The sequence below is a fragment of the Ursus americanus genome, chromosome 17, assembly GCF_024610735.1.
Source record: "Ursus americanus isolate L20-20 chromosome 17, mUrsAme1.1.p, whole genome shotgun sequence".
NCBI classification, from domain to species: Eukaryota; Metazoa; Chordata; class Mammalia; order Carnivora; family Ursidae; genus Ursus; species Ursus americanus.
In genome coordinates, this window is record NC_142143.1 from 11,155,793 (window position 1) to 11,431,927 (window position 276,135).

At 50.8% G+C, this 276,135-nt stretch overlaps 4 protein-coding genes and 2 long non-coding RNA genes across 8 annotated transcripts; 4 read left to right on the forward strand and 2 right to left on the reverse strand.

The window, feature by feature from the left end:
- Positions 1-34,991: 34,991 nt before the first annotated feature.
- On the reverse strand, positions 34,992-152,131 carry LOC123780698 (uncharacterized). The gene is made up of 6 exons (XR_006776489.2): positions 152,057-152,131; positions 150,458-150,607; positions 102,542-102,703; positions 101,657-101,781; positions 101,278-101,378; positions 34,992-35,398 (listed from the first exon to the last, which is right to left on the reverse strand). It is a non-coding gene; the product is annotated as an uncharacterized LOC123780698 (long non-coding RNA).
- On the forward strand, positions 121,953-124,972 carry CACNG2 (calcium voltage-gated channel auxiliary subunit gamma 2). The gene is made up of 3 exons (XM_087869094.1): positions 121,953-122,115; positions 123,133-123,348; positions 124,437-124,972. The coding sequence occupies exons 1-3, from the start codon at positions 121,953-121,955 to the stop codon at positions 124,970-124,972; spliced, it is 915 nt and encodes a 304-aa protein (XP_087725220.1).
- A 43-nt stretch (positions 152,132-152,174) lies between the features above and the next one.
- EIF3D (eukaryotic translation initiation factor 3 subunit D) lies at positions 152,175-166,117 on the forward strand. Its single transcript, XM_045779683.2, has 15 exons — positions 152,175-152,328; positions 154,706-154,838; positions 155,137-155,182; positions 156,235-156,371; positions 156,867-156,952; positions 157,527-157,599; positions 158,527-158,639; positions 159,562-159,694; positions 160,223-160,370; positions 161,141-161,271; positions 161,959-162,044; positions 162,125-162,254; positions 164,948-165,090; positions 165,241-165,524; positions 165,967-166,117. Exons 2-15 carry the CDS (start codon positions 154,716-154,718, stop codon positions 165,978-165,980), a joined length of 1,647 nt encoding a protein of 548 aa, XP_045635639.1. The 5' UTR covers positions 152,175-152,328; positions 154,706-154,715; the 3' UTR covers positions 165,981-166,117.
- LOC123780633 (uncharacterized) lies at positions 158,638-218,655 on the reverse strand. Of its 2 annotated transcripts, XR_006776464.2 has the most exons (5): positions 218,532-218,655; positions 206,104-209,097; positions 203,420-203,493; positions 177,461-177,602; positions 158,638-158,886 (listed from the first exon to the last, which is right to left on the reverse strand). It is a non-coding gene; the product is annotated as an uncharacterized LOC123780633 (long non-coding RNA). The 2 variants fall into 2 exon arrangements; XR_006776463.2 differs by lacking the exons at positions 158,638-158,886; positions 177,461-177,602 and adding an exon at positions 185,970-186,310.
- Positions 168,752-186,347, forward strand: FOXRED2 (FAD dependent oxidoreductase domain containing 2). Of its 2 annotated transcripts, XM_045779613.2 has the most exons (9): positions 168,752-168,925; positions 169,390-169,938; positions 171,683-171,934; positions 172,081-172,344; positions 173,515-173,681; positions 175,979-176,144; positions 177,439-177,680; positions 179,267-179,437; positions 183,253-186,347. In XM_045779613.2, exons 2-9 carry the CDS (start codon positions 169,391-169,393, stop codon positions 183,495-183,497), a joined length of 2,055 nt encoding a protein of 684 aa, XP_045635569.1. In that variant the 5' UTR covers positions 168,752-168,925; position 169,390; the 3' UTR covers positions 183,498-186,347. The 2 variants fall into 2 exon arrangements, with proteins under 2 accessions (XP_045635569.1, XP_087724845.1); XM_087868719.1 differs by having other exon boundaries at positions 168,752-169,938.
- TXN2 (thioredoxin 2) lies at positions 205,550-217,147 on the forward strand. The gene is made up of 4 exons (XM_045779614.2): positions 205,550-205,707; positions 206,504-206,757; positions 208,582-208,705; positions 216,303-217,147. The coding sequence occupies exons 2-4, from the start codon at positions 206,504-206,506 to the stop codon at positions 216,414-216,416; spliced, it is 492 nt and encodes a 163-aa protein (XP_045635570.1). The 5' UTR covers positions 205,550-205,707; the 3' UTR covers positions 216,417-217,147.
- Positions 218,656-276,135: the final 57,480 nt, after the last annotated feature.

The window sequence follows — 276,135 nt, forward strand, 5'->3', positions numbered from 1 at the left end:
TACAGGAGGGATGTGACTTGCTTGAGATGAAATATGAATAATTTTCTCAGTCAGTAGGAATCCAGATCTCTCTCACAAGTCCCGGACAAAGCACAGTTTGAAGATGCCACTGGGTGTCTGCATGTGAGAGCTAGAAAGGTCCTTTTCATTCCTGGGATCCGTGTTCTGAGACAGGGAAAGGGAAACCCAGAAGGGCCAACGACCTGGACAAAGTCACAGGGCAAGACCTACCGGGTTGCTCTCCCACTGAAATTCACTGTGAGTCTTACTTGTAGGAATCTATCCTACAGCAAAATCCAGAAACCATCTTATGCATTGAGATGTTCACCTCAGCATTATTTATAATCATGAAAAGCGAAAGAAACATCCTGAATGCCAACAATAAGGAGATCAATTGCATATTTTCCCAACTACACGGGCTCTAGATTTGAGGTCCTTGCCATTTTAAACTTAACTTCATGTCTTTGTACATGCTGTTCCCTCTACCTAAAATTCCCTCCCTCCATAGTCTATCTATAAGTTCCCGTCCACCCTTCAACATGCAGCACAGAATTACCCAGAAAGATGAACAATGTATCTTTATACGCCCCCACCTAGCTCCAGCCTGGCATATAGCCCGGCATATAGAACTGATCACTCAGTAATCTACTGAATAAAGGAAGGGACCATCTAATGAATTAACAAAGACAAATATGATTCTCTACCCACAGCTATTTATTTCTTTTGGCTTTTTTTTTTTTTTTCCTAGCACCTAAAACCAAAAGACAACTGTCTAATGTCTAAGTCGTATAGTTCGGCATGAACTTTCACCAAATCTTTAGCCAATTCACCATCTCCCCTGAGCAGCCTCCCCTAGCATCCAGGCCTTTGCTCCCTGGAGCATTGCTGTAGCTGGGGCCATGTGGTCCAGTCCACGAGGATGTGTAACGATCAAAGAATCAATCCAACACCCAAAACACTCAAGATAATTCGAGCTCCTTAATTATGTGTCTGAGGCACCACAGAGGGACACACACTGCAGCAACAGTTCTTACGATCCACCTTCCCATCGGCCTCTCTCACCTCCCCTATAGCTCCTAAGTGCTTTCCTCCAGCACCCTGAAAAGTTCCTCCTGAGTCTTAAGTGGCGGGCTTCTTGTCCATTTCCTTCTGCCCCTTTCTTCTTGATTCTGTAGCCCCCAAGCTGCCTCCCCCCGCCAAAAAAACAAACAAAAAGCTAGTCAAGAATCAGAAGGGAAGGGGCGCCTGGGTGGCACAGCGGTTAAGCGTCTGCCTTCGGCTCAGGGCGTGATCCCGGCGTTGTGGGATCGAGCCCCACATCAGGCTCCTCTGCTATGAGCCTGCTTCTTCCTCTCCCACTCCCCCTGCTTGTGTTCCCTCTCTCGCTGGCTGTCTCTGTCTCTGTCAAATAGATAAGTAAATAAAATCTTTAAAAAAAAAAAAAAGAATCAGAAGGGAAAAAAAAAACTCGGAAAAACCTCAGTAGCTGACAGCCTAAAAGGAAAGACCAAGAGCCCTCCTTCAGGAATAAACTGTCCTTTTCAATGGCATCCTCTTATCCAAAGAGTACGTTTTATTTCATAACCTCTCCTTTTTGTCCATCTAATGCTCTGTCCTCAGCCTCTTTTCTTCCAACTTGCAACATCAGAGGTAATCCTACCACAAAAGAAACCAGCAAACCTTTATGCCCCGAACCTTGCTTGTCCACAATTGACACTCTCCAGGTTTGAGTCAAAATGGCAGAAGGGCCCCCCAGCCCCCACATACCATTCCCACTCTACCCGCGTTAAGTGTGGCTTGTGTGAAGGCTACACGACAAATGTCTGGGTATTTCCAGCCCTTTTTCCTCAAGGGAAACCTTGCGTGTGGGAATATTTTATTTACGGAATTCATTGAACTTGACATTGCTGGATACTTAGAACAAATACAAACTAGCAGGGACCACGTCAAATATTCAGCACACACGACGTGAGTCTGATGCAAGCACTTACCACCACCCACGCCCTTGACAACCCGCCTCGTGGATGCTCCTGGCATTTGCACGGCTCGACCAGGTAAATTCAACTCATCGGAAGTCAGCAGGGCCCGGCCCCCAGCCTCTCACGCACAGTTTTCTGCCGACACTGGCTTTCAGGACTCACTAACCACTTGCTTCCTATGTTTCCACTTGATTTGGCATTTTATAAGCAGCATAGATCAATTGGAAAGTGAATTATCCCTGGTAGTGACTAATAATAAGATAATAATGTTATAACCACCTCAAAAAGTGTGTAGGAGCTGGAGAAAATGTGGCAAGAGCGGAAAAATTGAATCAAGTTATGCAAAAAAAAAAAAATTAAAGCGGATGACTTTGCAAGAAGGCAAAGAGCAGTTAATTTGGCTTCGGAATTAAATTATTCCTGTGTTACAGATGAATTTAGCAGGCAAAATGTAGGAAAATGTATTTAAATGATCATTGAGCTAATAAATCCAATAAATCGTTTTGATCCTACTGAGATCTCTTAGTTCCTTTGTTTGAACCTACAAAAGCCTGACCACAGTCTGCGGTAAGATCTGCTCCCACCACTTCGCTGACGCTGCCTTCATCTCACCGGCCGCGCTCCAGCCCCACCAAACCTCCTGTTTCTGTCTCGGAGTCTTCGCACCTGTCAGTCCTCTGCTTGAACGTCTTCCCCAGATCTCCACACAGCGCCCCCCCCATCTTTGTTCAGGTCTTGGCTCCTCAGAGGGCCCTTCTCTGGTCACACTAGCTGAAAGAGGACCCTGCCCCCGGCAGCCTAAGTCCCTCCTCGTCCCACTACCTGGCTACCGGTCTTCTTTCTCCCTCTCCCACAATCCTATTTTTTTTTAATCTTTCATAGCCCTACTGGCTATATGAAATTATTTTAATATATATATTGTATCACATACACATAGCTCTTCATTTATAGGTTCATTGGAATGAATAGACATAAAAGTAAAACATAATGGGGGCGCCTGGGTGGCTCAGTCAGTTAAGCGTCTGCCTTAGGCTCAGGTCATGATCTCAGGGTCCTGGGACTGAGCCCCACATCAGGTTCCCTGCTCATCAGAGAGTCTGCTTCTTCTTCCCCCTCTGCTCTTCCCTCCCCCCACCCCAGCTCATGCTCTCTCTCTCTCTCTCACTTGCTCTCTCACAAATAAATAAATAAAATCTAAAAAAAAAAAAATGTGGAACACAGTGCTGACAGCAGGGCCTTGGGGCCAGACAGCTCTGCTCCTACCAGCGGGGGTCCCGGGCAAGACACTGAATCTGGTAGGGACTTGTCTCAACTGGGATGATAATATTCACTTCGTAGGGCTTCCTATGGACTGAATTGTGCCCCCCACCATCACCACCACCACCACCGAATTCATGTGTTGAGGCCCTAACCCCCAAGGTAATAGTATTTGGAGGTGAGGTCTGCGGAAGGAGCACTCACGGTACAATCACGGCCCTGATAAGAAGGGACGAGAGTTCGCTCGCTGCATTGTGAGGACGCAGCAAGCAGGCAGCCGTCTGCAGGCCAGGAAGAGGGCTCTCGCCAGGAGCCAAGTCCACCAGCACCTTAATCTTGGCCTCCCCAGCATCCTGAACTGTGAGAAATAAATGTCTACGGCATTTTGTTAGGCAGCCCCAGCTGACTGAGACAGGGCTTTTTTGAGGACTTGATGAATTAATGGATGTAAGGCAATTAGAATAATGCCTGAAACATAATAAGCTCGTATGCATTTTTAAAACATTTATTATGGAATATTTCAAACAGACAAAAGCAGAGAGAGTAGTAGAATAAATATTACACTATGAAGCCATTAAGCCCTATGAAACCATCACTGAGCTTCCATAATGATCAGTTCAGCCTTGTTTGAGCTGTACTTCCATTCAGTGTTCCCACCCCTAGCTTAGTTAGAGACAGATCCCAGGCTTCATATAATTTTATCTGGAAATATTTCAGGATGTATCGAAAACACAGGGACTCTTTATTTTAAGTATCACCACAACATCGTAATCACACGGGAAAATAATGAGCACAATACCACTGTCACACCCCCAAAACCAAACTTTTGTCTTGGCCTTGGCTACCACTATATCTCCAGACCTAGAATAAGGCATCCAATAAACAGGGGTTGGAAAAAACCAATGATTCTCCCTCTTTGCTTCAAGTGTCTCTGAGAGTCTCAACATCTCTGAGGCTTTCTCTAGTTAGAACTGTCCACTCTGTACACATGTTCATGTTGACTTACTTTTGGCTTACAATATGCAAGCCTTAATACCTTTTATAGTCCTGGAAAAGAAGGGCAGCAACAACGTTCAACAAATATTTCCTGCTCCCCAGGTAGATGCTTGACCCCACATAAGTCACTAGGCTCCAGGGGTGACCAACATGCCATTGATTAGAATAAACTCAAAGTTCACATAGCAGAAGGGAGACCTGGTAATAACTAGATCCAATGAAAGGGAAAATATCCAAGAAGAACATGGCTTCCTAGAAGTGAGAACGTATTGAGGCCCCTGTTCCCAAATTCAGACGGAGCTGGTGGGGAAGCGACGCATAGATCAGTGGAGCAGACCGAGCAGGCAGGACTAGGTCAACATATTCACGGGAATTCAATGTGGGGCAGAGACGGTATTTCAATTCAGTTGGAGAAGGAGTAATTGTTTAACGAAACTTGCACAACCAGCTCTCTTTTGCAAGGAAGTTGAAACCTCATTTGACATCGGATGGATGGAAGAGTTAACATCCAAAAAATAAACTGAAACAGTAAGTTTCTTCAGAGAAAATATAGAAAAGGACAGGGTCAGTCTCAGCACATAAGAAAAGAAGAAAGTCGGACGCCTGGGTGGCTCAGTCGGTTAAGCCTCGGCTTTCAGCTCAGGTCATGACCCCAGGGTCCTGGGATCGAGCCCCGCATCGGGCTCCTTGCTCGGAAGGGAGTCTGCTACTCTCTCTCCCACTCCCCATGCTTGTGATCTCTCTCCCTCTCTCTGTCAAATAAATAAATAAATATATAATCTTTAAAAATAAAAAGAAAGAAAACAAGAAAGTGGTACGTAAAAAGACATTTTACTCTCCAAAGTTACTTTTGCGACAACAGATTTCATCTACAAAGTCAGTATGAAAATAAGGAATTCAAGTATAAAACTATTTGCCATTTTGCAGTGTATACAATGATCAAATCAGTACGTTGTGCACCTGAAACTAATATAAGGTTACATGTCAATTATTCTTCGATTAAACATCAACGGATGTCAAATAAAAAGTTAATATTCATAATATGCAAAGAGCTCTTACAAGCCGATGAGAAATTCACGAGGAGAGATTGAGTCAAAGGATAAGACTCAGCAAGACGTGGTGCAAATCTACACGGCCAAGAAACATACGGAGAGATGCCCTAACTCACTAGTTGTACGGGAACTTGAAATTAAAGTAACTGTGAGATTTCATTTTGTCCCCATCAGCCTGGCAAAAGCTAAAAATACTACTAACACCTATTGCTGGCGTGGATGTGGGGAAATAGACTCATAAGATTGTTGTTGGAAAGGTGACAAGTTACAGCATTGTTGGAAAGCGATCTGAAATTTAAAAAAATACATATACCCTTCAACTGAGCAATCCCACTCCTGGGGCTCTAGTCCATCAAAACAAAAGCCCCAGCTGAAGGATATACGTACACGGGTATGGACCGCAGCAATGCTTATAGGCTTGGGGCGCAGGGGGAGGGCAGGAAGTAGAGTGAATGCCTGTCAGTAAGAGACCGGATGAAGAAACGATAGTTACTGCTCACTGTGAAATATAATGCTTGTGATGCATTACAAGAATGAATTAGGGCTGTTGCAGCTGACGCAGAGCCTCACAGGCGTTGTGCAGAAGGGGTGCCTCACAGGGCCCCGCTTTGTGAAACAATGCTCAAACCCTCCATGTGCAGAGGCACGGGAACAGGAACAGGTGTGTGTTTATGTGTGCGCATTAGCTGCAGGTATGTTTTGTTTATGGTTGTGTGAATATCTAGAAATACACAGGTTATTAACATGGGGATGAAGGGGATGGGAGAGAGAAATGTGTAGGGAGGAGGGAGACAAGCAAAAGGAAAAAAGAAAGACGGATAAAGAGCTGGCATGATGATGTTGTCCCAGTTAAGCCCTTCTGCAGATCATCCCCACACCGATCCCCGTGGAAAGGTGAAAGGAGATGTGGGAGAATGGGTAGCACCTGGCTTGTCCAGAAGAAGAAGGGGAGCATGGCTGGAACTCGGGATATACATGGGGGGTCGGAGGGACAGGTACGGAGAGAATAAAGTGGATGAGATTGGAGGAGATATGGCCAGGCCTTGCAATGTATAGACCTCACTAAAGATTCTCAGCAGGGAGATGCTACCATCTCCCACCTTTCCCAGGCACCCTCTATGTACGCTATGGCCCTAGGTGAGTGATCTGAATTAATCCATACTGTACTGAGGGGGCCATGTGATGTCCCCCATTTCCAAGCTGAAGGGATTGAGCCTCTGAGAGGGGAAGCACCTTCCTTGAGGTTCCTGGGACTCTAACCCGGTTTTCAAGTTCCAGACTCCATGTTCTTTTCACTACCCCATTCAGTGTGGTCTCCACAGCTAAGTATAACCCCCTAGCAGCAGGGGGTAGGCCTAGGTGTGAGGCCAGAAAGAAGGCAAGAACTCAGCAGATGCCTACCTGTCACTGACTCAGGGAAGGGGAGGGACAGGTGACCTGCAGGACCTCTCCCCACTCTGGGGCAGAAACTATATACGGCAGAGCTATGTGCAAACCATCATGAATCTGCCGTTTGCTGGCTGTTTGGCTTGGCACGTTCACCTCCCTGAGCCTCAGTTTCCCTGGGGTTTTCTGTACTATTAAAGGACAACGAGGCTGGCACACAGTAGGTAATCAGCAAATATGAGACTCTACAGGGCTGGAAACTTGACTCTCTCACTTCTTGGCTGTGTAACCTTGGGCAAGTTGCTTAACCTCTCTGTGCCTCAGCTTCCCCCATCTGTCAAACAGGAACTATGACAGACCTCCCCTGGAGGGCTTGCCGTGAGGGTCACAGGAGTTCACATGACCTGAAACATACCTGGTGCACAGGCCACACTCAACAAATGTGGGAGCTGGGTGGTCAACAGGACCCCGCCGTCATTGAAGAAAATGTGCTGCTATATCACCTTTGGCCCTGTTCTCTCTCCTTCCATTCAGCTCTCCCCACCCCATTAATCAACAAACACGTACTGAGAGCCTGTTTTGTGCCAAACTCTGCGCAAGGTGCAAAGGACACAGCCTCTTGGGACCCAGGACTTACCGAGAAAGACGAGAAACAGTGTTTGCAGCACAAGGAGGTGAGGCCCCAGGGAAGGAGGCTGCGGGGAGCCTGGCCAGGGCACCAAGCCTAGCCTGGTCTGGGGGCAGGGCTCCACCCCCCGCCTCTGGAAGCAGCCCCATGTCCCTCTGGAAGCCAGCCCCTCTGTCTGAACTCCACACGGGCCCCTGGAGTGGGTGGATATGTTATCATGCAGGAAGTCACTTGGCTCAGATCGCAGACTGCTCACAACGTGCAGGAGACTCCACTGACGCCAAAAGGGGCACGCAGGCACACGGGGCTTGTTGAAGAGAACGCTGGTTAGGGAAAGAGAAACTTGACACAACCCGTCAGGGTCAGGAGGTGGAGTCTTCTCTACCTGCTACAGTTTGCTCCCCCACCCCCCCAATCAGGCCTGGACAAAGCAGGATGTGGTGCTGGGCCACATCCGGTGGGCTCAGAACCTGGCTACCCTCCCCACCAACCACAGAGCCCGCTTTGCCGTCTTGACCACTCCTACAAGAACCAGGTCAGCCACACTTATAGAATCGGTGATACACTTCGTAGAGTGTAATAACAAATTGTTTGTAATGCAAACTTCCAAGGGAGAGACACACACTCAATCTTCATGATGACAACAGCCCCATAAAGTCACCATGACGCCCATTTTACAGATAAGCACACAGAGGCAGAGAGGGGAATAACCTGTCTCAAGCTCACCTAGCTTGTGTGGGAGGGTTGGAGCCAGGATTTCTAGCCCTTGGCCCTAGCACCACCCGGGAAATAGGAGCAGCCTGTTGGTCCTCCCCACATTCTGGTCTTTGGGTCAATACCTCAATATGATGCCAGCTCCTCCTTCCCTTACATCCGAGACCTAGAGAAAGAACTCCTTCAGGCTCAGAACCCTTTGCTCTTGAACCACTCTTGGGTGTGATTAATGCCCCTTTAAGCCTGCAGGTACGGAAGCCCGCCCCTAAAAGGCAGGACAGTCAGCTTTGAAACTGCTAGTCAACTGGATGGAGGAAGAGGCAAAGGTCACCTCCTCTGTGAAGCCTTCCCCCCTGTAGTCTTCCGAGCTGTGCTCCTGCCACACCATGGACTGCCCTCTACCACTCCACATTCGGTTGCTGGTTCCTGCCAGTGACAGCCTTGGTTTTGTTCACCTTTGTATTCGTCGCACAGAGCTGTCACCCAGTAAGTACTGCCCTTGATACAAGGCCCTCCCTGATCTGGCCCACCTCCCCTGCCAGCCTGATCTCCGCCAGCTCCTCCTGGCACCTTGGCGAAACAGAAGTACCTGCAGCCCTACAAACACACACGACTGCAATTAAACAATCAATCTGTAATCAATTACTCAGGGTCTGCCTCCTGGGTGTGTGTGATCCCGGAGGCGGGAACCACGCCAGTCTCACTCACTGATGTGCTTTGACACATAGTAGGTGCTCAACAAAAAAATTTTTTTAGAGGATGTAGTTTTTATTTTTAACAAAAGGTTTGCAGAAATCACAAAAACCTCTTCAGTTAAAAATAATTAAATGATTTAGGGATTGATTTTCTCAAATTTTTTTAAGTGTTTATTTTCCAACAAATTCTTGTTGAGTGAACGTTTCACCTCCCCTATCTTTGGACCTACTGTTTCCTCTGCCTGGAAAACCGTGCCTGCCCTTCTCTGCTCCTTCTCTTCCACTCATCCTTCAAGACCCGGCTCCGCAGCCACCAAGTCCCAGAAGCCCGTGCTGAATACCCAGGTGACACTTCGCAGGGTCCGCATGCCCGCCTCTGCCCTCCGTCCACATCATACTGCGTGCCACTGGCAGGTCTCTCTCCACTTGACTGACTGCCTCTGAGCAGGGATCACATCTTTTTCATTTTTGTATTTTATTCAAAGCACATAACACCAATAGGAGCTCAACATGTAGCTAATATTTATTTAGGGCTTACCATGAAGGAGGCACTGGAAGTACTTTTTTATTTCATTTAATTGTCAGCATGGAACCTCGAGGCTGGCAACGCTGCCCCATTTTCCAGACAGGCCAGCTGAGACTTGGGAATGTTTGGTCGCTTGCCCAAAGCCATGCTGCTTGGAGTATCGGAACCCCATCCCTCGGCTCCTTCGTGGTCCTGCCCTGCCACTCAGCAGCCCCTCCTCTTGATCGGCCCGAAATCCGCACACAGAGGAGTGCCCTCCCTTCTTTTTCCTGCTTGTCACCTCTCCAAGTTCCACTTTGCCCAGGGACCTTAAAAGTCTCCCCCCCCTTCCTCCCAGAAACCTCCAGCGTTTTCTGAAGACACTGTTGGCTTCCCTGTGCAGAGTTCCAGGCCAACTCTCCCGGGATATTCCAACCAGGCCATTCCGATTTCCCGCCTCCTCCTGCCTGCTGGAGCTTCTGTTTCTCTTCCTACTGGCCCAGGGGCTTTCTGGAGCAGTACACACATATTTGGTGAGCACTTACTACGCGCCAGACACTGTGGGACCGACACCGTGGAAGACGCAGGGAGGATAATAATAACACAACCAGACCCCTACCCTTATACTAGAACTCAGAAAATAAATGCATACATGGGGGGGGGGTGCTACTAAGGGTTAGTGAGAAAATTTCAGCAGGTAAAGAAGGAACAATGATGGAGGAGGGGCAGGCAGGCTTCTCTATCCAGTGGTCAGCTGGGTCTCTGAGCAGACAGTTGTGGGAAGGAAGGATTGAATCAGCTGCCAGGAGACAGGCATTCCAGACACCAAAACTGTGATGCAAAGGCCCTGGGGTAGGCGTATGGCCGTGGGATCCAGGCATGAAGTCTGGTTTGACTGGAGGAGAGGAGGGAGGGAGGGTAGTGGAAGAGGAGGGGCTTCAAGTTGGCCAAGACTGGTCATAAAGGACACCCAAGACTCATTCTCTGCCCCCTCCCAAACCTGCTTGTCCAGGCACACGGCCTTCCTCTTACTTCCTCCATTGCTGGATTCCCCGAGTTACCGGAAATCACCTTTCCTCCCTGCCCTTCTGCCCTTTAACACTCTGTCTCTTGCTTCACCTCGGCATCTTTATGTGTCCTCTTTATTGTATTATTTTTTCCTACTCTGTAACTCTCTGATTGATTTTCTATCATACTATTCTCTACCATGGCTCAGCTCCTGGTGAAACTGCATACCAACCAGGGGACTGGGGCGGGGTGGGACAGAGCTTTGGTGATTCCGAGGTCCGACTGGGGCTGCAAGTTCTGGGTGGGAAAGTTGCTTCTTTGTGGAGTTTCTGGTCATGGCGATGTCCACATGTGGATTTTCAGCTTCTGGTTCTCACCAGCACAGGACTAACCCCACGTACTCCATTACGAGTTGCGCTGGGCCCACTCTCCCAGCCCCCTCTGGCAGCAGACACTTGGGGCTCCCTGAGGCTCTCTCGGCTGCCCTCAGCACCACAACCACGAAACCTGCCATGTGTCCTAGCATCTCCCTTCCTCCCAGCCCCATCGGGGCCTCCCTGCAGTGCCTGCTCCAGTGCGGAGCTGAACAGCTATCCGGGCTAGAAGTCTCTGGTCACCCACGGTGGCCTATGCATGGGTCAAGAGAGCAGAGCAGGCCCGCGAGGATCAGCGTGGAGAAGCCAGGCCAGCGCTGTCGTCCCCAAGTCTGACACCGGTAAGTACTGCCTCCCTGCCATGTGCTCCCAGTCCTCCCATAGTATCTCGGGGCCACCTTCACCTTTCCCCCCATCCCCACCTGCAAGTGTCAGGAGCTTCTAGAGGCCTGCTCCCACTGTCTTCCAAATGCTTATATCTGGTCCCTACAATATTTCCAGCACTTTCAAGGCATTGGGGAATGCTGTAATGAACAAGACCAGTATGGTCTGACATTCTGGGGGAGGCAGGTGGGTAGGGAGAGACTTGAGATAATAAACAAGAAATGTCAAGTTGCAAGAAGCACTATGTTATGAACAAAACAGGCCACTGTCATATAGAGTGGCATGTTAAGTTCTGTGACCAGCAATGACTCTCTGGAGGTGATCTCTCAGCCAAGACCTAAATGATGCTTGGGATCCAGTGTTCAGGGAGGAAAGCATTCCAACAGGAGGAATAATAAGCACAAAGGACTTAAAGTAGGAAAAAACTAGGCACCTATTAGCCCCATTTACAGATGAGGAAGCTGAGGCTCAGCCCTGGACACATAGAGAGGAAGTAGCAGAACGGGGATTCAAACCCGGCTCTGCCTAACTCCATGGCCTGTCCTCTTCCCACTTCATTGCTTCTGCCCAGGCAAGGGCCACAGGGACAGTGACCCCAGTGAGTGGCCCCTCACCCTGGGCACAGCAGTCTCTCTGGAGTCAGCCCCAGCCTTCCTTCCATCCCCATCAGTCACACCAACCTCCTGAGGTCCTCACACTGCTTCAGATCCCTTTGCATTTGTATGTGCTATTCCTCTGCTCGTGATGCCCTCCTCTCTTCCTTGACCAATTGTGACCTTTATTCCTGGCCTTTGAGAGTGATCTCACCAGCAAAGCAAAGCCTTCTGAGATATCCCAAGAGAGAAATAAATGCGTCCTTCTGGAATTCCATAGCACATGTCTTCATTTCATTCATTCATTCACTCATTCAGCAGAAAAATGTATTGTGGACCTACTATGTGCCGGCCATTAAACAGAAATTCCAAATCTAGAGAGAAACACCACAAGAGGAGAATTCCCAGGGGGCCATAGGAGCACACAGCAGGGAATGCCACACACCCCAGATCTTCCCTGGTCTGGGTCACACTGTGCCGGAATTAGCTGTCTGCTTGCCAATCTCCCTGATTTGGGTATTTTAATCTCATCTGCCTCCCTAGCACCTCAGCACATTGCCTAACACAGAGCAGATATACATTCGGATGCATGCATTTAGATTTTTGTACCAATAAAGTAATTCACTTTTATAGAGCACCTACTATGCGCTGGGCCCTATTCAAATTATTGGAAATACAAAGTGAACACAACAGACCAAAATCCCTGCCTTTGTGAGGCTTAATTCGGGGGGGGGGGCAGATAGAATGTAATTGAATGAATGATTTATAGTCCTAATGAATGAATGAACATGCTGAGAAGAGGAAGAATGGGAGCAGGGAACGAAGAGGAACCAAAACCACATGCATGACCAAAGCAGAACTTTCAGTCTCCCCACGCCTTGCACCCACCCCCCTCCAGCCTGCTTCTTCCTCAGAGTGGCTGTCTCAGTGATGCACACCAATATGCATTAATTTTCTCCCCAACACCCCCAAAGACCTCCACTTCTTTCCATCCCCATTGCCACTGCTGGTCCAGGCCACCACTTTCTATTGTGGGGAGCCTCGCCACAGCTGCCCTGCTGTCTCTCTGGTTTCACGTTCGCTTCTCACATTCCCTGTGCCCTCAGCCTCTTCTGGGCTGCTTCTTATGCTCCAACCTCCTTTCCATAACCTCCAGGTTCTTAGCCTAAACCACTTCCCGTCACTGTCTTTAGATCAGCCATACTTAGCACGTTTTCCCTAAAACTGGCCAATCGTTTTTTCCCGACCGTGCAGCCTTTCAAACCCTGGCCCATGCTGTTCCCTCAGCCTAGAGTGCTCTTCCTCTTCTCAGCTCCTCTTCACCCTCCCACCCCCATCCTGGCCTAGCTAACTCTTTCTCATTCCTACATCTCAGTTTAAATGTCTTGTCCTCCAGTGGGGATGTCCTTCACCCCCTAGGTTGGGTTTGGTCTCCATGACCTAACATTCTCCTCACCTCAATGTGGCTATTCCTTACCTGTCTGCTCCTCCTGCTTGTCTCCAGATCCTTGGAGGAAGTGACCATGTCTGTCCTGTTCAACGTCCCCAGGGATTAGCATGGTGCTGGACACATAGTAGGTGCTTTATTTTTGAACCAATAAATGAACTGCGGGACTTGGAGCTAGGAGACACTGAAGCAGGGCAAATGTTCAAATCTCTGCTCTTCCAGTTAACTTGATATATGAGCTCTCTGAGTCTCTGCTTACTCACCTACGGGATAAGACAGTAATCTGCATTGACAGGGTTTTGGAAAGGTAGGTGTAAGAATCTCTGTGAAAACACTCAGCACCTAGAAGTGACTCCCTAAATTCTTGCCAAGTCTGTGGATGAGAAGTAAATAAACTTGGTGTAATACCCTTACTCAGAAAGTTTGTGTCTTGGGTCAAAACACAGTGAGTAAGACAGAAGCCCTTGGGCTCCGCTGCTGGACTAGAATCCCAGCTCTGTTACTAACTGGGCAGCCTCAGGCCAGATACTTAAACCATTACACGTCTTGGTTTCCTCATCTGTAAAATGGGAATCATGATCGTACGTGTCTCCTAGGGTTATAGTGGGATTCAGCCTAGATCAGTGCCTGGCATGGTAGCTTTTGTTATTGCTATTAACATGTGATACTGACAACCCCACTGTAAGGTTCCGCCCATGGTCCTCCTTGACAGATGAAGAGAGCTTCCCAGAGAGGTTAAGAGACTGCCCAAGGTCAAAAATGAGGAAATGGCAGCCTTGTGCTTCAAGGCCAGGTCTGCTGCACCCAAATCCCACGTTATTTCCACTCCATCAAAGAAGGAGCTCAAAATAGGCCTGTGGCATTTCAGCTAATTTCCTCTAAGCCCTTCCCAAGTAACCAACCGCAGGCACACAAAGCTGCTCCCCTAAGAGCACCTATTCAGCAGCTGCTAAGTATGTGTGCCCGGTGGACCCAAACCGTGTAATGCGGCTCGCACCGAGCCAGCTCTTCCCAGGCGGCCTGGTCGGGTCTGCAGAAGGGACCTGAGGAGAAGGCGAGGTCAGTGAGGGGGAAGGGGGGTGGAACAGAAAACGAAGAACGCGGGAGACCAAACTGGATGTAAAAGTGGGGAGAAGACATAAGAGGCAAGCCACATTTATTGAGCTCCTACTGCGTGCCAGGCACATCATCCATCTCATACTATAATCACTCAGCCATTGCTATCAAGCATCGGCTATATATCAAGCCCTGAGCTGGGTCCCCAAGACATCACTGTGAACAAGACACAGGTATTGACCTCAAAGGGCTCACAAGTCAGTGAGAGAGATGATGCACGCACAGGAAAGTGTCAGAAGTGCGATGGTAGAGGCCTGCGCACGGCAGTGGCGGCAGCGGTGAAAAGCAGGGAGTAGCTAGGAATGACTCCAGAAAGGAGGCAGAGGCGGGTACCAATGTGCTTATTTTACATACAGTAAAACTGAGGCTCCAGGAACCCGACTTGGTTGCAGTCATGCAGTGAAGTAGCAGAGGCTAACCTGTGGCCTCAGGCCTGTTCTGTCTCCAGAAGTCTGCTCTGTCCATACTGACAGCCCAAAGCTATTGCATTCCCCCTAACCCCCTTTCCTCCTCTCAGTGATTATCTGTGCAGGAGATCAAACGCTGCTAATGCTGCAGCTACAGTCGGTGGCTAAGACGTTAGCAGCTTCTGTGGTCAGACAGAAGTTTCTGAGCCTCTGCTACTGGTTCCCTTTGAGCAAAAGATTCAGGGGTTGGTCTGTAATAGGATGGGCAGATAAGAAGGAGGGCTCTATCTCTAGTCTGAAGGGACTTTGAGGACAGGTCAGAGGCAACCAAAGTGACAAGCGTAGGAGAGGGCAAGCTGCTCAGTCTTGTGTGGCTTCAGCCAAGCCTCTCTCCACTCCCCCCACAAAAGGCCTAGCCCATCTAAGGGGCCTTCCTGCTTGCCCCTCACTTTTTCCTACGGACCAGAGCCAAGAAAATCACCCACCTGAACCACTGGCTGAACCTGCTAAGTTCCCTGCTCAGTGAATCAGCACATCAGTCCCTCTCCCACCTCAATTCCCATCCCTGCCCTCACTGGACAAGAAACCAAACTGGAGAAATCTTCAGTCTGCAAACGTCTTGCTAGATCCTCAAGTTATCTTAGCAGAGGTTGCTGAAATTGTGCTTCTGTTCTCCGGACACCGGGACCGTCTCCCATGTGCCAGGAGCACAGCAATTGCCCCTCATAGGAGTCCTTCTCTTCTGAGAAAGGAACAGAGCCTGAGAAAAGGAAGTTGTATGCAGGGTGGAGAAACAGGTCGTTTTTCTACACCAAAAAGTCTGTACTAGTTATACCTGCAGACCAACTCCCAGCTAAGGGAAAGAAGTTAGACAACCCCCCCAAAAAAGTCTGTTTTTAATTCAGTCGTCTGTTATATACTCTTTGATAATCACCAAATCACTGAGAAACTGTCAAACAATCTCAAGACAAAAATGGAGGGAAAGAGAAGAAAGTATGGAATAATTGAGTTATGCAATTAAAACATCTATAACCCCAACGGACCCAACAGACTCACACCTCTCTCTCGGCTCCTCCCCCCAAAAATGAAAAACAGTGCCTCTACATCACGCCTCATGTGTTCTCACTCACTTAACTACGAAACTGATCAGAGAAAAATGTAATCAGTAGCAGCAGGAATCTGAAGGGCTTCTTTCTCCAGGAGTCACATTAAGGAAAAGTTGCACATGTAGAAAGAAGAGGTAGCGCTGTAATTAACCCAGGATAGCATTCTGCTGAGGAAGAGGGGAGGGTTGTGATGTATTTCAGTGTTCACAGCAGGGAGACTTTTATCTCTTCCAATCCGGTTTATGAACGACACAGAAACTTAGAAGGATTCACATTACTCTCACTTCCCCTGCAAACATGTTCATCCCTGAGATGGAAATCATTGTCCAAGCCCCAGCCACCAGTCACCCTTTCGCACCCCCTTTTCCATGAATAATCTTTCCAAAATGTCGGCTTGTAGGAGCAGATTCAGAATTTCACAGAGAACTACAGAGAGACACACATAGTGCTGCACACCCCCTGTGAGCCGGAGAGAGACAAAGAGACAAGAGAGGAACCACCAAAAGGAGACGCGGCTAACGTGCCAATAAAATAAAACAAAACAAATCCCCCGAAACAGCAAAGTCAAAACACATATAGACCGTGTTTGTAGTTACCCATCCAGGCTATATTTTCACTGCTTCCAGGCAGAGAAACGGCGGGTTGAAGTTTTGTGCCCATCTGACTGTGATGGGAGGGTTGTATTTGAAGCTCTGGGCACGTAGAGATGGAATGAGAAGGAGGCTGAGCTGGAAGAAACACCAAGGGGGGAGGGCAGGAGAGAGAGAGAGAGAGAGAGAGAGAGAGAGAGAGAGAGAGGGAGAGGGAGCGAGCTATCTCTAGCTACGCCTTCCTCTGAGCTCCGGGAGCCCAGGAGAGCGCTCATTTTAGGACTGGGGAGAGGGGTAAAAAGAGGAACGGCAGCCCCCCGCTCTGCCCTGGCCTTGCCACCCCCGAAGGGAGGGAGGACTCAGGCCCCGCGCCCCCCTCCTGGCGGGCCGCCCAGCGAGCCGAGGAGCGCGCGGAGCGGGCGGCGCAGGGAGCTGTCCAGTTCAGCACCACCCGGTAATGCAGTAGGTGGGAGCGCCTCCGCCGGGGGCCGAGCCGGCAGCGAGTGGGGGGGCAGGCGGGCGGCCCATCCTGCAGCAAGACGCCGGCTCCCTTGTTTCCAGGAGCTTTGCAGATAGGGGGAGGGAAACCCGCCTCGATTCTCCGGGAGAAACCCCCTCCCTCCCCCACTTCGCCAACACTACCCCCGCCACCAACAACAATAACCGCCGCCGCTGCTCGTCCTGCCGCCGCCGCCGCCGCCGCCGCCGTGCCTGCCCGCCCTGCTGCTGCCGCCGCCGCCGCCGCCGCTGCCGGGGCAAAACCATGGAAGGCGAGACCCCCGCACCTGTTCAGCTGAGATCAAGGGCTTACAGAATACTGGGAAGTCTGGTCTGAAACGAAAGCGCCCGAGACCCCCCAAGGAAGAGAACTGGCGAAGCAAAGGATTTTCATGGCGCAGGCCGCAGAGCCGAGCACGAAGACCGAAGGTTGCATCCCGGCTTTTACAATCTCTAACTGTCTAGGTCCCGACCATGAGAGATTGTGTTGAGAATGCGGCTGTTCCCTGGTTCACTGTGGAAGCCATCTCCAAATTAGCTATCACATATGGAAACTGGAGACCAGAATTTTAGGAAAAGAGATTAAGGCATCTCACTTGGGGGGGTGGGGGGTGTCTTTTTATTTTTTTCCTTTTTTAAAAAAAAATTACTGCAACTGGAACAGTTTCTGATCTCAAAAGGCAAGCCTCTCTTCCCGTGTGATCTTTATAATTTACACTCTTTTCCGTGAGCTTTCTTACCTCCCTGTTTTTATATCTCTCCATAGTCTCTATTCACACATATATCCATTATATTAGTAGTGGAATTATTTTTATTATTATTATTTTTTTTGCTTTAGTACTCACACCCTCACACATACTCTCCCAAGAACCAGAAGTCGGTTGGGTGTTTATATAATGAAGAATTATGGGGCTGTTTGATCGAGGTGTTCAAATGCTTTTAACCACCGTTGGTGCTTTCGCTGCCTTCAGTCTGATGACCATAGCTGTGGGAACCGACTATTGGCTCTACTCCAGAGGGGTTTGCAAGACCAAAAGTGTCAGTGAGAATGAAACCAGCAAAAAGAACGAGGAAGTTATGACCCATTCTGGATTATGGAGAACCTGCTGCCTAGAAGGTATTTGATTTCCCATCTCCTCCCCCTCTCCACCTCACCCCTCCCCTTCTCACTCCCCCTCCCCACCCTCCTCCAAATAAGTCCCCTTTACATTCCACCATTTTCTTACTTCACTCCTTCCACCACAGATCAAGGTTGGTTGGGTTAGTTTCAGAGGAAGGAAAATCAATAAGCAAAAACCATACTGAACTCTCCAGCTTCCACCACCCCCCTTCCCCTAAACCTCTTCATTGGAATAATCTATGATATGATGAAAACAACAAGAGATTGTCTTTAAAAGTCGAATGAGCTCTGCCTGCTTTGGAATCATTAGGATTTGCCATTTGGTGTAGCATTGCCATCTACAAGGGGGAAAATAATTGCTTCTCTCAACACTGCTTCTCTTTTCGTAATGAAGAATTCGAAAATGCTCTTCCTTTCCCCCTCCTCCTCCCCTTACTCCCCAAAAGTCCCAGACACATCATCATCTACGAATCTCCTTTTTAAAAAAAAAAAAATTTGTTGTTTCTAAGAATCCTTATTTGGTAAATCCTAATTATTCCAGGATCTCAAGCTGAGTTCAAGAGCATTTCGTAATGTCTATGAGCCACACATATCTTTCGGGGCGACTGGCTGCGTTGTGTGTGTGTTTTAACGTTTACAAAGTCTAAAAATATATACGTCTCTCGCAGGAAACAAGCCCAAGTTCTAATAAACAGCAATTCACTTGCAGGTTAGGCTGAGAACCAATTCACTTCCACGCAGAGTAACATGTCTGTTATCCAGAAGCGAGTACAGTCAGCATTGCAGCCAGCTTGAGCATCAGACATTGTGCTGGGAGGCCAGGAGGGAGGCGAGGGCTTGGGAAGCTTGAGGGGGAGAAGGGGGGGCAGTGGACTGGGGCTATCAGCTGTTTGCCTTGATCTTGCAGGGTCACTAAGACATGTGTGTCTGTGGCTGTGCTGTGGGCCAAGGGGTCCCCACGGTGTAAAGCCTGGGGGATCAGGATACAGATGAAGGCATGTGTTTCTGAGATACATTAATAAGCACAGAAAAAAAAAAAAAAACAAACTCCTGCAGGTCATACAACCCACATTTAGCAACAGACTTGAATATGAGGGACTGCATTTGAATGGCTATATATATCCATATCTGTATGTACAAGCTACGGATGCCCATAGAAAGATGTGAACAGAGAGATACATGTTTCTGTGTGGTGAGAAAGGCTTATGTGCTTTGCTTCTGACATGAACCAACGCCGGAGGCCGTTTGAGGCAGCGCTGGGAAGCGGGGACTGCAGGATTGTTTGTTAAGCTCAACATGGGATAGCGATGCAGGGACTTGAAGCCAGGAGATGGGGGAGAAGTGAGGGAAACTGATGTGGCCCCAGGGTCTAACCCAAACTGAGCAAAAGCTGCTCTTTGGGAAATGGTTATGTCTGAGGAAGAGCACCAGTTTCGTGCCCCCCTCCCAACATTCTTGGTGCAAACGGTTGAGTGATGGCTGAACATGTTTTGAATAGCTAAGTGACTTCATTGAGCGATGGTCTATTTGACGCATACTGCATTTGGTGCCCTTTCTCAATCCAAACCGCTGCCTTGAACATAGTCTGCAGAGAAGCTGTATGCTGAATACTCTATGCTCTTCCCCAGCCAGAGAATCAATATCAGGAAATTAATAGGGACTGTTTTAAACGCACCCGTCCTTAAAAAATGAAAAGCCTTTCAAGCAGCTTGTCATTAACAGTGGAAAGGCTTCCATTTAATTAAACATTTATGGCAGACTTCTATTCCAAAAGAGAAGAAAAGCAAAGTGAATGAGAGTTGCTTTAGGGAAATGATCATAGTAGCAATTTGCCTTCCTTGGATTTTAGTTAGATGGATGGAGATATGCAGCCAAGAAATTAGAGGAAAGATGGAACATTATTTTAGGAGAAATATACTCAGAAATTGGTAAGTTGGTATAAATACACTTTGTTATCAGGGTTTTACTTGCAGATTCTTCGTACTGTGATCTCTGAAACATTTATAATTCCCAGAAGGCAAGAGGACCAGAGGTGGCTTTGGATCACTTGTGTATTAAAAGGCTGATGTATTTTCATTTAAATTCCATCTGTTTGGTGCCTACGTCCCCAAATGTGCTGCCCACCCCCTTTAACTTTCTCTCCATGCTGCACCCCCTGCCACCCTCCACCCTTCTCTGCCCCCCCCCACCAGGAACCAACTCTAAAAGGGTTAGGATGACAACACTTTCCCAAGGGGTGTGTGATGCGCACCGGAGCTGTGGGTTTGGCCCTTCTCCCAGACCTGGGGCCTCCGGGCAGTGAGGGGAGGGCTGGGCCAAACTCCCTTCAGGATGCTATTCCTTTCCCACTTGTAGCCAAGGCCCAGGCAGGAAGGGTGGGTGCTCGGGGCCCCAGTACAACCTGGCCTTCAATTTCCAAAGCATCTGTCCCTATGGGGCTTTGTGGGCCTGAGACTGCCCTAGGAAGTGGGGCTTTGGCCACTTAGGAAGTGGTTTAAAGATTTTAAGCCACTTATTTCCAAAGACTGCACTGATCTCCGAAGACCATAAGAGCACGTGTTTCTGAAGCTTGGCGTAGATTGTTCTCGTGCAGTGTTCCTATACTGGCTTTCTGGAGCATTCAAAATAGGGTCAGCCTTTATGGAGATCAGGCTGTCAGTGCTTCACCTTTCCCGCAATCTATGTTTTTTTGGTGAGAAATCGGACTTTCAAAAAAGATTCCCCCATCGCCTCTTTATGGTGTTTCCTGCCCACACCTCCCCCAAAATAGTTGTGAACAGATTTCAAATCTCCCCAAGATGATGCTGATAAGTCCAGATGAAAAACAACCCTGCCTGCTTCTGATCTCTTCCACTTTTCTGGTTTTCACTCGGGCTTTTTGTCACCTGAGATGTTTCTTTTTTTCATCACTTCTTGATGAAAATAAAAATCAGAAAATATTTCCCTGCCCCTGTTGCTGCTTTTGAAGTGAATCAGTCTGCTGAAGAATGAGGAGGAACAGGGCTACCTGTTAAGGGTTGACACATAGCAAGAGAGGAGAGTAACCAAGAAGAAGCTACAATCTTTATTATTTTTCCCTCTGCAGAGTGAATAGCCGCGTCTCTGCATATGAACTTGAACTCCCTAGCAGACTGGGGTCCTTAGCGGGACTGATGGGGTGGGACGGGCTGCATGTGGATACAGGTAGGTGGAGCCTGACAGGAGAAGTCCTTGAACTTTTCAGGAAAGCTGTGCTAAGAGCCTACGAATGGAGAGATGAGTTGGCCCTTTCAGGGAACAGTTCAATAAAATCCACAACAGGACATGAAAACAGTGCTTCTGAACGAGGCATCTCTGGGTCGTGCTGTGGCTTGCTGCTCAGGATATTAACCTCTGTTGTCACCTAAAGGAATCATGTCTCCAGGGGCAGCAAGAAATTCACTCTGTGTTTGTTCTCTCCTGCGCCTCCCTCCCCTCTGTCCGGGCTCCACGTTTCCCCCAGAGGATTTCCAGCCCCGCAGAGAAGGAGCCAGCAGCAGTACAACGTGGTCTATAGCAGAAACCGCCCTCCCTCTCTCGCCCCTTTCCTTGCTGTGAAGCAGGGCAGAAATCTTCCTGTCTCCACTGTCACATTCTCTCTGCTGAATTTCTGAGTCCCTTTTCCATCCACGGCTTTTCCCGTCTTTGCTTCCACGTGCTGCTTGCTCACGGTGGCTCTGCCACCCTTTCTACCTCCCTACTCTCTTTGAGCAAGAAGTGTCTCGATTTTCCTGAACTGTCTTTGCCAACTTTATAGTCGCAAACCCTTTGCTTGGCCTGCGAAGTGGCGAGGGCTCCACGCTGGGTTCAGCCATGGCTCTCTTGCCGTCCAGAAGGAAAGTATCTTTTATTTTAGGAATGCCACAGCCTTACCCAGCTAATCCTACTTTTAAGTGTGGATGAGCTGAATATGGAAGTTCCTAATGGACCATCATATGATATACATATCCCTCCAGATTTCCCAAGATTACTTGACTCTTTGTAGGCACTTTGCACATAATATGTGCATAAAAATATTTATCAATGGATTGATTTTGAATTCTTCAGATTATTTAAATTAATTCAAACATCATAAGGACATGTGACAAGTGAGCAGTCAAGAGAGGAAAAGGGGGTGAGGCAGTCAGGATGGTTGGTTTGTTCTTTCTGGTGCTTCTTTTTTAAAAGAATAATAATGAGTCACAAAATTCATTAATTCAATTCAGAAGGAGTCCATCATTAGGGCTGTGCAGCTCCTAATTGGCTAGCGGAAAATTATCAGTAGCCTCAGTCTCTGCAAGCAAGGAAAAAATAACCAATTGATTTTCTCCCCCTTTCTGCTTTTAAAGTACACCAAAGTCCAGCTGGACTGTAATAGTCACCGGAATAGACACTTTGGGTAGGGAGCAGGCATTATGGGCCCACCCATTTAGGTACCCCCAGAATCTTCTATTCTCTAGCAAACCTCCCCAACCAGTTCCCAGAGGATAGACCCCAAGCTCTTAGGTTCTGAGCAGTTGTTTCCATAGAACCAAGACCCACATTCCTAAGCATCCTCACCTGGGAAGGCAAACCTATAACCCTTTACTGAGGAACAAACTCTGTGAGGCCTTGCTCACTCACACCGTCCTTCCCGCCCCCACTGCCCTTTCCGGCTGAGCAGAACTAGACACACAGGAGTGACATCACACACCAAGGCCACACGGGCAGAGCCAGAACTTGAACCCAGGTCCCTCGCTTCCACCCTGCAAGCCTCCAGGGGGCTCTACGCACATACCCTGGCCTACGGTGGCCTTGTGCTCATAGTCACTGCTAGCCCTGGACTGTATTCTGTATCCCATTAAGTGTCCCCCATTGAGGGCCCAGCCTGAGCCCATCAGGAAATCTGAGTTCTGACCCATCTGACTCTGAAAATGCCACTCGCTCCAGCTGCCCTGCGCCTTGCAGAGTAGTGGCAGTTCTGCCCTAACCCCCTTCACTCCCATGACGCCCAGGGAACGCGACATTGAACTTCAGGCCAGACCCACCACGTGCCTCTTTGGGTTTGTCCTTTCATTTTCGGACGTGTCCTCAATGTAAACTATCCATTGTTTTTTATGTTTGTAAGCATTTTTCAGAAAACAGCAAATTTAGGTCCCCTGTAAGTCATGGAAGTTTTCAGGTGAGGCTTCGTGGCAGGCGGTGTAGGTGAAAGAATTTTGCAGCCACACGGGCCTGGGTTCATTCCAAGCGCAGCAGCCTGGGAGCTCCTGGGCCCGTTATGTCACCTCTCCATGCCTGTTTCCTTCTCTGTGAAAAGAAAGCAAAACGGCTTTCTCACAGGGTGGTTTCTCTGACCGACTTGTCTGCGGTTGCAATCAACAACCCCCACGTGCACCCCTCCTACAGTCCTCCTTACTCTGTCTTCTTTTTCTTTACAGAGTACTTACCACCTTCTCTCACAGTACATAGTCTCCTCGCGATATTTGCTGTCTGTCTCCGCCCCTGGACTGCGCGCTCCAGGAGGGCAGGGATTGGGGTCGGGTTTTTTTTTGCGCGCATCTGTAGCCATGGCAACTAGGACGTTGCAAGACGTCAACCCACCGTTGTTGGGGCAGGAACGTAGGATGGGGTGTGGATTCAGAAATGGCGGTCCCTTCACACCGTCAAAGGATTGGTCTTTCAGTGGTACACAGTGATCAGTGGTGGCAAAAGCATCCTTTTTTTTTTTTTTTTTTTGACATTCCAGAAAATAGTGTACTTGACACAGAGGCGGGCCAGGGCAGGGGGAGAGAGGGATAGAGAGAGAGGGGAAGAGGGAGAGGGAGAAGGAGAGAGAGAGGAAGGAGGGTGGTGTTCAACACACAAGGGACAAGAATAAGGAAAGATAACAAAAAGGAAAGTGTTTAGAGAAAAAAATAAATGCCTGAGAAGGAAGTGCTGGGGGGTGAGCGTCCTCTAAATAGATCCTGGCCGTGCTTTCCTGCCTCCACATCTTCCAGAGCGGCTGTCACAGAGATCCTCCGGGAGAGCTTCCCCTGAGTGTTCGCTTTCAGGTCAGGGGGGAGGAGAAGATACCAGACGAATAACAAAAGATTTTTAACCTGTTCAAAATTCGATGGTTCCTTTTAGCCTCAAATATAAGTATTCGGCCAAAAGACCCGCATTCAAATGATACATGCATTCTCAGTTTCGGGTTAGTTTATAAAGGTACAGATCAGGCCACTCCTTCGCTCATTTATTTGTTAAATCTCTGATGAAGTTCTGCAAAGTGCCAGGCTGAAGTCAGGATGGGAAGTGGCTCCTTTTAGGGTCACCACCCTCAGTCCTTAGAGCCTGCTGGGAGAGACAGGCCCTAATTCAAAGAATGGATATACACACATATATGTAAATTACAACCATGATAAGCGCTCTCAAGGGAGGTCGCATGGGACTGTGAATTCATAATTTCGAGATGGTATCTAATCAGAGAAGGCTTCCCTGAGGAGGGGACACGAGAATGAATATCTAAAGGAGGAGTAGGAGTTAACTGGGTAAGGAGAGGAAGACCATTCCAGGACAGAGGGCAGCGAGTGCAGAGATCAGTGAGAAGAACCAGACAAGGCCTGGGTGAAGGCCCGTGGCTGGAGAAGAGAGTGGAGCGGGTATGTAGTGGGGAGACCGTGTTGGATGGTGCAGGAATGGGGGTGCAGAAGTAGTTAAGTCCCAAAGGTGTGCGGCCTTGTTATTCTTGTTAAAGAGTTTTGCTCTTTGACTCCTGGCTTCTTGCTTATAAGCTGTGTGACCTTGGACTAGTTAATTCCATCTCTGTGCCACCTCTGTGCCATCCATTTAGTGGAGATAACAGTGACCACCCCTAGGGTTGTTGTGAGGATTCGAGCCCTGCTCCCTGCTCTTCTTGTCGTGCTCCTCCCGCTTCTGTCCCAAGCTGATCTTGCTGGTCTCTTTGGCCTCCGAACTTCCCCTGACAGTATGGAGAAGGGGAGGAATAGATCAACTCAACTCCAATCAACAAAATTCAAAATCCACTCAGTGGTGGTGTTGATGGCAGGTGCCAGCCCTGCGCTAACATAGGAAAGCAGTGGTGAGCGGGCCCCCACCTGCTTGAGGACCACCCAGGTGAGTCCTTGCAGGGGATCCCAAAAAACAGGCATCTCGCCAAAAGGCTCCACTCCATACCAGACATTTGACATAGCCCACTGCCGCCTCTCCTCCCCCTCCCACAAATTCAGAGAGATTCCTGGAGTCTCTTCCAATCAGGATCATCAAGGATTTGAGCTGGAATTTGAATGCAGCTCAGTTATATCCGGCAGCCTTTGTGAAAATAGGAATGAGACAGGAGAGATGTTCGTCCCGGATGCCAAAAAATGCATGTCAACCGTTGTGGGATCGTTGGTGAGCTGCGTGGGCCTTGTGGCATTCTGGTCCTCTCTCCTGGCTAGGAGAGGGCCTTCTTCTCCCACTTCCGTCTCCCGTTGGTTCCAAGGCACGATCAGGTATAAACTGCACTATCTACTGAAAGAGCTTTTGGGGGAGGAGAGCACGAATTTAATGGACACATCAGTTGTAAAACACACTCAAAGTTCAGAAACCTTGGAACCTAAAATATGTGCCTTAGGAGCAAAGGAAGATGGTAAGCTATCTTGTCGGCAGAGGGAAATGCAGGCAGGGTGCTGAGAGCCCGAGGGTTTGAGCCGACACACAGCTGGTGCCTGTCCCATGACTCGGGGAGCAGCAGAGGGCAGAAGAGTGTGGTCCTACCAGCACCTTTCTTGACAAGGAAAAGGGTGATAGTGGATCTGTGTCCAACAGCCACCCCCTGAGCGCTAGCAGGTACTGTGTGAGAGTCGAGGACAGAATCAAAGCCTCAGTCCCTGCACTCGGGCAAGAGAGACTTCTCGTCTAGCACAGGAGACACACCAGTGAACAGACGATGATGACATCACAGCACGAAACATGAGCACAGGGGATTCTGGGAGCACCGAGACTGGGGGGGCAGGGGGGAGCAGATGCAGTGGGAGACAGGGATCTGAAGGATGTGTAGGAATGAGCAAGCTAGGGAGAGGAAGAGCACCTCAGACTGAAGAAGGGCCAGGTGCAGAAACAGATTCCCAAGCCGCCATGCTGAGGGTCCCATGCGGCTGGAAGGGAGAAGGCAGGGAGGAGTGAGCCTGGGAGGCAGTGGGGATGTACTCCCGAAGGAACAGAAACGGCTCCCAGGGCAGTATGTGTTTCAGCATGGGAGAAAAAGAAGCCCAGAAAGGCGCCAGCAAGGGCAGCCAGTGGCTTTGCCCCTCAGGGAGCTCACTGGATGCTGAGGCTCTCAGGGAGGGCATCAGGGGTCGGCCGGAGCCGGTGAGCTTTACTGGGAAGGGGTGAGGCACAACGTGGAGGTGGTTGCAGTGAGCAGATGACTTGCGCACAGTTGGTTGTAGTAAACGGGGAGAAGAGAGAAGATTATAAGGGATGCACAAAACAGGTGCACTGAGGTCTTCCCCTGACTTCCGTCCGGTATAACCCCCCCAACCCCCGCCCGGCAGTTACAAAGATGCAGGATGTCTGCTCAAACGTCACCTTCTCAAGACGCCTTCTTGACCGCCCTATCTAAACAAGCCCCCAGGCCTGTTACCTCTTTCCTTTCCCTCTTCAACCTTTAACATCGACCTCTCCCTTTCCGGCATTTACTAGTCTGTGATCTGTGTCCCCCTGTAAGACTGTGTGCTCCATGACGGCGGGCACCGTGTCTGCCTTGGCACAGAGAGAGTATGGAGGAGCTGCACGTTGGATGAATGACTAAAGAAACAGCACCTGCCCTCGAGGAGCTCCTATCGAGGGAGGGAACAGGCCCCAAAACAGAAACGCCCGGCATCCTCTTGACCAGCCTTTTCTCCTAGGCTTGGCTGTAACCACAGAGTGAAAGACACGAGAATAGGCAGGTGTTCCTCCTTGCGCCCTGCACCCTGGGAGGCTCTCCGGGGGGTGCCTCTGGGCCACAGCTTTGCCATAAAGCTTCAGGAAGCTGAAATGCCGCCGCACACCTGCTCCCTCTGGGGGAGCAGTCACTTTTTCTCTCCATCTAAATCCTTGTTCGTTATCACCTGGCCCGGAGGCACTGACTTAGCAGCCCTGGGTCTGCTCTGAGGAGCCTCCACTCCTTTCCCTTACTGACACTGTCTTTATTCACTCTTCCCTGAACGTCCTTGACCTTGGATAGGCTTCCAGCTGCTAACAAGAATGCCGAGGATTAGGTATGAGATCCCAGGTGCATGGTCTCTGAGGCCTCGTTGAACAGGGAAGCAGCACTTTGCTTTGCTGCACCATCGACATGCCATTTAAATCCCCCAGCACCAGTCTCTCTGTGGCCTGTCCGTCGGGCAAAATTCGCTGGTGACCGGCTGCTGCTGACCCTGAGACCTTTATTTCAGTCTTGCCTATTCTCTCCTCTTTTGCTTTCCCTGCATAAAGGATCATGCATTTTTTTCCTGTCACTTCCCTCTCCACACCTCTGATCCTTCAACCTTTTTGAATTGTCCCTAAGGTTGGAAACCCTTCTCCCCAGTTTTCCTCCGATACAGTTTGTAAAGAAGGTAACCCTGGCATCACTTTGAAGCTCTAATAACTATAATAATAATAGCTAATCACTCATTGAGTGCTTCCTTTGTGCTAAGCACTATTTCGATGCTTTTCAGAGGTTAGCTCTTATTTAACCTTTACAATTCTGAAGGTATAGGTGGCGATGCCCATTATCTCCATCTTAAGAGGTTCAGAGAAGTTAAGTAACTCACCCGAGGTCATACAGCAGAACTGGCAGGGCTGTGATTCCAGCCCAAGTCTGTCCATCCCCAAAACCTGTGCACAGCCTTCTATTACACTAATTATATTTGCAATTTCCCCCTAGCCACCAAATTTATAAAGAAATTTCTTGGAGAAGTTGAAGGCAAGGCTGAGCAGAAATTGCCATTTGTACTCCACGCATGATGAAGTCTTCAAACTTGGAAGCTTCTATTCAGATGGGCTCCTTACCCAGGGCAAAGTGGGGGAAAGTGCAGGGGCTGCCAGTTTTTCTCATCGCTTTGAGAACAGAAGAATGCCTCAAAATGCATGGACATCCCTCTCTGCAGTTCATAGACTATATATATAGTCCCTCTCCCCCCAAGAGGGCCCACTCCCAACCACATTCTACTTGTCTCCAGGATTTGGCTAAATTGCCACGTCCCCAACATCTCGGCTGCCTCCCGCCTAAGTGACATCCCCTCCCTCTTTCCTTCCATAGCGTCCACGCATGCCTCTAACACATCTTCCACCTTCCTGTTGCTTGTTTCCAGTTCTGTCTCCACTTCTAGACCACAAGTTCCCTTATCCACTTCACCAACAAAATTCACTCAGTTACACTCAGTACTGCTAAGTACCATCCTAGGCTCCGGGTTTAGAAAAGGTGAGAAGACGTGGCCTGTGCCTTCCAGGAGCTTATGCTCTCGTGGGGGATACAGGGACACAAGCAAGCACACTCAGGGCAGGGACCTTGCTCCAGGAAGCATGGAGTGTTCAGGGGACCACACAGGTTTCTGGTTTTGCTCGGAGGGGAGGTAGGGGAAGGTATTAGTACCGAGGGACAGGATTGGACAGGGCCCACATCCTGGAGGGACAGCTATGCTGTGCAAAGAGACCAGAGAGGAAATTGTCAAGAAGGGAAAACATGGTCAAACTCACACTTTGGGAGGATGGTTCGGGAAGTAGGGATGGGAGGAGGAGGAGGAGAACAGAGCAGGGACTCCAGGAAGCAGAGGACTGCAGTCCTGGCAAATGATGAAGCAGCTGACCCAGGGCAGGGGACTGACCCCAGAGGATCCACAGGACCTGGGGACTGTTGTTGAGGAAGATGTGACAGTGAGTGACCTTGTCTGAGACGGGGCAAACAGGAGAAGTTTGCAGGGAGAAGATGGGACCTTCCATCTTGGATAGAAGGATTCCATAGCTGTGTTCCCTGAGCCTCGCCCAGTGCTAGGCACGTAGTAGGAGCTCAGTCAGTGTGTACTGAATGAATGAATGAATGAATGAATGAATGAATGAATATAGAAAAAGACATAGAACATAGTTTTGCATCTAGAAATCAGGATACATATTTAATCTCAGATTTTCTCCAGCACCATCATAATCAAAGGATATTCCAGCGAGGTCTGGGTTCAAATCCCAGCTCTATCCCTTACCAGCTAGGTGACCTCAGACAAGGAATATCACCTCTCTGACTCGGTTTTCTCATGTGTAAATGGGAAAAGTTGTTTCTCACTCTTGAGTTGGTTATGACATTTTAGTAAGATGCTCCATGTCAAGTGCTTAGCAACATGCGAGGTCATGGTAAGTGCTGGATAAAGCCAGCTGCTGTCCTTATCAGTCGGGCGCCTGATATGGATTACACTTCCTGACCTGGCAGGTGCAAACGGTGACCTGCCCGTGAATGGTGTGTAGCCCTCAAATCTTCTGCAAATGAAGAATTTCCCTATAAAAATCCTTACTTTCGGCTTCTTTTGAGGAAATCGGGTTTTTGTAAGTGCGGGCCCCTTTCCTGTTTGGCCACCATCGGCAGGGCTGGGGCAGGCAGCAGATGTCCCTCCAGGTGTGGCAGGGGCTCTGCAGTCCCCCAAAGTTCCCTCCACTCCCAAGTGTCTTCCCTGGCTCCCTGCCTCGAATGCCCAGCTCCTCTGATGCCAATGGCAAATTGTAGGCGGAGTCTTTGTCTTCCAATGGCCCCGAATGCTGGAAATGTACGCAAACCAAGAGCAGCCCAGGCAGGGCAGAGCCACTAATGAATGAACCAAGCCGCGCCTCGATAAATAAATGCATGGAGAGCCAATGTCCCCTGGCAGTGGCCGCTGACGAGATCGATTTGGGTGGAAGGCTAGCCTCACCGGCCCCCTTTGACAAAGCATCTCTACAGTAAAACTTGCTGCTTTTAAAGAGAGGCTCTCACCCACTTTATGCCACCCCCATAGCTTCTCTTTCAGACGCTGACATTTTCTGACCTTGACCCCAGTTCGGGGAAGCGCACCCTGTCGCGCAGACCACGTGGTGTGCTTTATTCAATAACTAAATGGCAGGCGCCAGGGAGACAGCCCACGTTGTCGGCCAGCTGAGGAGCGAGAGCGGGGGTGCTGCTGGAGCAAGGGGGGGCGGTGCACAGGGGATTCTCTACTTTCTGTGGTTGCCTCAGAAAGCGTCAGAGAGGAGAGGGAAATTTCTTCAGGGGGGCAGGAGGCGCCCAGCAATTGCTCAGAATGGACAAGATATGAACGTAAAGCCATGCAGTTTGATCTGGGGGAATGGTCAAATCTGATCCCGGTTGACCCGTGTTGGATGTTTGGTATGCCAGGCTCTGGGCTGATTCGTGGGGCTCAGGAACCAGTCAGCTCCTGGGGAAGGGGGTCTGCCCTGATCCCCCTGCTGACATCGCCTGCCCTCTTCCCAGCCTCTCCTGCCTGTTTCATTTCCTTCATCATGCTTCCTGCTCTCTGAGTTTGTCTAGCGTGTATTATTTCTATCTCAATCAGAATAGAAACTCTGGGAGACCAGAGTCCTTTGTCTGCCCTGTTTACTGCCATAGCCCAAGGACTGAGATCAGCGTCTGGCACATAGTAGGCACTTAGTAAATGTTTGTTGAATGACAGAAGACATGCCCCTGCTCTGAAAGAGATGGAGGCCTAGCAGAAGAGACAGACCCATTCGAGAGCATCGCCAGTGAGCTCCGGCACTGATAAAGGCATGTGTATGGGCAGCTCGAGACGGCAACTCTATTTGGAGAGGTCAGCAGAGAGGTTCTCATGAAATGCCCTCCGCAGTGGGTTTTGGAGCATGAATAAGAGTTTGCCAAGGAGATCCAAAGAGAATGGCCCAAAGAAGGCCATGAGAGGCTGCCCCCATGAGGGTGAGGCCAAGGAGAGAGCAGAGCAGCAGTGTTTTCAAACTATGATGAAAACACTAACCCCCCAGGGGTCTTACTGACCCACAGGTGCTGATGGGGGGGGGGGGTCAGGCAGGGGCTGAGATGCTGTTTCTAGCTCCCAGGGGAGGCTGATGTCACAGGTGTGCAGGCCACACTTGAGAAGCAAGGTTGTGGAGCATGGCCAGAGTTCGTGGATCTAAGCCCTCCCTCTGCACCAGCCAACTGCGCCTGTTTGCTCCCCTCTAGAATGAAGATAGTGATCTTCCTCCGAGGCACTGAATGAGTTCAGAGCGCCTGAATTTGGTAAAGCCATTGGTTCCGTCCCAGGCACTTCCCGTCAGTACGTTTGAGCTAATGTTGTGATTTAGGGTTAAAGGCGGTGCCCGCAGGTGTGACAGAAATGGATGGTTTTCCCTGAGAGCCGGTGGTGTTTGAGGGTCTCCTGTGTGTTGGGCCATGTCCTAAGGACCACACGTATGTCATCTTGCTTAGGCCACACGGCACTCTCTAATGTGGGTGTCATGATTCTTAGCTTCCCGGTAGGAAACAGAGGGCGTGTATCAGTCTCCTATGGCTGTTGTAACAGATCGCCACGAAGCTTAATGGCTTAAAATAACACCAGCTTATCACCATACAGTCCTGGAGGTCAGGAGTCTGAAACTGGTCTCACTGGGTTGAAATCAAGGTGTCAACGGGGCTGTGTTCCTTCTGGAGGCTCTAGGGGTCAATCTGGTTCCTGGCCTTTGCCAGCTTCTAGAGACTGCCCACGTTCTATTGGGGCAAAAAGGCTTCCTTCATCTTCAAAGCTGGCAGGTGCCAGACAGAGTCCTTCTCATGCTGCATCCCTCTGACTCTGACTCCTGCCTCCCTTCTCCACATTTAAGGACCCTCGTGATTACACTGGGCCCGCCTGGATAATCCAGGATAATCTCCCTCTCTTAAGATCAGCCGATTAGCAACTGGGTTATGGGAATCGGGATATGGGCATCTTCAGCAGGCCATTATTCTGCCCAGTATGGGGAGTGAATGTTTAAAGATCCCCTAATGTCATGACCTCAGAATGGTACTCCTGGAAGGGATTTTAGACCTTGTATCAGGAAGGGTTAGACTTGACAAGTAACAGAAACATAAAACTAACAGAGGCTTAAATATGACAAAAGTTTATCCTCTCTTAAGTAAACCAATCTGGAGACATGTAGCATAAGTTTGGTCTTGAGGCTACTACCAGCTCCCTGCTCCATCATCCCTATGGTGTGGCCTTCAACCTCATAGTCTATAATGGCTGCCAGAGCTCCAGCCACTGTCTTCACATTCCAGGCATCAAGGTAGAGAACGGCACAAAGAGACACAGGCAGAGGCACCTGTCACATGGCTCTTAAGGAAGTTTCCTAAAAGATACCACACAACATTTTTGCTTTGGTCTCATTGGCCAGAAGTGTGTCACCTGACCATATATTCACTATAAGAAAGTCTGGAAAAGATCATCTTTATTCCAGGTTGAGGGAAAGTATCTAGCAGTACATCCAGGGAGCTCTAGTCCAGACCCCTCACCTTGTGACCAAAGAACTTGAGGGCCAGAGAGGGAAGGGACTCCTCCAGTGCCATGGAGCCAGCCAGCAAAGGACCAGGACCCCTATGCCCTGCTCCCACCCAGCGTGTAGTGCAGAGCCTCAAGCACCCAGCAGGGCATCTAGCACATAGTAGGAGCTCAGTAATACTTGCGGGACTAAAGGGATTTTGCCATCTTGCAACACCAAACAATTCCCCGTGGACCACACACTCTGCCTCTCTCCGGGCAGGGCCACCTGCACTCCTGGATCTCTACCCCTTGTTCCCGCTTACGCCTCTGTGCACCCTTGGGTGAGTACTGGGCTTCTCTAGCAGCCCCACAAAGTCACATGGAAGGGCATTAGGATCTGGCAAAAGGGAGCCTTCAGATAGCACTGAGAAACAGAGGGATGGGGACATCTGTTTGGAGATGGGCTTTCCGTCTGGGCGGGCTTGTGGCCGGAAACTGTACGGCATTCTGCAGTGGCAGTGTTCACGGACACAGTGAAGTGGGGGACGGATGCTGACCAAAGCCCGAAGCCAGGCTCGGCAGCCCATCTTCCCATAGGCTGTAAAACCCAAAGGCTCGGGCATCTGCTACCCCTGCCAGTTCAGATGTGTGCAAAAATCTTATACTTTCTCGGGCTTCTCTGTTTTCGAGTCTCTGTCTCCTTAAGCAGGGAGTAAGGCCCATGAGACAGGGGGCTGTCAGATCTGCCTGTGTGCCCCATGGCCCAGTGGGGTGCCTGGCACATGACAGGCACTTGGTCCATAAACGGGGGATTGGCCAATCAGTCAGAATGAAATTGCCACACTGGCATCTGGCACATAGTAGGCTCTCAGCAAACTGTTTTAAGGAAAGAAGGGATAAAAGGAGGAAAGGAAGGATGGATGGAAAGACAGATGCAGGAAGGGAGGGATCAATTGGTCTGAGTCTTGGCTTGCCATGGAAGCAGCGGTGCCATGGAAGCCTGGCCTCAGCCCTGCAATAGCAGAATCCCTCCCCCAGGACCGAGCTCACAGGAGAACAGAAGAACCTGGCCCAGAAGGTCTGTTTCAAAGGGCCTCCCCTCCAGCTTGAGAACACTGTGCCTTTCGGGCTTCCCAGGGGGCTTCGGTGGCCACAGTGCCTGGCACCAGGGTTCCAAGGACATGGCCAGAGGCAGAAAAGGTGGGGTGACTGATGCCTGCGAGGGAAGAGTGGCGCAGGGGGAAGGAAGCCCCCCCACACGCCATGTCTAAGACAGTGGCTTAAAAAGGGAGAGCCCAGGAGAGCGGGAGGCGGGACCGAGGAACAAATGGGAAGCAGGAACTCAGCAAAAACGAGGTTGGTGTTGGGGGGAGAGCATGCAAAGATGGGCAGAGGCCGCTGGGAGGGAGGGAAGACGGCCAGGCATGGGGGCCATCCCCTCTCAGAGCAGATGGAACAATGGAGCCAGAGGGTCCGTGACAGTTGGTCAGAGGGAAGAGAAGCAGCAGAATGCGGAGAGGGGCCTGCCTCACCCCAGGCAGGGACAGACACCCCCTTCCAGCCCTGAAAACACTGCGGGAGGAGAACTCAACCAGACCCAGAGAGTGCAGAGAACCACCAGGCAGGGGAGGAATATTCAGGGACTGACGGATGAAGCCGCAAAGCCCGTGGCCAGGATTTGGGCTAAAATTACAAGCCAGGCGACAGGAGCGCACACCAGAGCAGCCTGGGACCATAGATTTTCCCTAGAACCCAACCACATCCTGCCCTAGTTTCTTCCCTGATTGATTAAGCAGCGTGATCCAACAGAAAGAGCTCTGTTAGGGCATCAGACGGGTGTGGGTTTGAATCCCGACCAGCTCTGCAACCCCAGGGAAGGGGGGTTATTCTCTGCCATCTCTCATCGGCCGCGGAACACAGGAATAATAATGCCTACCACGCAGTGGGTTATAAAATTTAAAATAATCTCTGTAAAGGACTTGTCCACAGAATAGGGGCTCAAAAGATCATCAGTGTTGCACACCAAGACTTCCCAACCTCAGTCATTTGGGCACCACCCTCATTACGTTTGCCGAATCCAGGTACCACCTATATTGTTATTAATTGAACGCTTCTCTGTGATTGATCCTGTTTTAGCCTCATCCTAAGCAATAATAGCCAAGGAATTATTGACTTACTGCACTAGTGAAAATTTAAACACACGTTAAAAATACTTCATTTAAATCTGTTGAAATGTTCATCCCTCTACCAACTAAATTCATCTCAGATACCACAACAGTCCATCATTCACTTTGCAAAAGCGCCATTCTGACTTATAAACCATCCACCAGGTTTGAAAAAGGTGGAGAGACTGGTGTCCCTTCATAGCCATTACTCACAGGCTTTCTTCTTTAGTGATAGAGGGGCACCGGGGTGGAAAGCAAAGAGGTCAGAGGCCAATCCACAGAAACTGCTTGGACTCCAAGAGCCTTTCTGTGGCATAGGGAACTCCGCTTTTCGTTAAAATTTGACCCATTCTTACATCTCTGGAAGGACAATGGTATGGGCCTACAGCGCAGAGAGGCTGCGAGCCTATCTCCCTTGCTGACAGATGGGCTTGAGCTGGAGGACTTGCCCTCTGTTTTTCTATAGGGTCTTCAGGACCCCAAAGAGGGTCAGGAGATGCCCCCTCCCAAGACCACCTAAGTGAGAGGAGTTAACTCTTTCCTCTGTATCTACTAGAAGTGAAGGGATGTCTTTCTCCACCCTGGAGTCTCTCAAACATGGAGGGATTTGCCCCTCGTGCATAGACGTGCTATGAGACTTCTCAGTAATGACTGTCCTTGGGGTGAAGCCAGCCTCGTAGGAATAGTAATGACTGTCTTGCATGAGAGTAACGGCAGAAAGGATTTGGAGGGATATAGGACAGGTTTGCAGTAATGTGGGTTAGGACTCCAGCTGTTGGGTCAGAACAGAGGAACGTAGGTATATTCTCCCTACCTTTGGTCCCGACTCAACCACTTGGTTTCACAGGCTCAGCTATAGAGCGTGCTCTTGAATTTGTAGTTTCAAACTTCACCCCGAGTGTGTTTATCCAGAAGATCCAGCACTGTCTTGTTACAACCTAGACTGCTGAGAAGAGACAGTTATTTCTTAAACAGTTGAACAAATCAACACATTATTAAAGGTATAAACTAATTGCAGGGTAGTAACGTGGGGGCCTGGAAATACATCACCATCTAGCCGTGAACGGAGAGGCCGGGAAAGAAAGGATGCCTCAAAGAAAAAATTGGGAGCAGTGTGCTTTCCTTTTGGAGGGGCCTGAGCTGTCGTGAACTAGTTGGCTCTAAGAGCCCCCTTTGGGATGGCAGGCGTGGGGGAAGTAAGCATTCTCGCAATGAAGCTGATGGGATTTTAATAGCCAGACAGATGGCCTGAGAAAAAAGGAAGATTTTTTTTCAAATGAGGGAAAACACTTCCATAGCTTCCCTTCAATTAAAACAAAGTGAGAGCCCTCCATGTTGGGAAGATTTATTACCATTATTAGTATTGTCAGTTTGGAGGTCTTCTTTTTAATAATTGCATGATTAAGCATCAATAATAAAGTAGGGTAGTATTTTCCAACAAATTAGAGGGTGTAGCTGTCCACTGACTTTCAGGGCAATTATTATCACTTTGGCTTCATTTGAGTTCACAATTTTATAATGATCCCAAATAATTGTGTTGTTGCTCTTCTTATTTATACAATACAACATGTATTGCTTATTGGATTTTTTTGGTGGCCATCCCCCTAGCAACTGCAGGTTCCATACAAGCCATCGGTGAGCAGCCAGCATTTCTCAAAATCTTGGATCACAAAGTCTAGGAAGCCATCGGTGAGCAGCCAGCATTTCTCAAAATCTTGGATCACAAAGTCTAGGAAGGTCTTCGAAAAGAAGGAGAGTCTAGAGAGGGAAGGAAGAGAAGAAAACACCTGCTGAGCATCCCCCTGGGTGCTAAGGGCTTTTATTGTATTCTTAGAGTAACACACAGCATCTGTGTAAGGGTCCCGTGTAGCAGGGAAGAGACTAAGGAGCTGAAAGATGAAGTAATTTGCCCAAAGTGGCACAGCTAACAGGTGCAGAATTGGGAGTCAGTTTCAGGGCTCCCACTTCACCCTCTTCACTCCAGCAGGGTGCTTCCCACCCTGTAGCTCCTTCTCTAGGTATTACACACTGTGAGAACCATCCCTGTCCGTGGAGATGGGCTATTCAGAGGTTAAAAAAAAAAAAAAGGCAGCAAATCCACAGGAGAATTCTGCCTCCTGGTCTGCCTATGTTACCCTTCCGTAATTCAATGATCCGATTCTCCTAATGGCTGAACACTGTAAAGATAAGCTGATGGTAGAGGGATTGCTGATCCCCAAGAGCATGCAGCCCAGGCATCCTTTGGCTGTGCCAAGAATGGACACCATAGAGAGAGGAGGAAATGACATTCCCTAGGAAATGTACATGTACCAAGCACACACCTACCATGGGCTGGATACTCTGGGAGCTACAACTGTATAGACCTTCTTTCATTCAATCCCTACAATGTTTCCTGCATGGCAGTGATTACCATTGCACAGATGAGAGAACTGAGGCCAAAAGAAAAATGACCTTTTCGGGTTAGTTGTTGGTGGAGTTTGGATTCAAATCCTGGATACCCAGTGGATTCCAAACATTAGTAATCAATTTTACTTAAGCATCAGGGTCATAAATTTTTATAAAGGACAAAAGGAAGAAGGAGTGGGAAAGATTAAGGATGTGACCCGAAAAGAGACTGAGAATAAAGGTGGCTGCCCAAAGGACTATGGATTTAAGTCCTTTCTTGTCCAAAAGGTGACACTCAAATCCAATTGAGCAAGCACTCACTGGTTGTCAACAATGTGCACATCATGGCCCTAAAGCCTCGGGTGCCAACCAAAGGTCTGGATTTACTGCCTTCTTCCATTTTAGAAACTTTTGATGCTGAATAAAGGATGTACTCTTTTTCCCTACAGAAAGATAAAATAATTTAGTTGCTCTTCATTGTGCTGTTTCCAAATAAGAAAGTTCTGGTCTCTGTACTAGGGCGTTTGGATGCATTCTCTGTGCTAAGTTGCTGCATTGGTTAGCTTTAGGCTTTGAGCTCTAAACCAACTGCAAGTGAGGGTGGAGGTCTGAAGAAAAAGAAAAAGGGAAAAGTCACAGAAATACAACCAAAAAGAGAACAAAAAAGATGACAGGTAGATAGATGGTGGCTGGATAGATGAATGCATGGATAGATAAATCGGTTGATCAATCCGATAGATAAAGATAGGCAGATCTTGAGCTTCTAACTTATGAAGAAAGCAGATAAAATTTTTTAAATAAAATAAAACATAGGCCATGATTTTTCTATTTTTCATTTCTATACTTTATTAAAAAATTAATTTATGGGGCACCCGGGTGGCTCAGTCAGTTGAGCATCTACTCTTGATTTTGGCTCAGGTCGTGATCTCAGGGTCATGAGACTGAGCTCCACATTGGGCTCTGTGCTCAGCAAGGAGTCTGCTTGGGGTCCTCTCCCTCTGTCCCTGCCCTTGCCCTTGCTCTCTTTCTCTTCCTCTCAAATAAATACATCTTAAAATTTTTAAAAAATAAAAAATAAATTTATAAAAAGGTTGACAGGAGAAAAAGAATGAAAGAGTACAGGACAGAATCAGAGTTGTTAGATGTGGTGTGCTGGTAACAATGTAGGTAATGGTGAAGGAGGTGATGGTGGTGGTGGTGATGATGGTGGTGATGGTGGTGGTGATGGTGGTAGTGATGATGGTGGCAGTGGTGATGGTGATAATGGTGGTGGTGATGGTGGTAATGGTGGTGGTGGTGATAATGGTGGTGGTGATGATGGTAGTGGTAGTGATGATGATGGTTGTGGTGGTGGTGATGATGATGGTGGTAGTGATGATGATAGTTGTGGTGGTGGTGGTGATGTGATGGTGGTAGTGATGATGATGGTTGTCGTGGTGGTGGTGATGATGATGGTGGTAGTTGTGGTAGTGGTGATGGTGGTGGTGGTAGTGGTGATGATGATGGTGGTACTGGTGATGGTGGTGGGGATGGTGGTAGTAGTAATGGTGGTGATGATGTTGGTAGTGGTGATGGTGGTAGTGGTGGTGGTGTTGGTGGTGTTAATGGTGGTGGTAGTGATGGTGGTAGTGGTATGGTCGTGGTGATGGTGGTGGTAGTGATGGGGTAGTGGTATGGTGGTGGTGGTGGTGATGGTGGTGGTAGTGATGGTGGTAATGGTATGGTGGTAGTGGTGGTGATGATGTTGGTAGTGGTGATGGTGGTAGTGGCAGCGGTGCTGGTGATGATGGTAGTCGTGATGGTGGCAGTGGTGGTGGTGGTGATGATGTTGGTAGTGGTGATGGTGGTAGTGGCGGCGGTGCTGGTGGTGATGATGGTAGTCGTGATGGTGGCAGTGGTGGTGGTGGTGATGATGTTGGTAGTGGCGATGGTGGTAGTGGTGGTGGTGCTGCTGGTGATGGTGGCAGTGGTGGTGGTGATGATGTTGGTAGTGGTGATGGTGGTGGTGGTGATGGTGATGGTGATGAAGAGGTAGTAATGAAGGTGGTAATGAAGGAGATGGTGATGGCAGTGATGATCATAGGGATTATTCTCATAATAAGAACATTTGGAACATTCTTCACAGTATCCAAAGCCTTTTAACTTCATTTTAGAAGAGAAACCCTGTTCATAGCAATATGCTGGATTTATCAAAACAACAACTATTTCTAATTCTAGTTCCACCCCTAGTGTCACCCCAGCTCAGCCAAGTTCAGAGAAAAGCGAGGAGAGCAGCAGGCTCTTCCTGCATCAAACACAAGTGGACCGTTGGACAGGGACGAGTAAACAGTTACAGAAGGGAGGACGAGCCTCCAAAATCCCTCTCGTGCCCTCCCTCAACCACCTGCCCCCAGTCCAAGGTCATTCACCCAAATCAGTCCCCAAAATTGATAGTACGTAATGTTCTTTTCACCTGATAGCTGCTTAGGAACTTTGATGAAATGCAAAAATGATTGTGGTCTGGTTTCTAGTGGCTAAATAAAAATCATTTGTGATAATTGAAACATATTTACTTTTTAATTAGGTAGCAGCCGAGAACGAGGAGTCCACGGAGAGCAATCTCCTATAACCTCTTAAGGAGTCCCACTGACATAGCGAGGGGGGTGTTCAGTAGCTGGTGCCTTTGCTCTTTTCCACATTTCCCTGTAAAGACCTTTAGCCCTGGGCTGTCCACAACACTTCCCCAGAACTGCTCACACATCATATTTAAAAGAAAAAAAAAAAAAAGAAAGAAAATTCAAAATGCTGATGGATATGCTGCAAACAAAATGATTTCTTCAAAAAGAACCTAATAACTGAACATCAGATTAAGGTACGGGCAGCTATGCAGTTTCCTCTGGTCATGCCAGGTGCCAAAATAATTTCCTGCCCTGGGTTGTGCTGAAAACTTCGGGAACACTGGCTGTGTTGGAGGGCTGGACATTCCAGCAATAACACAAACCACGTGTCTTTGGGAAGAGGGGGTGTGATGACATTGATGACCAGAGAAGGGTTTGAGGAGTGGGAGAATCAGGTCAAATCCCTGGAAATGTACCTGGGGAGAAGAAAGTTTGCGCCAGGGGTAGAGTTGTGTCTTCAGCATTAAAAGAAGGGGCTAATATCACCTGTAGAAAGGGAAGGTAAGCGTCTGGCTCTGGTCCGCCAGGGCAGGGGAGGGGAACAGGTGTGAATGACTAGCATGGAGGGGGAAATTAGGTCAGATCTGTAGTGTGGGGAGGCGTAGGGGAAATGTTATCGCATGTGCATGGGGAAGGATGGAGCCAAATTGGGTCACGTCTTTGTGGAAATGATGAGAGAATTGGGTCAGAACTGTGGGGGAGAATGCTCGAGAATTGGGTCGTGTCTTTGGATAGAAGGGGGAATTGGGTCAAAAGTGAATGTGTGTGGAAAGAGGGTAGTAGAAGGTGATAGAGAGAGTGGGCTGATTCTCTAAGATCAGAGGGGAAGGGGATGAGGAAGCATCTTTGATTCATACAAGGGTTAAAAACTGAGCTGCTGCCTGATGGTCATTTTCTCCCAGTTCTGCGTACTTGCTGGCTCCCCTTCACATAACGTTGGACAAAGTCAGGCTTTCCTCCTCCCACCCTAAATTGTGTGTCATAAACCTCAGCCAGGACAGGGTGTGATTCATTCTTCAGAGCTTTGCAAGCCAACCCCAATTGGCATTTGGGGAGCTAACAATTCCATAACTTGGTGTGGCCTCGTTTTGCCTGGGATGTAAGCCTGGTGAGCAGCCACCCTCCCTCTGAGCTTCAGCATATCAACAAATTCAACACCAGTTCTCTCTTCTTTCCACCCGCTGGCGTTGTTGCCTGACCTCATGACTCGGAGCCTCAAAGTACATTTTGTAAATAACAGCTGAGTAATAAGTTCGTATTAGTGACCTCCAAACTGGCTTTGTTCAAGTCCATGCAATCAGGGGGCAGCCAAGCCACAACAGTACTCAAAACCGTACTTAAAAGGAATGTGCTTTTATTAATTAACTGAGTTCCTATTGGCCACTTGGTTGAATAGAACTATTCTCAGGGCAAAAACAAAATGTGCTGTTCACAACTCTGTCCGCTGTGACACTCCACGGAGAAAATGTATTAAATCCGCAGAACTTTATTACGATTGAACAGAGCCACGGGGTCAGCACATGCCAGTATAGACTTCTCTGGTAGTTTCAGCTTCATTTACGCCCATGTGGGTGAAGAAGGGTTTCTATTAAAGCAGACGGTACACCCCCGACCTGCCGGGTCCTCTTGGGACCTATGTAAGGAGTTATAATGAAGCTGCCCAGATAGGACGTCATTGGTTCAATCTGCATTTCGACTTCTTCTGAGAATTCCCTTCTATTGAGATGGGTCATAGTGATTAAGGCTTCAGTGGAGTATGGACCACTCTGACGCATCCCAGAGAAAGATGCTCGTGTAGACAGTACAGTGGTAGGGAAACCATATCATTCCCTGTGCCCCGTACAATGTTTAAGAAAGGAGAGACCAAAGCACCAACGCTTCCTATTCTAAAGGAGGTGCTGGGGGTATTCTGGAATTACGGGGATGGATGTCTGACAAATACACTTTTAGATCCAATAAGTTGACTCTGGTGTTCCTGGGCTCTTGGAATCTTTGAATGTAGAAGGATCTTGCAGAGTCTGAAAGCCATCGCCAGGAAGTGGAGAGAGAAGGACTGAAAGAGAGCCATTCCCTCTGCAATTCAAATCAAACCTTCATTTTCCTCCGCAGAGTTATTTTAAGTCATTCATTATTATTTTTCCTCTGAAGCGGAGGCCGTTTGATACCACAAGATTGTAAGAACCAAAGAGCATAAAGAGGACACTGAAGTATTATTCCTGCTGCAATTTCAGTTGAATTTGGTGCTGACAAAAGATTTTTAAAATACACACACGCGCGCACACACACACTTCATATTACAAGAGGCAGAGAGAGAGAGACAAGTCTTCTGATCGGCAGCTGAGGGAAATGAGGTCCCTGCCATTTTTCCAGGGCATTCGCGAGGCTGGCCCACAGCTGTTCCCAAGCAGCAGGGGAGGGGAAACGGCACCAGATGTGGAGACAGACAACCTGGGCTAGAGGCCGTCTGCTTTTCCACTTCTGGGCCACGTGACCTTGACGGGGGCCCTTTCTTCACCCTCCGAGGCTGTCTGCCCCTCTGGAAAACAGACAGGGCAGGGAATTCCTAACACCTCAGTAGGGAGCCACAGGGTACATAGGAGCCTCTCGCAGAGTGCCTCCTCCTCCTCCGAGCAGTCTCCCTAGAAAGGGGTGTTGCCAAGGCCTGGGCTTCGCAGGGTGGATCTGAGACTCCAGTGACTTAAAATAGGAGTCAGCTGGTGACCTGAGGCCAGTGGCTTCGCCTCTCTGAGCCTGGTGGTTCTCATCGGCAAGCTGAGCGAGACTGCTGTTGCAGTGAGCTCCTGACCTGGGATATGTGCATGACACACGGCAGGTACACCGCGAGTGGTAGCAATCTGCCTGAGTTGCCGGTGGTGAATACTCTTCTCCTGGAGAGAGGGCCGTGGTCCCAACCAGCAAAGGGTCTGCCGCTGCTACTATAGAGTCAGGTTTGGAGGCACTTCCAAGACCACGGTAATTAAAGCAAGATCAAAGTGCAGCCTGCTGGCGTGTGCTTGCGGCCACAGGGAGGGCAAGATCAACTGCGTCTGTGAAAATTCACACGTGGCCGCACGCATCCCGTGTCTAGCCTCCTCAGGAGACAGCAGAGGCGGGCGTATGCTGGGGGGCAAGCCTGCTCCACGAGGGCTGGGGCGGGACCACAAGGGGGCCCTGGTACCCCACAGGTCCGGTGTGACTGGTAAGCACCCACCACGTCCAAATCTGCCTCCCTCTCTGTGCCTCCCTAAAATGAGGAATGGGGGGCACGCCCACTTCCTGGGGTCGCTGTGAGGGTGCAGCCCGACAGCACAGAGAGTGCTCGTCTGAAAGGACGGTGGCTGCCACTACCATCTTGTTATGCCTGTTGACGTCTCTGTTGTCAGTGACAGTCACAGAATATTCAGATCAGCCTTTCTCTCCCTCCCTCTCTCTCTTTCTCAAATATCTCTCTACGGAAAGGGAGGGGGCGGTGAGCTGGGCACTTTGGAGCCCCTGACTCCGCAACGACAGCCGTGTCTTCGGCTTGTAGGGTGACATCAGGAAGCTTAATGTAGCCCGGCAGGCCTGTGGTTGTTTGATGGGACATAATTCCTAGGACCGTTATCCATACAAATGAGACTTGCCATCTTGGACGTACTCCCAGCTCTCTGAAAAGTCAACATCAAAAAGCGCCCGTGTCACAGGCTGGAAGTCACTCCCACCTGGCCTCAGAAACTCTCCGAAGCTGAAGCTTACCTGTTGGGTCAGAGAAGGAGAAGAGGGGAAAGGACGGATACTTTCCCATCACTCACCTCGTTAAGGTGCCGTATTTCATCCTCCCCCAGGTGTAAAAACACCAAGAGCCAGAATTCACTGAGCACTTACTATGTGCCGGGTGCTGTTCAAAATGACTGGCTTGTATTATTTCATTTTAATCCTGTTAACCACAACTCTTGGGGATCTTCCTATGGTTACACTTGTACAGATGAGGAAAGAGGCCAAGGGAGAGTCGCACAGCCAATCACCAGAGAGCGGGGTGCAAGCCTGGCTCCAGGGTGCCCGCCTTGAGCCCCTGCAGCACAGGGCACCGTGGGTGGGAGCACGTTCTAGGGACTCAACCGGGCTGCATCCAATCCAACTCTTTCGTGGCCTGCCCTAGGCCTTGACTTCCTCATCTGTAAAATGGGGATTGATAGGGTCCTTGTCACAGGTGTGGTTTAAGCATTGAAGGAGAATGAAATGAGTTTACCCTGGGTCCCTGCTGAGGAAGAGGTGAAGTCGCTTTCTCCTGGTCGCCCCTCCCCCTGCTCAGAGGCCGCAGAGCCAAGACGGCAGCCAGGCCCCGTGGCACCATCATCCATGGACCCACATCAGCCCGCAGCTGTCAGCTGCAGGGTAGGGGCCCAGTCAGCCCATCTCCTTGGTCTCCAGGGCTAACTCGGCCAAGCACGGGCACCACCAGGGCTTTCTTGATCCTGAGGGAGGGATTGGCCACCAGCTGCCCAAGCCCCATGGCCCACCAGCAATCAAGTGCAGTTGTGAGAGAGTCACATGGCCTGTTACCAGATCACCCTGTCCCCTCACTCACTGGCACTACCCCCTCCAGATACCCGCTGCCACCTCTCCCGCTTGCCTGAGCATTGTCAGTTCCTGGAAGTGACAAGTAGAGATGACATATGTTAGACCTCTAGCACTTCATCAACTGTAAAGCACACTGCCCAGGTGGGGGCTTGGCGTGGAGGCCGGAACCTCTGGGCAGAGTTCAAAGCCCTTCTTCCCCTACACGAGCTCACTGACTCCACTTCCTCCAGCAATGGTGTGGCAGCAGGGTGCCAGCCCTCTCTGCTTTCTCCCAGCTCTTGGAGTCACACCGCCTTCTTCACATCTCCCCTCGCCCCCCTCTCCCTCCGCCCACAGTGCTCTTGTGTCTTCCTTCCACCGGAATGACCCCTCCGTGCAGATGCTGTTTCTACTGCATTTAAGAATTTGTAAAAGAGATTGGTGTGTGTTCTGCGAGATATTTTCCTCATAGGTAGGCTTCTGTCCACATAAAAGGTTTACCAATAGTCCTGCCATTATTGGAGTTCAGAGAATTTGACTTCCAGTCTTTTCTACCTTCTCTTAATCCTTTCTGCCTACTCAGCTTGATGGATCGCTTTCTTTCCCATCACCGGGCCCCCTCCCCGCTTCACTATCTTTGCCTCTGCAGAGATTCATTACCTCACTCCTTCAACACGGATCTATTAAGGTCCCAGGATGCGTCCAGCCCTATGCTTAGGGATCAAAGCAGTCAGCAAGGGAGACGCCAGCTTCAGCCCACGGAGCCTACAGTCCTTGGGTTTGCTTCTCAGACTTCAGCACAAGCCCCCAGGGGTTTGGTTAAAACACAGATTCAGATTCAGGGTGTCTGCATGGGCCACTGTGTGGGGAACCCTCGTGTAAAAGGTTGTGGGGGGGATCTGGTGAAGTCTGATGGTGGCGATGATGTGGGAGGTAGCATGTTTACTGGGAGCGTAGGGAAGGAGGACTGACCATGTGAAGGGAGAGCTGGATGGGAACGGAAACTGCTCCCAGGTTCAAGGTCCCCCCAACAAGCTGGGGGAACCTGACATCCTAAGACCCAGCTCATTAGTGTCGCTGCTCTCTATCTGCTTAGAGCCGCACTGAGGTCAGCCTGGCGGAGGGCACCTCTGTGCCTGTGGTTTCCTAGCCTCCTCCCACTCCCCGTCCCCTTCCCATCTGTTCAAAAGGCCGCCCCTCCCTGGGCCCCTTCCTGGCCTCCCCTCCACACACTCCCAGCAGCTGTGCTCTAAGTAAGGTCTGTGTTCTTCTCGTCTCTCATACCTTGGGTCCAAGGAAGGGTTTTTAGCCTTTCTGTGAATTTCCTCCATCTCTTTCTTCCCATCACTCCTTAGCGCCCTTCTTTCTTGCCTTTTGTTGAGGTTACCACTGTTCTGCTCCTCTGAGTCCCTCTCCCACCCCTGCCCTCTTATCTCTGAATATACCTCTCTTCTTTTGAAAAGGCTTGTCGTTTTTCCCACTAGTGGAAGCATCTTTCCTGGGTGAAGGGCTGGGCGAAACTGGAATCCCACTTCTGTAGCGGAAGCTCTGGGTTCCTGATGGCCTGGGAGGGAGATGGGAGCTCTGTCCTGCAGGACGTGGAGGCAGGGGCTCTAGGAAGACCCTTGGAGCACACAGCTCTGGTTGCATCTGTAACTTAGAGCCTGAGTGCCTCAGGTGTCCCAGGAAACACGGCCAGCCTTCTCCCTTTGGTCAACAGGAAGGCTGGGAAAGCACACGTGGTCAGAATATCCGAAGTGTTGTCTGTTGAGCAGTCCGTGCTTTACGGAACAGTGAGGTCCTGACACAGAGAGTGGCCTTACGGCGCTGGGGGAGGTGGCAGCTCTGAGCCCGTCTCTAGAACATGTAAGCCTGTAATCGCCTGTCAGTCACAGCCCTCATCAAGCAAATGCCAATTCTAAGCAATAGGCCTCACGAAAGGGTATGAATTATTTAAACCAATCAGCTGTCAATGAGTGGCCCAATTATGGGGGTCGAATCCAAGGGGAAAGTAGAGTGGTATTTTTCAGCCTGCTTGCAGATTGTCAGATTAATTTTCACTTATTTATTTCTGACCTTATAGAAAATATATTAGCACAAGGTCAAAATCTTTCTTTCTTTCTCTATAATCTGAGAACTGCAGAAGTGTAGGCACAGAAACCACTTTGGACCCGGCTGGCAAGCCCAGCAGCCCTGCCTGCCCTCTGGGCAAACACTGAGCCCCAATCTCTCCTTCAGAGAAATAGGTATGAGGAGGCCTGCCCAGGGAGTGTCCTGGACACTGAACGCATCATGGGTAGAGCCTATTTTAAAGCTTAATTATGTGGCTACTATGATAATCATTGTTTCCATAACAGCCCAGTAAGATTGTCAGGTTATAAAGATACAAACTTAAAAATAGATCCCTCCAAACAAGCCAACTAGTCAGAAGATGTGGGAGCTATAGAATCTGTATGTACATTTCAAGTTGAATGTTATTTGTAAGTGACATAATTTGACATGTTAGGTCAAAAGTTGGATTGTGGAGTTTTGAGCTTCAAAAGATGAACCGCCCCCAAATCTATTGGGTTCTTCCTTAACTCTTTCTTCATGTCTGCCCTCCCATCAACAGTCAGTCATGGTCCAGCCCAACACCCCAGTGCTGGGGTCACAGTATCTGGTACACAACGGATGTTTAAGACAGGCTTGTTATTGATTCTTTTTTTGAATGGACAAAGTCTGTAAGGGGAATCTTAGAGTTAGACTGGTGTTCTATGGATGCTGAGAGACACAGGGAGACTTGATCCCTGTATTCAAACAGTATATAATCTAAATATGGAAAGAGAGTGATCACAGGAGCATGCACACACATGCACGCTCATGTTCACACATGCACATACACGCATGTTCACTCATACATGCCTATTCATACGTGTGCGCACGCACATGTCCATACATGCATGTGCACACGTGTTTGTACATGCACACACGTGCGCGCGTGTGTGTGCATATGCATGTGCTCATACATGCGTGTGCACACACAACCAGTGGACTGCCAAACATCAAAGCAGGTGGTTTGGACTCTGAGTGCAATGAGAGTTCAGACGGAACTTTCTGCCAGACTCCTGACCCAAGCCAGACCTCGGAGGATGCATGAAGGGATCCAGACCCGAGGCAGGCGGACACCCCGGGGTGGGTGGGCAAGAGCACCCGGGAGGCAGGGAGCCCGAACCCTGGAGCTCTGGCTTGTGCCTGGGAAGCCCCATGATCTGTGTGGCCAGGACGAAGAGTGGAGCGGGGAGTGGGAAACCGGCGAGGAGGAAGAGAGGGCCGGGAGCTTAGCAAAGATGGCAAATGCCCTGGAAGCAGGGAGCATAGTATCACCCGCCTCCTGATTGTGCAGAAATCTGAGCCATCCGTGTGCCTGAACCACTCAGGACAGCACCAGCTACCAAGCAGGAGCTGGACGTGCTTGCCATTGGGTGGTGGTGGTTAATGTTACTCTTGAAGATCTTGAGAAGTAACAGCATGGATGAACTGCTTTAGGAAGCCAAGTCTGGCAAAGCAAAAAACCCAAGATAATTACCAGATATTTAGGCCAGAAGAGAACTGATTAGCATAGCTCTGTAAGGCACACTTAACAACACCCAGTGACCTAATTTCTCGAAGGAGAAACATGAACCCTCGCTTTATTCCTCCCTGATCCAGAAGCGATGTGATGGCAAAATGCAGCATTCCCTCCCCAAGCTCTTTGTCTCAAAGGGTTTCTAACCAGGGAAATCATCTGAACGGCCTCTCAAGGTTCTGCGTGGACTTAACATTTCCCCATCACTAGGCATGTGCTTACTTTATAATAATAACTGGTTGCTAGTGCCCCTTCTGACCTACACTTTCTCCTTGTTAAATGGGGAAATTCATTAGCAGCCACTGACTGAGGCACAGTGCTATATACTGGACAGGACTGGGAGCTCAGAAACAAGGCCTTAACTGTCGAGTGGGGGCAACAGCCACGTGAGCAGGTCAGAACAATGAAATCATGAGGGGACTGGGGGCGCAAGGGGGCAGACTCTGCAGGGGGTTCCGTAAAGGCACTTAGAAGAGGGAGTGGTCTGGGGTGGACAGTTCAAGTTCTCTCCAGGGCAGGAGCTGAGTCTGAAAGCTAATTCCATGCTGCACATGGGCAGGGGCAGGGGACCCTTGCAGAGGAAGAAGTACCAGCAAAGCCCAGCGGAGGGAAAGAGCAAGGTGCTGGCAGGGGCTGCTGGTCACTGGGGCCAGGGGAATCCAGGGATGGAGCCACGCACGATACAGAAAACTTCTAGAAGGGCCAGCAGAGGCCAGATCACAAAAAGCCTTGAACGCCAGGCTGGGAGGTGCGGCTTTCCTCTGAGGGCAATGAACAGCGTCCACTCATGGGTTTTAGAAAGGGGAGTGGTATACGCAGATTTAAAATAATGAGAGCAGCTCATGCTAACTAAGCATCTACTATGTGCCAGGCCCCATTCTAAGCGCTTCAGGCACACTGGCTCACTCTACCCTCACGACAACCTTGAGTCCGGCACAACTTCAACCCTCATTTCGAGATGAGGAAACAGATGTCCAGAATGGGCAAGTCATCTGCCCAGGGTCATACAGCCTGGGGAGCAGCACACCAGGCTTCGAACTGAGGCAGCTTGGCCCCAGGATCTGCATGCTAATCATCAGGCTCTACTCTTCCTGGAAAAACCACTCTGTCTGCATGTGAGGGTGATGCCGGGAGGACAAGCCGAAGGCTGGAGAGGAGCAAGGAGGTGTTTGGAATAAATCCAGCAGGCCCCTAAGCCTTTGCTTTGCCCACACTCCTTCCCTCTAATGAGTCTCCCACGGGCCTCTGCCCCATCCTGGGGTCCTTCCAGTAGGACCTACCACCCCCCAGCAGCACCCCCATGGGGCGCCCACCCAGCCCTTCCCAAGGAGCCAGCCGTCCGGTGCACCAGGCACCCCATCATCAGAGCTGAGTTGTAAAATCAGGCATCGATTTCTTCTGGGTCTATTCTCTTTACGTTTCAGCCTAAAACACATGCTTTTCTCCCTAGAAATTCCTATCTTAATTCTGCTTTCTTGTTCTGTAAACATTAGAAGACGATGCTTATGAGGAACTCCGTTTTATTACACTGCAGTCTAGCAAACATAATCGAATTAGGTGATGCTTTATTTGAGCGCACTTCACCCGGGTTCTTCCTCCCGGATTGCAACAGCCCTCCCAGCTCAGGTTTCTTTGTTGCCTCTGAGCAGTGAACAAAAAGGGGAGAGGCCTGGAAACCAGGCTCCGATCCTGGTCCCCAACCTAGCGTGCGGGCCTCAGACAGGCTGACCTCCCTGAGCTTAGATCCCCTGTGCAGAAAGTGGGGGTGCTGGTGGTGGCCGCCCACTTTGCATTATAATGTGGCTTTAGTGAGATTAACCTACGCAGTCCTGGCTCCTGGAGAAACTCCCCCAAGGACATTGGGATGAACATAAGCTCTGGGGGAACAGGAGTTTCAGCGGTCCTACCCACCCCTGGATCTCCAGTGCCCAGAACAGTGCTTAGCACCGATGGGCTTTCAGTATTTTTGAAAGAATGAATGTCAAAATATGCCTCTCCGTTTCATGCACACGTGCATGTGCGTGTGCGTGTGTGTGAGACCCTGCAACTTTCTCGGCTCTCCTATCCTTACTATAAAACTTTTCAATTCTGTTGCGCACGCCTGAACCTGTCTTGCGATTCCTGACTCACTCAGTCTGTGGAATTAGGTCTGCATGGTATCAAGTTACAGACTTTTTCGGGTGTGCGGAAGCAGCGATAGGGAAGGAGGGGTAGGAAGAAGCGGCAGGAAGAAGCGGTCAGCCAGGCCGTGCAGAGGAGAGCCCTTGGAAACGAGGCTGTGGGTTATTGGCTGTGCTCCTTAATGAACTTAGGTGTGGCCCCTCCTAGGCATGATCTGTGCTCGTCCCTGCAACGGACAGCCTGGTTCCTCCGGAGCCTCTTCAGGGCAACGGTGCCCTTGGTTAGAAGCGGGCCCATGTGACCGAGGCCCGTGTCCTGAATTTCCCTTGTCATCCAGCCCCCCGCAGATGGGAGCTGGGTTAGGGCCGCCTTGTTCTTGCCCGGGACACAGCAGGTCCCCGTGACGTGGCTTTGCTGGACTCTGAACGGTATCAGGCAGTCATCTGAGGCGCCCGGGGATGCTGAGGACCGCGCAAGCAAGCAAACTCTTTGCATGTCTGCTTCCCACAGCTTGTGGGAGAGGCCCCCCTGAGCCACATTAATAAAGATTAAAGGTCCCTCCAGTCCCTGTGATCTTCGCCATGTCAAAGGGAAAGAGTCACTTTCTACCCTTCTCGCTGCCGTTTATTAATATTACAGGGCTTTGCTCTAAAAAGAAAAAAAACTCAGGATGCTGGAGAAGATGGGTATTCTGAGGGCTTTCGCTTCTATATCGCTTTGTCATTTCTCACTGGTGCGTGCAGTACTCGTCGGACCTCCAATTTCTCTGATTGAGGGGACAGCAGAGATCACTCATTCCTCTAAGTACCCCTTGGCCTAAACCTAAGACCTTCAGATGCAGGGGGCCCCCAAGCAGGCTGGGTTCACAGACAGCAGAGCTGTCCGAGATGTCACTCGCGAGGGGGAGACACACCTACCCATCACTCTGTATATTCTGAGCACTTCCTGCGGCCAGGCCCTGGAGTGGACCTGGGGACAGATGAGAGCAAGGGTCTGTGCAGGAGAGGCTTCTGTCCTAATGAGGCCTTGTCTTCAACCAGCCTGGAGGATGGGTACCTGGGGCACTTGACTGAGGTCTGTCCTTTTTTTTAACTATTATTATTCTAGAAATACTTCATAGTGCTCAGGATTCATTCAGCAACTATTGTTTGAATTCCTATGTGGTGTAGGGCCCCAGGGGGACACAGACATAACTAAGTCAGGGTCCAGCACAAGAGACAAGTGAAAGGGAACACGTAACCAGCTGCCTCCGGGAGAACTAACCTGAGTTCAAATCCTGTCTCCTCAACCATGAAATGGAGAAAAGGGCAACCCCACTGAGGAGGGGCACAAAGGGCCTCACACACGCCCAGGAGAAAGAAAGTGCTAAGGAAATCGAATCCATTATTCCTATGCAGGTGGTGGGAGCCTGCATCTAGGGGAGGCCAGGCTAAAGGAGCGCCTACCTCTAGTACCTAGGCAGGAGGGCTTCCTGGAGGAGGAGACACCTGAGGTGAGCCTTGAAGGACAGGCAAGACTGAGTCAGGTGGCGATGAGGAGACAGCCGATGCAGGCAGAAGGAACACAGAGGCAGAGAGGTGTGGATTAGCCTGGCGAGGTTGGGGAAATGTGAGCATTTCAGTCATGATACCCATGTACAGGGGAGCAGGAGATGAGAGCAGAGGAGGGAGCAGGGACCAGGTCAGGAAACAGGATGAACGAGTGACCCGAGGTAAGTTACTGACTGCTCTGTGCCTCGGTTTCCCCAACTGTCAAGTGAGGCTATAATAGTCATAAGTGCATCACAGGGTGGCTTAGAATAGTGCCTTAATATAATTAATAAGCTGTTATTAATTCTCTAGTCTCGCAAAGAGGGATATTATCACATCCATTTCTCAGGTGAAGAAACTGAGGCTCAGAAAAATTAAGGAACTTGCTAACGCCCCCCTGGGAGTGAGAGTGGAAATCCAGCCCGTTAGGCCACTTTGCTCTGAGTCCCCAGCCCGTTAGGCCACTTTGCTTCTAATCCCAGAAGTTTCATCCTGTGACAAGTTCTGGTCAAGTCCCCCCACCTAGGGGACCATCAGTTTTGGTGTCCCTTTCATTTGGTGACACACAGTGGGGCTAGTTCCCAAAACAGCTCTGCCTTCTGGGGGGATAACACAGCCCTTTGCGAAGGGGAGCTCCCGTTAAACCTCCGAGGCTTCGAGACAACAGCATCACTGGTTAAGGCGGCTGCTCTTGGGGACAGACCCCGGCTAAGCCCCTGACAGCCCAGACCTCCCCGAGTCTCCCCGACAGCCTTCGTGGAGTGCAGTTATCAACTCCATCCACAGACGAGGGCACAGGCACAGGATGAGGTGAGTCATCTGTCCCAAGCCACTCAGCCCCAAAGTGGCGAATGCCACACTTACTCCTCCCTGGCAACATCTCCCAACAAAGGAGTAGATATATTTCAGCCTAAAATGTGTTCCCAGGAACCCAGAACTTAAAATTCTGCTCGCCAGCCTGCAGGGAGAAACTGGAGGGAGCCACAGCCAGGCCAGTAACGTGTCTAATCGACATGTCAGCCCGGGCTCCTCGTTCCATTTCTCGATGCTGGATTTGGATGGGAGCCTTCATCCAAACCTGCTCTCACATGGTGCGCCTGGGAGGGTCTGAGCATGAAAAGCGATCAATCTCCCGGTCCAGAGGCTTATAGGCGAGGCACGCACTGCCCTGTGAAGGCCAGAGCTCTGAAAACATGCACTAATACCAACACAGGACATCAGCATCATGCCCAACAGTTATTGAGTGCTCACTGTATACCAAGCTCTGCTTGGCCCTTTCATTGCATCTCATTGAATCCCCATGGCCTTCTGGTGCTGTGACCATCTCCACGCCCCAGAGGAGGACACCGAGGCACAGACAAGTTTACTCCAAGTGGCACAGCTAAGGGAGAAACTGGAAAGAGGCTTGATTCAGGAACCCCTGGGTGAGTGGTGAGAGAGCAGGGATGGGGGTGTGGTGAGTCCCCAGGTTGTTCCCTGGGGAGCTGGCCTCTATTTCACTACCCACCACCCAACCCTAGGGGCGCCCGCCATGGGGTGCCTTGTAGGTGACAATGCGGCCAGCCAGGCACGCACGCTGCCCCTCTTGCCTGGGCAAGGTGGGGGGCCCAGGCTGGCAGAAGGAAGGAAGGCACCGAGCTGAAAGTGGCAACGTCTTTGTTTGTGTGGGAACCCAGTGCCATGTGCTCAATTCCGCTTGAATCACGTTGGCAAGAATTCCAGGAGCAGCGTGGAGTTTCCTTGTGATTTTCCAAGACAGAGAGTGAGAATGGGCTGGAACGAAAGCATCAGGAGGAAACAATGCCGAAATGTGGCAGGTGCCTTGCACACCTTGCACCCCAGGGCTGCTGCAGTGGGGTGAGCCTCACAAGTATAAGCGGAGGCCGCAGGGCTCAGTCTCCACCAGGGATCGTCCCCAGGCAAGGGTGGGGAAACTTCACGTTCGATTAGGAAGGGAATTCAACAAATATTTGCTGAGCAGCCCCTGTGTTGTGCCAGATCCTGTCGTGGGCACCGGGGACAGGAGATGACTCAGGCTCATCCCTGCCCTGCAAGAGCTCACAGTCTAGTGAGGGACGGTGACACATTGACATGCAACCGCGTACAATAAGGCGGCACAGGTGTGTGCTGGGTGATGAGGGACAGGCTGAGGCTTCTGCAGGGAGCAGCCGCAGAGTCCTGGTGGGATTGTCCCGTTCTGGCCCCCAGAGGAGGCTGGGCAGTTGGACAAAGCTAGAAGGTACGGGGCCACTGGGCCACTGTCCTCCCTGCAGCTCAGGTGGCAGGGAGCCAACGCGAATGAGTCAGGCTCTTCTGGGGGACTGCTTACTCAGGCAGCCAGAGGCAAAAGGAGCCGTGGAGGCCTCCTCTCGGGGTGGCAGGCTTGGGGAGGGGCAGCATGGAGAACTGGGATATTCAAGATGTTCCCTCTACCTGCTGGATTTTAGCAACTGGCACAGGGGGGATTTGAACCCAAGTCAGTCTCTCCAGAAAGCAAAGCCCAGCCCACTACTCCAGAGTTCCACCTGTGCCCCCTTGTCCTCTCACCATGCCCCCTCTCCCCGCCATCACCCTCCCCCCAGAATGACCCCTAGGTCCTGCTCCTTTTGTCCCACTCCCTCCCTAGCCTGGCTGATCTGCTGCCACTCAGCCTGGTTCACAGGAAAGAACAAGGGTTTTGGAGTCAGAAAGGCGCAGCACACCCTTACTAGTGGAGTGACCTTGGGCAAGTTACTTTAACCCCTCTGAGCCTCAGTTTCCCCCTTGTAAGATGGAGACCTGGGAGGCCTCTAGGAAGTGAGGCGTGGGGAATGGTTAACACATAGTTCTTGGCAGAGAAGGCATCTGACCAGGGTTACCTCCCTTCCTCCTCTCCTTTCCTCCTCGGTGAGAAATGCCAACAGGATCTCCAGGGTAGATGGGCTCCCACCCGCACTGGACCCCACCCACTCCCACTCCCACTCCCACAGGGCTCCACCCCCACCTCTTTTCTGATCTGGGATCAGAGCTTGTGCTATGGGAAGACAGGTTGTTGTGTCCAGGACCTTCCCATCGAAAGGATGGAGCCCTGCCTTCCCTTTGCCTTAATGATGTGTTTGGAATCTCCCAGTGGAACTGTGTCCACACCTGTCAGGAAGCTGTTGGTATTTCCCAGCCCTCATCGTCTCTTTGACTTCCAAGGGCCAAAAGTTTCCTACCCACTGGGCAGGGGTATATTTCCTATTCGGACTGGAGCCCCCCTCTGGCAAAGCCCGCGTGCGAGGGCAGAAAGGGCACACACTTCAGAGACTCTTCTGACTCCCTCTCCCCTCTGCTCACTCCTGTGACATGCACACCCCTTCCCTCCCTGACATCGCTGCTGTTCCCCCAGCCCAGATGCAGCCCACACCCGGCCCTTCCTGCGCAGGGATCCATCTTATCTCTGTCCCTGACCCAAAACCTGAGGATGGCCCACTGCATTCTCTTCCCATCACTGCACCTTGATGGCCCCTCCGTGGTGCTATCACAGCTGTGATGATCGGCTCTGCCTTGCTCACCGTCAACATCCCCTGGAGATCAGAAGCCCCGTGAAGGCAGGAACATTCCTGCTTTGGCCATGGCCAGGTACCCAGCCCCTGAGCAGGGCCTGGCACATGGCGGGCCTCGGGTATGAATGTGCTGAAGGAAGGAAAGGACTGAACAAGAGTCGGGTGAGGAGGACGGCCTTCAGTCTTAGCTCCATTCCAACACTTGGAAGAGAGTGTCAGTAAATGATCTACTTCTGAGCTTCATTGTCCTCATCTGTATAATGGGAACAATATCCATTCCAGGTTTTTTTCTGGTGCTCTCAGACATGAAATGCCCAGTATGTGTTGGGTGCTCCCTCCTATGTGGCTTCCCTCCCCCACACCTGTCTCATCACAGTCTCCAACAGTCTGTCCATCAGGGTGCCCATCCCTCCCCTGCTTTCTGGCAAGGGTAGCACATCCCTTAAGGTTAAGAGAGGAATCTGCCCTGATCTTGGTTCTTGTCCTGGTTTGAAATTCACAGTCTAGGGCCCATCTGCCTCCCAACAAAGGTCAGAGTATTTTCCTTTTACACCTGCCCACACTCAAGTTCACGGGCCGTTTTTTGGTTCACTCCTGTGGCTTTGTGAAGCCTGTGTTCTTACATGCTGCAATTCTGTGAGGATTCCCAGGGACCAGGCTGGCACCCTACTGCAAACGAGGATATGCTCTAATACTCCAGCATAATACACTTACAGATGACAACCCAAGAGGGAACATTGGGATGGCCCCCTAGAAATGACAAGTCTACAGGCTCATCCCCCCAGACACAAAGTCCATGCTAGTCCTCAGTCTCACTGAACCTCTGCAGGGCCTTGGGCACTCAGAGCGGTTGGAAGAGGACAAGAATTTGAGAACTGCTTAGTGCACCCGGGCACCAGAACCATAGCAGAATTTGGCCATCTGCCTGGCTCAACAGGGTCCCAGAGATCTCTGTGCCAACTTGGTATTTTAGAACCAGAAGCTTCTACTCCGTGGGTCATGGCAAAAGACACCCACAAGCCTCAGGACATCCTTCCTTGCCTTGGCACTGCCTGTCCCCAAGCCAATCTTATCATCCAGTTAAAAAAAAAAGTTTAAGATGTATTAAAATGAAAACTCTGTCCAAGTTGAAAAAAAATCATAGGCACAGAGTATAAATCCAGTGTCCAGTCTCATCCAATTTCAGAAACAACGTCTTACGAAGATAAGCTTCTCAATCCAGGGAACCTCATCCAAGGACAGGCAATTCCAGCCCAGTGTCCCCCAGCCTGACTCCTAGAGCAGCCTCCACACCCCTCTCCTCCCAGACACAGGCTTCCCAATTCCCGGCACTCCTCTGCCCTCGACGCATGAGCCAAATGCGCCCTCCGGGACCAGGACTTCTCCTTTGAGGTTCTGTGTACCCCAAGGTCTAACCACAAAGCATAACATCCTTTGGTTTCCATCCACTGTTGGAACTCCAGACATGGGTGCCTGGGTTCCCTTTTGCTCAGCTGCCCTTCCATATGCCCAAAGTTACTTGATCTCCCTTAAAGAAGGCAACAAGGCAAAAATTCCGCATTAATCCTTAACACTTAAGCCGCAGACATTCCGCACGTATACACAATCATCTTGCCACGATCACTGTGAACATCAGAAATCAAGGCTCCTGCCACAGGGAACGACCCACCCATTGCCTATTGCCTGTGAGAGCTCTTGATATTTATTTCCCAATCGCTGTGCAGCACTTCCTTGTGCCAGGCACGGTGACAGGCGCTGGGATGCGATGGTGGGCAGAGCAAACAAAAGTCCTCCCCTTCATGACACACCCTCACGCTCCAGGAGATAGACAAGAAACAAATAAAAAAGCAAAATATAGGTCAGATGGAGGTAAGTGCTCTGGAGAATTCAATAGGGAAGGAGGCCGGGGCGGGCCAGGCAGAGGAGCTGCAAGCTGCCCTGGGGAGGCCAGAGAAGGGAGGCCTCAGTGGGAAGAACATAAAGGAAGTGAGGGGAAAAGCCACACAGATAACTGGGGCAGAGCCTTGCGTGGCAGGAGAAATAGGAATGTGCTCCGTGCATTTAAGGAAGTGCAAGGAGGCCAGTGTTCCTGGAGCTGGGGGAGGCTGGGGAGGCAGCAGGGGCCAGATTGAAAGAACTTTCTTTGGCTTTTGCTCTGAGCACAGTGGAAGCCATCGGAGGGCTTTGAGTGGAGGAAGGTCATGGTCTGGTTGGTGGGTGGGAAACAGACCACAGGGACCAGAGTAGAAGTAGGAAGACCAGTAGGAAGGCCATTCCAAAAGCCCTGGTGAGCAAGATCCTGGTGAGGTTTGGACTGGTGGACTGCGGACAGGGATGGTGGAGAGAAGTGGTGGGATTTGGGCTATGTGTTGAAGATAAAGCCAACAGGATTTGCTAGGGATTGAGTGTGGGTTACAAGAGAACAAGAGGAATTGAGGATGAGTCTAAATTTGAGGGCCAGCTTGGAATCATCACAAACTCACCAATGTACTGTCTTTCCGGTCCCTGAATCATTTATAAGAAAGTGGACTACAAGAACCCAACACCATTTCCTGGGTACATGCATTTCCCAGGTTAGATCAGTTCCCAGAGGCAATAAGTTCGAGTCTATTTACTAGACTGTGCCATCCTATACCGCTTGAATGTTTCCAGAAGCCCTTGGTATGGACTTTGTTAAAGAGAGACTTGGAAGTCATAAGTAAATCACAGCCATTGGTAGCCTCATACATTTGCTCAAAACACATTTACTGATGACCTACTATGTGCCAGCAAGTAGGTATGGTCTTCGTGATGGGCTGAGTCTGTAAAGAGCAATAAAACATAGTTGGTCCCTATTCTCCAGAACCTTCTGGCCAAAGAAGGGAGACAAACACATAAACTGATGAATTACCATAACGAGGGGGATGGGGATGAGCACCAGGATATAGCCGGACTGTGGCAGGACGTCAAGGAGCTAGCGAATTGCTGAAGGATGGAGGAAGGCTTCCCTAGATACAGACTCGAATTGCTTAACTAAGACCTCGGGCAGAGAAGCTGACATATTCTCCTTACCAGAACTATTCTGTTATAAATCCAGTAGAGCCTAAACGTGTGGAACCCTAAAAAATAATAGAGCTCCAAGTAGTTCAGCTCTGCAACAAGTCACATGTGAGCCAAAGCGTAATTACAAGAATTCTAATCCAATGTCTACTCCTGATCCCTAAAGAACATGAAAGAGGACCCAATTCCCAACCCATAGAAATAGCTCTCATGTCTAGAAGCCTCCTACACCAAACCCCAGAATCACAGGCCGCAGCATTCTGTTCTCGCCCCTCCCCCACCTGCCTTTAGTCTGGATGAATTCAGGCTTCCTTGCTCCTCGCATCCCCTTCCCACCTGCCTCCCTGCTTGTCTCAACTTCTCCTGATCCCGCACAACAAAGATCCAGACACCAGTTTGGCAAAGGCTAAGTTGGGATGGAGAATGTTGTCCCACCACGTTTGTGTAAGAAATCCGAGATCCTGCCTTTGACAACTAGACCCCCAATGAGGAGAAGAAACCCAATCCCCCCAAGTTCTAAGGGATCCTTTTGAAATTCTTGTAGATGAAGATCACTCTGACACCATAACAAGCCTGAGTTTGGTTGGAACATTTTTTAAGGTTGAAGTGAAGACCGCCCTTCTTAATGGACTGTTGCTGTGGCTGGTTTGGGTTGGGCCCGTGGTATTTGAAGGGCATGGCTTTTTCCGCAGGCTCTCCAAATATATGTAACAAGCAGTGTTATCACAGACTTCTTGTAAGGAAAGGTTTTAGAACTACAAGAAGAGAGGGAAACATGTGGGAGAAAGCCCAAATTCACTTACTAGTACAAACAAATTGAGTAGGGAATGAAAAACGTTCCTCAAAGAAAAAGACTGACTCTCTTTTGAGAATATAGGAAATACCGCTTATATGAAGTATGCATGAGTTTGGACCACAGCTCTTGTATGTGAGAAAACTGAATTACTTCATTTGTTCCAAACTACTTAAATCTGACTCTGAAAGTCCCCCCACTCCCCACCTCCCACCACACACACACACACACACACACACACACACACACACACACACACAGTTCTTGGAGTAGGCATACACACACACAAATCCAACATCAGTTGTATTCTTGAGATGCCTCTTTCTCTCCCTATTATCTTTTAAGAATCCTTTAGGCCTGATGCCATCAAGAACCCGTAAGAAAGGGCCTGTAGATTCCAGGCCATCTCTTTGTCCATGCCCATCTCGCCCTGAAGGTGGGCAGCTCTATCACTTCCACAAACCTGGACACAGAGGACCGGCCAGGGCTGGGGGCCTAGTGCCTGGGTCCCCCACAGAGCCCAGAGCCTTTAGAGTCTGCAAACACCTCTGGCCTCTCCAGGTTCACTCTCCTTGACCTCTGGCAACCTTGGAGCCCTTCTAATGTCAGATAATCCAGCTCTGTTGTCTCTGTGAGTCAAAGCTGACACCAGAGAGGCCAGGCAGGGAGTCTAACGGAGGAACCCTCCCCCACCGCACCAGGGGAGGACTGTGGGCAGGTGCCACACACAGGTCCCAGGCAAGGCAGCCCCGGTTAGTTCCCGCCAACTGCCACACTGTAGGCCCAAAGTTGCCAGATCTTTCAGCTTTCAAAAGAAGCCAAATATTCAAATTTTTATGTGAAACCTCCCAATTTTTCAATGTTAGTGACTCAACCAAATTAAAAAAAGAAAATACCCTGTGGACCAACTCTGTGCTGTCCAAACAAAACATTTCTGCATACAGGTGAGGCCCTCCAGCGTGGGGGCAACTTTGCATCCTGGCCTTACAGCTTAATGCCATTAACATGCCCCCCGGGCTTGAAAGCTAATCAGCTACTGAAGACCCAACCTAAATTAACTGCTCGGCAGGGCATCCTGCCCAGGTTCACTCCCTCGAACAGCATCCCTGAGCACCTGTTGTGTCCTCAATGACTGCCTGCTGGGCAAAGATCTCAGCGGTGTGGTCCCTGGTCATGGGTTTAGAAAAAGGGATGAGGGCGAGCCAGAATTAGAAGGAGTGAAGGGTATTCTGGAAACAGGGGACAGAAGGGTTTGCATGCAAAAAACAAACACCGTCTGTGCAGGGTCCAAAGTAGGTCCGAGAGGCAGCGCTGCTGAGAGAGAAAGGGCAGGAGGCAGCAGAAGAGGTGGACAGGGCCGGCTCAGGCAAGGATCTTCATCCTGGGCTCTATGGGCAGAAGGCAGTAACTATGGGGAGTGGCTGGAGGGGACATATGGGGATGGTAGAGACCAGTCAAGAAGCACGTTATAAGGAGGCATCCAGATAGCGTGGCTGAGGGTGGTGCAGAGGAAGTGGAGAGGAGCGGACAGAGCCAAAATATACTTAAGGAACAGAATGGATGCAACTTGAATGTGGGAGCCCAGGGAGATTGGTAAGTGTCAAGAATGACTCCCAGATTTCTGGCTAGTTTAACTGGGAAGATTCAGGTATTCACAAATATTTTTCTTTTTTTAAAATTTAAATTCTAGTTAGTTAACATACAATGCAATATTGGTTTCAGAAGTAGAAGTCAGTGGTTTGTCACTTACACACAACACTCGGTGCTCATCACAAGTGCCCTCCGTGGTACCCATCCCCTACCTAACCCATCCCCACCCACCTCCCTCCATCAACCCTCAGTTTGTTCTCTATCTTTAAGAGTCTCTTATGGTTTGTTTCCTTCTCTTTTTCCCCCTCCCATATGTTCACCTCTTTTGTTTATTAAACTCCACATGAGTGAAGTTGTATGGTATTTGTATTTTCTCTGACTTATTTCGCTTAGCATAATACTCTCTGACTCTATCCACGTTGTTGCAAGTGGCAAGATTTCATTCTTTTGATGGCTGAGTAATATTCCTGTGTGTGTGTGTGTGTGTGTGTGTGTGTGTGTGTGTGTGTGTGTACACATTTTCTTTATCTATTCATCAGTTGATGGACATTTGGGCTCTTTCCACAATTTGGCTATTGTTGATAATGCTGCTATAAACATTGGGGTGCATGTGCCCCTTTGAATCAGTCATTTTTGTATTCTTTAGATAAATATCTAGTAGTGCAATTGCTAGATCATTGGGTAGCTCTATTTTTAACTTTTTAAGGAACCTCCATACTGTTCTCCAGAGTGACCGCCCCAGTTCGCATTCCTATCAACAGTGCACTTCCTCGCCTTTTCCACATCCTCACCAACACCTGTTGTTTCTTATTCACAAAACTTTCTGGAGCATCTTACCCTATACGTAGCTCTGTGCTAGGTCTAGGGGCACAGTGATGGATGAAAGAGGTGAGGACCCCTGCTCTTGTTGCTCACTCTCTGGTAGGGAGAGATGCAAGCAACAAAATAAGTCAAATATATAGCATGTTGCAAGGACCAGCTACATAATTTGTGGGATCAAAGCCAAAATGAGATTGCAGGCTCCCTTGTTTAAACAAGGTATCTTGTGAATTTAGAGTCAGCAATACAGAGCACTAAGGCAAGTGCAGACCCCTCCCAGGCGCAGGGTCTGTGTGACTACACAGGGTCATGCACACCCAGGAAGCAAGCCCTACATACTGCAGAGAGACAACTTCTAAGGAGAAAAATACATCAGGGACTAGAGTGTTTCTGAGGGCAAGGAAGTTGCAATTTTTTATAGAGTGGACAGGGAAAGCCTTAGTGGGAAGGTAATGTTTGAAAAACTACCTGAAGGAGATGAGGGAATAACATCTAGGGAAAATAAATAAATAATAACTATCTAGGGGAAGGTGTCTTTGGTAGAGGAAACAGATAGTGCAAAGGTCCTGGGGCAGGAGTGTGCCTGCTGTGTTGGGGGAACAGCAGGGAGGCCAGTGTGGCAGAAATGAAGCAAGCAAAGCAAAAGGGAGTGGACAATGAGACTAAATGGGTATTGCGGTGACTGGGGGGCAGATCCCATCAGGCCTTAGAGGTCACTGTGGGGAGGTTAGCTTTGACTCTGAGTGAGGTGGGAGCTATTGGAGGGTTTTGAGCAGAAGAATGACCTAACCTGACCTGTTTTAGCATCAGGACTCCAGATGCTGGGATGAGCGTTTAACGAAGGGAGACGCATGGCTATGGGGCAGAGAACAAGTACAGAAATGGGAAGACCAGGAGGCCATCACCACAGTCCTGGCAGGAACTGGCAGTGACCTGGACTAGGGTGGTCACAGGAGAAGCCATGAGGGGTGACTGGATCTGGGGCACCTTCTGAAAGCAGAACTGACAAGGTTTGCCAGCTGATTGCAAACAGGGCGTTAATTAGACAGAAGAGGCAAGGGGTCTCTGAGCTTTCTGGCCTGAGCACCTGAGAGGCGGGGAGCTGCGGAAGGACAGACCTGAGGCCAGAGGGGGTTGGGAGCCCAGCTGAGGATTTGCCAAGTTTGAGACACTGGAGGGGGAGATGTTGCCTTGGCAGGCCCCCAGGTAAGGACAGCAAGAACGGGAAAGGCAAGAACCAACTCGCTTGGGGCTTTGTAGGTCACGGGTTGGAATGTTTTCCTCGGCAAAATGGGAAATCACAGAAAAGTCTTCAGTACGATCTAACTTACTAATTTACATTCAGAAGACTGTGCTGACTGCTGGGGTTAGAAGGGAAGCAAGGGCTCCTTGAAAACCTCTGCGGGGAGGATGGTGGTTAAGCTCAGGAGGATGGGGTTGCAGGAAAGGACCAGATTTGGGCCAGGACTTGCTGACGGATGCGATGCACCTGGGATTAGAGGGCGAAGAAAGAAGCAAGGATGATCCCCAGGGCTCTTCCCTGAACCGGTGGAGGTGCGGACAGGCCATTTACCCAGACCGGACAGGAACATTAAAATTTCAACTGGATAGGGAAATGTGGTTGGATAAGGTGTTACCTGGGCAGGGAAGTGAATGGATGCTTGGCCCGGAGGCCTGGAAATGGAAGGACGAAGAAGGTGATGGGAAAAGTAGGCAGTTTGAAGCAGAAGGAACCACGTTCCCCACGTGGACTCATTTGGGATGCTCTAGCAAGGTTGTGCTGGAGCAGGTGTGAACGGCAGACAGAAAGACAAGCTAGGCATGCCAGTGGGAACCTCGTGAAGGAGGGACGCTTATTTCAGGTTACCCCGAGGACTGGGTCTCTGGGATGTTTCCAAATCGATGGCTTCTGGGCTATTTATTTCACTGGTAAAGAGTCATCATTGTATAATCGTATTGTATTATTTTTTTCTGTTGCTTGCTTTGGAAATCCTACGCTCTTTTTAAATTTTTTATTTGCATTTGATTACGGGCCTCTCAGACACTTGCCGCGATGTGCTGGAATTCTTTTATAATGAACTTACACTGGGAAAAAAATGGCATCATTTCTCAGGTTGATACCAAGGACTTGCTGATAGTAGAGGGAGTGATGATGTTACCTGGATAATGCACACCTTCTCAGCAGCTGGAAAACAGATGTTTGAGCATATAAATTTCTCCTCTGGCTCCTGCTTTATTAGACAAAGATCTTATGTTTATCCCAGAGTTACTCATTCATTCAATTTTTTTTTCTAAATCCTTACTTTGTCTCAGGGGCTTCTAAGCTCTCGGAATAGAGTGGGGACCAAACAGCAGAGCCAGTTCCTGCTCCCATGGAGCTTAGACATACACCCCCACCCACCCACACACACACCCCTACAAACTATCCTAAGTGTTGTGAAGGAAAAAGTACTGGGAGTCAGAAGAGTGTGCAAGCAAAGGTTTAGCCTACCTGGGGAAGCTGGGCTTTAAGGGATGACGTGGTAATTAGGTGAAAGGTGAGGAAGAAGAGTGTTCCAGGCAGTGGCAACAGCACGTGCAAAGGTTCTGAGGCAGGGAAGCACACTGAGATAATTAAGAACCAGGAAGGAAGGCAGACTGGCTGCAGCAAAGACAGTGAAGCAAGACTTGGGCAAGGAGAAACAAAAGCAGATGTTTATTTTTATCCTTAAAGCCATGAGAGCCACTTAAGGGTCTTAAGAAGCCCATAATCGAAGAGATAAGATTAGCATTTAAATGAGCCTGCTGGCGACAATGCAGAGGAAGAGATAAGAAGGAGCAGGAATGATTGAGGGCAGACCTGTGAGGAGGCCACTGCAGCTGTCCAGGTGAGCGATGGTAGTGGTCAGGACTAGGATGGTCAGTAGAGAGGGAGAAAAGTGGAACGATGTGAGAGGTAAATCAATAGGACCAAATGTAGTTAAGTAAGTGACAGCAACCCTACGAATTTTAAGTGAAGTTCTGCCAGGATTATTTGACTTATTGATCATTTGCAATATGGCTAATCCACTAGGAACAAAAGCCATCCGGAGCTGTTGTGAGCTGAGAGGCACTGGATGGTTTGAATAAATAGTATCATTACCTGCCTCCTGCCATCAGACTACCATACCAAGGGATATAAGCAAATATAAAATAAGGGTTCCCACCCTCATGAAGTAAGCCCCAGCTCATTTCTTTATTGATTAGTGTGTGAGAAATCTCATGACATACAAGATATTAGGGGGCCCCAGAGCAGAGACCATTAATGCCTGCTGCTGGTAAGGGTGGAGGCAGGGGGCAGAAAGCAGTGGGGAGAGCTGATGAGAATTCCAAACCGAATAAAAGAGCATACAAGTAGAACATCCAGGAGGTGTGTGGCCAGAGGAATAAGAAAACGGCCATTAGGCCAGGTATGGGTTTTACACTTTATTCATATAAAGGAGGCAATTACTTGCTCCATTTTACAGACTAACAGGCTTCTTAGATTTTATGGGATTTTTAAAAACCAATATAACTGATTGCAAATCAATTTTGGGGAGGCTACAGATAAAACTTGGCAGAGGAGCAGCTAACCGGCAGCAATGATAGCATTCTTATCTGATTCAGACTTCATCACCATTTAAATGGCTCGCAAACAAGGTCTTGTGTGTTTCCTCTGTGTTGTGCTAAATTTTCATTCAACTTTTTTTTTTTTTTTTTTTTTTTAGTACGCCAAGATCAGTATCACTATCTCAAACTTGAGTTAGGAAACAGATACAGTAGAAGAAGGTTGATAGGCTTCATTGGTCAACCATACCCTTAAAATAGATATTTCCCTATAAAACAGGGGAAAGTAGATAATGAAGAAAAAAACAAATGTGTACATACCCATGGAAAGATATTTCTCAGATGGGAATTCGCTATTAGTCATTTCACACATTTTTTTTTATATACAAAATCAAACCAAGCCAAGACTTGGAGGAGCCCGATACGAAATTTCAATTGTTGGAGTTCACATCCATCCCTAACTTTCTTTATTTCTGCTTCACAATTTTATTTCAACCTAATATTGCTCAATCTTTAGCATAAATTAATGGGAGGAGTGTTCTATACAGAAAAAACTGACTGTGTGGGAAATTTTATGTAGAAATATGCACTGGGGCTTTTTGAGTTTGGATACACATGGTTGCTTCTTACAATGTTTCTTTTCACATTAGTTTCACTGTGGAGATAGGAATTGAATGAGGGGGAGGTACCAAAGCAAAAGAAGAAATGCTCCACGTATATTTCCCATTATGAGATTCCTGTAGCTCTAGAGATACGTCTCCATAAAATGATTTGACATCCATAAATGCCAATTTACAAAGCATTTACCACTGCCATCAAGGAAAAGAAAACCATATTCTCCCTCTCTCCCGGCCCAATAAGTAAACTTTGAAAACAATTACAAGCACATGTAATAAAATACAGCAACTTGCATTTCTATAGCAACTTTCACTAGAGAATTTCTTAGTGCTCTGCGAACAGTAATTAATTAGACCCCCTAACATCCCCATGAGGAGCCCAGGGATGTGGGTACGTGCTGAACATCTCCCAACACAGACTCGCTGCCACCTCTGGGGTAGATGAACAGCTGTTGTTTAAAAACTGGAGAGCAAACAGAATTCAACATTTCAGAAAATTGTTGGACTCAGAAGTCCAAGATGCAAAAGAAAATTGCGTCTGGTGCAGGCTTTTTGCCTTGTCATGTAAATGTGATAGCAATGAGAGTGAGACACTATTTTCTATATCACCCGCCATCACTGCATCCCCTGGGGCTGGATTTACCCCACCGCACGATGTTACTCTGCTGGGTTCATCATCCCAGAAATGACCCCATTACCAAACCACTTTGCTCTAAGAGATGTAACAGACTTTTTTAACACACACGGATAGGACTTACTATTTGCCAGGCACTCTTGAAAATGCTTAGTAAGTTTTAACTCATTTGACCCTCACAGCAATTCTTTTGGGGATCAGTATTATTATTATTATTATTATTATTATTATCATCATCATCATCATTTTCACTACTACCACCATTTTACAGGTGAGGAAATGAGGCATAGAAGTCATTAAGAAATTTGCCCAAGGTCCTTGAGCTAGTGAGCTGCTGAGCCAACACAGTCTGGCTCCAGAGTCCATGCTTTATTTACCCTATGCTACCTCTCAGGGTTGGTATCACCTGTAAATAAACTTGAAGGGGTACAAATTGGTACATTTTCTCAACTTGGTCATGCAGCTTGTCTCCTATTTTGAGGAGTATTTTTTTTTTCACTCATGTGGTTGCTTACCAGGAGTAGTGACTCAGAGGCAAGCAGCCATCTGAAAAGAAAAGAGCCACTGGCTTCAGCACCATGGAGAGCACCTCCCACCTGCTTTCCCCAGCACTGCTGCAACCCCTTCCAGATCCACAAGGCTCCACTGTAAGGAGGAAGCCCAAGAATAGGCAGAGCCAAGCTAACAGGAGGGATTGTTTTTTACTTATTTTTGTCTTTATGACAACAGGAAATGGGTACAAGATTATCAGGCTAGTTTAGCCCAGGCCATCTGAAGCCTGAGATCTAACATCTTTGGTTTTCCCATTCTTGGGATGTCTTGGGTCTAGAAGCTGATGAATTAAGTACTTAAATATTATTTTCCCACTTCATATGAATGTGCCTCTCCCTTTTTTTCCTCCCAGATCTCTGGCAGGAGACCACCTCCCAGGGCAATTAGGCTTTTGCCCAAGGACCATTCATGTACTTTTCCAGTTTGCCCTGGGGGAGAGACACTGAAGTGGTTGACCCTTGAATAACACGGGTTTGAACTGTGTGGGTCCACTTACATGTAGATTTTTTTTTAAAGATTTATTTATTTATTTATTAGGCAGAGAGAGACAGCCAGCAAGAGAGGGAACACAAGCAGGGGGAGTGGGAGAGGAAGAAGCAGGCTCCTAGTGGAGGAGCCTGATGTGGGGCTTGATCCTGGAATGCCAGGATCACGCCCTGAGTCGATGGCAGACGCTTAACGACTGCGCCACCCAGGTGCCCCTACATGTAGATTTTTTTATATCAACACGGTACAGTACTGTAAATGTATTTTCTCTTCCTTAGGACTTTCTTAACATTTTCTTTTCTCTAGCTTACATTATTGTAAGAATACAGTATAGAATACATATAATCTAAAACCCATGTTAATCAGCTGTTTATGTTATCAGTAAGGCTTCCACTAAACAGTAGACTATTAGTAATTGAGTTTTGGGGGAGTCAAAAGTTATATTCGGATTTTTGACTGTGCAAATCAAGGGTCAACTGTATCTGGTTAAGAGCACTGGCTCTGAATTTAGACTGCCTGAAAATTCACTTCAGCTCTGCCACTTTCCAGATGTGACCTTTCCGGATGTGACTTTTTTAAGACCCAGTTTTTCTATCTGTAAAGTGGGATTAACAATAGTCACTGAGTCATAAGATTGTTCTAAGGCTTATTAAATAAGGTCATATGATTAGATAACAGATTTTATTATGAAAGAAATAGGGAAAGTAGTGATATCCCTTTCTGAACAATGAGACTCATGTGACTGATACACTTTCCCTCTCTACCTTGGCCATCAGGGAGCCCCAGGCCAAAGTTCCCACTTAGCACTGGCAGCTCTATCGGACCCTATGGATTGCCTAGTGGTATTTCTTTTCTTGTCCTCTGTTGTTGACCTTCCCTTCTCATTGACATATTCTTTGTCAGTGATTTTTGTGTGTAATTTTATTGTCTGTGTTATTTCAGGTCACTGCATAAGATGGATAGACAGATGGATCATTAGAATATAAGCCCCAAGTGAGCAAATTTTGTCTGGTTTATTTGTTGCTATACCCACAAAAGCCTGGGACAGTATAAGGCAATTGCATCTGCCCATAACTGACGCTTAGAATAATCCCTTTCCTTGGATATACTACAATCACTAACCCAGGATCTTTGCACTGGTGCTGAGTTAGCTGGCTGCTACAACTTCACTAATTATCTATAATTCCAAGAGTCCTTGCCAGGCAGACGAGCTGCAGGAGCTGTTTTTGGTGACGATGCTGTTTACAGTGCAGTCTGTCTTTCCCAAGTTGTCTAAGGACAGAAAATGAGGAAGCAGGATGGGAGGCTGGTCGCGGAAATTCCTCTTTACCAGGATAAACTACTCTTGGGATCTCAGCCAGTGCAGACCCCTTCCCTAAAACGCTAGCAAGGTTTTACCAATGGGATAGAAACAAGAGTAGTAAAATTAGTTGCAAAAACATGCCCTTCTGACTCAGAGACCCCAGTGTGTGGGCGGAGCGGGGCGGTCTCCTGTGCCGGGGAGATCCCCTGGGAAGGGCTGGATTCTTCCTTGTGACACAGCCAAAGGCTTCGGCGCTGCTGCTATTTGTGACAGATTATTAGGTGATATGAATGCTCCAGCGGGGGGGGGGGGGCGCAGGGGAGAGACTTGGTCGAATCAGATCACAGCAGCTAACACAACCTCCAAACCCTCGTCAGCCAAATTCAACTCCAATTCAATGTACATTTCCTGAGTGCTTCCTATGTGCCAGGGCTAGGGAATTGCTGGGTGCTGCAGATTTCCAGGCATTTGGCCGTAAGAAAACAGCAGAAATTGGAAAAGATGCTCACACGTCTCCCTCTCTCCTCTACTTTCTCCCCTCGGTCTGTCAGCCTTGCTCTTCAGATTTTAACACCCTCCCAACTAGGAACTGGCTTCCCTTCTGGTTTTTGGAAGCCATCCAGCCTGCTCTCTTCTCTCTCTCTGCAGGGCATCGTGCACACAGCAATTCCAAGCAGGCAGGGAGCGCTTTTCTTTCTCCCACTTCAGGAAATCTTCCAGCTCTGGTCTTGTTATAAGAATCACGCATTTCAAGTCTCCCTGGGAATAAACACACGTTTCTGATAACTCTAAAGATTAAACCAATGAAATAAAAATTCATTTTTGAGACATAAACTGTAAATGACCGGGATTTTCCACGGAAATATTGGCACTTTGGTGGAGGCACGGCGGCCCTCAAGTTGACAGTAATTTGCTGCAACATGCCAGGCAGTCCTGAAGTCATTCAATAGACAAGACATCATCAAATACCACATCTGAATTCTGTTCATATTATTAGAATGAAAAGGGTAATTCAGTTCAATTGCCTGGAGAATCGTGGAACACAGGCATAAACAGAGCTGGCCAGAGGCAAAACGGCTCAGCAAGTGGAGTGTGTCTGTCTACGGGGCTCTTGGCTTGCCTTCCTTCACCTCCCTCCCCAGCCCAGTCCTCCCGTTTGCAGGAACCGTGTGTGAACTGAAATCCACATGTTGCCGCTCCCAAGGGTATTCGCTTTTTGAATGTCCTTTCTAGTTTGATAATGAAGGGATTAAAAACTCACATTTATCAAACACCTACAATGGACCAGGCCCATTTTCACAAACAGTGTTAATCCTTGGGCACACTCGGAGCTTGTTCACTCAAAAATGACTATCTACACTGAGCCAGGCACGGTGCGGGGTGCCCAAGACCCAGCAGAGATCAAAGAGTCGGATCCTTCCCTCTCGGGGCTCCACATCCAGATGAGAGGAAGGAAGCAGTAAACGAACAGATGCATAAATGTTTGTCAAGCCCTGATAAGTGCTGTGCAGAAAAATCCAGCAGGGAAGGGGAAAGGGAGCGCCTGAAAGGGACTGCTATTGAGAGACAGGGTGACGGTTCAGGGACTCTCCTCAGAGCAGGTGACAGTTGGGCGGAAGGAATGAGAATGAGCCATGTCGCTCTCTGGGGGAAAGGCATTCCAGGTGGAGGGACGAGGGGAACAGAAAGAGAAAAGGCCCTGTGTGTTCCAAGAAAGAGGCACATGGGAAGGACCGGAGTGAACAGGGGAGACAAGGAGGAGACAAGAAGTGCTTGTAGGCCAGAACGAGTTACCGACTCAGGGATATTGGAAGGCATTGGAAGGGATATGGAAGGATATTGGAGGGAATCTAAAGAAAGGAGCAACAGTCCACATTCATTGACTTGGGTTTTCAGAAGCTTGCTCTGGTTGGTGGGTGGAGCACAGCCTATATGGGAACCAACCTGGACACAGGCCCATCAGGAGACAGCTGCCATAACCAGTAACTGAAGCGGCCTGGACAGGAGTGAACCAGGGGAGATAATGCTAAAAGGTCAGACCCCACCCTCTCCCATTGAGAGGATGCCCCATCTGGCAAGTGAGGCAAGAGAAGCGCAGAAGGGGTAGATAATCCCCCATGGCCAGGTGGGCAGGGAACAGCCAAACGGAGTCCCACAGGCTGCCCGCTGCAGAGGCCTGGCTCTCTCGACTCTGCCACAATCTTCTCTGTTGCCACACAATGAAAGGCAGTCATGAAGGAATTTTAGTCCTCGGAGGGCAGAAAGACGGACTTGGGGAGACTGGGGTTTTTCTGGGCCCTTGCTTTGGCAGGCTTCCACCAAGATCTGATGATAATGGTCAACACGCATCAAGGCGTTACTGTGCACATGGCAGCATTCTAAGGGCTTCCTGCTTGTTAGTGCAACCATCCCCCACAACAGCTGCCATGAAGGGACTACCGTTATCGTTCCCATTTTACAGATCGGGAAACTGAGGCTCAGCTGTGTTAACCAGTCCAAGGTGATAGAGCTGGGATGTGGATCCGGCAGGGAGGTTCCTGGAGCCCCAATCCTTCAGCATCATGCTATTTCTTCCTTGAAGAGATGTTTACTTTTCAGTACTTTTCTACTGAATTTTGGGCTTTGAGACTGAAGTTCACACGACTGATACATGTTGAAACTGACGCTCACTGACATGACCTTGGGGGGCAGTGGAGAGTCTCCAGCAGGGCCCCCCCTCAAGGGTGCTGCCAGGGGCTTCCCGCCCAGGCTGGAAGGCAGATGAGGTGGCCTCGGGGTCCCCACCCATCTCCAAGTTGTAGCTAAGTCTCATATCCCTGCTTGTCCATCCTGGGCACAAGTCTCTGGGAGAAGAGATTAGTGATTAATAGAACCACAGCTGCCAGCTCCTAACTCCTCCACCTGACGGATGACAAAGATGCTTCCAATCCTCCATTCTTCCCAGAGAGGAAAGGGGAAATAGAGGTACAGGCTTAGAGTCGGGGGGAACAGGATGGGAACAGGGATGACAGTGGAGGAGACAGGGTGCATCCGAGGCTTCCAAAGACAAACTGAACTATTCTGAGAAGAGAAGTGGTGTGTGACCCCCAAGGAGAGAGAAATGGGGAAATACTGATTCTCAAAACACCATAATCCAGATCCCCCAGAAGTCCCTCTGCTGTGGCACAAAAAGCCCCCCCTCTATCCACCCTGCCTCAAAGGCGCTTAATCCTGTATTCAAGCCTCTCTACTTCCCTTCCCCCACCCAGGTAGAGGACCTACATCCCCCTCTCTGCCCCACCCAGCTAATAATAAAAATAACATCTTCGTTGAGCTTTGCTTTTATATACTTCATCTCATTCATTTTAGCATCAGAATAGCCCTGCGAGATGAGTCTGCTTATCTCCGTTTCACAGAGGAGCCTCAGAGTGGTGAAGTGACTTGCCCAAGGTCACACACTGAGTAGCTGGAAGATCAGGGACCTAAACCTGACTCAGAAGCTCAGTCTTGGTCTCCACCTCGCCCCACCCCGCCCCCGAGGTAGTGAGTTACTGGAGGCCTGGCAACTTTCCTCATTCAGTTTTGCACCCCCGCATCCAGTTGGTACTTAGTAAATATTGATGGAAAGGACACACAGCTGGGTAAACGGATGAGAGCTGCCTTAGAATGAACCGGCTTCTATAAACCTGCTCACGTGCACTTACGTTGTCAGACACAACGCCAACAGTTTTTGAAAACCACTAATTTTTTTTTTAAGATTTTATTTATTTAAGAGAGCAAGAGTGAGAGAGCACAAGCAGGGGGAGCAGGAGAGGGAGAGGGAGAAGCAGGCTCCCTGGTGAAACAGGGCGAAACCATTTATTTATTCGACAAATAAAACACATGCTTATTGGAAATGCACTGAGTGCCGGGCCGTGTGTGATGCGGGGAGGTTGTGGGCAACAGTCCTGGTCCCTAACCTCAAAAAGCTCATAAAACAGAGGTGAGAAAGACCAAGACCAAAGCAAGCAGCCAGCAATGTCACTGCAAATAATCAACAAGCAGTGAAGGGAGAGCGGGGACACTAAGGAGAGGGCTTTGGTGGACAGGAACGTTCTCTGAGGAAGAAACGTTCAAGGTTGAGTAGAGGTCACCCAGGAAAAAGTCAGGGAAGCGTTTCCGGCAGAAGGAATGGCATATGTGAGGGCCCCAAGGCAGGACTAAGAGTGTAGGGCCTTCCAGAAAGTACAGGAAGACTACGTGGGTAGAGCCAAGAGTCGGGAGATGGAAGGAGACAGCAAAAGACACAGGAGGCCCTTGCAGGCCTCATTAAGTATTCTGGATTCTAGCCTCATGGCAAAGGCAACCCTGTGAGGGGTGCGAAGCACGGACGGGCCCGCCTGAAATCGGTTCTTGGTCTGTGGGTGATGGGGAGCAGTGAAGGGACAGAGAGGCTGGCTAGGAGGCTGGAGTCATGCAGAGAGGAGCCACTCGGGCCAGGGGTGGTAGGGAAGTGGATGCATTTGAGATCTCGATGCATTTGAGACAGGAAACGGAGCAAAGAAAACAAGGTTGACCTAACTCGGCCATGTCCACAAACACACCACGATGGAATAAGGGCAGGGTGGGCTTGAAAACAGATAAGATTCTAACCCACACTCCATGTCTGATGGCTGTGTGGTTTCAGGTGGGCCATGAAGTCTGTCAGAGCCTCCAGCCTCCCAGGAAATTTGTCACTGAGACAATGCATGCAACCCTGCAGAGCATGGTGACCTTTACCCTTTGCCACTTCCAGAGACCCGGGTCTGACTTCCCAATTGCCCCCCTGAATACTGGGCTCCACAGTTTTAAGACAGAATAAATCCCCATACACTCCATGCCAAAGGGAAAATGCAGAACGGCCTTGCAACAGCCCACCGACCTCGTGTCACTAATACTTGTCAGGCCACAGCGGCTCATCACTTTAGAAGTAACTCAATTACCAGTCCCTGGGCACCTTCCGGCACAAAGCCGCTCCCACGGGTCCCCATTGTTTTCCTGAGATGCCGGGACACAAGTCGATGCCTTGGCCCTAATGAGAGCTTTTCAACACCTGACAGTAGCCACTGAGTATGTGCTAAGTGCAGCCATAGGCCCCCCAGGCTGCCTCCCAAGACGGGGGTCCTGGCCAGCCAGGAGATGCAACGTGGGCTCTGGCATGGGGCCTCACACAGCAGATGTTGCCGCCTTCAAACCTGGGCCAATTATGATGTTAACGCCCTGGACATTAATCCCTGGGCCCCTGCCAGCCAGGACCTGCTCCACTCTCTGGCTTAACAGCACAAGTCCTAGGGGGGGGCGGTCAAGGAAGGGTCTTGGGAAAGTCGCACTTTCAACTGCTCAGATTCAAAGCCCGACTTCTCCTCTGCGTCACATCCAAGGCCTGAAGATGTCCCGGTATTTTAGCAGCGGGAATGCCAGCCCCAGTCACCACAGGGCGGTCAGCAAGGATTGTTATTGCAACTGAGACCCAGAAAATTAAATGTCTTCCTCAAGGAAATAAAACACATTCGTGGGAGTTCCCTGAATACAGATTTGCTCTCCTGATACCCAGATTTCTGAAATGTGTTAAATAAATAGTAAGCGCCCGGAGAGCAGGGAGAAAAGCACAGTGTCTTGCACATGGTGAAGATCTGGGGCACGAACAACTAGCCCGGATTGAAATTCAGTATCAGAACTATGCTCCAGTTTTCACACTCAGTTGTGTAGAGTATCCAGTCTGCATTAGCAGGGACAAGTGTTTTTTTAACACCTGGGTCCTCACCATCCAGAAGGCCCCTGTGCCATCTTTGCTTGTGTCCAGTCTATGTGTAAGCTACAAAGCAGGTACCAAAGGAACCTGACCTAGATGCAGAACCGTGGAGGGCTTCCTTGAGCTGACTGAGTCCAGGGGATCTGGAGGATATGCAGATGTGAGCCTCCCAATGGTGTGTTTGGCGGTGGGGGAGCAGGTTTGCAAAGTGCATCCTGAGCAGAGAGAACAGTGGAGCAATGACGCCTGGCTGGATGGTGGGGAAGGAAGTAGAGAGGAATAGCAGGACGAGGGGGGGGGAAAGACGGGCAAGGTTCAGACAAGGAGGTACCAGCGGGCCAGGGGTAGGATTTGGGTCTTTGTTCTAGAAGCATCGGGAAGTCATTGAGGAGTTGCAGGGTGAGGAACAGCAGGGGTGAAATGCTCAGACATGATGTGGAACAGACCGGAGAGGAGCTGAGGCTGCCTGCAGAAGGGCAGGGGGGGACGCTGAGCCACGGCCCTGGCACAAGGAGAGGACAGCTTAGCCCAAGGAGGCAGCAGCAGAGATGGAGAAGACGACAGCTGAAAGAGATTTCTAGAATACTGACTCTCACAATTGGAGATGGCAAGGCGGGAGATGCTGAAGGAGGGGGTCTGGCAGAGGGGTGGGGACAGGGTGTGATTCATAAGCGTTGGTTGGGGACACTGAGTCTGAGATGGCTGGAGATTCAGGAGTAGAGTTTGGAGAAGTCAGGGCCAAAGTCACAGATGAAGGAGCCCTCCGTGCCGCTGGTAACGTACACCGTGCACTTTGATGGAGTTTCACAGGGACAGAGAACATCAAAAGGATGCACCCTGATCGACCTAAACCTTCTCCCGCTATTGGACATTTGGGTCGTTTCTGATCATTTGACATTTTAAGTGTCCCAGTAATGAGCATTCTTGTCCTAATTTAGAGCTTTTCCATATTCCAGGTTACTTTTCTAATAGCCTGCCCTGCTAACGTGGTTGGCAATGCATAACTGTAAGAGTATAAATATATCGTGTGTCCAAAATGAAACAGAAATCTTTTAGTTGAACACTATGTGTGGTGGCCTATGTAACGTTATAATCTCTTCTGATACCTGCTGATTTATTAAATCTTCCCTAACTAGCCCAACCAAAGGGAACTTCTTCCTCTGAATTCTAATGGCTAATCCTAGAGATACTCCATTCTTGTCCTTCAGAGGTCTGAGATTTTAGGATCTACGAAGTCCCCCTTATCTGCGGGGACACATTCCAAGACCCCCCAGGGGATCCCTGAAACCACAGACAGTACTGAACCCTCTATATACTATGTTTTTTTCCTAGACCTACATACCTATGATCAAGTTTAATTTATAAATTAGGCACAGTAAGGGGTGCCTGGCTGGCTCTGTCGGAAAAGCATTGGACTCTAGATCTCGAGGTCGTGAGTTCAACCCCCACACTGGGCATAGAGAGTGCTTAAAATAAATAATAAAACCTTTTTTTAAAAAATTAAATAAATAAGTTAGGCAGAGCCCCATGTCGGGCTCTGCGCTCAGCATGGAGTCTGCTTGAGATTCTCTCTCTCTCCTACCTCTGGCTCTCCACCCCCCAGCTCACTCACATGCTCTCTCTCTTAAAAAAGAAAAAAAAAAAAAAGCCTACATGATGAGATGAAGCACGGTGAAGGACACAGGCATTGTGATACCACATGAGGCAGTCCGGGACCTCCGGATGATATGTCAGAAGGAATATGTGCTTCCAGCCCAAAGTTGCCAGAGGGTCACTGAAACCACAGAACGCAAAACCGTGCATAAGGGGAGACCAGTATAGATATACGTGAAGGGTCACTGTTTTCCCCATTGTCCGTACCTAGAGCTCGAGAGTGGGGACTATGTTTCAGACTTTGTGATCGCCCTTGATAGTAATGACTATTATAGATTCACTAGCTAGGCAAAAGGATCATAAGAACTAGTATCTATGAATCCCTTGCCGCACACCGAGACCTGTTCTGGGAGCTTCAAACACAAAATATATTTCAACTCTCCAAAAAAAACGGTTTATCCTCATTTTACAAAGGTATGAGGGTAGTGGTATCTGATATCACAACTGAACCCCCAAATCCCAGGGGCTTAATACCCAGAACTTTCTTTCTCGCTGACATTTGTTTCTCACTCACTCGAAGTCCCAAACAGGCAGCTCTCCTGACGCACTGAGTCAGGGACCTACGCCTTCTGATCTCGCGGCCCCACACCCCCTGGCACGTGGCTCCTGAAGGCGCCAGGCTCCTTCGCCTACTCGCTTTCCTTGCATATTCATCCCATTCCTCGGGCCAAAACTCAGTCATGTGGTGATATCCAAGTGCGAGGAAGGCTAAGAAAGACAGGCTGAGTGCTGGACTGCAGGGAAAACAGACTGGGTGGTTCATAGTCGTCTCTGTCCCGTGACAGGAGAAACCAAAGCCCAGAGATGTTAAGTAACTTTCCCGACGTTACACAGCAGAGTTAGGATTCACACTCGGTAGAACTCCCAAGGCTGTGGTTTCTCCACTACACCCTACTGATTGACAGCTCTCGTTGAGGTCCTGTCCTTCTGGGGCCTCTGAGATGCACCTACTTGAATCACCTTGACAATTGTTTAATTTCACTTATAACCTAACTTCAAACGCGTTGAGAGTGGCAGACTCACCCTAAAACGAAGTTTCAGATGTATTTTGCAGATGCAGCTTGTTTCTTCCAAATATGCTCCCAGTGTCGTCCTTCAACAAGTCAATCAATTTGCCGACATGTCCTCACATTAGGTAGACATATTCCTGTTCTAAAGTCTATGCCTTATAAACTTGACATATTCAGATGCTATGGCTTTTATCGTGAGTCAATTAAAGCTCTTAAAATGTCAGAATGTTTCTGCCTCATTTGACATTCTCACCATAGGTCAGACTGCCTCCAAAACAGACGTGTCTAAATGGCTGTCTAACCGTATCGCTCAGGATGGCTTTTTAGGAACTGCAGGACACCCAGCAGTGCGTAGATCTGAGGCCCCTGAACATCAGTAATTCTGTTTGGATCTGTTCCTGAGTAAGCAATTTACTCAGCATCCGCTGGACTTGGAAAACCAAGAGGGACCGCAGGAGGTCATCAGCGCTCCCTCTTTGCACACATATACCACAGAATCTTAAAGTTGAGAAAAATAATGACGTTAGTAATAACAATAGCAATGACCTTCAGTGAATGTATTCATTCAACAAAAATTTATTGAGAGCCCATGTTGTGCCAAACACGGTTACAGAAACTGGAGATTCTGTGCATAAAACAAGATCCCTGATGTCATGGAGGTGACTTTCTAATGGGGGAAATGCACGAATAAATATATAATGCATTGAGCGGCGCTGAGCGCCATGACGGCAGGTTCAGGAAAGAGGATGTAGCCTGATGGCAGGTTATCCAGAGTGCTGGGGAGGGTTTCTCTGAAACCGTGACATTGAAACAAAGACCTGAGAGAAGAGGGGTAGTGAGACGCTAGGTAGAGGGAATAGCAAGTAAAGAGGTTTGAACGGAGAGTATGCACCGCATTTTCCAGAAACAGCAAGGAGATCAGGGGAGCCCGGGAATGGTGGTAGGAGCCACAGAGGAGACTGCAAGGAGCAGACTGGGCAGAGCCTGACGGCCCACAGTAAGGGCATTGGGCTTTCTGCCTGGGCCGAGAGGAGGGGGACTTGAAGGGTGAGCACAGCAGGAGGAGGGGGCTTGAGGGTGGAGTCCCAGGGCACTCCATCTCTTGGGGTCTACAAGATGAGGAGGAGCCTGCAGAGGCAGAAAAGAGTAGCCAGAGGGGCGGGAAGAGAACTAAGCTTGGGGTGGGGGATGCCAAAGGCAAGTGAGAAAATTCAAGCAGAGTGATGGGCCAGTTCAAATGCCACTTTTATTGGTCGAGCAAGACAAGGACAGAGAACTAACCATCAGATCTGACAAGGAGAGCTCACTGGTAACTACGTCTGTCAGTGGAGGATGCTGGAGATGAAAGCCTCAAGGGAGAGAGATGGAGAGAGAATGGGAGTAAAGGGGGATCTTCCCTCCTTCCTCTCTCCCTATCCCCCTCCCCCCTCCATCCCCCCTCCTTATTATTTTCCCTAGGCATAGTACAGGCTCTTTATAGGAGTTTCCCAATTTAATTCATAGGACCACCTTGGGGGTAGGGGTGGGGGGACTTCACAAAGAGGCTCATGGAGATAATGCAGCTCTTAAAAGTGTGAAAGCTGGACTTGGCCTTCCTGGGTGTCAGACCCCAAAGCTCCCATCTTCTTTCCTCTTGGGCTAGTCCCGTTCTCTTAGAGGTCGTCTGGGGCAACCAACACAAAATGAATTCCCACTTTAAAAAAATCTCAGAAAATAGGTCATTCAGCTTCTCTTTGAACAGAGTCTGAATCATTCCAATGATTAGCATCTCTCCTTTAGATTTTTAATTAAAGAGGTTCCATAATCCACCCCTACACTACCACACTACCGAGTGCTCTTCAAGGAAGTTCCTTCCACTACTCTATTTCTCTCCTCTTTAAAAAAAATTTTTTTAAGTCTTATTTGAATAGGAAAACAATCCTATTAATACCAACCCTCAGAGGAGTGTGAGCTAGAGTTCTTTTTCCACCTCACACTCTAACCTGAGCTCCAGGCCCCCACAGAAAGCCCACGTGCCTGAGGGAAATCTCCACCTGATGCCCCACTCCCCACTGGCCCTTGTATCTGTTCAGATGCTCTGAGCTACAAGTCAGAGAAATGCAAACTGGCTTTGCAACATGGAAACATAACTGGGCAGTCCCAGCCTGAGCCTGGGGCTCATTGCCGTCAGAGTAGTGACAAGACAGCTGCAGTGATTTGGGGCTGCATATCCGCACAGGAGAGCACCCACAGGACCAGAGACAGTCACTTCCAGGTGCTCTCTGATAAAGAAACTTAGCTGCTTTCCCAGAAGCCCCCCGGGGAAACATCTTCTCCCATCCCATTGGCCCAAGTGAGTCATAGGACCATTCTCATACTCATCATTGGCTGGGGTGGGGTACCTGCCTAGACAGGAGGACCATCCCTGCAGCGGGGTCAGCTTCCCTTGAAGGACTGGACTGCATGGAAGGAGGGGCAGGGAGGTGACTGTTGAACAACTCTGTGTTCTGTAGGGAAGAAGGAAGAGCCAAATAGCTACTAGGGAAAAGACACATCATATTTGCTACACTGGAGTCTATAACTTACCTCCTCACCTCCTCAACCCTCCCATGCTCTACACTGCAGTGCAGTGAATGGAAACACCACCCCTGAACTTCATGGAACCCAGAACATGAGAGTTCACTATCTCCCTCATCTTGCATGTCTAGTAATCACCGTGTCCTGAATCTTCTACCTGCTAAATAGCTCGAGAACCTGTCCACTTCTCTCCATTCCCCTTACTTCAGCTACCACCAACTCCGCCTGGGCTATTACAACAGCATCGTGACCTATCTCTCTGCTTCCTGCCACATCCTTCCAAGCAAAAACCTACCCCGGAAGTTCATCTCTCAAAAGATGAAACCTGACAGTGTTACTCCCCTTTGTAAAAGTCTTCATTGGCTACCTGAGGCCTCAGTGTTGTGTCTGGCACTCTCATAGGGCCAACAGGGTCCTTCCCGACCTCTGACTGCCCCTCCCACCATCTCTTACCCCTGTCTGTAAACTTGGGTTTATGTCATGCTTGCTATCCCCCACTTCAAACAAAACAAAACAAAATCCTTTTCCCCCACCCTTATAAAAGGCCATCATCTACCTGCTGCTCAGGCAAAAGCATCCCAGAATGTATCCTTTATTCCTTTTTCCTTCTCCCATCACTTCTAATCCTTCCATGGTTACTGCAGCTTCTACCTCCAGAACATACTTCCAAACTGTCATCTCCTGACCATGTTCACAACTATCACCTCCACCCAGGCCATCCTGGCTTCCCACTGGGTCTATCACAGTAGCTGACCAACTGGTCTACCTACCCACTCGAGCCTCTTACAAACAACTCTTAAAGTCCTCACCAGGGCCCACAAGCACTACAAGATCTGGCCCCTGCTTACTTCTCTGACCACATCACCCCCTCCCTGGTCCCCCTCACTCTCTGCCTTGTCTTCTGATCCTTGAAGACACCGAGCTCGTTCCCACCTGAAAGCCCTTACACTTGCTGTTCCTACCTCCTTGAATGTTCTTTCCTGGGGCTTCGGACTGCTGACTCAGGGCACAGTGTGGAAGGTCATCTCTCCGAGGTGGTCCCTGGCCACCTTCAGGACCACCACATCCTCAGATCACATTATACTTTCTTATATTTTCACAACCTGTCACTATTTGAAAGCCTCTTCTTTGTGGATTTGTTTGCTTACTTGTTCATTGTCGGGCCCCCTAGAATACAGGCTCTGTGAAGGCAAGGACATTGTCTATCTTGTTCACTCAGTTTTTGGGATACTGCCTAGAACACAGCAGGAGCTCAATATATGTGTCAAATGAATGAATGAATGAACAAATGACCATTCTACCCTTCTGACTTATATGCTTCTTATCACCTGGCCCCCTTTACCTGCCTAACTTTTCCTGTCCTTCAAATTCAGCCCTGCCGATCATCAGCACCCGTGTGTGTGCGTGTGTGCACGCGCGCACACACGCACACACACACAGAGTTGCCTCTCCTCTATCACCCACAATAACAGCCAGCATTTACGTCTATCACAGTATAGAACACCCTGCACTATAGCCATGGCTCCTCCCCCCATGTTCTGGGCTCTGTGGGGACAGGTCTGTGTCCTTCCACTCTGCATCTCCATCACCCAGCTCACCTGCCCAGAGAAGGTGCTCGGTGCCTGCCTGGTGAATGAATGAAAGCATGTATTCTTCACTGACAGTTAGGCTTTGGTTATTCCTTAGAGATAAAACTAGACCTGTATTACCCATTTCTCTCAATCCAATCTCCAAGCTGGAGACTTGGGGGACATCCTAAATTGCCTCCCAAGGTCCCTTTAAGTCTTTACTCTTGCTGTAACAGGCTAACACTTGTCTAAATTATTTGGGAACTGGAGCTTCCCTCAACGTTGTATTTCTGATTGGTTGCTATTTGTTTTGACAGTTGTCGGATTTTTTTATTTATACCAAGCTCTCTCTGGGGTTTAGTTTACTGGATCCTCTCAATCTAACACCTAGAAAGAAAAGAAAATGACTTACCTGTAAATCTTTTTTATTGAAGGTGTGCCATAAAACAGACCTTCCTGCACCTCTCCATTCTCCCCTGAGATTTAAGGATTCTTGGTTTTTATTGCTGTCTTTACCACTCATTTGGAGAGGACAGAGCAATGGGAGGCTGGAGAGCCTTGTTAGGTCCGCCCAGGAGGGATCTTTGGGCCTATACTCTCCTTGCTGGTGCCCCAAACAGTGGGAGCTTTCACAGGAGTGCCTGGCGGTTTCCTACCAGAAACACACACTAAGCTGAGGAAATTTACTGTATGACATACATCCACAGAGCCAAAATTACAGACCATTTTCTCCTACCTGTCCCTTTTGTTTGATTTCTGGCAGATATCCCCGGGTAAAACCACCCGTTTCCGTTGGGAAAGCAGAAACCTAACTATAAATGAGGACTTTTGGGGCTCCTACAGAGAGAATCTTGCTCATTTTAACTGGCGTTTCTATAGGAGATGGTACAGAGTAGAGATGTGCCGGAAATGAATATTTCAGAAACTCAAATGAACATTCCCTCAAACAGTTTGTTCCTACTCCCACCTCTCCAACATTCACCCAGGCTGGAATGTTGATTCAGGTCAACAGGAAATTGCTTAATACCCTGCTTTATTTCTCTCTGCACATACCAGTCTCTGTGTATTTCAAAAGCATCTTGTCCCCAAACATCTATCCTTTTTTAAAAATAGCATATTATTGACTGTATAAGCAAAACACGCACTTTGTAAAAACTTCGATAATACACAAAAACGTAAAGAAGACAATTAATTCACCCAGAAATATGCATTGATAACATTTTAGAAGAACTTTCGCTAATTCTTTGTCTTTTTTTCTGTGAATACACATCTTAGTCCAGGCTCAGATCATACTGGATACACAATTTTATGTTCTCTTTTGTCTAATCATCATATTAAAATTTTGCTCATACTGTTAAGTTTTGCAAAGCATGACTTTTAATGGGCTCATGGTTTGCTAGCTTTAAAATCCATTTAGACAAAATAAACCCTAAAGAAGTTATCAGGTGACAACAGCCCAGCTACCCCGAAGTGAGTCCAAAATTTGGAAATCAGTTCTTCATGTTAACTGCTTTTTGCTGGTCTCCATGGCAACACGCCAACACGCAAGGCTGGGGTAAATTTCAGGTAGCTAAGCCCAAGAATGCAGAACTCAAAACACAGCTGTGGGTCACGGTTCCTTCCTTTTCACTTCCTTTATTATTCCTTTCTGTACAGACTAAATTTGTTACCACAAGCATGCCTTGCTTTTAAAACCAGAAATAAATCATAATGCTATTTTCATTTTGGAAGGAAACACCTAATTACATATTACCCTGGTTCTATCACTCTCCCTCTGTTTCTGTCTCTCTCCCTGTCTCTCTGTCTATACACATCCCCCCATCAAGGGAGTCCCACCCTGAGCCCATTGCCCATTGCCCCTCCCACTTTTCCAGGTACACAGATTCCATCCCCACCTGGGGAGGCAGCTGTGGGAGGGAGGGGCTTTAGCCTGATCCCCAGTCCCTTCCTATCGGGCTACAATCCACTCATCTCAAGCCTGATGCCAAGAGGCAACACTGTTCACCAGAAAGGAGACAAACTCTGATGGAACTAGGTTTATGACGTCAGAAGGGCTGGGTCATTTCCTGTCTGTGTGTCCCCAGCCAGGTCACCTAATCTCTCTGAACTCAGTGTCCCTTTCTGTGAAAGGAGGATAAGGATACCAGCCTGCAGGATGCTACCATGATCAAATGACGTCATCTCTGACAAAAGCTTGCACCAATGTGCTCACTGACCATCTTTGGGGCCTTAGTCTTCCCCAGAACTGCCAGTCCTCCCTCTGGCCAAGGCCAAGGCCGGGGTGGAGATGTCTTGGCTATAGCTGCAGACTCTTAATCAGCTGGGACTTTTCTGCTTGCACAAAGAGGTACCTTTTAACACTGAAGCCGGGAACCCTCACAAAAGGCTGGGAATCTGGTTTCAAAAGCAAAACAGTGAGTAGACGAAAACCAAAATATTACTGGACTCTTGAGAAAGCTCTCTCCTGATTGGTTAATATTCTTAGCTTGCCTTTGCAGTGAAATCCACAAGATCTTCTGTAAACATTGTCCTCATTGATAAAAAGGGAAACAGACCAACAAAAGCCTGATAGTTTCTATCTTCTAATCCCACATTTCATCTCATTAAAAAAATAAGAAAAAAGAGGAATAGAGGGTAAAGATGCAGAAGGAAGAAGGAACAAGAGGATAAAAATGGGCAAGAGTGATATGGATCAGATGATTCTTTAAAAAGACAAATAAAAAAGAGACAAACAAGAAGAATGAAGTGGGTCAATGCTGTCATCCTTTGCCAGAGGAGCAAGCTTGGGTCTGGCATGTAAGTGACTCATTTCAGAGACCAAAACAAGTCAGGATCAGAAAATGAATTAGAATTTGGAGCTCATAGTTGGTCTGCAATTGACACCAATTGTAAAAATGTCAATGTAAATTTATAACAGGTTTTCAGAGGCAGCTAGCTCAACTCTGCTAAATTTTTCATGTCTGTGCCTTTAAATTCCCAAACAGCATTGCCTATTACTAACACTTGTTTTCATTTTTTGCTTTTCTCCAAGAAAATGACTAGAGGTAGAAAAACCCAAATAGTCAAATCATTTTCAGAGGGTTTTGCTAAAAAAAAAAATTTTTTTTTTCCCTAAACTGTAGTTAAAGATAAACAAGATATTTCCAAAGCTGAGCTATTCTATCAAATCAAACAAAACATAATATGGGTTGGTGTCTTTACTGCTTCTTAGCACCTTGAAGGTACCTTAGTACCTTGAAGTACCTTGAGCTTATCAGACCTTTCCCCGGGGCACCAGGAGCAGGTTCGGAGGGAGACCTGCAGGATGAAGGGGTGACTCAGAATCAGGGGAAAGAGGAAGAAAGAGACCAGAGAGACAGTTTAGAGTGGTGGTCACTGGCATGGGCTTGGGAGGCAGACAGGCCCGGATTCCAATCCTGACTCTGACCCTGGAGCTGGATGACTTTGGGTGAGCAGCCTGAGCTCTCTGGACCTGTCTTCTCATCTGTGAAAGGGATGGCTTGCTACAGGGCTCAGGGAGCTCAGGGGAATGACATGTGGTACCTGGCAAGCAGTCAGTGCTGCGTAAAGGACAGCGGCTGCCCCCACTACCAGGGTGGGCCAAGAAGGTGCCGAGAAGCCTCCTCCCAGTTCACAGCTTCACTTTGGGCCACCACCCTCCATACACACACACACAGACAGATGCCCAGTGTGGGAAGGTGCTGTTTGGTGGATGGATTCGTGAGGTGTCTAGAATTCCAAATCACGATTTCCAGGGAACTTGGTCCTTTGACACCTGAAGCTCGAGGGAAAGGAGCTTCCCACTCTGGGGATTGCCAAGGGCTTTAAAAGAACTGATGTGTCCTAATGACTGGGGTGAGCAGTCACAGGAGCACCACAGCCCTTAGAGAACATCAAGGTCAATCCCATCTTGGAGGCCCAGAGTGGTTAGGCAACTTGCCCAAGGTCACATATTGTTACAGGGATTAACCCCATAGACCCCGGTCTCTTCATCCCGACAGCAGAGGTAACAATTGGGATTACTAAAAGAACTTGGTAGAATTTTGCACAATGACTGGCCCACAAATGTCTCAATGAATAATACTAATAGCAGTTATTATTATTATGACCATTATCATCATTACTATTAACACCAGTTTGTAAGCCATTCCCCAGACTCTCAGCCCAGCTCCCTTTCAGTGGCTTGAACCGTACTCTTTCAGACTCAGTCTTTGTGTATTGCTAAGAAAGTCATTGACAAACTCTGGGCCAGGCCCTGCTATTCTAACTCACTTGACCCTCACAGTGAGCATTATAAGGTAGGTACTCCAGTGACCCCAATCCCCAAACTGGGAAACTAAGCACAAAACAATGAAGTCACATGCCCGAGATGACACCCCCAGGAAGGTGCAAGGCTATGGCTTTTACTGACAGTCTGGTCCCAGCATGTGAATGCCAAATGCTATACTCTTACCACTTTGAAACCTTCTCCAGAGTGTGCCTCTGTTACCTCTCCAAATTCCAAGGACCGAGGGGGATATCTTGCCTTGCCTTTGAAGTAATCTAGTGTTGGGGCATGGCTGGCAGAGAGTAGGGGCCTAAAACTTGTTCATTCTTCCCTCTGGAGTTTCACAGCTGATTTTCTACTTTCACTGAACATCTCCTGGGCGCCCAGCCCGGCGCATAGATGGCTTGTGCTATATACCTTGCTGAACTCGCTCTTCCTATTCTGAGGGGAAGGAAGTTAAGATTTAGAGTGCATTCCCAGCCCGTTAACACTTAGGAACTCTGGCTCCTCTCAACACTCTCTTAATCAGAAACTCTGGGGCTGGGGTCCAGGGGTCTGTGTTTCAACAAGCCCTCCAAGACTTTCTGGGGTACACTGACAAGTGCGAAGTATAGACGTAGTGATTTGGTGCCACACCTAGTCTGTGCTCAGTGCCTAGTGGGGGACTCAGGAAAAGTAGGTGGAGCCAACAGGCCAGGTCTGAGTCCTGGCCCTTCACCAACTAGGTAAGCAACCTTGGGCCAGTCACTTCCTTCTCTGTGGTTCAGTTTCCTGGTTTCTAAACAGAACCACAATAGTGCCTGCTTGCAATCATGTCTGGAGGGTTAAATGTGATCACAGATGTAAAGCACTGAGCAGAGTGAAGAGCAGAGAGCGAGTACTCAGTAAATGTCACCTGCTATGTAGTTGTTGTCATAGGCAAGTACGTGAACCAACGTGCATACTTAACACGGTGGCGAACCCATGTTTGCCTTAAATGGATGGAGCTCCAGTCGGCTTTTTAATTCAGCTATTCAAGAAATATTCACTGATGTCTGTTACTTGCCAGTGCAATGTGATGCCAGGAGGAGTAAGCCACTGTCCCAAGAGACAAGTGCAACAAGGCTGTGGGGAGGGGGCAGGGGACAGGCATGCGTCACAGTCCCCGGGGTACACGGAGTAGAAAGGAGAGGCTCCTGGAGAATGTGTGTGTGCCCGCACACAGACTCTACTGAATCGTTGTTTTTGTTTAGTTTTGTTTTTTAATATAAAGCACATACCGGCATTAGGGATGGCATTCACTCGTTTCTCCTGGCTTCCCCTTTATCAGTTTCAGGAATGAGCTCAATACCTATGTGGTATCATTATTAGTCATTCATCCAGGCACCAAGTGTAATCCAAAAACAAAAGTATCTTTGTCCTCAATTTACTCCCATCTCATGAGGCATAAAATTCTTAAAGACAAAGTATGTGACCAGAGCAGACAGGCTTGGACTGGGAGGCAAATCCAGGAGCAGACTTGGGGAAGGCAGCTCTCATTCTGAGCTCCTGGAAGTGGGGAAGGCTTCCCAGAGGAGGTGCAACCCAAGTGGGCTTTCTTGAAGGATAAGGACTGGAACTATGAAATATCCCTTCCTTTTGGTGCTCCTACTGGCCTCTGGCCAGATGCCAGAGAGAAGTTGGTGAATAATGCAAATGTGATCTTGCACTGGCTCTCAACCATGCAAGACCCACGCAGAGCATTTAATATGCAGGCCTCTGGTGAGCTTCCCCCACAACAAACCCAGTAGGTGGCCACACATTACCACCAGCACCATTTTACAGATTTTTACAGATTTTGAAAAAAAAAAAAAAAAAAAGGAGAGAAGTTCTTTTAGGTTCCCAGACCCAATTCCAATGGGGGGCGGGGGGGTCTCCCCCACAACGCCCACAACACCCAGCAATTCTCTGACACCAGCAGGGTGTTAAAGATTTCAAGTCAATTCTGACACTGTCTACCTAGAGACAGCCCCAGATCCCACAGGGGAAGGGCCCACCCCCCACTTCAGATGTGGGTTGCAAGCCCCCCACTGGGACCTGTGCTTCTGACCCACCCGCTACAGATTGGGGTTCCAACCACCTCCTCGTTGGGTTCTTTTAATTTGCTAGGGTTGCTCACAAAACTCGGGGACACACTCCTTGCATTTACCAGTTTATTAAAGGATATGATAAAGGATACGAGTCAAGGGCCAGATGAAGGGATGTGTAGGGTGAGGTCTGGGGGAAGGGGGCGGAGTTTCCATGCCCTCTTCACGTGTTCACCAACCGGGGAGCTCCTACGCCTACTCCAGGGTCTTATGAACGCTTCGTTGCATAGCCAAGGTTGACTAAGTCCCTGATTAAACCTCCAGCCCTCCTCACTTCCCTTAAGGTCAGGGGGTGGGACTGAAAGTTCCAACCCTCCAATCACAAGGTTGGTTCTCCAGGCTGCCATCCCCCCACCCCCAGCCGTTACCTAAGGGCTTTCCTAAAGTCATCTCATTAACATAACACAAGATGCTTTCTGACCCCGATCGCAAGCAATTCCGAGGGTTTTCGGAGTAAGCCAGGAACCCTAGACAAAACCAAGTACCTAGAACAGTATCTTGGTCATTTGAGTGACCAAATAGGTATTTTTCATCAATCACAATATCGCGGAGGTTAAGTAACCTGCCCAAGGTTACACAGCCAGTAAGTGGTGTGGCTGGCGCTCAAATCCTGGGAGCCTCACTCATAAGCCTATGCTCTTAAACACACCACACTATAGAACGAATGAACCGGCAGAAGAGACCAGAGAGGCTTTCTAGGTGGGACTGTTAATTAAAGGAAAGGGGGGAGACACAGAATCCTTCTTCGTCAAGTGTATCCATGTGAACACATTTCTCCCCACACTGTCAGCCCCGCTGCAGCCCAAGGGTTTGCTATCACTTGGCTGAGAGTCATTCAGTTGCCTCCCAGAGGACCCCCTGCCTTAAGTTATCCTGGCAGCAAGGGAATGCTTCTCCAAGCTGCTTGCCCTCGGCAAACGGATTTGGAAGGTTTGTGCTGAAAGCTGAGTGTCCAGTTACTGGTCTTTGCTGCTCTAATCTGAGCAAAGTCACAGAAGGAGGGGAGGATTTCCCTTCCTAGACTCATGGTCCAGGCACTGTGCATGTGTACACACACACACACACACACACACACACACACACACACACACACGTGTTCTCTAGCTGATGATAATCTTTTAAAATCCACTTATGCATAACTGGCTTATGTGGATCTGTAGAGGCCCCTCCGAACACCACTGGAGGGCTGGAAGCAACCACCCGAGTGATACCACGTAACCTGTAACAGGCTGACAAACATGTCCAACCTACAGAAGCAGGTATGTCCAACTTTCAAGTGACCACAATCAGCTCTCAGCTTGAAATCTCCATTACAAACTTCTCTCTTGCCTTCTGTTCAATGGACATAGTCTGTTTGCAGAATATTGCTTTCACTTAAATTATTTGATAAATTAAGACTTTGCTCTCACAGAAGTAGCATTGCTGGGCAGGAAACGCACTGCCTTCATTGTCACAGAAGCAAACATGGATGACGTGCTCCTGTGAACTGGTGGCCTTTATGTATGAGGGTCTTGAGATAATTCACTGTGAAAACATTGGTCGACAACCAGAGTAATCACTCGGCACATCCTGGCCAAGGCATAATGAACTCAAAAGAGGCTCCAGCAAAACAACGTCATCCATCACATTAAATCAGTGCTGTTGATTTGAATTCGATTAGTACTGCAACTCTGTATTTCCCTGGCAATTTTGTTTATATTTTACAATTGTATAAGACCTGTAAACTCTTAGGCTGTGAGCATAAGACATTTGCAAACTGGCAATATGCTTTTACATTTTAAACATCAGAATGTTTAAAAATCTGTCATCCTGCAGAGCCGAGAGAATTCTGTGCGTTTAATACACCCCCACGCTAGTCGAGTTTGAGAAACCCTAATGTAGTGGAATGAGCATAGAACTGGGGGGCCTCACCCAACAGAGTTTAAATCCTGGCTGCAACACATAGCCACTGCGTGATCTTGGCCAATCCCTGATTAACCTTTCTGGGACTCAGTTTCCCCATCTACATGGGAATAATAACATTGGCCACCCAAGCTGGCCGTGAGAATCTTAAAAGATCTTTTGGGGAAAGTGCCAGGCATGCAGTAGATACTAAGAGTGAATTTCCGGCCCTTCTCTCTAAGTTTTGTCCCCATCTGCATGCCATTCTGTTGTTTCTCTTCTTCTTTCAAAAGTGGAGGCTAGGCCAGGGATAGCATCCACATCCACCATCCGTGACAATGCTTGCTTAATGTCGGTCAGGACCTGGGGCAGGCAAGCCCTGGTGGCCATCAGGAAGGCAGAGAGGAGGAGGGAGACAGAGCACATCTAGCTGCCACCTGTCTCCCCAGGAAGGGGAAAGCCGGTCACTGGCGAGAGGGCAGTGAGCAGACCTGGCAGCAAGTCGGGGCAGCCTCTGTAGCCTGGGATGTGGCAGAGGAGCAGCTGCCTCCGAGGGGCCCCTGCAGGCACACTTGGCTGCTCTCCTCTGGGTTCTACCCAGGTTCCAGCCCAGCTGAAGACACAGCCATATGGCAGCAGGCTCTTCTTCGGGAAGAAAGGGGAGGTCAGCCCTTCCAAAACCCAAGGGAGCAAAGTCACAGAGGAGAGGCCGGCAGTGGCCCCGGGCCCAGAGTCCTGGAACCCATCCAAAGGCCGCCAGGTGTCACCAGCACACAACTCAGAATTCACTACCTGTCCCTCCCCTCTGCCCTCCACTTCCTCGGAGGATGGCTTCTAGCCACCTAAAAATCAGAGACAGTCATGCAGTGCATGTGTATTGGTCAGCTACTGAGGTCAGGGACACACTGCGAGGCTCTCACGCTTATATTCTCGGCAAGCAGCTGAAACATACAGGTTTCTAAATTTTAGACTGATGGCTAACAGAGCTACCAGACCCTAGAATGTGGCAGGTGTTCAACATAAATTATCTCAACTAATCTCCTTAGAAATCCTCAAAAGCAGGAGCTATTATCCTAACTACAGGTGAGCAAATAGGCTCAGAGAGGTTGAACAGAGGAGTGATGGAGGCACAGCTCAGTCGTTGGACCATCTGATTCCCAAGCACATATCCCTCCCACCACTTGCATTGAAGACAGGAAAAGAGACCGGTGTTTTATTGAACACCTATTCGGTGCCAGGGGTTCGGATTTTACACAGATTTCTTCTTTTTATCTCCATAATAAGCCTATGAGATAGATATGACTATACATCTTTTTCAGAGGAGGAAACCAAGACTCAAATGGATGGGGTAAGCGGCTCAAAATGAACTCCCTGGTAAGTGACAAAGCCAAGGTTCACACGAGGTCTACCTTCCAAAGCCCCTGCACTGCCCCTCCCTCAAGTCCCTCCTCTGAGCAACTGTCCAGATTACAGCACTCTCAACACTAGATTGGTATAGTAACTCTACCTACCACCAAGAAACATACAGTGAGTATCTATGCTGCTTCCAGCCCTGTGCTAGGCTCTGTAATAATTTTTTAAAAAACAGTTTCTGCTCCTAGCCCCCAAGGAACACCCACCCAGACAGATAGATAAGACATGAAACACAAAAAGAGAGTAGTAAATATCCTGGTGCTCTAAAGGACTAGGAGGTGGTGAAACATCAGTCTCCCCACTTCCCTGTCCTCTGCCTAGCTAGTTCCTGGTCATCCTTCAGGTCCCCACCCCAATGCAGCTTCCTCAGGGAGGAATTCACCGAAAGCCCACCTCGGTTCAGGTCCTAGTTGCCCATCTCCAGGATTCTCAGAACTTCTTCCCAGTACCCTCCACATGCGCCATAACTTGCCCAATGTCTGCGTCCTCCACCAGCCTATGTATGTTTTGAGTGCAGGGATGGCCCCTGATTCATTCACTGTCTCCCCAGTGCTTAGTATCCCCAGTGCCTGGCACAATGCCTGAAAAGAGTATCAAATAAATATATAAAGAAGAGTAGAAAATAAATAAGTCCTGATGCAATACTGAATAATGAATTAGTCAGGAAAGACTTCATGAAGGAGGAGGGATTTTAGTTGTGCCTTGAAGAACATGGGAGACTCAAATGGGTCATGAGAGGGGAGATGACAATCCAAAGAGGGAGCACCTTATGAGACAAACTAGGAGGACACATGGCACTGTGCCAACTGGATATCCACATGGGGACAATGTGAATAGCAACCCCTACCTCACACCATACAGAAAACAATCAATCTCTGATGGACTGAAGATCTAAATGAGAAAGGGAAGGCATAATGCTTCATCCAGACCTCTAGCAGTGATATTCTCTCTCACCTTCAGGGACTTACTCACTGGGAAGATAGAGTAACATGAAGTGGAGACAATAAAATCTAGTGAATCACAAGGCTCTACTTTCTATGGCACAGCCTTACCAGGATAAAGCTCAGGAGTAAAAGACAACTATTTTAATATAAATCTCCAGTGCAACTGCATGAAAAATACATCAGAAATTCAAGGATGGAATTCTAATATGGGGAAATTTCAATAAAAATTCAATAGGAGAATAACCCAACAATAACTGCATTTAAAGAGTTCTTAGTATGTGTCAGGCTCTTCTCTGAGCACTTGACCAAAGTAACTCCTTCACAGTAACCTGTGAGGTACATACTTTCCTTATCTCCATATCAGAGATGGGGAAACCAAGGCAAAAAGAATTTAAGTGATTCAAGGATACTGTCATTCAAGAGACAGCAGATTTGGAGTCTTTGAGCAGATGACTATTTTTCTGAGCCCTGGATTAGGACAATGGGACATGAAAATTCTACCAGTCACCAGGGTAGTGGTGAGGAACAAATGGGGGGGGAGATGAACACAAACACATTTTCTCACTTTTAAATGCAGTATGCCAGTAAAGTCTTTTTTTTTTTTTTTTAACTGATTTCTCCTGTGGCATTATTTCTTTAGCAGAGGGCTAAATCAGAGCACACAAAAGATTTATTCACATAATCCACAGTATTTATTGAGCACCTGCTATGTGCCAGGCACTGTTTTCAACACTGGAGCTTTTACAAAATGAACCCAAGTAAAGCCCTACCATCGTGGATCTTCCATTCTAACGAGGGAGACGAAGAGTAAACACATTAGCAATAAAAATGCGATCGGATATCAGCTAGTGATTAAATAAGAAGCAAAATAAATCCAGCTAAGGGAGCAGAGGATGACGGTCAGCCAGTTTTTGTTCAGAGACCAGAATGAAGCAAGAGAGGCAGACACGTGGAGCATGGCAAGGGCATTGCAGGCAGGGAGCCCCAAGTGCAAAGGCCCCAAGGGGGCAGCCTGCTTAGTATGGTTAAGAACAAACTGGCTGGAGTTTGGCTGGAGCCGAAGTGTGGCTGGAGCCGAGTGAATGGGGCAGAATAGCAGTGGAGGGCAGCAGTCAAGCCCCACGAAGCCAGCTGGGGAACTGTGGGCATGGTGCCGACAAGATGCACAAAATGTATACGGTAGGCAGCAATCTATTGCAGGTCTTCTCTGTGTGAGACTCCGGCCAATCACAGCCAACCCTGTGCACAGGCTTTCCCTCCGAAACAGTCAGATGGGGATTTATGTGCTGTCGTGGGCATATGGCTGTGAGCACATTCATTCCATTCATTCGTTCCCCAGACATTCGCTGAGCACCTGGTGTAAGCCAACACCCTCACTGGGCAGCAGGGAGACCTTGGGAATGCTCCGACGATGGGCATCCTCTAGTGAGGGAGACAGGAAGCAAACCAAGTCACAGTGCCGGGTGACAAAGGCCCTTGCTGCCAGTCTGGCACTGCTCAAGAGGTGAGGGGGAGGCACGAGAGAAGCTGGAGAAGGAGAAACGGGTTCTGCCTCCAGGCTCCCAAGCTCCCTCCCTCCCTCCTGAGCAGTAGGTCCAGGCCATATGTCAGGGCTGCCAATTTCACAGCACAGCTGGTGAGGGGCAAACGGATCACTGCAAACCACAGAAAAGTCCCAAACCTCACTGAGTCAATAGTTGCAATCTCTTCCCTCCGCAAGCTTTCGGGAGCTACTCTAGCCCAGCCAAAGCGACCGTGGCACCGCAGTCCCCCTACCCATTGCTCCCACCCTGCTGGCTCTCTGGCAAGGGTGACACGGTGCGCGTGCATGTCTGGAGACACAGAAGGTAGACAGGCTACCTTTTGCCTCCGGACGTGATGGTAAACACAAAGGCTCTTGAAGAGCCTGCACTCCTGCGGAGTGGATTGGCAAGGACACAGGCCCACGTGTGGCTTTTACAGACTGGGCCAGCGCAGAGTGCGGGGCTACACTAAACAGAAGAGGGGCCGGCAGCTCTCTGGGGACAGGATGGGAAGAGCAGACTTGAAGGAAGCCTTCCTAGAGGAAATTATATGTAAACTGAGAGCTGGAGCATGAATAGGAGGCATCGAGGGGGTGGGCAGAGAGGAGGGAGAGGTAGGGAAGTGGGGAAGGGAGTCCAGGCAGAAGGCTGATGAGAAAGTCTGAGATGGGAGCGTGCACGGTGGGTGGTGGGAGTCAGGGCCGCTCAGGGTGGCTGGCGAGTAGATTCTGAAGAGGAGTGAGCTAAGCAGAAGCAAACTGCAATGGTTCTCACTGGCCTTGCTAAAAAGTCCACATCCTATCCTGGAGGAATGGGGAAGCATTGCGGGTCCTGAAGCAGAGAAGAGGAAGCCTAGCTTTTGCCCTTTGCAAATCACAGTGGCTACAGAGTGGAGAGTCAACTGAAGTGGGCAAGCGGGAGGCAGGGAAGTCAGCTGGGGCTGGGAGGTGTTCTAATAATTCGGGGAAAGTCAGTAGTGGGCTGGACTAAGGCATGGGTGATTCCGGGACCTGTTAAAGAATTGGAGATTAGACCAGAGTGGGGATGGAGAGGTCAAAATCAAGGACAATTCCAGATTTGCAGCTTGGGAAACCAGCTGGATGAAGGGAGAGCCTCTGGGAAGAGGGTCTGTGGGAAAAGCAGACAGTGAGTTCAGGCTGAGGTTCATGTAACTGTGGGATATGGGGGGGGGGCACAGGTGCAGCATGAAGTCAGGGCTATGAGACAGGTCTGGGACAGAGACACAGATTCTCGGGTCCTCACTGCATAGAGGGACACCGAAGCCACAAGATAAGGTGCTCCAAGGAACTTTTCCAGAATGAGCCATGAAAAGCCCAAGGGGACAGTCCCAAGGACACCAAATTTACAAGATAATCAGAGGAAGGGGAGCTTGCGAAAGAGTCTGGAAATAAGCAGGAAAAAAACGGGAACAGGGCTGTCCCAGGTGCCCAGGGAAAAGGGCACATCAGGAGGCCGAGGCTGGGTCAAATGATGCCTAGGGGCACAGCGGAGGCACGAAAACGTGTAAAAAGCCTCCCGTGCTAGCAAGCAAAGGAGAAAAAAAAGGTGTTAGAAATGTCTGTACCCTACTTTTTCCTGACCCTCTGCTCTCCATGAAAGTAAGAAAATCCAAGATTCATTCAGTGTTGTGTTGCCCAAAGGATGATGGGAGGAATCCAGCGCCGGGAGACGAAAGCCGCACATGCGTACACGCAGTCTGTAGCACGTTCAGAAGGGTCATGCACTACCTTCTCGCGTCAGTTTGACGATGCAATTAGCAGAGCGAAGGCTCTGAAAAGCCCAGGGGTAAAGAAGCCTGTTTAACCTCATTTCATCCAGCATTTCCCAAACTTATTTGGCAAAGAAACCCCACTATGGTGTATCCCCTACCAGCATCTCTTAGGCCGGCATCAGCAAAACGCACTTTGGCAACCGCAGTGTTAATGGGAAAAGGCACGTCTTACTGATGAAATTTCTGCAGCCAGTAAACCACTGGTGAAAAGCATCCTGTCCCAAGTTTGGGACAGAAGGCGTCCTTGAGCTGGGTCATCCCCCCCCCCCCGCCCCCACCCCGCATTCATGCATTGATTTAAAATGTACCAGGTGCCTACAAGGCGGTAGCATAGCCCAGAGGGTGGCAGACGTGGCACATTTGGGGAGACAGAAATTGAGGCACAAGGAGGGTGTTCTCTGGACATGGGTGTTCCTGGTAGAGGATATGGCCAGCCAAATAACCAGGCAGAGGCCAGCCAGCGTAGCAGAATGCCGGAAGAAACACCACCATGAGGTGGCTTTCTCTCCTCCAAGAAGTTACGAGGTTTGGGGAACTCAAAACAGTAAGGAAAACGTGGTGATAAAGGCCAGGGAGAACACTGATAAGGACTAGACTCCAAGTGGTTGCACCTGCTACCATTTATTAAGCACCTACTATGTGCCAGGCACTCTACATAATAATGACATCATAGTGGCTAACACTTACTGAATTCCTCCTCTGCACCAGATACTCTCCTAAGTCTACGGGCTTACTTATCCTTCCAACAACCTGGGAGATATTTATTATCTCATGTACCAGATACAGCAACGGAGACAGTCAGAGGTGACACTTCTCGCCCAAGGCTACGGCCGGCAGTGTCAGAGCAGAGATCTGAACCTAGACAGTCTGCTCCAGATATTTTACTCTTTCAACCCTACATTCTACATCCTTTAAAAACATCCCACTGATGCTTGAACTCGGATCGCTGGAGTCGGAATCTACAGTGCCGACCGTTATACCCCGGAAGCACCCACATTGTTTATGTTCTTTGATCTTCACAACGTTTTGACGTACGTGTGATAAACTCCATTTACAGAGGAGGCTCGGAGTATTAACCCAGCTCATAGTGGGCAGCGCTGAGGCTCTTGAATCCAGAGCTCACACTCCTAGGTCTATAATGTCTTGCTGTCCAGACTGCCGTCATTTTTACAGGCTAGAACTGAGGTGACAGTGAGCATAGCTCCCATCTGCAGATGGCTATGATGATAGGACAGCATCCTGGAGACACCCATGCATCAGGCTCCAATCCTTGATTTGCTGGGACGGGGGTGAGGAGGGGTGTCCAGGAGGTCCTGGATGAGGGGCCAGCATGGACAGAGCAGAGGGAGAAGGGGAATTTGGGGGTGCTTGGACAGCAGTCATTTTACTGACCGATATCTGACAGCCAGCGCAGCTGTATCAGTGTATACACGCGGACTGTGAGCCCTGCCTGGGACCAAAACCATGATTGGTTACCAGTTTCCAGCAGCCTTGACCTTCAGTGCCCCTGGACTCAGGGCCAAGTGGGCTCCAAGACAGTACCCCATGCAAGTTTGGCCTCCTCTCAGGAGTCCTCCCCTGACCCAGGGTCATGGCCTTGAGCCTGAGGTAGGGCAAGTTCATTTGCCCCTTTCTAGAGCCCCATGCCATAGCCCCAGGCCTGCAAATGCAGATTCCCTGGCCCACCTTGCAGCACCTCTCCCACAGACTCCAAAAAGCAGTGCCTCTGCACCAGGACCTGGAGACCGCAGACCTTGAAGCTGGAAGGTGCCAGCCCGCCCAGCTCGCGCAGCCCCTCGCCCGTGCCACACACACCAGGCCCTGAAGGAGCTGCTAACTGAAGGGCCTGCAAAGGCCTCTGCGCGTTGTGGATCTCGTTAAGTTCTGACATCCTCTCAAATTGAATCCTTGTATTAAACATTTATCTACAGATTCCAGAGTGTCACAACACCACATTGTTTTAAATGACAGAAATGCAAACAGCCTGTGCCTCCCCCACAGCCACCCAAGTCCTACTCTTAGCAGCCATCCAGCGAGGTGCTCTTCCTCTGCCTTGGCTGGGGCGGGGGCCTTGGTGGTCCCCCTGCCCCAAGCTTGCCCCGGGGCTCTTGGACACACCCCGCCTTCCTCCTGATCCCCTGAGGCCTCACTGAGCTGTCTGGATCAGCTGCAACTCCTCTCAGTCATTTTCCTCACCCTCCCCAGAATGCTTTCCTCCCGGGGATTGAAGTGGAGAGGCTGGAGGCACCCCACTGCCTCGGCTGCCCTGCTCTGAGCACAAGCTGGCTTTGGGGGGCCGGGGCTCACGGGGTCCACCTCCTGCTCTCCGCCACTCCCTCCCCCACCCCCAAACTCTGAAAGCTTCGGACCAGATAGTGTTTTCATCCCTACCTAGCAGAGTGCCTACCTAGCACAGAGAAGGCTGCGCATGTGTTTTAAGCGATGTATGGCCCAATAATTAAAGACCAAGTCTTGTCCTCAGCTTTGTAGTTTAGAGAACTCTCTTTGCACTTTTCCCAAAGGCGATCAAGTTCTAGGGGACTGATCCCTGCCAGTTAGACTCCTGGCAGACACCTTTCCTTTTCTACAAACGATCCCTGGGCAGAATTCTCTCTCGTGGGGACCAGACAGTTCTGAGGAATCAGAAGCTTCCACCTGCATGACCTTGCAAAACAAACGCTGGAGTTCTCATCGTTCTCTTTTCTAGACATGACAACACCCACCACTCCACTGACAACAATAATAATAGATCATGTGTACTTACCGCTCACAACAGGCACCGTTCTAAGAGCTTTACCTGTGCATTCAATGTATTTAAACCACACAAGAAATTCAGGAATAGGTCATGTTTATTATCCCATTTTACAGAGAGGACACTGAGGCCCAAAGTGATTAAGCAACTTGCCCACGGCTATACACCCAGCCTGACAGCATCGGTCCTGAGTTTCTATGAAACTAGGTAATATTTATCCAGTAGCTCATACCTATCAAGCTTTGCGAGCCTCCATTTCCTCATCTGTAGAATGGGCTCATTAATAGAACCTACTCAACCGGTTGACAGAATTCAATCGGATGTGACGGGAAGTAGTGGCACGGAGAGGATTCTCAGTGAATAGTAGAGAGTCTCCCATATCCACCGGGAGAATGGAAAGCGTGCAGTTCAATCCCTGTCCTTGATGCATGTGGAACGCTATTAGGAAAGTGACACATAAACTCGTGAAATCCGAAATAACAAGACAGGCCAGCTGTATAAGCTGTCACGAGGCAGCCTGTGGTTGACGGCCGGATGAGTGGTCTTGGAGGTAAAAGCAAAGTTGGAAGGAAAGAGGCAGCTGTGAGATGTGCCATCAGGGAAGGCTCCTTAAATCCTATCTTCCAGGGGGGGAGAAGACCCCACTCGGAATCATCTACTCCACCTCCCAGCTATTAAAGAAATGCCCTCTTCAGCATCCCTAAAAGGCAGCTGACCACCTTCAGCTTGAATGCCTCCAGTGACAGGCAGCCCACTACCTCGGGAGGCAGTTCGGAAAACCACCACACTCACCCAGGTACTGACCTGACATCCCCTGCCCTGCACAGGACCAGGCAAGGTTGAGGTGCAAAACCGAAGTAGGGGCTCGCTGCACCCCCATAACCCCGAAAGTGAATGCCTCTTAGATTCGGACCCTCCCTGTGCATCCCCACCCATGGCTCCTAGCTGTCCCTCTGCAGTAAAGCAGGTATTGTTTGAGGTGAAGAAGAGGAAAGAGCTTGATTCTCCTGGGAGGGACGCTGTAAGCAAAGGTGAGCACTGGGACAAGGGAAAATGCGCTCCTGAGATGGGCAGAGCTGGGAGAGGAGCATGAGCGCAGAGAAGGTGAAAAGCTTTGGGTCCCACTGAACATAGCTGGGAATGTCTGGTTCTCCAGATGTCTGCCCTTCGTGTGACAGCACCCGGGGTCTTGCAGATTTCCAAGTGGGGGAGTGTGCTTGGCTTGGAAATAAGAGTGTGCTTGGATGGGCATCGCCAGTCCTGCGGATCCTCATCACATAGAACGTTTCCATCCTCGTGGGTCAGTGGATTAGATGGCGTTTGACCACTTTGGCCTGGATCTCTGCCATGAAACTGAATGTGCCTAAGCCGTGAAAATGAACCAAAGGGGGTTGGGGGAAAACAGCTGTCAGAAAATCAAGGTGGATTATGCAAGGCAGGAAAGGACTCTGGCATTTTCTCACTCCAGGAAGAATGTGGGCGACATACTGGAGACCTTCACGAAATGCTATCTAAATATCTGTGGGATATGTCTGGGCGGCCGGGCCCCAGGCTCTTTGCACATGGGGTAGCGGAAGAGACACTGTCCCTGTAGGGATTTGTATTTCTCTAGCATTTAGTATGTGGCAGGCATGGTGTCCAGCACTTTCTGGCACGATCTTGTTCATGTTCACAATAACCTTACCCCGTGTTTCACAGGAGGAGCTAGAAGCTTGGTTGGGGGGAAGTGATTTGTCCAGGGAGTGGGAGCATCTGTAAGGGGGGGCAGACGTGTGCCAAGCCCAGTCTCGTTCACCGCAGGATGCCTGTGTGATCTGCCTGCACTTCTGCACAGGGTTTGCAATTTACCAAGTGGGTTTTTAGCTCTCGCTTCATCTATTCACTTACACCATAAGGGAGGCAGGACTGGGCCATGTCCCGTTTGACAGATACACAGATCTCAGCTGACTTCATCCCTTCTCTCCATGCCCACTGCCCCTACCCTGCCTGGGCTACCTCCATCTCTCCCCTGGACGCCTGCCACAGTGATCCAGGCAAGAGGCCCTGGTGACTCTGACAGGGCTGTGGCTTCCAGTCTCGCCCTTCCCACCCGTTCCCCACTTGGCCACTACCACCAACATCCTAACGCCCAAGTCCAGTCACATGAATACCCTGCTTAAAACTCTTCAGTGGCCCCCCATGGCTCCTAAATTCATACTTTGAATGGTTTATTAGGCCCTGAGTAATCGGACTGCAGCCACTATCTCTCCCAACTGGTTACACACACACACACACGCACACACACACACACGATTATATCCAGCACAACCATCTGTCCTTCAGACAGATGAAGGCTCTTGGCCTCAGGATCCCGTCCTCTGTCTCTGGTTAACCCTTCGTCCTCTCCCTAGCATCTGCCTGCTCTGCCTTTCATCTGCCAATTTCTACTTACCCTTCATGGCTCATCTGAGATGGGGCTTCTTCCAGGAAGCCCTCCTGACAACCTACCACCATCCTGACTGAGCCACGCACCCTTCTCCCCACCGTCCAGTGTCCCATGCTCTGCTGTAGCAATATCACACAGGAATCACCTAGAAACCCACTGCCTGGAGTCAAATCTCAGCTCCTTCACTCACACTGGCAGTGAAGCCTCAGATGCATTCCTCCACCTCTGTGCCTCCATTTCCATAACCTTTAAATTGGAAATAAAAGGGTTTTTTGAGGATTAAATGTAAAGTGCTAAGCCCACTGTCTGGCTCATGGCAGCTTCTCCAAGGGGCCAGCCATCACCACCCCGAGTCATACAAGTTAATTAACTGTCCCAGTGTCTCCTGGACTCAGTTCTTGGGGACAGGGAATCCTGATGTATCAATCTCCTCTCTGTCATAGTGCCCAGTTCAATCACCATACCTAGTAGGCACTCAGCAAAAGTTGAGGACTAGCTGACATACTGAATGAGTAAAAAAAATGTATAACTTAAAGGGCACCTGGGTGGCTCAGTCAGTTCAGCATCTGGCTTCAGCTCAGGTCACGATCCCAGGGTCCTGAGATCAAGCCCCACATAGGGCTCCGTGCTCGGCAGAAAGCCTGCGTCTCCCTCTCCCCTGCTGCTCCCCTTGCTTGTGCTCTCTCTCTCTCAAATAAATAAAAAAAATCTTTTAAAAAAATGTACAGCTTGCCCAAGCTCACATGGCTAACAAATGACAGAAAGGGAGCTCAAACTCGAGTGCTCTAAGTGGCAAGGCCACCTTTCCACTACACCACAAGGCCTCTCACAAAGAACGTAGAGCTGTTGACACGTGACAGTATTTATTCATTATCGACCTGCTCCGCGGTTGACAGAGTCATTTGAACAACCCTGTTTCATAGGATCTATGCGTATCAGGTTCCCATACTCCCTGGGCATGCCTCCACCAGGAAGCTCTCTTGACATGTTGGGAGTGTAATCACCCTCTCTCTGACTAGTCTGCGAGCTTCTGGAGAGCAGGGACTGTTGTGTGATCCACCTGTGCCCCCCAGCACGGAGCCCAGCAAAGGCAATAGCACCTACCACTTACTCAGCATCTGCTAGGTACCAGACACTGTGCTAAGCCCTCTCAATACAGTGCTTCAGGCAATTCTCACAATGCTATCAGGCAGGTCCCACTGCCTCCCCATTTTACAGATAAGACTGGGGTTCAGAGAGGTTCAGTGGTATAACTGGGATACAAACTCAGCCTGCCTCCAGATTCTGGGGCTAACCATTGACCGTCGCTGCCTCCCTAATAGCAGGAAATGAACTAATTGAATTGTATTTCAGGAAGATTCCTTCATGGCCTATGACAACACCCAAGCAGGTCTACTTCACAGAGTACGTTTTAGGTTGTTTCCTTACCTGTGCAGAGGGTCCTTAACCTCACATGGAGCAGGCTTTCCATCACATTGTGAAGTATCTCAGAGGCGGTCCTGTCTCCAGGGCCTGCTCCAGTGTCAACACTGGGGGAGGGGGGGAGGAGCAGATGACAAAGTTGGGATGAGGGCGCTTGAAGTTCAGGACCCAGATCCTCCCCCATCCTCGGACTTAGTGAAGTCAGGCCCATGTCAGTCCACAGGGCAGGGCCCTGACCACCACCTCAAGCACCAACCCACCAACCGGGTCTCTAAGGACGAGGCCTGCTGGTCTTCACCAGGATCTGTTTACATTCTTCCTGCCTGAGGTCCAGCCCGCCGACAGGCCCTTCCTTCCCCGCTCCCTTTGTCCAAGGCCGGCTTACCGCAGTGCCCCGCCTTCCATCACCCACTGCCACAGCTGGAACGGTTAGGAGCGAAGTTCATCCGGAACGAAGACGTAGTGAGGAACACCGAGACACTTCTTCATTCATTCATTCGTTCAGTTACTCTATAAGTATTTAGTGAGCACTTATTATATGCAAGCACTGCGGGTCCAACAAGCTGCCTTCTAAAACTGTGTCTGGTATCAAATCCATAGAAAAGACTATTTTCACGTGTATGATTGTGTTCATTAGGAGTACGCTTGGCTCCCAGGGCTTTTTTCAACTAAAATTATACAGGATGGTTTACTTCTCCCTCAGCACTCAGCTCTGGAGGTAAGATGCCCAGGGCCGGTGCGGCTCCGTGGCGGCGTGGCCCAGGTGCCCTGCGTTTATTCTGGGGTCGTGCAGCTCTCCATCCCCAAAGTGGTCTCGCGAAGCAAGGAGCGCCAGATCCCATGCGCCTACCAGAAGCGCTTCCCAGAAGTCCCACCCACCACTTCCGCTTGCATCCCATTGGTCAGAACTGGGTCACGTGGCCACCTGGCGCTGTGCGAGCAGTGCCGCTCCCCAGAAGCCCTCTGCGCGGGTAAAACGTGGCCGGACCTAGAAAACGCGGCGCTAGGGCATTGGGCCAATGCCAGGTGTAAAGAATACCTATAAAATGAGACCCTGTGTACTCAGCGCCAAGTTAGGAGCTAGAGCATCCGGGGCATTGAAGCCATCCTGGGCCTTCCTCTGCCAGCACCCCCACACGCCCCACCTCGGGTCCACACCCTCTTGAATTTGGTCTGTTGCTGCCTGGCCAGGCCTTACCAAACGTGTATTTCTAAATGATCTACAGCCTGGTTGTACCAAGTTTTTACCTTCATGAAAATCGAATCATACCTCATACATTTCTGCAGCTTGATTTTCGGTTCAGTGTTATGTGGGTGGGATTCGCTGTGATCCACTCATTTTCACTGCTGTATAATATCCCCTCCGATTAATATACTCCAAGGTGTTATCATTCTTCCGACAGCAGAAATGTGGGTCGTTGCCGGCGTTTTGCTGTTAACAGCAGGGCTGTTAGGAACATTCTCATACACCTCTCCCTGTGCCTACATGCAAGAGTTTCTCCAAGGCAAATTTCTAAGAGAAATTGCTGGGTCGTGGGATATACACATATTTTCATACGGTCAAATAGGCTTTTAATAAGACAGGTGCAAAAGATGCCGGTGCCCCAGGGGTTCTAATAGTCGAGATAGTGTTCATCCCATTTAGGAGGATGGAAATGTGTAGTACACTCCCCGCCCACAGGCATGTGTGTGCACACATACACACAGAGACTCGTTTATTTGTCCATTTGTTCAATAAACATTTGTCATGCAGCCCTTATCATTAATTCTAAGACATGCCATCGATGTAATAATGATTCTTTCAGAGAAAAGAAACACTGCTGTCAATGAATCCATCAATTATAAGGCACATTCCAATTTCAGGAACACTGAAATGTGCATGTGAGCATCTTAGAATCAAGGGAAATAGGGTACATTCGAGGAGCTCTCAAGAAGAAATTTTGCCCCTAGGAGCTTACAGACGTGCATCTACTTGTTCCCAGCAATACCAGAACACCGACTATGATCAAAGCAGATACAAAGTGCTTGAAAGCCCCGCTACCCAACCCCAAGTGTGGCCCACAGGGGATACTGCGGCATCAGCGTCACCTGGAAGCTTGTGAACAATGGAGTCTCAGGCCCCACCCCAGAACCACTGAGTTAGAATCTGGCCTAACGTGCACCCCAGGTGATTCCCATACCCATTAAAATCTGAGAAGCAGGCAGAGGCCCATCGGGAAGGGAAGGAGGCTTTCCAGTGGAGGGCAATCAAGAAAGGCTTCCTGAAAGAGGCATCATTTGAAGAGGAAAAACTATATTCACTGCGTGCCTGCGCTGGGTTAGGAACCACACTAGGAAACTTCATTTCTGCTATTTCATTGAGTCCTTAGAATCACCCACGCAGCAGGGATGAATATCTCTATGTTAAAGAGAGGCACAGAGAGGTCACATAATTAGCTCCAGGCCACACAGCTAATAGTAGCAGAACCAGGCTTAGAAGGCAGATCTTTCTGAGTCTGGAGTCCAGTCTCTTCTCCAAGAACTTACAAAGTGGCTGTGGGGACAAGCATCAGGACAGGATACAACTGGAGGTTGTAGGAGCAAGTACTCCCTGCTGTGCTCAGCACCTCTGGGAGGTGACGGCTTAGACCAAACAGAAAGGGCAGAGTCAGGGAAGGAAGGCGGGCAGCCAGACACTTTACCCCATGCTCATCCCGCCCAGTGACTGCATGGGACCTAGCACATAGTAGGCGTTCCAAGCAATCCAGTGAATGCATGGACGCCGGAGCAAACTCACGGACTGCCACACAGGCTGCTTCAAACCCTCCAGCACCAGCTGCTGCCGGCGCTGTGCCGAGGGCCTGGGGTTCCAGCCAGGGAGGAGCCCGGCACTGCCCACCCGCCCGGAGGTCTCCTGAATCCCCGCCGGCAGGGAGGGCCCCGCCAGCAAAGCAAAAAGCCAGGAGCAAAAAAGGTTTAAAACACAGAGAAAGCAGCTCCCACCAAACCCTTCATTTGCTTCACTTAAAAAATTACTTAGCCAGCCTCCTGCCGCTGCCTCGCCCCCTCCCTCCGTGCACGGGCCGGGCTCCTTCAGCTTCTCATGAATATGTGGGAAAGAAAACAGCGTCTGTTCAGCCCCTAATGACCAGGTTTATGAAGAGCTTATTGTATCTCAAAGAAATGAGACAGCAGTTGGTGTTGTGAGATATTAATGTGCTTTTTACAAAGCTGATGAAACCTCCTTTAAACTACTTAATACCTGCAAGCTGAAATTTCCAGTCTGAGGGCAAATTTCTGGAGGCAGAGCAGCGCAGGCAGCCCGAGGCACAGCCCTTGGCCTTTCTGTCTCGGCTTGGCCTGCAGTCTTTCGGCTTTGGGGTCGGTGGGGGCACTGCTGCCCTTCGGGGCAGGGGTCCAGTAGAGATTTCGTGATCGTGGGACCCTTGGCCGAAGAACCCTTTCTAGTTCATGGTGTGAGAGTCCCCCCAACGTCCCCATCCTCCCATAGCTTTTGGAGCTTTTGGATGCGTTTTGGAGGAGAGGGGGGTGAGATGCCCCCTCCTCAGTTCAGCCTGGGCCCCAAGCCCCTGGGAAACTGGCCCCTGGCCCCTCTCCAGCCATCTCCCACACTCACCCTCACCCAGCAAGCCTCTACATGGGACCCATCTTCTCATAAATCTCCAGTCCCACTTGGAATTCGCATATCTGCACCAGCCGGCCCCTCACGATGGTGGCCCTTCATGCAGTGGTGTGCTGGTAAATATTTAACAACTGGTTCTCTGAGCAGGGAAAGAGGACCTCGATTTATAGTACGTGCCAGTTCTCGCGGTGCGCATCCTCCCACCGTGGCTGGTTTCCAGCTTCTCGTGTGAGTTAGGAAGAGACGCTAACAAGCAGATCCCGGGAGCTGGTGCGAGCCTGCTCCAGCACACCTCTGCCTTCTGGCTTCCTTGTACCCCAACTCTGCTCGGGGGGGGGGACCTTCCCTGAGCCCCTGAGATGGTTTGTCCCCTCTTGGGTGCCCAGCACTTCTCTGCCTTTGCTTCTGCTGATCCCTTTCCTAGAAATCTCTTCTCATCCCCCACTACTTCCTCATCACGCCCCAAGACACACACGCATGCACGCACTCACACACCTGGACATGCACCCCTCCTGTGCGCTCCGAGACACGCTCTGCTTTGGCACAGCACCTATCCCGCTACACCACAGCATCCGTCATCCATTTCCCACCACACGCTGCAAGTTCCTTGGGGACAGAAGGTAGTATTTTTTCCTCTGTGTCCTCGGTATGTTGCACAAAGCATGGGACATAGTCAGGGCCACGCAAATGTTAGCTGAACAACTCTGCTCCCATTAGGCCTTGTGCATTCTCTAAGATAGTATCTTTACATTCTAGTAAATTCTGTGCTGTCTTCTTCACCCCCCACCCCCAGACAGTGAGCCCTCGAAGGACAGGGATCAGGTTAGATTTCCCTCCATCCACTCCAGTGCCAGGCACTTGGGCAGCCCTTAATCCCTACCTTGGGGAGAAAGCCTCCCTAAGGATGAAGCCAACTAAGAGGAAAACCAGAGATGGAGAGAGATATCAGATTTTTGAGCACCTAGATCTATCTGTGCCTGAAGCCATATCAGCCCCTGGGCTTGATGACCACTAACCAGAAAGAAATACAGCAGAACTCTAGGCTGGCATCAGGAAAGCAAGATTATACACTCTTCACTGATTGTTGGGATGTCCCACAGATGTTCTACTAAATTTAAACTCCAGCAAAGGTGATTGAATGCCGCTCGGACCACCTCCATTCATGAACCTCGAGACCACTTTATTCGGATTCAGTCCATGGCCACAGAGCTCCAAGGGTTCCTGGAGACCCCTTCCACCTCCAGCCCACCTTCATCACCTCACTGCCACCGTCAGCCTCAGGGACTATGGGACCAATCCCATCATGACCCGGTTCACCTCCGTTATTCCTCACTACCAGTCATGTGTCCTTTGGAGCTCTGTTCACCTCCCAATCTGACCCCATCTCCAACTCCCCCAGCCTTCCAAATCCTTGCCCTGGGCTCCCCAGCATTTTGTCTGGATGTCAGCAAACTCCCCATATTCCTAACAACTTCCTTTCTGCTCACTCTTATAGAAACCCAGCTGTCCCTTGAGGACATCACCCCCTTGCGATCCTTCACAGGGGGTGTTCTATTACCCACACCGCTGAGGTGGTAGGACCCTCCCTGCTCTTCACTGTCTCTTCCCTAAAGCCTTGCCTCTCTGAGGCTCACCCAGCCTTCTCTTCCCCGACGCTCTCCTACCCATTCCCAATGTGGGCCACCCTCTCATTCTTCGAGGAGTGAAGCATCGGCCCGCCTCATTCTCCAAGGCCACCCTGCAGCCCTCTTGGATTTCACAATCAGGCAGACAGCCAGCCCTCCCGGTACCCGGCCTTGCCCACCTTGCTCAGGCAGCACGTATCAGTCCCGCCTCACTGGCTGTTCACTGCTGAACCACGTACCAATCAGCCCCACGAAGTGCAAGAGGGCTGGGCAGGGGTGGTTCCTGGCTGTGGCAGACAGAGCAGGGAAGGGCCGGGACTGAGGCCCCATATCCTCTCCCCACTCCCAAGAATGGGTGGAGGGCTGAGCTCTGTGCCCCAGGCCCTGCAGCTCTCCAAGCCATGGGCCCAGCCCAGGCACATCTGCTTCTGCGGGGGGTGGGCCAGGGCCCCAGAAGCACGGAACTTTCCTACAACCAGAGCGGCTGGGCCAGGCTGGGCACACACCACCACCCACGAGAGAACTACCTCTGAGGTTCCCGCTCTTCTCCTTCCCACCCCCCACTCCACCATCCCCAGGAGCAGCCCTCCCTGCCTCCAGGGTTGCCCAGGATGGAGGGCTACCCTTCTGGGAGAAGGGTATGGCTTGGGACAGGGTAGGAGAGAATTCTGTACTTACTGAGACGAAACAAGTCTTACTCTAACAGAGAAGGGTTGGAAGCTTCTGGTATAGTTCCCTGTGTCAAATCGTGGTCAAGACAGGGCCATGATTCATCTTGAAAGAGCCTCACACAAATAGTTCCTAAAAACCAACTGATGATCTGCGGTTTATCAGAATAATGTGATGAATCCTTTGCATATCAACCTTAACTTGGTCCACAGTTTCCTAATATATACTTGATTGCATATAGAAAGTAAAAGTGAATGCTAGTCTTCTGTGTTAATTGGGATGACCTTTCTGGTTGCTAGATACTTTGAACGTCATCCCTACCTCCACCCAACCTGAGGCAACCTAGTTCATGGTCTTATCCTTGACCCTGACATGACCAATCACCATACCCATGACCAATCAACAATCTCAATCCTTAGCACCCACTTTCTGACTCCTATGCCCCGGCTTTCCAGCTCACTCCCATGAACCCCCTGTTCCAACAGTTCCTTGACCTCCCATCCTAGGCTTCCAATGCATTGACCCCACCACTCTCCACTGCCCCCTTCCCCAGCTTAGATCTGACCCATCTTCATAACCACTGCCTCCCCTACCACTACTCTCGTGCTCATCCCACAGACCCTCACTCTGGTTAAAGACAACCCTCCAGCCAGACTCTGCCACACCCTAAATGTAGCCAGAGAAAATCACAGATTCTCAAAGGGACCTTCAAGGCCCAGACACACATGCTTCACATCTCCCGCCTGGTCCATTCTCTCTCCCTGTCTCATGGAGGAAAATTTCACTCCCTTCCTGCATTCTCAAATCTCCAAACCTGCCTCCCCTTCCTCATGCTCCAGTAATGGTCCTGCTTCCCATCTCATCAAGAAAATGGAGGGGCGCCTGGGTGGCACAGCGGTTAAGCATCTGCCTTCGGCTCAGGGCGTGATCCCGGCATTATGGGATCGAGCCCCACATCAGGCTTCTCTGCTATGAGCCTGCTTCTTCCTCTCCCACTCCCCCTGCTTGTGTTCCCTCTCTTGCTGGCTGTCTCTATCTCTGTCGAATAAATAAATAAAAGTCTTAAAAAAAAAAAAAGAAAGAAAGAAAAGAAAATGGAAACAACCAGAAGAGAAGTGTCAGGGCTCCCACCATATCTACTCACCCTCTGCACCTGTGCCCACAAGTAACGCCTCCCCTCCTGCTACAGCAGACACACCACCATCTACCCCAAATGAAGCCACCCTTGCCCTTGTGTCCTGGACCTCATCCCCTCTCACATTGCTCCTGCATTACTCCCTCCCCTCTCAGGTCATCACGTCTTCCCTCTCTACCAGAACATTTCCACCAGCATCATTCACCTTAACATCTCCCCCCAACACAGAATAGACAGCAGAGCAGCAGGCACCCCACTAGCATAGTGCAGGGGGGCAGAAGGAGGTGGAGGAAAGGAGACAACAAAGGATGTGGTGGGGGGCTCAGGTAGCCAGACCAGCACATGCAAAGGTCCTGTGGTAGGAGGGAGCATGCATGAAGGATGGCTGAGATGGCATGTACACAGAGAGGGAGGTGGACAGGAAATAAGGCCAGGCAGGGGTCAGGGTCAGGCCTCTTCAAGATGCTGAGCTTTCCCTAGAGCACTGGGAAGCTGTGGGGCATTTCAAGCTAGAAGTGGCTTGATCAGATTTGCATTTTCAAAGGGTCATTATGATTACTCCTTAGGGAGGGATTAGAGTGGGTACAAAATGACCAGTGGGGAGGCCACGGCAGTCATGCAGGGAAGCCAGGATGGTGGCCTGGCCGTGGGTGTTGCTGCCAACAGAGAGAAACTGACAATTCTGAGAGATACTAAGAGCCAATGCAGATAGGCCATTCTGAGGGATGGAGCCTGCAGTGAGGAGGGAGAGAAGTCGGCAGTGGCAGGTGGGCTCAGGCTTGCACAAGCAGCGACAGAGAGCATTCCCTGAGCTGACTGTGGCCTCTAGAAGACCAGTCTTGGGGGAGAAAGATCCCGAGTTCAGGTTTGGACCTGCTGAATGTACAGAATGTAAACATCTCCCAGGACACATCGGATAGGCAGGTGGATACCAGGTCTGGCCCTCACGGGAGAGTCCGGGCTGCTGGCGACCTCACACAGCATCTCCACAGCATCTCTTGAGCCCATCCTCTGCGCGGGGCACTGCACTGGGAGCCTACAGTCTACGAATGACTGGGCCCAGCTCGTGCAGAGGAGCAGCCAGGCTGTAAGTGGAGCAGGTATGGGTGTGGGCCACCAGCACGAAGCTCAGGGCCCTTAGAAGAGAGATGTGGAGGTAGCACTCACGAGCCCCGGGTCTGGGGTTGAGCACTGTCCCTGATTTCTGAGGAGTCTCGGGCCATGTCGGGACTGCGCTCTACACCTCACCTCCTCCACCGATCCCTTATAAAGGTGCCTGGCACCAGGTTGGCACTGAGACATATTTGTCAGATTGCATTGAGAGAAAATGAAAGTGCTTTGCAAAGTGCGTTGCAAATACACGGATTTGTGATTTGAACAATAGGGAGGATATTTTATCCTCTTAGGGGATATGAGGACTTCTCAGGAGAGAAGAGTGTGTGGTCAGACGAGGGGAGAAGTCCTAGAGGGAGTGGAGACCTCCTGTGAATTCTTGAGGGCAGGGTGGAGAAGCAGGGTGGGTGAGCAAGAAGAGGAAGAGCCCAGAACACTTAGACAGGAAGCAAGCCCCAGGGGAGCATTTCCAGTGACCTGTTGTGCTCCTGAGATCCCAAAGCTTCAGTGATGTTACCAGAAGTCCCCATAAGCTCTGGAGAATGGCTTTTCTTGCCGAAGTCAGGAAAGGGGGTGAATTTGATGCAGAGACAGCAAAGGGGGGGGGTGTCAACCACCTTCTCTGTAACATATAATAGCTAGAAATGCCTAAAACACCTATCTTTATGTAAGCACACCTGTATCCTATATAAGCAGGTGTGTATGATATATACGGGTCTATGTAAAAACGCCTTAAAATTCCTAAATAAGATCTATAGGACACAAGAAAACCTACTTTACGGGATCTGAAGGCTCAGCACTCTATAGGAAAATAAATTGCTAACACATACTGAGGACTGTATTAATTAGGTTATATTAGCTACTGTCACAGAAAAATCCCAAATGTCAGTGGCTGAATATAGTCAGCATCCAATTCTTCCTCACAATGATGCCCCCAAGCACTTTTCCCGAAGTGCCAGCCACTGCTCTGAGCACTTTATATGTGTCAGCTCATTTAATCCCCACGACGATGCACGAAGGGAGAACTCTGATCTCCACTTTTCAGATGAGGGAACAGGCATCTCCGTGAGGCCAAGCTGGACCCAGGCAGCCCAGCTACGGGAGCTGCCACGTCTCCCAGCAAGGGGTCGGTTATTTGTGCATTCAAAGAAAGTTCGCCAATGTGGGCAATAGCTGGGCTAGTGCCCGGGGGTACAACGGTGTGTGAAACAGATGGAAGTTTCTGCTATCACCAAGCGGACCCGCTCGTAAGCTCTATTCCAGGCATCGGTCCTTAAGGAAGATCGCATTCAATAGTTGGCTCATTCACTTAGTGGTCGCTGGCGCGGGGGGGGGGGGGCAGTTGGGGGGGTGGCTTGACGCTGGGTTTTCACCTGAGCCAGTGTTCATCTTTCCAGCCATCACCCCCGGAAAGATTTAGAGTCAACAGGCCTTCATTTGAGCCCTGCTTCCACCATTTCCTGGCCACGAGTACTTAATCAGATCAAGTAGCCTCCCTGAGCCTCAGTTTCTTTATCTGTATAATGGAGGAGATAATACCCCTCTCACAGGCCTGTGGTAGAGCCAAATTGAGCCGTAGTTCATGAGCCTGGCAGAGGGCCAGCCTCGGGGGTGGAGGGGGGAGGGGCTCAACCTCTTCCCTGCCCCCACCCCCAGAGCCTTTCAGCACAGCTGGGGGCTGGGCACCGTGCATTCCAGGCACCGCAGATGGGGAGCCACTTTTGCCAGCTCATTTAAGGGCCGTGGAACGTTTGTCAGCATCCATGTGGGGTCTCCCTTCTTTGCAGAGCGATCTGCTGCTCTCTGGCATGCAAAATGCGAGGTGACTCCCAGCCGAGCTGGGGCACAGAGGCGGGTGGACTGACCCGTTCATCAGCCTCCTCGGTGGCAGTCCCAGCCTCGAGCCAAACCCCTGCCGCCCGCCAAGCTTCAGCTAATCTTCAGAAGCCTCCGTGCAGGGATGGAAGGCTGGGTTTTGAAGTCTTAGGCCTTAGATCCTCTCCGCGGCACCGCGGGGGGGGGGGGGTGTTTTGATTCACCAGGCAGATGTCCAAACAGACAAAGTGATACCTTCCTTCAGGGGCCAGGGAGAGGGCTGAGCCAGCTTCAGAAGAGCGAGAAGTCAGCAAGAGGCCAGTGGGTGCTGAGCCCCTGGAAACTCTGAGGTTTCAAGTGTCCTTTCTGCTCTTGTTTTCCAGGGAACTTCAAAGGTCTCTGCAAGCAAATCGATCATTTCCCAGAGGATGCAGATTACGAAGCTGACACAGCAGAATATTTCCTCCGTGAGTCCATGCAATTTTTTTTCCCTTCTGGGGGGTGGGTCCTGTCCCTCCAACCTCCGGAGCACCAAAGGCCAGGACGATCTAGAGATCCCTGACTCAGCAGAGGGCAGGAAAAAGGAAAAGGCTGAGCCTCCCTCCTTTCCTCCTGTCCAGAGGCCAAACCTTCATGCATGCTGTTCCCTCTGCCTACAACACTCTTCCGTCCCCCTGTGTCTGATAAACCACTACTCAACCTCCAGGTCGAAGGCTGAAACATCACCTCCTACAGGAAGTCCTCCGTGCCCCTGAACGGGTTCCCAGAGCACAGCACTGGTGGGGTGCTTGTGTATTTGTGTAAACATCTCCCTGGTGGTCCTGCCGATTCTGTGAGGCCAGGGACCCTCCCTTATCTTGTCCACTAGTTCCTATTCCCAGCCCAGTGCCCTGCACATAATAAGCGCTCAGTAAATATTTCTTGAATAACTGAATGAAAGAAACTCATCAGGCAGCATCAGATTGGAACGTCTCCTGAGACAATACGTGAGATTTATTTTTCTTCCTCCACAATCAAGTCAAAGTTAAATCCTGAAGTAATAGCTATGACCTTCAATCCACCTGAGGCATATTATCAGCGAAAGCATTTTGAGTCCCAAAGAAAATTTCTCAAGAATCAGCAAAAACTAACAAGGTAAAATGCTCCCTGAGAAAGGGATTTCCAGGAGTGGGGCTGAGGGTCCTTGACGCCGGGGACAGCAAAGCCACCTTGAGCAGAAGTGGTTGAAAGCTCTGCTCCGGGCTCTCAGAAGGCTCTTTCAGAAGAGGTTTGCTCTCTTCCCAAGAGCATGTCCACCTTCCGCCCCCAGTGCCCTTCCCCGCTGCTCAGAGGCCGCTAAAGCCTCCCTCCCATCCCCCACAGCGAATGGCTAGCATCACTCTCCAATCACTTTTACGGAAAGTGTAGGAGGCATTTCATTACATGGATCACCCTGTCTCTTTCAATAACTACTCCTCACATCAAAGCCAACTCCCGGGTCAGCCTGGAATCAACCTGGTTTCATTGAAAAGCGCACGGAACATGAAGTCACCCAGGCAGCAAGGAGGAGAAAGGAAGAGAACACGATGTAATTTATAGAGTTCTTTTTAAAGGGAGAAAAATATCTTACAAGGCTCATCATTTCCTTTTATGAATTCCCGAAAGACAGTGCTCTTAAACGGAATTCCTAAAAGACCATTTAATTGTCCTTCCCCCTTACCATGTCGGGGCTCTTGAAGGAGCCGGGGCGGGGGGGGGGGGGGGGTGTGGCATAAAGGCAGGCTGAGACTGACTCTGTGAGCCTATGCTCAGTGCTGGGGAAATCGAGGGGAAAGAATGGCATGCCCTCTGTGGCCCCAAGCAGAGAAATAGCTGGCCTTGGGATAAGGGGCAGGGCACAGATGCGGCCTGCAGGAGGACGTAGAAGCGGGGGACCAACGCTGAGCCTCACGCCAGGAGCCCCACGGGTTGAGCACATGGAGGATGTAATACTTAATCAGCTAGACACCAAGGGCTGGGCATAGGAACTTTGTCTCCTTTGGGGCTGTGCCTTGAACAGCTTCTGGAATAGAGCAGGTGCTCCATAAATGTTGTCTGTGAATAAAGGACAGATATAGGATTCTTCAGTGGCTATTTCTACCTTCTCTATATACTTCCATTTCCTTAATATTAAAGAGAGAAGAGCTTAGAGTGTTTGGTTCATTTTGGTGTCCCGGGACAAAAGACTCGAACCAGTGGTGTTAACAGGGCAGGATTCCAAGGTTCTAATTTAAGCCTACTTAATCCAACAGTATTTTTTGAGTATTTGCAACAAGAGTTGGCAAACTTTTTCTATAAAGGGCCGGACAGTAAACATATTAGGCTTTGTGGGCCGTACAGCCTCTGTCCCAACTACTTAAGGCTGTCCTTGGAGTACAGACAGATGCTCCAAAGACACTTAACTTTATTTACAAAAACAGGCAGCAGGCTGCATTTGGCATGGTTTGCTGACCCCGATCTATAACATGCTAATCTTGGGCTAAGCAACAAAAGTAATTTTTTGAAAGTTGGATGATGTGAGTTCCTATCATTCTCTAATAGATTCGAATCCTAATTAGGTTCTCTCATTTTTATTAAGCTCTTACCTGATTGGCTAGAGAAGCTAGAAGGCAGGGATCCATCTTCTAGAAGGATCCTCAGCCCCACTGAAGCGGGTGGAGCTAAGGCCCCCAGGAGGTGGATGGAGCATCTCCCAGAGGTGGGAGCACTTGCCCCACAGGAGGTGGGCGGGACTCTGCCTGGAAGTGGGCGGGGCTGCAGCCGGGTGGGCGGAGCCTGAGCCAGCTCCCAGTTGGGGTCTGTTATACCCAACCTCACTGGGAGCCTACTACATGGGAGGCCAGGAGAGGGGCTCACCGTCTAGAAACAGGCCCAGGAAGGGAGCATGTATAGCACGATGCAGGCAGAGTTAGAATGAAGTGTGTGGTGCTGAGGGAGCCTGGCCCCAAACAAACCAGAGATGATTCCAGAAGGAAGGAGACTTGGCCTCTGGAAGCGTTCCCTCATGTACTCATGAGCCATTCACTAAGCGCTCACTCCGTGCAAGGCACTGTTGTCGGTACAGGGGATCCAAGGGTGAACAAAACAAAGCTGGCGCCTCTGTGAACTGGATATTCCAGTGGAGGAAGCAAGCGGTGAGCCGGAGCAGAAATAACCCGCGATAGTTTCCGAGCTGTGAGGGGGCGGGCGGAGGGCAGGGGTGTCACTTAGCTTCTCTAAATGAAGAAAAGGAGCTAAGAGGATTTGGAGGACGCATATCCCTGAGGAGGGACTGGCAAGAGCAAAGGCCTTATGAAGGCAGGGCGGAGGAGGGGTGTTTGGGGGTCGGGGGAGGTCGGACTGGCTGAGCACAGTGCAGGAATGGAGGGCATCCCACAGCATGAGGTAGGAGAGGTAGCAGAGGAACCCAATCATGTCGGGAAGAAATCGGATCCCATTCTAAGTGTGATGGGAACCATGAGCAGGGGACACTGATTTAGAAGGTCAATTCTGGCTGCTGGCTGGGGAGGCAGGGAGGCCAGTGGGGGACTGCTGCGGACATTCTGGACATCCTGATGAGAGGCTGTGGCCGTTGAACAAGTTAATTATATAGTCTGTTAAACTATGAGGAGCGATATGGAGAAAAATCCAGCAGGAAAGGGAAATAGGAAATTCCGGGAGGGTAGGGTGTCATTAAAATCCTCCTTGTGAAGTTTGAATAAAGATCTGAAAGAGGTGAGAGGGAGCCATGTGGAAAGCCGAGGGGAGAATGTTCCAGGCAGAAGGAACAGCAAGTGCAAAGGCCCTGAGACGGGAGCATGCCCGGAATGTTTGAGGAACAGGTCTGACGCCAGAAAGATAACAGTAGAATGAGCAAGGAGCAGCCAAGGAAGAGCCAATGCAGAGAGGCCCCAGGGCCCCTGCAGGTCATAGAAAGGGCTTGGGTATTGCAGGAAGCCATCGGAGGGTCTGAGCAGAGGAGTGACACCATCCCTCATACATCCTACAGGACTCTCTGGTTGCTACGTTCAAAGAGACTGAAATAGGGCAAGGGCAGAAGCAGGCAGAACATTTAGGAGCCTGCTGGAAACAATCTAGACAAGAGAAGGTGTCCTGAACCAAGACAGAAGCAGTGAAGGAGGTGGGAAGGGGTCAGAGCTGGAAAATATTCCCAAGGATCTGCAGATAGGATTTCTGGAAAGGCTGCATGTGGGTTTCCCAGGGAAGGAAGGAGTCAGGATATGAGTCCAAGGCTGGGAATGGGGAGAATGGGAAGCTCAGCGTCAGCCACCTTAAGTCAGAGAGGCCTATGGGATGCCCTGGGGAGATGCCCTGGAGTCTGGGACTCCCGGGACAGGTCCTGGCCCAAGACAGGAGTATGCCAGTTGTCAGCAGGCGGATGATATCTAAAGCCACGAGACTTGCTAAATGGACCGAGGCAGTGGTACAGAGAAGAGGGGCAGGGTCTGAGCCCCAGATGCCAAGGCTTAGAGGCCAGGAAGATGAGAAGGGCCCAGGGAAGGAGGCTGAGGAGGGTGGCAAGTAGGTGGCCTGGGTCACCCCTACCATCCTCATTCCACCAGCTGGACTGAGGATTAGAACAGACAGGGAGGAGAGGGAATGCCAGAAGGGCATGGCTGCACAGGAATGCAGAGCTTGTCTCCTGGGGTGGCAAAGAAAGCAGGGCTCACTTGCCCTCAAGCCATCAGGCCAAGCTTCGGGCATTGTCCAGTGCCTGTTGAGGGGGCCCGGCAGAAGGAAGGCACCCAATCAATATCTGATAGAACAAATGAATGAATGAATGAATGAATGAATGAATGAATGCTCTTACCCTCCCCCAAAGCCCCATAGGTATTTGAGGAATTCCATGGCTTCTCCTGAACCACAGAGTCCAGGGGCTTTCTAGTGACAGGCCCTGGCCACCAACCTGGGCCTCCTGACATCTGGGCCCCACGAAGGTGTGGCTAGTGTGGCCCTCACCCCCCCATCACTAGTTTGCCCAGGAACAAATGATGGCCGGAACTATTTCTCGCAGCAAGCTCTGGGGGGTTACCATGGGTCTGTTCCGGCGCTCCCCCGTCCTCACCCCTCCTTCCCAAAACTTGAGCACAGGTGAAGACAGAGGCAGTGGTGACCTGGGTGTGACTTCGTCAGTGTGCATCCATGTGTCTGTCTTTGTGCACAAGGGGATGAATCTGTGCTGTGGTCTGTGTCTTTTGATGCCTGTGTGTCCATGCATCTGAGTGTCTGTCTGAACGTGTACGTGCCTGTTTGCTCGTGTCTGCTTGTGTGTTTGTGTGTGTCCAGGAGACGGGAGTCGGTATTTCCCAGTGGTCACAGTGTGATTTGGAAACATCCGAAGCTGTCACCCATACTCACTCACATCCAAGCAACAAGAGCAAACGTTTCTCCAAGCAGGGCCGACCTCCTGCACGCCACACACGGTTGACACTTTCAATTCGGTCCTGGTTCATTTCTCTAAGTGCTGGTTGCACCCGGCAGGCCAACTTCACCACCTCGTCCTGACTCACAACCTGCACTGTGACAAACACTAGCCCCGGTAACCCCGGGTCCGTGAGAAACTGCCCCGGTCCCTTGTGCCTCGATGAGAACTCCCATTTCCTGGTGCTCGTTGCACGCCTGGTGCTGTCGTAATTGCTCAAAATGGGTTGACTCACTACTCCTCATCGCAGGCTAGGAGCTGGGTGTGCTCACGATCTCCCTGCGGCAGGGGGACCACCGAGGCTCAGGAAGGCAGGCAGGGTGGCCAGGAGAGGCACACAGGCCGCCTCTCTCCTGAGTTGGTGCTGCTGATCGGCAGCCCTGAGACAACAGGGACTGGGACAGCCTCCAGCGCCTGCGCAGATGGCACTCCCCAAGGAAGCTCACGGAGCTTCCAGAATTCTTTTGTCATTCGATACAGCACATTGGACTACTTTAGACGTTATCTGCGTTCCCCTTCAGAATGCCCTGGGAGGTAGGTCCTATTGGTGTCCGCATGCCACAGATGAGAAAGGGGAGGCACAGAGGACACACTGCCAGTGGGGGGAGAGGGGCTGGGATGGGGCCCCAAGGAGGCCATGTGTGAGCCCAGACTCTTAACCACCACTCTCAACTCCTCTCTCTCCCCTCATACGGCGTCTTGCCCTTCCTCTTCTTCCTTCCCCGAGGATGTTCTCCTCCAGGAACACCTCCTCCCTCCTTCTCCTCCCTCTGCTCTCTCTCCCCCTCCCCAGACCCTCTCTCACATTCATACACGCATGCTCACACATACATCTGTGGTCCTGGCCACCCCATCCAGCCCAGCGTGGAGGGGAGCAAGGGAGATATGCCCAAGAGTTTAGAAGCTCCTCCTGAGCCACTCCTGGGTGATCCTGTCCTGTGAGAATGGACCAAATCCCAAGTGGGATAACAAACATTAAAAATTGAGCACCGCACCCAGAAATTAGGGAGCCGCCCTCCATACACCTGGTAATGACAACCATTGTGATCAAAGGCCACAAGTGACACAGGGAATAGATAGGATGGTACCCTGGCCTGGCTGAGTGGTCCCTATGGGAGGTTCTGGGGTGCACAGCACCGTCAGAGACAGACAGCACCCTAGAGATCATCGAATCTAGATAAGGAAGTGGAAGCCAGGCACCCCACGTGATTTGCACAAGCTCCTCCTGAGCTCCCACTGAGCCGTGGGGCTCCCCAAGCCCCAAAGCTAGCCCTCTCGCTCTTCCATGGACAGGCTCTCCTGTGCTCACCTCTGTGTCTACAACCCCCCATTTATAGCTTCAGCCCAGACCACACCTCGGTACACCAAGCAAGCACGTCCACCCGTGAGCCCCCCACCCTGGCCTGGCCTTGGCCCACCTCATTTCTTTTAGAGCTCCCCAAGCCCTCCAGGGGCTCTTTGTGATCCAGGGTCTTCCAGTTCCCAGAGCAAGGATTCTTCCTCCAGCCCTGCTCATGCTGCTTCCTCTCCCTGGAACACTCCTCACCCTGCCTCTGTTCTGCCCTGTTGGCTTCTCCTTATCCATCGGATGCCAGCTCCAACATCGCTCCCTCCGGGAAGCCCTCCTTGATCCCCACATGAGCTCAGAGGATGCTCTGAGGGGCGGGAGGCACAGGCCTGAGAGCAAGGGAGGGCAGTGATCAGACACCCAGACCCTACAGGCAGACCATCTGGGTTCACAATCCAGCTTCTCCACTTCCTTGCTGGGTGGACTCAGAGAAATGGCTTAACCTCTCTGTGCCTTAGTTTTAGCTGCTGTATGAGGCAGGAGTTCCAATATTTACTTCGCAGAGTTGTAATGAGAACCGATGAGTTAACATGCGTACAGGGCTTAGAACAGTCCCTGCGCACACTAAATACTCAGTGAACATTTGCCATCTACATGTGACATTAGCCTTCGTGGCACCATACAGATACCTTTCTCTCATAGCACTTTATCCTGGTTGATAATTATATGTTTATCTGTGTTGCTATCTGGTGACATACATCTCCTTCATGGGAACCCCATGAAGCCCCATAAAGATGTGGAACCCCATTAAGCCCCATAAAGACATGGACCAGGCCTGTTTTTGAAGCCCTAGGTCTCCCACGCCCAGCCTGGAACCTGGCACTGCGGCAGACGCTCGGTCTATATGTATTCACTGGACCCACAGCTGGTCAAAAGCAAAGCATCTCCCCACGCTGGACCACGCGGCCTTTCCCCGGTACAGCATATTACATTCTCAGCCAGGAATGGCCAAACTGCAGCTAGTAGGCTGAATCTGGCCCACCCACTGTTCTTGCAAATAAAGTTTTATTGGAAAAGGCCCACACTCATTTGTTTACATAGTGCCTAAGGCTGTTTTCATGCTACAACAGCTAAGTTGGGTAGTAGTAATAGAGAACATAGGGCCAGCAAAGCCAGAAATATTCACTATCCATCCCTTTACCGAAAAAGTTTGCCAATACCTGCTTTAGATGTATTTGTTTTTTTTTTTTAATATTTTATTTATTTATTTATTCGACAGAGATAGAGACAGCCAGCGAGAGAGGGAACACAAGCAGGGGGGAGTGGGAGAGGAAGAAGCAGGCTCATAGCGGAGGAGCCTGATGTGGGGCTCAATCCCAGAACGCCAGGATCACGCCCTGAGCCGAAGGCAGACGCTTAACCGCTGTGACACCCAGGCGCCCCTAAATGTATTTGTAATCTCCACGAAGCCAAGGCCATGGCTTCATGGGGTTGGTCTGAGATTTCAGTGGGTTTATCCACATGCCAGGCTGGGGCCCAGTGCACAGGAAGAGCTCCATAAATATTGGTACGTACTGCGTAGTCCTATATGCTGACTCGTAGGAGATCAATAAATATTTATTCATTGAATAAATCAGATACCTTCTGCTCCTCGTGGTAGATTTTAGCACTGAAACCACACCAGCTTCAGGGGTAATCAAGACAATCCATGGGGAAGTCGTGTCTGGATGAAGAGGGGATAATAAACATCGCATCTTTCACTATACACTTTCCAGGGTACAGCCAGCACAGAGAGGATCCAATTTAATCTTGACAACAGCACTTCTCAGACTTCCGTGTTCGTACGACTCGGGCTACATGCTTTCGTTAAAATGTAGACTCTAATTCAGGAGCCGCAGAGTAAGGCCTGAGAATCTGCAGTTCTAACAAGCTTGCATGATGCTTCCCATGCTGGCCCTCCGACTGCCCCTCGAGCAGCGGGGCCTTACATTCCTGTGAACTGGATGGTAGGTCCCTTTTCCCATTCTACAAGACGCAGAAACACCCAGAGAGGTAAAGACCCTTGCCCACGGTCACGCTGTGAAGGAGTGACAAAGCCAGGATAGGAACTCAGGTGTGACTAACTCCCAAATCCCCACTCTGCCCATGACACCGCCCAGCCAGAAAGACCTCCTTGGAGAAACTTCTCCAATACAAAAGTCCCTGCTTGCTCCGAAGTCACTTCCTGCCCAGCCTGAATCTGGGTCCTGCAAACTTCAGCCTTCCTAGGCATGGTGCTGTTTACCAGTTGTCCCCTGTCACCTTCGTTCCGGGCAAACCTCTTCCAGGGGAGAGGCTGGTGTTTAGGTTGACTCTGCTGGGCTGGGGAGGCTACTGTGGGTACTGCCCACTGGTTACCCTGCTCTAGAGCACATCATAAGCTGCTCGGGACCTCCTGAAGTGGTCCCATTACTCTCTGCTGGCTGCAACACAGCAGACCTCTCTCCCCAGCCTCCTTCCCTCTTGTCTTTGCACGCGTGCACACACACGCACACACGCCTGCACACACAGCATCCCAGCTCCCTCCCCGGCTGGCGCTCCCTCTCTCTGCTGTCTGGAAGGCTAAGTCGGGATATCCGGGCTCTGCCAGCAGGCTGAGCTGACACCATCAAGCCCTGGCTGCCTGGGAGGCATTTGCTCTGAGGGTACAGGCTGGGTTTGCCAAATGCAGGCATACGGTGGGCAGGAAGCGCCTGCTTTCTCGGAGAGAAAAGACTGGAGAGCTTCCTCCTCCGCTCTGCTCATCTGAACCACGGCTGCTGCCCCTCGGAAGGCACACCAGCCTGTCTTTCTTCCTTCTTGCTGTCACCCTCCATTCCCAGCCGGTCAGAAATCACATCCACACGGAGAGGGCAGAAGCATGAGAAATCATCTAACGGTCCACACCCACTTTCATACGTGGGAAAACCAGAGAGGGCAAGCTATCTGTCTCAGCCACACGGCAAGTGAGTGGCACAGCTGGGACCCAAACCCAGGTCTCTGGACCCTGCAGCACCCTTCCCAGGCTCCTTGGAAGCCCCATAGGGAGAGTACAGAGTGGTTCAAAAGTGGGGCTGATCTGAACTTGAATTTTGACTCAGGAGCTGGGCTGCCTTGGGCAAGTTACTTTGCCTCTCTGAACTTCAGTTTTCTTGTCTACAAACTGGGGCTAAAAAACACAGCCCACCGGGCTGTTATGAGGATTAAATTAGAGAATGTATGTTAGGTACTCATTCAAGACTCGACACAGAGTAGGTGCTTATCAAAGATTCTCTCTTCTCTCCTGAGTCTTCAACAAGCTCCCCTCTCCCCGTGTGCTTACGAAGATGAGGATTCAGGCAGCGCTGAGCGTGCGTGTCCAAGCATCATGTATGCGTGTGTAGGGGTGCAGGGGCTGGGGGACAGGGCTGGGGCACAACAGTTAGCTTAAAAAGGCTTGCAGGGGGAGAATGTCCACTCAGCCCTGGGGGGAGGCAGCCCATCCCTGCCTGCCAGAGAGGGGAGCCTGGTTGCCCAGTAACCCAGGTACTCTCCCTACGTGCCTCATCCTCTGGCCCCTAGTTCAGGTTCACCCTTCTTCGAGTCCCCCTAAAATAACCCACTCACCCAATAGCATCAGTAAGCAGTGTAGACTTCCTGAAGATCCGGGGGAAGAGAGAGGAGGAGTTTTATACCACATATCACAGCAAACTGCCTAAAATCCTCTTGGAAAAATTCTTCAAGTTCTATATAGCAAAACTCTCTTCTCCACAGATTTCTGTAGCCACACTCCCACCAAAAGGGATAGGGAGCAAGGGAAGACTCTACTCCCGGCAACTTCCTCCCCTAAACGCACATCTCCAGCCAACCAGCTCCCCCCCCACCCCCACCCCGAGCTGAGCCAAGGGCCCTAGACTTCCTCAGAAGCCACGTACCCGAGGTCATCACGGCCTCATTTGAATCCGGAGAGAAAGACTATGGTACTCTCCAGAGACACTTCGTGGAGGATCCGGCACCTCTGGATCCCCATCCCGACACTGCCCCCCACAGAGGCCCACTACCAGCCTGGCCTGCCCCTGCTCCTGCCCCTGCCCTCGGCCATCTGCATCCCTCTGCCCTCCTGTCCTCCCACAGGCAGAAGTAAACTGTTCCTGAGGGCGTTCTTTTCTTGTGCCTGTTCGTTGGTCCTTCCTTTTCACCTTATCCTGAAGGCGTTTTTTGTTTTTGTTTTTCACTTGTTCTTTTCTTGGCAACATGTCTGCTCCTTCCTCTGTCTGGACCACCTCACCACGTTTATTCACTCAAATGAGCCTACCACTGGGGACCTATGGTGTCTCCAGCACCCACCCAGGAGGTGGGGACAGTGAGATTAAAAAGAGAGAAAAAAAAAAAAAAAAGAAGAAGCCACAGTTCTTGCCTTCGTGGGACCCCATGGCTTGGGGAAGCATATATAGAAACAAGCTTTTCCTATACTAACTCTCCTTTATCCAGACTTTTCTACGTGTCCTCAGAGACTTATCCAAGTGCATTATCAGAATCAGCTCATTTAATCTTCACGGCAATCTGAGGAGGCAGGCACTAGGACCATCCCCATTTTACATGAGGAAACTGAGGCACAGAGAGACAACTCGCCTAACCGTACACAGCTAATACATGCCAAACCCAGATTCAGATCCAGATTGTGTGGCTCCTTCACCATGATAACACGCTGCCCCAGGTGCCCCAGTGTAGAGGAAGGAAGGGAGGGATGGCTTTGCTTAAGGAAGTCAGGGAAGGCTTGACAGAGGAGGCGAGTTTGAGTTGAGTTTTTATGGATGAATAGAAGTTTGCTGAGTCAGAAAGAGCAGGAAAAGCACTTCTAGAAGAACGGTCAGTATGTCAAAAGTCAGAAGCATGCAATGACATGACATGGGAAGTTTGCTGTGGCTAGACCAAAGGGGACACGGGGACCAGGAGTGGAGACCAGAGGCATGAGGCTGGAGATGGGCAGAGGCCAAGTCACACAGGGCCCTGTGGGCCTCATGAGGCACTGGCATTTGGTCCTGTAGGCAGACAGGAGCCCCCTGAAGGGCTAGGAGGTGGGCACTGGCTTGTTCCTCCTCCCTCCCTCCCTCCCTAAGCAAACTTGACCGTGGCCCCGTGTCCACGAAACCCCCACTCCATGGGCCACTCTCTCCCCCGTGGCTCACGGCTGTGCCGTTCTCTCTCTCCCTGACCGCCCGTGTTCCACAGGGGCCGTGAGGGCCTCGAGCATTTTCCCGATCCTGAGCGTGATTCTGCTTTTCATGGGCGGACTCTGCATCGCAGCCAGTGAGTTCTACAAGACTCGACACAACATCATCTTGAGTGCCGGCATCTTCTTCGTGTCTGCAGGTAATGGCCTCTGAGCTGCGCAGGCCAGAGCCCGGGCCCGCCTGGGGGGAGAAGGCCGGGGTTTGGGTACCCAGCGGCTGGGAGGTCCTAACGGAGACAGGAGGGAGGGAGAAGACAAATCTCCAGGACTTACAACAGGTCAGGTCATAGGGAAGGCAGGTTGTGCCGGGGCTTCTAGCCCGCAGTAACGTCCAAGCCCCGCCCCCCCCCCAGTCCTCCAGAAACATCCCTGGACCCTGTATCTCAGCCCAAGGGCCCATCTTCCTCCCACCTTTCAGAAAAGGACCCAAATCCCAGGTCCCTCTCAGAATACTGGGCCTATCCTCACCGCCCTGTCCCCTCACTGTCCCACCCCAGGGGGAGCAGGCAGGCACCAAAAACCACATACCTCAGCCCTGTTACAGGACAAGTCACATTGCTTCAGATGCCATAAAAAGCCGATGGCCCTACTTATCACACCCCGGCCCCCAACAGCTTCACGTGCGCTAATTCATTTAAAAGAGTGAGTCCTACCATCTCCACCCCCCCACACACACACACACTTTACAAATCTGCAAACTAACTCAGGTCACCCTGCCAAAGGCTTTGAATCCAGGCAGTCTGGCTCCAGGAGCCAGTCCCAATCCCCTGCTATACCAGCTTCAAACCTCTGTGCAGCCTTGAGCAAGTTACTTACCCTTTCTGCGATCCACTTCCTCGTTCGCAAGCCCCTGGAAAGGCACTGCAGAGTGAAGGCAGGTAGCAAATGCTCAGTAAACAATACCCCTTACTATTACCCCGTGCGTGGTGCTAGAACGCCTCTCCTCTCCTCTCCTCTCCTCTCCTCTCCTCTCCTCTCCTCCCTTAGCTTTGTATCCATCAGCCCTCCCCTTTGTCACTCTCTCCAATGGCATGATCCAATATTAAGGCGATGCTTTGCCACTAGCCCTCTATTCTATGGCACGGGCCAGGCAATCCCTGGAGCCGGCAAGGTCCAGGTGGCTGTCCCTGTCCATTAGTCCTGCCCAGGGCCTGAGACCGCCCTGGGAACTAACCACCCCTCTCTCTGATTCCCCCCCCCCGCCCCACACCCACCCTGTGCCCCGCAGGTCTGAGTAACATCATTGGCATCATAGTGTACATATCTGCCAATGCCGGAGACCCCTCCAAGAGCGACTCCAAAAAGAATAGTTACTCGTACGGCTGGTCCTTCTACTTTGGGGCCCTGTCCTTCATCATCGCCGAGATGGTCGGGGTGCTGGCCGTGCACATGTTTATTGACCGGCACAAACAGCTGCGGGCCACGGCCCGCGCCACGGACTACCTCCAGGCCTCCGCCATCACCCGCATTCCCAGCTACCGCTACCGCTATCAGCGCCGCAGCCGCTCCAGCTCCCGCTCCACCGAGCCCTCACACTCCAGGGACGCCTCCCCCGTGGGCATCAAGGGCTTCAACACCCTGCCGTCCACGGAGATCTCCATGTACACCCTCAGCAGGGACCCCCTGAAGGCCGCCACCACGCCCACCGCCACCTACAACTCCGACAGGGATAACAGCTTCCTCCAAGTCCACAACTGTATCCAGAAGGAGAACAAAGACTCTCTCCACTCCAACACAGCCAACCGCCGGACCACCCCCGTATGAAGCCCGCGGGGGGCCTGGCGGCGCCGCAGGATGGGCGCGCGGCACCCCCTCGCGTGGTTCCCCCCCAGGTGGGGAGGGGGGAACGAGGGCGGGGGGGCGGGAACCCAACCATCCACTGGGGGGAAAAACCTTCCAAAAGCAAAAAAAAAAACAAAAAAAGAGAAAAACAAAACAAGTAAATTAAAAAAAAAAAGAACAAAATATAAGAGGAACAAAGAAGCAAAACGACAGGAAATGTGAAAAAAATATTAACCGAGGGGAAGAATAACAAACTTTAAAAAAAAAAAAAAAGCGAGAGAGGTTAAACAATTAAAAATAGAAAATAAATCTAAAAGAAAATGCATGATTTCCCATGTACCATTATTTTAACATTTAATAAAAACCAATTTAAATGAAAAAATAAAAGGGAACCAAGATAACATTAAAGCAAAAAACGAGGAGCAGAAAGGAAGGGGGAATGTTCTCTGCATTTATCAGGGGTTTATGTTCCTTTTTGTTTTAATGCGGGCGACTTACTTTTCTGTTCTCTTTAACCCCAAGCGGGCTCTGCCTCCCTGGGCGAGTGGGGGGGTGGAGACTCAGGGGCCCCGGGGCCAGGTGAGCCCCTCGGTCACTGCCAGGTCCCTGGAGCCTCTGGATGGGTGCCCCAGGAACACTGGGCAAGCTCCAAGGCTTGCGAGCCGGCTCCACCCGGCATCGATGGGGCAATTGTAGGCCTCCAGGTGACCCTAGAGTCCTTGGTCCCTCCTGTCCGAAAGGTGCCTGGAGGGGGGTGCACTTGGGGCTTGCCCAGCCCCCAAGTTCCCAGTCCTTAATGGTCCTTAACCCACTGTGATGACTTCCTAGGCCTTGAGGGAGGGGAAGGAGAGGGGATGGCTGCCGTTGGCTTGCAAGATGCCCGAAACCCTGGAATCCTCAGGGTGAGCTTCTTGGGGTTACCGCCCAAGCTCCTGTCCTTGGGAGCAGGAGATGCTCACCCCCCAGGGGGATATAAAGCAGCTCTCCCTCCTCACCTCTCACCTCAGGGCCACCTGATGACCCTGGGGCGATGGTGGACCCCCAGACTCATAGGCCCCCCTGGCCCCCTGGGAAGGGGGCTTATTGACCCTTTGGGGGTCCTTGGACTCACTGAAGCCCCCCTAGGGCCCGGCGGGTCCAACAATGACACTGCAAAAAGGTTTCTTTTTACAAAAGAAAAAGGAAAAACAAGTGGTGATTTTTTTTTAATAAAAAAACCACAGACTATAAATAAATGTAAATATATAATAAGTGGATTTACTTGCAAGAAAAACAGATAGTATTTTTCTTTTAATTCTTTTCCAGCTTTAAACTGTGAAAACAAAACAATAGGGTAGGGTGGGGGACTTAAAATTTAGCAGGGAACTTGTAAAGAGAAAACAGAAAACAAATATACAAATCCATTAAAAACAAAACAAAAAACTGCTGGGAGAGATCAGGGCTGGGCTCAAGGGGGAGGCAGAGGAGGAAGGCCCCAGGGGAGGCAGGGAGGTTGTACGACAGAGATCTCTTCCTTATACCAGGAAGGTGCTGCTAATGCGGAAGAGAGAGAATCTCGACGAAGAACCAGGTCTACACGAAGATCGCACACCCACCCCCACACACTCACACGCACACACAGTCCTCCAGGCCCCGCGCTCCAACCCGCCGGGATACACACTCAGTCTAAACCCTTCCTCCCCCATACACAGCCAGGAGCAGGGTTCAGAGAACACTGACTCCTGCCCTCCAAAGCCATTCACACCACCACCACCACCACCACCACCACCACACACACACACACACCCCACTCTCATGAATGAAGGACCCCAGTTTAAAATCCAGCTCTGGATTCTGGAATCTCTTGCTGTGGTGGCCTTTCTGGGCCTCAGTTTCCCCCTACGTAAGCATATGAATTGACCTAGATGAGCTCCAAAGGCCTATTCTTATTCTTGGTGTCGATGACTTTTAAGATCTGCCACCTGCCCAGAGGAAGATGCCAGGGATGACCAAAATAGCAGCCATCCAGCCCCCAGACATTGAGAACATTCCCAAATCATCAGTCAGCCTCTCAGCCACACACACACACACACACACACACACACACACACACACACCCATATGCCTCCTCACTGTGCTCCCAAACCCCTGCCCCCACGTCCAATGTCAGAGCAAAAATACATCCATATGAGCAAACGTATCCTGCCATTCAGACAGAGAGGGGGAAAGGCACCAGAGGTCCCCAAGGTCACTCTTCATTCTGTGTCCCCTTTCTTTAGTACCATAACCCAGTCACAGAGAGTGAACGGGGCTTCTTTGAGAGAAGAGATCAGCCGCCAGGCTTTCCCCGCTATCTTTGGGGGTCAGAGAAAAAAAGGGTCCTCTGGGGTTGGCTGGGTGGGGTTAAGGTCAAGGGGATGGAGGAGATGGCTTTACAAAGTTTGGTCACAGGTTGAGTACCAACCCCCAAAATAAAGCTGACACCACGGACTAAAGTCTGGGGTGTCCCGTGTTGTTCCCCATTCTTCCAGAGCAACAAGGTTCAGACAGAGAGAAACCCAACAGCTTTCTCGAATGCCAATTTCAGCCCAGCCTGCCGGCCACTCTGCTGAAGGTGGGGGCCTTGCTAGACCCATCAGCAGGTCTTGCTTCACCTCTTTCTTGACCCTGGCCTGGCCTGAAGTTCCGCAAGTTGAGCTCTGGAGAGTTGTGGGGAGTGGCTCTTGAGGCTTTGGGGGTACTTGCACACTCCCAGCCACACTTCCCTTGTTTTGTCTGGGAAAGGAAAGCTCTGTTTTCAAGTCAGCTGCAGCGGGAACCCTAAACTCGGCCTGAGCCACAAGGCAGAACATCTGCCCGCCCAGCCCCTCAAGTGCACAGAGGGCCACAGGTTCCAGGCTCCAGACAGAGTGCTGGCAGCCAAGGCTGGTGCAGTCTGGGCAGAAATCACAGTCTCTCCTTCCCTCGCCCCACCAGCTTCCAAACCCAAACCTGAAAAGACAAAGGACTAGAGAGACGGAGAGGCCCCAAGAAAAGAGCAAATAAGCGGGTGCTGTTCCAAGAGCAAAATTGGCCCCAGTTTTGGCAGAGTGTTTGGGGTGGCGACCGGTACTTCTTTCCTGGCTGAGGCCTGGGTCCCGGGGCTGCTTGAGGAAGGCCATCTGGGTGTGGGGTGAAACCAGCACTGCTGAGAAAGGGCTAGGGGGCCCGGAGGGAAGGAGCGGGGAGCGGGACTGCAAAGGGCACTGCTTGCCAGGGTGGACGATTGCTCATGTCCAGCTCAAACCAGTTCAAGAAACCAACCTCCGTTTTATTTTCTTGGTGGGTCCTTTTTTTTTTTTCAGACTGTTAACAGAAAAAAAAAAATTTTAAAAAGCAGAAAACTTAAAAAAGAAAAAAAAAAAAGAAAAAATCCTGGTACATGAAATAAAGATTTTTTTTTATAGCTTGGTCCTCATGTCAGTGGATTTCTTTCATTGCTTTCCCAATCTTGATCTCCCCATTTAAAACAATCCTAAAGTCGCAGATCCTCAGAACTGGGGGATGGGAGGCTTAGAAGCCATGCAGTAGTGTCCCCACTCCCCAGGTCATGAGTCTCTTCTTAAATATCCCTTAGGGATACTTGCACACCTCCAGAGACAGGCAGCTCACCCCCCTTCATAAGCAGTGTTTATTGGTCAGCATCTCCCCCACAAGATGAATTTCAATCCACATCTTCCTTTGAATCCATCAACACCGAACGAATGCCTTCCCTTTCCAACACAATTGTCTTTCGGATACTTGAAGATCGCAGGCATGACGTCCTTGAGTTTCCTGTTTTAGAATAAACCAGCTCCACTCAACATCCCGGTGACTCTCCAGGGTTTCAGTTTTTCCCATGAAAGTGTGCAGCCTGGAATGAACATGACCCTGCAGGTGTACTCAGAGGGCTCCCCGCACATGAGGCTGCTCCTTGGAGGGGACTGTGGATTGGGACAGAAATGGGGAGGGGCTGCCAGGGAGTCCTGGGACTCGCCTAACTTGGAGAGCTAGGAAAGGCAAAATGGGACGTGTCCTAGTTTGCTCAGGCTGCTAGAACAACAAACGCGCCCTAGTCTGGGGGGCTGAAACAACAGACGTTTACTTCTCACAGTTCCGGAAACTGGGAGCTGAGATTCAGTTCCTGGTAAGACGTCTCCTCCTGGCTTGTAGATGGCCACCTTCTCTCATGCGCTCATGGGGCTCATGGGGCTCTCGTCCCTCTTCCTCTTCATAGAAGGTCACTAATCCCATCATGGAAGCCCCACCCTCCTGACCTCATCTAACCCATTATCTCCCAAAGACCCCACCTCCAAATATCCTCACACCAGAGGTTAGGGCTTCCATATATGTATTTCAGGGGGCTGCAAACATTCAGCCCATAGCAGGATGCCAACAGGAGAATCTGACCCTTGACATTGGCGAAAGGCCCCATTTGCAGGCCACTACAAAGCCGGTCCACCAATGTCCAGCCCTGGTCTGGTCAAACTGCCAGTGTCAGCTATTTGAAAGAGGGCTATAAACACCTCTCAAAAATCCATTAAATACATTTAATTTAGTTCCTTTTAACTTTTAAGAAACTGTCACACTGAAGAGGAGGGGAGGAAAGAAGGTATTTCAAAATCAAATCAAGATTTAAAAAGCAAACAAAAAAGAACTCATCTGTTGGCAAATTGTAAAATGCTTCCTTCCTGCTTCTTCTATTGCTTCCCAGGGCCTACCTTCCTATTACCACTTTCCTGAATTTATTATCCTTACCTAAGAAGGTCAGGTGCAGACTCCAACAGAACGCATAACAAATAGGAAAATGGAAAGCTAACCAAAGCTTGTTTAAAATGAAAACACGTTGCTCTGAAAAGAGAAAAGAGCTTCATTCTGTCCTACTGACAACCATGATCACAGACAAAAAAAAAAAAATTAAAAAAAATAAGCACAGAGGTCTCGTTCATGACAACAGCTGGGCTTCACTGGCCTGGCTATTTTCATATTTTCATTTGGAAAGCCAGAAGAGTGACCTATGTGTGATCTTAGAAACAGCCACGATCACACACAGCGATGGGCACTGGGGAGGGTCCCAGATGTCCCGACCCCCGTCCTGACACGGACCCGGGATTTTTCATGAGCTCCGGAAGGTGGGGGTCCCCGTGGGGAGGGGGACACTGTGTACAATGTGGGGAGGAAGCTTACTCATCGTACACGTCTCCTTGGGGCCCAAGAGAAAGGAGACGGTATGTGGAGGAGTGACACAGATCGAAAAGAAGACCATTCCCACACCGTGAGGCCCCAGAAAACTCCACTCTGGAATTGGCCAACATTCAGAAGTTCCTGCCCCGCCCAAGTCCCCTCGGGCCACACCGCCAAGCCAGCCCTACAGTCTCAAGCTTCTCTTCCTCTGTGCTCACCCCTAATATTTGCAGGCCCCAGAGTAGGAGTACAAATGGAGCCCTCATAGCATAAATCTGAATATTTAACAGCTACAAATCAAACGAACGAACTTTAAAATATGTTCCATCCTTCTCTTCTGACAGACATTTCTTCATGATGACCTAAAAGACTCAGTGCAGATTTGGAAACCTCAACCTTGTCTGAGTTCCGCACCCAAAAAGTGGCTGGCGTGGGGCAAATGCACCCGGGCTCCTAGCCCCCAGCCCGGCCCCCTTCCCTTCCCACCTCTGGCTCCACTCCTGCATGCAGGACCCCTCCCACAAAGGGGCTGCCCAGCCCCACCTGCACATCCACGGTCCAGCTCCAGCCACCCAAACAACAACTCCTTGGCCACCCCTCCAGCCACCCCGACCTCAAGACAGATGGTAGCCAACCCTGGAGGCTGGCTCAGGATCCTGTGGGCAGAAGTTCTCAAGTAGCAGGCACCAGAGAGAAGTCTGAGAAGCTGAGGGTAACCACATCCCCTTGGACTATGGACTCTTCCTGCCCCCCATGCAGGATGGCATGGCCCAAGGAGGGCCGGAGCAAGGTTCCCCAAAGCCCCGTGCCCAAAGCAGGGGTCCCTCTTGCCCAAGTCTGGGGTCAGCACAGCCTCTCCCTCCCAAGGGTTCTGACTCCCTGAGGCCAAAAAGCCACAGAACTCAGACCTATCCCTTTGTGCAAAAAGGCAGGGCTGGAGTCCAGAGAGCGAGCGCAAGCAACCGTCCACACATGCACAGAGAACTGGCTTCAAGCAGGCTCCAGGCCCCAGCCTCCTGACCTCCCCAGTCCCCAGGCACCCCTTCTTCTCCTTCCTCTTTCATCCATGCTCCAGGCTTAGAGTTCCCACCTGACCTCACCAAACGCTGAAAAGCTCTGGGAGCGTCTACAGGAGGGGTGGGGGCCCCGGGAAGGAAGGCGGCTGTCTTGGTGAGTGTCTAGCCCTCCCTAACAAGGAGCATCGGTTTGGACTGCCTTCCAAGCCAATCGCTGCGAAAGCTGGCTGCTGGCCGACAGCCGCCTGCTGCCCTGGTGCACAGGCTCTGGACAGAAGCGTCTCTGGGCCAGCTGGCTGAGACTTCTCCCAGGCCGGAGGAACCTGACCGGCTGCCTTCCCCGCCACCGGCCGGCCCAGGCGCCAATCCAGCGGTGTGGGCTGGGGCTGCCTCCTACAGGCTCACGTGAGCTAGCCCTGTGCACCCTGCAGCTGGGTCCACGATGCCACACTGGCACCTCAAAAACAGCCACGGAGGAAGTGTGCACGCCACAGAAAGGGGCAAACGCTATAAACCAGGGCCTTTCCTTTACATGAAGAGCTGATTAACGAAACATTTACCGCACATCATTGCATACGTCCGTAGATAGGTGTGTGCATACAGGTTCACTTGTGCGCACCTTCAAAATACCTCCATTCCCCCCCCAGTGTGTGTGCCTGTGTGTGTGTTCGTGTACATATTTTTATGCACACACGTGCACGCGCGCACACACACACACACACACACTTCTGGAGTTAGACCCACTCACACAAACATATTCGTTCAGTCTGGCAGCTTTTATTGACCACATCCCCTCTCCCAGTCCTAGATCTTGGCTCCAAGGGTACAGACATGACAAGGATATGAGCTTTCCTGCAGGAAGCAGGGCCATGAACGTGGAAACGGAGGATTGCCGAGAAAGCGGATCAAGCGGTGCCAGGGCGTGGAGAGGAATGGGAGCTCATCCAGGGCGCAGGGTGCCCAGAGCAGGTGGTCCTTCAGCAAGGACGTGCACACCTACCCACCGTGCCTCTTCCACTGCACACTTAATCTGTGCACCCACAGACTCATCTGTGCACCTCCTTCCTGGTGCTGCCCCTGCCTGATGCTCAGGGACAGAACAGGACCACTCTGATGCTTTTCATTCACTCGTTCGTTCATTCATTCATTCATTCATTCAGCTCCCATGACGTGCTGTTCTGTGCTCAGTGCTGGGGGGAGGGGGAGACGGTGGTGATGAAGACAGACAGTCCCAGCCTCCTCTAAGTCATGTTCCAGAAGGGAAACAGGAAAATTAGCAAGTTAAGAATCAAATAACACAATAATCCTATAATCACAAATATTCATGAGTGCCCCATAGTACATGTACTGGGGCAATGATTTAAAAAAGTGACAGGGGTTGACCTCACCTTCAGTCATCTGAAACTTAGTGGCTTAAAACTATAATAACTATTTCCTTATCCCTCCCAATCCCATGGTTCTTCTGCGCCCCAGAATGATGACGGGGGCAGAAGGGGAGCAGGTGTGGTCATCTGAGGGCCTGACTGGGCTGGAACCACCGCAGGGGCTCACCCTCGTGCCACAGTCGATGCAGACTGCTGGCTGGGAGCTCGGGGATGTTCTAGACCCGAACCCCTCATTTCTGCCCCCGGTGGCCCCTCTGTGTGTCTTGGGCCTCTCTCAGCATGGCAGCTGGGTCCCAAGCAGCAGAAATTAGAGGCTGCTCATCTTCCAAGGGCCTAACCTCAGAAATCCCGGCAATTCACCTCTGCTACATTCCGTGGGTCAAAGCAAACCCCAGGCCAGGTCCAGGGGGTGGAGAAACCGAGTCCACCTCCTGCTGGGATCAGCAGCCCCTGCAGCTGCGAGGGGAGGAACCATCAGGCACCGCCTTGGAAGGTTAGATACTGCAACCCCTTTAGATAGAGCTGTTCGTAGAGACTCTCACCGATACTTTTGGCTGAAATTTGCACGGTAAGGAGGGTGAGCCGGGCAAAAACAGGGAATGGGAGAGGAGGGAAGGTTCCGGGAGTAGGGAACAGCCGGTGCAAAGCTCCTTTTCCATGAGGCAGAAAAGAATTTGGCCTGTGAGTAGACATAAAAGATGACCCAGGTGATTATCCCTGATGAACGAGGGACAAGTGACATGGGATGAGTAGGAAGAGGTGGGCAGGGGTGAGTCCTCACAGGACAGGACTTTGGATTTTATTCTAAGTGCAAGGGGAGCCCCTGACCCACACATGACAGGGAAAATCACCACAGAGCTTTCTATGCAAAATTCACCAAGCCAGGGCTAGACACTGTAAGGAGACAGATATAAGTAAGGTATGTCCCTTTCCTACATCCAAGCACCCTGGCAAGGAAAAAGAAGCAATATGACAAAAAGCACAAGCTTCCTGGCAGGCCACGCAAGAAGGGAAACATCACAAGTTCTGTAGCTTTCATTGTCAAAGTCAACGCTTCGGTTGCTACAGAGAAGAAAAACTGTTTCTCAACCTCAAGCTCTCTGAAGAAGAGAGAAAACACACATGAAATGATAATTAACAACTCCAGGCTAAAAGTTGAGAAGGCCAAGAGAGCAGCCCAGACAGAACCAAGATGGAAGTTTCAGCATCCTTGCATCTCCAGGCAGCCATACTCTGAAAACAGCAGGAGAGGGCAGGTGGGCAGGAGAGTTAGAAAGGCCTGTATTTGCAGCCCAACTTGACCCTTCCCCAGCTGTGTGATGTAAGCCAGAGACAGCCTCCCGGAGCCTCCATCACCTCATCTGCAAAATGGGTTTGATAATCCCTGTGTAGGATCAGCAACCAGGATGCCCCCAGGAGACCTTGAACGTGAAAGCGCCTAGCACAGTGCCTGGATGTAGGTGGGGCTCAATGAAGAGTCATCATACATGGCTAGAATCTAGTCGGCTTTCCCTTTGTGCTGGGCATTAAACACTTTCCATTTTAATGCTAACGGCAACACTGTGAGATAGATCCAATTTATTAGCCCCATTTTACAAATGAGGAAATGGGGATGGAAGAGGTTAAGATAGAGGACCAAAGTTACACAGCAGGAATATGGTGGAGCTGGGACAGTAAGCCAGGCAGTCTATTGGTTCCCCTATTCTAACTCCCATTCTACCCCCACTTCTCTAACAGTGGTCTCTAACTTGTTCCCCTTTCTATCTTCACCCCCCCGGTGCATACCCATTCAGTCCTGCTAGACTGCCCACCGCTGAACAGAAGCGCCTCCCTCTAGAGAACCAAAATCCCTGTCCCATTGGCTTACCTCACATTCACTTCCCTCCCGTCTCCCAGAGACTCTCTGCTTCTCTCCTCGTCTTAGTTCTGACCTATGGAGGTTTTGAGAACCAGGCTAAACTTTTTTTTCCCATAGGACCGTCCTTTAGAGTCAACTGCTTCTAAAAGACTGGCAAAGGGCTAACAGAGGGAAGGCTCAAAGCTGGCCATGAAAGGTGAAGAGGATTCATCTCATGGGCTCTTTAACAACAGACATGACTCACTTATCACCTGCTTGGCACGTGGCAAGGCCTCATAATCTTATCACGTGAGTAAAGATGAATGGAATTGGAGTGAACTTAGTTGGGTTGAATTGAATTGGCCTGAACTGAATTGTAAGGCTGAATGGATGGAGGGTGAGTGGGGAGACAGATGGATAGACGGATAGGTGGACAGTTGTTAGCTGGACGGATGGGTGGATAGATGGGTGATTGGATGGATATTTAGATGAATAGTTGGTTGGATAAATGGGGAAATGGGTGGATTTTTAGGTGCTAAGATGATGGATGGATGGATGGATGGATGGATGGATGGATGGGAGTGGATTTAGTGACTGTAGCTGGTAGGGAAATCTGGTAACTGAAGGTACAGAGGTGGGAAACACTGAATAAATCAGTATGACAGGGACAGAGGGCTCATGCCAGGGAGAAATAGAAAAAGAAATTCTCCCTCGTATAGGGACAGATGGAGGTGCTGGGGAGGGTGCGATACAAATTATATGCTCAGTGGCTGCTGGGAAGGGAGGAGTTAACAGCGGGATGGCTCCCCCACCAGCTGCGACCAGGGTGACACTGACAGATTACAGCGTGTCCTCCGCACTAATAACACTGCAGCGTCCTCCTCCTGCCGCTCCCCAGCCAGCTCCAGCTCCAGCTCCGGGGAATCAATACCAAAAGGCGCACACTGAAAACCCTCAGCCAACTCCCTCCAAGGCTTGGACCCTAAAAAACACAGAAGAGCAGAGTAGAAGGGACCTTGGAGATCAGTTCCTCCCCTGGACTGGGTGCTCCCTGGGCCAGAAATGGTATCCCAGTCACCTTGGCATCCCCTGTCCCATCATAGGGCTGGACAAGGACCAGGAGGATTCCAAAAGTTTGCAGAGTGAATGAATCAACCTCCCGGCCAGTGTGGGAGTCTTCACAAAAACCTACCTGTGGCAATGGTCCCTCTGCCTCTACTTACATACTTCTAGCAATAGGAGGCCCTCCCCCTTTCCCAAGCAAACAGAACCTTCCTTTGTTGGACAAATCTGACCATTAAAATCATCGTCCCTGGTTTGAATTAACCATCCCCCCCCCCAGCTCCCATTGATTTGTCCACAAACATCTATTTCCCAATTTCTTCCTCTTCCCTAGCCATCTCCTTTCCCCTGTCCGAAACCATCCAATAATCCAGTCCCAGCCTCCGGGGATGCTGAAGTCACATGGTCAAGGAGGGATCAGAAGGGAATTCACACTCACTGAGCGAGCACCTGCTGTAAGCGAGATGGGTCAGAAATCTAAGTGTTGTCTCATGTCATCCGCACACTAACACAAGGTGAGTACTATTAACCCCATCTCACGGATGAGGCTCCTGAGGCTCAGAGAGGGTAAGTCACGTGCCCAGAGTCACTCGGACATACAGCAGCGGAGCTGGGGCTTGAATCCAGGTCCACGTGCTCCCACTGCGCCATCGCAGCCCAGGGGTACAGAGCATGAATATTTCCCGTATCTTTGTTCTCGGCCTCAGGTGAGTCTGGGAGGACTTAACCGGACCTCTAATGCCCCACCGCCAGGGGAGGTGGAGGGGGGTGCCAGGCTGTGGGCTCCCAATGGTGCTTCTCGTGGAAGGGACCCAGGGCTCCTCAGAGAGATGGTGGATTCCAGGACTTGGGAAGGAAAAGTACAAGATGAGTCCGGAACATTTTGTTCTTCCAGAAAGCCAGGAAGTTATCAAAGATGACGCAGGCTGGGTCACAAGGCTCAGCGTCCAACTTGAAGGGGCTCCCAGGGGCCGGAGATGAGACCGTCTTGGCAGGGAGATGGGAGGACACCAGAGAACCTGCTTATTATTTTGAAAACTGGCTTCAATACAGGAGGAGGTGACAGTCAAACAAAATAACATATATATAATTACATGCACTATATTATATTATTACATGATCTAACACATACTAGTGTATCTACATAGAGGCTCCCACCCTCCCCAGGAGAGCTCTGCAGCTGTGAATGCCTGTTCAGATGCAGCCTGGAAACATCCAGAGAAGGATCCCGTGCCCCCAGCCCATTCCAGCACAGGGCCTCTCTCAAGCCCTTCTGCTCCCCACCACCCTGCCTTTACCTCCACGGTGAGGAATGACGGGGTGATGAACCTCTGTGAAGCGCTAACTGGCCTTGAAGCTCAGGAAGGAACCTCCCCGCTGGCCACTCAGGCTGGACCGCCTGAACCCCTGAGTCCATGGCCTTGCTGTCAGCCCAGAACCAGCGGCTCAGCGCTGGTGTGCCCCAGATGAGCTGGAACTGGTCCGGGAGTCAGCATGAGGGACTGTCACCCGTCTCCATCTCAGCGCACCTCCAGCCCCGCTAACCAGCTGCCTTCATGGTGATACACGTCCCACTTCGCAGTCTGGCCCCCACCCAGTCCCTCTCTGGGCCCCACGGGTCCTCATTCCCTCACCTCCATCCCTGCCCCAAGTCCAGCCCTCTGCCCTCACACACACACACCCTGCCACGTCCCCCCTCCCTCCAAGACTTCCTGCTTCTTGCTCAAACCTTAATTTAGTGGTAACACTCTTCAAGATCACCCTAAAAAGTCAGCATTCAATCCCTGACAGGCTGCTCCCAAAGCCCGGCTGTGTGATTACCATGCACTTGTCTTGTCTTACCTTTCGGGCTTAAGTCTGGATGGAACATCTCTAAAAGAAAGCACCAGAAACTGCTAAGAGTGGTCACCTCTGGGGAGGGAGGGCTGGAAGCAGGGTTGTAAGCAAGAGCACCTTCATTGGGCACTTTCCGAATTTTGTACCATGTGCACGAAAAATCTATAAAAATTGATGAATTAACTTTAGTAAAGGTGACCGTTAAAAAGCAAAAAGGCAAAGTTAAAAAGGCAAGTCCTGACTACACCATTACCAGTTCCATGACCTCAGACAACTTGCTGAAGCATATCAAGCCTCAGGTCACTCATCTGAAGAATGGGGATGATAACAGTACCCGCCTTGTACGGTGGGTAACAAGCCAACGCTCAGAAAGCCGTTAGCACCACGCATGGCAAATCGCCAGCGCTCAGTAAGGGCGAGGGAGGGTCTTCTCTTTGTCCATGTTCTCCATGACATTCTGAGCTCTCTGATGGCAAGAACCACAGTGCTCAACTCTGGATCTCGAGCTTAGCACGGCTCCCGGCATGATGATTAGAAGTCTTGAAATGTTTTCTTTCATCTATGAGACACAATTCACTGTCCTTGGGACAGCTTTTGAGGCCCCTCTGCGGCTGCCCCGCTATCTTTCCAGCTGCACCTCCTCTCCATCCCCAAATGCACGATGCCCTTTGACAGCTCTTGCTTCTGTACACACAGCATCGTCCCTGACTCTCCCTTCCCTCCACCTGCAGGCTCCTTTTGCCTGGTTAATACGTGCATGTGTCTCATCCTTCAAGATCCTGCCAAAGGCTCCGTCCTCTGGGTAGCCTACTCCCCTGCCCCAGCAGACTCACTCACCCCCATGAACTTAGGACAGACCTCCAAGCAACACCTACCACACTGTATTGTTCACCATTTGCCCTCTGTCTTCCCCACTGCTCTGAAAGTCCCAGGACGACGGGGGCTTTGTTTTTCCTGTGTCCCTCATGTTTAGCACGTAGCGGGCTCTTAGGGAGGGTTTGCTGAATGAATAAATGAGTGAATGAATGAAAGAATCATTCCCGACCACTCAGCCACCTGGCAGCCTTCGGGGCACAAATTATGGTGAGTCACTCACACCCTGCCCACGCGTCGTGGTGAAAGCAGTGACCTCTCTCTGCGGGCTCTTCACAGGGCTCCAACCCAGCCGCTGCACCTCGCAGCCCGAGTGCATCCGGAGAGCCTGGCCTGGAGGCTGCAGCTGGCATGCTGTTGGGCACTGCAGCTTCAGGGAGGCCGAATGGCCTGAGGGAGGCCACCTGCCTCTTCTCTCCCTGCCACAGATGCCTGCTGAAGCCCTCCGCAAGCGGGACAGGGAGGGCTGGGGCCAGAAAGGCAAATACGGCAGCCCCTGTCCTCACAGACAGATACTGACAATGGAGGACGTGCCTGGTCTCCCCCATTCAATCTACCACCTCTGATTCATTGAGTGCCCACCATGTGTCACTCGACTCTGTGCCTTTACACAAGCCCTGGCACCTCTCTGAGCCTCAGTTTCCTCCTCAGATGTGGGTGGAAAGATTCTCCTCATCTGATACATCAGGATTATTTAGCAAACAGAACTAGGTAATCTATGTCTTGGCGTTATTGGTTTTGTTGTTGTTGTTGTTGTTGTTGTTCATATATCCTTATATAACAATAGTGACTACTGAAGCCCTCTCCTCAGTGACCATGGTGACTTGTGCATAGTAGGTGTTTAATTCATACTTGAGCCACTGAAAAGCAGTCCTGGCGAGGGGCTGGACTTTTCATGGCTTGGGGAGCAGCGCCACCCTGTGGCTGGAACTCAAAACACATGAGCCTTCCGGTAAGCGGATCAGGCTGGGAAGGGGGCTGCTGGGAACCCCATAGAGGTGGTTCTAGGACAGAAGCAAGGAGTAGTCAGTCTGACACCACAGCGCAAGGAGAAGTTTCTCTGCCCAGCCCCCAGAGGTGGTATAGGCTCAGAGTATAAATATAGGTACAACAAGGGTTTGAAACAACACTCTGGATTATTTCTCCATAAACGGGTCTTTAGAAGAACCGGAGTGGCCAAGGAGCAGTCCAACTGCATGTGCAGCTGGTCTGGCCTGGCCCTATAAACAACACTGCGCATCCTTCATCCAAGACGACTTGAACTGGCTCTACCATTCACAAACTGTGTGACCTTGAGCAGACTGCTGCCCTCTCTGGGCTCCAGTACTCTCATCTGTGCAATGAGATCATAATCCCCGCACTGGTCACCTCTCAAAGAGTGGTAAAGGTCAAATGGGATAAGAAAAGCACGACCAGTTCACAAATGGTAAAATGCTGTACACACATGACAGGGGGTTTTTATGACTATTTCCAATAACAGTAATATCTGGCCTTTATTGAGCTTCTCGCTACGCTAAGCTCGTCACCATATAATTTCACTTAATTTCCACAAAGCCCTACAATAAGAAGCCCATTTTTCAGATGAAGGCATTGAGGTTTAGAGAAGTTTAAAATTTTGTCCAAATGCACACTCAACTAATAAGGAAGAAAGTCAATAATGGAACTCAGGAGAGTGGAACCCCCAAATCGAGGGAGTCAACCACAATGCTATGTTCTCTCAATAATTTAAGTCACTGAACAGGGATTTAAAGATAGCCCCTGGGGGTGCCTGGCTAGCTAAGTCAGTAGAACACGCAACTCTCAAGCTCAGGGCCATGACTCCAAGGCCCACACTGGGCATAGAGCCTACTTAAAAAAAAATAAAAGATAAAAAATAAATAGGGGTGCCTGGATGGCTCAGTTAAGTGTCCGACTCTTAATTTCTGCTCAGGTCATGATCTCGAGGTCATGATATCAAGCCCCATGTTGGGCTCCATGCTTGGCGGGAAGTCGGCTTGAAATTCTCTTCCTCTCCCTCTCTCTCTGCCCCTCTCCCCTGCTCATGCTTGCTCTCTCTCAAATAAATAAATATATACATAAATAAATGAATGAATGAATGTAGCCCCTGACATGCAGTGGTAGATATCTTGAAGAAAACAAAGTAATTACTGACGTTTCTCCTCTTTTCCCAGGGAAGTTGGCTTCATTCTCATCCCTATCTCAGCATCTCCTTTGACCTTGGAGCTTCCTGACAGAGGGGAGCCCTGGTGCTCTGCATCCGGGGTCCTGTTCACAGTCAAGGTCAGAGAATGCCAAATATTCCCTTCCTGGGTCCATGCCTGGAAAAAGGTCATGCATGCTCCCACGTGCAAAGGAGTAGGCGTGGCAAAGGCAGGCAGGGGACAGGTCCCCTCTAAGGTGTCTGCCGAACAGATGTGCCAAATCTGTTGGAAGAAGGCGGCTATTTCACAACAGTCGTGATGCCCCATACAGGTCTAGAATCCTCCCTTGAGTCAGAATCCTTAGCCCTACTCTATAGGCAAGGAAACCGAGGCTTAAGGAGATGAAAGGAGTTACCCACGGTCATGCTGCAGGTAAGTGGCAGAGACAGGATCAAGATTCCAGAGTACAAATTGCAGACTCCCGAGGCCCACGGCTGCTTCTGGTGGGCAGTCCTGGTTCTAGCCTGGACGTGCCATCGGCTGGCTGTGTGATCACACAAGCCACTGAGCCCTGGCGGCTTTATGGCAGAGATCCCTGCCAGCTCAGAGGACTTGGTGTCCTCTGTGCGCATCCTTGAGCCAGAAAGACAAGGGTGTTCAGCAGCATTCACACATATTATAGAGAAGCAGCTGGGATATGGCCTCCCTTGGGAAGCTTTTCCTGGCTGCCCACAGCTGAGTTATTACCCCTTGTTGTATTCCCAGTGCATTCACAGCATTGCATTGTAATTTACCTGCAAATTCCCAAAAGCCCAGGCAGCAGGCACACACGAACATGAAGATGGGCAGGTAGGATGCAATAGGGAAGAGTGGGGAGTGGGGCAAAGTAGAAAGACCCCCCCAACCTGGACGGCAGTACCTACACAGCTCCAGGCTCTTACCATCATGCATGAAAGCCAACCCGGTGTTGCTGGATCATAAGAGAAGCCAAAAATCTGGATTTTTATGTGAAATCTGCTTTTTAAATGTGGACTCAAAATATCTTTCATTAAGCACTTTATAGGTATTGCAGCCCCTGAATCAGTCACACCTGCTTTCCCACTAGACTTTGAGCTATTTGAGAGCATAACTGGTTCCCTCTCTGAACTCTGAGTGGTCAGCTTGGGGCCTGGATCCCCACAAGTGACCAATGATTGCTTTTGAAATGCTGCAAGATCTTGCCCCTGCCAAAGCCCCCCACAGGCTTCTGGTGCCCATGCTAATCCGACTGGCATGGATTAAGAGTTTACTGCACACCAGGCACCGCTTTAAACACTTTACATATTATCTGACTTAATTCTCACTATCTACTTACTATGATTCCACCCATTTTACAGATGAGGAAGCTGAGACTCAGATGGTTGCATGACCTGCCCAAGGTCATAGATACAAATTCAGGGAGTCTGTCTCCACGGATGGCTGTTTTCATTGCCATGATACCATATTGCCCTAGGAGACCTCCTTCAATATCCCCTGCGGTCACGTGGCCCCAACAAGTCTCTCCAGGCACCTGCCAGGCACGATTTCTAGTCCTAAGGCCACCGGGAGCCAGCGCGGGTAGCACGAATGGAGAAAGAGAGCAACGTCTCTGCTGCAGAAAGTGGGTCTGAGGTTCCAAGAGGGGCACCTATTCACTCAACAGCCAGACTGAGCCAAGATCAGTGTTTGCCTTTGTCCCCAGGACACCACATCCCAGCTTCCAATAGAACAGCAAGTATGGGGAGGAGAAAAGGCGCCAAGGAGAGGCCTGGTTATTGCTCATCCCATTGAAACAATCAAGCAGTCCCTAAACCAGCTAAATGGTTCCGAAGGAAATGGGAGTCTATTTTGTCTCCTGTCACCAGGCCTGCAAATCCTGATATATCTCAGGCCCCGGCAGAGAAGCGGATGGCTCAGCACTTGGAGAGATGCCCGCATGAGGCAGGAAGTGGGGTGGATGATTCAACAGGTAGCTCTCTATTCTGAGAGCTGATCCTGTGACGGGTGAGTGTACATCCAGCTGAGATAAAAAATAAATTTGAATGCAGACCATCAGAACATACAGCAAGCCTCCCTTTCTTCTGGGGGACTTGAAGCGTTCTCTGGGGCTTTAATCCCTCCAGGTTTTCTATTTTTAAACATTTGCTGGGGCAACAAGGCTCTTCGGAAGCTGGGGTGAGTTGGTGACTCAAAGGCTTCCCTTCCTCCCAGCACCCCCTGCAACAGATGATAAAATGCTGTGGTTCTAAGGAGTCGGCCTGGGGCTCTATGGTCCCCACCCTCAGTCTTTCTCATCTGTAAAATGGGGCAGTGGTCTCTGTGTCATCACTGAGACAGAAAAGGTTCGTACAGGTCCCCAATTCCTCATCGGAAACCCTTGGGACTCAATATGTTTGATTAACCTGGAGCTCTTTGCATTCATAAATGCATATGGAGAGCCTACCATATATTAGGTACTATGCCCAGCGAGCTCTGGGACATAAGGGTACTAAGGGTACTCCATAAACCCTTTCATTTTTATGCAACAAAATGTATAAAGGATCATACTAGGTGGGATAAGATAAAGGTTATAAATAACATCCTGTCCAGCTGATATCAGGTTTGCCAACAAGCACTTGTCCCAACCTCATGAGAAAGCTTTTGGTTGTTAGGGCTTTTTTGGATTTGGGGATTGTGTCCGAGTGCCAGCTTTGGTTTCGGGCACAGCTGGCTTACCATTCCAATTGCACCACTACCAGCTGGCTGACCTTGGGTAAGACACGTCTCCTCATTGCACTTCTATTTTCTCACCTAGAAAATGGGGCGATAAGCCCTGTGGAGGTTCGTGGAAGGCCCACAAGGAGGTGCAGGTCACCGGCCACGCTGACGGATCACCACCAGGAGACGTGGGTGAATCCATCCGAACAGTTTGGGGTCTATCTGCACACAAGGCAGGGGCCGACTCCCTTTAACCAATCTCGTGAGGCTGCTGTATAAACGGATGATCTGTCTATTAATGGAGAGCACGGGACATACAACCATGAACAGGACAGGGTGCTTTTGTTAGCCTGACCGGCACCTACCGCCCACAGTGAAAGCTCCATGAGGACCCCGGGTCTCCCAGGGCCGCTGGGCGGGAGGGAGGCAGAACAAGGAACGGCATTATTCCGAAGAAGCACTTCTCAGCAGAGGCAGCTGCGGAGGGGAGGGCAGCCTTGCCCAGGAAATCGGGATGCTGCTGCAGCCAGTGTGGCCAAGAACCCGCTCCCCAGGCAAGGCCAGCCCCTGGCTCTGTGACTCTCCCTTTCTATGTTTCCAGTTACTTCTCCACTCCCCCTGCGCAGCTTTCCCTTGGTAAACCGGAACCTCATGCTGGGTCTCGTCCCAGCCAGACTCCCTCAGAAACTCTTCAGTCACACGGTTGCTGACAACCAACCAGTGACTCTCGGAAAAGGCCAGTTTGGGGTGTCTGGGGGCGCAGTCAGTTGAGAGTCCGACTCTTGGTTGCAGCTCAGGTGGTGATCTCAGGGTCGTGGGATCGAGCCCCATGTTGGGGTACGCGCTCAGTGTGGAGTCTGCTTGGGATTCTCTCTCTCCCTCTCCCTCTGCCCCTCCTCACTGAGTGCTCTCTCTCACTCTCTCTCTTAAATTAATAAATCTTACAAAAAAGAAAAGGCAAGTTTACATCTGTGGCAGATTCTAAGCTCCTAAGACGGTCCCGACAATATCTCTCATTCCACATGCTCTTCCAGAACCTTGTGCCTTGCTTCTGGGCAGGCCTGTGACTCACTGGTAAGCAACAGAAGGGGTGGAGCCGACGCTGCCTGGCATCTGAGACTAGGTGGTAGAAGGCCACGCAGCTACCAGCTCATTAGCCAGAATACTAGCTCTGGAAATCTTCAGCCCCCGTGTAAGTAGTCTGACTGCCCTGAGGCCGCCAGGTTGTGAGAAAGCCCAGCTCTCTGGGTGGACTCGCCACATGGTGAGACCCTGAGACTAAAGGAGACAGAAAGAGAAGGTTCAAGCCAGCCCTCAGCTATCCACCTCCACCCGCGGCCTGGGAGACCCTGGGCTAGCACCAGCCAATCCCTTCACAAATTCTTGACTCGCAGAAACCAACAGAGATGATAAAAGGATTATTGTTCTTTTAAGTTGTCACATTTTGGAGGGATGTTACATAGCAGTAGATAACCAGAACAGAGGGCAATTTTATTTCCCTCCTGCTTAGGGTGACCAAACTCCTGGTTTGCCTGGAACCATCCCAATTTATGCCTTTTGTCTGGTATAATTTTTTTCAGGTTTTTTAAAAAAGATTTTATTTATTCATTTGAGAGAGAGAGAGCATGGGGGGGGGGTGGAGGAGAGGGGCAGAGGGAGAAGGAGAAGCAGGCTCCCCACCAAGCAGAGAGCCCAAAGTGGGACTCGATCCCAGGACCCTGGGATCATGACCTGAGCTGAAGGCAGACATTTAACCCACTGAGCCACCCAGGTACCCCGGCTGGTATAAATTTTGATAGTGACCCTTTTGTCTTCCAAAAGGGCCCCAATACGGATAGTAAATTATATGGTCAAGTTCTCAAGCACACCACAGATCCTGACAACTCTTCACCTCACAGTCTAGAAAAATCTAAATACATGAGATGCCTCACGTGTAGGCAGCTTTCAAGGAACAGATGCTTGCTTGCTTTCTTGTCCCTTCCCTGTCTCCCCATCTTGTTCTGTCTGGATGTCTTCAGGGGCAGCCCCCTCGCAAGCGCGAGTGCCTTCCCCCAATGAATGGGCCTTAGTGAAAAAAGGGCATCTGCTATGCAAAAACTGCTTCAAGACAAGTCCAGGGCTCCCCCTTTTCACCTTCAGATTCCTGTCACTGAGCCCCTCCAGTGGGGAAATTCTGGAGCTGCCACTAATATTCAGGATAGGAAGGGTCTGAATAAATTAGAGATAGGAGAGGCAAGAGACAGAGGAGGGGCGTGAGAGAGAACCTTCCAAACCTCAGGAAAGGCCTTCCCCACCGCCCTGTAAGGAATGGGAGCTTTTGAATCCACAAAACTGCCCTCAAATCCTGGCTCAGCTGTTACTCACTGGGCCAAGGGCCCAACTGGCCTGAGCCTCCTTCTCCCCACCCACATTAATAGGAGGGCTGATGCCTGTGTCAGAGGACTCTCAGAAAGAATCAAAGAGATGAATGATGACATAAAGCACAAACACATCACCTGGCGTAGAGTAAGCACTCAAAAATGCCACTTCCCTTTTGAAGGTATTAGAAGCTCCTATTAGAAAATGCCTGTGCCTATCTGGCAGGGCCAGGCCAGGCCAGAAGAGCACAAGAGGCTGTCAGAAAACAGGAACGATGGTGCCTCTCACTTCTAGACATGACAGGAGGGGATGTATATTGGGGGGCCTGGCAGTCACCTAGGGCTCTCCCTTTTTCAGTTTAGAAATTGCTTGGCAGTCACTGACTCGGCTAGACTGGGAGCAGCTGGAAGACAAGAATCTCACTATCAATCCTTATATACACAGGGTCCTGCTGCAAAGGGGTGGCTCTTAGTGCTACCCATTGAATGAAGGATCGCAGACCGATTTTGATCCTCTAATCCAGGGACTTAATCAACCAATCCTAATTGGTCGACTACTCTAGGTCAAGCACTGTTCTAGCAACTGAGTCTTACCCCCACCCTCTCAGGGTGCTCTATGTGACCGAAGAGACACGCGGATCAAATAGGTACACACACACTCATTTAATTACCATTGCCACAAGCGTTCAGAAGGGGAGCACGGGGAGCAGAGAAGGTGTCCCCAAAGAAGTGACATCTTCAAGAGCTAAAAACCCATCAAAGAACAGATGCCTTCCAAGCAGAGACAGTAGCTTTGGGGGAGGCCCTGAGGAAGAAGGAATGGCAGAATGCAGGCACTGGAAAGAATGTGGACCAGTCCAGCTCAGTGAAGATGCCCAAGCCAGCAGCTAAGAAGGAGCTCATTCACCCTGGCATGAGCAGGCTCCACGGAGATGAAAGGAGAGAGAATGTGTTCATGTGAAGGGGGGGAGGGTGTAGAGAAGGAAGTTAAGAAGCCCCCAAAAAGGAGCGGAGAAACCAAGCAGGAATCAGGGATCCCAGAGGAGGGGAGAAGAGGAATTCCAGTAGTGGCCATTTTGTTAGAATTCTGACAAAGTGCAAAGCGTGGGGGAAATGAGACCCAAGTGGCGCTTGCGGTGACACCAAGAAATAGACAAAGGAACTGGAAATGTTAACCAAAAAGAAGTCCATAGAGGGTAGAGTGGTGTCAGAGAATGAGCTCCCCAGTACTGGGCACATCCAAGCAGATGTAAGCGGCTCTCCAGGCTCTTCCCTGCTCACTCCCTCTTATCCTCCAGTCTCTGCTCCAATGTCACTTCCCCAGAGGGGCCTCCCTGAACCCTGCTCTTACAAGAGCGGCACCCTAGACCATTCTCAACACAGAGCATCGTTACCTACTTGTCACATCTCCCCACACCTGCCCAGTGTCAACCTTCCCCCACTTAAAAGTACCCTCTTGAGAGCAAGACCCTCACCCACTCTGCTCCCTGCTGCATCCCACACCTAGCCTATACCAGGCACATGGAAGGTGCCCCAGGAATGTCTGTGGAATGAGGAAATAAAATCCCAGCTTTGCCTCTCACTGCCTGTGTGACCTTGTGTTAGTGAATGTACCTCTCTAAGCCTCATTCTACCAAACGTAGAGTTTGTATTAAAATATGGTAGTCATGAGCCTCAGATAAAATTACGGACCTTGTCACTTACAAATTGTGATGCTACTGTCAGCCATTGTTGGTAATAACACAATTAGTCACTCAATTGCCCAAAGGCAGTGTCTATGCCTCTCTAAAGTGGGAAGATGCCATGGAAACCTTTTGAGAAATGGGGATCTGCCTTCAAACCTACATTTTTCTGGCAAGAATGTTCAAGGTTTTATTTTACAGCCTCTGAAAGCAGGATCCAGAGGCCCTGGATTCATTAAGCACTTCCTGGGCACATTCCATGTGCCAGGCCCTGTGCTGGGCCCTGAGGCCTCCTCATGAAACAATGCAGCCACATGGCAGAGGAACGCAGGGTCTGGAGTACCAGAGGTGGGAGACACTGGAACCAGAGACAGATATGTGGTCAGCACAGCAACAGAGCACTCCAGCAAGTGCTGTGGACACACAGAGGAAAGCACCTGTCCACAGAGGTCACTCGTGGGCCAACAGACATTTTCCAAGCACCAACTGTGTGGTGATTCTAGGTGCTGGGGATACAGCAGCAAACGAAACACCCAGATCCACCTCTTGGTCCCTTAAAAAGTTAAAAATTGAGCTACCTTATGATCCAGCAATTGCACTACTGGGTATTTACCCCAAAGATACAGACGTAGTGAAAAGAAGGGCCATATGCACCCCAATGTTCATAGCAGCATTGTCCACAATAGCTAAATCGTGGAAGGAGCCAAGATGCCCTTCAACAGATGACTGGATTAAGAAGATGTGGTCCATATATACAATGGAATATTACTCAGCAATCAGAAAGAACGATTTCTCAACATTTGCTGCAACATGGATGGCACTGGAGGAGATTATGCTAAGTGAAATAAGTCAAGCAGAGAAAGACAATTATCATATGGTTTCACTCATTTATGGAGCATAAGAAGTAGGAAGATCGGTAGAAGGAAGGGAAGAATGAAGGGGGGGTAAACAGAAGGGGGTATGAACCATGAGAGACTGCGGACTCTGGGAAACAAACTGAGGGCTTCAGAGGGGAGGGGGGTGGGGGAATGGGATAGGCCGGGTGATAGGTATTAAGGCAGGCACGTATTGCATGGAGCACTGGGTGTTATACGCAAATAATGAATCATGGAACTTTACATCAGAAACTGGGGAAGTACTGTATGGTGACTAATATAACAAAATAAAAATTATTAAGAAAATAAATAAATAAAATAAAATCCTTGTCAGATTAAAAAGAAAAAAGCCCCACCTCTCGTGAGGTTTCCATTTCTCATGAGACAAAAAAAAACAAACAAATACTTTTTTACGAGATAAACGTTAGTCATCCAGTAAAACACCAACACAGAGGCAAAAGAAGCCAGGTGGCGGCCTGAGTTCGAAACCTCCCTTTTCTCTATGCACTGTTCAGCCTAGAGCACTGCTCCGTATCTCCATCTGGAAAATGGGAAGACTGGTAGGCTCGACCTCACACAGCCGCGGTGAGAATTAAACTAGCTCCTGTAAGTCCCCAGAGGAGTGCCAGGCCCGTGGGAGAGAGAAAGTAAACGAGCACAGCGCCAGGCTCCTCGGAGGGGTGGTCAGGAAATGACTGATGAAGACACGAGTGCATGAAGATCCAGGGGAGGTGCATTCTGGGCAGCAGAGGACCGCGGGTAAAGAGGTCTCCGGGCAGTAAGGAACATGGGTATGACCCAGAAAGAGAACGCTGCCAGCGAGAGGCTGCCATTTCGCAAGCTGCAGAGAACAGAGTGCGGGATTTTCTCCCCAGGCTAGAGGTAAGCTACTAAACCGTTTCAAAGGGAAGATGGGAGGGCGGGCCCCTCTGATTTAATGTGAAGGACGGTCATCCCAGCTGCATGTGGGCAGTGGGACACACAGAGAGAGAGGCAGCAGGGGTGTCGGTTGAGAGGAGGAATGAAGGCAAGATCTCCCACCTAAGGCCAGAGACCCACTACTGAGAATGAGACAGGACACTCCAAATCCTTCTCCATCTGGGGAGACGTCTGGGCCAAAATATGGGAAAGATGATTAAACTCTTGACACAAGGGAGAGACGGCAGCAGATGGCCTGTGAACCCACAGCAAAAAAGAAAGAAAGAAAGAAAGAAAGAAAGAAAGAAAGAAAGAAAGAAAGAGAAAGAAAGAAAGAAAGAAAGACATGATTTAAGCAACTGAGCAAAAATACGTCTTCCCTTACATTTTAGAACATATTACAATTAATATTGATCTTAGTTACACTAACATTAATCGAGGGCTTATGTATGTGCCCAGGGTAATGTGCTAAATTTATTTTCTCATTCAATTCTCTTAAAACCCCTCTGCCTTCATTCAACAATTCAATAAATATGTATTACTGGCACTGTTCTAGGTGCCAGACAGACAAAGCCTCTACTCTTAGGGAGTTTATATTCTAGAGGCAGAGGCAGAACATAAATAAGGAAACAGAAAAATATTTCAGAGCGTGATGAGAACTATGAAGAAAATGAAGCAGAGTAGGGGGGAGAGGAGGGATGCAGGGAGGAGCAGCCTTTTTAGGAATGGCAGTCAGATGGGGCGCCTGGGTGGCTCAGTCGTTAAGTGTCTGCCTTCAGCTCAGGGGGTGATCCCGGGATCCTGGGATCGAGCCCCATGTCGGGCTCTTCCGCTGGGAGCCTGCTTCTTCCTCTCCCACTCCCCCTGCTTGTGTTCCCTCCCTCGCTGGCTGTCTCTCTGTCAAATAAATAAATAAAAATCTTAAAAAAAAAAAAAAAAAGGAATGGCAGAGATCTCACGGAGGAGATAACTCTTGGAACAGAGGCATAAATGATGAGACCAAGCCAGCCACGGTTAGGTCTGGGAAAGAACGTTCCATGCAGAAGGCATAGCAAGTACAGAGGCCCTGCTGAGCTAGATATGAAGTCGATGTACTTAAGGCATAGAAAAAAGATCATGGTAGCTACAGCACAGTGAGGAGACAAAGGCAGGATATAGGGGTGCTGGGGTTGTGCAGTTGGTTAAGTGTCTGAGACTCTTGGTTTCAGCTCAGGTCATGATCTCATGGTCGTGAGATGGAGCCCTGTGTGGGGGCTCCACAATCAGTGGGAAGTCTGCCTGAGATTCTCTCTCTCTCCCCCCACCCCTGCTGTGCTTGCTCTCTCTCGCTCTCTCAAATAAATTTAAAAAAGAAGGGGGGGTCAGGATAGAAAGTTGAAAGGTAGCTGGGGGCCAGACAGGCCATAGGAAGACATTCATGTTTCACTCTAAGCACATAATATGAAGCTCCTAGGAAACTGTGAACAGATTGCTTTGGGTACCACTGGAGAAGGAATCCTAGAGAATCAAGACTGGACACTGGGAGTCCAAGTAGGAGGCTGGATACAGTGAGGGAAAGCATTCAAGATGTATTTTGAAAATTGGCATACCTGGGTAGCTCAGTCAGTTAAGCGTCTGCCTTCGGCTCAGGTCATGATCCAGAGTCCTGGGATCAAGTCCCATCTGGCTACTTGCTCTTCATGGAATCTGCTTCTTGCTCTGCCTGCTGCTCCCCCGGCTCTCTCTCTCTCTCTCTCCCCCTGATAAATAAATAAATAAATAAATAAATAAATAAATAAATAAATAAAGTCTTTTTTTTTTAAGGTATTTTGAAAGTACATCAAAGAACATTGGGTAAAGGATTGATGTGGAAATGTGGTGGAAAAGGGAACAGAAACTATTGATGATGACTACAACGCTTTGCACCCAGCACCATTAACTGGGTGCCATCAGCAAAAATTAGGAAAACTGGGAACATGAGGAGGTTGGGAGAAAATTTACGGAAACAAATGCACCTATTAGCTTTTTTTTAAAATAAAGATTCTATTTATGTATTTGACAGACGGCACAAGCAGGGAGAGTTGCAGAGGGAGAGGGAGAAGCAGATTCCCCACTGAGCAAGGAGACCCCTAGGCTCAGTCCCAGGAGCCTGAGATCACCACCTGAGCTGAAGGCAGATGCCTAAGGGACAGAGCTATTCAGGCGCCTCTGTATTAACATTTTCATTTCACAGATGAGTAAGCAGCTTGACAGAGATCAAATAACCTGTTCAAGTACACACAACTGGTAAGTGGAATTACTATTTTCACATTAATTTATTTTTACGCTCACAGTACCCAATTATTGTTTATCATCTCCAATTTACAGATAAGGAAACTGCAGCCCAGAGATGTGAAGCCTACACAGCTAGCAAGTGGCAGAGCCCGGCAGCTATCAGATCTAATAGATTTACTTTCCAATAAAGGAGTCACGCTGGGAGACTGATGAGGAATCCTAGCAGACCAGATAGAAAAGGACCTGAAGTGTAAATAAAAACACATCCTCAGATTCTTTCAATGTTTTGAAATCTCTGAATAAGATTTCAGGACAAATTCCAGAGGCCAATAGTTGCGGAAAGGACAGCACTGTTGTCCTTTGTGGCAAAGTGGTTCCCGAGTCGCCACATCAGAATGACAATCGCTAACTAACATCCAGATTCCGGGCCTCCAGCTTAAACATAGCTGAGTAGCAATCAGTGGAAGTGAGACCCGGAGTTTCCATCCTACACATTAGCGCTCCAGAAATCTTCGTCGTACGACAAAGTTTGAGTACCGTGGAAATATGGTTTGAATCCTGGCGGCTACCCCTACACCAGCGACCGGAGCTACTTAGGATACCGTAGCCCTCTGGGACTCAGTTTCCGAACCTAAAAGGAGGGGCGGGGCGGGGGTGGAAGGAGGGGGAGGGATGGTAACCAGAACCTCTGCCCCGGACCCTCGACCTGCCGCCAGCTGTGAGACCCGAGCCAGACGATTGACCAGAGAAGGCCGGAGCCCCGGTCACTCTGCGATACAGAGGGGCCGAAGCGTCCGCGAAGCGCTACTGGACACAAAACGGCCATCACCACTCCCGGGCCTCCAGCTTCCAGCGCACCCCCGCCACGTTTCAAATATTCGGGACGCCCTCTGGGGGAGTCGCCGGATGTGCCCGTGACGTAACTGTAAACACACCTCCGGCGTTTTGGCTCCTCGGAGACCACGAGGATACATCGCAAAGAGCAGTGACGACCTTCCGGGTGTGCCGTCGCTTTACGACTCATGCCTTCTGCCGTTGATTCCAGAGGAAGCTAGAGGGCAGTTTACGACAGCGCCGATTGTGTTTACGGCGCCGGCCTGTGCGCGCGCATCTTTCCTCCTTTTCCCTGTTCTTCGGAGGGAAGCTGGTTGTGCCGTCTCCGACCCGGACCATCTCTCGCCATCGGGGTCGGCAGAGGCCTTTACAGGTGAGTGGAGTGTTCCATAGGGTTCCATGGATTTCTGGAACTGGCTTGGGCTGGGCCTGGCCTTCGGAGGCCTCCCGGAAGAGACCTCCCGTACGTCTCCGGCCGCCTCTGCCCCTCCGCTGGGCGGGGCAGGAATCCACCTTCGGGGACCCCAGGCCCGACACACTTAGGGATGCGGGGCACGGCCTTGTGGGTGAGGTCCCCTGGCTTTAGGCTCCGCTTTGCGGCCACGGACTGAGCGACTTTGATAATATCTCTTAGCCGCGTTGGGTCTCGGGGTCTTCAAAGTGGCCAGGGGCTCCCTGAGTTTCTGTGAAGGAGGTATTGGGGGGTTCCAAGCTGAGCAATGTTCGACCTTGCTCTGAGGAGTTCACAGTCCAAAGGTTTTCTTTCCTTTTCTGTGAAATGGACAGCTGTGGGGGCATAGGTTTCATCTCTGATCTGAAACTCTCTCCTCCGGGACTGATGGCGTCTGATCTGTAGTGGCCTGGATAATCTACACAACACCATGGCCCGCCAGCCACAGGGCTCCTTCTGAGTGCCCTGGGGTGCCTCCCCACCCCGCCCCTGTCAGCGATACAGCTGTCACTCCGATACAACGGCCGGCTGTTTCTGCTTCTGGTTCCGTTGTGCTCATTCTTATTTTACTTGTGTTGAAGCCAGGGGACTTCCTCCCACCCGCTGGAGCCTTGGGTCTGTTTCCATCTTGAACTGTGGCAGAATGACTAGATTTTTTTTAACACGTTTTGGAATATTGTTACTGGGTTACTAGGTATGGTCTATAACCCCATTTCTTCAGGCTGCTGCCCAGCTATAACATAATGGGAGGAATGCTGGACTTACGGCAGACAACCCTGGAAATCAACTCTCTGTGGAAACAGTAGGCGGAGCAACAGCTTAATTGGCCAAGCTGCAAATTTTTAATCTCTAAAATGGGGGTGTGGGGGAGTTAGTGCTGTTCACTAACTTAGCACTGTGTGACACACTGTCGGAGCTCAATAAATATTCATTTTAACGAGCGTTTTCTTGAAGCTGCCACTCCTCTCAATGCTCTTCCTGTAGTGTAGCTTAAGTTGAGAGTCGGAGGATGAAGCTCTCGGGTATGTTCCCCGTTGCTGTCACCCCGCTGTCACTTCTGTAGGAAGCCTGAATCTCTCCCCATCATGGAACACTGAGAACTTCATACGATCACTATGCCTGTGCGCTTTGATTACTCTCCCGGCTCCAGAAATACTTGTGCAATGAATTTTCCTCTGGGAGCACCCCTGAGGATTACGATGGATGATAAGTGCCTCGGGTTTTGATAGGAACTGTCAGGCAAAAAGACCTGCTTGAGAGGAGCTACAGCATTACGCAGAGTGTGGATCCCAGCCACACTGCTTTGGTTCAAATCTTCTTCATCAGCTAGCATTGCAAATTTGAACAATTTCTTAGTTTCTCTGTGCTTCAGTTTTCTGATCTGAAAAGTGGGGATGATACTAGAAGCTACCCCAGGATTGTTGGGCGCATCCACTGAGTTTAGGCAGGGTAAACGCAAGAACATTGACTGGTATTCATAATATTTACAAACATGTGACATATGGCCGCTTTTACAACCTAAGGTTTAGGGTAACCTCAGCTTTCTGACAGGCTTTTTGCTTGGCTCTGTGCCCACTTGTTCTGCATAAGGATTTGCATTGATGACAGAAAATCAGAAAAACAAGAAAGAAAAGTTAAATATCAGGCTATACTTATGGGCTCTTTTTTCTCAGCGCTCTGTGTAAACGCATTTTATGCAAGTCCCAGTTGTAATTGTGTAGTATCTTAAAATGGAAGCGTTTTCATATGTGTAACTACCAAGTGTTTTGCAATGATCTTGTGCTATGAATTAAACAAGGGTCTTACTCATTTTACAAATGAAAACCCTGAGACTTAGGGAAGCTACGAATTGTATGCCTTGGTGAAGGTTTTTCTGAGAACTAGAACACGGTTATTAAACTTGAGAAAAGGTTACTACATTCCATCAAACCTGAGACACCACTGAGTTTAAGAGGCACCACTATGTTATGTAGCACTAAGAAAGACAAACTGTCAATTAAAATAAGACAACCGATCAAGCATGAGGTGCAGCCTCATTTCAAAGACGAAATAGTAGGGAAAGTGGGTGTCATGGAATCAGTGCAATACAGTAGATCAGTTTTGTTAGTGGTCTTCTGAGTTTTAAGTATTCACAGTATTATCTACGAGGAAACAGATTGAGTTAGTAGGAGCTCAACAGTTGAGTGTTCCATTTTGTGTGTTGCCTTTTGAATTTTATCATTATGTCTTAGCTTACCTCAATGGAAGGCTCTTTGTACTTGGAGGCCTTTAAGCTGCTCACATTATTTGTATTTTTAAGGTTTTAGAAGATGGCAAAGTTCATGACCCCCGTGATCCAGGACAACCCCTCAGGCTGGGGTCCCTGTGCGGTGCCCGAGCAGTTTCGGGATATGCCCTACCAGCCGTTCAGCAAAGGAGATCGGCTAGGAAAGGTACTTGCCTGTTGGTGAGAGTGAATCTTTTAAGCTGTGGCTGCTACCCTCCATTAGTTCATTCCAAGTTTATTCTCTCAAAAGCATAACTCCTGTGTTCCTTATAAGGACACCAGCTGGGGAAGGCTAGAATGCCTGGGTACTTCCAATAGTCCTAGGAGAACTGGGCACTTACAAAGGCCTTGTGAGCCAGTCCTCCTTTGGTTTTTCCCAGACGGTATCTTCACTTACGGGGGTTTCTGGGTCAGCAGAAACGTGTCTGATTGACCTGTGTGCTCTTCCCTTGTTGCTCTGACAGGTTGCAGACTGGACAGGTGCCACATACCAAGATAAGAGGTACACGAGTAAGTGTTCAACTGACTGCCCAGACAAGGGCCTTGGGAGGATTGTTACTTTTTCTAGTAAGCTCCATCCAAAAGCATTCTAGAACAGGAACAAAATGATGATGATAATTCATAGTTTTTAGGGTCATAGTCTAAACTCTAGACAGTATCTTTTTCTTTTTTATGGCCGCAAAACTTAGACTGCTTATTAAATAGGTTTAATAGGTTATAGTGAGATTTTTTTTCCCTTCCACTTTTAGGGCACCACCAACCTTTTCATAGATCCATTGACTTCATTCCCATTTTGCACTCCAGTGCCTGGGGTTTACTGAACCTGGGAAGACAATCAGTGGACCCCAGATTTTAAGATCTTGATACAATAAATGGGTTGGGTTTTCTTCTGTGCCAGTTGAGATTCTTGGAAGTGACTACTTGGAATACTAAGTTAAGATTATCTGAGGTTGGACGCCTGGATTGCTTAGTCAGTCAAGTGTCTGCCTTTGGCTCAGGTTGTGATCCCAGGGTCCTGGGATTGAGTCCCACATAGGGCTTCTTGCTCATTGGGGAGCCTGCTTCTCCTTCTGCTCCCCCTGCTTATGTGCATGCCCTCTCTCTCTGACAAATAAAATCTTAAAAAAAAAAAAAAGATTATCTGAGGCTGAGGTCAGCAGAAAGCATATCGTGACCCATTAGACTTGTCTGCTTTGGGTACCAGATGATACAGATGGTTGCCCGTTTGCATAATGCACGCCCCACGTTTGTTTCTTCTGGGAGAGTAAATCTTAACTCCTGTTCTTACCGAGTAAGGCAGGGTGTGAAATGGCCTTGAGGTCCTCCGACTCTGTCTTGACTTAGAAAGTTCTTTAGACCAGAGCTATTCAAACTTGAATGTGCACATGAATCACTTAGGGATCTTAAAACGCTGATCCTGATTTAGTGAATCTGGGTGAGTCTGTCAGCATGCACTTCTGTTAAGGGTCCAGAGAGCACACTTTAAGTAGCAGGGCTTTAGACCAGCCTGTGTGTAAAGTCTTTAGGTAGAAGCTGTTACACATCACTGCCTCTGCCTGCAGATAAGTACTCCTCTCAGTTTGGCGGTGGAAGTCAGTATGCTTATTTCCACGAGGAGGACGAAACTAGTTTCCAGCTGGTGGACACGGCGCGCACACAGAAGACCGCCTACCAGCGGAATCGGATGCGATTTGCACAGGTAGGCCAAGAGCCAGCAATCTGACCATCTAGGGGCCATTACCATTGGCTGCCACCTGCTAAAAATGCTACCTTGTGCGTATTGATGAAAGTGCATTTTCATAGGTCTTCAGTGACTTCGAGGTAGCTGACCAGTGACACATTGTGCTAAAGTAAACTTATACTGGGTCCAGAGGTGAATTTAAATAGTTGAGGTTTTTGTGGTAGGCTAAGACATTGTGCATCTGTGCCAAGAGGGGGTGTCTGCGTCAGGTAAAAAGGTGCCTGTTGCCTCATTTAATCGCTGTGTGCAGGCTTTATTAAGCAGATGGTCCAGTCGGGCTACATCTTACTACATAAAGAGGCAAACTGCAACTCTAATAGGAGCCCATAAACTTCAATAAAAAACGTGAACATACGTCTATGCGAATTCCAAGTAAAGATCTCCCATTAAGCGCTGCCTATCGTCCGTCAGATCCCCAGGATTTTAACGTGGGTGTTTTTTCTTAATTCCCAGCGGAACCTCCGCAGAGACAAAGATCGACGGAACATGTTGCAATTCAACCTGCAGACCCTGCCTAAGAGCGCCAAACAGAAAGAGAGGTGAGGTTTCCTGTCCTCCTGGAACGAGGAACCCTTCCAGGACTGAGCGTACTCTGAAATCACTGGGCCAAAGCAGGAGGACGGTTGTCTTCCCCAGCATTACAAACAAAAACAAAAACCTTCCTGACGCCAGTGAAGCCACTGTTGGGCCTGCCCTCATTCTCCAAGGGCCACCATTGGCAGATAGCGGGGTGGGAAGGTACTTGGCAGCGGCCAGGCACTGGGAGGAAACGAGGGCAGGTAAGAAGAGCTCTGGGGCTTCCCTCAGCTCGGGTCTGCCTCCTTCACACAGGGCGCTGGGGGCTGTGTCGTGCAGCAGCCCTGCTGGGCTGAGGCTGCCGGTGGCCTCTCTGGAGGGGGAGTGGAACCCACCTGGTCGGTGTGGGGGCAGTGTGTCTCTTAGCAGCACCTGAGCATGCACTCTTTTGGTCTGCTCTTTTTCACGAAGCCCCTGTTTTCTTAGTTCTAAGAAGTCAGTGATGCAGTTTAGCAGAAGAGAATGGCAGCTTCTGCCCTTCGAAACGCCACTGACCTAAGGATCTGCACCAAAAGCACAATCTTCTTGTCTTTCTAGAGAGCGCATACGACTGCAGAAAAAATTTCAGAAACAATTCGGAGTGAGGCAGAAGTGGGACCAAAAGTCACAGGTAGTGTATCCACACCAGAGTTCTATCTAGAAATTCACTTTTGCTTATTTGGTTTTACAAGTGCTTTATTAAAATCTTCACGTAATATACAACCCACCCATTTAAAGTGTACAGTTCAGTGGTTCTTGGTACATTCATGGATACGGGCCCGCATTATCACAGCCAGTTCCAGAACATTCTCCTCATTCTGAAAAGAACCCCATACCCTTCAGCAGTCAGCCCTTGTTCTCTCTCCCTAGCCCTCGGCTACTACCAATCTCTTCTGTCTCTGGATTTGCCTCTTCTAAACATTTCATATAAATAGACTCCTACAACACGTGGTCTTTTGTGTCTGGCCCCTTTCACTGAACATGTTTTCACGGTTCATCCGCCTTGTGGTGTGTTCAGTACCTCCTTATTGCGGAATCTTGTGTGGATATACCACGTTTTGTTGTCCGTTCAGTGGTACATGGGTGCCTGGGTGGTTTCCACTTGCTGCTGTTAGAAAAGATGCTGCCATCAATGTTTGTGTGCAGGTGCTTGTGGGGACGCCGTGAGAACGGAAACGTGTGTAAGCAGGAGACAGACTCGGTTGGCAGCGGTTAGATTTTGCTGGATGCGATGCTTGCTCTGCTAACACCCTGCAAGAAATATAAGAAGCTGCTAGAGCTTCTTTATAAAATATGTACCTGTGAAAGAGCTGGTGTGTCCTGGGTGCCGACATCACCTGGGAGTAAAATTCCTGGTGGGTTTTGACCTCTTGACTCCTTCAGTCCTCTTCTAGATTGTAAACTCCAGAGAGTCAGGGATGCTGTCTTACAAAGCAGCCAGCACGTGGCGGATGTTCCGGAGAGATTTAGTGACTAAAAGCCCTTCATGCTGTTAACCCGCCTTTTGCTGTTACGTGCTGGCTGTAATTCTTTTCTCTCCCCTGGTTTTGCACCGCAGAAACCCCGAGACTCTTCGGTGGAAGTGCGCAGTGACTGGGAGGTGAAGGAGGAGATGGACTTTCCTCAGCTGATGAAGATGCGCTACTTGGAAGTGTCGGAGCCACAGGACATGTAAGTGGCTTCTCTGGCTACCGTCCGCCACGCGCTTCTGTGTGTGGACCAGCAAGTTGGGTGGCTCTTGGCAGGAAGAGAAAGACCGTAGTTCATCAGAAGCAAAGCTTTTCCTGACGTTACAAAGAGCTGTTGACCTCAGGTAGTAGACGGAAGTCAGTCAGTGGGGGCCAGAGCGCCAGGCCAGAAGTCCATGCAACTGGAAGCTTCTGGGACTACCCATGTCCCTGTCTTGGCCTCAGTCTCCCTGTCATTAAAAGGGGGAATTTGAGTCAATCAGTTGTGTTCATACTGTTCTGTGGACCCATATCCGGAGCTTAGGGGACAGGGACCTAGGTGAACTCGGAGAGCTTGTCTCTCCTGTTCTCGTCATAAAAACTATCTCTTTTTTTTTTTTTTTTTAAAGATTTTATTTATTTATTTGACAGAGAGAGAGACAGCCAGCGAGAGAGGGAACACAAGCAGGGGGAGTGGAAGAGGAAGAAGCAGGCTCATAACAGAGAAGCCTGATGTGGGGCTCGAGCTGGGATCACGCCCTGAGCCGAAGGCAGATGCTTAACCGCTGTGCTACCCAGGCGCCCCAAAAACTCTCTCTTCTCTTATTTATTGGATTTCTGGATAAGACTTTGGATTCCATGGCTTTTTTTTTTTTTTTAAGATTGATTGATTTATTAGAGAGAGAAAGCACACAAGCAGGGAGGGCCAGAAGGAGAGGGAGAGAATCTCAAGCGGACTTTTGACTCCCCGCTGAGGGCAGAGCCTGATGTGGGGCCTGTTCTCACCACCCTGAGAGCAGGACCTGAGCCGAAATCAAGAGTCAGATGATCAGCCGACTGAGCCCCCCAGGCGCCCCCTACATGGCGTGTTTCCTTTTTTAAGCTGACCTTCCCGTTTGTTTCACGTGTCTTGCCCGCTCCCGCAGCGAGTGCTGTGGGGCCCTGGAGTACTACGATAAAGCCTTCGACCGCATCACCACGAGGAGCGAGAAGCCGCTGCGGAGCATCAAGCGCATCTTCCACACCGTCACCACCACCGACGACCCCGTCATCCGAAAGGTGGGCCCCGGGAGGAGCGCTGCCGGCTTCCGCCACGGAGGCCACAGGAGGAACAGCACGCGGGCATACGTGTGAATCAGGCTGTGCTCGGGAACCCCTTTAGATACGATGCTCTGAACGGGAGAGGGTCAGAGGGGAATACGGGCAGCGCGCTGGCTACGCTGGAATGCTGGCGGGGAGCCGAGCTGGGCTTATGTCCCACACCGCCGTGCCTCCTCACTCTACCTCCCTGAGGCCTCCTTGCCTTACCTCTGAAGCGGGTTGAAGGTGCTTCCCACAAGCCACGGGGTGAGGACGAAAGCATTGCGAGGCGCCGTCCCGGAATGTAGCGAGTGCCCGGAGAGCTGCAGGCCCTCGTGTGCCAGGCTGGTGCCTGCCAGCGGGAGCTCGCGGGCCGGTGTGCTGCAGACTCACCCGTCAGACAGCTAGAGGGGCGTGCGCGTGTACGTGAGGGCGTGAAAGCTCCCTGCGGGGGAGTTCTCTGTGCAGATGGGCACTTAGACCTTGTTCTCCTTGTCGTCTTTGCAGCTGGCAAAAACTCAGGGGAACGTGTTTGCCACTGATGCCATTCTAGCCACCCTCATGAGCTGCACCCGCTCCGTGTATTCCTGGGACATTGTTGTGCAGAGAGTCGGGTCCAAGCTCTTCTTTGACAAGAGGGACAACTCTGACTTTGGTAAGAAGCCTGTCTGGGAGCAGCACAAAGGTGTTGGGTGTTGTGCTGGTTTGCGGCAATTCCCTGGGACTAGAGAGTGGGCGGGAAACGTCTCCCCGCAGGCACTGATAGTCGTGGCTGCATCCCCCCCCCCCCCCGACCTGCTCAGGGACCTGGAGAAGGGAAGGCCTGTCGCTGCAGTACGTCCTTGAGGCGCCGGCGTTCTGAGCCCTCCCAGGGCCCCAGTACCGTGCTTGCAGATGTTACTCCTTTGAACGGCACCTTGCTGCCTTCTGCCAACACACCGTACCACCTTTACCACGTACTTCGTATTTTTCTTTAAATTAATTCCATGTTTTCCTTCAGTGTGTTTATAATGGGAAAACTACACTTGCACGTGTTTGTACCTTACAAACGTGTGCACACACACCATGAAGGGAAACCAGGTCACTAGGACATTATAGCAGTGAGACCGAACGATGTGATTCCATACCTGAGGCTTAGGGCCTTCTCTTTGCTAAAAAGCTGACAAAATCAGACACTCTCTTGAGGAACCCAAAAAGATTGAAAGGGGATCGGTTTCTTACGATGTGCTTGAATTTAATGCTGGAGAGGATCCGAAGTTACCCAGCAGCACCCGCGCTTCCTCCCCTCTGTGCCCCACACTCGGGAGAGCCGGCTTGGCAGATGGTGGTTCTTGGGAGGACGGGCCTGTGTCCCTCCCTGCAGTGCCAGGCACGTTGTCGATGGCTCAGTTTCGTGGGTGGGTGACCATGCCGCCGCTTTTGCAGACCTCCTGACAGTGAGTGAGACCGCCAATGAACCCCCACAAGATGAAGGCAATTCCTTCAATTCGCCCCGCAACTTGGCCATGGAAGCGACCTACATCAACCATAACTTCTCCCAGCAGTGCTTGAGAATGGTGAGGCGGTGAGAGCCTCTGGGCACCAGTTTCTGTTCTGTCAACCTCTGTTTCTGGAACCTCTGCTGTGTTGTAGGCTCTGGGGTGGTGGGACTGAGCAGGGCAGACGGGGTCCCTGCCTGTCACAGAGGAGCTCCAAGCTGGGGCTTTGAGGTCAGGCTGCCCGACTGAACCCTCGACCCACCACTTCAGAGCTTTGTGGTGTACGGTTCTTCTGTGTGAGGTTAGAGTACTAAGAATACTTGTCTCAGCCAGACAGGTTGTGTAGATTCCTTCAACTGTTGTGACAAATAATGGTGTCTTATACAAATACACTGTTGAGGTGCTGGAGATCTAGCAGTGAGCAAAGTTCCTGCCCTTAGGAGGCTTCATTCTAATGGAGGAGAAGACAGTAAAGTAAATAAACCTGTGTTGTGACTAGTGGTGGCATGTGCTCTAGAAAAGTGAAACGGCGGGGGGAGGGCATGGCTGCTAATTCAGACACACGAAGCACACAGGTGGCACAGGCAGGCACTCGGGATCTGTCGGGGTTCATGCTCGAGGTGGGGGGGTAAACACCGCCCACCACCACCACCCCCGTGGGCTACAGGGAGCCAGCCAGGGCCGTAACTAAGCCGAGTGCGGGGTCTGGCCGATGGGCTCAGCCGCAAGTGCTCGCTGCCTCGTAACGCCTCTGTCTGTTGGCAGGGGAAGGAAAGATACAACTTCCCCAACCCAAACCCGTTCGTGGAGGATGACATGGACAAGAATGAAGTCGCCTCTGTCGCCTACCGGTATGTCAGCCACCTGGGTTGGGCGGCCTCTCTAAAATCCGGTGTTTCCAGTGACCAGACAAGCTCCGTGTTCGCTGCAGGTACCGCAGGTGGAAGCTTGGAGACGACATTGACCTTATTGTCCGTTGTGAGCACGACGGTGTCATGACTGGAGCCAACGGGGAAGTGTCCTTCATCAACATCAAGACCCTCAACGAGTGGGATTCTAGGGTGAGGCATGCTTGGTCTCCCTGTGTGTGGTTCCTGTGGGCCGTGCTGTTCCTGGCTAGCCTTTGTGAGCCTCGGTCTCGTGTCCCCCCACATCACTTACACGGCTACCAAGATGTGGGTTTTTTTGGGGCTTCAGAGTTTCTCCTCCCCTAGTTCCTCAGTGAGAAAGATCGTGTGCGTGTGCATGTGTGTGTGTGTGTGTGTGTAGAACGTGGTTAAGGCTTAAGAACTCTTCTGCACGCAGAAACCGGTCGTAACTACCTCCCCACAGGACTTTCTCCCTCTCTGTCCCCTCTACCCTCCCGTGGGCTCCTGGTCTCTGCGAGCGTCTGGTTTTGATCTCATCGTCTAGGTTGGCAGGTGTCCTGTAAGCCCCAGAGCTCTTTTTTTGATCAACTGTTTCATTTAGAGCAGCCACTGCCTTCTCTCCAGCCTTCTGATTTCTTCTTCCAACTCCTTCCCTTCTTGAACTCCGAGATTCTCAGATCAGCAAAGATTTGGCTCTTCAGGAGGCCTCTTGAAAGAAATGGGCTTCCTTCATCTTTCCTCTTTCTGCTTCCCTCTCATGCTGGTGATCCGTGATTGTTGGGCTGCTCCCCTCTCTGAAGCTGCTGGGGCTTCCGTGCCTGACTTGGCTGCAGGGGGGCAGTGCTCCCGGGCGCCGCTGTACCGAATAAAGGGTCCTCCATGGGAAGGACAGCTCAGGCGCACGTTGAACGGGGTCTAAGGAGATACGGAGTCTGTGGGCCGTTTTGCTCTGCCTTCATTAGATCCTCCGGGATCGCATTTACCGCTGCTGCTTCCCACTCCCCACGTGTCCCTTAGCCTCGGTCACCTGATGAAGGAGCACACCAGAAGCCTTTCTTCGAGCTCAGCTCTGGGGCCGCTGGCCGCCTCTTAGACTTTCTGCCGGGCCTCCCAATAGCGTTCGGTGTCACTGTAGCTCTGTGGCCTTGCGCTCTGTGCTGCTACCTGACTCTAGTCCTGCACGTTTCTTCACTCCCTTCGCCTGTGTTCTCTGCTGGCCCCCGTCCTTCGTGAGCTCTGGGGGAGCCTTCTGTCAGGTCAGCCCCTACATGGCTCTGTTCGTCCGTTACTCTTCTGTACAGCTTCGTATTCGTTGTCTTTTGTTCCGTAACCAATTAAAGGCTTAAAATGAATCTGAAGGTTCTGGAAGAAACTTCCAGGCCCATTCTAGTTAGCGTAATTTCAGAGTTCCTTGCTGTTGTGGGGCTGAGCACCCCCGTTCTTGTGCCAGCTGTCAGCTGGGGCTTCTCAGCTCCTTGAGGTCCCCCACATTTCTTGCCCGAGGGTCCCTTCCGTCTTCAAATCAGCAACCGCGCAGCCGATTCTTCTCGTGCTTCCAATCTCTGACTTCTCCGCATCTGGCTTACACCCAGATGTAAGGTTAGGTAAGGCCCACCCCGGTGGTCTCCCTGTCTTAAGGGGCCTCAATTACATGTGCGGAATGCCTTTGACATAGAAGATGCCTAACCGTGGGCGTGACCTTTCCTCATCTTCACAGGTTCCACCCACACGAGGGTAGGAGCCGTCGGGGCTCATCTTAGAATTGTGCCTACCTCAGGCCTCAACCTTGAACTCTTAACAGTGATTCCTCAGATCTGCTTGGACTCCCATTCCTTTGTTTTTCTGCCGAAATCCGTTTCCCTCCGATGTCCTCGTTTCTGTCATCACCTCTGACTTGGCTTTGTCTCTCTCCTGCTCCCTTAGGCTCAGCCTCAAGCATCTCCTCTCTCTTGCCCACCCTGCCCCTCTGTCCCCGTGTCCCCCCCACATGCTTCTGTTGTACTGGCGGGAGCGATCCATCTTCTCCCTCGGTTCTGCCATCTTCACCCCAGTTTAGGACGCTGTTGATCATGCCTGTTACTGGGCATTTACTGGTCTCCTAACTGACTTCCTTAGCACCCTCCACCCCAACCCCCAGTCGCTTGATCTCTGCCAACTAATTGTCCAAACCACTGCTCCCATCGTGCAGCACGGCCGTGCAGAGAAGCTCTTGAAATGCCACAGCAAACTCACAAGAGTGATTTTGAGGGAAACGTATGTGTTTACATACTATCCCTGAATGGTTTGGGCCTAACTACTTAATTAACTCCAGTATTTTTTTTGGTCTCTGGTTGCCATGAACCAAGACAATCTGGGAATCTGTGCCGTGTGACCTTCAACCGGTCACTTCACTCTGGGTCCCAAATTCCCACTTCTATATAAGAGGTGGTTGGAGAAGACGATCTCTCTACACATGTGTACACATAAGATCAGACTCTGGCCTGTGGCCTTTCCCTCTGTGCCTGTCAGATCACGCCACCTCCAGCCTCTGTCAGTGTCCTCCCCTGGGTGAGCCATTGCATTGCGTCCAGGGAGCCCTCCCTTCCCACACAGCACACGTGAACGCTTGCCCCTGCCATTCACATGGCACTTGTTTCACTGTGCACGCATGGGTCCTGGGCTAGACAAGAGGTGTCCCAGTTCGCCAGCTGCCCACTGTGTGGGATGCTGTGCGCGGAGGGGCTGTGTCTTTGCCGTTTTAATGGTAACAGTCTTACCTTGGGTTACCTGCAGATCCCCCCACTTCCGAGTCCCACAGAGGAGTTCCTTCTCTGCTGAAGGAGGTCCCAGGCCTCAGGCAGTAGGAGCCCCCCCTTCACTCCTGTGCCTGGGCTTGCCTCCTGCAGCACTGTAACGGCGTTGACTGGCGTCAGAAGCTGGACTCTCAGCGAGGGGCCGTCATTGCCACCGAGCTGAAGAACAACAGCTACAAGTTGGCCCGATGGACGTGCTGCGCTTTGCTGGCCGGGTCGGAATATCTCAAGCTTGGGTGAGATTCGTGTCGGGGGGGTCCTGAATTCATCTGCTGCAGGGAGGGGTCTGCGGGCGGGGCTCGCCTCTCCCCTCTCCCTTGGGAAGAACTGCCCCTTGGCCCCAGGTCTTGCTGTGCCCCTACCACTAAGGCCCCTCTCCCCGCTAGTTACGTGTCCCGGTACCACGTGAAAGACTCCTCACGCCACGTCATCCTGGGCACGCAGCAGTTCAAGCCCAATGAGTTTGCCAGCCAGATCAACCTGAGCGTGGAGAACGCCTGGGGCATCCTGCGCTGCGTCATCGACATCTGCATGAAGCTGGAGGAGGGCAAGTACCTCATCCTCAAGGACCCCAACAAGCAGGTCATCCGCGTCTACAGCCTGCCCGACGGCACGTTCAGCTCCGATGAGGACGACGAGGATGAAGAGGAGGAGGAGGAGGAGGAGGAAGGTGTGTAGCAGGCCTCTTTCTGAAGTCTAGACTTAGCTAGCGAGGGACTCCTTCTCTGGAGCCCTGATGTAGAACTTCCTGAGAGTTCCCTGACACTTGACTTTGGAGCAGCCTCCATTTTGGCGCCAGGAGCTATTTCAAGAACCTTTAGATCACATGAGGGCCCCAGGGCGAGAGGGGCCTTTTAGCGGCTGAGTAAGAAGCATAGAGGGGAAGGCAGTGGAATGGTTAGCCAGTGGCGTGAAAGAAAAGATGCTCTGGGCTAGTTCCACGGACTCCAGGCCGCCTCTTTCCTGCTTCATTCACCAGCTGGCGACTGAAGGAAATCCCTGTTAGCCCCATGACGATCCGAAAGGCTTAACTCCCGAGCGGAGGTGGTAAAAATCACAAGCAGTTCACCAGTGTGACATGGCTCATTTCTCTAACGTTTTGTGTCTTTCAGAGGAAGAAACTTAAACCAGATGGTGACATGAAGCTGGAGTTTGTAATTCCGCTGAGCCTTAGAAGGGCTTTGGATACTTAATGGAATGCTTGCCTGATTCTTGCTGCCTGAAGTTTGACGGTGGAATAAAGTATAACTGTTTAGTCTCTTACCTTCGTCACATGCTTCCGTTGTGATTGGCAGCCTTTCTTCCTTCCCCCACCCCCAGTAGCTCTTGGGAGAGGGAGGGTAAGGTACAGCCGTGAGCATTACTCATTTTACCCTTCTGTTAGAGGATGAATGTCCCAGATGTTTTTGTTCTTGGAACCGCCTGACATGATCCTTTCCTGGGGCTGATTGTCACTTGTGAGGCACATTATGGAGGTCCCCAAAAGAGGCCCGTTTCCACAGGCCTGGGTGCCTGCAGGCCGTGTGCCAGACCCAGCTGCTGCCCTTAGAAACAAATCACTAGTAAAAGGGAAAGCAGGGCACGGTCTTTGAAGGTTGAGGTGGGTGTGCTGTGTATGAAGGAGACTGCCCCAGAAGATTCTGATGGATGCTCCACTGGGTGGTGATCATTGGGCTGTAAATTGTTTTCAAGCTTGGTTTGGGCTGCTGACAGAGTCCCAAGCCGGCACCCTCAAGCAGTGTGTCATAAATCAGCTACAAAATGCTTAGGATATGTACTTTTTATAAGTGAACAGTGTTCTATTCTTGATGGTTTGAAGTAATTACCCTGCCAGGTATTATACTAAGCTTTCTATAAATACCTCATCTGAGCCCATCCAAACTGGAATGCTGGTCGAAGTGATGTCATTGTACTGATGAGGAAACAACCTCACCTTTTGAGTAACACTCCTGAAGTTACTACTTTAATCAAAATAATTGAGCATCTGGGGAGCCTGGGTGGCTCAGGCAGTTAAGCATCTGCCTTTGGCTTAGGTCAGGATGTCAGGGTCCTGGGATCGAGTCCCATATCCGGCTCCCAGCTCAGTGGGAGGTCTGCTTGTCTGTCTGCCTCTCCCCTTCCCCCTGCTCGTGCTATCCCTCTCAAATAAATAAAATCTTTAAAAAATAGTAATTGAGCCTCAGAAAGCAACCAAACACTGGTTTTGCTACAGTTAGCCAGGGCATGCAACATGCTTCTTGGGGAGTCTTCAAGATAGGTAAATTGTTAAAAAGCAGACCTTAAAGTCTTGTGACAAGTGCCATGGGGTTTCAGAGTTGGGCCTGGTCCTCACAAAACTGCCTCTTGCAGACCATGATGCAATCCAGCGGAATTAGCTGGGATGAGTGGGCAGGTGGAAGTCAGTTTCAGCCTTGGGCCCTCAAAACTGCACCAACTTCCACATGCTTCATTTATTTTATCTATCCCCTACTTTTATCCGTCCTGCTTGGGGCCCTCAAGCTGATGGCTTTAGTCCCGACTCAAACCTTTCACCGCATCCCCCAGCCTGTCAGCCTACTGTCAAGGCCCTGCCATACTTTATAAGTCCTGACTTCCCTCTACTCACCAAATAAGACCGGCAACTAATTCTGGTATTTAATGATCTGCTAGCACCCGTTCTCACATCTTCACAACCACTAAATAGACCTTCCTACTTTACTTTTGGTAAGGTACTTTGCATAGCCCGTCTGGTTTCACGGTTTACTCAACAAATGCTTACTGATGGCTTGCTGTATGCCAGATCTTGGAGAAAGCACTGAGGTCACCAGAATGAATTAGATCATTTCTGCTCTATGAACCTTTTTTCTGATACAGATACAGGCTATAAATAGATAAGTGGCATTCTTTAGTGGATACTTTGTTCTGAGAGGTCAGGGAAGACTTCTCGAGAGAGGTCACAGGGACAATCTTTAATAAAAAGAAGCTCCAGCCATGCAAAGTTAGACCATCAGGTTCTTTCCACACCAGGCATGGCTGCCTTCCCATGAGAACCCTCAGGCCCATCTCACTGGACTACTTAATGTCCCTTGGAGGTTCCTGTACCTCTCTCAAAACAGCATATATTCTGCCCCTGTAAATCTAAGGCAGGGTCCACATTCCACCCGTGCAAAGCCAGCCTTGATCATCTGGTTCACCTGAACGGGGGCTCAAGTTCATCCTCCTGCCGTTCAGTTTCCCTCCACTGCAGCCATACCGGTTGCTGTGCATGAGCAGTGAGCTTGTGTCTACATGGGGTCTATCATCGGCCACTTTGTTTACAACATTACCAAGAATGCAAAACATGACGAATAAAAAACTTTTGGAAGGAGCTCATAATTTGGAGTGAGGGGTGCGGGGGATTAATTCCAGGTTCCACTTAACCGTTTGATCTCAGGCAAATCACTGCTAAACCTCCATTTGGCGAGTGCCGACAGAATGTGGGAAACAGAATCGCCTACCTCTCCTGCTTGGTGGGACAGCCAGCCAGTCGTGCATGTTGCTTAGCAAACAACATTGGAATCACTGTAGCAAACACCTCTTAGTTGCTTTTTTCTGTCCTGACTTCGACCTGGTTTCCAGTCTCCCAAAACTAGGTAGCCAATAAGTGACCACGTTAATGGTGGAATGTATAAACCAGGTTCATCTCCACAAGTCATCAGCTCCCATGCCTCCCCTGCACGTGGAGAGGTACAGCTTCAACACAGGAGCCCTGCGCCCCAGCGCGACTCGAACCCCAGAGACGCCCGCCCCTCCAGCCCGCGGGCAGCACGTGCGCCCCTGTACCGCACAGCCAGAGGTCCGCGGCCGCCCCGCCCCTCCCGGCGTGCCGCGCGCCGCGCACGTGACTCCGCCCCCTGCCATTGGCTGGGCGGGGCCGCCGAGGCGCCAGCCTGCGGAGCGCGGCTTCAGTCGACTGCGGACTGTCTCCCGCGCAGCTGGGAGGTCCGCGCTCCGTGCGGAGAGGCAGGCGGGGCAGGCGTGGGCACCGCGCACGCGCGGGGAGCGGCCCCCGGAGAGCGCGAGCCTGTAGGAGTGTGCGTCGCGTGGCAGCAGGTGTGCTGGGCCATCCCTGTCACGTGATCAGGGAGTCCGGTGCGCAGGGCACCTGGAGGGGGCGGGGTCCCGCAGGCCACGCCTCCTTCGGTCTGGAGGGCGGGGGCGTGGCCAGAGAGACTTGCCCCTCAAGGGTCTGATTTGGGGAGGGCTCAGGAGGGGTGTTGGGCACCCCTCAAATTAGGGGAAGAATGGGGGAACACCCACCCTAGTACTACCGTGGCAAGGGGGGTGGCGCTCCTGGGAACCGAGGCCCTGGAGGAGCTGGAGGCGTTCGAATTTCCTGGGGGGAGCCCCAGATCCGAGCTTGAAAGGATGGAGGCAGGCAAATGAGTTCCGAGAGCCTCGGGTTCGGGTCCTGGCTGGACCTCAGATAGCGGTGAGCCTTCAGGGGAGCCCCTGCCCCTCTCCCATCATCCCGAGGGCATCGGAGTGCGAGGCCTCACATCCGTGGTCTGCCGCAGGATGGGCCTCTCGGCCGTGGCCCGGCTGTGGGGCCCGCCGGGGCTGCTCCTGACCTTCGCCCTGCACCCGGCTCTGTGCCTGCGCCCGGTTCAGACCTCGGCGCCCCGGCACCGGGACTACTGCGTCCTGGGCGCCGGGCCCGCGGGACTGCAGATGGCCTATTTCCTGCAGCGGGCCGGGAGGGACTACGCGGTGTTCGAGCGTGCCCCGCGGCCGGGCAGCTTCTTCACGCGCTACCCGCGCCACCGCAAGCTCATCAGCATCAACAAGCGGCACACGGGCAAGGCCAACGCCGAGTTCAACCTGCGCCACGACTGGAACTCTCTGCTCAGCCACGACCCCCGGCTGCTCTTCAGACACTATTCCCGCGCCTACTTCCCCGACGCGGGCGACATGGTGCGCTACCTGGGCGACTTCGCGGACCGGCTGGGGCTCCACGTGCTGTACAACACGACCATTGCCCACGTCACTCTGGACAAGGACCGGCAGGCCTGGAACGGCCATTACTTCATCCTGACCGACCAGATGGGCCACGCACACCAGTGCAGGTAAGAAACCCGTCCCAGAGGGCGTCTGGGTGGCTCAGCGGTTAAGCATCTGCCTCCCGCTCAGGTCATGATCCCAGGATCCTAGGATCGAGCCCCCCATCCGGCTCCCTGCTCCGCAGGAAGCCTGCTTCTCCCTCTCACACTCCCTTTGCTTGTGTTCCCTCTCTCGCTCTCTGTCAAATAAATAAATAAAATCTTAAAAAAAAAAAGAAGAAGAAAAAGAAACCTGTTCCAGAGCCCACCTGCTGGCACCCCTTAGTCGGCAGGAGGTGTGGAAGAAATGAGAGAATGAGGTCCTTTTTTTTTTTTTTTTTTAAGATTTTATCCATCTGTCATGTTCACTGTGACACCAACCTTGAGTATTCAGCATCGTCTAGCTTATGTGCCCGCAAAGCCCTTTCTGAAGAGCATCTCCTAGAACTAATGTTCCTCTAAAGACATTCTGGGAAAAATGACCAGCAAGCGTCAGATGGGCTCAGTGGGATTTCAGAACTGAACTAGCGCGGGAGGCCCGACAGGCAGAGCTGCCAGCAATCAGTGTTAGATTGCTTTGGCTTGGGTGAAAGCTAAAGATTGTGTAGACAACCCAAACTCAGAGTCACACACGGTACTGCCCTGATTCGGTCCTCACAAGGACCCTGGGGGCAGTTCACTGATCCCCGTTTTACAGATGAAGAGCTGAGGCCCAGAGAAGTTGAGTCACTGGTGCTAGGTCACACAATCTGAGCCTGTGTTTTCCTGACCCCGAAGCCTGTGTTCTTTATGCTACACCAGACTGCCTCTCCCTCCTCCCTGGCTTGGAGGCTGCCGCTTGGCTCCGGGCAGGTGCCGGGAGTTATCTTCTCACGCCCTTCGCCGGAGGCCCAGCTTGCTCCTTGCTTGTTACAGCCCCGGGGAAAGAAGGGCTGTGCCAGCTTGGGACCCTTGCATTTTAGACAGCAGGGCAACAGCCTAGGGGAGTTAGATCTGAGCTGGGTGGGCAACGGTCAGAAAACAAGGAGCCACAGGGGCCGCGAATGTCTTCTACCGGCCATGCGGTTCTGTTTTCCAAACCACCTGTAATCAAACCATTCTGCAGGCCGGCAGGATCCGGCTCCTGGCTGCCCCACACAGGACTATAATGCCCACCAGTATGAAGGGCAGGACTCGGCAATCAGGCTGATCTGGTTTCAGATTCTGGCTCTGCTGTCGTAGGAGCTTGGGAGGCCATTGGCCCGCAGGGCCGGTGTCTAGTCACCTGTAAAGCAGGCCAAATAACACCAACTCAGGGCTGCTTTAGGCAGTGAGATGATGCAGGAAACACTCAATTAGGGGCCTGGGACAGAATTCCTGCATCGGCCCGGCCATCAGAAAAGGGAAAGTGGACCGCCAAGTTTGATTTTCACCATTGAGGGCAACACTTGGCCTAACTGCTGCGTTCAGCATTAGGGGAATTATTCAATTTCTCATGTATCCCCTTCTCAGAGAGTTGGATTAATTCCCATGTTTGGCATCATCCCAGTACAGGGTAGAGGAGACTGTCCACTGGAGTGGGCCCGGGAGGGGAAAGGGTGAAGTCTTTCAGATACTCTGGGATAGGTCAGTAAACGCCGATGAATGAACGGGTATTCTCCTGTGTTTTTTTTTTAGGAGCCGGCAGCCTGGGGGAGGCAGGCGAGCCAGGCAGTGGGGCAGGGAGTGATTTTCACGTCATGGTCTTCCAGCTCAGAAACTAAGCTGTCTTCCGTCTGTCTCCTCCCTGCAGCGTGCTCCTTGTGGCCACTGGTTTGTCGGTCCCCAACCAGGTTGACTTCCCTGGCTCCGAATACGTGGAGGGGTACGAGTCCGTGTCCGTGGACCCCGAGGACTTCGAGGGTCAGAATGTGCTGATCCTGGGGCGTGGGAACTCTGCCTTTGAGACGGCAGAGAACATTTTGGGTGTCACCAACTTTATCCACATGCTGAGCCGCTCCCGGGTCCGGCTGTCGTGGGCCACCCACTACGTTGGAGACCTCAGGTACGCTCCGAGCTGCTTGGGGGTTCCATACCGCCAGCCCCCTCGAAAGCCATTCCCGACCCCACTGGAACAAGCACCCCTTCCCCTGAGTCTCCTTGTGCCTGCTCAGACTCCTTTCTCTCTCCTCGTGTTCCCCTTGGGCCCAGGGCCATCAACAATGGCCTCCTGGACACTTACCAGCTGAAGTCCTTGGACGGGTTGCTCGAGTCCGACCTGACAGATCTGGCTGTCGTGAAGGACCGTGAGGGCAAGTTTCACATCACCCTAAAGTTCTTTCTGGAGGAAGGCAACCAGAGTGCCGACGCCGTCACCCTCCCCCAGGATGACAACGACAACTTTGCCATGCGCGTGGCCTACGACCGGGTCATCCGCTGCCTAGGCTGGAACTTCGACTTCTCCATTTTCAACAAGTGAGTCCACACAGGGGTGGAGCTGGGATCACTTCCCAAACCCATTCTTACACCTCCCCAGCAAAAGGAGTCACCGTCCCATGGGCCAGCGGCAGGGCTTTCAGGACGGCGCCATCAGAGTGGACGTGGATGCCGCCTGGTTCCCCGCCCAGGACGTGAGCTCGCTGTCCTCACAAGGACAGGTGGCCCAGAGGCCCTCCATCCTGGAGTAGCAACAACAGTGGGTCGTCATCTGCATTCCCAAGAGAGGGGAACGGGAGCTCAGGCAGAATAAGGAGGGGAACTTGCCAAAAGGCAGCGTAGCATAGCGGCTAAGGACACAGGTTCTGAGGTCGGTCTGAGATTCTCTACGGACCAAATCTACAGGCTCTGGGAAAGTCGCTTAACCAGGTTGTGCCCACTTTCTTCATCACTAAAACAGGGATCATAGAGTTTCTCTCTCACAGGGCTGTTATGGGGATTAATATGGCAACGTACTTGTCATATACTGTACGCTTCCTAGAATGGTAGCTGCCAACTTCACTTAAAACTGTGTTCTCAACTGCTTTGCTTGAGACATTGCTGCCCCAGTACCTTGGCAAGGCTCAGTATCAGAGAATCCGTCCAGTGGCTCACTTTCCTCTGGCCAAGGCACAGGCGGACAAGGAGAAACTGGAAGGCCTGAAGCAGACCTCCCTCCCCGTCCCAGCAGGTCCCCCTAGGGCCCAGCCGGAGCCCAGAGCCTAGCCTCAAGTCAGGCTTGAATCCTGGCTCTGTCCCTGACCCACCACATCTTCAACCCAAGCCTCAGCTACTCCGTCTGTTAAACAGAGATCATCACACCCGGCTCCTAGGGTCCTGGTGTGCCTTCAGTGTGATAAGCACTATAAAGGTCGTACGCTTAGGGGCACCTGGGTGGCACAGCGGTTAAGCGTCTGCCTTCAGCTCAGGGCGTGATCCCGGCGTTATGGGATCGAGCCCCACATCAGGCTTCTCCGCTATGAGCCTGCTTCTTCCTCTCCCACTCCCCCTGCTTGTGTTCCCTCTCTCGCTGGCTGTCTCTATCCTGTCGAATAAATAAATAAAACTTTAAAAAAAAAAAAAAGGTCGTACGCTTAGCTCAGCGCGAAGCACGTAGTAAGTGTTTCATACACAGTAGTGATTTTCATTATCAACCCTTTGCACTCACAGGTCCCTCAGACTGTCTTCCGGGGGTGAGCTCAGCAAGAAGTACCCACTCGTCAAAGCTAGCTATGAGTCCAAAGGAAGCCGGGGTCTCTTTGTCCTGGGTACCGCCAGCCACTCTGTGGATTACCGGAGGTCGGCCGGTGGCTTCATCCATGGATTCCGGTACACAGGTGAGCCCGGCAGAGAGAACCATCCCCAGGGTTTGTAAACATCACCTGATTTGCAGCACCCTTCAGGGGAGTGCTTGTCGGTAGTCGATTGTCTTAAATTCCCCGTCTGGGACAGAGGGCAACAGATTTTCGTGGGCTGCGGATAGATCTAGAAAAGCGTCAGATAAGGAGTGAGAGCAAGTACATCTGGGGGTGGCATGTCACATGCTTAAGCCCGGTGCCAGTCAAGCAGCAGGTGTTGACAAGAAGGCAGACCTTGAGGAGTGCTCATGGGGGTTCATCCTAGCGGGGTGGTCTGAGAGATGAGGCTTTGTAACCTCTCCAGAGCGTGGCGTCAGAGGTGTAAACGGGGTGAACTGTCCGCCCTCGCGGGGCTGTCATAAGGATTAAGACGATACCTGGGGACCTTATAGCTGTGAAGCATCATGCACAGATTCTTTGGTTACCCACAAATTTCCATAAAAATTGCAGCTGGATTACATTGGTTCTGAGGGTGTAAATGTTCTGCACTCCGGACAGGCTGTTGGGCGGGTGCTTTCCCGCGTGGCGAGTGTTACACAGGCCAGTTAGTTGATTTTGCCACAAACACCAGAGCGTCCTGTATTTAATTTGATGACTCCCATTGGCTTAATGCTCATTTTTGCATTTTACTGTCCTTCCCATTTGGCAGGAAAAAATAACCATGTTTGATTTCCAGACGATGTATTTTATGTCCCGTGCGCGTGGTCAGAGAAGGAACCCAGAGAGCGAGTGCGAGCTCTCTGTAAACCAGAACCTCCACAGATCAAATACACACACACGCCCCAGAATGGAAGAGTCTGTCCCTTTAGCTGGGTCTCCTCAGTAAGAAATCCTCATCACTGTTCCCGTGCGTGTTTCCCACCCTGCGCCTGCTGTCCTGGCAGATGCTGCCCCGTCTCCCCCGCTCCCTTCTGTCCCCCGATCTTTCCCCAGCTCCGAGACCGAATCCTCACCGCAGCTCCATGAGGCACATCCTGTCATTTCTGCTCCATTTCCAGATAAGGAAACTAGGGCACAGAGAACTTAAGTAACTTCCCCCAAGTCCCCCAGCCAGTGGATGGCAGAAGGGTCATCTGAATCCATGTGTCTGACCCTAAAGCTCACAGCCAACCACTGAGCTTTGGGCACGTGGGTGACAGTCCTGGGAGGACAGGCGCTGGCCACTCTGTGGTCCGACGAGCAGAGGGCCCTGCTGGGTGGGGGAGGGCCAGTGTCACAGTGCACATCGCACTCATCCTGCTCCAACCTGAGGAAGCAGTCCCGGGGAAGACCAGAAGCATCAGTAAGGTAGAGGAAAGCCAACAGAAGAGAAAGCACAAAGGGCACAGACCATAACCGCGTGGACGGTTATTCTGGACGCCCAGCCCGTCCATCCCCCTGCTGTATCTTAGCCCACCCGCCACCATCTCCCGACCCGCAGCCTCTTCGTCTCTCCTGGTGGGTCTTCCTGCCGCCAGAGGTCTCTCTGGCTTCCCGTCCAGCCGCATGGTCCCTGCCGAAACACCCTTTCCTTAAAAAAAAATCTTCTCTTTTCTCTGCTTACAGCTTAAACCACTGTCCGCGGCTCCCCACCTCCCCTGGGACAGCTCCTGCTCCTCAGCATGGCAGTCCGAGCTTTGCCAGGCCCGGGCCAGCTCACCTTTCCAGCCTGGTCCCTCACCTGCTTCTCAGAGTGGGCCAGGCTCTCTCAAGATGGTAGCCCCTTTCGTCAGGGCCCCCTCCCCAGACTCCAGTAACTGTGTCGCTCCTTGACCCTGTGCAGAGGGACAGCTGTCGCTTTTCTGCCCTTACGTCATCTGGACTTCATGACAGTTTGGGCGTAGGTGGTGAAGGAGAGGGGGCGCTGAAGGGGTCTCCAGCTGGGGGTCTGAGCGAAAGGGGAACTCTGAGCAGGGGAGCAGGGTGAGAGGGAGGCGCGGGTCCCGGGGCGGACAGAGCCGCTGGGAGGAGTGGTGCGGGTGGCCTAGAGCCAGCCAGGCACACTCTGCCCTGGAGCCAGAGCCGGCCACGCCCGGCCTTGCAGCTGCCATCCGGGGCTGCTTTCACAGCAGAAGCAGAACTGAGTAGCGTGACCGACCAGACAGCAGGGCCCAAAACACTGTCCATTCGGCCCTTAGTAGGAAGCCTTCGCTGACCCCGCTCCAAAGGCTGCCTCCTGGCACCACGCATACAAGCATGTCTTGAGTTCCAAGAAGTTGATGGGGACCGGACAAATGTCCGGGTGGTGAAGATCAAATCTTAAGGGCAGCGTGCTGTCCCTCCCTCTGGCCTTTCAGTGCGTGCTGTTCACCGCCTGCTGGAGCAGCGCCACCACGGCGTCGCCTGGCCCTCCACCGAGCACCCCATCTCGCAGCTGACCAGCTCCATCGTCCGGCGCGTGAACGAGGCTTCTGGGCTCTACCAGATGTTCGGTGTGCTGGCCGACGTCGTCCTGTTGAAGGAGTGAGTAGCCCGGCTTCCCCGTTCACCCTGTCGTAGCTCTTCTCTGCCTGTACTAGGTGTGGAGGGGCCCCGTGGGTCCCTCCTAAGGTGAAGCCTACGGGGGGGCAAGGGGATTGATTCCGGGGAAACCTCAGGGAAATCGACATCACAAGCTCCTCAGGCAGACAGACAGACCCGGGTGTGCATCCCAGCTCTGCCACTTTCTACCTTCATGACCTGGGCCAAGTACTTAGCCTCTCTGAGCCTCTCTCTCATCTGCACAATGGGGAGAATCACACCTTGCGGCCAGGAGTACAAGTCACGGGTAGACTGCAGTTGGCACCAAGCAGATGAGCAGTAAACCTCAGTGATGCGTACCACCAGTGCGGACCGAAGGGCTCCCTCGGGCCAGGACCATGTTGGCTCCTTATCAATTAAGTGACAGGTGGCAGATCACAGACGACACCCAGCAGAGCAGGGAGGGAGAAGGGTTGTGGGTGAGGGCGCTCTGAGGACAGGTGGCAGGTGAGAAGTGGGGTGTGTGTGGGGGTTCCCCCCAGTCAGAGGGGGAGCAGCCTGACCCAAAATCGGGGAGGGCCACATACACCAAGTTCAGGGACATGCAAGGAATTCACAGCACCCAGCGCAAAATATCCCATCATCCTGACTCCTCTCTTCCATTCCCATCCTCCACATTCAGACTCTCCATAAACCCAGTAAGCTCTGCCTTCAAATTGTGTCCAGAATCGGACCTCCTCTTCCCAGCCCCAGTACTGCCGTCTTGGTCCGGGCGCCCAGCATCCCTCACCTGAAGTAACCGTGGCATCCCACCTTTGCCCCACAGTCTGCTTTCCACACAGCACCCTGACAGTTCTCTCAAAACAGGGGTCACACACGTTCAGCTCTGCTCAGTGCTCTCCAGGAGCCGGGGGCCATCAGGGCACACACGAGCCTTCCTCAGCCTGCCCCCGAGCCCCTCTCCTGCCCCTCCACCCGAGGCCACTCCAGCCACACAGGCCTCCTTCCTGTCCCTCGAAGACACCAAGGCAGTCACTCCCTCCCAGGGCTTTTCTCTTATTGTTCTCTCAGCCTGGGTCACCCTTTCCCCAACTACATTTCAGGTTGCTCAGAGTTTTCTGGAATCTGTCCCAGTGTAAGCCAGGGCTCAACTGTGACAGTTAAGGGTAAAGTGAGATAAGTGGGGATGACCAGAGGCTGTACACTGACTGTACAAGAGACACACGCATGCACACGCCCCCCTCACCTCTGCCACAACACTGAGGGTCTGGCCCTCCTGCACTGCCATTATCCCCAGGAACGCCATGGCATTTGAGTACCTGGAGGAGTTCCCCACGCAGATGCTGGCTCAGCTGGAGACCATCACAGGAAGGAAGGCCAGGCATGGGCTCTTTGTCATCAACATGGAGTATGGCAGAAATTTCTCCGGGCCTGACAAGGATGTCTTCTTTTATGACCGGTCTGTGGGGCACACGGAAGACGCCTGGCAGTCTAACTTCCTCCATCCCGTCATCTACTACTACAGACACCTCCCCACCGGTGAGCCAGGCCTCTGCTGTCCCCCGAGCATGGGCTTCCGGGAGCTGGGCACTGCTCGGACCCTGGGTCTCTCACCTGTCATCACTAAGCCCTCACACAACTCACCCGGCTGACAGAGGACACTGGGGGACTCCGCCCAGAAACCAAATGGGATAGAAGGTCCAGGAATAAGAAATGATGTTCCCAGATTCGGGCATATACCATGACCTGGGCGGGCCACACATGGAGTGTCATGACCTCCTCTGGGCACCACACAGTAAGAGGGACAGGCTTGCTGTGTGTCTCCAGAGGAGGCCGAGGGTGGAGGAGGAGGGGACCTGGAGACTGACTCTCAGAGGGAATGGGGAATGGAGCTAGAAGTGGTTGAAACAGGCCTGCAACCTAAAAAGTGCAGAAAAGCTGGGCAGTCTCCTCGGGCTGTACTTTCTTTGCTGTGTGGCCTGGAACCATTACTTGAACTCTCTGAGCCTCCACTTCCTCATTTGAGAAATGGGGATAACACTAGGATTGTGTGAGGATAAATGAGGTAGATAACACAGAGAGTGGGGCGCCTGGCTGGCTCAGTCAGAGGGGCGTGTGACTCTTGATCTCGAGGTTGTGAGTTCAAGTCCCACTTTGGGTGTAGAGATTACTTGTAAACAAAAAAAAAAAATCTTTTTTTTAAAAACACAGAACACCAGGGGCGCCTGGGTGGCACAGCAGTTAAGCGTCTGCCTTTGGCTCAGGGCGTGATCCCGGCGTTATGGGATCGAGCCCCACATCAGGCTCCTCCGCTGGGAGCCTGCTTCTTCCTCTCCCACTCCCCCTGCTTGTGTTCCCTCTCTCGCTGGCTGTCTCTATCTCTGTCGAATAAATAAATAAAATCTAAAAAAAAAAAAAAACAGAACACCAACACGGTACCTGGCACCAGTAGCTACCAGTAGATGAACCTCCCCTCCCCCCCGGGGGAGCACGACTTCTGCTTTAGAAACTAAAGGGCTGTCACTTGGAAGGGGATGCTCTAAAAACAGGCAGAGGTAATATCGGCAGGTAGAAGTGACAGGAACGCAGGGTTCTATTCAGAATCAGGAGTGACTACTAGTCAAAGCCCCCCAACAGTGGAATGAGTCACCCCTAAAGTCGAGTCTCCCAGTACACGGATGGTTGAATCATGGCTTAATGGCCGTCAGCCTGGGACGCCACAGAAGGGAGCCCCCCACCACCAGATGTGAAGCTGGACTAGGTGAGCTCTCAGGCCTCTTTCGGTGCCGAGCCTCTGAGTCTCCTCACAGAAAGAGCAGTTCTGAAGCAGTCACAATAGACCTCAGTCCAGGCGTGCCTTAGAAAGACACCGAGTGCAAGTGATGAGTCTTGCTTCCGCTTTCTGAAACCACAAGGAACAGATCTAGCCTCTTCCTCATGCCAGCTGTGCAAACACAGGGGTGGCTGTTGAAGAGGCTGGCCGCTGCCCAGCACGGAGTGTGTCAGGAAAGCTGAGCATGAGGGAGCGAGGGAAGCACTGGGGTGTGTGGGAACTGGGCTGTCAGCTCCAGGATGGAAGGCCCAGCCGCCAGGCTCTGACACGGCTCCCCCTCTCCTCCCCACAGAGCAGGAGGTGAGGTTCCGCCCTGCTGACTGGGCCCTGCCTCGGCCCACGGCCATCCACCACATCGTGGAAGATTTCTTAACGGACTGGACCGCCCCGGTGGGGCATATCTTGCCTCTGAGGCGCTTTCTGGAGAACTGTTTGGACACCGATTTGCGAAGCTTCTATGCAGGTAACCTAAGTTCCTAGAAGGACAAAGGGACTGAGCTGGAGGTTGAAGAAAGACCAGATAGATCCATGCCCTGTGGAGTTTTCAGAATTCATATCTAGAACCCACGCCCGAGAATTCTGTTATCCACGGGGTAGACGAGATGTTCACAGAGACCCTTCCCAGCACAGCACACCTGAAGTCGCTAAATAGAATGTCATTTTTTAAAGAACTGGCAGGGGGAAAAAAGGGAACTCTAAGAAGAAGTATAAAGCCCTTGCTGGATCTGGGATATCTGCCAGTCGTCAGTAGTAGCCTAGAGCCTGGTGACTGACTAGCACTTGGGGGTGGGAAGGTGAGGCTGGAGCACGCTGGGAGGTCTGCTTAGAGAACTGCACTTCAGCTTAGATCCCAGTGGCTCAACTGGGACAAAATACTCTCAAGAGAGAGATGGTGGAGACTCATGCTTTTTGGCTCTGGGTAGAAAACGGGAAAACCTCCCCTGAGACTTTCTAACCACTGAGCCTCACTCATGGGAGTTTGGGGCCAAACTTCACACTGTCATCATGGTGTAAAAATCACAGAATTAAATGCAAGTCTTCTGTGAAGAAACAAAGTTTAAAACTAGAGACAGGAGTACCCGGGTGGCTCAGTGGCTTAAGCGTCTGCCTTTGGCTCAGGTCATAATCCCAGGGCCCTGGGATCAAGGCCTGAGTCAGACTCCCTGTTCAGTGGGGAGCCTGCTTCTCCCTCTGCCTCTGGCCCTCCCCCTTCTTGTGTACACGTGTACACTCGCACGCGCTCTCTCAAAGAAACAAAATCTTTTAAAAACTAAATAAAACTAGAGGGGCGCCTGGGTGGCTCAGTCGTTAAGCATCTGCCTTCGGCTCAGGGCATGATCCCAGGGTCCTGGGATCGAGCCCCGCATTGGGCTCCCTGCTCCACTGGAAGCCTGCTTCTTCCTCTCCCACTCCCCCTGCTTGTGTTCCCTCTCTCGCTGGCTATCTCTCTTTCTGTCAAATAAATAAATAAAATCTTAATAAATAAAACTAGAGAAAGACATATATACATAAAAGAAAACTAGGTCTCGGGGCACCTGGGTGGCTCAGTCAGTTAAGTGACCAACTCTTGGTTTCAGCTCGGGTTGTGATCTTAGGGTCCTGGGATTGAGCCCCATGTGGGCTCCACACTCAGCATGGAGTCTGTTTCTCCCTCTCCCTCGGCCCCTCCCCCCACTCTCTCCCTGTCTCTCTCAAATAAATGAATAAAATTTTTAAAAACTAGAGCTCAAAAAGTTCCCACAGATAAAGTTCCAAGTAAGCTGAACCCACCCCCCACCCCCAAGCAAAAAGCTTTAACACATAAGGACACAAACCTCCACGAGAGAGTGTCAGCAGAAACAGCAATCTGCTGGATCAAACCAAAAAGACGGTGGGAATTGTAATAGTGACAAACAGTATACAAAGTCTGTCTAAAATATGTAAAGAAATGTGAAAAGAGATTATCAAAAATATAATTGGGCAGCATTCAGAAAGACCCAAATAGGGGCGCCTGGGTGGCACAGCGGTTAAGCGTCTGCCTTTGGCTCAGGGCATGATCCCGGCGTTCTGGGATCGAGTCCCACATGACCCTGCTTCTTCCTCTCCCACTCCCCCTGCTTGTGTTCCCTCTCTCGCTGGCTGTCTCTCTCTCTGTCAAATAAATAAATAAAATCTTTAAAAAAAAAAAAAGAAAGACCCAAATAAAACTTCTGGAAATGAAAAAATGTGTAACTAGAAACTCAACCTAGGGGTGCCTGGAGGGCTTAGCTGGTTAAGCATCGGACTTGTAATTTTGGCTCAGGTCATGATCTCAGGGTCCTGGGATTGGGCCCCATGTCAAGGCTTCATGCTCAGTGGGGAGTCTGCTTGGGATTCTCTCTCTCCCTCTGCCCATCCCCCCTGCTCACATGCTCTCTTTCTCTAAAATAAATAAATCTAAAAAAGTGGGGGGGGGGATTCAACCTAAAGATAAAGTAGCACATTAGACAGAGACGAAGAGAGAATTGGTGAACTGGAAGGTAGCTCTGACAGAGAAGTCTGAGGATCCGGAGGGAGAACTGATGGAAACAAGCCACATTTTGGTCTTTTTTAAAACCCAACTGCCTAGGATATCTACCTTTTTCTGTTCAGCGAACATGTGTTGAACACCAGTTGTATGTGAGGCACTATTCAAATCAAATCAGGTTTGAGATGGTCAGTCTCTGGCCTACAGGTCAGAGAGCAGGCGACCTTGTTTTAGCCCCAGGCGACATCCTCAGTCAACTTGGAAATAAAAACGTATCTGTTAAGAGAGCTGGCTTGAAACCATAGTGCAGGTTAATCGTCTAAATATATGGAGGTGCTCAGAGGTAAATTCGTAGCCCAGGGCTGGGCAACTTTGAAGTGCTAGTGTTCCGCAGACTGCACGCTTGCCCAGGAAATGACACAATGCATGTCTAGAGATCTCAGCTACAAAATCCCTGCCTGTTTCTGGAGGTTTCAGGAGTGCACAAAGATGGCCGTGCTGCGTTAGGGAGCGTATCCCACCCTGGGTTATGGCCGCAGTGAATGCATCCTCCAGGCCCTAGAGCTTCCTGGCTCCTACTCCCTAGGCACTGCTCAGCACTGCAAGCCACCGAGCGTCCCTGCCTTCAGCTCGGAAGCATCCTCCTGACTCAGGGCCAGCTGGCAGAGTGGGCTTTCCTCCACACCCTTAGCTGATGTGCGGCTGCTAGCTCTGGCCCCGGATTCTGCTGGGCTTCTCTGCCCCCCTGCCCCTGGGCCCCCGCCAAAAGGGTGATATACATCATCAAAAGGTGGTGCTTGCCAAAAGGCCACCTTCCTGCCGCTCTCCCATCCCCTCTCCCGCACCTGCGGTCCTCCCTGCTCAGAAAGGATTGTCATGGTCTGTTCCGCCAGGGGCCGTCTGGGCCAGAAGTCAGAAAGTCAGAAGTACCATTTGCGTGGCTCCTTACAGCCTGTTCACCCATGTGAGCCTCACAACATCCTTTGTAAGGTGCCAGGGTTTTTTGAAATAAAAGACTCAAGACAATTTTTGGACATTCGCTCCTTCCCCTCCTGTCTCTAAAGCCCCAAGAAGACAGCCCATATCTGTTTCATCTTTTCTATTCTTTAAGTCAAAGTTACATAAGCACTTAGCTAAAAGACTTTTTCTCACTTCCACCCTCAGTCCCAGAAGGAACTACTTCTGGCTGTTCTGGTGGTTTCTTCATATTTCTGAATAATGAATACCCACAGCTGCTTCCTGATAGAGCCGACTTGACCCGCGCTGTTCCGCTGTTTACCAGCACTATCTTCCCGCCCCCCCCCCCCGCCCCAGGGCTCACAACAGTGCTTTGCACACTGTATTTGCAACCCAGAGATTGCTGAGGGAATAACGCCTTGCAGGCGGCTCTGACCTCAAACTAGGACTGACCACCGAGCTCCCGGCCCCAGCCAGGCCAGCTTCCAGAGGAGAAGGCTGAGGGTCTGCTCCTGAGTGGCTGAGCTCCCAGGGGACTGGCTCCCTGCAGAGCATCGTATTGGGCCCAGATCTCTGGGAGCTGAGTCATTTCTGCGGTTTGCTTTCCATTTGGGGCCCTGTTCTTTCAGAATGCCAGGGCACCCTCCTTGGAACTTCAGGGAGGGGCGAGATCCATGGCTACTCAGGTCAGATGTGAGATCCCCACAAAAGTCAGCCCCCAGGGTCAAAGGGTGGAGGGCACTGGGTGAGGCCCCGGGGCATCGGCATCCCCGCCTCCCGCACCTCTCCCCACACCTCTCTGTCTTACTGATTCATCTCCTTTTGCTTTTGTGTAGAATCCTGCTTCCTGTTTGCCCTAACACACCAGAAGCTGCCGCCCTTCTGCCAGCAGGGGTACCTGAGAACACAGGGACTCATGGGGACTGAGAGCCTCCGGCGGCACGGAGTGGAGAGCGGGCTCCTGCGGGACTATGCCACTGTGGGCAGGCGCCGTGAGGACGGGGGCCGGGGGCTTCTGGGTGGCTCCCAGGCCCCAGGGCCTCCGGTCCAGGCCCTCGACAGCAACAAGGAGGAGCTGTGACCGCCAGGCTGCTCCCACCCGGGCCCAGCGCCAGCCACTCAGATCGTCACGGTGACCAAGGCCACTCTGAGGGGTGGCCATGCAGTGGTCGCCCCTCCGGTCTGGTCCTTGGGTGCCTGGGAGGCGGGGTCCCGAGAAGGGCATGCTCTGCCAGGTGAGAGCCACATTCACAGCCAGGCCTGTCTGCAAGTGAACTGTCACTGGGCACCAGGCTGGCTCGGTTCTGTCCCCATCAAGTGCCCACCGGTCCCATTTCCTTCTGGTCCACTCGTCAGATGAACCGGGATCCCGCCCGCCTGCGGACTGTGTCACAGGTGGAGCTGTCCTCTTCATAAGGGTTCGTGGCAGGCACTTTAAACCGAAGCTCTAATAGCCTCAACCATCTGGGGCGGGTGGGACTGTCGCCCCTATGAAGACATCAGCTCAGAGAGCTTAGGTGACTCCCAGGGTCCCTCCAGGCATCCCTGTCTGGATCCCCTGAGGCCTGTGCCACTCTGCCCACCTCACCACTCTGCCTCGCCCCACCCCCACCTCTGTTTCCAGAACGCAGGAGGGCCGGCCCAGCTTTATCATTGTAGGCCTGCCTACTGTCACCAGGCAGAAATGGGACAGCTCCTGCAAAGCCACCTTATCTACACGGGTTTCTGCCTGAGTGTCAGGACTCAGACCGGTGCCCGCCCCAAGACTGCACTCCCTGACTTGTATCTTCAACGTCTGTTTCTCCTCTCTCCTCCTCGACACCTTCCCCCTGCCCCACCCCTGGCCTCTGAAATCCTGAACAACACCTTGCCTCTGGTCTGCCTGAGCAAGGCCTGTGAACCTGTCATCATGCGTGCAGTGAGGATTCTGTCTGAGGAGATTCACCCGCTGTTTGTACGGAGAGCCTGGCTCAGCGTGTGCAGGGAGCCATTTCTAACTGCATTTGTGTGATAACGACCATGCCTTTACTTTCTGGTTGCCCTGGCTGTTCTCACTCTTCCTCACCAGGACTCTGCCCCCTGCCTACACTCCCATCAGGCACTTTCGTCTCAGGTAGGAGTAGGCCATAGAAAGCATTTGTTCAGGAAATAATCAGGGTGATTTTTTCAAAGCCCAGGACCGTAGATGATTGCTTTTTCATCGGTTCTTATGGGTCCCTGTATCCACTCAGAATTCAAGAAACACAGGCTTTCTGGATCCACGGCCCTTTTCCGGAAACATCCTCTTGGCCTCAACCACCAGGCGCACTTCCTGTCTGCAAATGTGTCTCGCTCCAGTCTTGCGCAGTTAGAACAGTGACACCTGGCAGCCCGAGCCTGTCGGGGAGGTGCTTACCCTGTGACAACACTTGGCATAGCTTGCCTGAGGGCAGAAACCTCTAAAGATTTCTTCCTAATCCCAGAGTGTTGGGTTCACCATATTTCTTACAGATGATACGTAAACCAGATTTGGGCCCCGTCAGTGCCCCCCTCCTTTTCCCAGACCTTTTTAAAAAATCTTTTCACTAGGACTGTTCCCATAATGTCAAACCCTGACTCACACATCACACCTCACCAGCCACTGAAGGTAGCTGAGCGCCTTGTGCCAATCAAAGTTCAAGGTGCTGCAACAAATAATTCAGGGGCGCCTAACTTTGTGACATCTGCTGCTTCTCCCGTCATCTGCCAAACTGTTAATTCCACCAAACTTCAGCCAGCCTTGTTCGTGTTTCATAAGACATGGCTTCATGGTTCAGCTGATTAGAGATGCCATCCCTGGTATCCTCCTTGTAAGACTGGTCAGTAATTTGGAAAAGAAAATAAATCTCGTTTCAAATCCCTATTTCATACTATACTTGAGAATTAATTCCAGAGCAATTTTTTAAAAAGATTTTATTTATTCATTTGATAGAGCACAAGTAGGCAGAGCAGCAGGCAGAGGGAGAGGGGAAGCAGGCTCCCCACCGAGCAGAGAGCTCCCTGCGGGGCTGGGTCCCAGGACCCCGGGATCATGACCTGAGCCAAAGGCAGACGCTTAACCAACTGAGCCACCCAGCCGCCCCAATTCCAGAGCAATTTTTAAGAGCCATATAGAAACTGGAGGTGATGAGGGGGTGTTAGAATAAAAGAAAGGACAGTCCAACTTCAAAAGCAATGGGGTAATTCCCCAGAGGAAAATGTTTAACATTTCCAGTCCATACTTAATTTTTTTTAATTTATTTAAATTCCAGTTACTTAACATACAGTGTAACATCAGTTTCAGGTGAAATTTCTTCTTTCTTCTTTCTTCTACTTCTTCTTTTTTTTAACTAATCTCTACACCCAGCATGGGGCTCAAACTCCCAACTCTGAAATCAAGTGTCATGCTCTCCACTGACCAGGCGCTCCCCCCCCCCACACCACCCCGCCCATACTTAACTAATGTGACTAATGTGACCATTTAAAGAAAAGGATAAAAATTAAAAGGCAAACAGCATGGGTAAAAATAATGACAGCAGAATAAAACACAAGAAAATAAATAATAAATATCTTTATTACACAACTGATTGGAGTTAATGAGAAAAAAAAGAATATTTAAGCGAACGATGGGACATTCACCCAATAAAATACACAGCTCTCAAAACCTCAGAGATGGTGAAAGACCATGCCATAAAAATACATGTGTGACAAAGCCAAGCGAAAAGTGGCAGGCCATGAGACTGTAGTTGTGAACTACTTATAACTATATAAAACTAGAAAGCCACAGACGGGGGAGACTCTGGAAAGGACATATCACAAAATGTCAAGAGTAGTTCTATCACGTTTGTGGAGGCATTTCTTTCCTTTTTCTTCCTTTGTCCAAGTTGTGGTTACACCCTATAGTGAAATAAATATTTATTTTTTTAAAAAGTCATCTCTGCTTTTGGGATTTAAAATTGTTGGGGGTGAGAGGAGCAGGGAGCCCTCCCAGGGGACATGCTCTGCCCCGGTCCCAGGGTGCCCATGGTTTCGTCCCTCTCCCAAGTCAGGAAGACACTGCATCCAGTGTCAAGAGAAAAGATGTGCCCCCTCTAGAGAAGGGAATTGTAAGCGGCGTGGGCTGCTGTGCTATAGTCTTTGGGCTGACTGACCCAGCACAACAGAGGAGATCTCTGGAAGAAGCTTCCCTCCCAAGTGACATAAAATGAAAGATAAAAAACCCTCATTTTGTGGAGGTCTCCTGGTGTAATCTCCAATCCGCTGCAGAGCCCCAAATTTCTTTTGTTCCCCAAATAAAGGCCCAAACTAAAGTCTGTCTAGAAAGTGAATCACCAAGAAGTGAATTTATCTGCTAAATTAATCCTAACATCTAATCATTTACTGAGTATATGCTATGTACCCAGAACTGTGCTGTGGTTTTAAAGATAGGCTCACAAATTCTTTGATACTTCTCCAAAGAGCCGGTGCTCACTCCCCTCCTGTTGGGTGAGAGCAGGACTGAGTGATTCACTAATAGCAAACAGAGGAGAAGTGATAGGATGTCATTTTCAAGACTAGGTTATAAAAAGACTGTAGCATTCACCCACCAAGAGACTGTTCTCTCTCTCATCACTCACACGGGTCATATTGCAAAGACATCCAGGCACATATGGAGAGTTCCTTGTCCATGTGGCAAGGAATTGATACCTGCCAAGAGCCATGTGCGTAAGCCTAGAAGCAGGTCCTACTCCCATCCAGCCTTTAGATGACTGCAGTGCTGGCCACCACCTTGAACACAGCCTCAGGAGAGACCCCCAGCCAGAATCACCAGCTCGGCTGCTCCCTGACTGCTGATCCACAGACCTTTGAGATAATGTCTGTTGTTTCAAGCTGCTAAATTTCGGGGGGTTGGGGGGGTTGTTACACAGCAATAGATAACTAATACATGCACTAAATAGCTTACCTGCATTAATTTGTCACCACAACCCTAAGAGATAGATAATCCTATCCCCCATTTCTACCCTATTCTCCCCATTCTTATGCTGAGAACAATTACACAGTGCTTCGAAAATCCACTTCCTTCGAGCCACTCTCTAACTATTAAATCATGAATGCAGCCATGTCACCTATGGGTTTCCTTCTCATGAACACTGGCTAACAAGAAATTACGGGACCACACAATTCCCAAACCTAAGAAACAGGAAATAAAGTGTGTGTGGCCCCACCGGGTGGCAGGGAAATGTTGAACTGCTGATTACAAAAAACATACCCTCAAAACGAGTATTCATCCACTCCGTCAACCAGACGTCTTGTTACTCAGGTGGGGACAGGATGACGCAGATGGGATGAGGAAAGCTCTGGAGTCTAGAGCACATCACCTCCCCCAGGCTCCAGCCTCAGTTAGGCTCCTCGGTTCTCTGACCAATTATAACATCATCCCCCAAAAGCTAAATTGGATTCTTCCCTAGAAAAGAAACCCGTGGGCTGCATCATTTCCCTGCAGATGCTAAGTTTTTTAATACAGTAAAAATGCTGACTGAGGAAAGGTTTTTGTCAGACTGCAGGCTTTAAAGAAGCATTTAATTCAATCTGGCATCCAGACGGAATATGAATCCTACCAAGGGAAGCTGATGGGCAAATATATGAGAGGCTTTAGCCCAAGTATTTAATCCAAGTGCATCACACGACTAACCCATCAGCCCTGAAATAAAAAATAACAGATGTATTTAAGCAGGGAAGAAAAGACCAGCAGAATATCCTGTCTCACTCCTTTCTCAATCCGGCATACTGATTCGCCAGCTCTTCTGGAGAGAGCCCTGAGTTTCATGCTCAGTACAAAATGTTTCAGAAGTCTGTCACCTGTTTATTTCATTCTCTTGCAGATATTACCATCTCAGACCAGTCTCTCGAGTCATTCCAAATCATTATAAATTAATTAGGTGCAGAAAAGTCTCACCACCAGAAAAAAAAAAAAAGACAATGCAATCTAGCTTGAAATGCTCAGTGTGTTATAACAGTAGTTTAGAAATAAAGCAACTGCGAAAATGTATGAGATGAGCCCCTTTAACAGCAGCTATGTTTCAGTTTCAAATAAGTCAGTCTATCAGGAAAAGAAGCATCCAGAAGCCTGCATGATGAAGCTCCGTGGTACATTAAGGATGGCTGCAAGGGTTATGACAATTCCTATCAAGATGTGAGGTCTGTGTCCCCTCCCCTTGAATTAGGGTGGCTTCTGGGACTGTTTTGACTGAAAGAACGTGGTGGCAGTGATGCCACACCGGTTTCTGGGCATAGCCCCGAGAAGACTGGCAATTTCCACTGCTTCTCTGGGAACCCAGCCACCACATGGAGGAAGGCCCGTGTGGAGAGGAAGTGAGGCACATGGCTGAGCTTCCAGCTAAGAGCCCAAACCAACTTGCAGCCGTGTGGGTGTGCCATATTGGAAACAGATCCTCCAGTCCCAGCTGAGCTCCCCATGGGGAGCAGAGATGAGCAATCCCTGCCAAGCCCCACTCAAATTTCGTATCTGTGAGGAAAATGATTCTTGTTCTAAGCCACTAAATGTTGGGCTGGCTTGTTCCACAGCAAGAGATATCAGGGATAGACACCATGGAGAGGCTATAAGGTGGCTTCAGTGAAGATACACTTGTAACAGCAGGTATATTATCTGTACTAGCAATTGTCGCTTGGTTTTTTGGTTTTTTTAGGCAGGGGGAGGAGCATAGGCAGAGGTAGAATCTTAAGTAGTCTCCACACCCAGCACGGAAATCATGACCTGAGCCAAAATCAAGAGTCGGACACTTAACCAACTGAGCCACCCCGGCGCCCCTGTATTAACAATTGTTAATAAGCATATCACAAAGATAACTGCAAAGCACACTCATCGAAAAACTCTTAGTAAAATATAGCTATGGTATCACACCATTCAGTGTACATATACTGAGTGATTGATTACAAAGACAAGGGAGGGGCGCCTGGCTGGCTCAGTCGGAAGAGCATGTGACTCTTGGTCTCAGGGTTGAGTTTGAGCCCCACGTTGGATACAAAGAGTACTTAAATAAATAAATACTTCCTAAAAAATTATTTAAAGAGAAGTGAAAGAAAGAGAAGCACGAGCAAGTTAAAGAAAAGAAGAGAGCGCCTGGAGACTCACCATTTGTTCTGCGGTTGCCTGAAATGAACTGGTGGAAACTCGGGAGTCTGACGGCAGTCTTTGCCTCCGGAAAACCACAAGTAGCCTGCTAACTCCTGTACACGTGTGCGAGTCAACAAGACAAACCAGTATTTCACTGAGATCAAACACTCTGCACTCGAAAGGGATTTCCACCTAAACTGGCCCAACACAACTTTTTTGGATCAAAGGACCCTTCTCCAGCATTCAAGACTTCCCAACTTTGTCAGACATGAATTGATCAAGAAGTCGTATGGCAAGTGGAAGGATTATGGGACTTGAAGAAAAGGGTCCTTAGTACAGGCATGTTTGTGATCACATGCCTTCTCCTGGAGAACCCACTCAGTGTCCACCCAACTCTAGGGGACCACCCACCACAGGGCAGACACATAATGCAGACCGGCCAATGGGAAAAGGAGCCACACTTGGACATGTGACCCAAACAGGGCCAATCAGAGCCTTGCCTAAGACTTGACCGAAGGACACTGGGAGGGAGAGGGACTTTCCTATCCTCAGACTGTAAACCCAGAGCTGGACTTCTTGTGACTGGCAGTAGCCATCTTTCCCACCACATAGGGAATGAAACCAACATGCTGAGGAAAGCCAAACAGGCGAAGGAAAGCCCACGGAGCTCTGCAACATTATTGGAGCCCTGATTCCCCCGTGCCTAAGCTAGCTGCATCCTGAACATGCCAGTTATACAAGCTAACGAGTCCCTTTTCATGAGCGAGTTTGAGTTGGTTCCCGAAGGAGTCACCAAAGGGTCTTGGTCTTGTTGTGAGAAGAATTCAAGGACAGACACGCAGCACAGTGGACCAGCAACACAAGTAGGAAAGTTCATTACAACACTCTTGATGGCACAGAGGATGGTATTTTGTTGGGGGAAAAATACGGACACTGATGTCCATGAATCAAGAAGTGATTCAAAAGAATTGGATTCTGAATGTGTGAAGTTTAGATATTCCTTTTTTTTTTTTAAGATTTTTATTTATTTATTTATTTATGAGAGACAGAGAGAGAGGCAGAGGGAGAAGCAGGGTCCCTGCAGAGCAGGGAGCCTGATTTGGGACTCGATCCCAGGACCCTGGGGTCATGACCTGAGCTGAAAGCAGACACTTAACCAACTGAGCCACCCACGTACCCAAGTTTAGAAACTTCTTATTAGGGACTCGTGGGTGGCTCAGTTGGTTGGGCATCTGCCTTTGGCTGAGGTCATGATCCCAGAGTCCTGGAATCAAGTCCCACATTGGGCTCCTTGCTCCCCAGGGAGCCTGCTTCTCCCTCTCCCTCTGCCTGCCACTCCCCCTGCTTGTTGTGCTCTCTCTTTCTCTGACAAAACAAGTGAATAAAGTCTTTAAAATAAAAAAATTTTTTTTAATGTTTCTTATTAAACATACTAGTATTTTCCTTTTTATATATGCACTAGACATATATTAAATTTTCTTTAAATAAATCAAAAAGTAGGGAAGCCTGGGTGGCTTAGTCGGTTAAGCGTCTGCCTTCGGCTCAGGTCTTGATCCTGGGATCCTAGGATCGAGCCCCACATCAGGCCCCCTGCTCAGCAGTGAGCCTGCTTCTCCCTCTGCCTGCTGCTTCCCCTGCTTGTGCTCTCTCTCTCTCTCTCACAATAAATAAATTAAATAGTTTAAATAAAAAAATAAAATAAAAAAGAGGGGCATCTGGTTGCATCAGTCACACATGACTCTTGATCTCAGGGTTCTAAGTCTGAGCCCCACATTGGAAGAACAGATTTCTTAAATACAAAATCTAAAAAAATCCATCAGTCAGGGGCACCTGGGTGGTAGTCAGTTAAGCCTCCGACTCTTGGTTTCAGCTTAGGTCATGATCTCAGGGTGATAAGATCAAACCCCGCATGGGGCTCTGCGCTCAGCACAGAGTCTCCTTAAAACTCTCCCTCTCCCTCTGCTCCTCCACCCCCCATACTCTCTCTCTTTCTAAAATAAATAAATCTTAAAAAAAAAAAGTCTATCAGTCAATCAATCAAAAAGAGCTCTTTCAATAAGCGTAAAATAAGAACTCTAAGTGATAAGAAACATTGTGTCATCATGTAATAACTGACAGTTTTATTATTCTGGATTCAAGCATAAAAACAAAAGCCACAGAACACATTTCAAATGAGGAAAATTAATACAGAGGATTTGTTATACAGGCACTGCAGACTGAAAGGCAAAGGGAATGCAGAGATAACTCAGGGATAGTAAGTGCGAAGCCAGCACCTCCCCCACCTTGGGTTGTGCTAACTGTTGGGAGTCGCAGGGACCCAGACCTCTGAAAGGGAGGCACTGCTTGCCTAGTGCTGGCACCTCCAGAGGGGTACGAGGAATCTGGTTCTGAGGTCCTGAAGAAAGCCGTGGCTAGAGCCGATGGCTGCTGCCTGGGTGAGAAGCCAGAGCTCTGGACAGTGGTGAGAATGGGAAGCAAGGGGCACCCGGGTGACTCAGTCAGTTGAGCATCTGACTCTTGATTTTGGCTCAGGTCAAGATCTCTAGGTGGGGAGATCAAGCTGAGTGGGGAGTCTTCTTCCCCTCACCCTCTCCCTCTGCCCCTCCCTCCGCTCACACGCACTCTCTCTCTAAAATAAATAATAAATAAATCTTAAAAAAAAAAAAAAAAGAATGGGAAGCAAATAGGTAGGAACAAGTTCCTTCTCTCTCTTCCTTGCCCTTCTAGTCTCCCTCAAATGACCCTTTGTGGCAAAAGCTGGCCAGCAAGCAAAGGCGCCGTGTAGTCCACAGGTTTCTAGCACTGTCATCACGAAGCACAAAGAGGAAGAGTGGATCTGGAGCTGAGAAGCAAAGTTCAGTAACAGGCACAGCAGTGTTTTTCTTTCTTGGTGATACATGAAATAATTGTGTAATTTACATTTGATGGCCTCTTAGGCTCTGTGAAATAAGATAGCTAAGCTACAAATATGGCGGCCACTGCCAGGCCCAAAATCCAAGTGTTGTAAAACAAATATTTAGTCCTCCCCAAGTAACAGTTGGCACGAGCAGTGCAGAGTGGGTATGTGCTCCATAGGGTCGGGGACTCGAATTCCTACCTTTTTTCTCCACCATTTTCAACACATGACTTAAAGCCTGGGATCCAAAGTAGTTACCCCAGTTCCAGCCAACGCATCCATATTCCAATTAGAGAGAAGGGGATGGCATGCCCCACCCTTTTAAAGCAGAAGTTGGTAAACTACTACCCATGGGCCAAATCTGGCCTTTTGCCTGTTTGTGTAAATAAAGTTTTATTGAGACACAGACCAGCCCATCCGTGTATGCATTGTCTATTTCTGCTTTTGCACTTACAACCACAGAGCTGAGTAGTTGGAACAGAGACCTTAGAGCCTGCAAAGCCTAAAGTATTTATCATCTGGACCTTTAAAGAAAGAGTTTCCTGACCCTGACTTTAAAAGAACAGCTTGGAAGTTGAACAAATGACTTCCATCCCCACAACCTACTGACCCAGCCAGAAGAAACTGCAAGAGAGGTTGGGAAGTGCAATCTTCAGCTGAAAAGCCTGAGCTCAACTTAAAATCCTATTACTCTGGAAGCCAACAGTCTCCACCACACAACCTTTCCATAAATTCTACCTCTGGCCTTCCTCTCTCCTGACCTCCCCATCACGTGAACCACTGAGTGGTCTGAACCCCTCACTTGCTGATATGAGGTGTACTTTATTTTACTGTTTTCTATAAATTTCCAGCATTTATAGCTAATTATAATATCAGCTACCTAGCCAGGAGCCATTCCCTCACTCCTTCCTTGCTGACAGCTTCCTGATTTTGTTCAGAGTGTGTATGGCTGGAGGAGTTCAGGAAAAGTGGGCCAGCTCCACAGAGTGAACCCTGCAATTGGTCTAATCCATCTCCCTTGGCCAGTTATCCATTTAGAAGTGACCATGTCACTCAGTACTGGTCATGGAGAAGTAAGGAGGGTTTCAGGGAAAGATTGTCCTGCCTGATTTTTTTAAAAGATTTATTGATTTGAGAGAGAGAGCACATGTGCGCAGACACACACGCGCACACGCGCACACACACACACACACACACACACACGAGTGGGGGGAGGGGCAAAGGGCAAGAATCTTCAAGCTGACTCCCCACTGAGCACAAAGCCTGACTGGGGGCTCAATCCCACAACCCAGGAGATCACGACCTGAGCCGAAACCAAGAGTCAGACGCTTATCCAACTGAGCCACTCAGGCGCCCCTCCAACAGCTATTTTTATAGCACAGTATCCTGGTTCAAAAAAAGATAAAATATATACCTTTTAACTCTTGGTGGGTATCTCAGGCTGCCATAACAAAATACTACAGACTAAGTGGCTTAAACAACATGTTTTAGGTCTCATAGTTATAGAGCCTGGGAAGTCCAAGGTCAGGGGGCTGGCAGCTTCAGTTCCTGGGGAAAGCTCTCTTTCTGGCTTGCAGATGGCCACCTTCTTGCTACCTTCTCATAACCTCATGTGGCCGTTAATGACACAGAATGCTCTGGTCTCTCTTCCTCTTCTTCTAAGGACACCAGTCCCATCGTAGGGAACCCGCCCTCATGACTTCATCTAAATTTAATTGTCCTTCAAAGGCCCCCCCTCCAAACACCATCGCACTGGGCATTAGGGCTTCAACATACGAATTTGGGGAGGACACAAACATTCAGCCCATAACAGTGGGCTCTCTGTCTTGCGCATACATCAGTGAATCTTTGTGGTGGATGAGAACAAGTGGACCAAGCTCTGGACTCTAGAAGAGAAGCAAAATGACCTCCTTAGAAGCCTGAGTCCCTTGAGGATAATCTGAGTCATCTTTACAGACAGGTAGCCGGTTCCTTGGGACCCCTTAACTCCTTAACTCATCCAGAGCAAATGTTTCTTCCTACCTTTTTTTTTCAGATTTCATTTATTTATTTATTTGAGAGGGAGAGAGAGTGTATGAGCAGGGGGAGGGGCAGAGGAAGAGGGAGAGACAGAATCTCAAGCAGACTCCACACTGAGTGCAGAGCCTGACACAAGGTTGGATTTCATGACCCTGAGGTCATGACCTGAGCGGAAATCAAGAGTTGGACATTTAACCAACTGAGCCACCCAGGTGCCCCTGTTTCTTCCTACCTTATGACCCCTAGACTTAGGGTTAGTGTTCCAAGGCTGGTTTCAACCTGGATCCAGTTGGGAAGCCTGAGGAAAGCTCTAAACAAAGAGAACCATTTTTCTTTTCTTTTCTTTTTTTTTTTTTTGAGATTTCATTTATTTATTTGTCAGAGAGCGAGCGAGCACAAGCAAGGGGAGCAGCAGGCAGAGGGAGAGGCAGGCTCCTCACTGAGGGGGGAGCCCGACGCAGGTCTCAGTCCAGGACCCTGAGATCATGACCTGAGCTGAAGGCAGACACTTAACCAACTGAGCCACCCAGACGTCCCTAGAGAACTATTTTTCTAAACATAAAAACAGTTCACACCAAGTTCCAAGAAGGAAGTAACTTTGTGCTCCAGGAGTTGTGAGTTTCAGAAAACATAAAACAGAGGTGATATAGATCATGTGTAAGTGACCAGAAAGTAAAAATAAGGGACATGAAACCTGACCTGACCCCAACTTCTGCTTCTTATGGCACCACGCTGAATAATTACTGTCTCATAGAACAACTGAGTGCATCCTCCACGTGGTAAGTTTTTGGGCTACTCAGTAAATATTGAAAAACTATGTTCATGGGGCGCCTGGGTGGCTCAGTTGGTTCAGCATCTGCTTTTGACTCAGGGCACAATCCCAGGGTCCTGGGATCTTCTCCCTCTGCCCCTCCACCTGCTTGTGACCTCTCTCCCCCCCCCCAAATAAATTAAATCTTAAAAAAGAAAAAATACATATCTTGGGGGCCCCTAGTGGGGCCGCCTGAAGGGGGTGCCTGGCTGGCTCAGTCAGTAGAACATGTGACTCTTGATCTCAGGGTCATGAGTTTGAGCCTCACATTGGGTATAGAGTTTACTTAAAAGAAAAAAAGAAAAAGAAAAATTACCTGAAGACCCTGGAGAGCAACCCAGGTAGGCAGAACTAGAAGAGAGCTGACACACTGAGAAAGGAAGGGGCATTGGGTGAGTCATCTATTTTGTAGTGCTTTTGACCTAAGGCCAGACTTCAGCTAGCACCACACAGCTCAGCTAAAATTTCAATAGAAGCCCAGAGTCTTGCTGGCTCAAAGACCCAGAGGAAAGAGTTACGGGATACCACAGAAGTGGAAAGGAAGGGTGGGGAAAATCCTCAAAAAGAGAGAGCCACAGGGGCACCTGGCTGGCTCAGTCAGAAGAGCATGCAACTCTTGATCTTGGGGTTGTGAGTTCAAGTCCCACATTAGATACAGAGACTACTTAAATAAAATCTTAAAAGAGAGAGAGAGAAATAGAGAGCACACACCACAGAGAAGGGGCCCAAATTCTGCAAAAAAAAACTCTGTTCAAATCTCTGGCTGACCCCTGAACTACCCATGTTGGGGTGAATTATAAGTAGCTCAGCTAAGGCAGAAAAATATAACAGGGTTCAGTGCTGCCCACCACGAAGGAGACGGAGCTTGGAGTTCAAACTGAGCCAAGTTAACTGTCCACTAAAACAAAAAAAATCAACATTCTTTGGGGAAATATACAGAATTCAGAGTCTCTGCAATGAATACATCAATCACAATGTGACACAATCCAGGATACAATCCAAAATTATTAGAAATATAAAGAAATAGGAAAATATGACCCATACTAAAGAGAAAAGCAATGGAATTGACCCAGATGCTGGATATATCAGACAAAGATTTTAAAGCAGTTATTACAAATATCCTCAAGGACATAAAAAAACGCTCACAATGACTAAATAAACAGAAAATCTCAACAGAGAAATAAAAACTATTTTAAAAAATGGAAATTCTAGAACTGAAAAAATAAAATACCTGGAAATCAAAAGTTCACATGACAGTTTTAACAGCATTTTGGAGATGACAGAAGAAACTATCAATGAAGGTAAAGCTAGATCAATAGAAATAATTCAATCTTGGGGGACCTGGCTGGCTTAGTCGGAAAAGCATGTGACTCTTCATCTTGGGGTAATGAGTTCAAGACCCACGTTGGGTGTAGAACTTACTTAAATTAATAAATATTTTTTAAAAAGAAAAGAAAAGAAAAGAAATAACCCAATCTGAAGAACACAGAGTAAAAGAATTGGAAAATCAAGAGTCTAAGTAATTACAGGGCAATATAAAAAGCTCTAATATATGGGGGCGCCTGGGTGACTCAGTCATTAAGCGTCTGCCTTTGGCTCAGGTCATGATCCCAGGGTCCTGGGATTGAGCCCCACGTCAGGCAACCTGCTCAGCGGGAAGCCTGCTTCTCCCTCTCTCTCTGCTTGTGTTCCCTCTCTCACTGTGTCTCTCTCTGCCAAATAAATAAAATCTTTTTTAAAAAATCTCTAATATATGTATAATTGGAGTTTCAGAAGGTGAGAAAATAGAAAATAGAGTAAAAACAATTTTTTAAATACATAATGTTCTGAATTTCCTTAAGTTTGGTGAAATGCATAAATTTAGATTCTGGAATCTCAGTGAATCCAAGCAAGATAAACACAAAGAGAACCACACTCTAGCACATCAGGTAAATGCTGAAAACCAAAGATAAATAAAAGATCTTAAAAGCGACTAAAGAAACACAACACATTATACACATGGAACGAATAACTGGTGATATCTCATTGGAAACTATGGAAGCCAGAAGACAGTGAAAGGGCATTTTTTAAATGCTAACAGGAAAGGAAGAAAATATATCAACCAGAATTCCATGGCCAATGAAAATATTCTCAAGAATTAAGGCAAATAAAGACATTTTTAGATAAACTAAAATGAAGAGAATCAATTTCCAGCAGGCTTGAACTGTAAGAAATGCTAATGTAACTTCTTTGGGTTGAAAGGAAATTATATCAGATGAAAACCCAGATCTCTTCAAGAAGAATTGAAGAGCACTGGAAAGGACAAATATATGAGTAAATAGTAGGGGTGCCTGGCTGGCTCAGTCAGTGGAGCGTGGGACTCTTGATCTTGGGGCTGTGAGTTCAAGGCCCACATTGGTAGTAGAGATTACTTAAAATTAAATCTAAAAAAAAAAAAATGGGGGCACCTAGGTGGCTTAGTCGTTAAGCGTCTGCCTTCGGCTCAGGGCATGATCCCAGGGTTCTGTGATCAAGCCCCGCATCAGGCTCCCTGCTCTTCTGGGAGGCTGCTTCTTCCTCTCCCTCTCCCCCTGCTTGTGTTCCCTCTCTCGCTGGCTGTCTCTCTCTCTGTCAAATAAATAAATAAAATCCTTTCAAAAAATAAAATAAAAATATAAAAATATAAAAAATTTTTTAAAATTCAGTAAATATTAAAGACTGTATTTTCCTCTTGATTTCATATATAATTCAAAGAAAAAAATATCAACATTCTGTTATAGGATTCTCAGCCTAGAGATATAGTGAATATGACGACACAGCATGAAAGCTAGGAAGAGGTGGTAAATGGACCTATCCAGTTGCAAGATTCTTATATTATCTTATGGGCACAATATTAATATTAACTCTGAATTGACTGTGCAAAGCTAAGGATTTGTACTGCAATCCCTAGAGTAGCAACTAAAGAAAATGCAAATAGATTTATCAATAGATAAATTGAATTCTAGAACATATATATTCAGTAAACCCAAAAGAAATCTGGAAAGGAAGACCAGAAAAACAAAAGACACATGGAACAAACAAAAAACAGTGACGTAGATCTAAATCCAAACATGTCCAAACGAACTAAATACTCCAATTAAAAGGCAGAGATAGTAAAAATGCATAAAAAAGCGAGACCCAGGGGCACTTGCCTGGTTCAGTGGCGCGTGTGACTCTTGATCACAGGGTTGTGAGTTCAAGCCCCATGTTGTGTGTGGAGACTACTTTAAAAAAAAGCCAGACCCAACTATATGCTGCTGTCTATGTATTCACTTATATATAAAGCCCCAGATAGACTGACAGTAAAAGGATCAAAAAAGATATATCAGAGAAACAGTAAGCAGAAGAATGGTGGAGGGGGGGCGCCTGGGTGGCTCAGCTGGTTGAGCATCTGCCTTCTGCTCAGGTCATGATCCCAGCGTCCTGGGATCAAGTCCTGCATCGGGCTCCCTGCTCAGCGAGGAGCCTGCTTCTCCCTCTCACTCTGCCTGCCACTCCGCATGCTTGTTTGTGCTCTCTCTCTCTGACAAATAAAAAAATAAAATCTTTACAAAAAAAAACCACAAACACAGAATGTTGGGAGTGGCTCTTTAAGTAGCAGATAGTAAACTCCAAGATGAAGGGCATTGCTGGAGTTAAGGAGAGACATCCCATAATAGGGAAACAGTCACAACGTCAGAAAGACACAACAGGGGTGCCTGGGTGGCACAGTCGTTGAATGTCTGCCTTTGGCTCACAGCGTGATCCCGGCGTTCTGGGATCGAGCCCCACATCAGTCTCCTCCACTGGGAGCCTGCTTCTTCCTCTCCCACTCCCCCTGCTTGTGTTCCCTCTCTCTCTCTGGCTGTCTCTGTCAAATAAATAAATAAAATCTAAAAGAGAAGAAAGAAAGAAAGAAAGAAAGAAAAGAAAGGAAAGAAAGAAAGAAAGAAAGAAAGAAAGAAAGAAAGAAAGAAAGAAAGAAAGAAAGAAAGACACAACAATCCTAAATCTGTAGGAGCCTAATAACAAAGTTTCCAAATATGCGAAGAAACAGTGGACAGATTTAAGGGAGAAATAGACAAACTCACAATCATCCTGCTCTCAACAATTAATAGAACAGCTAGCAGAGCAATCAGTAAAAACTCGTTCTTTCTGATAGCTGAGTAATATTCCATTGTATATATGGACCAGCAATATTCCATTGTATGTATGGTTAGAGAAGCTAACCAACACTCTATCAGCCACCTTGACCTACTTGGCATGTATAGGACATGCTGCTCAGCAACTACAGAATAGACAGTCTTCTCAGGTGCACATGGTACATTCACAAAGACAGACCACAGGCTGGGCCATAATGCAAGCCTCCATAAATCTCAAGATTGAAATCTAAGAGCACTTACTATGAGCCCTTTACTTGCATTATCCTGTTTAATCCTTCACAATAACCCTCAGACATTGGTGAATATTATTAACAGTCCAATTTTACACATAAAGCAAAGGCTCAGGGGGCGCCTGGGCGGCTTAGTCGGTTAGGCGTCCGGCTCTTGGTTTCGGCTCAGGTCATGATCTCAGGGTAGTGGGATCAGACCCCACGTCAGGCTTGTCCCTCTCCCTCTGTTCCTCCCCCTCCCAAAAAATAAATAAATGAATAAAATCTTAAAAAAAAATAGCAAAGTCTCAGGAAGCAAAAGTCATTCTTATTCACAGGCCCTCACTATAATTCTTGTGACACTTTCACAAACTAAAGACAAATATACCTATCTTCAGACCTAGCCCCACCACATCCTTGCAGTCAGTGGGAAGAACTCAGGACATGCGGTCAGAAGATCTGGATGTGAGCCTGCCCTCTCCTCTGACTACCTGTGTGCTTTGGTAAGTCACAGGACCTTTCTACGACTTGATTTCCATCCATAAACAGTATCTAAGGTACATTCTGCTGGCCCCATTTTACAGATGAGGAAACCAAGCCTTATATGGGTTACATCACACTGTGCGTAAGTGGCGGAGCCAGGATCCATATCCAGGTCCATCTGACTCCAAAGCTCACCTGTTCGCCAACCTGGGCTCTGAGATCTAACACCAGCACACCCGAGGCCCGCCTTCCCAGCTCGGGTCTGTGATTGGCACCTCCTGGAAAAGTCTATGATAAGACCCAACGTTGATTCTAAAGGCTACCTTTTTGCAAGAGTTTTGTAGATGTTAATTCTTATTTACAGATAATATTAAAGGCACAGTAGAGTCGAGTTGTTAAACACGCACTGGCAACTTTGAGCCACCAGACCTGCCTGGGCAGGAAGACATGAGGAGCCTCACCCCCCACAGCGGGCAGGATCTGGAATGAGCCCTAGCACCCCAGCCTGCACGTGTCCGCGGGAGGCAGGGGGTGGGAACGTGAGGGTGACAGCATACACCCGCCCGCATGACAGTCACAGCACTCCAGACCTGCCATCCCAGGAAGGCGCAGAGGCCGCTCTGGGAGTTAAGGGTTATGGTGCTACTCCGGTGTCCAGTCTTCATGTTCAGAAAGGGGTGAGGGGACATTGTGTGATTGCTGGAAACACGACAGAACATGAATCACCACGGAACATGAAACCAGCTTGTTGAAGTGCAAAACGTACATTACAGTTCTGATTGTTCTGCAAAAGCATTTTTTAAAAAACATAAAAAACATTTAAAAACAGAAAAAAAAAACCTCACCAATTACCATCAAGATGAAAACTGAAAGCAGATAACTCTAGGAAAGACACCTCTAAGAAACACTATGAGCTTAGATGTGGCCCACTACCTCTCTCTGTGGTGGTTTTTTTTTGTTTGTTTGTTTTTTGCTAAAGTGCTTCCCTCCAGCTATGAAATCCTCGGACACGCGGTCACTGAGATGCACCTGTCTCCCACACTCGTCCCCTGCCCTGTGGACCCAAGGGAGCTGGCGCCCCAGGGCGGGGCCCCTGTAGAGACTGTGAGAGCCACACTGCCACCGTGTGGACACCATTGCTAATGACAGTTGCTGAGAACCACCGCTGCCCAACCCCCCCCCCCCCCCCCCCCCCGCCCACCCTGCCCTGGGTTTAAGGCCCACAGTCGCAGTCCAATGGCCTAGATTGGCTGGCTGGTCCCTAGGGATTGAAGGGGGGGGGGAACAGCAGTCTAGAGTCAAATCAGCCGCTTGCTAGGGGCAACAGAATACCTTTAAGCTTCCACCTCCTACTATTTGGGTGACCCTGGACAAGGTACTTAAACTCCATGGACTCCATTTTCCCCATCTGCAATATGGGGATGCACAGGGTTGTAGGATTAAATGAGTTGATACATGTAGGGTGCTTTTAGCACAGTGTCTGGTGCTTGGTAACTCTTCAGTTTATCAACAGTTTCCAAACCCTCTGACCACGACCCACAGCAAGAAACACATTCTACATCACAACCCAGGACACACAGATAGAGACATAACACCAACAACTGTTCCACCAAATAATACTTGTAACACACAACACACTCTGACATTTTCAATTCCGTTCGTTTGTTTTGAAGCTGATCACAACCCACTATATTGATTTCACAAACCCACCAATGGCTCACATTCCACAGTCTAAAAACACTGCAATAAACCTCAGCGAGAGACAGCAGTAGAAGCCTTACCCCTAGCTCAGGCTGCTAGCCCTGGCTCCCTTCCCTTCCTTTCACACCCGTGCCCTCAGCCTGCCTGGTGCCTGAGCCGGACTCATGCCAGGTCGGCTCTGGCTGGGCAGACACCCTAGCATGGAGCTGAAGAGCCCCTTTGTGGCCTACTGTGAGTGCAGCCTTGTCATAAGCTCTCTCCCTGCAGAGAGAGAGTTCATCAGTCATCAGGCACTGACAACGTGCTAGGCCCTGTTCTCAGTCTTTTCTGCAGCCTCCCAGCCCCCTATGAGGAAGGCATCATTCTTTCCATTTCTCAGATGAGAAGCCTGAGGCCAAGAGGTGAAGTCACTATGGAATAAGGATAAGCAGGACTGGTCCCCCTTTGGAATTCGGAATGTGAATTACACAGGGAGATGGGCCTACCAGAAAGTGCAGTCAGCGGACATGAAGAATAGGATGAAGAGGTGACTGGAAGAGAAAGTGCGGGAGATACAGGAAAACGGAAATAAACACGGACAAGCGGGCAGCATCCCCGCCAGATGGTAACCATATTAGCGAAACAGCTGCACCAAAGGAGGCTGACGTCAGGGGAGCCAGAGGTCCTGGGGCTCCCGCTGTGGATTACCACCACTGGCTCCAGTCGTAGGCAGGGGTGGAGGCAAAAGCAAGAGGTCACACGGTGGAGAGGGCCACGCCTGACCGTGCGCTGCCCTAGTCTCCTGCCTGTGATGGACAATCTAGTAAGTGGAAGGCTGACACAGCAGATGACCAGGGGGGATGTAGGCCTATTCCAAAGATTCCCTCACCCATCCCGGAGGAAGGTCCCTGCACACGCCAGGGGAGTGAGGGAGGGAACCTGCCAACTGCACAGAGAACAAATATGGTCAAGACGAAGTGGGGGGAAAAAAACAACCACCATGGCAGTGATTCTGGAAGGGTCTCATGGAGCCACGTAATATGGTGGGGAAAATGAGATTTGGGATTAGAAGATGTGATTTGCACTCCTGCGCTCTGTCCATGGAGCAAATAATCACTGAGCACCTACTATGGGGCCCCAGGCCCTGAGGTAAGCAGTGGAGAGACAGAGGGACCCTGCAGGAGCTGATAGTATAATGAGTGAGGAAGAAAAAAAGCAGAGAGTATTTTGTTGTTTCTGTGTCAGAAGCATGAGCCCCACGTCTCTGGTCTGTGGCCACTGTGCTTTGTGAAACTTTGCACCCTCAGAGCCCTTCTCAGTGCCCGGGGCATTTTTGTGACCTCCCCACACCAGAGTGAGTTTTTCTGCCAAAATGACTGAGGCTCTTGGTGCCCTCTATATTTCCGCACGTCCCAGCACGGGAGCATTGTGAAACTTCCCACAAGACTGCCTCCCTGGCCTCCCCATCCTTCTCCTGCCCTCGGTTTTTCTGGGATTGACACAAGCCCATGAAATGTCCTCTCATGCCTCTGACGGGCAACCCTATCCCCTCTCCAGCCGACTTCAGTTAGACTATGGCATTATGAAGCCGCCAGGCCTTTCGTCTGAATTCTTTGACTCTCCACCCCGCCTACCTTTGGCTGGAACCTGAACAGTATGGAGGCCCTCTTCCCGTCTTCTTTCCTCCATCCTGGGCATGAGCTGTTTCCTGTGAAAACGGCAGTGAACAGGTTTGGTCATGAACTGGCCCTGAGGAAATGGTTCGGGAGTTGTGTGGGCAAGAGGGAAGGATGAGAGCCGTTGGAAAACTGAGAATGAATTATGTTTGTATTTTAGATTTTTCACTTTCTTAAAGATTTTATTTATTTATTTGAGAGAGAGAGAGAATGAGCAGGGGGGAGGGGCAGAGACAAGCAGACTGCCCACTGAGTGGGGAGCCCGACATGGGGCTCAATCCCAGGACCCTGGGATCACAACCTGAGACAAAGGCAGAAGCTTAACCAACTAAGCCACCCAGGCATTCCTCCTTTTTAAGTAATCTCTATACCCAACATGAGGCTCAAACTCACAACCCCAAGATCAAGAGTCGTATGTTCCTCCAACTGAGCCAGCCAGTTGCCCTAAAATTTTTCTTAACACTTTTTCATATTAGTAATAAGTGCAATGGAAACAAAACAAAGAAAGAAAGAAACAGGAACAACGGAGTGTTGAGTGTGCTGGTTGATTGATAGATGCACAGGGGCTGTGGAGGCTCGGAGAAGGGCATCTCTTCCACTCGAGGAGACCTCAGGGAAGGGTCTCCAAAGATGATGCCTAGTCTGGTATCTGGTAGCATTTTCTCCCATGGAGAGTAGAGGGAAACGCCTTCCAGTCATAGAGAGTAATACTGCAAAATTCAGGAAAGACATTTAAGCAAACTCTGGAACTGTAAGGGATCCCCACTAGCTATAAGGGATCCCCCCAAGGTAGATTGAAATGGAGGTGTGAGATGGGGTTCTGTCAATTTACCTGCCTTGTGACCTTGGACAAATCACATAACCTTTCAGCAAACCATTCCCTGAAATATCCAAAGATACTGTTTAATAAGCATCTATGGAACATCCCCTGTGAGCCAGGCACTGTATGAGATTGCTGGGCTTAAGGAGTCAAATAAAAGCTACAAATCCCTACCCTCAGGAAGCATGTGGTCTAGGGAAAGAGACAGACACCACACAATGTGTTTCGCAAGAGTTACGAACAAAGCACTCTACAGAGAAGGAAGCAATTAATGCTCCTCAAAGAAGTGATAAGTAGGTGTTCCACCAAGTGGAGAAAAAAAGCATTTCAAATTGAGGGAAGGCAAGGAGCAGGAAAAAGGCAGTGATATATTCCTAGAGCCATGAGGCCAGAGTGGTGGTAATGTAAGGTCAGGGTGCAGGGAAGAGGAGATCTGGCTGTGACTCCAGCCTGGGACACACAGAGGACGCTTACACCCCTGCGTCCATGACAGTGACGGTGGGTGTGAAAGGAAAACCAAGGCCCAAGCAAGTCCACTGGTCACCACACTTCACTAGGGGCCTCAAAGGCAGGTCCTCCAAGTACGACCACCATCTGGCATTTGTCCAGGCCCAGTTCCCTAGGGACTCCAAAAAGACAGGCTGCGACAAGCCCAGTCTTTCATGTCCCGTAATGGAAAACAGAAGCCCCCTGGGCCAGGGTGACTTGCCCGATACCACGAGGTCGTACAGTTGTGTGTGACAGACAAGGGCCACAGAGCGTCCTCTTTACGTCCAGTCAGGGTCTTTTGCCCCCAACCAGCACTCCGCCTTCGAGGAGCTTAGTTTCCTCATTTGTAAGATGGACGGAAGGAAACTTCACCACCTCCAGTTTTTGGAAGACACTGAGGAAAAGCGGCGGGCAGTGCAAGACTTTGCAAGACCCGGAACCACGCCTCCCTCCTGCCCTTTTCTCCCATAGGTACCTCCCCCGTGCTCCCACCTCCTTCCTCCTCCTCTTCTTCCGGACCCTCCTCTACGGCCCGCCCGCCTTTTCCGGCCCCTCCCCGAAGGCCACACCCTCTTCCGGTCCTTCCCTCAAAAGCTCACCCCCTCTTCCGGTCCCTCCCCCGAGGGCCCGCCCCTTCTCGCGGTCCTTCCCCCCCCCCCGAGAGCCCGCCCCCTCTTCCGTTCTCTTTCCCCCCTCCCCCAGAGGCCCTCTCTTCCGGTCCCTAACTGAAGCTCCACCCATTCCGCTGTGCCGTCTCCCGCCATCCCCATTGGTGGAAAATCCAAGCCGCCCCTCCAGTTGCGGAGAGAAATGCTCTAGGTTGCTAGTCCCCGGAAGTGATGCTCGGAGGGCCCTCCCCTGAGGAAGTGACGGCAGGAGTGCCCTTGACTGGCGGGGAGGGCCGGGCTGTGCATCCCTCCGCTCGCGCTGCAGGGAGGTAGGAGGCTCGTGGGGGTGGCTCGAGGTGGTGTCGTGGCGGAGACACGCTCCGGGCCTGTTCCTGCGCTGTCCGGCGGCCGAGCGGGCGGAGGCCCCGGGCGGGGGGACCGGTCCTCCGTTGAGCCGGGATCCCCGGTGGCGTCCGATTCCCCAGTCCCTTCTCAGACACGTCCTTTCTTTTTTTAGAACCCCCCACACACTCCTGTTCCTGAACTTCTTGGTTCCCCTTGAATTGTTGCGTTTCCTCTTTCCTGATCCTTTAGTAACCCCCTTTTCCCTTAATTTCCCATTAAAACGCCTATTAAACGAGTAATAAAGAATTTGCAGGCGGCCTTGGGTTCCAATGTTGACTCTCATTTAATAGTTAGGTTACTTTGGACATGTCACAATTTACCTGAGCCTTGGACTTCTCATCTGTGATGTGAGCAGTACTGTAGAAACTTCCTCCACGGTGATCTGGGAGAACTGTAATGTGTGTAGGGCACTTGGGGATGGGGATGGACTTGGCCCTTAGCAGGTGCTCCGTAAATAAAGGTTCCTCCCTCCCTTCTGTTGTAACTCCGCCCACATCCTGATTTCTTTTTGGTTTTCAGCCCAGTTTTCCTGTCCTCGTTTGCAGTTCCTTCTGCTTTTTGATTCTCATTCTTCACTTAACCTCTACTCTAGAAATCTTGTGTCATTTCTTGGCATTGTTTTCCAGGCCCTGAATCTTGAGCCCCCCCAGTACTGCCCAGATACCTTTCTTTTCCTGGTGTATTGACTTCCTGAACTCTTCCTGCCTTTCTCCCTCACAGATGGCTCAGCGGCTTCTCCTGAGGAGATTCCTGGCCTCCATCATCTCCAGGAAGCCCCCTCAGGGTCGGTGGGCACCCCTCACCTGCAGGGCCCCACAGCGCAGTCCTGGTGATCTGACAGTAACACCCAACCAAGCCCGGTCAATATACACCACCAGAGTGTGCACCACGACCTTTAACATCCAGGATGGACCTGACTTTCAAGACCGAGTTGTCAACAGTGAAACACCAGTGGTTGTGGATTTCCATGCACAGTGAGTCCTGGGGGTCAGCAGAAGACTCTGAGGTGGTGTTTGTTCAGGAATTTATTGAGTACCTGCTATGTCTCAGTCCCATATTTGATGCTTCTCAGACATAGTCTCATTCCAAAGACTGGTAAGACCCAATCCTCGCACTCAAAGATTGAGTGTAGTCTGATAGGACGCAGACTAGTGAACAGTCTTTGGAGCTCACTGTCATTGGAGCTGAGAAACACTCACGTTCTCACTGCCCACTTGGCTCAGAGTCCCCTTCAGCTTGGACCAAAGCAGGAAAAATAGGACGATCACATCATCTGGCTTTGGGTGGATACCAGTTCCTGGCCCTGCAGATAAGTTGATTTTTACCATCTTGCCACAAAAACTGGGAAGGGCTGGCAAAAAGTTATCAGTGTCACCACAGTGGCGCCCAGGCACGCAGGGGATTGGCAGAGTTTTCTTTTCAGTGCTGTAGAAGTCTGTTGTAGGGATATTTAAATGCCTGTCGCCTTCTGATTGTTAGCTTGGCCTTCCTCATTTCCAGAATTCGGGTCCTGACTAGCCATCTGGCTGCAAAAGAACTTGAACAAACCCCTCAGATTGAGGCATCCTGGTGTAGCCTGGGTTAGAAGTTGGGAGGCCTTCTGGATAAATCTCTGGCAGATTGTTTCGCTTTCTTTCCTGTTCTTTCTCCGACTCACCATGTTGTCTTGTGCAGGCTGTTTGATGTCCTTGTGCTTCCCCTTCTTCACTTAAAATAGGAGATAAAGTTTTGCAAACTGGGTTTTTAGGTGTTGTGAGTTCATTTAGGTGTTGTGAGTTCATTAATTGAAATCTCTGAATGGAAAGGGTTTTAAAGGTTGAGACTAAAATAAGGGTCGTTGGCCAGGGGTTCATGGCAGGCAGACTTTTCTCCCTTCTTGGTATAGCGAGGACTTCCAAAATGAATGGTAACTAGGATGATGCCTCATTTTCTTCTCTGACCAGAAAGTAAGACATGAGTTTGTTTGGTGCCCCGGAGATGACAGCTTGTCGTCACAGAGCTGACCACCCAGAGGGAGCACCTGTGATGAGTGCAGTGTGAGCAGTTGACCCAGGGCCTGGGCGATCGCAAAATAACCCAGGGTGAAAAAAGACATTTGGAGCACAGCCTTGGGTTGCAGTTGCAGGGTGCCTGTCACCAGCTCTGGGACCGCACCACAAGTTCCTTAACTTGTATGGTCCTTAGTTTGTTAGGAAGGTGTTTTCCTTTATGGGGTTGAGGGCTCTGGGCAGTAAAAGCGGAGAAGGTCCTGGTGCAGTGACGAACATGTTGGAGATGCTCCCTAGCACTGGCTTCTCCTCCATGTGGTTCTGGGGCCGTGCGGTGTGTGAAGTAACTCCACATTTTAGAGAGCACGTTGAGCCACGTTGCCTTAGTGGATTTCTCATCACTGCTTCGAGAGGCATAATCTCTTGTATTCGAAAAGAGGAAACTGAGGCCCCAGAACAGTCAGCTGGCTGGTGAGGAGTCTCTGAACCCAAACCTTTTAACTTCAGATCTCGTATTTTTGTGTATGACAGTGTATTTCTCTTACATGTGCTGAAATAACCTTTATAGAAGTCTTCTGATGAGGACCGTGTTTTAGGATCCTGGGACCTCTGAAAATCCCCCTGCTGCAGAGTGCTGGCTTTCTTGTTTGGCATGTGAACATCGTGGGTTAACAGCCAGTCACCCCACACAGAGCTGAGAAGGGCAAAAGGCCCCTCAGAAAGCTGTGGGTCAAGGGAGGGTTCTGGGGAGATAGAAGATCGATTGCCGAGCACTCTTGTGACTAGATGTGTCCTCTCTCCCCTTCTGAGGTGGTGTGGCCCGTGCAAGATCCTGGGGCCAAGGTTAGAGAAGGCGGTGGCTAAGCAGCACGGAAAAGTGGTGATGGCCAAGGTGGATATTGACGACCACACAGACCTCGCCCTAGAATATGAGGTATGAGTCGGCAGGCGACCGCCCCAGCGCAGCTGGTGTGGGGGGTGCTTGCGGCCCTAGGTAGCTGGTGCGGGACAGGGCTCGGGGAGCACCAGTAGCCAATAAGGGGTGTCTCGGTTTTTTCTAGCGTTCTCAGGAGTTCAGAGCACTTTGCAGATGTGACTCTGTGAGCCTCTGAGCCCGTTGAGTCTCTTCACCACCTTCAGGAAGTGGAATGTATGATCTAAAACACCGGCTTATTCTCTGAGTCTTGGGACACGGATGCGTTCCTTCGTTCATCTGTTCATCCGTGCACATACTCAGTCAGCAGTCACACGGGAGCCCTGCCATGTGCCGGGCATTCGTGATTCTGGCACAAGGAAGACACACTCCTTGTGTCCAGCACTCTTAGTCTAGCAAGAGAACAACAGGTAGACAGATCATTTCACCCTATGGTGAGAAGTGCCGAGAGCAGAGGTGCACAATGGAAGAAGAGACTGCTTGTTGGGGCAGGGGTTGGGATGAGGGAGGGAATGCTTCCCACTAGGGGGACCTCTGAGTGGGACAGTGGAGAATGCATGGAGAGGGAGAAGAAGGGCCAAGCACACGGCACATACTGAGACAAGAGGGAGTCTAATGTGTTCCTTCGTGCATGTGTTCAGTCTCTTAAATACCAGGTGCTGTTTCTTGGTTGTGGGTAAGGCAGTGGACAAAGCTGACACAATCCTTGTCTTCGCGGAGCCTACATTCTAGTTTGTTTGGGTTTTTTAAGATTTTATTTATTTATTTGTCAGAGAGCGTGCACAAGCAGGGGCAGCGGCAGGCAAAGGGAGAAGCAGGCTCCCTGCTCAGCAGGGAGCCTGAGGTGGGGCTCGATCCCAGAACCCTGGGATCATGACCTGAGCCGAAGGCAGACGCTTCACCGAGTGAGTCACCCAGGCACCCCTCCCTCTAGTATATTTGATGTGTGGTCAGCACACTTTTTCTCTAGAGGACCAGGTGGAACATACTTGAGGCTTTATAGAACATGGGTCTCTATTGCAAATACTCAACTGCCATTGAAAGCAGCCAGAGACAGTATATAAACAAATGGACATAGTTGTGTGCCAGTAAAACTTTATTCACACAAATAGGCAGCAATCTGGGTTTGGCCCATGGGTCATGGTTCACTGATATTAAGTACTGTAAATATTAAGTACTGTGGGAAAAAATAAATCAGGAAGAGGAGGTGGGGCTAAGCATGGGGCTGGAGAGAGGTTCATTTTTAAAAGGGTGGGCAGTGGGGGGCGCCTGGCTGGTTCAGTGGTGCGTGTGACTCTTGATCTCAGGGTTGTGAGTTCAAGCCCTGCATTGGCTATAGAGCTTCCTTTAAAAATAAATAAAAATAAATAAATAAGTAAATAGAAAATAAAAGGGTGGGCTCAGGAAGGCCTCTCTGGGAAGCTGGCATCTGAGCAAAGACCTGAAGGGAGTAAGGAAATAAACCAGGCAGCTCTTTGGAAGAGCAATGTAGGCAGAGCAGACATCAAATGCAAAGGCCCCTGTGGTCAGGGTGAGCCCGGTTTGCTCACAGACTAGCAGTGCCTGTGTGCCTGGAGCCGGAGAGCGTGGGGGTGGGGGCGTCCTCCCGGCCCTGGAGACCAGGACAGCTGGAGAAGGAGGTGAGGCGCACTGTGGCTGGATGACCAGCATGGAGAACTGAGCAGGTAATGAGAGCACAGGCTACGGGGAACGTTGGCTGTGGCCAGAGGGGAAGGGGTCAAGAAACCATGCTGAGGATACCGTTTTTACCGAGCCGTGGTCGTGCCTGGTAGCCTGTGGTCAGATCTGATTCCCCGACACATTTGATCTGGGCTTTGGGTTCTTTTTTTTTTAAATACTGAACCAGATGCTGGTATCTAAAACAGAGATTTCACGTGAAAATCCAGATTTCTGGTTCCCTTGAAGATCTGGCCAGAGTGAGTCTCCATCCCTCCTTCCTTCTGGGTAGCCAGTGACTGAAAGAGGGGGCCTGTTCCTTTCAGAGTTCGTAAGTCCAGGCTCAGCGCTCACGATGTCAGCTCAAGTAAAGAGGTGCCGCCTCCAGCCGGTCCCCGTGGGGGCGGGGTGAGGATAGGCTGGCCGCACTGGGGTGGGATTGATCACCCCCCAGAACATCTGCCCCAAACAGAGGCAAAGGAAGTAGGTGCTGGGCAGGCAAAGCCACGGATGACCAGTGCAGATGGGGGAGGGGCGTTACCAAAGGAAGACCGTGCATGGCTCTGAGTGAGGGATTCGGGGCTGCTTACAAGGGCTTGTAGGGGAGGGATGACTTGCTGTTTTTGTGTTCTGTTTTATTAAGTAAACAGTACCCCCAACTTGGGGCTCGAAATCACAACCCCAAGATCAACCTCAAGATCACATGCCCTACTGACTGAGCCAGCCAGGTGTCCCGAGGTGCTGTTTTTTTAAAGCTTCCCCACTAATCTTTCAGTGAAGGGGGCACTTACTGGCCATTTAGATGGCCCTGCCTTTCTCCTACTTGTCCATCCCTACCCCAAAGCCCACAGCAGCTGCAGGGATGAGCTTAGGGCTGGAGCCGCTAGGACATCCCCAGGGTGACGAGTAAGCATAAGCTGTCATAGGCCAACTCCTGCCAGCACAGCAATCTTCCTCAGCCAGTGGAACTTTCAGCAGACACCCTGAGCGCCAGCCGTGTTCCAGGAACCGTGGTTAGCTGGTGCAGATGGGAAGAAGAATAACCCATATCCACCTGCATTCCAGGGAGCCTGGTGATGTCGGGCTGGCCACTGAGGTCCTGTGGTCAGGCCTGGAAAGTGTATGTTGGAGGTGCGTCCCCTTGTAGGGTCTCCTCACTCCTCCCCCTGTCCGCTTTTCCAGATCATATGTGGGTCACACAGAGGGACCTCAGGGCGGCCGGGCCCACATCACCTGGTCCCGGCCTCCTTGTTTTGTCGAGCCCTGGGCGGATATCACTGCGGTGCTTGGGAAGCTCCAACAGGGGTGGTCCTGACCCCCTCCCCTAGCCCTTTCCTTCCTTCCTTCACGCCTATTCTTTTGGAAGAGAGCCCGAGGAAGAAGTTTCAACCGAGAGAGAGCCATCGTACCTCCTGAGCCAGCTTCCTCCTTTTCCAGGTGTTGCATGAACATGTGGGAGAAACCGCTTTAAGTTGTATTCAGGGAATTTGGTGCCTCTCCCCGAGCTTTCCTGAACTCGCCCCCTCTCCATGCCCAGCACACGCCCTCAGGGTGAGTGTCCTTCCTCACACAAATTCTCCTTGCACCACACTTCTGTTTCGGTCAGCCGCCCGCCCTAGAACTCCACTGTCACCCAAAGGAAAAGGAAGGGAAAGGCTGGGGGCCTTGGGGTTTCAGTGCCCCCCCCCCCAATTTGTGCACTGCCCTGGCTTGGCTGAAAAAAAGCTCTCTGTTCTCCCAGCTCCTCATCCCCACTGGATGGCTGGGCATTCCCTGATCCTTGAGACCTTGCCAGCTGCTGGAGGCAAAGAGCGGATCCAGATGTGGACCCTTGAGCGTCTGTGCTCTCCTCTGGGGCTTCTGACTCACACCTGGAGCTGTTATCTTTTTATTTTCTCCTTGTATAGAGAAGGCCCTTTAAAAAGCATTAGAAAAACAGCCAGCTAAGAGATAATAAGGGCGAAAAGTCACCTGTCATCTTACCGTCCCAACACAATCACTGTCACAACTTTTATTTGAATTTTTTCCCTTTTAATGTTTTATGTAACTTCATAGTTCACTGAATAATAATATTTCATAGCTGGAAAGTATAGTACTTCAATCATTACCATATCCGCCTACCTCAAAAGTATTCTAAATCAGTGCGCCACAAGCATGCATATGATGTGGGATATTGCTTAAAGCAGATAACGGCTCAGTAGGTCTAGGAAGAGCCCGAAATTCTGCTTTTCTACAAGCTTCTCAAAGGCCTATGCTGACCCTCTAGGGGGCGTGCGAGGGTTCACCACCTGGTGGTGTCCATCTCATGGGTTGTGACAAATGTACAGTGACATTCGTCCACCATTACAGTTTTGTACAGAAGAGTCACCATCTTAAAAATCCCCTGTGCTCCACTTTCTCCTCCCTCCTCATGCCCTTGGCAACCACGGATCTTTTTACTGTCTCCACAGTTTTGCCTTTTCCAGAATGTCATGTAGTTGGATTTGGGGTTTTTTGTTTTTGTTTTGTTTTTTTTTGAGAAGGCTCCATGCCCAGCTCAGAGCCCAGTGTGGGGCTTGAACTCATGGCTCTGATCAGATCGAGGCCTGAGCTGAGATCAAGAGTCAGGCACTTAACTGACTGAGCCACCCAGACACCCTTGGATTTGATTTTTTAAATCATAGTTTTTTTCTGGGGTGCCTGGCTGACACTGTCAGTGGCACGTGCAACTCTTAGTCTCGGGGCTGTGAGCTCAAGCCCCACATTGGGTGTGGAGATCACTTAAAAAAAAATCCAAGAAAGTAATAATTATAATAATAGTTTTTTCCGAGAATCCTCCTGTGTCCAGAAGCTTCTCATTTGAAGGGTGGAGTCGACCTTTCGGCACTTTCCTACCTGAGCTTGCTCACCCTGCCGGGGCTCAGGAGCTCTGAGGCCAGTGTGTGGCCCAGTTAGACGTCATGGAGTCACACAGAGCTCGTGTCAGACCCCAGGTCTAGCACTCAGTCCCTCAGCTCTCGGGTCTCAGTCTTCTCCTCTGTAAAGCGACCCCACCTTGAGGCACGAATTTATGAGGTCGCGTCCGCAAGGGGTTAGTGTCACCCCGACACTTGAGGAGCCCCCGTACGTAGCAGCCTGGCTGACGGTGATCTTTTCCTTTGCATTAGCTCTGCAGTTAGCCAAGAAGGAGGTTGCTGGCCTATGTGACAGCTGGCACGATGCCTGCCCCTTGGTGGTCCCTCACAGACTGGGGGGGGCAATGCAGCAGGATCATTGAGCTCCGTGGCAGTGCGGCCGGTGGGCTGCAGGACAGTGGGAACAGAACACACACACACACACACACACACACACCACCCTGCCCTGAGTTCTCAGGGTCTGGGCTCAGCCCGCTAGGCTCCAGGTGGCGTCACAGAGCAGGAGGAGGAGAACAGCTTCTTAGCATAGCTGCTCAGTCGCTTGGTGCCGCCAGAACGGAGAGGGAAGCAGGCGTTCCTGCTCCACCGCGGCCCCTCTTCCACTTAGATCACATTCCAGAGGAATGTGCCAAGGACCTGTGCGCTTCCATTTAAGGCAGTGTTTACAAGCACCAGCCCCTCCTGATTTGTGAGCCAAACCCGGGATCAGCAAAGCCACATCCTCCTCCTTGGGGGGGAGGGAGGTGCAATCCCACCGCAGGTACTACAGCAGTGGCCTGGAAAAACCGGCCTCTGGCAAGCCCGTTGCCGTGTGCACTCGTCTGATTTAGACTTACCCTCCGAAGAACGCCCTTGGTCAGTAAAGACTAGACCTTGGAGTGTCTGTTGTACGTCTGACTGTAGCGTAGCGTAGCCATGCGTGTGTGTGCACGCTTGTGAGTTTGCACAAATGTGATGGTGGCGGGACGGGTCTGGAGTCTCTGAAAACCGACACCACCCCAAGCCACCTCAGCGAACATAGGCCTATTTAGAGGACACGTAAAAGCCATTAGACCACTTCTCATACAACGACATGGAGTTTTGATAGCAGTTTAAGAAACAGGATGGGATCCAGTAGGTGCTTCAGCCTTGACCCTCTGTTCTAATGGCTGGGTTCCAGGAGCCCTAGCTGCCCTCACAGGCCACTAGAGGGCGCATAAGAACACAGCTCCGGGGGCACCTGACTGGCCATTCTGAGTGTGTGACTTTTTGAGATTTTATTTATTGGGGTACCTGGGTGGCTCAGTCGGTTAAGTGTCTGCCTTCAGTTCAGGTCGTGATCTCAGAGTCCTGGGATCGAGCCCTTCATCAAGCTCGAGCAGGGAGCCTGCTTCTCCCACTCCCTCTGCTGTTTCCCCCACTTGTCCTCACCACGGTCGGGAGCAAGTGTCTCTGAGCCCTGGTCTGTGCCCAGAGACGGGGCGAGCCGCATGCTGGATCTTTGTCCTTCATGCCACTTCCCGTGCCACAGTCATTAACAACAAGGGCAGGAGCCAGGGGTAGGACCACAAACCATGGCACATGGTCAGCGCACTGCTACGTGGGTCTGTCCGCACTTCGTTCTGCCACCCCCATCAGCCCCAGGACAGTCCTTGAAAGGGCCTAAAGGGACTGCGTCATCTTCCCTGCTGTGTTTGTCCACCCAGAGCTCGTTAGGGGAGGAGGGCAAGGCCTGCCACGTAAGGTCAGGGGGCGTGGTGGCAGCCACCCAAGGTGTGAAAGCGGGCTGGGGTGGCCTGCAGTTCTCTTGTAACTGACCTGTGCGCCGTTTGAACGTCTGAACTCCCAAGTCTGGCTGCCGGGATGACTCATGGGCAGGCCAGCACTCAGAATCTGTGAAGACTCAGTATGTTTGTGTAAATTGCTGTTGTTACTTTGTAGTTAACATGTGTAAGAAAAGAATGTTTATCTTGTTCTGTTTATCCATTTTTTAAAAAATGTCTACAAATGTCAGGCAGGGAGTCCAGGCCACAGAAAGTGCTCGATGCCAGAGTGGGCAGTGGACCTCGTGGACGTGCCACGGAATCTGTACGGGTCCCTGAGGGAACTTGAGAAAATGCTTCATAGGCCAAGAATGTTGCCTCCATACCCCAATAAATAAACATCAGCTCATATATGGCCGAGCCCTTCCTCTCACACTGTCCAGTGTGAGTCAGTGACTTTCTGGACCCTGCTGGCCATTCGCGGCAGCGAGCGAACGTGGCTCACACGGAGCCTATTAGACTTTTCTGGCATGCTCTCTGTAGCCACCATTTGTTGAGCGCCACTGCATACCAGGTGCTCTGCCAGGTCTGACGCTTGAGGGCCCTGCCAGGTGCGGGGCGCCGTGCTAAGACTGCTTGCCTTACCTCATGCAGCCCCCAGACCTGCTATCCATGCGCTCAGTGGCTCCGTTTTGCGAATAGGAACAAAGAGATGGAGTGATGAAGGGGCTGGGGGCCCCTAACATTGGGTCAGCCACTGTCAGAGCCTGAGCTTCCAACCACCCAGCTTTCAAGGTCGATCCTATCACCCCCATTTTACAGAAGAGGGTGCCAAGGCCCTGAAGGTGGTGTGTCCTGCTAGTGAGTGGCAGAGCCAGGACTCAGACTCTCACGTCTCCGGGCCTTCCCCCCACACCCCCCGCCCCAGCCCAGCCCGAGCCAGGCTGCCCCTCGGGGAGCTTCTCCCCGCCCCCCGCCCTGGCCTGCAGCTGTGTGGACTATTTTCATCCCTCCTGTCATTGCAGCCAAACCACTGGGCCAGTGAGTCAGTCCTGCGGTTGGGGAAGGAAGGGGACTGCCGGGAGCCCACAGTGGAAAAGTCGTTCCAGCGGGTGGACCTCCAGGCCCTGTAGCACCCCTGCACCAAGGGGAGGGGCCCCGCCCGCCACTTAGGCAGTCACTACTCTGCATACACCACCAGCCTTCTCCATAAAGGCTGGGTAATGGCTGCTGAGAAAAGTTCGCCTCCGGGTGACCTGGTCTCCCTTCGTCTCCTCCACGTAGGTGTCAGCTGTGCCCACTGTGCTGGCCATCAAGAATGGGGACGTGGTGGACAAGTTTGTGGGCATCAAGGACGAGGACCAGCTGGAGGCCTTCCTGAAGAAGCTCATTGGCTGACAAGCAGGGAAGAGGCCTGGTTGCCCTTGCCCCCCTGGACGCCTATGGTTCCAGGAGGGCTCCCGATAGAACTCAGAGCCCTTCTGTGTTGGCCCTTCCTGCCTCCTCCCTTCTGTCTGGCCCCTGTGGGCCCATGCTTTGGAGATGACGCCCCCAAATATGGGGCCTTGCGTGCTTCCAACCTGGCTAAGTGCCAGAGGAACGGTGCTGCCGCTGATCTGGGGACAGCCGCCTTCCCCCACCACTGTCTTTTGTCTGCTCCCACTAGGGCTTGTCTCCCTTCTTCCGGGATACTGGAGAGAGCCCCAGGCCAGCGGCAATGACCGCTCGGCCCACATCCCCCTGGTTCCCTCTGATCCGCGCCCCAGTGCCTGGCCTGTCTGCCTCCTGCATTTTTCTTTCCTGCTGCTGATTTGTAAAAAGGAAGAAGGAAGAAAGAAACCCAAACAAGTGAGAGTAATCTATAATTCTCTCATTTTTTGTAGGTCTGTAATAAAGAACTTTATGTGATCCCTTCTACCTCCTGCTCTGAAGAACAGACCCTGGGCTCCACACTAAATTACCCTGTAGCCACCACCCCCCAAAGAGCCACCTCACTCCCTCCCTTCTTCCCAGGCGCAAGGCAGAGAACACACACATTGGGCAGGAGGAGGGGGGGAGTCCTCAGACCCCTGCCTTGGGAAGCCTCACTGTGAACAAACCGGACCAATAAAGCTAGGGTTTGCACTGTTGACAGCTTCCGTTCTGTCTGGGCTCTGGAAGCACTTGGAACCCCTCGCCAGGCTGGGCTGCTTTCCCTGCTTCCTCTCACTCCACCACCCTTTTGCCTTTGACCGGCGCCCCCCAACCCCCCTCCGCCCCGTTCCTAACACTGTTGTCAGTGGTGGCCGTTGTCCTGGCACCGTCTTCACGTGTGAGGCAGGAGGTTGCTTATTGTCCCCATTACGCAGATAAGGACACTGAGGCACATGGGGTGCAAAGCCAGGGTTTGTACCCAGACATGGTTGCCTCTGAAGCCTGGGCTTCTACACCTGATTCCCTTGATGCTTCTGGGCCTGCCTTCTCCACTGACCGGCACTTGGCCACTCCTCTGGAAAGCCTGGCCCCCTAGGGAGCTGGACCGTTTTTTCCTGTGTATGCCGTAGGAGCTCCTCAGCCTCAGGGCCAGGCTCTCTGTCCCTTGTTCCAGCTCCCGTGGCCCATGGAGGAAAGTGCCAGGCCACCAGGCTTGCCAGCCAGAAGAGCCTGCCCTCCATCTCCCTCTTGGGGCCGAGCTGCCCTTTGGCTCAGTTGCCTTGCCGAGGTGCCAGCTTCCTGGGAACCGCGGGGGCTTGACAGGAGGGGTATCCTGGCACCCTTGCCCTGGGCCCTGGGGTGCCGTGTCTCCTGGGTGCATGGTCCTCAGTGGCTCTCGGGTTGCTGTTGAAAGTGCCTGAGTCACACCAGGGTCTCGGAGGGGTCCACGCCGGCACCGCTTTGATGCCGGAGAGCGGCGCTGCCTCAGAAGCAGCGCCTGAAAGACCTCAGACCCAGGACCCGTCACGGGCATACAGAGGGGAGATGAGCCAGCAGCTGGCATTAGCAGAGGGAGGGGGAGCCATAGCGGCTGGCGCCCCGAGGGCACTAACTGGGTGCCACCCGACTGCACGAGGTCAGCGTCCTAATCCTCGTTCCCTTTTACACATGAGACCCACTCCAAGGTTGAGGGCCTTGTCCAAGATCATGGAGCCCACAGAGCCCTGGGCGGGGGTTCGAGGCCAGGCAGGCTGGCCCGTTCCTGCACCTCTCGTCACGGTACAAAATGTAGTGTGTGATCTTAGTCCCACGGCAGCCAGCACAGCAGGCAGCAGTGGCTCGCTCGACAGAAGAGATGCCGATGCGGAGGTTGAATAACTTTCAGAGACGCCTGGCAAGTAAGGAGTGGGCCAGAGTTCAAGGTCGGGGTGCCGTGACGCCCGAGCCGGGGCCCTGCCACGGTACCCCGCTGCCGCTCCTTAAAAGGTACCCTTAGCCAAGCACTTTCTACACGCATTACCTCATTTAATTCCTGTCTTGTGAGGCAAGTAACATTTCCATGTTACAAGTGAAAAAACCGGTTTGGAGAAATTGACTTACCCAAGGTCACGTCTAAAAAGCGATGATGCCAGATGTAAACCCAGGTGGGGGTCTGGCCTCTCCACCACTGCAGGTGTGAAGGGCTGCCAAAGGGCCTTGGGGCCAGAGGCAGGGCCTCTGCACCGCCCCGAGCTCCCTGTCCTTAAAAGGTGTGCTCTGGGGTGAGGGCAGCTGGTGGCCTCTGCCGGCCCAGGCTGGCAGTCTCTGCCCGCGCGGCTGTTCGTGGCATGAGTCACTGGCTGGGAGCACAGAACCCTCGGAGTGATCCCATTTGCCTAATTGCATGGCTCTGACCTCACCGGGACGCTGCTGGCTCTGCATGGGGGCCCCGCTGCTGGCCTCTGGGTGCCTCCTCGGGCTCCCGGCCTGTGGAGGAGGGGTCAGCAGGGCCGCTGCAGGACCTGGTGGTCCCAGCGCCGGCCCCTCAGAAGCACAGACACCCTCCAGGGAGGGGGGTATGGCCCCAAGACCTCCCAGGGGTGGTGTCTGTGCACGTATTCTCCTGATACCGAGGTCCCCCAGTGGGCCCGAAGATGGGAGTCAGGGATGGAAGCTCACATTCGTTGTGCTGTATGTCTGTTCTCCGCCGTGATCCCCGCCACTCCCCGCCGGGCGGGAGTTCTCCCCATTTCTCAGGGGAGGAGACTGAGGGCAGAGTGACGTCCGGGGAATGGCTGAGATGCGCGGCAAAGCGGAGCGCTCACCAACCAAGGGCGCCCGCGGGCCTTAGGAGCACTGGGACGGGTCAGGGACTGACCGTGCCCTCCCCACGCGGCAGAGCCAGGGGCTGCGGGCCACTCCAGAGGCAATGTCAGGGTGTGAGAGGACCTTGCGTGTCATCCCGTCTCCCTCCTAAGGGCACTGGCGGCGTGACTTGCTGGGGTCATGGCATACTTGTGATGGGGACTCGAGGTCCCGGGCCCTGACTCACACGGCCTTTTCTTTCCTGGGCTCCAGGAGAGGTGAAGAGGACTCCTCTGAGGAGGCCAGGCTCCGGGGCCAGGACCTGTTGGGTCAAGAGGATGTCGACCGTGCTGCCCGTGCCCTTCCCAGCAGTCCCTGCCCAGGACGAGGGGCCGGGGAAGGGGGGCCCTCAGCCCCTGCCCCAGACGCCTGGGGAAACTTTCTCCGGAAAGCGAAGGCAGCTCTGGCAGGGCTGCCGGAAATCCCTAATGTGTGGGCCCTGGCCTGGGAGGGCCCAGAGAACAATGTTGGGGCCTGGGTGGCCGGCAGGACGCTGTGCGACCCGCGAGGCTTCCAGGCATGCTGCCGCAGTTCCTCTCTGCTGCCTGGAACACCAGCTGGGGGCGTGACCCTGAACCCTGGGCCTGGGGGGCTGGCTGCCGAGGAGCTCCAGCTCTCCAGCCACCTCCCGATGGCCTTCTGGAAGCCCAGGACCATCCGCAGCCCCTCCACGGTGGTGTAAGGAGGGCAGGAAGAATGAGATCTGGGTTCAAGTCCTGACTGTGTCACCTGCTAGTGTGGCCTTGGGCATGCTGCCTCCCCATGCTGAAGCTCAGTGGTGACATCCGTAAAACCGGGCGACGCAGGCTAGCTCTTGCGGAGTGCGCTCTGGGTGTCCTCTCACTGAGCCTTCTCAATAAGGCCGAGAGGCAGGGACTGCCGTCGCTGCTTTACCGGAGGAAACTGAGGCCCAGAGCACTTGGGCTCTGAACTCGGGTGTGTCTGACTCTGTCTCTGCGTCCGTACCTATCAGCTGCACTGCTCTCCCGCCCGGGCAAGGCTTTTCACCATTTGGAGCCTCAGTGGCACCATCTGCACGCTGGGCCAGTAACACCCACTCCTCATGAGGTCACGGTGGGGACGACATGGCGAGGCGTGCAGAAGCATTCTGGTACCTAGCTGGAGCTCCGAAAGTTTCCATGGCTATGCTTTCCCTTCCCCCCAGTGACATCTTCAACAGGAAGCACCAGGTTTCCTGAGATAAGGACCTGGACCTCACCACGGGCAGGGCCGTCCTTGTATTAGGCCATGCATGGGCCTTACATTGGGCTCCCTGCCCTGGCCCCGACCCCTGCCACCACCCCCTCCCGCTCTAGAGGTGCCTGTGGCTCGGGCAGCCCCGGGGAGAGCTAGAGGTGGTGACCTCACTCTTGCAGAATGCCCACTGGAATTCACCCTGAGTCTGGTCCTCTGTTCTCCACGCCTCCCAGCCTGACTCCCTCCTATCTGATTGCCCTCTCGCTCCAGCCCCTGAACCAGCAGGTCACATGCAGCCACTGATGGGAGCACCTCTTGTGAGCTAGGACCCCCTCCCCCCGCTGCACAACTGCTAATTATTAATTGGGGGCGAGCTGGTCCCCTGCCTTTGGTCAGCTTACTGGGAAGCGGTAGGCAAGTAGCTGTCTCTCTCTGGTCCGCTGCCTCCCAGCAGAGAAGCAATCCAGCGTTGATCCCTGGCGCCCCACACTGCTAGGTGCTCCACCCACTTCCAACTCTCCGAACACCCCCCCCAAGGGAGCCATTGTCGTTCCCATTTCATGTACAAGGAAACAGGCCCAGAGAGGTGGTGTACCGTGCCTAAGACATACCCTGGGAAATGGGCCCGGGGTGGCCTGACTCAATCCCCTACCCCCCCTCCCCCACCACACTGCTGTCCGCAGGAGGGTCAAAGGATCCCTCTTCTTATGCCAAGCATGGGGACTTTGGGCCTCTCTTATCTACCTTCTCCACCGCCAACCCCTGGCCAGAGGCAGGACTCCTTTTCCTCAGGATCTACTCCTAAGGCTGGAATCTTCTCTCCAGCCCCCACAGGGCAACCTCACCCCTAGCCTCAGCCAGCTGGTGTCTGTGAGTGCCTCTCTCTCAGCCTGGCAGGAATGCCACAGAACACGCACGTCATGAAGATAAAGTGCGGAATGGTTGTGAGTCCTCAAGAGGGGTGCAGATCTGCAAGGGACAGTCAGACAGGTTTTGTTTTGAAGAACTGTAGGGAAGTTAGCCTGAAGAGCAAGGAGTGGGAAGAGGATTCCAGGCAGAGGGGAGAGCAGGTGCAAAGGCACAGGGGTGGGAAAGCACATGATCTGTCCGAGAAGGGAGGCTGGGATCCAGGGGGCTGGTGGGGCCCTGAAAGAAGCCTTGGAATCACATAGACCCCACTCCAATCCTAGCCATCCCCTCCTTTGCCAAGCCTCGGCTTTCTTCATCTCTGAAATGGGAGGATAGGGATTTCTGGGTGGTTCAGTTGAAAGTCCCCCTGGCGTGGGTTTGGTGGGGGGCGCCATAACGAAGCACCACAGACTGGGTGAAGTAAACCACAGAAATGTATTTGTCATAGTTCTGGAGGCTGGAAGGCCGACATCAAGGGGTCAGCACGCTTTATGTCTCCTGAGGCCTCTCTCCTGGGTTTGCCAATGGTCACCTTCTGGCTTTGTCCTCACAGGGTCTGTCCTCTGTGCCCATAGAACCTTCCTGTCTCCATGTCCACATTTCCTTCTCTTGTAAGGACACCAGTCTGATTGGATTGGGGCCCCCACCCTAATGGCCTTGTGTTAACTTCATCCCCTCTGTAAAGGCCCATCTCCAAATACAGTCACATTCTGAGGTCCTGGGGGTTAGGGCTTCCACAGGCGAATTTGGGGGCGGGGGGAACACATTCAGCCCATAAAAGCCCGTTGGATAACACACAGAGGTTGCAGGCACTGTTTTAAACACTGTATACCAACTCCTTCAATGCTCATATAACCCTAGGAGGTAGGTTGTAGTATCAGCTCCAGTTTATGAATGGGGAAATTGAGGCACCGAGGGTTTAGTTATGACCCCAGGTCACACAGCTAGGAAGGTGCAGAGCCAGGATGAAAACCCCCGAGTCTGACCCGGGCCTGCTCTTCACCCTCCCCTAGAGCCTTACCAGGACCTCTGAGCAGCAATTCATGGCATTCCTACAGCCTCCCCCGCATCCCAGACCAGGGAAGTCACTCTGCGAGGGTCACACCATTAGCCTTTCCCCACGCTGTCCCATACATAGGTATTTTCCAGTTAATATTTCTGTCCATTATAAATGAGACCGGAATGAACATGTCTGGACGTAGACCTTCTTTCTTCTTTTGGATTTTATAGATGCGGGATTCTCAGGGCAAAGGGAGCATTTTATGGTCGCTGAGAGCCTGGAAGGAGAGTCCCGGGGCCTGAAACCCGAGCTAGGTTCTCTCCCAGCTCCGGCACCTCCCACCTGCTGGTTTACTTTGGGGGAGGGAAGGCTGCGCGGCAGGAATGTCATCAGACCTGCCCCACCTCCAGCCACCTTTTGTCCGGGCCACCTCTACCTTAGAAAGTTCCAGGCCCCAGTCAATTACACTTCAATTTAAAGAAGAACAATAAGAAAGAACCTTCCAGGCCCCCCAATCCTGGCATTTCTGAGAACTGGAGTCCAAAGCAAGCATTCACGTAAGCGTCTGGTTGTGGTTATGCATCTGGGATGGGTCCTGGGTCTGGCGTGGGACCTGAGAATATGCATTTCTAAGGGCCCAGTGATTCGGATGCAGATGATCCTGGACTTGGAGAAAATGCCCTTCCTGGGACCAGAACCCTCTCCAAGTCCATCCGGCTGCACCTGTTCCTTGAGCTGCCTTCCACGTCCCTACCTTCCCGTGGGGCCAGGCACAGAGGAGGAGCACAGGAATCTGCAACATGAATGGGTCAGTCAGGTGTCTGACCCCACCAAGGAGCTGTTCTCCACCAGGCCCTGTTGCTGCTCTGGTCCCCACCCTTATCCCACAGCCCAGACCCCACTGTCGAGGCCTCTCGCTCCTCACCAAGGAAGACCAGCTGGGCCTCAGCACCTCTGGCACTTTCCAGGTGACTTTGGGCACCGCTCTGAGTATCTGAGCCACCGTGTCCTCCCTCCCCATGAAATGAGAGTGTTCATGATTCCCACGTTCTTTCCCATATTTGTTTCCCATCTTATGGGCTCCCGGTGATGTGGAGAGAAGGGAAGAAGGCTACCAAGTCTGGATGAGGAGAGGGAAATGGAAGCCCAGAGAGGGTAGAGGCCTTGCCTGGGGTCAACCAGCAAGCAAGAAGGGAGAATCCAGAGGTGGCTCTGGGTTTCCGTAGCCGATCCCGGGGTTGCTGTCTTCGGAGGCTGGCAGAGAGGTGGAGGAGGAGCGATGATTTCTAAAGGAGGTGTTGGGGGCAGGAACTGGTCCCCAGGCATCCCTTCCCCCTGCCGAGTCCCTGGAGCCAGGAAAGACCCTCCCTTCCCTGCCAGTATTTGTTTGCCCAGCTCAGCACCCCACATGGCCCAGGAATGACTCCGCAGAGCAGTGGCCGAGGTGGGACTGGCTGCCCAGCAGGCCTGGTGTTCGCTCAGCACTTGGCCCTGACCACTGAGACATAGCTGGGCCAACTTCAGGGCTGCAGTGCTCAGGCCACAAGAGCAAGTTTCCTCCCCAGCAAAAGGAGGGAGGGCAGGCTCTCCCGGGCCAGGCCCAGGCCCTCCCTGTCCTGGTGCTGGTCTCTGTGGTCCCTAGGGACCAGGCAGAGAACTGGCTTCTCTGGACAGTGGCCCAGGAGGATGAGGCGGGCGGGGCAGGGGCAGCCTGGGAAGATGAAGCTGTTTGTGTCCGTGAGGCCCAGGCTCGAGCCCTCACTCACTCGGGGGCGTGCTTGGCCTCTGATGCCTCCTCTCTGGAGGCCGCGTTTCCCAGAACTCTGCTCTCCCCAAGTCATGAACCTCAGGGCCCAAAGCCCCCAGAGACTAGTCTCCATCCCCGGGTTTACAGAGGAAGCCAGGCCCAGCCAGGGGAGGAGGTCAGGGCGGTGCTGAGGCCAGCTGGAGAGTGGCTAAGTCCGGAGGTGTGTTCAGAAACCCCATGGAGGCATCCCTCCCTTCTCCAGCTCTCTAAAACCAGACTGTTGCCATGTGTCCTCACACTGTCTCCCCAGCAAGAGCACAAGCCCTAGAGGGTGGGGCCGGCCTTCTCTTCTGTGTCAAAGTGCACCAAACTCCTAGCCCCAGGTCTGGGTCCTTCGGATGCTCTCATCCCCCACCCCCATGGCGTTGTGAGTGACTTTTGGGAAGTAAGAGAGAGATTCTTTTTTTAGCTGCCCAGAACTTCTGGCTGGAGAACATTGTATCTTCAAGAAATTCACTAAAAATTCACCATGGGTAGTCCCATGGGAGAGCAGAGGATGGGGGCCCTCAAGAGACTAGGGTTTGGAATTGGATCTGAGGTGACCAATCATCCTGGTTTGCCTGCGACTTAAGGAGGTTGCCAGCACTTATGGGATTTGAGAGGTAAAAGTGGGCCAAGTCTTGACTCTGCCACCCACTGGGTAACCATGGGTAGGACACTTCCCCTCTGCATGCCTCAGAAGTGAATCTAGGAAATGGGGTCAGTAGCCATCCAACATCTGTCTCATGAAGTTCCCAGAAGACTGTGGAGGGAAAGTTAGAATGTATTACACCCCAGCAGATATGAGGGTTATTTTCTCACCATTAGTGGTGGCCCTTCTGGTGAAGGATCTCCTCCCTCCCCCCCACCTCCCACTGCCTATTATTCACTCACTTTCTGCCGAGCACTAATCAGCACCTACTGTATGCCAGGCACCAGGTCTGCAAGGCTGGAAAAGGAAGAGCCCAGCCCTCATGTATCTCAGAGGGCGCAACGTGGGTGATTAGAGCACAGTAAGATGAATTTGTTCAGCAACAAATTTTCATGAGCAGCTACTGTGTGCCAAGTGTTGTCTTGAACACTGTATGGACATTAATTCATTGGACCCTCACAATAACACGGTCAGGTGAAGATTATTTTATCCCCATTTTGCATATGAAGAAACTGAGGCTCAGAAAGACTAATCAGTAGAAAAGTCGGGGAGAGGGCATTAAGAGGCATCTGTTTGAAGGATGAACATACGCCTCCAAGTGTGCAAGGAAGGGGCTTTCCAGGAGGGAGAAGCAGGGGCAAAGGTTGGGAAGCATGGAGCAGCATGATGCCTCCAGGGAACAGCAAGTTCGCAGAAGCCTGTGCACTGAGTTAAGGGTTCCTACTTATCCTGTAGGTGACTGGGAGGTTGTGAAGTCCAGTGGAGGTCAAAGAAAAGCAATTGGACACGTTGTGTTTTAAAAGGATCTGAGCTGTAAGGAGAGATGGTAGGGAGAAGAGTGGCGGCCAGGTGACCAGGGGGTGACTCATGCGGGACACTTCCTATTTGTTTTAAAGTCTTGTTGCTCCAAGAAGGGTTCAGTCAACCATGCACCTCCGATGGATCAATGGCTAATGTTTAGCCAGGTCCTGGCCTGAGCTTGGGGCTACAGAAACTCTTTTAAGTGCCAGTTAGAAAAGGCGCCCACTTGGGGCACACCGGCCCCGGGAAGTCTCACCCTCTGACCGCAAGGCTCGGTAACTGAGTGCTCTAACGTACGGTCACTAAAGGCCCTCCTCCCCCAGCTACCCTCTGTGGACCTGATGCCAGCGCTGGGGTGAAGGAAGAAACCCGCCCACAGCCACAAGGCGAGTCGGTCAAGTTCAGCCCTAGCAGGGCGGGGCCCGGCGCGGTCTCAGCCAAGAGGGGCGCGGCGGGGGGAGCCCCAAAAGGCCTCGGGGGACCTAGGGGCTTCACTGGAGGGGCCCCGCCCTGGCAAGAAAAGTCTAGCCTGAGGTCGTCGGGCCTCGGGGCGAGGCCAGCAGGCTGGGATGCCCCGCCCCTGCCGCGCCCGGCCCCGCCCCACCCCGCCGTGCAGCGCCTGCCCTTATAAGGTGAGAGCAGCGCTGAGCTCCCGCCTGGGGCTCCTGTCGTCACCTGCGTCCGCCCGCTCCGCGCCGGGGCCCGCCCGCCAGCGGCACCCCTCCAGGGCCGCGCCGCCCAGCGCCTTCCTGCCGGGAAGGGCCGCCCCCGAGCCGGCCTGGCAGCGCACCTGCGCTCCTCCTCCCTTCCAGCTGCCCCGGAGCAGGTCTCCGCGCAGTCAGCGGGCCCGGGATGTGGGCCCGAAAAGTTGGGAGGAAGCCGCAAGCTGGGGTGGGGGTGGGAGGAAAATCAGCCTTTCTTCGGGACACCCCCGCCCAGCCCAGGGGTGCCTGGTACATGCCAGGCAGTGAACTCAACTTCTACAAAGCTAGGCGCCCTGCCAACGTGCGTGGTATGGCTTGGTAAGAGCCAAGGCTCTGCAACCACACCGCTCGGGTTCGATTTAGCGAGGTTGCTTACTGGCTTTGTGGACTAAGGGCAAGTCAAGCAGTTGGTCTGTGCCTCAGTTTTCTCATCTGTATGGGGTTATAATGGGGTTATAATGGCTTATTCCTCTGCGTTGGGTTGAGCACTAAATGCGTTAATCTGAGTTAGTGGTTTTCAGCAGTGTTTGGTAGAGTTGATAAATAATTGAGCTCTGAAGGGTCAGAAGTGAGACCCTTACCCCCAGGAGTTCAGCCCCAATCCTGGTCTTGTTTGCCAGTGTTAGGGGGCATAGGAGCAGTCTTTAAAAACACCAAGGTACTTAGTGTTCACATTTCAGCAAATCCTGGTTAGGGGAGTGTTTGGAACACCCCCTTAGCAGATTCCATTTTTAGCAAAGGAGAGACAGGCCTCAGACTGAGAGCCTGGGGCAGGAGATAGGAGCTGGGTAAATTTAATAATATGACTTCGTTTTGGTGATTTCAGAGTTTCCCTCGAAGAGTTTAGAATTACTGTTTATGGCACTTGGCTTTCCATACAGCGTAGTGACATAATATTCACTTAATGTTTTTAGTATGAAAATGTGCAGAAATACACAAGGGCATAGAGAATGATAATACGATGATCTTTCATATATTCATCTAATGTTCACAAATATATGCGTTAAAATAGGAGCTGATTTGTAGAAAGAATAAGAGTACCAAGAGCGCAAAGGCAAAGCTTCTGAGCAGGCTAACAGTGCCTGAAATTTGGCAGGGACCGCCAGCGGCTGCATCGTGCCCCAGGAGGGAGAGGGAGGGGGGCTCTCCCTTCCACCGGTAGCAGGAGGAGGCCAGATTTCCGAGTCTGGCTCAGGGTGTCCTAGCGCGCACCTGCAGCAGGCAAATTCCGGGCCAGCGCGCCCCAGCCAGCTGCCTCTAGACTCAAGTCTCCTCGCCTGGGTTATTTCTGTATTTGCTTTCTCCACTGCCCACCTGGGCCACAGGCACCTGCCCTGCACACTAGAGCCAAAGGAATTTTCTAGACCACTGAAACCACTCCATGGCTCCCCAGTGCCCACAGGAGAAAGACTGGACCTTAGCAGAGCTGACGTGCCTTCCGCGGTCTGGGGCCCACAGACCTCTCAGCGCCTTTTCCTAGCACTCCTTCCTTCCACTTTACTCTCAGGTCAACCCCAGCCGTTTGCAGCTTCCTGAATATTCATTAAGTAAATATTTAATGTGTCAGGATGCAGCACCAGAAACAGAGCTCAGCAGTGGTGAGGAGCTCAGCGGGCATGGTCCAGCCAACTCTCCGGGCATTCACCCGCTAGTGGGGGAGTTAGATAAATAAGTATGAAAAAAAAATTTAAAGTGTCATGTGCTCTAAAGGACTTACCAAGTACCAAGAGAGTTTTTGCCTTTTGCCGGGAAGACCCCCACTCACCCCACCCTGCCCTTCTTTTAGTCTTTGCTGATAGTGTCACCAGCAACATGGGGTCCCCTTATCATATCACATTGGGGTGGTAATTTACATGCCTGTCTCTCACATTGGACGATGAGCTCCTCAAGGAAAGTCCTTGGTCTGGTTGGCCTGGTGTCCCCATTAGCTTGGGTGCATGGTGCCTAGCAGGTGCACAACAATCGTTGGATGACTATTCTAGCAGCAAGCCTCCGCACCAGGACCCGCGCCCCAGAGCAATTCAGTCTTCAGGCAAGCATTCATTCATTCATTCATTCATTCATTTAAAATGAACAATTTCCTTCCTCCATGAAATCAGAGTGCGCCAAGCCCCTCATGTGGCCAGTTGATTGACAGAGGGTGAGCTCTGTGCTGCAGCAGACTGGGGGTCATCCTGCCTGGCCCCCTGTGGGACAACTGCCAGAGGCAGTGTCATTTCAACAGGGCCTCCTTGAGTGAAGGCAGGATTGGGCGTAGGGCTGAAGGAGGAGGGACTTTGAAGGAAGCAGAGAGGTGTGAGCACCGTGCAGTTGCTGGGGTGGGGCCCCAGCTGGGTGTGGCCGGAGCCTTTGGTCGGGTGTGTGAGCAAGGAGCTGAGGCAGGGAGGTTGGGGCCCGGACAGGAGGGGCCCCGCATGCCAGCTCACTTTCCCCCCACCGCTGGTGAACAAAGGATACATCATCTAAGGCAGTGGCTTTTCAAGGTTTCCTGACTGCGACCAGAGACCCGCGGTAGCGTCCACATCACGTCACAACCTGGGGCAGCTCGCCAAATTGAGACGAGCATTTCATGAGACGGAGTACTTACTACCCAAGACTCACTCTGCTATTTTCTCTTCATTTTTTTTTATCGTCATCATCATCATCATTATGAAATTCTGAGTGTGACTCACCAAATCCTGCTCTTTGACCTGCGCGTTGAAAAACGTGGATCCAAGCGTCCTTCCAAAGGGTCTAGTAGCGGCTGGGAGGTCCTTTTTGCTTCATAAATTTAAACTCTTAGCATCCTGAGAGGCTATCCTTCATGCCGCAGCTACTTTCACTAGGAAAGCAGCCCCAGAGGGCAGGGTGGGTCCCCCAGCCTCCCCCATGTCTGGGTGCCCACTCCCCCCCATCAGGATCCCATGGCTGCAGGGTGCTCCCAGGTGGAGCTCCCAGGGGGGTCCAAGATCCAAATGAGAAGAAGGAGAACAACCCCAGCACCTTTCCCCCCATCCAGCACACCCTCCCAGCACACACTGCCCTCCCCCCCCTTGTTCTCCACTTGGCATCTAGTTCCCCTGCCAGGCTGGCCTAGGATGCCACTGGCCCCAGGGGTGGGGCGGGGAGAAGGGAGTGGTGGAGGCCGCAGCTGGGCTCAGTTCTCCCCCTCTGTTCTCTAGCCTGTACCAACCACCTTGTCTGCCGGCCAGCACTTTGGCTTAGTAGACGGTTTATATGAGGGCTAGAGCCCCTCCCCGATCCAAGCTTCTGGCTAAATTCCTCTTCCATGTGGGATCTCTGAGGCCTCTGGAGAGATGGGGGAAACCTGTGGCAGGGAGGCAGCCCCAACTCATAACCCTTGGCCCTCAGAACGCTGGACCCAAGGAAGCTTCAAAATGGAGTCCAACCTCCTCATTTTAGTTTTGTGGGAACTGAAGTCCAGAGAGGGGAGGGAACTCACCCGTTTACACAGAAGTTAGTCTCAGAGTGAGGCCTGGAGACTCAGGTCTCCTGGGTCCAAATCCAGGGCTCGCTCTTTTCACTGTTGCATGTTGAGGGTCTGTCTAAAGGGAAAGGGGGCTCGGGAAAGGGCTTGGAGAAATGTCCTGTCTGGGAGCAGCTGGGCCGCGTGCTTGCAAGGCCCCCAGCCTGGGAGACCTGCGTCCTCACTGTACTTCCACCACCCCCTTTCTGTGGCCCCACCCGAGTCACTGTCCTGTCTGGGCTGCAGAACAAGGGGAGGGGACCAGGTGAGGTCCTGGAGCCCTTCCAGCTCTGAGCCTGAGCTGCCTGCCTTCTCCTCTCCCGTCTTGGAGCCTCCCCCACCTTGAGCTAAGAGAAGACCCTCTTCCTCCTCAACCCCAGGCGTGAGCTGCCTGGAAGAGTGACAGAGGAGAGTAAAGCCTGTGGGAACCTGTCTTCTTCCAGGAACTTGCTGCTTCCCCGGGGGCCTCAGGATTAGGGTGGTGGCTTCTAGTCCTTTCTTTCTGGAGACACTGGATATGGCCTGAAATCCAGGCAGAGGGGCCCTCCTCCTGCTGGGCTTCCTGGCTCCTTGGGCTCTCGCCATGCACAATCTGCCTTCTCAGTTCACCTTCCTTTTCCACGTGGGAATCTCCTCTCTAACTGGACCACATGCTCCTTGGGGCACGATTTGAGAGCCGATGTCTGCAATCAAGGGCTCTTACTGTGGGAAGGATTTGGGCCTCTCCCTAGGGAGGCAGCATGAATACTGGTTAAGATCTGGGGCTCTTGATGGAAAGTGCCCAGGTTCAAGCCCCAGCCCCCTACTGGCCTGCCGGCAGGTTGGAGGGTTGGGGAGGGACACACCCCTCAGGCACTCACTAATGCTGCTCGGGTCTATTAAGGTAGTGTTACTCTGCATAGTGTGAGCACCCCGGAGAGCAGAGAAGCCTGGAAATGTGCTAAGGGCTTCACCTACATTATCTCTCTGTGTCTCACAGGGACCCGATGAGATAAATAATATCCATGGCCTCCTTGAGGCTCTGGGAGCAAAGGGCTTGGTCAGACCGGACTCCAGAAGGGAGGGAGTCTAACTCAAGCTCACTGGCCGGGGGCTCTGGACCCTCCTTCCCATTCATTCCCGGACTGACTCCACAGCGTTCACACCAGATGGACACACCTGCCGTGTCTCAGGGCAGGCTGCTACACCAGCGTACCACAGACTGGGAGGCTGGCAGGCCAAGATCAGGGTGCCAGCAAGGTTGGGTCCCTGGTGAGGGCCTCTTCCTGGTTCATACATGCTGTCTTCTTGTGTGCTCACCAGCGCCCTCTTGCTCGGAGGGCACTAATCCCATCATGGGGGCTCCACCTCCCGGAGGCCCCACCTCTAACTCCCGTTCCGACCCATGAGGGTTTCAACCCGTGAATCTGGGGGAGCACAAACCTCTCTCTGCTCAAGTCTCCAACTAAAGAGCATTTCCCTAGTGGAACGGCTCTGATGATTGGCCCACTCCTCCTTCTAGAAAGACTGTACAAGGTTGGGGTTCTTCCGTTTCAGGCCACAGAAACTGACTCCACAACTAAGCAGAATAAAAACGAAGGTGGAGGGATTTCTTGGAACACTGGCCATGCCACTGCAGGAAAGGCTGGATGCCCGCACATCCCTGGGGAGGCTTCTGTGCCTTCGGCTGGCAGTCCTGCAAGAGATGACTTTAAGGTTAGGAGCATCTGAGCTCCCCCTCAGGAGTCTCGCAGACCAGCCTTCTGGCCCAGTTACCACTTCCTCTTTACTGGCTGAGTTTACGGACCCCCTTTCCAGGATGTGGCCGTCAGACGCACTGTCCCCCGGTGTCTCTCACCAAGGTTCTGCTTCTGGGAACCAGAGCCCTGTTGCCTGGCTTGAGTCACAGACCTGCCCTAGGAGGGGAGGGGCAGGACCTTGTGATTGGCAGCCCTGCCATAACCAGACGGAATGAGGCCCGGAGCGGGGGGGGGTCCCCCAAAGGAAGGGATTGCTATGTACAGAACAAGGCGGAAGAATCAGAAGCTCTCCATCCTGGGATTCTACCCACTGGCCCTCATCCCGGCCTCCTGAAAACACATTTCTCCTTCCCTGCTTTCCTTTCCCCTTCTTGCCTTTTTCCTTCCCTCCTCCCAACATTTATTGAGTGTTTGCTTTGTTTTGGGCACATTGCTAGGCCCAGGAATAAAAAGATGAGTCAGACCCAGGGCCAACCCAAGGAAACTTATCTAATCCAGATCAGCATACACAGCTGTTCTACCACAGCAAAGCCAAGTCAGGCATTACCAATCGACCACAGCACCCTTTCCCCGGGAGCCTGGGCTCAGCCTCAAGATACTGCTCTGTGCAGAGCCCCAGGCAGCCAGTTCTGATCAACTGGAGTTCCCAAATATGGAAACTCTTTGCTGCGCCTGGCCAAAAGCATCCCTCTGTCCCATAACAATTCTTCTGACATTTAACAACAGCGGAATTCCCCCATGCTCACCCTCGGGGTCATTTCTACTCCGTGGGGGGCGGTGGGGGGGATGACATTGGTGCCTTCGATTCTTGACCCTGGTTGGCTGTTGAGTCAGCTTTGTGGTTAGGGGTCTGAACACAGTTCCTGTAGACAGAAAGACTACATTTGAGTCTTATCACTGCGTCCTTCTGAGCCTCTGGTTTGGGATGAATTTTCCATGATTCTTAGAACAAATTACCACAAATGTATTGGCATAAAACAAGACACATTTTTTATCGGATGATTATGGAGGTCAGAAGTTGAGAATGAATCTGACGGAGCTAAAATCAGAGTGTCAGCTAGGTTGAGGTTTTTCTAGAGGCCCCAGGTCAGAATCCTTCCTTGCCTTGTCTGGCTCTTAGAGGCCCTCCACACGCCTGGGCTGGCAGCCCCACACTTCATGTCTCCAACCTCCAACCGCTCTGACTGCTGTGGTCTGAATGTTTCCGGTTTCTGTCCCCCTCAAAGTCATACGTTGAAATGCTCACCCCCAAAGATGACGGTATTTGGAGGTGGGGCCTTTGGGAGGTGTGTAGGTTAGGAAGGCAGAGCCCTTCCCTCTTTTATAAGGGGTCCTGGGATCGAGCCCCACATAGGGCTCTCTGCTCAGGGGGGAGCCTGCTTCTCCCTCTCCCTCTGCCTGTTGCTCCCCTTGCTTGGGCTCTCTCTCCGTCAAATAAATCAATAAAATCTTTAAAAAAAAAAAAAAAGGCTCCAGCGAGCTCCCTCTCCCCATCCACCAGGTGAGGACATAGCGAGCAGGTGTCATCTGTGAACAGGGAGGAGGAACTTTAGGAGAAAGTGATTGTGCCGGCACCTTGAACTTGGACTTTCAACCTTCAGAACTGTGAGAAATAAATGTCTGTTGTTTGTAAGCCAGGCAGCCAGTGCTGGGTTTTGTTCTAGCAGCCTGAATGGCATAAGACATTGACCTTTTGCCTCCCTGTGATGAGGGCCTCTGGGATTACTTCAGGCTGACTTGGATAATTCAGAATCATCTCCCCATCCGGAGATCGTACCAACATCACATCTACAAAGCCCTTCCTGCCATGCGAGGTGACATTCAAGGTTCTGGGGCTTTAGAACATGGACACCTTTGGGGGCCATCATTCTGCCTGCCACAGTTCCTTACCTGTGAAATGGGGTGGTGATAACCTACTGCACAGACTCGTGGGCAAGATTATGAGAGACAATCTGCGAGAAGCCCTGGGCAGAGCGCCTGGCATAGAAAGAATCACCTGCCACCGTGCACTTAGTGGGAGATTTTCACAGGGGCAGTCGTTGCAGAGAGCTCGGCATCCTGACCCCTGACCGTGGCCTTGCATGCCACCTCCTCTCTTCCTCCTGGGCACCCTCGGTCCAACCAAGGTGATGGGAGTGTGAAATCCCCGCCAAATGTCAAGTTCGTGCCTAAGGTTTTTCTAGGCTCTGCTCTGTCCACCCCCTGCACCCACCCCTGCAATCTCTAGGCTTTCATAGCAATCACCTGGTTTTTATAGAGAAGGGGTACAGCACAAGCAGCCTCAGAGCTACGTGGGATCTTGTTAGGGCACTTAGTTAGTTGGTTAGTTAGTTAGTTCCCTCCCCAGACTAACTGAAGCAGAAACTCTGGGGTGGGGCCCTGCCGTCTGGGGTTTTGGGAGCCCTCCAGGGGATGCCAGTGCTCCCTCAAGTTCGGGACCCCTGGGGGGAGCCCCTTTTCAAGCACCCCCACCTGCAAGAAGGCTCCCCACTGCCCAGGGAGGTGAGGGGCTGGCCTCAGACGGTACAGGTTGGAACCTGAGCAAAGCTAGTGTTGTTTCCACATCACCATGTGCCTCCGCCCTTGGGTGCCTCCCTTCACGGTGCCACCTGGACACAGTGCCCAGCACCCAGGGGCTTCAGGGGAAGCTCCACCCTGCCACTCCTGGGGCGCAGCCCAAGCCCAGGGACCTCTCTGTCTTCACCTGTCGTGTGTCATTTGGGGCAGGGCCCTGCATTCAGCTCCAGTCTCAGAGTCTGATAACTAACTGACACTCAAGTATAAAAGGCTGATAGGGCCTTTGGGGGTTACCTGCTCCTTTTAAGGGGGTGCCTGCGGTAACCAGGAAGAAAGAGCATTCCCGGTGGGGTTTCAGCACCTTGTCAGGCATGTCCGCAGGAACCGCGTGTGTGTCTTGGTGGGAGGGCTATGGACTTCCTAAATGCAGACAGAATGGTCTTGTGGAAACAGCACAGGGCACTGTTTATGGCTGGGTCATGGTCATTACTGCTGAGCGACCTTGGGCAAGTCACTTCATTGCCCTAAGCCTTCATTTGCTCCCCTGGAAATGGGCATGATTCCTACAAGGAGTCCCACAGGGTGGGTTACACGAGATAACCTTTATCAGGCGGCCCTTTCCTCTCTAGATTGCTCTGGCAGGTGGCTGTGAGTGGAGCCCGACCGGGGCAGAGTCACCCCAGGTTACAAAGTGGGCAGGTCCCTTCCTGGGACCACACCTCGTGCCTCCCATCTGTGCCACCTGCCAAAGGAATGGCCAGGGGCAGAGCGCCTAGCTAGCATCCCTCCTTCTGGCAGCCTTCTCTGATGCCGGCCTGAGTTCCCAGCCGTGTGGGAGGCAGTGGGAGCTGCGGAGAGAGCCCTGGGCTGGGAGTCAGGAGCCCGGGGGCTGGGCCGGGCTCCTGACTCTGCAGCTGACTTGCTGTGTGAGCTGCACAATTCCCTGCCCCTCTCTGGGCCTGAGGCCTTGCCTGAAAGATGAGTGAGATGTAGGGATGTGTGAAGGCCCTCCCCACGCTAGCTTCATAACCATCCCCTGGACCCCTTAGCAGCCCTGCCTGTCCTCCTGGATATGGCAATGGGGCACATCCTGCTGGTGGTGCCCACAGCCTCCTATGACATGTGCTATTTTCTGCCCTGAGCGACTACGTTCTTGGAGGGAAGGGCCCTGTGTTTGTACCTCCTCATTCGGCCTTCAACCTTGCACTTAGCACTGAGCTCCATGCATCGTCGTGCTCAAAAAAGACCTGCTGATGAATTCCCAAAGACCTTGTCTGTGCCCAGGAGAGCACTTTTCTTTCAAGGTGCCATCTCCTCCAGGAAGCCTTCCCAGATGCCACCTCCCTGCAATATACATACAGAATTGCTCCTCCCACCGCCGCACCTCTCCCCCTGGCTCTGGTCATCCCTCCCTTTCAAATTCATTCCTAGAACAGTGCCTGGCACACCCAATAAATGGGAGTTGAATTCACTTGAATTATAGTCTAAGGGGAGAGAAAGAGAGAGATGAAAGGAACCCTAGAGTCTTTGCGGGGATGGGGACCACAGCAGGAAGGGGCTCTTCCCCAAGAAGGTCTGCAGATGGCAAACAGCTGGCCGGGGGTGGCTGTGACTCACCCCACTCCTGCAGGCCGGGGGATGCTGCAGACAGGCTGCGACGAGTCCAAAGGCCTAAAGGAATTTTGATAAGGATAACACAAGCCCTGGAGTATTTCTAGAATGCAGGAGGTTAAGGGTGCGGGGAGCGGGGTCAGGGCAAAACGGCCTGATTATGTTACTCATTTATTTATTTATTTTTGCCTGGATAAAAAATTCACATCGTACAAAATCCAGAAGGTACAAAGGGGACTCAGTGAAGTCTTTCATCCTCCCATTCCCGCCCCCCACCAACCCATCCCCAGAAGGCCCGCGTTTCCAGTGGCTTCTGCATGCAAATTTCCGGTATTCTTTTCCTCCCCTGCTAACCCAGAGCTGCCTATCAGCTATTCTTCACTTCACTTTTTCCCTGAACTTGTTCTTGAGAGCATTTCATGTTGGCACATACGGAGCTTCCTCGTTTTTTAAATCTGTCTGTATTTAGGGTTGCCAGATAAAATGCAGGATGCTTGGTTAAATTTGAGTTATTTGAACTTCAGAGAAAGAACAAATGGCTTGGGGCGCCTGGGTGGCTCAGTCGGTTGAACGTCTGACCCTTGACTTTGGCTCAGGTCATGATCCCGGGGTCCTGGGATCGAGCCCCGCGTTAGGCTCCCTGCTCCACAGAAAGCCTACTTCTCCCCCGGCCCCCGCTTGTGCTCTCTCTCTTTCTCTCTCTGTCAAATAAATAAATAAATAAATAAATAAATAAATAAATAAAAAGAACAAATGACTTTTTAGTATAAGTTTGTTTCATGCAATATTTAGGACATACTAATACTAAAAGAAACCTTATTTGATTTGTAATCTGAAATTCAAATGTAACCAGGCAACCCATAATTTCATTTGCCAAATCTGGCCCCTTCTACTGTATTTCATGGGAACTCCCCCCCCCCTTTTTTTAAGATTTTATTTTTAAGTAATCTCTACACTAATGTGGGACTTGAACTCACAACCCTGAGATCAATAGTCACGAGCTCCACTGACTGAGCCAGCCAGGTGTGCCCCTCATGGGAATTCCTTATAATCAAGTCTTCGGAGACTTCAGGAATTGGACACCTGCTGGGCATCCACTCCCTGGCCTTATTCTGACTCGGACCTTGCAGGCAACACGCTTTGGGGCCAGTGCTGGATTTCCATCTCTAGGCGCCCGTTACTAAGATAAGAAATGAAAGGCTCGGGGCACCTGAATCGCTCAGTTGGTTGTGTGTCCGACTCTTGATTTTGGTTCAGGTGGTGATCTCAGGATTGTGGGCTCTGCATGAGATTCTCTCTCTCCCTCTGCTCCTCCCCACCACTTGCCTGTGCTCTCTCTCTCTCTCTCTCTCTCAAAAAAATCAATTTAAAAAGAAAAGAAAAGGCCCTTCCAGTCATCTGGTCCCCCTCCCCCTGTCTGTGGTCCAGAGCGGTGAATGACTCACCCAAGATCACACGGCGTCGGGGCAGATTGGGGCTCGGCCCCGGGTCTCCTGTCTCCAGCCAGCTTTTTTCTCATGCTGCTCAGTGTGATCTGTTCATGGGGGTCATGACTCGTAAGCCTAAACTTTTGGAACATGTACAGACACTTGGGAAGCCAGAAACAAAAGGGCTCCAAGTTCTGTGGGGAGAGGTGGGCCCACAGAACACGGGGAGCCCTGCTCCCTGGCTAGGGGACTTTCAGTGCTGGGTCTGATCCCCCAATGCCTGGCTGATACTACTAATAATAGCAGCTACCAGTCTCAGCTACTTACACTGTGCCGGGTTCTTCCCCAGCTTGGCCCTTGTGAGTCTCCCGGTGGCCGTGCGTGATGAAGAGGGTCAGTCCCGTTTCCCCAGCTGGACACTAAGACTTAGGAAAGGTAAGTGATTTCATTTGCCAAGATCCCCCAACTGTGAAGTGGCAGCACTGGGGTTTCAGCCCAGATATGTTTGACTCCAAGGCTCAAACCCTTTACATTGGTATTACGAAAGCTTATCAATAGATTGGCACCATTCTTTCAGGTGAGAAAATGGAGTACTTGTGACAAGCCCTCTCCTGGGGCCACTTTGGTTTTACAAGGGCCCAAAGCAGGAATAAACTTCTGGTCTCTGTGACCCGCAGGATGAAAACTAAACTTTGCCTCGTCCCTCCCTTGACCTTCAATGATCACCATGAGCCTGCCCCGGCCCGTTTCTCCAGGCCAGCCCAGCCCCGCTGTTCTGGCTACCTTCCCAGCGGGCCACCCCCTTCCTTTCCACCGTACCTCCACACTTTGATGATTCGGTCAAGTGGGAAAAGCCCAGCAGAAGAACGGGGTGGTTCACTTACTAGGAGTTGCCTGCTGTGTGACCTTGGGCAAATCACTTAACCTCTCTGAGTCTCCCTTTCCTCAGCTGTCAAGTGAAGACAGGTATGCCTAAGTCTCAGCCTAGTATCTGCCCACCTCACTGTAGACTGCTTTGTAGGCATTTTTGGAAAGAAGGAAGGAAGAAAGGGGGGTAGTTATTGTGTCCCCCACCGTGTGCTAGACCCTGGAAGAGACACCGGGGATGGTGAACAGGCAGAAGATCCAGTCGCTGCTTTCCTGGAGATTTTTCTCGAAGGGCTGCAGATGTGGTTAGTTGCAGCAGAGGGTTAAGTAACTGTGGCTTTGTCAGGCAGGATTTTTCCCAGGCCTGTGGCCTTTGGCCAGGAATGAGGGCGAGGGCGAGGGCAGGGAGTTACCCTCATCTGACAGAAGAGGAAAGGAGACTTGCCCCTGTCCACTCGGCTTCAGGGGTTGGAGCCTGGCTTGGTCCCCAGGGGTCTGCTTTCACAGGCCACCTGGCTCTCTCCTGTGTCCCTAGCACTTATCAGCCAGAGAGAGCTCAGGAAGGTGAGACTGGGAGCCGAGGAGGAGAGGGAAAGGAGGGCCCGAGGCCCCCACCCGACCCCGCCCCGCACTCAGGTGTGCGCCTGGCCTGGAGCCGAGCCGCTGGCTGGGCCTCTCTCCTCCCAGGTAGGTGTGTGGGAGGAGTGACGGAGCCCCGTGTTCCTAGTCCCGGCCGGCCCAGCCCTGCCCTGCCAGTTTCCCAAACCCAGCACGGCTGCGTCTTCCAGGCAGCGGGGGAAGGGCAGGTGGAAGAAAGGGAAGGCGGATCAAAGAACAGAACCAGAAGCCCCCTCACCTTCAGGTCTCCATTGTTTTCTTAAGGAACCTGGTGAATTTTGCATTCCACTCCCTAGCAAATCTGTGTTTGTTTTAATATAACGTGATCCCCTCTCCTCCTGCCGGCAATAAAGGGTCTCGGTAATCCAGCTGCGGAGAGCTCTGATTTCTAGCCACAGCACGGCAGTGTCCCCACCGACCCCTGCGGGGAGGGCCCCACGAGACACTCCTGTCCCTGAGGACAAGCCAGTGTTCCCTTCCCCCCTTCTCAGATCTGACCCCTACGTGTCACCAAAATCACTCTATGTCACAGCCATCTGCTTCTGTGGCTGCTTTGGCCTCTGACGGTGGCCTCCCTGGAGGAAAGGACCACAGGCTACCTCATTCTGTGCCCCCAGCACCCCCCTCTGCCCCTGCACAGGCTCAGGCCTTAGGAGGACCCTGTGGAAAACTGAGATGGTGAAGGAATGGGCAGGGTGGTGGCCTGGGGCGGCGGGGAGGGGTTTGGTTGGCAGAATGCTGGCCTCCCAAAGATGGCCACGTCCTAATCCCAGGCACCGGGGGTGGCTGGATGGTTCAGTTGCTTGAGCGACGGGCTCTTGATTTTTGGCTCAGGCAGTGATCTTAGGGTCCTGGGATGGAACCCTAGGACGGGCTCTGGGCTTAGTGTGCTTAAGTTTCTGTTCCTCTGCCGCCCCCACTCCCCCGTCACGCTCTCATGCGCTGGCTCTCTCTAAAATAAATAAAAATAAATCCTAATCCCGGACACCTGTGAATATGTTACCTTATATGGCAAAAGGAACTTTGCAGGTGTGGGTGAGTTAAGGCTCTGGAGGTGGAAAAAAATCCCGCCCGCCCTCCCCGATGGCCTGCCTTACAGATTTTGGACTTGCCTCGCCAGCTCCCACCGCAGCATGCCTTTCTGTCAATCAGTCAATCAGTCATTCAATATATATGTATCCTACTGGTTCTCTTTCTCTGGTTGAAGCCTGAGGCCAACAGGAGCCAAGGGAAATTGGCCTCGGGGGTCTGTATTTGGGAGACCACTTAGAATGGGGTCATGGTGGGCAGAGGAGAGCTGGCTCAAGAAGAGTCTAGAAGGTCAGGGGCCCCTCAGCTAGGATCTGTGTCGGGGCCAGGTCTCCAGGGAGGGGGTGGAGAGGAGTGCAGTCCCTGCAGGCCTCTGAGCAAACACAGGAATTGGAAGGGGGGGAGGGCAGAGCTGGGATGGGCCAGGTGGGAGTGAAGAGCAAGGCCTGGGTTTGCGGGGTGTGGGGGGGGGGCTCTGGGGAGCGAGCAGGCCTATAGGTGCTGGAAAAGCAAGGCCAGACTGCGCCAAAGAGAAGGAGCAGCCCCTGCTCTCCTGGGGCGTCCTGCCCCTAACGGGGCTGTCTAGTGAGTGTGGTGTCTGGCACGTAATAGTCACTGCACGACTTACAGGACACTGGGGGCGCCTGGGTGGCTCAGTTGGTTGAAGCGTCTGCCTTCAGCTCAGGTCATGATCCCGGGGTCCTGGGAGTCCTACATTGGGCTCCCTGCTCAATGGGCAGTCTGTTTCTCTCTCTCCCTCTGCCACTATCTCACTCTCTCTCTCTCTCAAATAAATAAATACAATCTTAAAAAAAAAAAAAGAATTATAGGAGGCTGGGCCTGGCCAACAGGGGCCAGGAGATGAGGCATTTGACAAAGAAGATCTGAGGACAGAGAAAAGGAGGGAATGGGGGCCAGGCTGGGAGGTGGGGGACCTTCGAGGGGGGAGGGACAGCCCACCCACACCCTCGCCCACACCCTGGGGAGCCAGTGTGGCCGTGGGAGGGAGAGTCCTGTTCCTGCCTCCCTCCATCCATCCACTCCCCCTGTGGGTAACTTTCCTTTTTAAGGACAGGCCCCTCCTCCCCGCAGGGTAATGAGAGCCAGGATCTCTGCCAACCCCCCCCATCCAGACCTCCATTTCCCCTCAGACCTCTCCTGTTCTGTGGTTTTAGCAAGCAATTTGGATCCTTCTAGAGCTTGGCATTGGAGGCCTCGACCCCTTCCTTCTTAGTGGTGCTAAGAAATGCTCCGCATTCCTGAGTCAAGAGACCAGGGGCCATTCTTCTCCCTTAGCACAGGGGCAGAGCCAGAGGTGCAAAATTCAGTCTGAGCCCTGACACCCCTCCCAGGCTCCCAGCTCCTGTGGCTGCTGAGCCCCCTGAGGTCTGCACCGAGCCATCTGGGGGCCCGGGGGTGGGGGGTGGGGGCTGAGGACCTGCTCCTGCGGCCCTGGGGCAGGAAAGTTGGAGAACAAATTCCTGAGGCTTCCTGCCCTGGAGGCTGGGCTCCTATCCTCGGGGCTCCCCAGAGGAGGGCCTTGCCTGATTCCTGTGAGTCTCCCCATGATGCCCAGCCCAGCCTGGCACGGAGGGGATTCTCCATAGCGTTTATTGTTGGGGGCGGGAAGGCAGGGCAGGGCAGTGAGATGTGGGGTATCTGAGAAGGCCTCTGTGAGGGGCCACACCTGTGGGTGTGACCTAAAGTACAGAGTGAGCTTGGAGAGTGTGCCCTGGGGGCCAGCCATGTGATCTTGTATTTACTCCTCACCGAAGCCCAGAGAGGGTAAGTAACTCATCCCAGGACACACAGCAGATAAGTGCAGGGGCGGGTATTGGGACTTGAGTGTCCCTGCTCGTCAACACTAGGCACACTACCTCAGGGGAGGGAGGAGGAGAAGTAAAGGCCCAGAAGGGGGAGTGAACAGAAGAGCTTAAGGAAAACAAGCTCTGTCTCCCACGGTTGTGGGGCTGCTGTGGTGGGTATGGGTGGAGCATGGGAGACAGGAGGCTGGACGGGTCTGCAGGGGCAGGTCAGGGGGGGCCTCAGAGGCCAGAGTGAGGAGTTTACACTTCCGTCGGTCCTGTCTATGGCCCTTCCAGGGAGGTGCCCTTGCAGAAGTGGTTTGCCACTAAGAAATACATTGAAAAGTACAGGATTAGCCCACTGCCAAAGCCCTCCCGGCAGCAAGGACCCTGGCGTATCAGGGTCCTCACCCCCCACCAAGAAGCCATTGCTCCCACCCCTTACTCTCCCTCCCCACCCCTCTCCTCTCTGCTTTTGACCCTTCCTCTTCCACTCCTCCCCCAGGTTGTAAATTCCTAGGAAGGCAGAGCTCCCATCTAAATCCTCCGCGTATCCTCCAGAGCAGTAACTTAACGTTGGCGTGATCGTGACCTCAATCTCCGCATCTGTGAAATGGGGTTAACGACACTACCCCCCACCCAGGGTTGTTAGGGAGATTAAAATGAGGTGGGGCATGTGAAACCTCCCCCCTACGGAAAAGTGACCCCCAAGATGGTCATTAGGACGTTCTAATCCCTGGAACCCGTGAACAGTTAGGTTCCATGCAAAGGAGACTTCTAGCTGTAATTAAGGTTGCTAGCTGGGCACCTGGTGGCTCAGTGGGTTAAGCGTCTGCCTTCGGCTCAGGTCATGATCCCAGGGTCCTCGAGTCCCCTGTCTGGCTCCCCGCTTGGCGGGCAGTCTGCTCCTCCCTCTCCTTCTGCCCCTCCCCCTGCTTGTGCTCTCTCTGTTGCGTGCTCTCTCTCTCAAATAAATACATAAAATCTTAAAAAAAAAAAAAGGTTGTTAATTAGTTGACCTTAAAACTGGGAGATGACCCTGGATTACCTGGGTGGGTCCTTAAACAGGGGTGAGGGAGCTGTGGTTCCAGCAGAATGGTCCGAGGGGGTGGAGCCAAGCAACGCGGGCAGCCTCTGGAAGCTGCCAAGGGGCAGAGGAACGCAGACCCCCAGAGCCTCCAGAAGGAATGGAGCCCTGCCAACGCCTTGATGTGCAGGGAGACCAGGGGCTGGGCTTCCGACCTCAGCAGCCGTGGGATCCTCAGTGCGTGTGTTTCTAAGCCGGGCTCCTGGTCCAGTGCTCCTTCCTTTCCTCTCTCCTGTGTCTTTAGCCCCCCCATCCGCTCTACACCGTGGCAATGAGCAGGACTTTTACACCCATTTCATACATGAAGAAACAGGCTGGGAGAGGTTATGTGGCATGTCCACGGTCACGCATGCGGCAAGGTGAAAATGGAGTCAGACACCAGGCCTCTTGGCTGGGCAAATTCATGGAGGTGGTTCTTTTTTTTTTTTTTTAAGATGTATTTGCATTTATTTTTTTATTTTTTTTAAAGATTGCATGTATTTATTTGAGAGAGTGAGAGCAAGCACGAGCAGGGGCGGGGGGAGGGCAGGAGAGGGAGAGGGAGAAGCAGGGTCCCCACTGAGCAGGGAGCCTGTTGCTGGGCTGATCCCAGGACCCTGAGATCATGACCTGAGCTGAAGGCAGACGCTTAATGGACTGAGCCACCCAGATGCCCCCATGGGTGTGGTTCTTATCACAACCCGGGCCGGCCAGGAAGCCCCTGCCTCTGCAGAAACCCCTCTCACCCCTCAAACTTTGGTTCTTGCCAACCCCCGTCCCCCAGCTCCTTGCCCTTTGTGTTCTGCATTCTTCCAGGAAGGGATCCCAACTGTGGCCTCTGACACTCCCCCTCTCTCCCTCCCTCCCTCCCAGCAACCCGTGCTGCAACCCCCAGGAGGTGTTCAGTGAACTTGGGGCTCTCCTCCCCTGCTCATGGGGCCAGAGCCCAGCCCCCTACCCTCTGCCCTTCCGGTAAAGGCTGTCCTCCTCAAAAGCGAGATGTTCCACCCCCAGCCCCAGGGAGGCCGCCCAGGCTGCCCCAGAGGACAGAGTGGGAGGGAAGCTGCGTCCCCCACAGCCAGCTGACGGGGTCAGAGGGCAAACTGCACTTCCTGCTGGGCCCCTGGGGAGCCTCGTGTCTCCTAGAGGCCTGCTGGGTCTCTGCTTGAGCTCCAGGGGGACAGAGGTCAGGGAAGGGAGGAGGAAAGAGAGGAGAGAGGAAGGGAGGCAGGGAGAGGAGGAAGGACAGGGCAGAGGGGAGGGAGGCAGAGGGAGTTGGGAGAGACTGCCAGAGGCAGAAAGTAACAGAAGAGAGAGGGTCAGATGCATAGAGGAAGAAGCAAGAGAAAAGAGTCCTGAGGAACAGGAGAGAGAGAATGAGTTAGACACCCAGAGACAAAATGGTGAGTGACAGAGTTCGAGAAAGAGGCCTAGACAAAGAGAAACGGACTGGGCGGTTGAGGCCCAGAGAGAACATGGTGCTTGCTGGACCCACAGGCTTTCTTTGGGTTTTCTGCCTGTGTGTCAGTTTGAGCCCCACATCGGGTGCAGAGATGACTTAAAATCGCTCTCTTTTTTTAAAAAAGATTTTATTTATTTATTTATTTGAGAGAGAGAGCACTCACAGGGCCGGGGGTGGGGGGGGAGGGGCAGAGGCAGAGGGACAAGCAGACTCCCTGCTGAGCAGGGAGCCCAACATGGGGCTCGATCCCAGGACCCCAGGATCATGACCTGAGATGAAATCAAGAGTTACCTCACCGACTGAGCCACCCAGGCGCCCTTTAAAACCTTAAAAAAAAAAAAAGTTTTCCTATCACAAACCATTTTTCCTGTCCCGCATCAAACAGGCGCACTAAATCAGCATTTATTGTGCTTTGTGGCCACCTGACATTTTGGGAAAACCTGTCTTATGTTTGGGAGAATTTCCACATTAGAATTCTCACCTCTGTTTCCTGGCCTCTCTTGCAGCTAGAATCGGGTGTGCAACCCCCAGGAAACTTCGCTTGCAGACGCGGGGGGTGATGGGGGAGGTGGCAGCCTTCCGGGGCTCCACAGTGGTGGCAGGTGCCCAGTGCCTGGTGTCAGCGGTGACAACCGTACCGTGGCTCTTCTTCCCTGAAGCTGTCCCGTAGCGTGGTGTGGGCTTGCCTCTCTCTGTGTAGCCTCCAGGCCTGACTCAGTTTCCCTCACTGGCTCTGTAATCCTCTTAATAGCATTTTGTTCAGAGGTTCTCGAAATGTGGTCCCAGGACCTGTAGTTAGAAACTTGTCAGCAATACTGGGAATCTATTAGATCAAATTCTTGGGCCCACCTCAGAACTCCTGGGTCAGAAACTGGAGGGGGGCCTAGCAGTCTGTGTTTTAACAAGCCCTCCAGGGGATTCTTATGTGCGGTCAAGTTTGAGAACCACTGTTTTCCCTTTCCAGTGTCAAGACAGCATGAATTCTACTGTTTGCTCAACCCAAGTTCCCTAACTGAACTGCTTCCTCGAGAGCTCTGGGTGATTCCTGGGACAGCCCATAGGTGCCCAGTGCGGGGTAGGGACCCTCAGTCCATTTAGCCACCTCTTTACAACATTGCATTTTGATCCAAAAGGTATTCTTTGGTTTGGATTGATTTAGTTTTGTTTTGGTGCGTACTACGTGCCTGGCACAAGAGAAAGGCTTTTAGAAAGTGCTTCAAGGGGCACCTGGGTGGCTCAGTTGTTAAGCGTCTGCCTTCCGCTCAGGGCGTAATCCCAGGGACCTGGGATCGAGCCCCACATCAGGCTCCTCCGCTGGGAGCCTGCTTCTTCCTCTCCCACTCCCCCTGCTTGTGTTCCCTCTCTCGCTGTGTCTCTCTCTATCAAATAAATAAAATCTTAAAAAAAAAAAAGTGCTTCAAATCTCTTTGGAGCATCAGAACTCACACTCAAGATGCTAAACAACAACAGATGAGGGGCGCCTGGGTGGCTCAGTAGGTTGGGCTCAGGTCATGATCTCGGGGTCCTGGGATACAGCCCTGCATTGGGCTCCCTGCTCAACGGGGAGTCTGCTTCTCTCCCTCCCTCCCCCCCACTAATACTCTCTCTCCCTCTCTCTCTGTCAAATAAATAAATAAAATCTTAAAAAAAAAACACAAAAAAACAGGAGAGGATAAAACCAAAGGCTAAGTTGGGAGAGTGGTGTAGTCGCCAGAAGCCCATCGGTGTGAGTAGGGAAGGCTTTCTTGAGGAGGGTGGTTATTGAATTATACCTGTAGAGATGAGTGTATTAGTCAAGACTCTCTCTTTTCCTAGTGACAGGAACCTGACTTAATTGGGTTAAAGAAACAATAAAATTTATTGACTCACATGAGTGGAATGTCCAAGGATAGATTATCGGTTTCAGGCATGGCTGGATCCAGGTACTCAAGCGAGCAATATCATAAAGCCTTTGTCTCCATCCACATCTACCTCTGTTTTCCTCCTGTTGGCTCCATTCTTTTTTTTTTTTTTTTTGAAGAATTTATTTATTTATTTGACAGAGAGAGACAGCCAGCGAGAGAGGGAACACAGCAGGGGGAGTGGGAGAGGAAGAAGCAGGCCCCTAGCGGAGGAGCCTGATATGGGGCTCGAACCCAGAACGCTGGGATCACGCCCTGAGCCGAAGGCAGATGCTTAACCACTGCGCTACCCAGGCGCCCCTGTTGGCTCCATTCTGAAGTGGGTTCTTTCTGCAAGATGACAGCAATTGCCCACAAAGCTAAAGTATCAGTGTGGCAAACTCAGAAAAAGTCCAGACTTACCTCTGAATGCACCAGCTTAGAACACATGCTCAACCTTGAACCTATCACGTATGGGCATGCAAATGGAGAATTCTGACCTGCAGGATTCCAAGTCATGTGTCCAAATCTGGAGCTAGAGAGTGGAACCAGCCCCATGTGAACGAAATGGACCAACCAACAGTGGGACAGAGGTGGCCCCCCACATGGAAGCTGGGCTGTGTTATTAGAGAAGGAAAAATGGGATTCGGGGAAGGCAAAATGCAACACGCGCCTTCACCCCCAAAGATAAAGCAGGTGGTGAATAGGGAAGAGGACGTTTCAGGAAGAAGGAAGGATGTATGAGTTGTCTATTGCTGTCTAATAAATAACCACAATCTCAGAGGCTTAAGACAACACACATCTATGATCTTTCCGTTTCTGCGGGTCAGGAATATGGGCACGGCTTAATTACCAGCTCGAGGTCTCAAAGGTGACAAAGTGCTGGCTGGGGCTACAATCTCATCTGAGGCTTGACTGGGGAAGAGTCTACTTCCGAGTTGCCACAGTTGTTGATAAAATCCAGTTCCTTGCTGTTGTCAGACCGAGGGCCTCGTTTCCCTGCTGGTTGTCAGTGGGAAGCCTCCCTCAGTTCCTTGCCACCTGGGCCCCCCAACATGGCTCTGGGCCTCATCAAAGCCAGCAAGGGAGACAGAGACCCCTCACAAGAAGAGTGGGAGTAATGGAGTCACCCACACGTGGTCATGCTCCCCCTATCACGTTGGCCACACTCGGTTGGTTAGAAGCAAACTGTAGCCCTATCCACACTCGAGGGGAGGGGATTACACAAGGGACCGGGAGGAGGGATCGTGGGGCTGCCTTAGAGTTCAGCCACCACAGACAGCCTGAGCAGTGACCCAGGGTTGAGATTCCAGTTAGATGGGCAGAGGATACCCAGGAATACACACACGGGCCTCCACACAGGCTGCTCCCCTCTTATGCCATCAGCTCTTAAGGGGAAGAAATCCCATTTTGTTATTTATGATTTTCCTCAGTGCCCTGCCCAGCCCCTGGCACATAGAAGGCCCATTAGGGATACTTGGTTGGATTGAATTGTCACACTGGATGGCCTATCCAGGCTCTCATTCATTCATTCACCAACTCATTAATTCAGCCAGCATTTACTGAGCCCCTCCCATGTGTCAGGCCCTGTGCCTGGTGCTGGGACACAATGTGGAACAAGGGCTTTGCCCTCTCTGGAAGGGTAACTAGCAGCTGAACGGTACAATTGGTTATGGTTTGTGGCCTATGGGGATTTTTCACCTCCCCTGCCCAGGATCCTGGTGTGTGGATGCTGTTGAAGAGACTGAAGTTCAGAAGGATAAGTACTCTATAAGGGCAGCTGCTGGACTCCCTCTCCAGTGCTCTCTCCTAGGACTCCCTCTCCAGTGCTCTCTCCTAGGACTTCCTCCCTAGTGCTCTCTCCTAGGACCATGCTACCTGGCTTCTACTGGGCCCTACCCTCAGGACATTGCCTGGGGTTCCTTTGTCTGGCTCAGAGTTTGGGAGGTGCCCAGTGGTGGCCTCCAGTGGGGCTGCAGTGTCCTCCCTGGAGAAGTTGCTTGGGGCCACAGGAGCTGGGGAAGGGACTGACGTGTGTGCCCCGCCCCCACCACAGGCCCGATAAGAAAGTGACCACAATCCTTTTTGGGTCAGTCTCTTGGTCAAAAGAGGAACATGGTCTGGAGTGAAAACGAAAGATATGGAAAGAACTACCACCGAGTGGCTTGGTCAGCCTGGAGGACGGGGACAGCAAATTATCGTCTCAGGGTTCCTCCTGGCGTCTTGGTTCATGAGGTTTCCTCTCCAGCTGTGCGTCCCTATTTACTCCCTTCCTTATCAAAATGTACTATGGCTCCAGAGTGGCCCCCCACATGGCACAGCCCTCATTGACCCACCTGCCTCCTGGGACCGTGATCTGTTTGCATTTTGGGACTCTAACTTGGTTGGAAGCAGAGCGGATCCTGAGACAAGGATTTGAATACAAGTCATTTGTTTGGATCACACTCCCAGGCACTGTAGGTAAGGGAGAGGGGACAGTGAGACAAGGAAGGCAGGACAAGCGACAGAGCAGGTGCCGTCAAGCCAGTCTCCACCACAGGCCAGGGCCCCTCTGGGAGCCAGTGCACAGCCTGCTCCACCCCATCATCCCTCCCAAAGGGACACTTCATACCAGCTCCCGGCAGAGCACATTCCTCTCTCAGCACTTCCAGCCTCCCCTGAGCTCAGCTAGAGCCCCTCAGGGAGGTGATACCAGGGCTGGCAGAAGTAAGTCCCATGGAGGATCCCAGTACTGGGTGCTAACAGTGTCTATGTCCAAACCAAAGGTTTCCCTGTTAGACATAAAACTTTGAAAACCTGTGACATAAGCCCAAACCTCCATTTCACAGGTGGACTGATAGAGTCCTAGAGATGGCCAGCAATTTGCTGCAGGTGGTAAGGAAAGAACCAGAACTGGAACCCAGAAGCCAGGTCTCCAGTCTGGGAGTCCAGCATAATTTTTTTTTTTTTTTACTTTTTTTTAAAGTAAGCTGTACACCCAACCCGAAACTACACCCAAAAGAGACTTTGCAGATGTGATTAAGTTAAGGACCTGGGTCATTGAAGTTCTAGCTGGGCATATAGCTGCCCAACTGAAGACTACATTTCCCAGACTCTCATGCAGCTACATGCAGCCATGAGGCTGGGTTGAGGCCAATAAATGTGAATGAGTCTGACGTGTGTGCCTTCTGAGTGCTGACTTGTATGAGTTACCTAGTATTGAGTAACGCGTTTTCCCACAACTTAGCAGCTTAAAACGACAATAGACATGTAGTATCTCACACAGTTCCACGGGGTCAGGAATTTCGGAATGGCCTAGCTGAGTGACTCAGTGACTGTCAGGAAGTTGCTGTCAAGATGTCGGCTGGGTCCGCAGTTACCTCCATCTGCACTGTAGTGGGACGAGCCTCCTCCAAGGCGCTCCTTCTCACGGCAGGGCAGGTTCTCACTGGCTGCTGGTGGGAGGCCTCAGTCCCCCACCGTGTGGACCTCTCCACAGGCCATGAGTGTTCTCAGGATATGGCAGCTGGCTTCCCCCAGTGCGAGCGACAAGAGAGAACAAGGAGGAAGCTGCAGCGTCTTTTATGACCTAGCCTCGGAAGGCACCCTCTGTCTTTTCCAGAATATCCTATTGGTTACACAGCGATCCCTACTCGGTGTGGGAAAGGACAACACAGGGGGGCAGGGGTCACCGGGGACAGTCTTGGAGGCTGGCTACCCTGCGTCCTTAATAGGAAAGGAATGTGTCAGCCCCTCTCTCTCCCTCTTCTCCCTCTGCCTGGAATGACAGATGAGTTGCAGTTTTTGGCTGAAGGCATGTGAATAAGGGCGACCCTAGAGGGATGGCTGAGCTACAAAATAGAAAGAGCCTGGGTGCCCTGCCATGCTGGCCCTGCACCACCACCCTGGACTCCTACACGAGAGAGAAATACATCTCTGTCTCTGATGTTTGCCACTCTGTGACAGCAGCCTGGTCTGCCCTCTAACCAATACTGTCCCTTTGCTGGAGCAGTGAGCTTTGTGTCCCACCCCCTCGGCTCCTTGGCCTCTGGGAGGCTAGGCCCGGGGAAGACAGTGGTTGGATTCCATCTGCTTCTGCTCCTGATCCTCCCATCACTCAGATAGGTCCTGGCAGTCTAGAAAGCAGGGTGAGCAACCAAATTTCAGCCCCATCCCTCCCCTACCAACTGCCCCCATCCCTCCCCTACCAACTGCCCCCATCCCTCCCCTACCAACTACCCCCATCCCTCCCCTACCAACTGCCCCCATCCCTCCCCTACCAACTGTCCCCATCCCTCCCCTACCAACTGCCCCCATCCCTCTCCCTCCTCAAAGGATGGGCTAAGCGCATTGTTCCTTTATTTGAAAGCTCCTTAAAACCATAGGTTTTTAAACTGCCCTGAAGAAAGAGCCCACTGACCATCAACATCATTCTGTAAGGAGGTCTCTACTTTCCTAATATAGTCTTGGCCATCTGTTTACATGCACTTGGCAGTCTAGAAAGTTCTTTCCCATCCAACCCTCTTCTCACTTGAACACGAAAACAACCCTGTGAGTCTCATTTTGCAGGGGAGAAGAGTGAGGCTCAAGCAGATCTGGAAGAGACCTCAGGCGAGGATGTGGGGGGGGTTCTGCTCTGCTCCCGTGGAGGTCTGGTTTTTCCCTCAACACAGCCTCACGGCTCTGGCCAGTGTCTGCAGCACCCTTGAGAGTGGAGGCTGTATCCTTGGTGCTCCCTTAGGAGTTTGCTGATGGAATGAGTGAGCGCACGTATGTACTCAAGTCACGAGCGGGTCCCACAGAAGCCAGAAAAGGGAGGTCAGAGGAAGGCCGGGCTGCCTCTCCCTGACCAGGTGCTGGCCTTCATTAGTGCCAAGCCTGTGAGAAAGTCTGTCAAGGCCAGTGTTTGCTGAGTGCCTTCTGCATGCTGGGCAGTGAGGTGGGCACCCTTATTGTCCCCACTGTATAAGTGAGAAACTGAGGCTACCAGCAGAAAAGCAGGTCTCAGCCCCTTGACAGCCAGTGCTTTTGTGCAACTCCACGGGGAGACTTCTGGTCGGAATAGTTCAGAGGCATGTGGCTTTCATTTTATCCCAACAAGACTCCCCACTGAGCATGGAGCCCCATGCGGGGCTCGATCCCATAATCCTAAGATCATGACCTGAGCCAAAAATCAAGAGTCAGATGCTTAACCAACTGAGCCATCCAGGCGCCCTTTTATCTCAAATTTTAATCATCATTATAATAACATGTGAACCAGGGCCATTTGGTTCAATCACCCGGCAGCCGCTGTTCTCTTCTCCTTCGATATTCAAGTCTGCCTGTGGGGATTCTGCCTGGTGCCTCCGGCCAGGCGTCCCTGATCTCAGCAGAGCCCTTTTTTCTAGATGAATACAGACACCAGTCTGCAACCCAGTGGCTTTCCCTGGCTCTGTGGGAGCGTCCACTCCTTTACATTCCCTCCAGCTGTGTCTGGGAGTCCCTAGGGAACTCCCCTTGGCCGATGGCTTTTGGAGGCTTGAGTGGATCAGCTCTTCCTTTTTGATCACTTGCGGCCCTGTCTCTCCTCCCCAGGAGTCAAGCTTGAGCTCAGGAGGGGGGCTAACGAGAGTAAGAGTTCATCCCTTCAACGGTACAAATGGAAGCACCTGGCGTGGCAGGTGCTGAGCAGAATGTTAAGGACACAGATGTACCTTCTGTCTGGACCTGCCCCATCCTCACAGATTACAATCCAGCAGGGGAGACAGCTGTGGACAATGACTGAAACAGTGAGATGCCACTTCATGCCCATCACGACTTAGAAAGGTCAGTACTCGCAAGTGTTGGCGACGACGTGGGGTGGTGGGTGGTCTCAAGCACAGCCGTTCTGGAGAGCAACCAGGCCATATCTGGCAAGATCAAAGGCCCCATAACCCAGAAATCCCACTCCTGGGTAATCATCCTGGAGAAACTCTCATCAAAATCCCTCGGAGAATCTGGGCTGAGATATTCACTATTGCACTGCTAGTGGTAAAACGCGGCAGATCTGTGTTAGGGAAGTTAGAGCAGCAAGAAGAGCAGGGTGTGCATACTGCAACACAGGGGGGTCTCAAAGCAGTAAACGGAGTGAGATTTAACTTTTTTTTTTTTTTTAAAGATTTTATGTATTTATTTGACAGAGAGTAAGAGTGAGAGAGCACAAGTAGGGGGAGCGGCAGAGGGAGAGGGAGAAGCAGACTCCTCGCCGAGCAGGGAGCCCGACGTGGGGCTCAATCCCAGGACCCTGAGACCATGACCCGAGTCAAAGGCAGACACCCAACCAACTGAGCCACCCAGGCGCCCCAAGAGATTTAACTTTTTAAAAAAGATTTATTTATGGGCACCTGGGTGGCTCAGTCGTTGGGCGTCTGTCTTTGGGATCCTGGAATCGAGCCCTGCATCGGGCTCCCTGCTCAGTGAGCCTGCTTCTCCCTCTCCCTCTGCTGCTCCCCTTGCTTGTGCTCTCTGTCAAATAAATAAAAAGAAAACCTTAAAAAAAAAAGATTTACTGAATTAGTTGAGAGAGAGAGAGAGGGTGTGTGCGTGCAGGCATTGGGGAGAGGCCCAAAAAGCAGACTCCATGCTCAACGCAGAACCTGACATGGGGCTCGATCCCAGGACCCTGAGATCAGGGCCTGAGCTGAAACCAAGAGTTGGATGCTTGACTGACTGTACCGTGCAAGCTCCCCAGAGTGAGATGTAATTTTTCAAAAATGAAAGCACATGCAAGGCAAAAAAAAAAAAACCCAAAAACAACACACACAAGGAACCCTTAAAAGAAAATTCACAAGATTCACGCATGTGTGGGAAAGACGAATGGGAACCAAGGAAGAAGGAAAGCATAAAGTAAATAAGAAAAGGATCTTGCATAAACTACCAAAGATCGTGGCTATCCCCTGAAAGTATGTCTACTCAACTGTGTTGTAGCTGGAGTTTCTTAGAGGCAGAATAAAAACAAATAACTACACTCGTAAACAACTAAGCCTAGGGGAGGTAAGCTGAGGGTCACATCTCAGGCTTCTCTGCTCTATGTTCAAAACACTCCCCTCTGGCGTTGGCCAACCCTCAAAGCAACCCTCCATGTTGGACTCTCCTTTACCTTCCAGTGAGTTCTTTCTGGGAAGTCTCCTCAGCCACACGCTGAGAAGCCCGTGTTGGATGTGCCAGGACCTCCAGTCTTACCCGAATCACAGGTGAACACCACTTATGTCTCAAGAGGAGACCTAGATCATGGACCCCTTCGTGGCCCCATTTTGTAATCATTTATCGAGGGCCTGCTTGCTATGGGGCACAGGAACACAAAGAGGAACGATGGTGGTGAAAGGCCCTCTATTGGGGCGCCTGGATGGCACAGTTGGTTAAGCATCTGACTCTTGGTTTCGGTTCGGGTTGTGATCTTGGGGTTGTGGGATCAAGCCCCACATCGGACTCTGGGCTCAGCGTGGAGTCTGCTTGAGATTCTCTCTCCCTCTCCCTCTGCTCCTCCCCCTGCTCTCTCTCCAAAATAAATAAATAAATCTTAAAAGAAAAAAAAGCCCCTCTACGTATAGCGTAGAAAGCATCATTCTAGTGCCTCGTGAACATCAACCCCCTGAATCCATCTACACGCACGGAGATTGATGACATTGGCTGGTCGATCCTGGTGTCCCTAGAAAAGAAATGGATGGAGGGTCTACTGAATTCTTACTTGGTCTACAGAAGTGGAAGAATTCTCCGTCACGTGAACAGAGTGACCAAAGCAAAAGTCAATGCCCTCAGTCACTTCTTGGACTTGAACCAGTTTATGTCCCCAGACACCTCGAATAAAGGGAAGCAGGCTCCCCTCGAGGAAGGACCACAGTACACCGCCAGGAAGTTCCCCTCTTCACCCCCGTGTTTATAGCAGCGTTATCTACAAGAGCCAAACTGTGGAAGCAGCCGAAGTGTCCATCGACTGATGAATGGATAAAGATGTGGTGTATATTATTATTATTATTATTTTTTAAAGATTTTATTTATTTATTCAACAGAGATAGAGACAGCCAGCAAGAGAGGGAACACAAGCAGGGGGAGTGGGAGAGGAAGAAACAGGCTCATAGCGGAGGAGCCTGATGTGGGGCTCGATCCCACAATGCCGGGATCACGCTCTGAGCTGAAGGCAGACGCTTAACCGCTGTGCCACCCAGGCGCCCCAAGATGTGGTGTATATTATACAATGCACTAGTACTCAGCCGTCAGAAGACTGAAATCTTGCCATTTGCAATGACAATGGATGGAGCTAGAAGAGAGTATCATGCTAAGCAAAATAGAGAAGACAGATACCATCTGATTTCACTCATATGTGGAGTTTCAGAAACAAAGCAAACGAACAAAGGAAAAAAGAGACAAACTAAAAAACAGACTCTTAAGTATAGAGAACAAACTGAAGGTCACCAGAGGGGGGGCGGGGGGGAACAGGTGAAGGGGGTTAAGAGCACATTTATCGTGATGAGCACGGGGTCATGTGTGGAGGTGCTGAATCGCTACATCGTACACCTGAAACTAATGTAACACTGTATGTGAACTCGACTGGAATTAAAATTAGAAAAAATAATTAACAGAAAAGATCAATGTAAAAAAAAAGAAAGCAGTGTGAGCCATCGAAATTGGCCTTGCCATTTCTCTGGCAGGGAAAAAAATGGAGCTGATTTAGAACTGAAAAGAAAAACGGGTGCTACATGCATATATCAAATGGAAAGTAAAAAAGAAATAAAGTAACCGAGGCTGAGAATTTCTAACGGAGCTCAGTGAGAAAAGAGACAGATCTAAAAAAAAAAAAAAAAGAACTTACACTCTAGAGCTTTCTCCCAATCTCCCCCAAAGGCACTTCCAGCCCTTTTCCAGGGTGACTGCGCATTCGGGAAAGGTGGTAATCAGACCTTTCTGGCTCTGAACTGACGGGAATCCCAGGAGACCCAGAACATCAGCAAGGCTTTTGGGGAGATCAGGTGATCCATGGAGTGTCAGCTCAGGTCTGTCTCACACTTGGCCAGATGGGCCCCCAAACCCATCCTGTGGTTAATTCCCCAGTTCTAGAATGTGTGATTGGAATAGACCCCCTCAGCAGCTGACAGAGTCCCCATAATGCAGACACTGCTGCCGTCCCCAACTTATAGACAGGAATGCTGAAGCATGGGAGAGTCCTTCACTCTCCCAAGGTCCCACGGCTGGAGGCCAGGATTCAAACCATGGCAGTCCGACTCCAAAGCCACATCCTCAACATTCTACTGCCCTTAAGTGCTTGCAGCTTCGTAGGGAAGAGAAGCAAGGACACAGGTAATTGATGTGCCCTATAGCGTTGTAGCTGTAGAGATGAGTATAGGGGTTATGAGGGTCTGGGGGTGCGGGGGGTCAGCAAAGGGTTCCCAGCAGAGGTAGTGTCTAAACACAGTTTTGAAGGATGAGTTGGGGTTAGTGAGACTAAGGAGAGTGGGGGCCAAAGGCGCTCCAGATGGGCAGAGGGGCCCCTATAGAGGAGGGGGCGGTCACAGAGGGAGGGGTTATGGGTGGCTCAGGCTGTGGGAACTCGGGTGTGAGAGCTCATGGAACCTGGGACATGAAGGTGCCAGGGTCCCCAAGAGGGCTGCCAAGGGTGGGGTCCTGCTCCTGCCTCCTGGGGCCCAGCCCAGCCTGCCTTTCTTGCCACTGTAGCTTGTGACATCCGAGAGCATCCCCAACATGTGGTTTCTGTACACAAGACCTTGTGGTTAGTGTTTAGCAATGCACTTTCATCTCAGAGTCAAGTTTTGTTAGTTTTGTTTTTGCTTCCTCTTTATTTATCGCCCTGGGCATTTTCTTGACCCCCACCCAAGGCCCTAAAAGGAAGACAAAAGCTCTTCGGAAAGCCTTGGAGGGCTGGTGGCCCTTTGTGAATGACTCTCATCCTGGTCACACGGACTGAAGTCCTTGGAGACCACATTTCTCTGGTCCTTTACAAACCAGCAACAGCCTGGGAAGTGAGGGAACACACTGCCCTGGGTCCTGGCCTTGGTTTAGAGGGAGAACGGCGTGGAGATGTGACGGGTGCCTACTGGGTGGGGGGAGCCCCATACACTTCCGTTCCTTCTCTTAATCCTCACTTCCACCGGTGAGAGAGGGAGTAGTTCACTGGTTTCTCGGGTGAGGAAAATCTGGCACAGAGAGGTAAGTAAGCTGGCCAGATTTGCACAGCAGCATGAGGTGAGCGGAGCTGAAGCCTCGCACTGAGTGACTGTGATACCCGTCTTCCCCACGAGCCCACCCCGTGGCTTGAAGCATGGAGTTCCGTGTCTTTAGGTTGGTGGAACTTAGGGAAAGTAACTGAGAAACTAGAGAGGAAAGACTCATTATTTTCCTTTTCTGACTCCAGGGACTGGCATGAAATAATGCTGGCCAACACCGCTGAGCGCGCATCTGGGTCCAGACACTGTTCTGAGCGCTTCGCTGGGACGGAGGCATCGAAACCTCAGCATACTTCTACTGACATAGGTGCCCGTACTGTTCTCATTTCACAGGTAAGGAAACTGAGCCACAGAAAGAGAAAGAAACTTGGCCATGACTGGCAGAGCTAGGATTTGAAATGAAGCTGCCACTTAAAAAAAAAAAAAAGCACTCACTTTTATTTATTTTTATTTAGTTGAGAGAGAGAGAGAGCGAGTGCATGCGAGCAGGGGGAGGGGCAGAGGGAGAGGGAGAAGGAGAGACGCGGACATGCCCTGAGCACAGAAGCTGGACATGGGGCTGGATCTCATGACCTGAGATCGTGACCTGAGCCAAAATCATGAGTCGGACACTCAACCAACTGAGCCACCCAGGGGCCCCTAGAGCACTCTTTTTAATCAATCAAGCACTCTTTTTAATCTATCAATCAACCAATGTTTAATGGTGGTGAAACACACATAACATAAAATTTCCCATCTTCACCGTCTGTAAGTGAATAGGTCACGGGCACGAAACGCGTTCACACTGTTGGACAACCATCACCACTGTCCACCGCCAGAACTTTTTTCCACTTGCAAAATGAACTGTGTCCCCATTGAACGCCGACTCCCCATCTGCCCTTCCCTGCAGCCCCGGGAAGGGGCATTTTTTTTTTTTCCAATTAGGCTCCACACCCAGCATGGAGCCCAGTGAGGGGCTTGAACCCAAGACCCTGAGATCAAGACCTGAGCTGAGATCAAGCGTCAGATGCCTCCTCCATGGAGCCCCCCAGGCGCCCATGTGGCATTTTATTCTCTGTCTCTGCGAAGCTGACTCCTCTAGGTACCTCACCGAAGTGGAATCAGAAGGTCTTTGTCCTTCTGTGACTGGCTCATTTCACTAAGTAGAACGTCTTCCAGGTTCATCCGCGCTATGGCCTGGGTCAGAACTGTCTTGTCTTGGAGGCTGAGCGAGATTCCACTGTGTGTGTGTGTACCATACCTTGTTTGGGTGCTTCTGCCTCTTGGCTAATGGGAGCAAGGCCGCTAGAAACAGGGATGTGCAACTAGCTCTTCGAGACCCTGCTTTCAGTTCCGTGGGACGCACAGAAGTCCAGAGAGCACGCTTGACCGCCTTTCCTGCCTCTTAGCAGAAACGCCACTGGCTTCTCAGGCTGTCCTGTGAGGCCTCCTTGCAGGGAGACTCAGGCCAGGGGCCATTCCAGGGAAGTCCATGTAATCACAGAAGGGGCTCCTGTCCTTCCCCGTGTGCCCCCCACAGAGACTGGTTTCTTTTCAGCTGCTCTCCTCAGCTTGAGAAGCTCCTGTCTGCCGTGATGTGGCGTGACATGCAGTGAAGGAAACTTCCAGCCACAATCCGCTCAGGAGTCAGGCTCTCTGGGCCCAAATCTGACCTTGATGCTATCCGGCCTTACGGCCCCAGCGAAGTTCCCGAGTCACCCTGTGCCTTATTCGGTCAACTGTAACATGGGGTCGTCATCCCCAGCAACCCCTCTCAGTACCTCGTGTACGGAACGTGTGAGCAAACCCCGGAAGTGCTCAGAACGGCCCCGGGCCCGTGGCAGGCACTCACTCAGCACACGTCTGCCATACATCCGGCAGGCCAGAACCCACGAGGAGCAGCCCCCGGGAGCGCCGAGCACTCCAGGGCTGACCCTCGAAACACCGGGGCTAAGTCTCAGCTCTGTCACTTCCTGTGTGACTTTGGGCAAGTGACCTTCTCTCTCTGAGCTTAGCTCTCTTTGTCATTCAGAGATGGTTCCGCAGCCCCTGCTTGACTCCCAGGGAGGAGATCAAATGAGACCCGAATGTCTCTGAAGCCCTTCTAGAACCTGTCTTAGGCCCCACTTGCTCTGTGGGGGTCCTTTGTCCCCAGCTCATGAGGGGCAGGCTCAGCATCTCACACTTGACCCTCAATAGATGTCCCTCCGAAGCCACGCATCATCTGACCAATGGTGCTACTGGACCCCAGGGCTCTGTCTCCCAGCCGTTTGCAGGGCAGACGCCAACCTTGGAACCGAGAGGGAATTTATTGGCTCACACACACCTGGATGCAGGGATGGGATGCTGTGAACAGGTCCCTCTCTCCGTCCCTTACCCTGCTTTTCTGCAGTCAGGGCTTATTTTCGGGTGGGCTCTCACTATGGGACAGCAGACAGGCACTAGCTCTCCAGTCTCACATCAAGCCAGTTAGCAACCTCAGTGGAAAGAGAGCTGCTTTCTCTAAGTAGTTGCAGCAGACATCCCGGGGCTGCCTCCCACCTCCCAGACTTGATCCCCAAACCGTCTCAGAACATATCCTGGGCTTCCGGTTGGTCAGGTCTGAGTCACGGGCCTACCCTAGCCCCATGTCCACCATGGGGACTAAGAAAAGGTGACCGGTGGCTCCCTGAAGGAGAATCGAGGTGCTGTTATCAGAAGCTGGGGCAGGCAGGGACAGGTTTTCAGAGCCCTGGACAGGAAGCCTAGACTCTGGTCCAAGTTCTGTCATTCACTCCCCACATGGCCCTGAGAAAGTCACTGTCCCTTTCTGAGCCTGTTCCCTCATCTGTAAAAGAGGGATAGACTCCATCAGTGGGTCACAAACCTGGCTGCTGCTAGAATTACCTGGTAAGCTTTTAAAAATGTAGATTGCCTGGTGCCATCTTACACTGTTCTGAGTCAGGAGTTCTGGGGGAGGACCAAGGACTCTGCATTTTTGACCACAACCCAAAGATTCTGATGTGTTTCGACTTTCAGAAGTCACTGGATGAGATGACTCCTGAGGCCCCTCCCTCTGGATGACTCCCTAATGTCCTCTGGTTCTAAAGTGAATTAATGTGGGTCAAAGGCTGAGCAGAAAGATGGTGGCAGACTCAGCAATGCTCACCAAATACTCCAGTCGCTCCCCAGCACCAGCCCGCACCCTTCCACTTGGGCGGGGCCCAGGATGGTTCTGGCCAATGAGATGTGAGTGAAAAGGGCACACGTCCCTTCCAGGAGGAGGCAGGTGAAAGTTCATGTGCTCCCCGCCGCCTTGATGAATAATTCGTGAACAAAACCTGAATTTCAGAGTGACTGTCACACACAGTAAAGATGTGACAGTGGACACAGGAGGGCAAGTGGGCTGGGGCCTTGATGTTCTTCCTTCCTGCCTTCTTCCGGCTGAATGGAAACCTCCAGGGTAGGGTGGTGGTAGTCGGTTCGGACCGTGGCCTGCAGAGGAGGAAGAACAGGAAGGTCGTCCAAAGGCCAGAGGCATCCCAGGACTGTTGGAGAAGTGTGGGCGTGGATTGGCTGGACATCCCATGGCTCATCGATACCCATGTAAGGCACTAGGGTTGGGGGAATGCTAATACTCCATAATGAGGTATTCGTCCTTATCCGGGTTGGAGGGCAAGCCCAGCGGGGAGGAGTGACTCACCCTGAGTCCTGAATACCTCTGATGCCCAGGGAAATCCAGTCCAAAGGCTGCCTTATCCAGGTCATCTCCTTCCATAGACCATGACTTCAGAATGGCTTCAAGAGTGTTGACACCAATGGATGGTCACTCCTTTCAGAGGTGACCCCTTGTTGGGGTTTGGAAATTTTCCCATGGGTCTTAGGGAGAAAAATCATGACTCTGACGTTTCATGGTGAACTCTGGCATTTGTGGACACAAGGTTATTCTTTCCATGTGGGCTTCTTCTTACCCCAGACAAGGCCTCTACTCATGAGATTAAAAATCAGTTTTAAATTTTTAATTCATTATGTTTTGATTTTTATTATTTATTATATTTATATAATTAGTTGTATTTCCATTTTTAATTTAAATTTTATTTATTTATTTTTTAAAAATAATACATTCCTGACGCCTGGGTGGCTCATTTGGTTTGGCGTCTGCCTTCGGCTCAGGTCATGATCCCAGGGTCCTGCAATCCAGTCCCGCATCGGGTTCCCTCCTCAGTGGGGAGTCTGCTTCTCCCTCTGCACCTCCCCCCTTGCAAAAATAAATAGATAAAATCTTTTTCAAAAATAATATGTTACGGTTCTCTCTCTCCCTCTCCCCCTCCCCGCCTCTAAACGAAAAGAAAAACTTGTTTGGGTGCTGGTAATAATAGGTACCGTTTATTAAAATTTGTTGCGTGTTGGGCATATAGCAGGCGCTCTCCACACACCATTTTCCCAATGTCCACAATGACCCTATAAACTTGGTATATTCCAGGAGAGGAAACTGACCTTTGGACAGATAAAATAACATGTCCGAGGTCACCCAGAATAAAAGGCAGAGACAGGGCCAACATCACGCTTTTTTCCAGTGTGCTGGCTGCCTGTAATATCACTAATTGACATTGGTATAATGTTTTCCTATTTATAAACTGTGTCATAACACATTTAAGGCTCACGACTAACTTGTGGGGCAGGCAGGGAAGATATTATCATTGTATCCAGAGTACAGGTAATGAAACTGAGGTTCCAGGAGGACCTATGGTTCTAGGATCACAGGGCTTGGCCCTGTGCCAAGTGCCTTATAAACCTGAATTCATTTAATCCTAATGACAGCCCTTGGAATTTTTTACTTTAGAGTTGAAGAAAGCAAGAGTCAGAGAGGTAAAGTGACCCGCCTAAGGTCACACGGCAAATAAACGGGAAAACCAGGAGTGGGTCACCTGGTCTGTCTAACCTCAAAGTGATACTCTTCTAATTGTCAAGCATTATGGCTTGCAGAGATCAAAACCTGTGTTTTCATTTGACTAGTCCATCCATCCTAACATTGGAGCCAGGAGGGTAGTGATACTACTCCCATTTTCCAGGTGAGGAAGCTGAGGCCTTAGCAAGATGTCAGGGATTGCCCAGAAGGCAGGCACACAGCTAACAAGTGGCAGAGGCAGGATTTGAGCCTGCTTCTGATTCTCTCTGGGGCTTTTCCCCCACACCCAGTAGACAGACCTTGGACCTGCTTCCGATGAAGCCACGTCCGGCTTTCACATCAGCTGGGCCACGTCTGCCGGTAATGACTTCACCGAAGATTATGTGAGCACCTGGCAGGAAGGACTCGGAGGGAGGGAGAGGGTCAGCCCCCAGACCAGGCGAAATGACCTTTAGCTGTCCTTCAAGCCTCAATATCAGTCCCCGTTACGTCCCCGCCCCCAATTCTCCAGCTCCCGCGGTTTCCAAGTTCTTCTTGCCCCTGGCAGAAATTTTCCAGACTTTTCAGCGCCCAGGTAGTAAAGGGGAACCCGGCTGACCTGTTGCTGCACCTCGCGACCATTGGGAGCGGAATTCGATTCAAATTTGCATAACGTGCTCGATTGGCTCATGCAACCGGAGTGGGCGGGCCCAATTAAGTCTACCTGTCAGAGGGTGGAGCGCGCAGGACTTCTGAGCAGGAGTGGAAGGGCCAGCTGGCCGCGGTGAATGAGGCCCTGCGTCCTATTGGTGGGTCAGCGGCATGGACCGCCTACACCCCACACAGCCGCTTCCCAAGTGCGGCCTCCTGTAAACGTGCATCTGCTGGAGGGGCACAAAACACGGTAACCTCGGTTACTTCTGCGGGACTTCCTTGGGGAGGAGATGTGGCGGGGGAGGGCAGCAGTGGGAGGGAGATTTTCAACGTAAAGCCTATTACGCTCAAACTGAACCGTGGGGGTTTTATTAAAACAAACCTTAAAAAATGTATGTATTATTTGGGGGGGGGGCTGGCTGCCTCAGTCGAGGGGCATGAGACTCTCGATCTCCCAGTTGTTGTTCCAGCCCCACTTTGGGGGTAGAGATTACATTAACAATGTAATTTTAAAAAAACCAAAATTATTTTAAAAATAAAATTAAAAATATGTATTATTTAAAAATGTATATTTAACTTAAAATATGTATTTAAATGTTATGTTTTTAGAGTTTCTCATGGTGTGTACATCTATGTGGTCCACATATATGTGTATAGACATACGCATATAGATATAGATACAGAGAGATGGATAGATTTTTCTTTTTAATTAGGCTCCACCCGCAGCCTGGAGCCCAACATGGGGCTTGACCTCACGACCCTGAAAGCAAGACCTGAGCGGAGATCAAGAATCCCAGGCTTAACCGACTGAGCCACCCAGGTGCCCCTGGAGACATCTTAGGACACTGTCAGAGAACTTTTTAGCCTGGCATTCAAAGCCCTCTACAGCCTGCCCTATAGCCTCTTCCCAGCTGCCCATCAACCCTGAACCCAAAGCTACAGTCCCACAGATTGGTCTCTGTGCCCAATCACCTTTCTGTCCCGACTTTGCCCCGACCTTGTCCTTGCCTTTGCCTCAACACAGACACTCTCTTTCCTTACAGCTCCATCTTCGAAGCCTCTGGGATCACTGAGCCTCCTCCCTGATCCACACGTAAGAGTTGATCTCTGCCTCCTCTGTGCTTCCAGGCACTTGGTTTATACTTGTCTGAGCGCACTTGTCAAAATGTCCAGCCACACCCCCCCCATGGTCCCCATTGTTTCATCAGCCCACCTCCCCAGCTTTGGCCCAGTGTCATTTATTGATTCGACAGACATTTATTGAGCACCTGCTCGGTGATAGATCAGGGAACCAACTCTAAGTTCTTCTCTCCTGGACTTCATGTTTTAGTGAAGACAAAGAGTTCATGGATAAACCGACACAGTGTACCATTTGTTAGGTGGTGACAAACGCTTGGAATCAACTAAAGCAGGGAAAGGGGCTACCCTAGACAGGGATAGTGATTCTCGTTTGGCTTAGGGGTGGTTGTGTGGGGGTGACATTTTAGCAGCAATCTGTTGAAGTGAGGAGGGCATCGTGCAGTTATCTGGAGAGTTCCAGGCTGAGGAAGGGAAAGGTGGAATAGTCGTGGCCAGTGTATGCCCAGCAAATGGATGTTGAATTAAATTGGACGATGGAGGAGCACCTGGCTGGGTCAGTCGGTGGAGCATGTGACTCTTGATTTCGGGGCTGTGGGTTCGAGCCTCATGTTGGGTGTAGAGATTACTTAAAAATAATAAAAAATAAATAAGATAAATTGGACAATGGAGGGGGGGAGAGAAGATGGTCACTGGTCCAGGAGAGCGTGAGGACAGCTTCTTATATTCTCCAGGAGTGGTGACCCTGGCCTCTACCCAAATGAAAGCTATAACCAGTAGCACAACCTTTGGAAGCCATACCCAGCAAGTTTGGGTTCTCTAGAGAGGCAGCATGGAGTTGCGGGAAGGAGAACCTGGCTCGGGGTTCAACCCTGGTTTGGGCCCTTATCTGTGTTACAGATACTGTATTAAATTTTTCACATACCTTACCTCCCTTACTACTCAGAACAACATTCTGAGGTGTGCCTGGTGGCTTACAGAGGTTCAGGAACTTACCAAAAGCTACACTGTCAATAAAATCCATTAATATGCCATGAAGTCAATGTCATGGCCAACATTTTAAACAATGAAATGGATTAGAAGATACCAGAGTACTGGGGGGAAACGTGTTTCATTTACGTGAGTGTATTTGTATTATAAGATATATTCCTCCAATATATGGTGGTTTGAAGGTAAAGAAACAAAAACTTTAAGAACACTGTTTTGGACACTGCCATGGATAAAGCACCTGCGTGTACTGCTTTGCTATGGGGCTGTTATTGGAATGTAACGAACCAGGCAGCAGACCTGAAATTGCTCAGTGACCCTGGTTCGTCAGACCTCTCTGCTGGCCTGATGCTATGGACAGGACTACTGGATTAATACTTCTCCTCCTCTTTCGTCTTCTCCTCCTCTGTCTTCTCCTTCTTCTTCTGGTCCTAGAAGACCACATCTAGCCCTGTTCTCTCTGCTGCATGGCTCTCAGGCCAGCCTCCAACCAACTATCTCCAACTCCAGGCTAAACAACAGTAAAAGTGAAAACTTTTTGTCCAAACAAAATTCAGCACACGGATGTTCACAGCAGCTTTATTCATAATTGCCAAAACTTGGAAGCAACCAAGACGTCCTTTGGTGGGTGAATGGATACACTGTGATAGATCCAGATAATGGTCTGTTATTTAGCACTAAAAAGAAATGTGCTATCAAGCCATAAAAAGGCATGGAGGAACTTTAAATGCATATAATTAAGTGAAAGAAGCCAATCTAAAGAGGCCACATACATACTGTATGATTCCAACTATATGACAACTGGAAAAGGCTAAACTGTGGATACAGTAAAAAAAAAAAAATCAGGGGTTGCAGGCGTAGGGGTAGAGGCGGAACAGGCGGAGTACGCAGGATTTTTAAGGCAATGAAAAAACTCTGTATGATAGTATAATGATGGATTCATGTTGTTATACATTTGTCCAAACCCTCAGATCGTACGCCCCCCAGAGTGAACCATAATGTAAACCACGGACTCTGGGTGATGAGGACGTGTCAATGTAAGTTCATCACTTGTAACAAACAAGCAAAAACAAACCCACTAATAAGGGTTCTGGTCACCAGTTCCAGTATGTGTGGGGCGGGTGGGGGAAGAAGGTCCCCATACCAACAAGCAATGCCCCAGACACCAGCGGAGTGCCCTACAGTTCAGCTCAATTCTGTCACTTCTACCTGGAGACCGGTTGGATCCCATGGGTGAAGGGCTCAGTCCTACAAGACTGCCCCTCCCCCCACCCCCACTTCAGCTGCCAGTCACAAGTCCAGGTTGTCACCTGTGCCTCTGACCCATGAGATAGAGATCAGAGGTTCCAAAGACCCCCCACCGTGCATCTTGGGTCCCATTAATTTGCTAAAGCTGTTCCTAAAACTCAGGAAACCTGTTTATTCACTAGGTCACTGGTTTTTTATGAAAGGCTGTAACTCAAGCATAGCCAGAGGGAAGAGAGGCATAGGGCAAGGTGTGGGGAGAGGGTATGGAACTTCCATATCATTCTTGGAATCTTCCTGTGTTCACCAACCGGAAGTTCTTTGAACCTCCTCGTCTTGGGTTTTTATGGAGGCTTCATTCCAAAGGTACCACTGATTAAATCATCAGCCATGAGCCCCTGATTTCAACCTCCTGCGCCTCTCCCCTCCCTGGAGGTCAGGGGGGTGGGACTGAAAGTTCCAACCCTCTCTGCACTTGGTTGGCTCCACTGGCAACCAGCCCCCATCCTCAGGTGCTTTCCAGAAGTCACCTCCTTAATGTAACAAAAGACGCTTTTGTGGCTGTCAACACTTAGGAAATTCCAAGCGCTTGGGAGCTGTGAGCCTGGAACCTTGACCGAGAGCAAATGTGGGAAATACATTGTGTTCTCTGAATGTCCAGCTATATTTGTTTTTTATAAATAACAACATCACGGCCACTCTGGGTGGGAGGTGTTAATGACGGGGGGACTGCACAGGTGGGGGATAGGTGGGGGTATCACCACTTTTTCTGTGAACCTAAAACTGCTCTAAAAAATAAAGTCTTTTGGGGCGCCCGGGGGGCTCAGTCGGTGAAGCGTCTGCCTTCAGCCCAGGTCCTGATCTCAGGGTCCTGGGATCCAGCCCCTGCATTGGGCTCCCTGCTCCGCGGGGAGTCTGCTTCTTCCTCTCCCTCTGCCTCTCCCCATCGCTCGTTCTCTCTCTCGCTCTTGCTCTCGCTCTCTTTCTCTCAAATCTTAAAAAAAATAAATTTTAAAAAACAAAAATAAAAAATAAAGTCTTATTTTTTAAATTGTTTTTTAAAATTTTATTTATTTATTTTTATTTATTATTCAGTGCAGTTGAAGCGTTGCTCAGAAAGGGGCCCAGGCACCAGAGGTCCTGGGCTTGAAGCCTGGCTCCACCCCTTATTAATTCTGTGGTGTTGGGCCAGTCCCTCAACCTCTCTGTGCTGCTGTGGCCGCATTTGTACCATTTGGAATTGCAAGAGACCTACCTCTAGGGCCGCTGTGAGCATTTGGGCAGTGAGTATCTAGAAATGTTCTGAGCGAACACATCCTGGCCCATCCCGTGGGCCAGCTGGGGAGAGAGGGGCTGTGGGTAAGCGGAGGAGGAATATCCAGCCCCCTGCAGACCCACTAAATGTGACATTGACATTTACTGGGAGGGCTGCCTCTGGCCTCGGCACTCACACTTCCCCAGTGGGAGCCCTTTGCCCAGTTTACAAGGAGGCCCCCAGCTGTGAGCCCGCACCTCACCTTGGCCGCTACCTCCCTGTCTTGCCCGACAGCACTTTGTGGTTTTGTCCCCATTTCCTTGGGCGAAAGGACTTCAAGGTAGACAGGGTCCTGGTGGGCCAGACAGCGCTTCCCCAGTCACTCCTGTCTGTTTGCTGGGGTCTCTGCCCGTCTGGCTGGTGCTTGGGCATTGCTTCAAACCTTCTCTTATCTCCAGAGTCTTGCAAGTCACTCTGTCTCCACATTGGCCGAGCTAACCGTATGCACAGACAGCCCTCGCATTTTTAAAGCACCTTCCCAAGCATTTTATCTGATGAACTTCACGAAACCAATCTTGGGAGAAGGGGCATGGAAACACTAAGGCCCAGAGTGGTCAAGTGACTGGCTTAGGATCACACAGCGAGGAAGTGGCAGGGTTGGCACCTCAGTCCAGCCCTCTTTCTAAATAACAATAATGTTATAATAATGTTATAATAACAATGTGGGGTGTGGGTGGCACCCAGTGTGGGCCAGGTGTTGCCTAGTCTCATTTAATTCTCACGAGTGCTTCTCAGGTTTTGCCTTCCTATGAATCCCCTGGGCCTGATGTTATGATATAGATTCTAATTTCAGGGGTCGAGGCTGGGGCCCAAGATTTTTTTTCCTTAAAAATTTTATTCGAGGGAGAGCACGCAGGCACCTGCTCAAGCTGGGGGGAGGGGCACAGGGAGAGGGAGAAGCAGCTGAGCAGGGAGCCCAATGTGGGGCTCGATCCCAAGATCCTGAGATCCTGACCTGAGCCGAAGGCAGACGCTTCACCAACTGAGCCACCCAGGCGCCCCGAGAGTCTGCATTTCTAGCCATCTCCCAGGGGATGCTGAGGCCGCTGGGCTCAATGGACTACACGGTGTGGATAGCCAGGACCCTTTCAGTGTCCTGTGAGGTTGAAATCATCACCCTTGTTTTTTCAGGTGAGTAGCTGGAGGCTCCAGGCAGTTAAGAGAAAGCTCAAGACCACCCAGCTAGTAGGTGGGAGAGCAGAGATTCAAACTCAGGTGTCTGGGTGTCAGTCAGATCCTGTGCGTTTGTCTTTCTGTTCCAGTTGCTTTGGCACTGGGGGTCCAGGTTGCTTTGACTCCGAATGGCTGAAATCCTGTGACGTCACCCTGAGTCCATTGCCGCCCAGCTGGGCAGGGCTGCCAAGATGGCGTCCCATCTTGGAATGGATGTCATACAGCATGGCCTGACCCACCGGCAAGGGACACACCAGGCCCATGAAGTCCTTTGCCACACAGAAATAAATAGGGCCAAATGTTAAAAATGCACCCTCCAAGGGAGGAGAGGCTGAGAGACACTCCCGCTAGTCAAACATGCCAAGGTTGGCTGCAGGGAACGTGTGTGGTGCTCAGAGGAGGCCACGCTTTGTCACAGCATGGGTGTGGGATGGGTGCACCTGCGGGTGGTTCTCACCTTCAAATACCTGTTTCCACGGAGCTGGGAGAGACAAAGGTCACTTCATTTTTATTTATTCATATTCTTTTTATAACAGCTTTATTGATATATAGTTTATCACGTACCATAAAATTCACCCTTTTAAAGTATATAGTTCAGTGGTTTTTTAGGATAGTCACAGAGTTGTGCAACCATCACCACTCTCAAATTCCAGAACATTTTCGTCATCCCCCCCCCCCCAAAAAACTCCGTACCCATTAGCAGTCACTCCCCGTTCTGCCCTCCCCTCAGCCCCTGGCAGCCACTCATTGACTTTCTGACCCCATAGATTTGCCTAACATGGACATTTCATATCAATGGAATCCACAATATGTGGTCTTTTGTGACTGGCATCCTTCCCTTAGAGGAAGGAAGGGTTCCCCCATGTTGTAACGTGTGTCAGAATTTCATTCCTTTTTGGGGCGCCTGGGTGGCACAGCGGTTAAGCGTCTGCCTTCGGCTCAGGGCGTGATCCCGGCGTTACGGGATCGAGCCCCACATCAGGCTCCTCCGCTATGAGCCTGCTTCTTCCTCTCCCACTCCCCCTGCTTGTGTTCCCTCTCTCGCTGGCTGTCTCTATCTCTATCAAATGAATAAATAAATAAATAAAATCTTTAAAAAAGAATTTCATTCCTTTTTATTGTCAAATAACATTCCATTCTATGAGCAGGCCACATTTTGCTTATCCATTCGTCAATTCGTGGACATTCGAGTTGTTTCCTTTCTTCTTTCTTTCTTTTCTTTTTTTTTGCTCTTATGAATAATGCTGCTGTGACAAGTGATGGTGTGGACATATGTTTCCATTTCTCCTGGCTAGATACCTGGGAGTGGCATTTCTAGATCAGCTGGTAACTGTTTACTAGTATAAGGAACTGCCACACTTACTGCAAAGTGGCTGCACCTTCTTACCATCCCGCCAGCAAGAGACGAGGGTTCTGATTTCTCCATGATTTGAATTTGTTCATTTACTTTTTTTTAAGATTTTATTTATTTGACAGAGAGAGACATAGCGAGAGAGGGAACACAAGCAGGGGGAGTGGGAGAGGGAGAAGCAGGCTTCCCGCCGAGCAGGGAGCCTGATGCGGGACTCGATCCCAGGACCCTGGGATCACGCCCTGAGCCGAAGACAGACGCCCAACGACTGAGCCACCCAGGCGCCCCTGTTCATTCACTTCTAACGCTGCTCAGTGGAAACCGAGACTTCGTCTGAGCTGCGCCAGGTGGAGTAACTGTTCAGTGACGGTGGCGGACTGAAGCCAGCCGGCCCTTGAAAGCAGGCGGGTCTGGCCTTGAGAGCGGGTCCTCCCACTGAGGCTGTGTGTTTTTGGTAGTCGCGTAACCTCTCTGAGCTAGTTTCTCTCTTGAGACCCTAAGTACGATCTCATAGTAGAGATCACAGGTGAGTAGAATTTGAGAAGCTTTGGGTAACCTTGCCCTCCTTTTTCTTTTTTTTCCCCAAATCATCCATTCTTGGGGGCACCTGCCTGGCTCAATCCGTTGGGCAAGGGACTCTTGATTTTGACTCCGGTCAGGTCCTGGGATCCAGCCTGGGCCTCAGGCTCCAAGCTCAGCAGTCTGCTTCTCTCCTCCCTCCCCCATGCTCAAGTGCTCTCTCTCTCTTTCTCTCTCAAATGAATACATAAATCTTTGAGTAAGTAAGTACATAAGTAAACAAAATAAATCATCCACTCCCAAAGGCTTAAATTCCCACTTGCCCTTCCAAGGGACCCGCTGGTGGTAAAGAGGCGCATACTTGGAAACAAATAGGTCTAGATTTTTTTTTAAGATTTATTTATCTATTTGAGAGAGAGAGAGTGAGAGAGCGAGCACGGGGGTGAAGGGCAGAGGGAGAGGGAGAGAGAGAATCTTAAGCAGACTTCCTGCTGAGTGCAGACCTGAGCCCAACTCAGGGACCTGAGATCATGACCTGAGCCGAGCTCAAGGGTCGCATGCTTAACCGACCACGCCCCCCGGGCTCCCTAAATAGGTCTAGATTTATCTCCCAGGTCTATGTCTTGCTGTCTATGACCTTGGGCCTGTCAACTTTACCTTTTCTGTGGAAAGGAGATATATACCACATCCGAGGGTTGCTGTCAGGACAGAATGTCTTGTGGTAAACATGAATAGATCGTAGGCACTATTATTATTACTTTTTTTTTTTAAGTCATCTCTACACCCCACGTGGGGCTCAAACTCAGCAGTCCAAGATCAAGAGTCTCATGCTGTACTGACTGAACCAACCAGGCGCCCCTTGTAGGCTATTATTAAAATATGGGAAGATCCATCCATTCCACCAGCACTGGCCGAGTTCCTATGAAGTGTCACTTTCTATGATTCAGAGATGATTAGGACCCTTCCTGTCTGGAGCCCACAGGTTTGGGGGAGCAGACGTGAAACACATTGTATCCGTGTGCGGAGTGCTGTGGAGGTTCTCTGGTTGGGGAGGAAGGGACGTGGCAAGCAGAAGGCAGTGGCCATTGGAAGGTCTGGGTGACCCTGGGGCAGGTGCAAGAAGCCCCTCTTTCGCAGGGTGGACGGTGAGGCCGAGGACTCCAGGAGCGTGGTCTCCTCTGGCTACGTCCTCTCCACCCACACCCAGGACGTGGAAATGGCCTGTGTGCTCTGAGGCGGGTGAGAGGGCACACCTTTGGCTCGTAAACCCAGACAAGAAAGATAAAGGCTTGAAACCTTGAGCACACGCCCAACCGTCTGTGTGCCCAAGGCCTGGTGGCCGTGGGGCACCGTGGACGCCCTGAGCAGTGCCCTTCTGAGGGAAAAAGAGACACGTGATATACACTGGATTGGGGAGGGAGACAGAGAAAAAGGGCTTCAAGCTACGACTGCAATTGAACGGCCTGTGGTCTCCGGCAAAGTCACAGCTGCTCTGTCTGGCCTCACTTGACTTATCCGCAAAATGGGGATAAACACCACCCTCCTCCAACAGTAGACGTCAGGGTGCAGTGAGATGGGATGAAAATGTTGCTGCAGAAGCTAAAAGCTACATATCTGCGTGAAGCTCGGGCACTGTCATCGGCCGAGTGGGGGAAACGCAGTACGGGGTGTCACTGACCAATAGGAAGGAATGAAGCCCGGATGCGGACTGCGGCAGGCACGACCCTTGAAGACTCGTGCAGACACAAAAGACCACAGACTGCATGATTCCATTTCTGTGAAATGTGCAGAATAGGCAAAGACAGACGGTAGATGAGTGGCTGCCTAGGGCTGGGGGAGAAGGTGGGGGGTGATGGGGACTGACTGCTAATGGATATGGGGTTTCTTTGGAGGGATGAAAATGTTCTGGAATTAAAGAGTGGTGATGGTTGCACAACCCTGTGAATGTACGAAAAACCACTGAACTAGCTATATACTTTAAATGAGTAAAATTTATGGTATGTGAATTATATCTCAATAAAGCTGCCCCCCAAAACCCCCCAAAACCTAGAAGCATATGTTTATTTATTCGCCAGCACCCATCTGTGGTAAGAGACCATAGGGCACCAATGAATGGATAATTGTATTCCTTAGTTTTCATGTATTGGTTTCCCATATACTCTTATTTTATTTTATTTTTTTAAAGATTTTATTTATTTGGGAGAGAGAAAGCCAGAGACAGAGCATGAGCAGAGGGGGTGGGGGAAAGGGAGGGGCAGAGGGAGAGGGAGAAGCCAACTCCTTGCTCAGCAGGGAGTCCAACGTGGGGCTTGATCCCAGGACCCTGAGATCATGACCTGAGCCCAAGGCAGACGCTTCGCCAACTGAGCCACCCAGGAGCCCCTATTCATATTTTATTAGCTTATTTATTTGTTCATTTGCTCCACAAACATTTAACCAGGCCAGGTCCTGGAGATATCAGTAAGAATAAAGCCCTGCGCTGGCCTTCAGAAACGCCTGGCCTCCTTGTCCGGAGGCCGGTAAGCTCAGGGCTTGAGGGGCCCGTGACTGACGCAAGCCCAGAGTGCAGTGGGAGCACAGGGGAGGACTTCTGCCCCCCACCTCCCGGGGAGGGTTTGAGAGGCTCCTGAGGGACTCGTCACACTCAAAGACTCAAGAGGAAGGGGGACATGGAGATCTTTGAGTGGAGGCCTGGAGGCCGGGTGCGCCCAGACAGAAGATGTCAGTTGGGCACGGGAGACGTTGCACTAGATTCCCTGGGCACACGCTGGAGGCAGAGCCTTGAATGCCGTTCCAGGGAAGGAGAAGGCATGGTCCCAGTGATAGAGTACACGTGGGGCTCAGTAATTGTTTGACGAATGAATAACGGATTTATAAAATACAGGTCCTCAAGATGCATGTCCCGAGACTCTGATTTCATTAAAATCTCACCAGCGATTCTAATATGGGATGGCGTGGAGAGCCCTCAGCACGACCACAGGACACCCCCTGATGGAGCCCAGTGCTCGTCCCACTTGAAGATGATGCGAACCACCCCGGGGTGAGGGGGCTTGTTACCATGAAGCTTTGGGTTCCGGTGGGTCTGGGCTAGGTAGTGAGACCCTGCATTTAAGAAGCTCCCAGGTGCCAGAACTCCACTTTCTGCAGCAGGCCCTTGGCCCTGCCGACCCCTCCTGCCCCTTGGCTCTTCCCACCCCGACACTGGGCTGCTCAGAGTCCCGCACCGTGTGCGTCTTCTCCCCACTGGGCCTTGGGCCCAGTTTTTCGGCCTGGAATGAACTTCTCCCCCTCCCCCAGGTGCCGCCCTTTGCCCCTCCAGGCCCCTGCGGTGTCATCCTATAGGCCGTCCTAGCAGTAGTCCTGTGTGCCCCACAAGAGCAGAGACTGCAGGCTGTCAGCCACCAACCCTGCCACAGGGTGGGGCAAGCCCTAAGCCCTCAGGGGCTCACCCCTAGAGGAGATAAGACAACACACATTCCTCATAACAACAGCAAACCCTGCTGGGGCTTACTCCCTCGGACTGCCTGGTGGGTGTTTGACCCCGATTGTCTTCATGGTCCCGACCAGCCAACTTTGCAATGACCGGCATCGTCTTCATTTGACAAATGAGGACACTGAGGCACAGACAGGTGCAGGAAGGAGCGGAGCCTGGATTCTGACCCTGACGGCCCAAGACAGATGGGACAGAAAGGAAGAGGCACCCTGAGAGGGTGCAAACCTGCTGTAGGTCCAGCGAAGGGAGAAGTCACCTTCTGGTGGGGGATGGGGTCTTGCCGGTGGGTGGGGGCTTCAGGGGGCAGAATTGGCAGAAAAGGCATGAAAGGCGAGGTGTGGCAGCAGGGCCCGTCGGTACAATGGGCAGGTTCACGGTGCAGGGAACGGCTGCTGCTTGGGGTATAGGACCCTGCAGAGAACCAGGGAGAGACAGGGCTTACCAGGATGTTGGAGACAATTGCATGCCCCCCCCCGCCCGCCCCACCGTGGCTACCAGGCTCGCAGTGTGGGCGTTGCACCGAAAGCACTAGAAAGGTTCTTGGGCTGGCGTAAAGCGGGAGGTGCTCTAGGGTCCCTGAGGGCCAGGGCGGTCTGCCAGGTGAGAGGTTTTGGATTTCGTGCAACCAGAATATCTGGGTTCAAATCCCAGCCTGGCCATCTATGAGCCCAGAGACTTGATCAGGTTACCTAACATCCCGTGCTCCAGTTTTCTCCTCTGTGAAAAGGAGGAGAAAAAAAGTCATAATAACAATTGGGTTGTTTTTGGGGCGCCTGGGTGGCTCAGTTGTTAAGCATCTGCCTTCGACTCAGGTCATGATCCCAGGGTCCTGGGATCGAGCCCCACATCAGGCTCCTCCACTGGGAGCCTGCTTCTCCCTTTCCCACTCCCCCTGCTTGTGTTCCCTCTCTTGCTGTCTCTCTCTCTGTCAAATAAATCAATAAAATCTTTAAAAAAAAAATGGGTTGTTGAGAGTAATGAACAAATCATAATCCTAATTATATTAGCATCTGAGAGATCCAATGTGGTCTCAGGCACATTGTTTGACTCCTCTGTGCCTTGGTTTCCTCATGTGGGAAATGGGGGAGAATAAGAGTAACCAAATCAAAGGACTGAGATGAGAATGTAGTAAGGCAGTCTCTGTGCCAAGTCCTTAGCACCCGGCCTGCCCAGAAGAGCTCGGTGAATCTGGACTGGGCTGATGCTTAGATCTGTGTTTCAGGGCGAGTGACTCAGGATGTGGAAGATACTGGGGAGGGGGGAAGAGGGAGGAGAACTTGGACACTAAGGTCATTGTCTGGAGGGGAGGAGGGAAGGGCAAGTGACAGAAGGCAGTGAGAGTCCAGAGAGAAGGAAAGAAAGCCTGGGTGAGATGGTGTTGGGAAGGCTGAAGGCTCCCAGGGAGGAGGGAGGACGACGGAGTCCTCTGGGTTTGAGTCTGGTTGGCATGGAGAGGCTGGAAATGTGAGCAGAGCTGGAAGTCAGGCGCACAGACGGGTTTGGCAAGACCCAGGATGGTGGGAGTTCATCATTTAGACACTGAACAATAGGGAAACACATAGAGAATCTTGGGAAAGAGAACTGGAGGTAATTTAGATATTTTTCTGTTTTTTTAAAAAATATTTTGTAACTTAAATAATGAGTTCATATTATTTTATATGTATATTTTATTTTATTTTTTTAAGATTTTATTTATTTATTTGAGAAGGGTGATTGAGAGAGAGAGTGAGTGAGTGAGAGCGCCAGGAGAAGGGGGAGGGAGAAGCAGACTTCCCACTGAGCAGGGAGCCTGATTTGGGCTCAATCCCAGGACACTTAACCCACTGAGCCACCCAGGTGCCCCTATAATATGTATATTTTAATGCGTAGCATATATTTTCGTATTTAAATTTGATTTATAAATAGATAATACATTCAGATGAGTCTAAATGTAAGAGACATTAAAGTGTTTTTCGGTGAAAATTCTCCCACCCTGATTTCCTACCAGTTCTAAGAAAAACCCCCATGTCACTCACTTCTTGTACATCCTTCCCAAGGCGTTCTGTCTAGTCTAGGGTGTATTGTCCTAGCATTAAAAAATAATGTTGATTAAGAGAAAAAGACTGAAAACAGATGCAACAAAAACATGGGCAAATTAAACTTGAAAATCAAAAAACCTTTTGCATCAGAATCTACTCTCACTAGAGTACAAAGGCAGCCCACAGACTGACAGAAAATACTTACAAATCATGTATCTGATATGGGATTAATATCTAGAACATGTAGACAACTCTGAAAACTCAACAGCGAAAAACAAACCCCCCAATTCAAAAACGGGCTAAGGACATGAGTAGACGTTTCTCCAAAGAAGACATACAAATGGCCAAGAAACGCATGAAGTGACGCTCAGTGTCGCTCATCATCGGGGAGATGCCAATCCAAGCTCCAATGAGGTACCACCTCACATCGATCAGGATGGCTACCATCAAAAACCCAGAAAAAATGTCACCGATTTTCCTGTTGTACGTATATCCTTTGTTGACAGTACATTTTTTTTTTTAAGGGAAAAGATCCAGGAAATAAGTGTTGGGGGGATGTGGAGAAACCGAACCCCTTGCGCACTGTTGGTGGGAAGGTCAGATGGTACAGCCACTATGGAAAACAGTATGGCAGGTCCTAAAAATAAATAAATAAATAAACAAACAAACAAACAAATAAATAGAAATAGAATTACCATATGATCAAGCAATTCTACTGCTGAGTATACACCCCACAGAATTCAAAACAGAAGAGAGATTTGTATAGCCGTGTTTATAGTGGTATTATTCGCGGTAGCTAAAATACGGAAGTGACCCAAGTGTCCATCAATGAATGAACGGAGAAGCACAATGTGGTGTACACATACAACGGGATAAAATCCAGCATTAATAAAGAAGGAATTCTAACCCGTGCTACTACATGGATGAACCTTGAGGACATGACGCTCAGTGAGATAAGCCACATACAAAAAGACAAATACTGTGTGATTCGAGGGTACCTAGAGGAGTCAAAAATCAGACAGACAGAAGGTGGAATGGTGGCTTTCCAGGAGTTGGGACGAGGTGGTAGGGGATGGGAGTTACTACTCAGTGGGTGCAGAGTTTCAGTTTTGTGAGATAACAAGAGTTTTGGAGATGGATGGTGGACTCAAAAATGGTTAAGGTGGTAAATTTTATATTATGTATGTATTATACGACAATAAAAACAAATTAAAAAAATAGACCCAACATCAGGATGAGGCTGGGGTGGGAGATACGGATTTGGAAGTCATTCCCATGGAGATGATATCTCAAAGTGGGGGAGTGGGTTGGAAGCTCAGGAGAGAGGGCACAGACCGAGAAGGGGGGAGAGGAGGGGAGCTGAAATTCCACGGACGCGGGCTGCTGCGGGGCTCTGCCACTTAGTAGATGCGTGAATTTGTGAATTTGGTAAGCCACTCAACTTCCCTGAGCCTCCGCTTCCTCATCTCTA

Excerpts from the sequence above, each read along its gene's own strand:
- CACNG2 (XM_087869094.1), top strand. The coding sequence starts at position 121,953 with ATGGTACTCTCCAGAGACACTTCGTGGAGGATCCGGCACCTCTGGATC. Across the intron at positions 122,116-123,132 it reads CTGTCCTCCCACAGGCAGAA|CTCCATGGGCCACTCTCTCC; the intron begins GTAAACTGTTCC and ends ACGAAACCCCCA. Across the intron at positions 123,349-124,436 it reads CATCTTCTTCGTGTCTGCAG|GTCTGAGTAACATCATTGGC; the intron begins GTAATGGCCTCT and ends TGTGCCCCGCAG.
- EIF3D (XM_045779683.2), top strand. The coding sequence starts at position 154,716 with ATGGCAAAGTTCATGACCCCCGTGATCCAGGACAACCCCTCAGGCTGG. Across the intron at positions 159,695-160,222 it reads ACGACCCCGTCATCCGAAAG|CTGGCAAAAACTCAGGGGAA; the intron begins GTGGGCCCCGGG and ends TCGTCTTTGCAG. Across the intron at positions 162,255-164,947 it reads TCAACGAGTGGGATTCTAGG|CACTGTAACGGCGTTGACTG; the intron begins GTGAGGCATGCT and ends TGCCTCCTGCAG.
- FOXRED2 (XM_087868719.1), top strand. The coding sequence starts at position 169,391 with ATGGGCCTCTCGGCCGTGGCCCGGCTGTGGGGCCCGCCGGGGCTGCTC. Across the intron at positions 176,145-177,438 it reads GACGTCGTCCTGTTGAAGGA|GAACGCCATGGCATTTGAGT; the intron begins GTGAGTAGCCCG and ends CATTATCCCCAG. Across the intron at positions 179,438-183,252 it reads TTTGCGAAGCTTCTATGCAG|AATCCTGCTTCCTGTTTGCC; the intron begins GTAACCTAAGTT and ends GCTTTTGTGTAG.
- TXN2 (XM_045779614.2), top strand. The coding sequence starts at position 206,504 with ATGGCTCAGCGGCTTCTCCTGAGGAGATTCCTGGCCTCCATCATCTCC. Across the intron at positions 206,758-208,581 it reads GTTGTGGATTTCCATGCACA|GTGGTGTGGCCCGTGCAAGA; the intron begins GTGAGTCCTGGG and ends TCCCCTTCTGAG. Across the intron at positions 208,706-216,302 it reads ACCTCGCCCTAGAATATGAG|GTGTCAGCTGTGCCCACTGT; the intron begins GTATGAGTCGGC and ends TCCTCCACGTAG.